Below are 271,040 nucleotides of genomic sequence, written 5' to 3'. Positions count from 1 at the left end.
CGAAGCAATGAATATGATACTAGCTAAGAACCGGCGTGCATTTCATATCCTCCTGATTATTTCTCACAGCTATTTTTGTTTGTTTTCCCATAGCACTCAATAGGCTGAATGCCTCTTTCATGCAACACGGTCAGTTTTCACCATAATTTTTCCCCCTATAGGTTTGCTCATATTTACACATCTTGAATTCCTGTCAGGACTTCACAGTAATTTAAACTGAGCAGTGGCAAAATTACCTAAAGTCCATTTGCCCCACCCTGATAAACAAAAAACCCCAACCCCCCCAACCCTCCCACCTACCCAAAAAAAACCCCAAACAAATAAAGGGAATATATTCAAGTCATATAATTCTGCACATCCGTGGCAACAACACGGGCATGGAAATAGCGGTGTGGACTTTCCCACACCCTGGCCAGTGCTGCAGGATTTCAGTACAATTTCCCATTTCTCAGGATATTAAGTTTGACTGCAAGGAAATCCAGACATCATGTAATCTCACTCCAGCATTGGAGCAGAGCTAATAAAGATGCATAAAACATGCCACAGCCTGGAAGCTTGCTCAGAGGCGCGCGTTTACATTTCGAAATGAAGACAAGTACAGCGTGGGTGCGACAGGGTCAGAACGAGCGAGGGAGGAAGATTAAGCTATAGCATAAGTAGGCACAGCCCATTGGAAAAATACAAACTTTCATGAGCGGTGAAGGCCAAACGCGACTCAGGTTTTGATCACACGCTTGCCGTACTGGTGCTCGGCCACTGCTGCGCACCGTGCTCACCTCCACTCCTTCAGCCCCGAGCAGGGCTTGTCCATGGCTGGGGACAGCCATGGGGGCTGCCCTGGGTAGGGGGACAGCCCCCAGTGCAGCAGGCAGCATCTCTTCTCCTGTCCCCCAGGGATGGACAAGTGGGGCCTGAACCAGGCCAGGCCCTGGGTGCAGAAGTGGCTTACAATGATCTTTACACCCCCTCTGCCATATCCCTCTCTGGCCCAAGGACAGGGATGAAGTAACTGCAGATGAAGCAATGGAGCCCTCAGGCCAAGATCTACATGGCATGTAGGCACCTGAGCTTCGCCATTTCAGCAGGAGGTTCCCAAATATCTTTGTGAATCCGTGCCTTAGGATATGGCGTGCTGAGACACTACCTGAAAGCACACACCTGTGCTGGGGTACACCGCTGCTATTGCAAGGCTGCTTGCCCCTGTGGAGAGAGAGGAGCTGGCCAGGCTACGGCTCCTGGGGCCAAACAGCAGCACCCTGACCCATGCTGAGAAGGCAGACTTCTCCTCCTGCTTTGAGCCTTGGAAATGGGATGCTGAGCTCAGTGGGCTGTTGGCAACACTTTTTAAGTGGTTTGGTTTATTGTCTGTCTGAAACCCTCTTTTCTTCCACGCTTGGGCTGTGGATTTAAAACCAGGTGTTGTCATGAAACACGAATTGGGGGTTGTTTATTCCTGCACCAGTTCTGCTGTTATACACAGTACTAGGGTCAAGCTCACCAAATCCACAACCATCAGTCGTGGCCAAAGCACTGAGGCAAAACACACAGGGATGAGGAGGGAAGACGCCATTTCCATTACACAGCCTAAGCTGTGTACACACACAAGGAGAGCACTTCATTACGTGCTCAGGAAACATAAGCAGGTCTCGTCACACAGCTTGGGTGGACATCTGGATCTGAGATGGGACTGTACATGAGAGCCAACACCCCCCAGGTGCGAGCCAGTAGGACAGACACAGGGAAGAGAGGAGAGCAAGCCTCGCAAGCCAGCTGGACAAAGTCTGGAGCACGGTACGGGCGCTTCCGGTGGACACTGGAGTGCTGGGATTTCCCCCGACTTTGGCAATGCTTGTACAAGCTGCCATGTTGGGACAGCCTCCCATACATATCTGGCCTCAGCAACACCTGAGCTGCTTTTGGAGGGCTTATCTCTTTAATTGGGATAGCTTTCATCACACAGCGATGACACCCGCCTCAATTTTTATAGGGGCGTTACAGCAGAAGTTGACAGAGGTGTTGGGAAACCTGATGATTTTAACAGAGTTTTGCAAGTTTCATACCCAAGGGCAGGTTTTATATATTCTGTGCTCATTTACAGTAAATAAATTTGTTTTCCCTTGCCTGCCCCTTTCCTATGCCGTTCGCTTTGAAGCTGCACCCTTGTATTTGGTCACCGATAGGAGCCGCTTGTGTCCCCACTCTCCGGAAGGAAATTCCCAACCAGACACAGGCAATGATTTGCTGGTTTAGATGGGAAAAACGGGTGCAGAGCGTATAATTCAGCTCTGAATCATGATGTCCTAAGGATTTAGCGAGGAAATCTATCGACACATGTGAGCAATCAGGAGTTAAAACCATGTCGCAGGGGCTGTCTGGTGATTTTGCAGAGCTGCTGGCAGGAGCTGGGGTGAGGGGAATCCCCCTGGTGATTTGCAGTTTTGGAGGAGGACTGGAGCTGCTGAACTGCCAGGAATTTGATTTCTGGCCGCAGCTGTTTATTTCATCTCGTACTGTTCCCCCTCACAAGGCAAACCCACGCCTTTCTGAAGAGGCTACAACACGCACTGCTTATTTTTACCACATCACAGAAACGTCTGACTTGGCTCTCTCACTGTATTTTTAATGCTTGCCAATTCTAACACCTCAGATATAAAACTTTCAGGCCATCCTCTGCCTAGCTTTTGCTTTTTCCCTAGTAACAGGATGTGCCCCAAAGTATTTCTGACGAGAGCAACTCTCATCTTAACAAACGAGAAGACCTTGGCTCTGTATGATATATGCCCTAGTTAAAGTAAACAATAACATTCATATTTTCCTGTAGGCTGCACCAGAGCACTGGTCAACCATTCAGTAAGTAGCCCATATTTCTTATTGCAATTTATGGCCTTGAGATGGACAGGAGCTAATGTAAATGTCCCGAGCTTTTGTGAGGGATGGTGCAGGGCACATAATGGCTATGCTGAGCAGATACACAGTTCACTGATCTGTTAAGCACTTTTGAGATCATGCAGTGTGTAAAAAAATACTATGTACTTGTAAATGTCAAGAGGAGTTACTGGTATTTATAGAAAAGAAACTGTTTTACTATTTCCAGTTCTGTGGAGCAAATATGCTGTATACTTTAGGGTTCAGCTCCAGCAGCTCAGTAGTTTCCGTGTGGATCAGATTTTTAAGGTTATAAATTGATTGAGATGACCTCGGCAATTCAGCACCGTGCCTGGATCTTTTAAAGCCCAAGGAAAGGCAAGTGACATTTAACGGTGGGAAAGAAAGCAGAGCAAAGGAAAGGGAATAAGGGGGTTTGTAATATGATAATAAAACCAAGGCAAGTGCATTTCATCAGCTGGATTTCATAAAGAGCTTGATCTTGCAAGCTCTCTTTTGCAAAATATGCCTGGCTGTATGAATTTGTGTGTTAGCCCTGCACGCCAAACAACTCACTAACAGGACTTGCTAAACGCAGAGTCAAGTCAAGCAAGAAAAGGAAGGATCAAGTCTGACAATAAACACGCGTTCTGGAAATCGTGACTCCCTAATTTAATGCACCACATGGAAGGCTTTGCATTTTAATTTATCAGTTTCTTTTTAATTGACCAGATTAATTATTTCCACCTTGCCATTTGGCAGGTAGGTCACTGTTCCTTTTCACAGCATTAATGAACTAATTCCGTTTTCCCCCTTGTAATTAAAAGTGTGAGTTACAGAGATCACGTTTATAAATTGGCTTGGTGCACAATAAAATTTACTCTTTATTAAATAAAATATAACGTCATTTCCCATGCCGAAAGGGATTTATTTTCTTCACATTTCTCCACCAGCAAAAAACATGACAAGAAAAAAAATGCCCTCAACCTTGCACTTTTCAATCAGTAATAAAAACAACTAAAATAAGATTACCAGCTAACTCCTGAACACCCACAGGTCTCCCTTGGGCACACCAAGCTCAAATACAAATGTGAAAGCGATTGGAAGTTTCACATTACCAATGTTTGGTGCTCTAATCAAGGTCTCTCATGACCAGGTCAGAAGATAAGACTTGGAAGTATCTTGCTATGTTAGCGGAGGAGGATGCACTGCAGCTGGCCCGTTGGCTTTAGCTGCTCACTTTAAGAGAGAGGAGGAACATCAAAACTTGCTCACTGCAACCCACACGAGTCAAACTCACTGGGGCGGGCTGATCTGGGGTCTGCCACACTTTCAAAAGCTCGTCTTGATTATTAACTTGCCCTCTCAAATCTCTGTGCTTAAATACAAGCTTTTCCTTCCTTTAAATGCTGTTGCCTAGTGAATTTACGTAATGGCACCTGATTCAGGTAGAAGCTGGATCTCACTGGTTGTACTGGGTGGAGATACACAGGATAAGATGTGAAAACTGGAACTGAAATAGGAGGAAGGAGCAGGGGGCTTTGTACAGGAACAGGGCTGGACAGATACTACAAATGATTGTCTGAAAGCATTATTTTGTATTTCTAATGGACGCACTACAGTCAGGCTGAAGGCCCTTTTTTTGTTCTGATGTTAGGCCCTTCTGAGTAGTGAATTTAGTTGCCTAAAAGACAACTAGAAATTGCATTTCAGAGTCAAGTCCACAGGTATACATCTTATCAACACCTCCCCCCACCAATTTAAAATCCTCTCATGTATGTGCTGACACTGAACATACCTGTATTTGTCCAGTCAGAGATTGGACAAAAAAAAAAAACCCAGCTGTTTTTTTAAAGATGTATATGATCTAGCTGCAAGGCAAAAAAGCCCCCTAAAAATTATGAATACATTAAATACATTTCAGAAATGAGCAATAACATTGCATCTACCTGTGAGTTCTTGTGCATGTGAGAAAAAAGCAGAGTCCTTATTTTCTTACCGAATCCCTTGCCTTTCTGTAGCGGTCAGGGTAGCTATCACAGTGCTTGGACAGGGGATGCAGAGTGAAGGAGAATTGTAAGGATGGCAGAGAAAAGAGGAGGGAAAATGAAGGGATAGGAGAAAGTCAGGGGGTGCTGGAGAGGGTTAGAAACTCGGGTACTAGTGCTGGCCTGGGAAAATAAGTATCCCAGTCACCAGAATTACAGCTGCCTGAGTACAAATGTGGCTGACAGCCCTCATCCCTTTCTGCTCTGGTGTGTGCATTTGAAGCCCAGCTGTTACAAAACATTGGTTTTCTCTCCACAGATTGCATTTTTTTCCCCCACAAAGAAATAGGCAAATACTTAAACATATAAAACAGCCTTAGGACTCATTCTTTGCGCATCTGTGAGACTGAGATGAATTCAACAAGATTGTGAATAAAAATACAGCAACTGGTATTTCTAATTCCATTTCTCAGTGGAAAGCTTCCAGTAACAGCTAATAACTAAGTCATACTAATCAACTCAGTGACAAAACCTCTAAAGTATGTAATATAACATAGTTTCTGATTTTTTTTAATGGAACCTACATGTTGCAATCTCCTACTCTACAGTCGTAAAACTTTATAGTCTTCTCTTTTGTCTACTGAGATTTCAGGTGTTTAGCCACTGACTTCCACCCAAACAAAGTCTGAAGTAACAATAATGCTATCCATGTGCTGCAGTAAATGAGCATTTCAGCTTGGCTGGCAGCGACAGCTTTTACACATGCAGGCAGGCGTAGCATTCCAACTTCTGCCCTCAGCTGGTGTAACTTCACTGTGACGTTCATAGTTGTCAGTGGAATTACTTCTGATTTACCTCAGCACAACCGAGGAAAGAGTTTGGCCCGGTTTGTATGCGTTTACGGAAAGAAACCTAGAGGACAGTGTCTGCTCTTGTTTAAAGTATAGCAGGAATTACAGTGTTGGTGAAGAAAAGCATGCAAGCTGTGATTGCAGCCAGCAGCGACGTCGCTATGGCATGCCGTCTTCAGGCTGTTCTTAAAATGCCTGGAAGTTTGGTACCTTGCCCACTGCCTGTGGGACCGAGGCATGTTAAACTATTTATGTTAAATGACTTTTCAATTCAGCTTCAACCCAGAGGCACCTCTGGAGAGACAGCGGTGGTGGAGAGGAGGGACAGCGTATGGGAATCTGAAACAATTAAAGCTGTTTCGTGGTCTCCTAGCACACTTCTGCCCATGCACTGCCTTGTATTATGTTGAAGCCCGGAAAATTTGGTAATAAAAATGCAGCAGTTCAATTAAATAAACTCTCCAGGCATAGGAATTTAACAAAACTAGGGAGTCACCTAAACTCATTACCAATCCTGACTGGCCATAGATTTGCTGCAATGATAAGGAGTCATTACAAATAACTATAATTTATTGTCCATGTCTTATCTTGTAACAATGGCCAAGGGACCCTTCTAGCAAGCACAGTCCCATTGACCATGGGGAAATCTTCACTTGCTAAAGTTCTCCTCTTCTCCTAAACTCTGAATTTCCTTTGGGTAGTAATAGAGAGCAGCTACAGCACTCATAGTGCCATTACTTATTATTGCAGCCCCTGCTAGCACAGCCCTAGTCAAAGGCCTAACAGTACTTTCAATAAAATAACCTGTTTAAGGGGTTTGGAACCTGATTATAAAAATTTGTTTGAGGCTGAAACTTTGCGCTTTGACACTAGAGAACAGCAAAAAATAAATTAGTAACTAAAAATAGACATTGATAGTTTCAAGGTAATAATGCAGAGAGAAGAAAAACAGAGCTGAGCTGGAGCTGCGCAATTTGGATTCAGTTCTGCAAAGCTCAGATTTCTGTTTTCTTCATTCAGTCTTTGATAGGAAAGATTTGAACTCTAGAAAAGAACTACCTTAAAACTCAAGGAATTTGTACCTTGAAATCTTTGTTTACATTTTACCACTACCCTCCCAAGTTTCCCCAGTTTCCTGGAGTTACACCACAGAAATTAAAGAATAGCTTGTCCTTTTCCACCAGAAGTCTCTGGGTGTTTTGGGTAGGAGAAGCTGGTGCCCTCCTTCCACCGCATTACATTCACATGTTCTACCTCCAAGTATCAGTTCTTACGATTCACTAAACACCAGCAATATGCAAAACGAAGGCATCCTAGATTGAAAGGACCAACTTAAAGCTCTTGCATATGGATGCACATACTCCAGAATGGCTTTTCAGTCTGCTAGTCCCCGCTGACTTCTTTGACGCCAGTGAAGATCAGCCAAAACCTGCAGCACACAGCCACCACAACAGACCTAGGCAACCACACCTGATTTCTTACTTACCCATCTACATGACTGAGCTAATCTTGGACAACTACAAAATCCACCTACAGCTTTTTCCTCCAAAATAGTTTCTCCTGACACTTGTTATCAACTCCTCAGGTGTCACCACTCTCATTTCAATCCTGAGTTGGGGCCAGGCGAAGTCACCAAGCCTGGTGACAAAACAGAAATGCCTACTCCAAGGCAATACAGCAGGTCTCCCTGTTTGCCTCAAATATCAACAAGTGAGTCTTCGTGCTGCTAGTTATGTGATTGTAAACAGCCTCTGCTGTGTTGAGCTCACCCAAGGGATGCACTTGAAGGGAGAAGAGAGAGTGCACAAGGCACCTGCTGAGAAAATGTGTCTCTCTTGCTCCCAGCAGCCTATGTACCATGGGCAGCCTGGCCCCAGGGAGGCAGCTGCCCCGTGGGCGTACAGGGTCAGTACAGGCTGAGTACAGTGCTAGTATAGCACATTTGTATGGTACAAACAAACTCTGTAAAATCAGGTTTCAGGAGTTTATTGGTGCGAAATGGTGCAAACTGCCAGGTAGCAGTTATTTTGATTTAGATGTAGGTTATTTCAGCCTAATGGGAGCATAATCCTGATTCAGAGAAAAAACAAGTTGGGGCGTAAGAGTAATACAAAAGGAGATTTAAAATACACACTTGGTTTTTCCCTGGAGGGTAATCACTTACAGCCTAGTAGTAAGAAAAATTAGAAAACACTGAGGAAAAAGGAAAATAAAAACAAAAAGCCAGCACATTTCACTGATTTCTGCTGTTTCCAGATCTTCTGATCCCAATTAGTCTGCCTGCAAATCTGTAGAGACCACTTGTGACTTTATTAGTTGGAGCAATCCTCACAACTGGCTTGCTGTGCCCCCTAAAAGTGCATTATGGTCTGGGTACAGCACAGGTAATTAGCAGTGTGATCCCTGCAGACAGCCTTGAGGTTGCTCCTGACAGCTCAGAGTTTCTCACAGAATTTCATATCCCAAGACCTCAAGTTCTCCTCAAACCAACAGTCGAACTGCAGCTCTTACAGAGGAATAAATATTTTGGTTAAATGGGTTAAATTCTGCTCCCAAAAACATCAGATGATCCCACACCTTTTCATCCATCTTCTAATAATGTGCAGGCACAGTACCTGAAACCAAGCCCAACCCTGTCTGAGGAGTCAGGCAAGAAACATTGAGCTACTGCAAGTAGCAAGGTGCTGTTTGTGCCTTCCACCAAGACAGGCAGAAAGCTCCCTTTTGTTTTCTTCCTGGGGCACTTTTCCACCAGGTTCATTAATGCAAGCACTGGGCCAGGCTGGAGCAGAGGGGAGAGGCAACAGTGGTGACCAGGAGGTGGTCAGGGAGGACCTGGCCCTTGCAGCTGAGGCCACGCTGTAACTCGACATCCCAGGGAGGAGCTCATCGCGTCAACAGGCGCCATGGAAGGGAAACTTTGTGCTTAAGTGCAGTAGATATTAGAAAGACTTTAAATTCAAAAGTAAGGAAATTAAAATCTTTAGACTCAGCATGGAAGCTATTTAAGAAACTTGAACATAATCATGGAGAGCACACAAAAGAGGTGTGCATGGGGGGAAGGAGGCAGGAAAGTGTGGGGGAAAGCAATAAAATGGTTAAACGGCAAGATATTGTTTGAGCCAAACAGGTGCCTTTCAAAAAATGAAAACCCAGCCCAACTGAAGCCAATAGAAAGGGAATATGAACTAGAACAAATAAAATGTTAGCGCATGAAAGTTAGGAAGGCTGAGAGTGATTATGAACAGCCAATAATGAAAGACATAAAAATAAATAACTAGAAATTCTTTTAGCAAATCAGCTGGTTTACTGGGGATTAGAAGCAGCATTTCATAGTAAGGAGACAGCAGAGGAGCTGCGTGATTTCTTCACATCAGGGAGAATTTAAGAGACACCTACTGCAGCTGTAGCCTTACCCATTGTTAAACTGGGAAGCTGTCAAAAGAGTGGTTAATGAAACAGTCCAAAACACTAAACCACACGGGTGCAGGCAGGAGGCTCATTGCTTTTAAAACCATGGTCTGGCACAAAAGGCCAGGTTTTTCCCTTGTGGTTGTTAGTGTTGCCATAGTAAGTATGAGCATGTTTATTGGTGTGAACTGGGAAGGTCTGAGTGGTAACACAGGGCGAGATGAGTCATATTAGCGATCTCTCAATAGCACTTCTATCCAGGACAGAATAATTGCCATCCAATATTGCTTTGGTGATCCAGAAGCACACAAGTCTCCTTTCAAGAGTAAAGCACAGGGTCCTTCAACGGGCAATCCACTGCCCACTAATAATCCACTAAAAATGTGTCCAGAACAGCATTGTAAGCAGTGCCTCTTAACACCACTCACCTTATTTCTCACCTACTTTAGATAAGAAATAAATACCTCATCTCAACGTCCAGTCTGGAAAAGAAACGTGGTTACAAGATGTCTTAAATTTTGGCTTTTCCTAAAACTCTGCTTACATCTGGCAACATTAGTTTATTGGTAAATTCATATGAATGTGAGATGGCCCACTGCATTGATTATACTGTATAAGGCTTAATGCATCTTCTGTATCCCCTAGATGATCTAGAAATAAAGCTATCACTTATCAACAATATTAAAAAAGCAATATGAATTCATAGATGAACAAAATCCTGCCAGACGTAGGCAGACAGGCATGCTCTATATCCATTGTCACTCTAATTTCAAATAAGGTGAAATGAAGAAAAGGTGAAACAGACACAGAACATTTGGTCTGCATATTTGAAGAAAATAAGGGTTTCTGCATAATAACTTAAGGTCTTCATACTTGCAGCATTTGGATTGAGTTGTGGTGGCCACGAGGTGTGATTCAATTTGTTTTTAAATTCCGTTTTGCCACACTGTAAATGCAGTCACTGCTACAGGTCTCCGTAAAAATCAAAAGGTGGGGTGGGTAGGCAGACATGTGGGTAAAATATTCCCTTGGGATCTATAAATGCAGGGACTGGATCCAAAAAGCACTAAACAAGAAAGCCATCAAAAAACAAGGGGGGCAGGGGGTGAAGAGAGAGAAAAAGCTGCCCCTTAAAACTATGTAAATATTTAAGAGTAGGCAGCTTGTAAATTCTATTTAGTTTCACCGAAATTGAAGGTCCAAAAAACTCTGTTGGTGGAGGGCACAGTCAGACCCACACACATTCAGCTCTGAAAAAGAGCCAAAGAGGGTTCAGCTGCGGGAGCTCAGCTGTGGACAAACAGTTTACTTCCTTGCTACGCAGTCCAGTGATAAGACCAAGAAAGACCAAGGAAAAGGTGATTTTTAAAATATTTTTTTAAAATAACTTCATCTGTTCAGGTGTTTCAAGCTTTTGAGGATGGGCCAGGCAGAAGAGGGGCCATGAAAAGCGTGCTGTGAGTCACAGTAACCATGGCCGGCCCGAAGGTTGTGGCTGAAATCAGAGTGGACAGTAGGGGACTATGTAGGATTTTCCCATTTGGATCATTTGTCTGAGAAGAGTCGAAAGAGAAATACATCCTTCTGGGCTTGGAACTAACCCAAACGCTAAACGATTTTACCTTATGTTGAAGATTGATGAGAACATTATCTTTAGCAGGAGGATTTTTTTTTAGTGGTCGAGGTCCCCCATGTTCTTTGGACTTGCCTGTTAGCTTAAAGTGCCACATAGAAACTCAAAAGCTCATTTTAAACAGAAAACATTGCCCAGAAGAAGCCCGCCCAGTTTTTGAAGCATCGGTGTTAGTGAGAACTTAAGTTTTCCTGTTTTCTGTCTGTGATATGCATTCATCAGCTTACACAGAATAAGTCAAATGTTTGGCATCACTTAAAAGTTGCAGAATTTAGTCATGTATCTGCCAAAGCGTAGCCCTATACTAAGATTGTATACCCGATATAGCCATGTATACATACACACACACACACCCTTTATAGCCCTATACCAAGTTTTCGATGCTGTTATTGTGCAAGAGGGAAAAGCATCCATCCAGTAACAGGAAGAGATGATTCAGAGAAACAATCCACTGTGAAAATACAAAGTCTAATAACAAAAGCACATTCTGATGCATTGTACATGCTTTATGTGAAGGGCATACCAGAGGGGGTGTAAATCCAGCACTCAGGCGGTGAATAGCCTCAAACTGATTACTCTGGGGAGCCAAACTACAGAACCAGGTATGGGACCAAAAGTGACACAAGTCCTCGCCTTTACTGTCATCCTGTGTAGAGAGTGCAGCTCAGCAGCAAATCCCACACAGTCTACGCTCTGAAATAATTCATAAACGGTACAAGAGAAATAGGCTTAACTTGTGCTAATAGCCCATTCTGAAGTTATTTTAGCTCTTTTATTTCATATGAGACTTCAGAATCAAATGAAAAACAACCAGAGGAAGGTTAATCCTTGTGCAGCCTTCGAGCTTAGAATAAGTCTGGTTGTTTAACCTGAGACAGAGCATTTCTACAATGCATACACACAAACTAGAAAATTCCTGAGGCGGTGTATGAGATTTTAACATGGTGCTACTTCTGAAACACCTGTGCATCAAAGAATGAAGTCAGGTCTTATTGGCTTTTTAAGCAGTGGTTATAAATAGCATGAAAAAATGTTCATGGAAGACTAATCCTTCTGATTTGCAAGATAGTTGGCCAAAATTACCACCACAGAAGAGAGGGCCAAAAGGGTGCTGGAGAATTCATTACTTAATTGATGGGTCACTCCAAATCACAGTGCCCTGTCATTGCAATTCTCACTTCAAGACATACAAAACTGACATTTCTGGTATATCCAACTCCATGCTGTTGTTCCCAAGCTTGGCATTCTCAGCAGAAATCGCTGCTATTCAAGATAGACATATTACTGAGGGGAAAAATAACTGCCTTACATATAGACTTGATGACAAATGTTAACTATGGATCCTGCTGATTTGTTGAGCAATGCTGTGTTTTCATCAGCTAATCTAATTGTGCAAAGCCTTCTGTATTAGAATCAGCCAAATCACAACAATCGCATTTCAAACGCACATGATGTGTTTATAACTCTCATGAGACCTGCCATCCACTCCATTAAAAATAACAACCTTTGTAGTTATGCATGCTAAAGTATCGGTAATCAAATCTCATGCTTCATGGTGTAAGATGATCACTAGAAGTGTCAGGAAGAAATTATTCCCCTAAGAGACGACACAGCACGATATGTTTGTTGCCTTTGAATCATCACATGTTGTCAGTAACAGCATACTTGCGTGTTAGATCATTGATCCAACAATTTGTTATAGCAAATTCTATCATCTGATGTTCAGCAAATCAGTCACTTCAAGACCAGCAAAATATAAATCTGCTTTCACCACAAAGTAACCAGCACTAAATTTTGAGATGGTGAGGAATGCAAGCCTGGCTCCAGCACAAGTTTTGAAGACAGGAATTTACTTCTAGAACTGTCTAAATCAAAGCTCCAGATCTAAAAATCTCCTCAAGTTTTTGGGCATCAAGATTTGGCTTTGAAATTTGCTACCTGGGGCTGATCTCTCTCGGTATACTCTAAGCTTTCTGTAACCCTTTTAAGCTGCCCAAATTAAGCAGAAAACATGCAAGGGCAACCCTGTTGGAGCAATTTGTGTGGCTGAATTAATTTCCCTTTGTCCCCTGCTTTTATGATGATTTCTAGGAAAATTAAATGTAGCAGAACCGCCGCTCCCAAAACAGACTAACACTGTATAACAGCTGGAATTAGGCAGGGGGAGGATTGCTGACACAGTGGCGTATTTCACACCTCGCATTAGCCTTGTTTGCCACTGATGGGCTCTCGGTAACTACAGGAGTCGAGAGATAATCTGTAGTTGATGGGATCCTTCCCAACAGATGAAGACAGCAATAACAAAGATGCATGATTTTTGTCACTGTAATACGGATGTTAGTTTCTGGTGCCATCTGTGCATTAATCCTACTGTAAGTCTGGTATTTTACATTCCTCAAAGAATATTTCTAGAAGAAGAGAATCAGAGCATTTGTTCTTTGGCAGATCTATCCCAGCGCTCTAGAAACTACCCTTACAAAATTGTCAGATTTCTTAAAATTAAAATGGATTGCTGATTCCTGGAAGTGCCTTCAGAAGCAGCATTTTATTATCACCCTGGCACTTCTTGCTGATGCTGGCTGCTATTCAAAATCACCTTGGCACCAGAGTCCTGGCCTGGCTGCAGCTTCCCATCACCTGGCATTAGTAGCCTGGAAACAGCCCTTTGAGATAAAAGACCACCATGCTAAATAGCAGCATAAAAACAGACAATAAAATGTTTTCCTTTCAAGAAATAACTCTGATGCTGTGAAGCTTTGCTGTCCTCTCCTGCTGGCTCCCCAGAAACTGTCTGAGCACCGTCTGCTCACAACAGGGACCTTCACAGAGCCCGAAAGCTCCCTGCCTTCCAGAGAAAGGTGCTCTAGCACCCGTGCAGCGGCACGGCCCCATGTGGCCATTCTTCTCGCACAGACTCACGAGGTGGAAAGGACTTGTGGCTTGGTTTTCAGAGGACTCGTGGGTTTCCAGCCCAGCACGTTCCCCCTGGCTCACTATTAGCAGGCACCCCACTGCCCAAACATCACACCCACCTTCATACCCAGCACTTGGCTCCCATCACACCCCGGCCCTTGGCACCAAGGGAAATTCCTCTTAGCATTTCTAGTTTCCAGACGTATTTTGGGTTGTGGGCAAGAAGTCGCCTGCTAATGTGCACTAAGCTGTCTTGCCTGCAGTTTTACATTCTTTGGCGCAACTAAGGAAAGAAAAATCACAGGTTTGGTATTACAACAAAATGAGCAGTCATAACCCAAGCTATAACTCATGAAGAAGACAAAAAGCCCAGACAGATGCAAGAGGGTTTTCTCTGCTGAAACACTAATATTCACAGTCCTAGCAGCGTTACGCTGGTCTAGCTGTAAATACAGCTTTGCTCACCCCTGCCAGCTCTGAGGCTGGACCCTGGTCTGCGGCCACGCACACCCACCGGTGCTGGCGTATGGTCCTTACAGCTGCTGCTGGGTACCAGGGCTAGTGTCTGGCAAAGCTTATCTGTGCTATAGAGAACTGCAAATCCTTTCTGTCAGCCCACCCACGCTGGCCAGAGCTGGCAATTACGTTGTTTATACAAAATAACTTTGATTAATGGTTAGAGAAATAAAAACTGTAGCATATGTTGCTCTCCGTATAAAATCATAAGTCTGTCAGGCTTACGGTGCATCTGGCTGGGAAGGGGGGATAAAGATTTATTCCTTCTGTTATACCCTGTACCCTCTGTGTTTAAGTCTGAGCTCCCTCCGTCATGTCACCTGTTACACTCTCAGCCAATGCGGAGAAGACATCTAATCGTGGTCTCTGCAGCAAACCCCACCAGGGTGTCCGAAAGCATGAAGGAGAAGGTGGGATGCATTCATGCTGACAGACCGAGCGGTAAATCTTCAGTAGAGCGGACCCTGGCCCAGGCACGACTGGGACACCTGCTGGCAGCAGCCGATAAGGATCCCAGAAAAGGTGTTGCTCTTAGGGGAACTGAGGAAGCGGTTTCCTTGCTCGAGGAGGTTTATGAAAGTCCCGCTTTATACATGAGACTCTGAGCACCCAGTGTACACAAGCATTGAAAGACGGTGTTGCCATCCCTGCTTCGTGGGGGCCTGTCATGCCGGTTGTACTCGCAGCCAAAATCACACACCTACAACTGGTGTTCACACCCGCTGACCTGGCAGTTCTGGCTGTCTGGAGAAAAGGGACAGCAGCCCTCAGCTCACCGTGCCTTCAGGAAAAGCTCTCTGTGGTGCCACCACCGCTGAACCCAGGCCCACGGAGGGGGACTTGGCACTGCCCACTCACTCAAACAGTCTTGGTCATCTTCTTCTCAAGTCCCATTTCAAGAGATCATAAGTTAATAGTTCTGAGAGCACATCCAAATTCACCTTTTCTAATTGCATCCCGTTACTTGTGAGATGTGGACAGCAGCGCTGGATGTGTGACAGCACAACAGAGATTCGTCCTAGCACCTAGCGGAGAGGGTGTAGTCCCAGGTCCCAGCCCACTTACATAAACCCAGCGAGAAGGTTTTGTGCACTCCCTTCATTCAAGAGAAGAGAGAAGAAGCACTCCCAGGGAGGCACAGCCAGATGCCACACCAACCCTAACAAACAGATCAGTTGCAGGAAGCTATAGGCCAGCTGCACAGGAGACTGTCATATCTGGGGAGAGATGACCACAAGTTGTCTTTTCCCCAGGTAAAGCAGCTAAGACAAAAGGGGAGGGCTCAGTGCGGGGAAGAGTGCAGGACCCAGGAGAGAAAGCTCAGGGCTTCATCATTATCCACGCTCTTTTTCATGCACATCTTTTCTCAAAGTCTTTTTGCTGCAAATAGACTGTAATAATTTCTGTGGCATCCTCACAAAGATACTTCTTCCTGAAAAGGGACTTGTGCGCCCAAAAACTTGTGGTTTTCCCCCCTTCAACTAAATCAAGGGGATCTAATAAAAGATAGTACCTCTCTGTGCAAATTTTATCTCAGTTATAAATAAGACATTGGGCCAGATTCTCAGCTGGCATAAATTTTGGGTCACTGAATCAAAGCCTGGTGGAGTTGCACCAATCCGGCCTATTGTCTATAATGCAGATTAATAGGGGGACAGGACTCTAAACCAGGTATCTGTAGCCAGACCACAATTTCAGGCACTTCCTTGCCAGTTCCTCGTGTCTGGAGCCATAGATCACAGAAAGTTACAATACAGATCAGAACAAAGCGCGCATGTATGGACAACACAAGCACGTTAATTTTTGAGCAAATCCTTATAATGAACAGAAACAGAAGAAGCCTGAGGAGGAGCAAAGAAACAGTAAAATCTATTTGCATTAACAAATTCAAATACACAACAAAGTTTGGACCAGAGCGATTCTGGCCATGCCCTGCTGAAACACAATATTTATCAGCAAACTATTGGTAACACTGCTTCAGGACTCCACATGGCCATATTTCTACATGGCAGAAATCCCGCTAAATTTCTCATCCTAGCAGAAAAGAAACAAAAGCCAGTGAAAGCAATGGGACAGAGGTAAAGCCAAACAGCAAACGAACACATATTCAAGCTGTAGTGTAGAAAGAAAGAAATAAAGGCCCAAAGCAAACCCAGCATGCTCCAGGACACATGACTGCTTTTGCCAGGGACCATTAGCACCTCATAACTGTAACCCAGCACCCACAGAAAGAATTATATTTTCTTATAAAACAACACAAACCCCAAGCTAAGCTCAACAAACCACTGAAAGGTAAATCAGAGTAGCTAATAGAAGTCAGACTCAATTACTTAAAAAAAAGGGGGGGACATAGCATGAAGCAAGGAAGGCATCTCAAAACTTTGGACGGATCAGTCTGGAAAAACTGATGGATAGTCCTTGTTTCAGAGGCAATTATTAGCATAGTTGCTTGACTTGGACTTGTGCTTTTGTATGGGAAGGGCAATTTCCCATGAGAGGAAATCTCCTCTTGGGGGCTGCGGGCCTTGTTGGCAGTGGGACCGTGGTGCGGGGAGAGACCAAGAGAACAAACATAGAAGTGACTACAGTGAAATTGAAGGGCACATCAAGAGAGGTGACATCCTCTGTCACCTGGTACAGGGATAGGGGGACAACCCAACAGGCTAGTTGTTCTTTTCAACTGAAGAATTTTCCCAGTTTTTTTCTAAGAGAACAATCTTTCCTGATGTTGCAGCCCTGCATCTCGTGGTTGCATCTCTAATTCTTGCTGAGGCCAGTGGTGATTAAGAGATGGCCCTGAACTGCAGTGTTTGTAGGGAGACTTTGAATGTCTTAGAGTTTGGGATCTTTGGAGCAGATCCTTTGGCTCAATCCACAAGAGAGATAAAGATAACTGTCAAAAGGGAAGCCAGTGAATTTGTGTTTATAGCAAACCGCCCTGTGTGGGGCTGAATTCACATCAGAGTTTGTCACAGACAGTTCATTACTCATGGCTGGGCTAGGAGCCCACCAAACATTTGAGGAGTTGCTGGCCTTTAGTAAACCCATTAAAAACAAACAGCAGTAATAAATACTCCTGTTGGTATACCTCCAGAAAGCCCAAAGGTTAAATGAACTGGGAATCTTCCTCCTCCTTCTCTGACCAAGGTTCCTCCAGACCATGATGGACACTGTAAAAGAAATGATGGAAGAAGCTTGCTAACCCCAGCTGGTACTTTTCTAGGGTATGCTGGCTTGAGTAGTGATCCAGTTGCTCAGTTTTTCCTATGAGATGTTATGATTGCTGTATGGTATGTAAGCAATGGGAAAACAAAGACAAAGACTTTGAAAGGCATTTAATCAAATTTAAAAAAAAAAAAAAGAAGCAGCTTGCTAATTGTGATTAAAACTTTTGTGCTAATCTGAAACACCTTAAAGTCATTTCAGAAAACTGAAATAATAACATCAGACTGATCTTTGGCTGCTGCATGGCAGCAATAGCAAATGCTTTTTAAGAACAGCAATACTAAGTAAATACTCCATCATCCATTTGTTTTTCAACATCTTTCCTCTTTGCGTTCAAACCTGCACCACCTGGCTTTAAAGCGAGAGTTAACTTTCTTTGCAGTCATAAGGTGATCATTGACATAGAGTTAAATGAAGATTTACTGTATTTTCAGACTGCTTTTGGACAGCGCTGGAGAAGACAGAGGAGACACAGACATCATTCCAGCATGGCTGGTAGGAGACGGCAGCAGCTTCATCGGTCAGTGAGTGCTTAGCTCAAGTGCTAGGAAATTGGGTTGTTCGCTCTGCCAGGAAGCATGTAGACAGGTTTTACTGTAGCTGCGAATGATAAAAAGTTTGGAGTCTTTCTGAAAGGAGCTCAAGAAGGAAACGGACCAAACTGCACACTCACGTAGCACTTACAGTAATGGGCATGCCTGGAAAAGGGGCCAGACACACTCACTTGAGTCCAGGGTGGCCAATTAGAAAATAATGATACATGCATGTGAAGGAGGGGAGGGATGAAGAGGTTCATATGCCAGCCTGAATGCCCACTGTTACTGATTTATAGGCCTGACCCAGAGCACACCAGGCAGGCCTTTGCTCCAGTTGCTGCTTACTGCATTGTTTTGGCATATGCCAATGTATTTTGTTGTGCTTCTGGTTTACATGGGTTTTTTGTTTCTTTTTGTTTGTTTGTTTTCTTTTGTTTGTTCTTGTCTTTTTTTTTTTTTTTGGTTGGTTGGTTTTTGTTTGTTTTTTTAAAGGGAAGGAAAGAAGTAAAAAAATAAAATAGAGGTAAGATAATAAGAATCTTTTCACAATAGATTTGTATCACCTAACACAGCTCCCACCTTTTATTCTTGCTGAGCTCTGATCAGCGCTCCTGTCTGAAAGCAGTCATTTTGCACAGCAGTTAGTCTTGATCACATTCATGGCTGCTCAGATGTTTTCAAATCTGATTTAAAAAAATAAAAGCTAACTACAGATCTCCCATGGGCAAGAATATGTCAGGCAATTTTTGCACATTGTTTCACGAGCTAGTTTGCAGGTCTGAATTAAAATAAACAAGGGGGGGGGGGGAATAAATATTATCCTCCTCAGAAGCGTGTAGACTTATGAAAAACTCATTCCAGATATAAATCAGATGTAGGGGCCTTTCCCAGATGGAACTAAAATCCAGAGAAGATCTGGAGAGCTGAGTTATGCTTACTCCCCAGTACACTGCTAAGAGAAGCTTAGCTCATTTGAAGTTCAAGTTCAGCTCCACATCAGTATGTCATATATTTCTCAGCGATGTTAAGTTTACTACTGTCTTATCATGAATCCCAGCCCCTCCCATGGCAGTTGTCCAGGCTCATTCATGATGCCCAGACCACATTCTCTCTCATTTTTGATTTGTACATTTTTGATATTTGCACATCAGTTATCCACTTCTGTGGGAGAGCAAGTTCAAGGAAAAAAGTAAACATTTTTAAACAGTCTCTTAACGCACCACCATTTTGTCATCCAGGAAGAAAAAGAGGAAAGCCAGTGATACATGACTGCAGGACTTTGCAAGTCATCAGCAAGGATGTGGCAGAGTGCTATGGGCCCTTTCTCAGAGCCATTGAGAATTGTTTCCATATGGAAATTCATTAGTTATTTGGTGTAGTCTATGGGAGAAAGGCTAATAGTGCTGATACGCTGCGAGGCAAGATGCGTGCTTGTATGGCACTCAGTACCACAAATGAGTTGAATTGCTCATTTTTAGCTATCTCTGTCTTTCTGGTGAACTGTTCCACCCTTGAAACAAAACTTCCCCTCCTTGGTACCATCTACCAAATGCTCCATCTTATGCTCACGTGTGTGTTTGCACATGAGGACGCTGTTCTGCTTTGCCACACTGAGCCCTCACCAGCCTTGTCCCTGTGTTCACTGGGGCTGGGTTGGCAGCTGCTGTGTAGGTTACACTTGTGTGTTTTCATTATGGAACTATCCATGTGGTAAATTTTGATTCCAAAGTTTCCTAACATAAGGACTACTAATCCAGCTTTTTTTTTTTTTTTTTTTTTAGCAGGGGATGCAAATCACAGCAGAATTACAGCTCTGTGCCAAAACTCCCATCTAAGAAACACACGTACAACCAAAACTAGTTGTTTCTGGCATGCAGCATGGACATTGTGAATACTGTGCTAGGTAGAGGATTTGCGTATGTCCCCCAATTTTCCTAGGCATTTATACTTCCTGGGCAAACACTTAAAACACTTGAACAGTTAAATGTACCTGTACTCACCATAACATTCAGCTCCATTTAGCTGGGTTCACAAGCTTACTTTGCAAGTACCCTGTCTTTTTGGTGAACAAAATCTTACTCTAACAGCCACTGGTATATCAGATGTATCTTCAAAAACATAACTGCACAGACTGAAATAGCCTACCTTCAAGTTTAGTTTCATTCCTAAACTGCATATTCTTATCCAAAATCTTACCCAATATACATTTGTACCATTTTTCTTCAACTATCTCAAGGGACTTGCCAAATCTATAGCAAAACTTGCTTGGTCTTAGAAGAGAAACAAGTACATGTTGCATCAGACATTAATGCATTTAAATCAGATTCGGTAAGCTTAAATTTGGGATAATTGTGTTTCTTTCCTTTTTTTTTTTATATGCAAGGTGCTTGGTATGAACATTGGTATCTGTCTTTGCTTTTAATCTGTTTAAAACTTTGTTGGCACAGTCATATGAGGTAAGTAAATATTTTTTTCATGAGCCTATAAAACATCATTAGTTTATTCCTTCATCATGTCAGGTTGGATAAGTATCTCACAGTGCCTGTACATCTTCATGAGAATTTTATTATTTATTTTGATTTAGACTAAACTAAAACGAAGACCTGTCCCAAAGCCCTGGGCTTCTCTGACAGTCTTTAAAATATACAGTAATAAAATTGAATTAACAGGCTCCCTCAGTGATTTCCAGATGGCAATACGCTGGTAACAGCAGAGAAACCACAAGAGCTTTAGCCCCCTCTGTTCTGCACCAGCATTGCAGCAGATGCATCCTTTGCTTCTCTCTCAGCCCAAAGCGGAAGGGCCAGAAGGCAACAACAATGGGGCAGGCAAGAATGGGATACTGTTGTCAAAATAATAACCTTGCCCATTCCCAAATGCCAGAGGGGAACATCGGCTTTGCCGGCTAGTGCTTGACTGTGCAATTTTTGGGAAACAATAGCTCCAGGATAGATAATTTAGCATTTTATCAACATAGAGACATTAACTATGTCTAGTAAACTAGAGAATGAATTAACAACACAATGGATGCATTACTAAAGCTAATTTGTATTAATTCTCCATGTAGACTACCTTGATGTGAATTAAGACAACCACTAAGTATGCAGCTTACCCCAGAGAAAAGGGTCTACACTGGGAGCATCAGGAAGCACAAGCATAGATCTGCTGTAGATTCATTTTCCAGCTGATGAATCTTGAGTGCTCCAGAGTGGACAGTTCTGACTCAGGACATTTTGATTATAAATCTTATCTTTTGTCTGATTGAAATAATGTATACTATTTCCTTCCAGCTTTATAAACTGGGCAAAACAAATAAATTGTTTTCTTTGAACTTATCAAATGCCAGGAGAACCAACAATAGAGGAAAATGTTGTCCTGCATGAAAATGCCTGCATGACTTTGCCAGTGTAGATCCAGTTAATGTCCCTATCATCCAGAAAAATAGCCGCCACCAGAAGCACAGAAATTGTTTCTGCTGATGTAACCTGCACAAGAAACTCGGAAGAATGCAGTATTGTATCCACACTGAGCAAGCCTGTCCGGATACCTTAAAATGTATTGCCACTGCAGTCTTTGCTTTCATAGAAATGGGGGAATTTTCAGTTGCAAACAGGTGAAAAACTGATTTTTGTGCTTGAAAGCAACCATAGTACCTATGAAAGAGGTGATAACCTTGCCAGCCACCTGTGGATGGCACCACTATAGATGCAGAGCAGCATTTTGGACTGATTGTGAGATATGGGCTTGATCCATTACAATTAGTGTGTCTTAAAGACAATGGTAACTCAAGGGGCACGGTTGTTGCAGGACTGAGTCCACAGTTCTGCAAACAAATGGGATGGGGAGAGAGAATAAGCAAACTATGCAAGCAGAGCTAAATACTTTTCCTAAAGTCAGTTTTCTGTTCCACTCAGGTGATTCTTCCTTTTGCATCTGTGGCAAACACAACATCTGTTTTGGGTACAAGATGCGCTTCCCGCACTTACACGCCTGCTCCTCCCTGTTCTCCAACCTTCCTCACAGCCCATACTGGAAAATACTCTTTTACAGGGATTACAGTTTCTTCAATGCAAAGACAATTCATTCAGAAAATTCCAGGAAGGAAATGAGGGTTCTCCCTCCTTACCCCAGCAGATCCTGAAGCAAGAGGGAAGACCCTCTATTTTACCTTCAGTGAAGTCAAGCAATACACATTGAGGATATCAACAGGTAATACAATTCGATATAATCCAAATGTTTCACTCCTGCTACCATTGCTGTTAAAGTACAGAGAAATGATGCTCTGGACACTGAACATCACTAGTTAAATAATTAAATAATAATAGTTAAACAGCCCTGATGCCTGCAGACAGCATCCTTGCCCGCATGTTTGTCCCTTCTCCCTCCTGCCCCTGCACCATATGCAGAGCACTCAGTGGGGTCCGGGTCTCCACTGATCTGCAGTACAGCAGTGGGGGCTCTGCAGCACAGGAAGCTGCCTCCTCATGAGGGATGGGGAGCCCTGGGAGCTGTGGGACACCCCATGGTGGGGCAGAGGCTTGGGGCTTCCTCCCCTGCAGTGAAATAAGGAGACCTCTGGGCAGCCCTCCGTTACGCCGCTGCCAGATGGCAGTGAAATGAGGAGTTGTAATAAGCTCTCTGCGGTTTCCCTTTTCCGCTATATTCCCCCTTCTTTCTTCATGGCATCCCGAAAACGAAGGGCATCAAACACACAAGCCACCGTTGCAGTTGGAAAAACACAGGTATGCAACCTAAGTAAATATAATTCAGTTGTACCAATAAAACTGAAAACAGAGAAATGACATAAAAAGAATGTACATTATTCTAAATTGCAATTTTTTATATGCTCACTTTTATTGCCTCACTCTTTAAAATAAATCCAGGACCTGATTTTACTTTAATAAAAGTTTAATTTCACATCTTGGTTTCAGTTCTGTACTCTTAATTTATTCTATGGCCAGTCTTCCGACAGGAAAAGGGCTAGAGCAGCTGGGGAGTTTTACAGGCAGGTTATACCCAAGTCACTGTGGTACCGTGGTTAAGAGCAAATTTAATTGTAGCTTCCACTGTATAGGAATGTTTTATTCTTTTGTTTTTCATATGTATTGTTTTGAAAAAGCAGCAAAGATTAAAATGGAGCCGTTCTTCACGTCCAAAAACGTAAGCACGCTTGTCGACATTTCACAGTCCTATATTTCAAAGTTGACAGAAATGGCGTACAGGAGACGGGTGTTTTAAAGGCTAAACCCAGGGTATATAATACACAAGTGACCTGCAGCAGCACCACGGAAGACTCCTGCTTTCAGAAGCCTCAGCATACCGAGCAAAATTTGGATGACACTTCTTTTTACTTATTTCTTCTGAAAATCGCCAAGAGCACAAAGGCGAGTAACAACTAATTGCCCCGCAGCTGAGCGGTTGCTAACCTCAAGCTCATTCAACACACAGAACACGGACCCATTAGCAAAGTCAGGTTGGATACACGCGGGTTTGCTGCCTACAAACAGGGCCAGAACACAATTTGCAGAATGGCCTCTAAGTCATTTGGGACTTCCATATCTCACATTCAAATCCTGCCTCAACACGTCTGAAACACAAGTAGAAGCCAAGAGGTACCCGTGGGCGCACAGATACACCTTGTTGGAAGCCGGACTCCACAGAGCTACCCTCAGGTTTTCTCCTCAGCTCCCTGTTGCCCCAGGGAGGACCTGTCTGTCCCAGCCCTGGGTCAAGGGCTCCCCCCAACCCCTCTCCAAGGGGCTATCTCTGAGGGGGCACCCCACACAGCTTCATTTTGGGCCAGGGAGGGGAGACTTTGCTGCTCCGCTCTCACCTCCAAGCCCTGGTGACCATGGGGCCTCCTCAGGGCACCCTGCCCAGCCAAGGGCGGCCCCGCCGCAGATTTCTCCCTCCCTGACCCATACCGGCCATCTGCTCCAAGCCCACACATTACTATCAGCAAGCAGCCGGAGAGGCAAATAAAATCACCAGCGCCCTTGACAAGCATATCCTCTTACCTCAACAGGGAACATGCCGCTGGCCCTTGCCTGCTCTGGTCGGCCATGCTGCTTCTGTGGAGAGCAGCTGCTCCGGGGGCTGCAGTCCCACCTCACCTCACGGCCCGGGCGGCCGGCAACCACCCCACAGGCAGACCTGCCCTGGCTGGGGGAGAAGGGAACCAGGTGAGGGCTGACCCCTGCCTCCCTCCAGGTGCACCAATCTCCTCCTCAGCCGGCACAAAGATGCAGCTGAGACCCATTATCATCACTGGGGGAGTGGGGGGGTGGAGAGAAAGAGGTTGAGTTGTTTGCTGTGGGGAAATGGCTGACCATCATCTTTTTTTTTTTGCTGGGGCAGGGCTGGAAACCAGAAGGACAAATCTGCCTCTCTCAGGACCAGAACATGCACAGCCAGAGCAAGAAAAGTCTATCTGGTATAAAACGGCAGGCATTTGCAAAGGCAGAGAACAAAAACAACCCTTTGTGAGGCAGCAAAGCTCTCCCTGTGTTGAACACCCACGCAGTCCAGCCTGGCAGGAAGATCAGCAAACCTCTGCTGTCCCGGCATCCCACTCCCCCTGCCTGCTTCCTGGGAAGGCAGCGCACACAGCCATTTTGTTTCCTAAAGGGCTTATTTACAAGCAAGGAGCAAATCCCGCTGTTCCGACTCACAGTAGAAGCCTAACGTCACAGTTACGACTGGAGATGCAAGCACGTGGACTCCCAGGCATGGGTCCCTTGGTTTACACAAGCCGCTCAGCCCGCCCGTAAGGGAATTTGCATTTAAGGTCAGTGGTAAGTACTTGTGCTCTGGCTGCTGAAGATGGTGCTGGTTGCTGTAGTGTCTCTGCAACGGTATAACTCATTACAAATGCATCATTCATCACAGGGTTCCCTACCCCACCGCTCACAGCTGTTTTAACTTTGCTGCCTGCTGCATGTTATGCAGCTGTAGCATATCAGCACATGGATTTAAAACAAACAAACAAAAAGGAAACCAAAGCAACATTTTTGCTCTTCTACCATTTTTTTTTTATTTGAAAGAGTGGATAATAATCAGCCTATACTTTCTGCAACAGTGACAAGGACAATTTTGGTTTTGGTAATGTAAATGGTGCTGTGATAGAGGTCAGGTAGAAGGCCCCCAAGCACTGTAGCATGGCTGAGCAGGCCAGCCCACAAATGCTCAGCTGTTAACACCTGAACACTGACTACTCCAGCCCAGATATGTAGGGGAGCCTTACATGAGCTACTGAAAAGAACAGGAAATAATGTCATGTTTTATTCATGTCCGCAGAGCGGCACACAGCTCTACAAATGAAGAGATTGTGATTTCCTCTCATCGGCCTTAAAAAAGTACTAAATTGTATCCAAGGCAGCAGATTTGTTACCGTCCTAAATTTATTGTTTCTCTATAGCAACCAAGTCCCTTCTGCCTGGCTGTTGCTGCCAGATGTTCATTTCAGTGTAATTTAGCCGTACACGCAAGCCATGGGCTCGCACTGCCCTTGCTCTGTTTTCCCTGTTAGCAATTCTCTTTGCTTCCTGGTCACTATTTCATTAGCAATAAGTCATGCAACAGACAGGTGAAGTTGTACAAAGAAGTTTTTATTAAACGTGCTGATGGGCTGTGCTGCCTGCTGAAGCGTTGCAGACGGACAGGCTCCACGTTCCAAGCTGCGATGCTAACCTTCGCACTGTGCAGGAGTGAAAGCCTTCTCAAAAGCCTTGCTCCACTGCCCCTTGAGCAGCAGTCACTCGTCTCCTCCATCTAAGACAGTAAACCCTCAACCACACACTGGGTAACAACATGGAAGGACTCCATGCTTGTAAGCCTAGTGCAACTCTTCATCAGGAGAATGGCCAGGACTTTGTTAACACACATACAGACCCAACTTACACTGTCTTCTTCCAACATCTCTTTCCTCTTCTGTCTCCCCATCCCCTTTTCACAACTTGTTCTTGTTCCCTGCAGACTGTTTTTAATGTTAGGCTTTAAAGGGATCTCACCTCTTAAGGAGAAGGCTACCAACTACAATCTCTTTGAGGCACTTCCATATGTATAAACTGAGCTCCAATACTATCTCAAGGAAGCCAGCAGCTTCTGTTCTTTGTGTTCCTGCGCTGAAATATTCTAACCTGTAAAGCTGAGCACAATTGAGAACCTGGGCACAACGTAGTTACAAGCACGAACAGAGAAAGACAAAAGCTTCATTTATTAAGAAAATCTTAATAGAAAAAAAACTGACTGGCAGAATAATGTTGTCCTATACTTCCAGAAGCAGCAGTACTAACAAAGACCGGTTTGCCTTGTGGCTGACCCACTCAAAGTATTTCAAGGGTCCAAAAACAATCACAAGGCAGAGCACGCTGACCATCTGAAGTGGATGTACACCAACTAACATATGGGGTTCTACCACATGGATTCTCTGGTATTAACAAAGGCCGAGCTGACATTTCAGCTTTATACCTTTCTTGCCAGTCTAAATTAGGCTTGGTATTTTCCACGAAAAACTGCAAGAATTTAATACATTGAGACCTCTATCTTAGAGTTCGGCTGAAGCATCCACAAAGCTCAAAAGCTTTGGTGGGGACAAAGGCAGAAGAAGGAGGAGCAAGCCAAAGCAGCAGAGAGATTGCATTTGCTTTGTTTTCCTAGCAAATTAAGCTAAATCCAGAATTCTGTCCTAAGCAAGTCAAGGAACAAACTTCAAATACACCTTGGACTATGCTCTAAGCCCATAGTGTGGTCAGTATCATACTTAAGTCTTGTCAAAAGTGTCATTCTAAACTTGAGATTTTCATGCAGCATTCAGCTCACCCACGTCTTCCTTGCATTTGCTTTCTAACATTAGCCAGATTTACTTTCCTTAATGACCAGCTTTTATGGCCTCATCTCTACATGTATTTACCCAGCTGCTATGTATTTGCTAGGTGAGCATGTGTGTCACTTCATGTTTCAGAAAGGCTTTTAACCCTCGCCTCTGGGCAGCCAGGATATCCTGCTCCGCAGCAGCAGGAACAGAGCGAGACAGGAAACACTGCTGGCTGCTGCCAGGGGCTGGGAGGGAGAAAGGTCAACGGCTGTGTTTGTACCTTCTCATTACTCCCACATCCTCAGGCTTGTGTCTAGTCAAGATTGCATTTATCAATGCCACTACTGATAACCAATTTATGCGTAACTGAACTTACCAAATTGCCCTTTTATGTTTTCAGTATTTGCTGAACTTCGTTTGAGTACATACCATCAATGCCATTTATTGTCTTCAAACTGCTTTGAATACTATATTGCTGAGCTACCACTGACCGGTGTAATAGCAACGCCAGAAATTCACATGCTCACAGTGTCCATGCCACCTGTGAGAATAGAGCCAAGCCCTTCCAGCAGCCTGAAACAGGAGTAGCTTTATCAAGGCCCTGTCTTGAGACCATTTACTTTATATTTTGTTTTGAAGAAGCATCTTGGGAAGTAACCAGGACAAGCCCCATGATATCATAAAGTTATGATAATCATTTGACATCCTTCATCATTAGAAAATATAGTTTAATTTTAAAATGTGATTTTTAAACAAAAACATTTTTCACTTATTTCCTAATTTGATCTGAAGTTCTAGAAGCATCAGCTTAACTTCACACGAATAGTCACATCATAGGGTTTCATCCATCATTTTTTTTATATCTACTTCACTGCTGTGATCAACACTTCCACCTTACCCTTTAGAAGGCTGCTATGATACTTTATAGCACTACAATAAATAAATTCATTTAAAAGCTGTTCCATCCCCATACTTGGGGACTACTGCATACTACCATGAAGGCAGAAATAGTCTGAATGCTCCTCAAACAGGAATGTTACAGTGCAGTTCCTGAACAGTCAATTGAAACAAAATTTAGCTTTATTCTGAATCAAAATGAAACATTCATGAAATTTCCCAGAAGTCCAATGCTTTGTTTCCAAAGTGCAAAAACAAATTCATAAACGAAACATTTCACAGCATTTCAGTAGAGGTACCTATTACTGCAACTTGTATTAGTAAATATTGCAAGTAAAAATAAAATATAAAGTATTATATCCCACATATTTCTGAAACTGAATTTACAATTTCAAAAGTCACAGCAATAGTATTTTTAAATGGCAGCATGGCAAACATTTTTGAAAAATATCTTTGACCACCTCTGCTCAGACCTTAGAGCTGAACATGAACAAAGCAACAACCTGCCAACTCTAGTCTCCATAAAGAGCCTAGGGAAACACATCAATTTATGTTAAAGGTAATGTGGAATTCAGAGTCAGTGTTGGGACTACAAATCCATAAACAGTGAGCCTATAGTATTTACACAGCTGTGAGTTCAGGTCCAACTTTTTTAAAAACTTAGACAAAGGGAACACTGATGGGATCTGGTTGTCATCCTGAGACAAGTATATCATCATCCAAGATCTCCTTCAAATTGAGACTATTGAGGTCTAAGTAAAAATACTGCATTTTTTATGCTGTTAATCAAAGAGAAACAAATAAAATGCTTGACTATCAGGTAGTTTTCTCCTTCCTGTGAACAAGCACACACAAAAAACCTGGATAATATCAAAAAATGGTTATAGTTCTACAAATTAAACCATGTCATCACTTCTGTCTCCTGCATACTATAGCTTTTGCAGTTCTTGAATATTCCTCATTGAAGAAACTGCATCAACATAAGACAATTCAACAGCTCGTTCAAGCAAGATGTAATTTCAGCCATAAGGGCATAAAGGCTTTATAGCAATAATACAGATAACTGAGAAATACCTCTTCTGTTCACGTGTGGAGCATTCCTGCACACAGAACTTTCACACAGATTCCAGGACCTGTAACAAAGTTTTAAATGAGACATGCATGCAACAGCAGGAAACTATACACCTGTTGCAATAGCTTAATTTGAAATATGGGGAAGCTATGTAAGACAAGATATGCTCCTGTATTATATTGAGACAACTTTCTAAGACCAGTTGAACATGATCCGCTTGCTGCCCAAATAGGGAATGCTGAGGAATTGAAATTTCTGAACTGAGCAGATTGGTGTTCAGGTGTTGTTTTGCTTTTCCTTTGCAGATACTCCCTCATTTTCCTATTTTGCTTTACCTGGGACATAAAAGCAGAGCTTGTATTAGCGTACATTTACAAATTCAATCTCATTTCTCTCTGCAGGTGCCAAAGCCTTCCTAAGAGTTTTCCTTAGGTAAGAGTTCACCACCAAATTAAAACAAACCAAAGATGACAAGTTAGTAGAATACATTTGTTTAGTTTCAGCACAAAACCACATAATTGTTTAGGCCCATTTTCTTTTTATTAATAATATAAGGTTCTATAATCTCTTAACATTACAACTGAAGTTTTACAGTTAATCTCACACTAAAATGACAAACACTGTTTGGCTTTATTTGCAGAAAGTTAAATTACAACCTTGATAAACATACATTTCCAAGATTGAGAAGCAATTTGTGTTTTCCGGATTTCAGTGCTAATGTATCCCTGCCTTTGAAATTGGTTTCAGTTAATTACCATTGCTACAAAGAACTATTTGGCCTGGCCTCTGTTCACAACTGTAAGGCAAAGATGACATCTTTAACTCAACCAATATATACTGTAAGCCAAGTCAAGAGGAGACACGTTTGACTAAGATTTAGACTCTGGATCAATTTTTAACAGATTTTCTTTTATAAAACTTATAAAAGTCTCTCTAATGTAAATAAATTTTGCAGTCAAGCCCTACTCGCTCTGCACCATTCCTACTTCAAAGAGTGCAGAAACTGTAATTGGAAGTCATGACAAGCTTAATTAAAACTGCTTGTAACTTACACATGGCCAAAATAGTCAAGCAAATGAAAAAGTAATGTGTTACACCAAGGTACACTTCTGGTGTGCATGGATCAAACTCCACCTCTGAACAGGCTGCAGCTATGGGAAGTGACATCTTTAGAAAGGAAGTAGAGAACACAGGAGTAAGAAGTGGTGGCAGTCTTTAGTATTAGAGAAGGGAAGATTTCTTTTAAACGGGAAACTATCTGTGTGTATCTAGGTCTCCTGAACTTGCATTACACTTTTCTCTGTTTTCATTAGGAATTTAAATGTGAAGTTAAAGACAATCAGTAATACATTTCAACTGCACTTTCACTAAGCTCTGACCTGTTCATAAGGCAGGAAAATATTTACGAAGACAGCAATAGGGTGGCCATTAGAAAAAAAAAAAAAAAAATCCATTACATTTGTAGTTAATCTTTTCCTCAGAGCTATCCAGTGACATTGCTTTGGGACCCTTACAGCCTGTTATTTCACCTTCCCATAGGACAATTGACATGCAGTAAAAATCTTTACTGCATTTTAAATCACTTCAGAAGCCAGTGGCTATTTAAAGGTTAGAAATGGAGGGTATAAGGAGTTTTTGCCTCTGGAATTTCAATACAAAGGAAAGGGATGGGGAAACCTCAGTCAGAAAATTAAGAATTGGGAAGGATGTTGTAGAGCTGTGTAGTACTTTAAGTCAAAATCTTAAGAGACCACTATTACTGAGCTATGACTACTTGTTTTAGTTCTGCTTGTGCAGTCATTCTGCAAAGAGACTTTACGTATTTTCCTTCAAAATTGATTCTTCATAGTGAGACATATACTGTCTCTGAGGCACATAAACACCCTTCATATTCACCAACTCCTAGAAAGGTCTCTATACAAGTTATCAGCGAGATGCCACTGTGGCCATGTAGTCACCACCATGCAGCATGCAAGCTGAGGAAGTCCCCTGCATAAACATGTACAGATTCACTTTGCTGAGAAAGTGCTGCGTACTTAACCACAATGCAAGGAGTAACTTTCCTAAAACAGACTATGCCTATCATTTTGGTTGCTGCTGAAATACAAACTCCAGGGGCCAAAAACAAAAATACAAGAGAATAGATTTTTATGTTGAAATGCTGTGAAACAAAGACCATTTGAAATAAATCTAGCTGCACTGCAAATATCACATTAACATTCTGGTTTATGACCTGCAGATCATAAGTTTTCCTTAAGTACCTTGACAGCATGCATTTTAAAGTGATGTTTTGAGTCTTCATGTTTTTTTGATCATTTTTATAGAATTGCAATTAATCTTTATAAAGACGAGTTGAAAGTTGTCTGATATGCAGTATTTTTCAAGCATCTTATACTTTTTTTGGTATATGGCCAAAACTGAGAGCTAATTAGACAGTATTCTAAAACAGTTTAAAAACAAAAATGCAATTTTATCTTTTTCTCCTTAAGGGCACTACCAATACAAAAGGTGTCCAAACTGACACTACAGAGCTGTGAAGCAGTTGGCTAGAGAGACACTGTACTCAAAGGATAGTCTGTATTTTTTCTATCCTATGCAATCATATACATTAATTATCAAAAAGTTGGATAATTTACTTTAAGAAAAAAACCCACCTTAAAAATGGATCATGAGTATTGAGAAATACTTTTAGTTTGTTTTACTGATTAAGATTCAAGTTTCAATGTAAAAATGCTTACTCTCACACGATACTGATCAAGAAAATATTTCATTTTCTTAAAGTTAAATGGACAATTAAAATTGTGGCTACTAGTGAAGTAAATAAATGATTCATAAAGGCCATAGGAAACTGTACAAAACCAAAATGGGAAATCTCACTTTCAGGATGACAGTATGTTGTCCACTTAAGTGTTTTATTAAACTGTTGAGACTGTTTCAAAAGACAGTGCTGGGCAGTTTCATTTGAATAGCCAAAACTTTTTTTTTTTTACTGAAAAAGATATTTTGCATCTCTGCAAAACAAACTAAACAGGAGCATAAACCATACACACTAGGACTGAAGTACAGATGAAGGCAAAGTTTTGTTACAAACCTGTTTTCAGCATACAGTGAGAAATGTCCATTGTACAAAACTTAGTGACTGACCTACAGTTAATTTAAGATTATCCCAGCAATGCAAATACAACTCAGAACAGCTCAATTGTGTGAGATTTTCCAATAGTACTACAGTGGGAGACTACCGAGTTTTTAAAAGTAGTTTGACTTGCATTGTCTCTTGATCAAAGCCTAAAATTTGTACTTTAAGTATTCACTGGTTACAAGTCTGTTACATACTTAATCCTTCAGCACAGTAAAGTACTCCTTGGTGTTCTCTCATCTGTCTCATAGCAGCTTTCCTTTAGCAAGAGGCTGGGTAGAGCAGCTGCTTCTGTAGAAAACACTTGTCAGTCTTTGTTCTCCTTGCAGGGGATGCTTTGGTAAGAAACATCTGGCAGTATCCAGCATTGATAATACCGTCAGCTGTGTTGCCTAACCACACTTGGAAAACCAAATTTGCATTTCCTGGTCAGTAATACACTTTGTGCCCAGTGGGTTAAGAGTTTAAGAGCTTTGTAAGTAAAAATCCATAAACATTAACAGTGATGTTTAAACTTTATTGGGGGGAGGGTGAAGGGGGTGGCAAAAATCAATGTGAGTTACGAGTTTTTAAAGTTTAGTCTATGTTATATTTGATTACTGGGATATCAATACAATGAAAGTGGAGGAATTTCAACAGTAATTTTGAAGTTTTAGTACATCATTTTGTGCAGGGATTTATAAAAGATTTTTGTTTCCAAAAATGTTATTGGGGTCCACATATTCTTTAACTGATCTCAGCATTCCCAGGCCAACATCAGAGATGCTCTCCTTCATCCAGCGCTTCCGCAATTTGCCTACTGGAAAAACAAAAACAAAGGGTTTCAATATATGGCAGGATTCTAGGAGCCAATCAATCTTGTGACCATGAATGAATAAACACTGTGTGATAAATGCTTTTATTCAAAAATGAGAAATGTTTTGCTTTATTTGATTTATTGAGCCCACCAGACTATCAAGCTCATTAAGCTCAGCATACTCCCAGAGGAAGACTGTGTTCCACACTGTCTACTTTCTTTAGAAACTATGAAATTTAGATGAAGCTTAGACTGAAATCACATGTTCTATTAAAACAGGGAATTGGTAGTAAGTTCTAAAAAGGCACCAAACTCATTTTAAGTAGGAAACTGAAGAGGAGATTACTAAAAAGCAGAACCCCACACCTCTTGATTGCTTTAAAGTAAAAACATAATTCAAACTTAGAATAGTATTAGTTTAAATAGTGAAGAGTTGTTTTCTAAGGAGGTTTAAAGCCTAGTTTTATATAAACAAAATACTTATTTAAAAGCTTTTACACGTGGTGGTAATTGGTCCTACCATTACATAAGAGCTTAGTTTCCCATGTAAAAATAGATATTCACAACACATACCAAATACAAAGCAAAGCTGAAACACCAGCCATTTAAGAACTCATTTCACCAGTCTCACAATAGTCCTGTTAAATGGCCAAGTGTTCACATACTAATTAACCAAGTCATCAACTCTGATTTAACAGACTATTCAAAATAAAGGATATTTTTTCATTAAACACACTATAGCATTTAACTTGTCAGCCTGAAACACAATCCATTTGTCAGTATGATGTGATATAGTAAATGTTTGAGAGACAGATGCTTTAAGAGTATCTGAAGCTAAATTCAAGCCATCTTTTGTGCCCTGTTCTCAAGGTAACCATCAAACTGTCATCAGAATAATAAATTACACAGACACCTCTGGAGAACAGAGTATATTTGTTTATACCTTAAGGAATATGAGCTAGTCACAATGCCAACTGAAAAAGCAAATAATGTGAGAAAATGAAATTTGCAGTTTGCTAGAAAACAACTACTAGTAGTGTACATGTCCAGAGCAAAGATCATAACTGAAGGACAAAAGAATTTGTCATGTGGTAGGAACTCTGGTTGTATTTCACAGAGGAAAAAAAAAAAAATAAAAAAAATCACCATCTGTAAGTACAGCATCACTACAACTTGACTGAGCAAGTTGATGTAGTTGAGTTCTATCTGGGGATACTTTAATACTACTATTACTATGTAAAAAGAATCATTGATGTGGCTTGACCATGACCTCAAGTCACTCACACTGGCTCTTACACAGGCAGCTGAAGAACAGTCATTACCATTCTCAACTGTTATCTGTAATATAGTTTCAATGAATGTGTCCTGTGGTTATGGATGTAATTGTCCTGAAAAGACTGCAAACAACTGCTCCAACAAGATGGAGCACATTAGAATCACAGCAGGATGCCCAACAGCTAGCATGCCTGCCTCTTTTACACCTCCAGTAATAATGCAATTCCACAAGGAACTGAACTACTGTCTGAGCAGCACCAAACAGTCGTTGCATATTTAATGAAGTCGCTCACCAAGTGCTGGAAAACAGAAGGTGCTTGGAGTGCATCATTAGTTCTGTCAAAGTGATAATTTACACATCTATCTTGTCAAATTTTCTATGGTTTATACTTTTGCAATAATAAATCTAACATACATTTGATTAGTGAACTGGAAAGAAAAAAGAGCTGTACTACAGTTACCAGCAGTCCTTCACAAACATGTTCAATGAAAAGATTTTAACCCCTTAATAACAGTAGGTTGAGCCCCTGTTCGTGTCAATAAGATATACATGGATTTTTGAAGCAATCTTGCTCTTAGAATTTTAAGCTGGTCCATCTGATTAAGTGGAAAATAGACCAAGTGAAGGAAAATGGTCTGTGCAGATAAGAGCACCACTTAGAAAAGCAATGTTTATACTTGTTTCACTTCAGGTGAGTGCTGCCCTATAAGCATTCTGTTTCTCCTCTATCAGACAATCCAATTAGCTTCAAGGATGAGAAGGGAAAAGGAGGAAGAAATAGTCATAATAGTAAAAGATGTTACCATGAATGTAAAAATAATTCATAGTGCCAAAGTTGCTTAACTCCCCTCTAAGACTAGGCAAAGAACAGCTTTGGGCTCAAGTAAGCCTTAACTTCCCAACAATAAGAGGTCTCAGTTAAGCCTGATCTTACCACCAACTAGAGAAAACCACCTTTCCATTTCTAGCTTACAAAAAATAGACATTTGGGTTTAAGCCTAGATGATGACATTTATCTAGAACTGACATGAGAGTGCACAGAACCAGATTTGATCCAAGCATCTACCATGTATGGGCTTTCAGCCCGGTACACTTTTCTCCATTAAAGCCGAGATCAAATTCATTTGATTTTATATGCTACATCATTAACTGTAAGATTCTCAAATCAGCATAACATTGTGCAATCAATTTTTAGTAGCTTAACAACTCACTATTTGTCAACTCAGCTGTATACACTGCTACACACACACACTCCTTGTTGCCCCAACTGGAAATGAATACAGTCCTTCCTTCTTGCGTCTTATTCCTCTGAAGACAGCTAATCTTGCATCTTAATTATCCAAGATGAAGTGCAACAGAGTTAATTCTCAAGTTTTACAAGTGGCAAGTGCCCTTCTCCTGAGGTGTGCCAAGCAGCCCAATGCCTTAAAACGTTCACTGCTAGGAAGTGAGAAGTCTTCAACCTGAAGCCCAGCCTATTACATGGAGTACAGACACCCCAGCACAACAGTCTACTTCACACAAAGTACTTCAGACCAGAAAGCCAAGAAGCTTGTTCAGTAGCAACTCTCAAAAACAAATACCAATTTTATTTTTGTACTATTTTCAAGTTTTATCATTCTAGTCCACATATGAAAGGAAAACATGTGAGCTGGATAAGCAACTTTTTCGCAGTTCTGATACATGCTGGTCCAGCCCTTAGCTGGTTTAATTAGAAGAGTTGTTCATGCTTCCAATGACCTTTTAGTTTGTTAGGGAATAAAATATGCTTTGGTGAAATGCAATCATACTCTATGCTGCTCCTGTCAAACCCACCCTTAAAAAAAAAAAAAACAAACAACAAAAAAAACCAAAAAACAACCAACCAAACATGCACTGACATAACATTTCCTGCCAAAAGTGAAAACATTTTCCCATGCACATGATTTTTGGAAGAGAAGTGCATTAGATGGACAGCATATATGGGCTGGCCACAAAGATGATAAAATGGGAGTACAGCTTTCCTGGCTCACGAAGGCTACACTTGCTCATCTTTGAAAATGCATCTGGATGGCTGCAAAAAGTCTGGCTGCTAAGGATGGAGCTAGCAAACAACAGGCAGCAATCTATTTTTTCACTTTTGGAATATGAAGTACTTGGGCACACATGAACAGTCTTGTTAGGGAAGTTTAAGTGTATCTGATGGATCCAAGGAGTAACACTACACCCATGCAGAACAGATTCATAGCAGTGTGTGGTTCCAGTGGAAATAGGCTCTAGTGGCACTGCATATGGCCCTAGACTTCCTCTGCTCCAGCCCTTTGAACCTGCAAGAGGCAGTTACTGCAGAACAATAGCTCTGCAAAAGGAAGAGCAGTAACAAGTCATAAGAAGGATGGTGCTTTTCCAGTTGTTGCATGCTCTTCCTGAAGCTGGTTGTCTCTATGGAAAACATCTTTCTGCTCTTATAAATTGCATAACAGGTTATTACTCTTCCAGAGAGAACTCTGCAATACTGAGAAAGGTCGGTGCATTAATCTAATACCGTGGTAGTGCTGGAGTACATTGGACCAGTGTACCTGAAGTCTACTACATAATTAACACTTACCATTACCATACCAAGTGAAAATGTGCCAAATGTTATCTAAGCAACTTACATACTTTCAAGTTGTGTTGATGAACCAGAAAGTCCTTTGCATTTATTTGGTGAAAAAGGCACTGAAGATTACTATTCTATTAAGACTTTCAACAGACCAAGGAGGAAGATACAACTAGATTATTATATTATTTCACATAAGTTTACTCCGTGTCTGACAAATGTCACAGTTTAAGCTCATTCTAATCAGTAGAGCAACCTCTAGTTTTAGGATGAAAGTATGATCAGTCTCCAGTGCTTAAAGTTCAGATACTTTTCTGTGTAGAGGAGAAAAAAAAAAACAAAAAACAACAAACATGTTCAACTCCCCCCATAAGGGAATTTTATAATTCCAGATGTTGTTTGTGTGAGTTAATTACTGCACTGTATAGCTTAAGCCACAGCCTCTTAATGATGCCAAAGAATTACAATGAATTGCAATATCAAACATACACATGAATGCAAGTAAGGTATAGGCGTTCTGGGGGTTTGTTGGTTTTGGGGGGTTTTTATTTGGTTTTGGGATACTTTTTAAAGTTTTTTTTTAAATAAACTACCAAGAAATTGATACTATACCTAAACCTGTGGAGCCTGGGCTACGTTAACCTTTATTCTAGTCAATATGTCCAGAATATGGAAAAAAAATTAGTTTTATTATGTTAAGTGGCTAATGGGGGTATTTTCCTCAAACCCACAAGCTGATAATTGTTTCCTTAAGTAACCAGTTTTAGTTAGAACATTCTGTGCAAGGAAGTTTTTTTTTTTTTGACACTGTTCCTTAGTTTTACATGGGTGCTTAGCTTGATAACACAGAAGGGATCAGGCACAAATCCAGCCAGCTCCCTTGTGATGCTGTACCCCAAAGGAGTTTAGGTGTATTTATACAGCAGTCATACCTATTGATACTTCCTTAGCACATATTTTATGTATACAAAAAAAGCATGTATTTTATGAAACAGGAATTCAAGAATGCATGGTATGACATCATATGGATGGTTTTAAGGCTTGTCCTAAATATTTAGAAGAATTATTTATACAAACTTAAACTTGTATTGACAAGAAATTGTCATTCCTAATGATGATTTTTAAATGTTAAGTTTCTAGAAGCTAACCATGGCTCTAGCAACCCTCGCTTACATGACTCTCAAATCTAAAGCCACTGGCCATAAAAGCAGAAGGATCAAAGCTGTGTTCAAAGATGTGCACTATCCCTTTCTAAGCGTAGGACACAGTTGAGCACTGTTTGAGCCCCATGTTGGGCACCAATTAATATGTCATGGTTTAGGCCAAATCAGCTACTGGGGACCTGGGGGACCCCAGACGGGACTGACAGATGCTCCTCTCTACCCCTCTTCAAAGAGAGAGGCAGAGTAGGGGAAAAAGATGTATGAGTTTAGAAGAAACTAAACTACTTTAATGAAATATTAATAATAAAATAAAAAGAAATCACAAAATATATACAAAACCTTATCAAGCTTCCAAGATGACAATCAGGACACTGGCTGGCACTGGGGCAGTCCCAGGCGGGACAGTGACAGATGGGAGCTGGATTCCGGATCTGCATTCAGGATTGGGATCACGGGCAGACAAACAGAGTCCTCCTCAGACATTGGCCATTGAAGGAAGAGAGCTGACCCTTTGATCCCTCAGCTTTCATACTGAGCATGAGGCAGATGGGATGGAATACCCTGTTGGTCAGTTTTGGGTCACCTGTCCTGTCCGCTCCTCCCTGCAGGTGGGACCCCACTATGCTTTTCCACTTCTGACCCTCCAACGGGGCAAATAACAGAGTTGGTTGGCCTTGGGGGATATAGCAATAAGTATAAGCAGGAGCTTCTCTGCATACCATGCCTGGGCATCAGCTATGAACAATTGATCTTATCACTCAGAGAGTGAACACTGTCTGCACAATATGCAGTTAATTTCGGTAGTTAGAAGAGGCCCAGCTAAGAAGCAAAGTTAGTGAACAAAATTGGTTCTGTTTTACCTCAAGCCAGGACATCTGCCTCTCTTGAACTATTACTTTAATTTTTCCTTGCAAAGCTGCAGCCAAAAGAATGAAAATTGTGCCTAAGCTACATTTTTGCCTGTTGCCTCTTTCCTGTAGTGTTTGGAATGGTGTCAAAGCTACAGACACTATTGTACCAGATTTAGGTGCACTCTCCTCATGTTGCATTAGGCAACATGGACATTAGGCAAGGTGGAAACCATAATCAAGACTGTAGAGTATCTCATGTAGGAAATGAAGACAAGGAATGCTACAACTAGGATATCTAATTCCTGAACACCTTTCAAAAACTTTTACTACGTCACAAATTATATCATAGCATTAGTTAAAAGGGACAAAGAAGGCAAAATAAACCACTTAAGTCACACATTAAAAACTGCTTACAAACCACTAAGAAGCTTTTCAGCAGTTCGTTCACAACAAATTTAGCAAGCAGACCTACCACATTCAGACAAGACTGCTAGGATCATAAAAATAGTCTGATAACCTCCTTTACATGAATCCGTTTCTGATGCACTGGAGAATGGCTGAATTCCCCCTGTGTAAGTGCCTATCTGATCAGCTATGCATTTCAGGTGTACGTTTATAGCAACACATACAACTCATTCTTCCTAAATGTAAATTCTGTTCATAACGTAATCCAGAAACATTATCATTAAGAGTTAAATACTAACATTAAAGTAGGAAAACCATTCCTGACACCAATTAGATTTAAATATTTGAAAATCAAGAGTGAGACTTGAAGAAGCAAAAGCCAGTTTGATTAAAATGATTAAGTCATTTAAGTAGTATCACAGAAGTTATATCCAGATTTATAAAACCTAAAAATCCAGATATTCTACCCCAAAATACAAGTAACAGTTAAAGGATAAATTCATTACACAGATGTATATATCTAGCTTTGCTACAGCTTCTTGTGTCCATGAGATGCTTGCTGTACAAGGGTGCTATTGATACACTTCTGCAACTTGCTTGTTGGAATGTTGTTCTTACATATTGCAAAGTGTGATCTTTAATATAATCCATTAACAAATAGATGTTATGCTTCTTACAAGTCTCAAAAGTCATCATGGGGATCTTCTCACAGTATCGCTACCTTTAGTGAGTCTTGCCTGAAAGTTACAGTATTTTTCACTAGCCTGGAGGGGAGGAGAGAAGAGATACTGAGACTAAAATAGAATCCAAAAGTAAAGTCCTTTTGAAGTTACTCTTCATAAAATTAAAAGTATGATTTCAGTTCTCACTGTAGATTGTAGCAGTGTGTCTACCTGCAGTTAGTACTTACCCAGATGTAAAATAATGTAGAGCTTTACACATCTCAAACTGTCATATGACCACTTCCTCTCTCAAGGAGCGTATGAAGATTGACTTAAGCAGGCTTTGTATTTCCTATAGCCTCAAGTCCCAGACTACATCTGTTTTCTTTGATACACAAAACCGGAGTTAAAATAGCTCCATTTATCACAGTGTGATTGTAGGCAGACAAACCAGCCTGTCTGTTTCCAGATAGTGAAAACAACTGTTATTAATCACAATTACAAGACAAATACTAAAAGAAATTGCACCAGTATTTTCTTTTGCCCCACACAATAGACCAGTCTTCACAGTGCTAAGAGTGACAAGGCCTGGAGGTCAATAAATAAAACTGATACTATTAGGCTAGTTCTCAGCAGCACATCTACTAAGCACTGGAAAAAATGGATCTTTAATATCATACACAATGGACTGCCAGACAAAAGCACTCAAAGCAGAAAGTATTTATCGGTATAAGAGACAGTCATGCATAGAACAGGAACATACAAAAAACTTGGTTTCTGTTAGATTTATCTGTGTAGTCAGAAGAGTTCAAGTGTGCAAGGGTTTGAATATGCTACATAAGAATTTTCTTCCTTGTTCAACATATGCTGCAAGCAAGGTTTCATATGGTGAGGGCAAATACATCCAAACACATGACAAGCTCCAGCTGCATGCAAGTTAATACACGAAATGCTAGTCACAGTAAAATACAGCTGCCACAGCAGGGGAGAGCACAATAGTACATCAAGGGGGCAATTCCACATCCCATGTGCGAGAATTGACTGGTTCACTATACCACCATATTAAAGATTTAATCACCAGACAATAAGACCATTATAAAACAAAAAATACTGAAACTGTTTTCACTCATGTTATCACCTACACATCTTTCACTATCCTGATATTGCTAAAGCAGAGTTCACTTCAGTTTCTATCACAGAGGTAGACAGATGCCTGAAGACAGCCCTAGCTAAAAGTTTCAAGTCCAGGAAGTCACCAACATGTTTTAAAGCACAGTTTATGCCCTTCTGTTTTCCCCACACAGAGTTTTCTTAGAACTACAAAATTTTAACCTGGTTTTAAGCCATTAGACTTCTTCCTCTTTGCTCTTATTTCTGTGGTCAGACAATTCCCCAAGAAAGTAGACAGAAGAAATGCATTACTTTAACCAATTTAAAGAAGCTAGCTACACAAATCAAACTGACTTCACAACAAGTCTTCCTGACATCTGAGTTTATGGCATTATATAGGACACACGCAATCAAATTCAGCTATCTGAATATTTGGGAAAAGCACACATAAAGCATCAGATATACTAAGTATCACTTGTACATGACACTGGTTCTTAAAGCACAAAATAGCTTGCAAAGAAGTTAGTAACTCAGGACAAGTAATTCCTAAACTCCAAGAAAGCAACCTGAGTAATCAGAGGTTAGCAGACAGCAAGCCAGCAATAACATCAATTATGCAGCAAATGGTAGATTGTACCATATCCCAGTTTAAAGTCACTAGCTGATTACACAGATACTTTCACTAAGCGCTCTGGAATTAGGGCTAGCAACATTCACCTAGCCCCAAGGGACACCAAACCGTTAAAACTGCAGAACTCTCATTTGAGGTCTTTGTAATCAAATATACCTCTAACACAGGGTTCAGTAGAAGTTGTTCAAGACAAAATTGATCAACTACATTTTCCAAGTTCTCAGACAGCTCGTAGACTTCCTATGAGAGGTTTCAATCTGGCCATACCACATCGTGTGACTTGACATCAAATAAACCAGGTCTAGGGACACTTCCCATGAAAGTCTGACAAACAGGTGAGACGTTTCTAGAAAGAATGCCAGGAGATTCCAAGCCCCTCCACCACTAATTTTAGTTAATGCCTGTGAAATATTTTTCAAAGTTCTATTACAAACTATTCTATGTATTCATGAATATTTAGCAGTATCAAAGAGATTAATATTAGACTGAGAACATTACCTCCATGGTGATGTGACAGACTTCCTCCATTGGCAAGTATTTCTTCTCTAGCAGCCCTCTAAATTGGAAAGATGAGATATTTATTCAATAGCATATGCACAAGATGTATGTTTTTAGTGAAATAACTTGCTATCATACTCATTTACACATGTCTACAAGAAGTTTCAGAAGTAATTAGGGTACACAATAGGGGTAAACATTTTCATTCAAGCCTGTAGATAAATGTAAGCAGGGGTAATGTAAGCACATTATCAAAACCAAGACATTTAAAATGGCATCTGTTACAACAGATCTATTATTCTAGAATGGACTATTTTGGATTACTTCTACCTTGCCAGAACTAAGGTATTCTAGTGGCTAGGATGCTCATCTGGAAGATGGTTTAGTGCCTACTGAAAAGGAAATCACAATAAAGTAGTTTGAAAACAGGCTCCCCAGAGTGATTCAAGATCCTTATTCAGACCAGAGTTTAGACCCAGATCTCTAAGATTCTAGTCAAGGAAGTGAGGTACACCTGACAACTCCTTCATGGGTGAAGTTTGTGGCAGAAAACAAAATCTAGATTTTTGTTAAGTAGTATTTGAATACTTTCAAGCTCTAGAATTTTCTTTCCAATCCAGCTCTGATTATGAATAGTTAGACAGCTTAGCAGGCTGTAACAAAGAAAGCTTTCCTAAGCACAGGCACTAAGTGTTTTTTTAAAAAGCGTACTTTTTTTAGGAATAATGTATGTAACCATACCTATGCAGTTAAGAGATTTTTTTCAGTCTACCATAGTGTGCATGTACTTGTACTCACTTTTTTCAGGTTAAATTTAGTCACCTACAACAGAACACATGCATCCAGGTGATCGTGCTCCTAACTAATTCCAATAAATCAATATCCAAGTATTAATAAAGTTTCATTAAATAAGAACTCAAGTATTACATTCTCCAGTGTCATAGATTCAACAGTACAGAAGCCTCGGAACTTGTAGGTAAAACTTCACATCTGCTTGCCAAGTTAAAGAGAAAATTCTAAAGAATAAGCATAAGCAGAATGATATCCTAGTTATAACATACAGACTATTTCTGCACAGTCCTATTAGCAACTTCCTGTTGCTGAAGCTTTAGCATATGAACCAAAAGGTAGGATGAAAACCAGTCTGGCCACAGTCCTATGTCTAAGTATTACACCTTCAAGGTAACAAAGATATTAGTTTCCCCTAACAGGTAAGTACAGCATTTCACCAGCTAAAGTGTTAAACCAGAGAGTTATTCCAGAGCTTTTTGGTAAATATTGAAGCAGCTCACAATTAGCCTAACACAGATGACTTAAACAAGCATTTATCTAGGCCTAGGCAAAAATAGCCATAGCAGTTAATTCTCTGAAATAGCATGACAGAGACCCTCACATTCATTATCCCCTACATGCAGCACTATTAATAAAGTATGGTCTTGATAGTTTTACGATGTATTTTAAAGACTAATTGCTTATTAGGTGAAAGAAGTAGCTTTGTAAATAATGGATCTAAGGAAGTCTTGTTTCCCATGGATTCGGGTTCTATAATTGATAGTTTCTGCCATCAAAGAACCAACTCCAGTTCAAGCTTTCCTGTACTTTAGTAATGTGTTCATTTACTGATGTCTAAAATACTCACCTTGCAGTCTTCCCTCTACTTGGTGCACCTCTTTCCCTAGCTACTAATGATCAAAGCTTTACAGACAGACTGTTGTGGTCTTTTCTGCAAAATTCAGTTTGGCCAATGGGTTCACTATATTGTATACAGGACATCAGCTTCCCCCCTTCCCCCCCCCCCCCCCCCCCCGCCCTTAACTATTATTCTTATATACATTACCTCAATTTCTTCATAGACATGAATAGGATCACTAATTCCTCTGTAGTTAAAGGCAAAGTAGAAGTAGACACATGCACCTGCATCATAAGTCTGTGTCACCCTGTTGAAGAGAACTGCATTACAAACAAAGCTTTATGGTATTAATCCAGCTACTATGTGACATTACACAATTTATAAGGTTACTTATTTAAAAGGGTAGCATTTTTTTTCTCAATAGTTTTGTATCCTTTTTACTCATAGTTCATGAGTGACTCAATGCTATGACTCAGTTGAAGCTCTGAAATAAGTTGTTACACTTAACTTGTGCATATAAGCAAGAACAAGTTTCAAGACTAATCAAGTGTTACTAATCCCTTGAACTACTCATTTTTACTTGTAATCCACTTGCAGGTTAACGAGGAAGGTCAAGACTACTAATGTTTGTAATGCCATTAATAGACGTGCTTTACCTACTACCTAGCAAGTTTAATGACCTCTTCCTTAGTTCTCTTACTAATCAAAGATTCAAGAGAAGCGATTAAGTTGTGCGTGCCTTACCTGCAGGTGCAAAGAGGAGCAAACTGAACACCCTTTTCCTTACATTCTCTTACTATCCTTTCCTTTACATTCCTACAAAGGTCCAAAACCCTGCAACAGAAAACACATTAAAATATAAAATGTTAGTATATGATTTTACACAACTTCCTAAAAAACAAAACTTCAGCTTTGCTAATTTTTTAAAAAGTGTAATCTAATAAAACAGAAGATTGTCTTCTAGAACCAATTTTAAGCAGCTTAGATTTTTTAAATTTTTTTCCAGGGCAGACTCAGGAGGTGCAAGCAAATTTCGAACTGAAAGAAATCACTGCTTTTTCAAATGACCATTTCTTTAGTTATATATTCTCCAATGATGGTCTGCAATGCTATACTATACAATCCAGACATAAAACTACTTTGCAGATTGACAGAGATAATACAAGAGAAACTTATCCATTTAGTGAATAAGCAAGTAAAGCTAACTATTTTATTCAACTATCTTCAACCAATCAGTTACCTTGCTCCTGACTGATTTAAGGAAATTATACAGTTCAAGTCAAAGTGAAGTTTTTTTAAAGCATTTGCTTTGGTGAGGACAATTTCAAATACTTTAAATTCTTTGATAAAAAAGGTCATTCTCTCCTGAAATGAGGGAGAGGCAAAAAAAAAAAAGGTGACTAAGCAGTTCGCATACTTCAAGAGGTATAAAGCCAAAGTAAACTTAACAGCAATTTTGCTTTAAAATTGTCCTCAATTTTCTGCCACCCATTTAAGATACTATGCCAATCTTCAAAGCAGAGGCTGAAACTTAACATTGCCAGTAAACTCAAGCTGGCAAGCCTGTATCCTTGCTATTAAGTCACAGTTTGCACACTTCCCACTTTGCATGAAATGCTGTAAAGCTTTGATTCAAATCACTTAATATCCTGCATAAGAGGTTTCTGGCTTACCAAATAGACAGAACCATCCAAAATTATTTTACATATTAAACTGTTGTAGTCAAGTGTTTTTCAACCATAGCTAACAATTCTTTTTCCTAAGCTTACTTTATCTTGGGCAAAAGTCATCTTTTCAGTTCTTTCATTTCCCTGCGTTACTGGGTGCCCAAACCATGACACTGGGGAAAGAAAAAGCTTCAGCAATTTTTACCTTCACTACAAACTTTTCTGTTTGAAATTCACTGCTGATCCCACACGTGGCTGCTCATCACACAATACAATACAACCATTGTCCAGCCTCCTAAACTGGGCAATTTCAAGTCCTGAATTTTTTACAATAAGCTAACCTAAGTAGAAATATTACTGAATGCTTGTCTATATTGCATTTACAAAATCCTGATATGTAATTTACTAGCAACTTTAGCAAAAACACATAGGTACAAGATTTGAGGCATATGAGGGAGCCTCCAATACACATAAGGTCTAAATTAAATTAAGTTTCCCCATGAGCAAGCATGAGTTATGAGTAATTTGAATGAAATCAAGTACAAGTTTTAAGCAATTCTAAAGAATAATCACAGTTTACCTATCCCAAGGAACAGATGTTTCAAATGATTCTCCTATTACATAGTAATCCAGGCCCAGATCCTAATAAACAGAGAAAGGAAATTATCAGTAACATTCAGCATCAACATCTGGGATTCTAGTGTATGCTACACAGCTAACAGTTGAGCAACTTTAGTTTGTATGAGAAAAATAGAAACTCTATTTGGCAAAACCACCTATCTGTCCCAGTGATACTAGTTTATAAGTATGGAAATAGGGTAGCTCTTCAAAGACACAGATGACAAACATTTTGATGTCATGGCTATAGTGAGACAACTTGTCAGATGGTCAGTATGCCCCACTGTATCACTATTGCATCAAGCCAAGAGCTCCACTGTACTAACCAATATAATACTTAATAGAAATATTTATTTGGAATGCAATTCCTATCTAGGTAGAATAAAGACAAACATTTTGCCTGTTTTACATATAGCCTGCTGAAATAAAGGGAAATTCAGTGATTTGTCCCTGACTAAAAAGCCAAATGAAATCCAGCACTCAGGATGTGCATACTATTCTGAAAAAAAAGACAAACACAACCAAACACACCCAAACTCTAAAACAGTAAGATTCATAAGAACAGTTGCAGCAGTTCAGACTAAAGGCCATGTGTCCTGGAATTCTGATTTGAACCACAGCCATAAGCAGATGTCCAAAGAGTAAGAGCTGAGTGAGCACATGAGTACTTCAAGTACTGTACCAGCCTCCAATTATATTCAACCTGTAGATTTATGTCTTATCTGATTTATTTAGTAACTGCTAGTGGATGCTTCCACCTAATTTTCTCTACCCTTTATTAGAAACTATTTTCTTAAAAAGTGCATAAAGTAATGCTTTTACGGTGTTTTGCAGGTAAAGTTTCATCAGTAAACACTAGTCAAAAATGGGAGAGAGAATCTCTGGGCGAAGTTTGAGATATCATCCAAGGCAACCTGCATTTAGATTTCAGACAAAGCATCTTCAAAGAGACATCTGTTTTGTTATATTAACAGAATTTTCAGCAGGCAGACAAAAGGTGACCTACCCGAAGGTAAGCGATGACAAATGTCAGCATATATCCTCTCTGTCCATTATCTTCTCCTGCAGCCAAGCCACTGCAATTAACAAGAATTTAATTAACTTTGCTGGAAAGCAGTCACTGGTTTCCAAGATGAATTAAAAAAATAATACTTTAACATATGTACAAGTTTAGCCGTCTCTAAGCTGTGTTACAGTAGTTGCTAGTAGGGTCTTTTCTTCACTACAAATGAGAAGTTACTTCAAGACCAGACCTTTAACTGTTTGCATTTCTCTTTTCATTCCATAATCTGAAGAGAGATGAACGATTACAAAACATTTGATGCAGATCTTAAACTAACAGTCTTCAAACATCATGAAAGAGCAGGGGAAACAGAACTAGACATACATCCTTGACATTCATTTACAGGGATATAGGTAACTACGTTTCTAAGCATGTTGGATTTGTGCACTTGTATGTTCACAGGTCATGAGAGCAAGACTTAAGACCCCAAAAAGCACTAAAAGGAAAAATGAAGCCTTGCTTTCACTAATCTATCAAGTTAGGAGCATTATGAAAGCCTTTGGTTTTAGCTATTGGTTTCTAAGAGCAAGAGAGTGCTATGTATCTGTAATCAGTCTTCCTAGAAGTTTCTATAAATCTGAGGGGTGTGTGGGGAAAAAAAAAAAAAAAAAAAATCAGACATCCTGAAGGACAGAAAGAATCTCAGACCATTAAACAGTTTAGCATTTTATACCAGGTTAAACTATTAAACACTTAGCTAATAGCCTTAACTGAGCAGGACAGACAGCACCACCTCGTAACAGACAGGTTCCCCCCCTTATCAATACACCATCTTGAAATACCAAAATACAAGAGGATTTACAGTTGAAGCCTTTTCTTGCATACAACATTAAACTAACTAAAATACTCTTTAAGATTAAAAGCAATGTTATTCTTATCATTGAATGTTAGCAAGCTGCTCACGTGAAATTCCACTTTCATAAGTGGTAGAACAAAAGCACAAATTTCAGAAAGGCTAAACCAATATTTACATACATTTGAATAGTTGAGACCACTATACTAGCAATAACTTAAAAATGTAACTTGACAAGAATACTTTTTTAAGTGATGGTTTCATCAAGCACACTTAATCAAAGCAGAAGGACAGAAACTACCTGATCATTACTCAGCCTGCCACTCCAATGTATGTTTTCTGTTCCTTTGTAAGAATAGAAAACAGTCTGTAGGACAGAAATTCACTGCATTCCTTTAACTAAACACAAACTCGCCTTTTAAACAAGCTTCTTATATTCATATGCTCACATCAATTCTGCAGAGATTTAATATCACCCTTATGATTTTGTCTTCCCCTTGTGTAGCTATAGGAGAGTCTAGGATTGCAAAACAAGCAGCTTCCTTGCCTATAAGCAATTACAAGGGCTAGTTTCCATTTTAATAACACGAATTCCATATTTAGTCAAATACCTACTTTTCTGCAATACACAGACAACTATAGTTTTTGAGTAAAGTTACCTATTAAGAGTTAGCACAAACCATATTTACCAAGGGTAAATAGGAAACATTCAGTAACTAATTGATTATTACTACTTCAAACTAGTAAACTGAGAACATATCCATACAGTAATCACTACAAAAATATGGGAAACCTATTTTTTTCCTGGACAGTTAACTCCCAGCTTCATATGAAAGAGTTTTGAAAAGCATACCCAAACTTGGTGGCAATATCATAGACTTGCTTTTCATGCTGAAGAACCTTCTCTCTGTCACCCTCAAAGAGCAACGTAGCTACACACAGTATGTTGGGATCAAATCCTTTAAACTGCAAATAGAGAAAATTTTGTATTATGTCATAGCCTATGTGGCAGAACACAAGCAACAAAATTTTACTTTTCAAATATACAGCAAGTGCTCTGGTTAATAAGTGGTGTTGCAACTAAGAGGAAAGATTAGGAAAAAGTATCTTTCAAGAATCTACTCCCAAAATAGTCAAGTTTTTCCTTGACAGGACAAACATTCACAAGTCCACTGAAATAACAGATTATTTTTGTCACCTTTTTTCTTCTGTTAAAGAGCATGATAGACATAACAGCTATCTAACTATGCTGGCAAAAGAGCAGGTCTTAAATGCTTTGCCCAATAGAAAGACATTTATATTCTATCAAGCTATTCCTGTATTGAAGCAGGAAGATGACTGTGACGACCATAAACATCACTGCTCTCAAAACACTTCTATCAGCAGTGTGCCACAGAAAACCTCTATGCTGGGAAAAGCACTATGGAAAGAAAATAACTTCTAAACTTGTGGCAGGGAGCATATCCCAGTGGAAATAGGTAGAAAACTATTACAGATTTAATAGTAGTGCAGTCAGGCTGTCTGTATAGCTTTGTTTCAGAGGTAACATTCAGGAGTCATAGCTACACAACTGGTTCAAAAAGTAAGAGCCTTACTTTCTACATACCTTTTTTATTATTAATTACCTTCAGTGAATGACCACTACTAAGCAGGTTTCAGAAAGAATGGAGTTGAACATAAAGTTGCAACAAAGTTTCATGACTTTTTCCACAGTTAAAAGGATAAAAGTTTATTATTTAAAACAACGTGCCATTCTTGATATGTATATTGACCAGCAACTATTTTTTAAAGCCTTTCACTTTCCAGCAGCATTCATCTCTTCCAGTCTCTATTCTGCTTGTGGTAACTTGTTATTAAGTACGAAGCAAGATTACTTGAATTTACATTAATAGTTGAGAGTTCAAACTCATCCTTTATGCACAACAGCTATGTTGGGAAAAATTTTAGTTAGTTGCTATTCCTTTTATTATTCCCTTAACAAATAGATTAACAGTACTGGAAATTAACTGAAGGTACCAAGACAATCCAAGAAAAAACAGCAAGGAGGCAGAGTATCTTGGGATAGCTCAGTCCTCCAGCCAACGAGCTCAAAACTGTACAGTGGTTCCCCAGTAAAAGACATCCAAATTAGTATTTCTGAAAAGGATATTGCATCCTACCACCCCAACAAAACACCACCACAAAGACTACTGCAAAACAGAATATATTTCCCTGGGCAAAGGATCTGTCTTATCCATTAGTTCTACAAAAACACCATTGCTAACAAACAGAAAGAAATATTGTTACTACAGTGATAAACTCCAAGCACAGGAATAAAGGTCTATTAAGATGCTATCTACTGTCCCTTCTCATTCTAGAGCCATTTGTGTTTCATCTAGTATAAATCCTTTCATCTATTCTGCCATCTTTTGGCTGTAATGCTCAGGTAACACCTTACAGTTCTCTTTAAGAGGCATTGGAGGAACTAGCTACAGTGTGACTTAGTAGACAAACAATACCTAGTGAACATTCCCAAACTACATGGAGGATTAAACCAGAAAGACTTTAACTGATTCTCACTTAAGAGAATAGGAACAAACAACTAACACTTCATTCTTTTATTGAATGAAGTAGTCTGATGTGTTCTGTATCCTGATGACAGGGTCATTAAACTTGCTCCTTTCTCTACTCTTACCTCCCGTCCCAGCTGGGAGTTTCTCTAAAGCAGCAGTTGCTCATATACACCAGGAGACTGAGCCTTCACATAAAAGGTCTACATTGATCACCAACCTGGAATCTCTGCATCAGTATTACATAGTAGTTCTCCACAAGTTTTTTTTCTTCTGCCAAGCTGGCAGAATTGGTATACAACATCCCAACAAGCAGAGACGCTTGTTGCCAACTACAGAAGCAGTAGATATTGCCAACTATGCTGTCAGTTTGAAACAATCCATCTTGTTGCCACAACTTTTACTTCTTTAGATATTCCTGCACTACAGTAGATAGCCCAAAAATTATTTTGCCTTCCCTCCCTATCTTAAACCTAATACATATTCCCCAGCAAAAGAAATCCCTGGACATATTTTCTACTTCAGTACCACAGGAAAAAGCAGCAGAATCAATACTAGCCACTGTCTCTCAAATAAGTCCACTCCTTGAAGACAATCAAGATTATCAGATCAGAATGGAATGTTTACCTCCTCCTCTAACAGTTATCTAAATCCAGGATGATGCAATCTTCTACATTTGAATACCCATATTTACAGAAACTATCGTTAGCTAATTTGGAGGAAGAGTCGGTAACAAAATAGAGTATTTCATACAAAAGCCTAGGTGAAGTCATTTTAGCAACAGATAATTCTGGATAAAAAGGGTATTCATTGGGACGAGTTCCAGAAAGACAAAAAACCCAAACAATTTATATGGGCAATTCAAGACAAATATCTTTAAGTTCTCCAAAAATTCTAGTTCACTGTAATAACAGGGTAGATTGTGCCTTGACAAAACCTGGGAAGAAGAAAAGATAGTAAAGTGTTAGCCTTGCTCCATAAGTATTAACTGATGATTAGTGGTCTGCAAGTTACACAAATTGGTTCCAGTCTTGCTCTGTCACTGACTCATTGTTTGACGAGGCACATTAATTTCATCTACAGATATGACCAGCGAGAACAGCTCTCACAGAATAACTCCTCAAACAGATAATCTCATTTTGGATTAAGCCACCTTGAGAATCTCCAGTTAACTGATACTACAGTGTAGGATCTGTTACCCTCAAACTCAGATGCATTAGAGACCACATACCAAAAGATCTTGAATTTTACAAATTGCATGCAAAATTCTAAACAGTATTAAACCCCAAAAGTTACCTTTGTGATGTAGAATTTTTTCAGTCCATCCAAAAACGATGTGAAAATGGAAGCAACTTGTGGTTTAAGAGCATGACCTTTGGCAAAAAGCAGGAAAAGGTGTGTTAAAGCAAGCAGTGCTCTTCGAATTCCTACTTCGATGAGCAAATAAAAAAATAGCTTAGTAGTTGCAAGAATCACTTGGAGCACTTTGACTATCATAATTAAAGAGGCTTCTCATTTAAAAGTTGATTTAGGAAAAGGTTTTTATTAGTTTTTTTTTTTTAAAGGCATACATACAACTATGCACAAATATTTCATTTGTCCCCAATTAAGGCTGCCCAAATTTATATCTTCACAAGTATATGGTACATGGAAAATTTAAAAATAGCTATTCATTAGTTTTTACTCTACAAAACTAAGCAAAATTAGTGACCTTCTTAGAAGTTGTGCCAAAACCAGTGAAACCAATAGCCAAAAAAAGGTGCAAGTTGGGAGTTAAGCAATTTTTTCCTTAACGGTTATGTCACTTGTGCAAAATTTTCTACATAAAGCTAGTAATTGCTTCCTTAATCACATACGGGGAATTAAAATTACCAGGATATATAAACGGTGTCTTGGAGTCTGTTAAATTAACATCTCTGCCTCAGGACTGGGTTTAATTGAGATGAAAATCTTTTACTGTTTGTTCCATTGTTTTCAGTCACAAGCAAGTTCTGAACTCCCATTACTGCTTCACTTTAACAGCTTTGCATCTGGCCTATGTGCTGTGAGCCCAATTCATAAACAAAGTTATGCACCATTTACATGATACTTCCTTCTAAAATACTTTAGAAAGTACTCCCTCCTGGATAAAGCATGAACTTCAGCAACTGAATACTCTCCTTCCCTCTTCAGTAAAGAGGGACTCTCCCTGCAGATTCGAATAAACCCCAGAAGTACACCTCCAAGCACACTTAAGTAAACACACAAAAAAGCACCAGATAAGAGGACATTAATTTATTAAGCCACAATCTGTAAAAGCTACTGGATTTAAGTCTACTTAATAACGACAAGAAGACTCTATACTGACACCCCTGAAACTATGCTTTACAGGTGACTATATAAGCTGCAGCCTTAGATCAAAGCTAAAAAGTAGACGGATGATTTATTCAGTGTTGGGTTTAAAGCTTGTAATTGGTCAAACTTCTTCCCAATTAAAAAGAAAGAAAAATGTATCTGCCTTCTGTTGTACATGTCCTGTCACTCTTGCGTTATACTATTTCTCTCAAAGCAAGCAGCAAGGTTTGCTGGGCTCTCAGGTCTTACAGATCCCAATTTCCTTGGTTTGAAAAAAAATAAAGAGTTTAACTTTTTCAACACCACCATATTAATGCTATTTGAAATCAAGATTCATCACTGAAGCTTCTGTCCAAAAGAAGTTTCAGAAATTCTGATTTGTTCAAGTAGTATTAAAATAGAGGATTTCAAAGTCAGTCACACTTTGCATTTTCGTCTTCTGGGTACAATCAAAATAGCAGTCGCAGCAAGACCTTCACGTTCTGTGAGCTATTAGCTTTTGGGTAGTGGAACTTTAGGTTCTTCTCAAAAGTGTCTTGAGCCAGAACACGTTTCACCAGATTTCCTACAGTTTAAAATGACAGCTTTCCCCGAGTGCTCAAAAATGACTTTTCTCTATGTTTGACATTGTCTTTATTTAGTTATTTCAACTAGTTTAAATTTCATAAAATCTGTGTGTTCTATTCGCATACAGTTATAGCATTTACTGAGCTTCTTTTAAAACAGGCAGCTCACTTTGGACAAGTATGTCATTGCCGCTCTCCCACCCAAACAATAATTGCCACATCGGAATATTTTTGAAAAACCTGCTACTTCTAAAGAATCTGTAGACCACTTGTGATGCTTATATGAAGTTTAAAGCATGTCTCTTTACTGACTGTTATAGTTGATACTGTTTTCCCAGAGACAAAGACAGGCTTCTGTTTCTGGAAGTATACATAACTGCATGATCTGGAGTTTGAACTTCAGAGTTTGTCTTCTGTAGCTAGTTTCGAGCAAAAGAATTACCACCTAAAACAGACTTAACCTACTAAAAATCAAACCCCTTGGAAGCAGATACTTGTCCAAGAAGATCTACATACTTACCAAACTGAAACTGTGCATTGTCAACAAGGCGAATTGATGCAGGAGCACATCTCTTGGGGGCAAAGTTATGGGAATGAAAGGGAAGAAGAATAAAAAGATTATGTACAGTTTTAATTAAATTCATGACAATCAAATTTTCATTTAAAAATAGCATACAAGAAAGCACACTTTGATACCAGAGACCTATGGCCATCCTCATCATTGAAAAGGGGTGAATATAAGCTTGTTTTCACTTGAACAGCAACATGTATTGGGTATGTCTGCATATATTGCATTGAGAATTTTCAGTTTAACCTCAAGCCAACACAGGAATAGACCAAAGATCTTTGACCTTCAAGTATTGAGTGTTTTTCCTAAATTACCATAATGCAGTAAAGATACCATACTTGATTAGATTATCAAACTTATGTTGCTGTGTAATCAAAGACATACATACATATCTATTGAGAAGTTTAACTGTTGTGGGCTAACCCTGGCAGGTAGCTAAGTGCTACATAGCTGTTTACTCACTCCCTCCCAGAGGGAAAAGGGAGAAAATCAGAACAGCAAAAGTGGGAAAACTCATGGGTTGAGATGAAGACAGTTTAATAAGCAAAATGGGAAAAAACCCACCAAACAGTGATGCAAAGGCAATCAATTACCACCAGCCAACAAAATACCCAGCCAGTCCCCAAGCAATGGCAAGCCCTGAAGAACTCCCCCCTCCTGTTTTATTTCTGACCATGATGTTATATGGCACAGAATATCCCTTTGGTCAATTCGGGTCAGCTGTCCTGACTGCATTCCCTCCCAGCCTCTTGTCTGCTCCCAACCTACTTGCTAGTGGGAGAAGAGTGAGAAACAGAGCACCTTGACACTGTGTATGCACTGTTCAGCAATAGCTAATGCATTGGTGTGTTAACATTGTTTTGGTCACAAGTACAAAACATAGCAACACACAGCTGCTATGAAGGAAATTAACTCCATCCCAACCACACCCAATACACTAATGCTCTGCCATCAGACTGCAGTTAAAATCCATATCTAGGTCCAGTCTAGATTCTGCACTGTACAGAAATCTGAAAACCAATAAGAATAGCTGCCTTCAATTAGGCAAGCTTCTGGTCATATCTATGCCTACATTGTGCAACCTGTGATGGCCACATCCAATTATACTGAAATGTATGGCCAGAGGAATATGACAAAGCCTGAATTTTAGGCTAGTCTTCATCCAATCACACCGATATGGAAGTACTCCTTTATCACTTGATTTGACATGTTCACCCTCCATACCATTAATATATACTGGGTCATACAATAGAAGAACGAACATGAACTAAGCTCACCATGCAGGCTGACAGAAGGCTGGATGAGTGGTTTTAAATGACATCAACCCACCCACAACCTGCAGGTTGGTTATTGTTGAAGTAGACCAATACAGACAAACAGCTTTTCAGATAGCAATCATTGTAGTAACTACTAAGATTGATGCGAGGGACAAAAGAAGAGAGGAATAAGTAGTTCAGGCTCAAGTAAGCAGTGAAACAGCAGCAGCAGCAACAGAAGCTTAGAAATGGAGCAATACTAAGTGGCTAATAGTGCCTTTTTTTCCTCTTCTAACTAAGCTCATAGCTAGGGAAAAGACACTAGTTCCTTAACTTCAAATGTTGATAAGCCATATGATTAAGCATTCCCAGTCTGCTTAGGTACCTTTAACAGGAAGAACAAGCACTAGCAGTAGAAGCACAACAGAAGAACTGGCAAGTGCTGCTGACTAGCATATACATGTCATTCACATACCAGTTCGAACATCTGGCTTGGAACATTAAGTCATTAATTTAGACCAATCACTGGAAAAAATGTAAAGCTGTGTTTAGTTTGGCATTAATTAAAACATTTCTGAAAGCACTTCCCCAATTCAGGGTATATTCCACCATTCATAGACAAGATTTATGTTTTGCACAGAGCAAAGAAAAGTTAGTCTAAGATCATGAAGAAAGAGGCTAGTCAGTGTAAGATTTGCCTGGAAGTATAGCCATGAGGAAAAAGCATTACACAATTAGGATACCCATGTCCGAGTTTTGCTACCTGAAACCATCTGACCGCACCATTCAGAAGGCTCTATTTAAATACTAAAGTGTAAGCACAATGCTACCTCAAAACATCCAACTCACTTGAGCATGTCACTGTGCTTCAGGAAGTGTTTTCTAAACACAGGCCATATCCTTCCATTGCATGACTTTTGTTCCTTTGCCACTTCAGAGCTATAAATTCAATTGCCTTTTACTTGTATGCTGTAACTTAATTCCTTTAAATACTGGTCCCTTTTACATAGTCCTGAATTAGTCTGAGGATAAAGCTCTCCATTGAAGGAGATGCAAAGCCAAATTTTCTGTGCTGAGATATGCAAGTAAGTCCCACTGCAAAAAAAAAAAGCCATCAAAAGGCACATCCACAATTTGCCTCAGAATATCTAGCAAATTCAGAACATGCTCAATCCTCAATTGCCTAATTTCCAAAAGCCTTATGGACTATATACACTTAACAAGGTTCACATATCTCAAATCCTTGGTTATCAATTGCCAGAAATACTAGAGCATCAGCACACCCCTAGTGCTAGAATCTGTGTTCTTGAGTGAACTCAACACCCAGCTTTTCTTTACCTGCTTTGCCACTTCCCTTAAGCAGGCCACCCCTCGTTCAAAGTTGGGGAAGACCACAGAGCCATACTTCTGGTATTCAGGGACTGGGCGAATCTTTATCGTAACTTCAGTAACCACACCAAGAGTTCCTTCAAGAAAAAAGAAAAGCCAAGTAGAGTGTTGCAAGATGTACTTCTTACAACTTATGCAACTTAACAACTGTCTACCAGGAGGTTGTAAGTTAATATAAATCAGAAATCCCAAAAATTCAGTATTGCTGTAGTAGGCGATTTATCCCTGACTATTTAGGTGGTGAATTGTTACAAGATATCCTCTATATCTTGACATTTGTTACTAGACTTGTAGGCTAACTCCACAGATGTGTTTTAAGCACTGTTGAGAGTTGCTTAACTTCAGTCCTAATTAAGGTCTCAATGTATTATCCCAACACAAAAAATTCGTACCTGCATAACGCCACCCATAGACACACTGGAAGCCACAGCATTAAAGATGCTCAAATCATCTAGCCATTACAGAAGCTGAGTTAAGATGCAGTCATGTGAAATCAGTGTTTATACCTTCAGATCCCATAATGAAGTGATGGATATCAGGTCCTGTTGACATGCGAGGTACTTGACAGTTTTTTTCTACTATTCCTCTAGGAGTTACCATTTTTATATGAATTACCTGTTTAAACAATATGCAATGACTATAAATACTAGCATTAAGCACAGATTTTTTGTATGATACTTATTTTCAACAAAGTGTATCAAGTTTAATATACATTTCAGCTTTATAGACTTTAGACATTCTGTAGGCAGCACCAAGAACTTTTGGGATAACCTGAGGACTATTACCAACAATTATTTCTAACACAGCAAACCATCTGCCCACGCAACACTGTTTCTAGTTCTATGCCAAATCAAATCAGCCATTTGCTACAGACAGACAGTACTAGTTAAAACTGTTGTTTCTTTGTGTAGACAGTACTTTACAAGTACTAGGATTTTAATCCAGAATATACATAGGACTTCAGAGTAAAAAGGTAAGGGTTTAAATTTGCCTAAGTTTCCTCAAACCAGGACACCTTAGAACTGCTGTTTGATAAAGTCAATATAATTCAGTCATCAGTTGCTACATAAATATTTCTATTAGGAAGACAGACAAAGTTTTGTGAAATAGATTATCAATATTAAACCTGCCATAAGACTGATATGTAAGGCTAGAAGTTTGGGGGTTTTTAAAAATATTTTTCAGTGTTACTGCTTCCAGCTTTGTTCATCCACATGCAATACAGAGCCCAGATTTTTTTTTTAATCCTTTATTGAATTATTTTATACTAAGGAAGTATGGGGTTTATGGTTTTTTGTGAAGCCTTTAAGTGAAGCAAAATTACTGGATTTCAACTAATAGCTTTAAAACTTTCAAGTACAGGTAGCCAAGTAATTTTCATCCTGCTCTGAGTTGTTCAAGAATTTCACTATATGCATTTTATGAACTGTTGATTCTGCAATAAGTGGATTTTAGGCAGCTTATATAACACACCATTTCTAGATATAAAGTTTCCTCAGAAGGTAAATACTTCCCTGAAACCTTCTCACTGTGGCATTTTGAAACTCACGAACTGTTCTGAATCAATTTGCAATCCTATTTCCTCCTAATGAAAATTTCAGAAGCTGTTTTAGCCTGCAGTTATGCTTGCATGACAGAAAAGCCTTCTGCTTCACATCTCCCAGTACAAGCAAAACCATACCATTCAGTAATATTTCAGGCAGTAGGGGACAGGTGACACTAAGTGCTACTAGTCTTAGTTCAGCCAGGCCTACTGAATAAAACCTGTGTAGTCCTGCCAAGATCAGCCACTGATAGTAAAGTGTTACATCTGTGCACAGAACAAACACGCCTGTGAACTATGAGCTGATGAAAAAGCCTGAGGTGATGGGGATACATTACCTAGGGTGTGCTGCAGGAAATAAGGAACAACCCAGATGTGTGGAAGAGCTATTGTACAAACTACAAGAGAAAGCTGGAAGTTTGAAGCAATAAGGTAGGCAGTCTGAATAGTGATTATTTAACTTCAACATATTCAATACATTTGTTATAATTCAAATTGTTATACTTCAAATCAAAAAACATGCTTTTAAAAAAAAAACAAGTTACCTCAGTTAATATAAAGATGAACCATTTAAATACTTAAAACAGATTCAAGAATAAAATATCACCACTCCCAGTCCGTTGCTTCCTTTCTCGGGGTTCCTACAGACCATGTGGTGGCATCAGATTCCACCATTTTGCATCCACACCGTCAATTAGATTAGCCCACTGATTTGAAAAAACTACTAGCCCAGTGGGAGGCAGGAAGGTGGAAAGACATAGCTTGCTGTCAGTTAGATGACCCAGCCAGACAACTTCAGGAACACACAACAGGTTGGAAAGAACATGGGCCTTTCGGAATCACCCTAGAAGTTTGACAGGACTGTTAGAATGGATTAATACAAAGCAGAAAACGGTGGAAAAAGGTACCAGAGTCAGGACAGGGTAACAATTCCTTAAGCTAGCCAGTGAGAGCCAAAATGAAACTGTTTGATCAGTGATAAGGATTATTGGTACTAATAACAAAAGCAAGCAAAAAAGCATTTCAGTCAAAATCTGATGCCAGAACTATATCACTTAAGAGAACCACAATTTACTATCTTTTCCCTCTCATTGCAAGTCATTACAAAAGTTAAAACTCCTAACAGAATAATTAATTAGAAAAAGTATTAGAAGTATTTACCAGATCTTCAATGTTTCCATAGATGTTTTTTTTCATGCCTGATGCTCGTGTTGCTACCCATCCTCCTAGTGAACTGAACTCCATGGAGTCTGGTTCATGGCCTGTACAGAAGCCACTTTCAGCAAGCTAAAGGAATGAGAAGATACATTCTACAGAGCCTGCATTTGCTTAGTACTCCAAATCTCAATATTCTACAGTTGCTTTTCTAAAAAAAAAAAAAAAAAACACCACACACAACCAACAACACATATCCTGACCACACACCCATTTATTCAGGTACAAGTTTTGTCTTTGAAATGTAAATGAAATGCAAATTGATTCTGCTTCTACTGTGCAGACACTGCTACATATCAACCTATAGTTTTAAAATATGGGGGAGGAATATTAAGACCTCTGTTGTTTATAAGAAGGTGTGAATTCAAATACATATGGAAAAAATTATACCTAAGTAACTGCCAACTTTGCACAAATGCTGCCAATAAATAAGGCACTTAATCTCTTGTTCTTTCTATCCTAATATGATATGCAGCAGGTCTGCAGAAAATGCGAGCAAATTGCCTGTACTTAATTCTCTCAAGGAGTGATGTGTTTTAATATACAGCCATCTGGTTGGGCTTCCTGTATGCAACACGGTCAACTATTTGTGATGCAGATCATGCATTCCTGTACATTAAGTAGTCACTTGTTTCTCATTTTTCTGTATTAGCTTGGCTTTGCCATCTGCACAGCACCTGAGGTTGATTGGATGCACTCAGAATCACACCAAAGCTCTCGGACAGGAAGAATTAAAGACCCAACAGTTTCACATTAAGTGATAACTGTGTTAGTGCATTGAGATGATCAATTTGCACTGACCAACTGATAACAATCCAGTTGGACATAGGTATTTAAGTATAAAGTGGATCATTAACTATGTTCTGCTGTAAAAAGTAGCTCTAACTTAAAATGATTGAAAGTCACTTCTACATAGTGTCTATGGCAATTCATCTAGCTCATGGTCTTCTCAAACCAGAGAAGCTTGTGGCTTTAGATGCTTACTGGTCATATATTAGGGAAGGGTTGGAGGCTGCACACTCCTCATTCCCCAAGACAACAAGAAAGTTACTTCAGTCACAACTTACCAGTTTCTAAAAGTTGTATAAACACAAGCACAGCAGAGACCATGCTTTGAAAGCTTGTAACTGACTCTGCATGTACAAAGCACTTGGCCTGAACTCCTTGAATCCTGTTGTATGAACAGCATGTGCTAAGAGCACTTACAGGACAGGGGAGAGAGAGAATGGTATGTACTTTGCAGATGCAAGAGGCAGCATCATCCAGAAAATATGAGCACATACCAGCTTTTCCTATAGAATCACAATCTGCATGATAATGCTTATCACAAAAAACAGTATCAAATATTGTTCTAGCTTCATTATCCTTTTGTCACCTTTAGTCCTCATCTATCAGCTATTATTCCATATTCTGTTCTGACAAAAACAAGTAACTCAGGCTTCTCTATAGAGCCCACTAATAGCTGGTGTTCTCATCCCACAGAAAATAGTGTCTTAATCACCCTAGAGTCACTAGCTAAGACAGACACACGAGTAAAGTGTATATTGATTTTGAATGCCCCGTTATTTAACAAGAGTTAGGCTGTGATATAACAGGTATTCCAAATCTGATATTTGTTTAGAATTTGGCTCTTTGTTCAGAATTTTAGCTACTGTTATAAAGTTGATGATATCTGTAAGTGAGATAACCTAAGGAACTTCAGCACCCAAAAAATGAGGAACACAGTAAGAGGCACCAAACCTCTTCACTGCAACATAATTGCTAGATAATGCTGGTAAAGTCTTTTAAGGCAACAGAAGTTGGATTAGCCTCCAATCCAAAGCTTACTTAATACTAGCAAGCTGCAAATCTAAAAAACCTTTTAAACAGTTTCCTTTGCACAATCCAAATGTATATCTGCATTCTACCTGTACTTCAATGGAAGTCTGCATTGTTATTAACTATAATATTAAGTCATAGTTATGCTCAGTTTGTACTACACAAGACAAGCACAACTTGGAGTCCTAGCTTTAATCACATCCCATTTACTAGTAGTACAGGAATTCCAGTATACATAAGAAAGTGTATATATATTTTAAAATAATCTCTTACATAGATGATCTGATTTTGTATTCCTTGCACATTGAAAGAATTGCACATAAGTCCTCATGTGCTCAGTCACTCCATGCACTAAAATCTTTGTATGAATACTAGTTTATATTCAATATTGAACAAATTGACAACAAGTCTCTTTTCATTGTCAAAAGCTTGATTGAAAAAAGTTTATCAAAAATATTCAAAAAGAGTAACTGCAACAGTAGTATTTCAGCTCAGGAGAGCTATAAGCAGCAAGGGAGTATTTCCCTTGCTCTAAGTGAAAGGAATAGTGGCATTTAAAGGATAGGTAGTAGCGAAATATCTAACTACTACCCTAGAAAAATGTCATTTAAATGCAGAGAATATTCTCTTTCCATTTTAATTCCAAGATTAAAAGAAACAGATCTGGAAAGGTTAAAATATTACATCAAATAACAGGAAAAATAAGAGGCAGGAAAGGCAATCTTTCTCATCATTAAACAGCTGTTAGTCAAGTACAACAAGTTTTCCTCTAAAAAGTGGTCTGGAAAAAAATTGTTCGAAAAACCCTTCAAATCTCTGCACATTTGTAAAGTGCATTTAGGCACTAAGAAAAGTTTAGACAACATCTAGCTAACAAACAAGTCCTAGAATTTTTTTTTTAAATAAGCAGAACTGCACATTCTGAAGAAAAGTAGCAAACGTCCACAACTTGCTTGATTATAGAGAAGCACCAAGAAATAGGGTGCCATAGCTCATCTGATAAACTGCAATTAAGAGCCACTAAAGGTCACTTAGAAGTGAAGCCAATCTAATTTTCCACTGGACTCCTGTTTTGGGCAATTCTCCATTCTTTCTGCTACTCTCCTGTAGCTGGCCTTAAGAAGCAGCAACAACTGCAAATCTGTTATATTGTTTAACCTTTCCAAGGAAACTATCTCTGGCCAAAATGACTAAAACACACATCACACAATGACAAGATGAACTTTTCCTGGTAAATGGTACCAAGTTTCATGCCTTACAACCACAAGGGTGTACCTGAGATCTGAAACAGAAAGCATAACGTTACATCCCATGAATAGTAAGTTTGTTACTGTAATCACATTTTCTGGCTAGAGTTAAAAATAAAATGGTCAAATACAGCATTCAATGCGTGGCTATGAACCATATTGCATATAATGCTTACCACACCAGTCCACATGAAAACACACAAGAATTAAGCTGGAATTCAATGATTTAGACAAGACATGAGGAACAGCTATGAAAAAGTATGGTGAAATACTAGATGCTTAACAAGTAGAAAATACCTGTTTTTCCAGATCTTGTCCAACAATGCCTGCTTCCACACAAGCTGTTAAGTTTTTCTCATCTATCCAGAGAATCCGATTCTGTTGAAAAGCCAATCAAAACTAAGACTCAGTGTTAAAGATTTTTGTTTATTTTCTTCCCTAATGTTATAAGATCAACAAGCTTGGTCATACACTTTACTATTAATACAACTCCAGTTATTACAGCAGTGGAAGCTGAGCACCCTCAAACAGCTACACAAGAGGTTACAGTTTATTAAGTCACCCCTATAAGAGAGTAACATACTTGTTAATCAATTTATACTAGGAATGTTTACAGAAACAATGCAGAAAAGCCATAAAGAAAAAAAAGTCAAAATAAAGAATAAAGTCAAAATTCTTACAGAAGTTAAGCAATACAGCGATTTTCACAATTAACATGACCAAAGGTGCCTGAATCTGACTACCTGGACATTAAGTATACCTCAGAAAAGTATTCTTAAACATACTCCATGGGTTAAATAGAATGCATTCAGTTATTCCAGTTCAGCTCTTGGATTTTGACACAGTAAGCTAGAAGCAAGATATGCTACAGGATGTCAAAGCATGTACCTACTTTAGAAATTTAAGATACTTGGAAGGATTATACCATTTTATCTGGTGAGACTCACTGTCCCATCAGCATATTCTACTAAACAGGAAAAGAAATAAACACTGAGATACATGATGCACTAAGCATGATTGTCAATGAGGACAATCAACTTGAAGGGGTAACTTAAATATGGTTTTAGCTTTGTTTATAGTAAGGACACCACAGAAGCTTCAGCTTCCGCTCTTCATTCTTAAGTACACTTTTGGTGTACTTCTATAATTGTGTATTAATACTGTATAGAAGGAGAACAGCTCTAACTTCCCTTTGCCTTGATTTTTCAAATGACAGAAGTGTGGACATCTTGTAGTCCAACTTAAACTATGCTTTAAAGCAATTGTCTACCCTCCCAACACCTGGGATAACTAATTACTCAAAGACAGCTATTTCAGCTCCTTTCAGACACCTTCGATTTCAACATAAACTGCTTAACTGATCTAAGATGCTTATGTAAATCAGTTTTTATGCAATAGAGACCCTACATATAAGATGAAGATACCTATTAAAATAGTAAAGCTTAGCCAATCATCTTAACTGTTCTGAGACACCCAGGTTTTGACAATGCTGCTTTTTACCTTAATGCCCTTATTTTCCCTCCTCATTAATGATTACAAGATTGGCTGGCAGAGTCATTCAAGACACATGAAAGTGGTCTGTTTTCTGACTTGGTGTGTACTTGCATATCTAGCTGACACAAAAGCATAATAACAGTTAACCACATTCCTTTCCCACCCAAACCAGAGAAAAATCAAAGCTGTGGATCAATGAGTTCAAATGAAGGCCTGAGCCAGTACTGTACTCTTTGGATTACACTCCATATAGACATCCAAAGAGTTTCCTTCAACATGCAACTGCTATTTTTACAGAAAAGATCACTTTGTAGCCCAACACACTGAGAAACAACAAATTTAACTGAAGCCCCACTGACTGAGTAGACAAAGCAGAGCCAAAACCCAGGTCTTACCTTCAAGGCTAAAGCAGTTAAGCTCAGCAGGTGCTCAGAAGCAGTAGAGCCTTACAAAGATACAGAGCTGTTTCTGAAGCATCTCATTACTACAGTCATAAAACTATCATTTAAGAAGTATAGAGGTCCTTCATAATGGAAGGATGAAAGCTAGCACTACATTTTATAGAACTTCATTTCTAGACTGCCATAAAGCTACAAACTTCATATTCTCAAGATGCTATCTACAAAAATTCTAGGGTTTTTTCTTTAAAGTTAATCCTTCAAGTTGATTTATAGATATCAGGTCACCTTACCAACCTTTAAGTATTTTTACATCTACAAAAACTAGAAAAGTTTGGAACAACAACTTCTTCCTAGCCTTTCATTTAACTTCAAAGTTCCAGTATAGAAGAATAGTAGCTTCCTCTGAATTTCACTTAAAGCTGCTATAAGAAGGCTTAACAGTGATTTTTCTTATTAAACACATACAGGTCATATTAAGTAGTACAGGGCTAACATCAGCAAAATACACTTAAAGTGAAGGAATATCAATTTAACCATGCACGGTACAGATTAATACTTCCACTCCTACTTTGTTCTTGCAAAGAAACATCATTCTTTAGTGATCACTATTTAAATTATCCTATGGTTCCTTTGAAAAAAAAAAAAAAGTGGGAAGACATACCATTTGTGATGTATCCAGCGAAACAATTGTTCTTTTTTCTTCTTCAGGACATTCAAGGGCACTAGAGACACTCGTCCCTCCTGCAAATACAGGAGTGACACTGGGATCATGAAATTTTCAGGTAGCTTTTCTTCACGTACCATCCCTCTCTCCCTCCTTTCTGATATTGAACTTTATTATAAAGTAAGATCACTGAAGTTAACTGTTTGAGGTTAGTGATTAGCTTTTTAAGGCTGTCCCTTCTCCCAAACTTGAGTTTCACAATGCTTTAACAGCACTTGATAACAGACCATGAAATTCTGTGACCATCTCAGCTGCATTGGTTAAGTCCAGAATAGAGTTTTAAAACAAGAAAGGATAAGAATAAAAAAGCCATCCAAGAAACAGAGATAGATTCTATATATTATTTTGAGATCACCATGGAAGCCACTACACTTCTACCTAGAAAGCTGGTTTAAGAAGTCTACCTAGTACAGGAATTCAATACTTATCTGAAAGCAAGAAACTGAAAGTGTATTACTATAAAAAAAAATTGATAAAACCAAATGTCAAACTTCTCCAGAGTTTTCTGCTGTATCTATATAGGATGTCACAGAACAGCCTCCAAGACAACTTTGGCTTCTCAAAGACTACAAAAGCCATAGGGAAAGAGACTAGGATGCTAAAGAGATCCACAGCAAGCTACCAGAAGAACAACCATGGCAAGTAGAGACAGTGCCAACTAACAAAATACTCTCCAAGAGCAGTAAAGCCCATCACCTTTGTTTCCAACGATAGTAAAGTTGGCATTTTCCTTACATACCAACCCCTATAGTAATAACTCCAGAAGCTGATCGTAGTTCAGTATAAACTGACTTGGAAAATAATCTGAAGATCTTTCTGTATCCTGGTCGGTGAACAAGAAATATTCAATATTGCTGCTTTCAGCTACACAGATTTACTGGTACCAAAAGTGACTTGCAGCAGTCTTACAGCATTCCAGATGTATCTGATAAGGGTGAGAGCGTTTTAGGGAGAAACCAGATCCATTAGTTTGGTATTGTCTTCAAGTGACATGCTCATCTTCTCAAACAGTTAATGTCCTTCCTACAAGAGCTATACTCCTACAGCATAAGAAAGTATCAAGTAAAACACAGATTTATCCCACAGAATTAAGAGTTCGACAAAAAGCTTCCCACAGAACGAGCTCATGGAAGCCAACATCCTGCATTCCCTGAGCTCTAAGGCAAAACAAGGTAGCTTGCCGCTTTTTCAGCGGGCTTAGAGGAAAAAGCATCCATGACTAAAAAAAAAAAAAAAAAACCACAAAAAAACTGAAATCCTTTAGAAATTCTTTAGGCTGAGAAGTACACAGATTATACAGGCCTTTACCTGTACTCTGTACCTGGAACATTTCCTGAAACCCCCTTGTCACAGGGGTCTCTACCTTAACTTTCAAACTGAATATTTAAGAGGAAACTAGAATTATGGTTAACAATTCCGCAGTACAGGTGTCTGACCACAATCCTCTCTGGATGTATGAGAGTCAACAGTACAACAAAAAAATCCTCATTTATAAATATTTGTGGGAACAGAGCACAAGTAACTTGTCCAAAAACATGATACCTCTAACAGATATTTCAATCTCTTGACATTTCCTAAAAGACTTCCAAGGCACAGAGGTAGATTTCAGCTTCATATAATCACTCCTCTTGCAAATTCAATATTCAAGGTGTTGACATACTTTTAATGACTTCCACTAAATTGACCATAGCAGTTTTTAACACTGCAAGATCATAAAAAAATTAAGATCACAAAACACTATTAAAAAAATAATCTAACTATTGAATTATTGGTACATTATATTACTATGATCCTATATTTAAATTGAATTCAAGTAGAATACATTTTGACCAGTAACGTTAAAGAGATTTGATAACACTTACCACCAAACGGTATTATGCAGAGATTGTGTTTGCAGGCTAATTCCACAATTTTAACTACGTCTTCATGGCAAACTAAAAGTCCAAAGAGTTTAAAAAAAAACAAAAAACAACAACAACAACAGGATTTGTGCTTAGTAATAAATATTACAGTCTGAATAAGCAGCAGCTCCTTTTCTGATACCAGCAAGGAAGATATTTCAGAGTTAGGCACTAAATAAAAGCTGAGCTCAGAAGTACCAGGAGTTCCAGAGTAAAGTTTAGACCTGGAACAATTCTATGTTTGCAGAACTACAGCCTTAGTCTCCTGCTCCACTCATGGATTGAGACCTCCTGCAAATTCTCAGGGCAAGATGGGCCACCAAAACAGTTAACAATTAATCCAGGTATTTTGGAGAACAAATAAAGTCTTTATTGAAAGCAGGCTCCCCAATTTATTTTGGGTGAGAAATAAGTCTCTTCTGAGAGCTGAACTTAGAGCAAATGACTTTTTGGTTAGCTACCGAAGAATGGCATGTGGAAAGTAGTTTGAGAAACATGACTCAAGTAGAAAAAAAAAGAGTGTACAAATAAAGTCATATCAGTTTAAGTATTTGTATCCTTCTACTAGATTGAAGCAAGCATGTTTTCTGCTACATATTATCTGCAACACTATTAGTTACTACTCTATTTAAAATGGGCCTAGCCCATACTCAGATTACACTGCTCTTTCTTCAAGGCAATGATCCTTTGTAAAGTGTTCTGATAGGAGTCACAGGTGTTATACTTATTTTAAAGTACAGCACATCATGAACCAAAAGTTCTAATACGAACATTTCACTACCCTTCTACCATCACGTACTCCTTTAAAAAACAGGATTTAGGCAGCCATTTAGACAACCATTCCTGGTGAACATACAAGTTCAAATTACACCGTGGTTACTCAAGTCATGAATTCAGCTGTCAACAGAAACTTCAGCTATATTTAATAACAAATTTGACTTCCCCACAAAATGATGGGATTTCACAGGCACAACCTGCAATCCAGATGTTAAACAATCATGAGTACCGTTCCTGAGAAAATTCCTGCAGTTTCTGTAAAGACAAGTGAAGTCAGTGAACCAAGAGACAGCTTCCCCATGACAAGAGAGCACAGGAGTTTAATAAACAGCGGCCTCTCAGATCAGAAGTAAGAATAAGATAATTAAAGCTTACCAGGCCATACAATTATATCAGGAATTCGCTTAAACATTCCTTCCCTGAGTACAAATATCTCATGTAGGCAGTGACCTGAAACACAAACAATAAGTTAACAAGTTCAAACAAGGGAGCACAGAAAGCAGCACAGTTACTTAAATGAAGTCCTCTTACCGTGAGCTCTGAATACCCTATCTTCTGCATCCTGTGAATATGAGATTTTAGTGGCTCTAAGATCGTGAAGAAATTCTTCATTTACAATGGATGGAGGTACATCATTAATATTTAAGGATGCCTACAATACAAGAAAATAAGTTCATTAAGGGTAGGTTCACTCTTACAGTATTTCTGTACAGCAGAAAAAAATAGGTTAACGCTGATACCCAAACACAACTATTTAAGATCAGAAACAGAAGTTTTCTTCCTCATCTTCAATCACTGATCCCGCTTCTCCTACCTTGTAGAAGGTAGCTGACTAGATGCACACAGGAATTTTTATTTCAGTAGCACATTCTTACCCATTTTCCTCCTGAGAAATTTGGAGAAATGCACTAACTTATGAGTGCACACTGAACAGAATATATTTTTAAAGACTTCCCAACATCCAAGAAAAATAGCTTCCTGAACAGAACTAGACAGTCTCCTGTTAATAAAGAGCTAGAGATTGAAGGTCATAATTCCTTTTTGCACATAAGTTCTCGTCCAACACAGAGAAATACATAATGAAGCAACTACCCACTCTGCAAATTCTTCTATTTACACTTCTGTTTCTACCAACCCACTTCCCATCCTTCTATCACATACTGGAAGTAAAAATTTGTCTCAGACCAAAGACTAATCAAAAGTTCAAAGCAAGGCAAAACTAAGTTTGACTGATCTAATACAACCAGCATACTTTAAGTAGACCTCATACATCAGAAAGACTTCATAAAAGTCTATGTTCAGTCACTAGCACATAGGTGTTTCCAGAAAGCCTCTAGCTAGAAGTCCTGACCAACACGAATGGAAAAAAGTTCTTCTTTCAAAGAAGCTACATTGGATATTTTGGCTTACCAACAGGCCTTGGATCAAAGTTCTGTAAGTCCAGAGGGAGAACCCCTGCTTAAGGTTGTCTAACAACCCATTCTTCCAAGTCCTTATGACAGACTATTTCATACAGTATTTTTATGGCTTCTCAAAGTGCAGACCTAGCCATTTAATCCTCTTTTCTGAAGTCCACTTTAGTTATCAGGCACATAAGAACATAGTTCATGTGTCAACTTTTTAAACCCATTTAGAGAATGGGGGTTCTTCACAGGATCCATTTCCAAAAAAGTAAGATCTTTGTAGACATTATGTGTAATGCTATGTGTAATGTTCCAACAACATGCTTTTTTCCCTTCCTTAAAAATAGAAACCAATAAATGAATTTATACTTTTCTATGGGTGACCTCCCTAAAGGAACACCCCTTGTATTACAAATGGCTTCTAATTAAGGAGTTCTTTAATTAGACATAAAGCTTGTCTTATGACTAAAAGCTAACTTCTAGACTTCAACCCCTATTTTGAAAGAAAATGTCAGTCAAGAATCTTGATTCCAGTCAAAGTCCCTCAAGTTCAGGAACAAGACAACTGAAAGCTTTTCCAGTACCCCATCTTCTATTTTAAATACACTCTTAAAGATTAGGAGTTGCACAAAAGTCAGTTAAAACATAGTGCAGTGCTTCCAAACTTCTGTCATGAAAACCTTGCTGGCAAGTTAACCAACATCACCTTCAACTCAAATCGAGGAACATTCGTGCAATTTTGTTATAAAGCCACCAGGAAAGACTATGGGCTGCCTAATGATGCCAGAAAGAGCTTGCTTATAGCCCTACCACCAAAACATATGTTGTACAAAATGTTCCATGTTGTCAAAGAAGCTTAGACATTTCTTTGACAAGCCTAGCCTATGCTTCTGAACAAGTACAAAGTGAAAACAGCAAAACTAAATTCACTTTTCTTTTAGCTTCTGAAGTTTCAGCCTTCCGCAAAAAAAGTATACTCAGCTATCCAAGTTTTCTTTCCTGGAATGGAGTTTTGCCTATCTTTGCTTTACATCACCTCCAGAACAGCTAATGCTTTTTGTGAACATGTGTCTTAAGACAAAAGCTTCAAGGATAGCACCAGTTACCAAGTTAACAGCAAGTAAAATAGACATTAACAGTTTCCTATCTCCCACCCTGGCAGCAGTCTACTCTGAACAGGTTGAGTCTTACAGTAGTAAGAGCTGAAGAGGGGAAGATTTAACCTTCAACAGCAAAGTCTTCAGGTAGATAAAAGATCCATGGTAATGGAACTTGCCTACCAGTGTCCACTCAGTGTTCAAGGCCAGGCTGGATGGGGCTTTGAGCAACCTGGTCTAGTGGAAGGTGTCCCTGCCCATGGCAGGGGGGTTGGACTAGATGATCTTTAAGGTCCCTTCCAACTCTAACTATTCATAGAATCTACAAGAAACTATGTAAGGTCATGTAGAAATTAAAGAGTACTTACAGGAATAATTCAGAAAGTATCTGCATGATTCTGCACATTCATGACTGATGGCTAACAATGTTTAGAGGTTCAAAAGGATAGTCAAGTGTTCTTTTTAGTTTTCACATGGGACACACGACCTAATGAAAATATAGTTTTAACAATGATTTGACTTCTGGAAGAGGATATGTGCTGTCCTGACTTGCTTTAAAGATATTATACTTCTTGAAATAAGGTGTCAAACAAGAAAAAGGCTTTTCCCTCCAACATATTCACTTTGTCACCTACAAACACAGAAGTTGAGATTGAGTGCTGCTCAGTTGAGAGGTACACCGCTACTTGAGAGATCATGTTTTTAGGGACCAGTCACAATAAGCACAGAGGAAGTCAGGTGCTATTAATGCACATTCACACAGTGTGTTCGCTAACTCAAAGAGCAGAACTCCGACAAACTTGGGAAACATGAGAAACAAACAAGTAGGTACCAAATAAAGATCTTTAAACCACTTAAAAATCCCTGCTAGCTGTGCTTACATTTTCTATTTTAAACTTTGGTTTCTTCATGCATTTCCACAGGCAGAACTATTTCATATTATTTCAAGTGGAACACCAAGTGCTTGAAGATCTTTGTTCTCTATATGAGGGATACAAACTACTTAAAGCTATAACAATTCCTTGAAGGTGATTTTAAATATCTTGTTTTTTATCTCTCTTCCACTAGTATTTTAATCCTTTAGTTTTCATCTTCAAGATTGAAAACTTAACATATAAATATAAACATATAAATATATTAATATAAACATATAAATAGTACATGCAAAGCCAAACAAAAAAAAACACCAACCACCTTTATTTATTCTTATAGGACTGAAATATTTTAAGATCTGTGCCCTGAAAAGTGAGAAGGGAACCCTATGTGAACTAGGTCTAAACTGCTCTGTGGTAAGTCTAGTTTGAAAAAGTAGAAAAAAAATCATCAGGCCTTGAGTATCACAGAAGCAGGTACATTTACTGTTATTAATTACAACAGGAAAATTGCATGCAACAGGGAACCCTCCAGTCTTATAGAGACAGGAAGAGATGAGACAGAAATGGACCAAGAGATCCCTCTCCCACTGCTGTTCCTATACTGAAATTCCTTCATGCTCTGATGATAGTAGAAGGTGAAAATCCAATATAGCATGACAAGCTGAAATATAAACTAAGAACTATGACAGACATGAAAATAGGGGACCTGCAGTAGTAGTTGAGCATAGCTATGAGACATCCAGATACATACTAGTCTCCAAAGAGTCCTGTGCCAAAGTAGTCAGCCTGTTTCAGATCCCAACAAGAACATCAAAACCAGAAGGCACAACATAACATGAAAGCATTCAACATTGTTGGCAGATATCCTGAAGAGCTGTTTTGCAAGATGTGCTGTGGAATCAAGACACTATTCAAGAATCTGCCCTTGTCCTCTGACTCTTCGTTCTGTATTTCCTCTACACATAGAGAGGGAACACCATCTCTCAGGACTTCTGGTCACAGCAAATTAAAGCAGCAGCCAGTTAAGACCAATCCTGGTCAACGAAAACACATCAAGATTAATTTTTTCAAAATATATTGGCAGATGGAGATCCTGCAAGTCCTAGCAGATGAAAGAACGTCTTGATCAACAGATGACTGAAGAAATGTTTATGTTTTCAGGCTCTATGAGATTACCTATTTCAGAGAATATGCAATCTTGAACTCACTTGAGAAGTAGGTAAAACTGTTACCCAAAGCAGGGTTGCTAGTCACTATACAAGCACAACCTGCTTTCAACACTGCTTAAATACCTATCTATTCAGGAACCTGCAGCCTCAGAGGCTGAATTCTTAGAAAGGAGTCAGGTCTCCTGGCTCTGACATGAGTTACTCTTCTTGAAAAGCAAAATATGGATGCTTCACAAATCCCAGAATACTCTGAATGTGTTGTTTTTCTGAAAGCATTCAGTTCAATCCTGAGTATTCTGGTAGCCAGTTTTCAGCACCCAGACATGTAAAAATATTACTGTCAATTAAGAACTTGGATATCATTAAATACACTGAAAACAGCACAGTTTTACTTCACTGTATCTTCTGTCTTTGTTATCATGAACAACATTGAAGTTGCATAAGCAATTCCCTCTAGGCAAACAGTTTCCACAATCTTGAAAAGCAACCTACAAACACAGACAAAAAACCTCCCTGCGTTGGAGACTAACTCCTACAGCAGTACTACCAGTCCACCTGGAACCACAAGTCATGCTAAAGTCATGGAACGTTTCACATAGAACACTTTAAAAAGGCTGAGGTATTAATACGCTATGTTTAAATCATGTGCAAAGTGACCTTCAGGACAACAGCTGAATCATCTTTAACAATGTGGTCTTGATTATCACCAAGACTAACGTTCAAAGGAACTGGTTCTGCTATTTACTTACTCTAGAGGTAGTTTTGTGCTCCAGACTTGCTCCAAAGGTTTTTTCTATCCATTCCTTAAAAGTTGGTAATACCATACCACCTAATCTGTACCTGAAAAGTCAATATTACATAGGGTCATTTAAAATTAAAAGACTGTATGTCAGATACACTTCTTTCAATTCTATATACGTACAAATAGTTAAGTTTTAAACCCAATTCTTTACCTACAAGCCTGCAAAGCTGCACATTTAGTTTTCATGCAACTGCACATTTCATCATATTTAACTGTTCCATACTTCATACAAAATCGAATAAATTGTCAACATAGTAGGTATTGTTTTCCTTTGTGATCTTTGGGAGTTGTGGCATAAGGCTTTTCAGATATCCCACCCCCCCATCTTTATTTTTAAGAAAGGTCTCCCCCTTTCAGTAGGGCAGAAAGCAGTGTCACAGTTTACATGCCAGTTACTGGTAGAGGCCATGCGTGTATGGAGACACTGTGATGTAAACAGCAGCAGTCTCAGGCACACAAACCCAGCTCAGTACACCCTACATGTTTTGAAGGAAACAGTGTTAAAGATTTTTCCCTCATCATCAGAATCCATCAAGCAACGTGAATTTATTTCTCAAACTCTTTGGCAAGAGCTTAGCCACGTGACAGATGAAGACTTAGAGACAACAGACAGAGGAGCTGTTCATGAACATGTGTACCACATGTGAAAACAAATAAGGCTGGGGACACACTTAAACAGGTAGAAACTATTGCTATTAATCATACAGATATACACATTTTGTGCATGTTTACGTATGCACAAGCATTCTCAGAGAATAGAAAAAGGACCTTTATTTGGTACTAAGAGCTTTCAGCAGCCGAAAAGCCTTACTATAATTTGCACCTGGGTCACCACATTATGCCTCATGGGTCTTCCTGCTAAGATTATTCACTCACTGTTAATCTAATTATGACCCTGTCCTTCACAGCTGTTGCAACCAACTCTACAACTAAGTCCCTTATTACACAGAGAGATCAAGTCCTTTTGTTTCCTCATGTCAACTACCTCCTAGTTATCCTATTGCAAAAACCCCTACACTATTCCTAGAGATAAAAGGCTAAAACCATATCTCTACTAAAACCAGACTCTTCAGCTTGGAAAACAGCATTCAGTCATTCTTCCTGTGACAGCTATTATTGCATTGTCATACCCATATGAAACAGTTAAGTGAATTCTATGAAAAGGAAAGCACAATAAGCAATGAAAATTTAATGCCTCAGTATCAGGAGTTTGCAACAAAAGTACAGAAAGACTCAAGTCAGCTTGGTGCGTTTTCTTCTCCAGACATAGGTTTTATTACCAACCTAGCTAGCTTGCAATGGTAACCTTAACCACTTATTCAAAGGACAAACTAAAACTATCTGAAAACCAACAATTTTAAGTCAAGACACTGACAGAAGTCACAGCATAAAGGGAGTTAGTGAGTTTACTGCACAGAACGCAACGCACAATTGCTCAGGAAGCAAGCTTTGTATGAACACAGATGGTGCAAGAAGCTCCCCAGAAGACCTCCTCCCCCCAACGCACCTCCAAAAAACAGGTTTAGTTGCTCAGACTAGCAAGTATCATCTATCTCTGGTGAGATGGTAGATGCTATAATAAAAGATCATTCAACACATGGAAAAATCAACATGGCTTTGATACAAGGAAATCTTGTTTCATTAACCCTTGGAGTTCTATCAGGGTGTAAAAACAGAAAGCAAATAAAGGGGATACAATGAACATTAAATTCCATACTCCTTTATACTTCCATAGGTGTTCATCCCCCAAAAATACTCAAGAAAATACATTGCTACAGTAGTGAAAGAAAGGTTCTTCTATAGGCTAAAGGATAAGATAAGGTTAAGAAGCAAAGGGCAGGGTTTATTGGTCACTGTCCAAGACAAACTCAGGATTGCAGTTTGCCACACACTAGTACTGGGATTAGTTTTACATAATGTCTTCAGCAGTGATCTGGATTCATCAGTGGACTCTCCAACCAGGTGAATAATATTAAGCTCTTTTGTGTAGACAGATACTACACTGATAGGAAGGAACTCAGGATCTTAAAAGAACCTGAGCAGATAAATGAAGATGGAAGATAAGATGTAGATAATTACTATAGAAAAAAAGCATTACTTGCATATTTGGCAGAACCAGACTGGTAGTCAGTATAGGAAAAATCATGGCATCTTCACCAACATACAACAGCAGCCAAGAGTGTTATGCAGCACCTAGGCACATATAAGGGACAATTCATCTCTTTTTGCTGCTCTGTACAATCCTGGGGCATCTACACCTTAAGTGCCGCATGCAGTTTTTGTTCCTGTGTCTTCAAAAAGATGTAGTAGAGCTAGAGAGGGTTCAGAGAACAGCAACTGTAAAGACCAAGGGACCTTACAAGCAGAGGTTCAGGCCTCTGAGGGCCCAGGACTCCTCAGCATGGAGAGAAAGTGGAAGACAGGATATGTTTGAGCCTTATATAATCAACAAAGCAGTAAACAGGCTGAAGAAGTATAATTCACCTAATCCTGCGATGCAGTAAGGGATACCTGGTTTAAAACACAAGTACCTTGCACAACTCCAACCTGGAACTTGCTGCCATGGGATGCTGTAGAGGCAGACAGTATCAGCAGACTTGAAAAAAATATTTGATAGATTTCTGGACAACAGATCTGTAAGTCCTTACAGATGCCTTCCCGTAAGGATGCGGCATCTACATCATCTTTGCAGATGCCGATTCTCCTATTTTCACTTCAAACACTCACCTTTTGTCACTGTGACAAACTATTCTATAGAAACTACACTGGTGTGGCCCAGCAGGGCATTTCTAATATTATCTATCAGTTACAGAGGGAATGCAGATGGGGAAAAAAACCACACCATTCTCTCCCATTCTAGAATAGGGACTGGTACTCAAAAAGCAGCCTTGATGCTTCCACCCAAAAAAATAAAATCCAAGTCCCGTTCTTTACCTTTTTTGCCTTCAAAGCACACTGCATAAGCTTTCTGTGCAGCGTAACCTACCCCAGATAAACTAAACATATCAGATGAAAGAATGAGTATCAAAGCGACAAGAATCAGAATCATGGCAAGAGAAGACAGACCACCTAGATCTCCCTAAATATTATACAGTGAACTGAAGTGCCTAAGACAAGGCTTTGCATTTTAATTTGGGCCTGAAAATTAAGAAATTAAGGATTAGAGGGCTCAACATCCCAGTTAGGTTTTTGCAGCTTTGACTCAAACTAGCTGATACTAGTTTACACAAACTCAAAGACCAGGAAGAAATTTTTCTGAAGGATAGCACTTATTTCAGACGTATTTTCATTCTTTTCCTTTAAACCAGAGAAGAGACTACAAGACTACTTTCCACTGAGGCAGAAAATCAGCAAGATGTCAAGTGACAGGCTTAAATCCCACTGGAAGAAAGTGAAGAGATTCCCAAGTAGACTTAATTTTAACATAATTGCCTCAAAAGTAGTATTTCTCAGAAAAACAAGCTTGCTATACAAAAGGATAGTAGATAATAAGTCAGAAGTACTGCTACTACAGAACATACAACTGAAAAGCAGTTTATATTTTTAAACTCAGAGGATAAAGTAGCTCCACACACAATGGTTAAAAAAACCTAACACATGAATTGGAAGTTTGATAAAGCAACTTGTTGATGCTCAAGAGATTCTCAAAACTGGCAAAGCTGCACTGACCTGCTGCATGTTGATAAAGCTTTAGAACACAGTGCAGATTCTCAGTCTGATTCCATTCTCCAAGGGAAGTTTAATGTATAGCATATATGAAGTTACAGAGAAGACTCACATTAATTTGTCCTTATAATACTTTCAACAAACCTTTCAGTAAGCCACACAGTCTATTTTACTACAATTTGGACTACTGTGTCTAGAATTCAGTAAACCTGTTATATTCAGAACTAGTAACCTATTCTATGAAATAAAGCAAGTTTTTTTTTTGCCTTCTTTGGATTAACTGAGCAGTGCAGTTTTAAACTCTCTTCAAAAAAAAATCTCTAAGATACTTCAGTTACAGAAATTTTCAACTTACCTTTTCCCTGTGAATTCTGCTTGGCCCTTCTTATTGAAGATGAATTTGGAGTCATTATAACCCCATCCATTCCACTTCAGAAGTTCTTGCCTTAAAGGAAAAAAAGTATATAAGTGTGAACATTAGCATATTGCAAGCCAGAAGCGATTTGCAGTTATATGGTTTTGTGAAAAATCTCAGACAGCAATTCAAGAAATCAAGTATGTATTAAAAGTGCACAGCTTAATAAAGCAAAAAGTCTTTCTGCAGCCACAACCATTACTTCTTCAAATTGCACCCTAACACTTGAAAGACAAGATCTTTTATAAAAACAAACAGCTTAAAACAAATGCACACTGTATGGTAATATTCTCAAACTGGCAAGAGCAACATTTGAAAGATGCTTGTTTTTAAATATATACAAAAATACTAACAAACAAATAGGTAATAGCTAAATATTTTTAGAATGAAAGAGACATTTAGCATTATTATACTCCGTCAAGAGAATAATTAAATTTTAGTTGTTTGACATCACTATGGTAACCTCACTGCATTCTTAATAACATTCACTTGGTGAGGCAACTCAGATGCCAAAGATATATTTTCAATCCAAATGTATAAGTAAAAAAAAAAAAACAACCCAAGAACTGCAGGAATAACATAGCAAATACAACCTGATTGTGACCTCAAAGCATGCACCATAAGAAATGGAATATAAAGAAAAAAACTAACAAACCTACAACTGCTAAAATACAACCACAAAACTGAAATACCTTAAGCATAACCACACCAAAACAGAGGATGTCTTTAATTATAATTAAAGTCATCAGAAGGATATCAATGTAAACATATGTAAGACTCAGGGATATAAAAAGAGTAATTACACATTAATCTAGCTTTGCTTAAACAGTTTGCTATTTGCTTACATTAGAAATGAAGTACTACCCTAAGAATGAATTTTAGTTGATATTAGGCATCTTAAAGAAGTGTGAAAACAGATGATTTACATCACTCCACTATATACAGTGAATGTAGCTCTTACTCTTTGACTGTATAATGTAAGAGTAAGATGATTATTAGGGGTGACCATTTCAAAAAGACCTCATGATGCAGAAAAAGCACAGCCTCAAGTCAGTTATAACTCCAGCATTCCATACAAGATAACTGGGTGATGATTGATTACCAAAGGCCTTCATTATAAAGATAACATTAACATAGGCTGCTGACATACTGTCAGTGTTGTAATTAAATAGACTCGGCTCAATCAAAATTCATTTTCTTCAAACAGCCTGTATACAAGGTTTTAATTAATCAAATGGAAAAAATCCATGGACACGTATTTCATTACAATTGTTTGAATCAGGCATTTCAACAAGCCTTTGACAAATTTAGCACTTTAAGTAAACTTTATAGAGCAGTTTCAGTACTGATACAGTTTTGTGAAATAGCCAGTCTATGTTGTTCTTCCACATTGAGGAACATATTCTAAAATGCCAGCCAAAATTTACATGTTTGAGCAGACAGCTGTCCAGATACAGAAGCCTCTCTGTTCAGCTGCCTCCTCTTCCAATAGACTCCATCTTTACACATGTAGTATTCACTCAGAAAAAGGCAAGGATCCACTCATGTTCAATAGCACGGGAATGCCTTGTGCTATTGCACTGACAGAGATTATGAATAAGTGTTCTTAAGGCATGTTATGCAGTCTTGACTATTTTTACATATATTCCTGTATGTATATTAACTATTGTATCTACTTATGACATATTCCACAAAGACATGCAGTCATACACAGCTGAGCTGTTCCCAGCTGCAAACAGGCTGACAAAGAATTGGCCAAATCAAGTGGCTTTTTTTTTTTTTTTTTTTTAAAAAACTAGATGTTCCCTTCAAACCCCCATCATTTCAGTCTTCCTCAAGGCAATATTTCTCCCTCTGCTGACTAAATGTAGTATTTCTATACACTTCATCTCCGCAGCTTGTTGAATCCTGTACAGTCAGAACAGACTTTTATATCAATAAGCAAAATTTGAGGAAGGCTCAAGCAGCTTCCCCTCCAATTTAGAGAGGTAAGTCCTCTTGCAAGGCAGTGCCAAAATAAGTATGCCAAGTATCATGCACTAAACAGGCTAGAGAAACTAACTGCAAAGCTGGAGATAATCAGACAGATCAAGACACAAAAGACCAGGCTCTAAAGGAACTGGTGACATGAGATACACTGATAAAGCACAGCTTTGAAACTGTCATTAGTCCTGATGTCGGTACAGATAGATACTTCCCACAAAATCCAGGGGAGGTACTATTAAGGCACTGAACAAAGACCCAGATAGGACATCTTTCTGCTAAACTGACTGCATTCCCAGTTGTTTGCCTTTTCTAAAGGTCTACTCTCCAGGTTGGTGTTAGACTACCTGATGCTTTCATCAGGCTTTAAAATACAGTACAGAGGTTAATAGTTTTAACTCTTAAGTGTTTGTTTTCAGGTTGAACTATTCCTGAATAAAATAAGTACATAAAGGTTTATTCTGCCTGACAACATAGCTCTTGTTAATGGTGTGATGAGAATAATTAAATTAAAATCTAATTTAACAGTTTGCATGCCTGTAGGACAGCAGCTCGTTCTAAAGGACCTCCGCTACCTCATAACACAAAGTCAGACTTCCTCCCTCACCTCCACATAATGGACAGTATTGTATCTTGTGACAGTTAAACACCACAAGAAGTTAAACATTTAATTTTTATATTCAAAACTATACTAAGCAAGTCTGAGGTTTCTGTTTGGAGACAGAAAGAGCTGGTTTTGTAACATGTTATTCACCATACTAGAATACTGCCAGTTAAGAACTGCTGTTTGATTTACTTATTGTAGTTCCTAGCACTTCATGCCTACACACTAAGAACAAGTTAGAAGAAATACATGCAGCTCCCCCCGAGAAGAAGCTAAAAAACCACATATTTTAAAAGAATGACTGATTAGTCAGCTCTGATTTGTAACTGACATGGCTTGCAGTGAAGACCAAGCTGTTTAGACCTTCTCACATACCATTTGAAAGGTATGCTCTTCATGAAGAGGAGCTAGTGAACCTCAAGGGCTCAGAATTACCTTCAGCACAGAGGAAAGCAGGAGACACCCAGCCTCCTTGACTACTGAGGCGATGTTAACGTCATACTGATAAAATTCAAAGACTGTAGCAGAATTTTTTGGAAGGGTGTTACATATTAGTTGACATATTATTCAGAAGATACGCAAGTAGCTTTGCAAGACAGAGGCCAGGGCAGCATGTTCTTCCCCAGGTCTGCCTCACTACCCCAACCTCCTCAATAAGGGAAATGCACTATAACATGCCTGCTCTGCTTTCCCTTGTCTTTCCAGCTTAAATTTGGAAATTAAAACTGTAGTTTGACAGCGTAATAAGAAACAGAAGGCAAATGAGGAAGAAAGTCTTTTTCTAATCATAAGTGTTGTAACAGTATTCCTCCCTCATCTTCATGCTGCACTTTTGCAGCATTATTTATACATCCACCATCCCTTGGAAAAAGCTCTTCACACCCCAGCTCCAGTGCAGCACTCCCACTGCTCTCTGTAATGCCCTGGTGTATGTAGCAATTAGAGCTGCCTGCCAGATTAGCACCATGCATCATGTTTACCTTGGCTCTCAAGAATGATCCAGGCTGTGACTGAGCAATCCATGTATCCTACATTTCCCAAGGTTTTCATTCCCAAAATCTCAGTGTTAAACTCATTCCAGAAGAGTATAATGGGCAGAAAGAATTGCTGAGCATCTGCAGACCTAAGCGCACATTAAAAGCTCCCTCCATGTACAAGTACTCAACTTATCCAATCCTGGCTCCGAGACCAAGGGATTCAAACTACACACTGATCTGCGACTTATTACTTACTACCTAGACTTTACAAGTCATGCATCCTCTAACACATTAGTATTTTGTACCATCTGAAACAAAATTTCCCTTGCTTTAATAGTTTCTATTCTCATTCTTCAAAAATTCAATAATTTGCTAAATGGCAAAACAACAAAAATAACCTGGATACCCCATATAATACCAGAATACTCTGAATAACATCAGAATCTCTCAAAACATGTTAAAAAAGTTGCATGTCCTAGCCCGAAAAAAGAAAGATGCTCAGTTTGGCTTAGTCAACTGACACGTTCATGCTACATGTTCTATGTGTAGCAAGATATAATTTACACACCCTCCTATTTTCCTTCCCAGACCCCTTTCCAAGAATATATATAGCAAAGAGACTCACCAACATTTGGTATTGTTCTTGCTTTAAACTTGATGTTACTCAGCTCTGTATTGCACCTGAACTGTCTCATTTAAAGACAACACCTTTCCTATTCAGTACATTGGCTTCAACAGAATATCAAGCTCACTAACACTACTTTAACCTTTGATAGAAACGTGGAATATTTTAGCCAGAGATAGCAGGAAATAACCAGTTCTTTCTTGCCTTCTAACTTAAAAGCCATAATTCACTATTAAAATGTATGAAGTACTACAAAGAAAAGCTTGCTTAACTTTTAAAATATATATTTATATACACACACAAAATGATATTGCCTGAAGGGGGAAAAAAAAAGAAAACAAATTACCATGGAAACAGTGACAATAAGAGATGAAAACAGTGTGACCAGGTTAAGTGAATTTAAATATTTCACTTCCATTACAATGCCCAACACTTGAAACAATAGTTTGGCTCAATGCAACAAGGATTTTTACAGTAAAATATTTGCTCAACAAGTCAAGCGTTTTCTGCATTTATCTGGAAAACTGCCAATGGAGTAATCAAGGAGACACCAGGCAGGACACTGTTTAGGTCACAGCCCAAGGCCCTATATTTAAGCTCTCAAACAACTGTGAAGGTGCCTACAAACTGGGCAGAAGCTGACAAGGTGGCAGCATTCCCAGCCTGAGGCGGGGGGGGGGGGATGAAGGTGGCACCCCCACTCACCAGCTGAGCTGGTGCTCCCAAGGCTCAGCTGGGCAGGCGAATGCCTCTGGACCTACATTACTTCAACACAACTGTACCTGCCAGCACTTTCCAAGTCTCATGTTTTAGGGAGAGGCACGGTTACTGGCTGAAAGAGTTCTTATCTCTCCCTAGGAGACTGAAGAACAAGCACAGGGTCTCCCACAAATATCCAAGCTCAGCATCTGAAGTTGAACCCATGTGGAAATTATACCACAAATATAATTCTTCAGTAGTTTCAGATTCACACCACAAGCGCATATCAGACATCTGCATACACAATATATATAACAGCCAGACAAGAAGAGTTTTACACTGCAAAAGCGTCACCAACAGTTTAGAGAGCCTTTTATTTTCCAAGGTCTAAAGCATTGATATTAACACCAGAAGTAAACAGTTTGTTTTGCTTATGATGAAGTTATGAGATTATGTTCAACGAAATATCTGAGCCAAGATAAAGCAATGAATGAACTCCAAACATCAGTATCATGTGATTTAACAAAGAATGGAATTTCCTCATTACACAAACGTACCATCTAGTCACATAAATCTCAACAAAACTTCCTCCTTCTCCAAAATAATCAGATGATCTGGTACATTATACACAAAACAGACAAACAGGCTAATTTACTCAAAGGACAAGTGACAGTTTCATGTCTTGTCTTCAGAGAAGCAAGATGAAAGTGCAGTTCAACCCAGCTGAATCAATGTGACTCAGGTGCAGCAAAGCCAAGATGCTCACATCAATTTCCTTAAAATAACCACCAGCATTTTCAAGTCAATCACCAGCTGATGCTCAGCATTATGTATGGGTTGTTTTAAAATACTCAGACACTCCTGTTCTGTGATCCAAGAACCAGTGCGTTCTTGGAAATTAGTTTAAAGTGGCAGCTTTTAGGGCTACCACATGGGTTAAAGCACTAGCATTTGCCTAATATAACCACGCAAGTCTTGCATATTACAGAGCTCCTGCAAAACTCAGCACATGGATGCAGAACGAGGTAGTATTATAGTGCTAAGGAACTACAACAACAAGATGTTACACAAACAGCAACTCTTCAAAGCCTACCTCAGCTAGAAATTCAGAGTTCTTTCCACAGGTGATACTGGAAGGTTACTCTCCCTCTCCTCTAGAGCAGTCTGGGTTATATAGTCACACTTCTCAAACAAGCAAGCAAGCCACTCCAGAGTGGTTTTGAAGCCAGTAGTAAATTAGTATCAGGTGCCTGGAAATTTCAAAAGAGAACATAGCCCAAGGAATCCCTTCAAGAGCTACTTTGCAAAAGCATGATTTATCGGAAGAAGAATGCCATGCTGCAGGCAGGGTGTATCCACTGTGTTTGTCATTCTTATACCTCTTCCCTCTTGGAGGATCTTCCCTGCAGCAAACCAAGTGTAATCGCTCTCAAGTCTGAAGTCAAATAACATGTTTCATAACCTTAGACACATTCAAGTTCTGTAGCCCACACTCTCAGCTGCTAAAACTGCACATACACCTGATTCAGTTGCTATTCTGTTTGCTGAATATCTGATATGGCAACACAAACCTGGGTTTATATTTACAGTTTACATCTACAGTAAGCAGGTAATGCAGACACAAGATTTTAGACATAAAATAAGACTTTAACCTTTAAAGTACCCTAAAGCAGTGTGCTTTTAAAAAAAAACAACAACCAAAAAAAACCTACTCTCTGATAAAACAAACATTAACTCTCCTTACACATCCCTAGCCTCAACTGTTTCATTACTCTTCATTTCACCACATTGTAATAAACAAAGCCCCAAGGAATGAGGAAATTGATGTTTCTCTAGTGTTCCTTCATAGAAAGCTTAAGTCAATTAAGATGAATTAAAGAGTCAAGAAAGCCAAGACATTATACCTGTGCTTCTCCATATACACTTAGCCAAATGACGATTCTTGTGCAACAGAATACTTCTATTGAAGTTATCTCTGTTCCACCTACTAATTCAGTTGACACCAGTTTCATTTTTATCTTTAAAGAGATTGCTCTACTACAAAAATGCATGCACATGGCTACTTCCAGGCAGTAAATAAACAAGCACTTAAAGATTTTTTTCAAACACTACAGATCAGTTCTTTCAGAAGTACTTTTTGAAAGCTTGCAAAACCAAGCCACCTGCTTCACTATCTTAAAAAAAAAAGTCAATGAAGGAATCAATTGTCTGCCATTTACTTGCTCAAACAAAACAAGATCAGTTCCTGGACAACACTGTTTTATCTATTGCATGAAGAATTTTTAGCATGCTCTGTAGCAAATACAGACAACTGCTGAAGAACACTTTTTGACCTATACTATCAACCCTGAAGACTTGCACACAACAGCCCAATTTTAGATATAACACTACAGAAGAATTACGCTTGTCCATTACATTCAGTCTACAAGTGATTTTTAATACTTCACGTTATTTGTTCTCTACTAAAAGATATAGTAACATTTCAGGAAAGCCTAGTTGGCTGCAGCCCTTTACACTACAGACATCCTTACTTTACTCCAGCTCAAAGTAGCTTTTAGGAAGTCCAAGTAATTACTCTAGTCTGTTGCATTAACAGATCATTCTACTCAGTTTAAATAAACAAATCAAGTTCAAATAAATAGCTAAATATACACATTAATTTTCTTGTACACAACAGTTCAGATCTCAGTAGATATCAAGAGGCCAATCTAAAAAATCCTTTCAGTTTTTGCTGTAAATTGCTACATGCTTTCATATAATAATCCATATGGTACTGTATATATTAAACATACTTTATACTTCTATCTTCTATCTAGGGTTTTTTTCTAATAAAATTTAGCCAATTACTACATCCAGTTTGGTTTACTTGGTATCAAATGACCTAGCAATACATATTATATTAGTTACATTCTTACAGAGCTCTTGACATGCCATCTGCCCAACATTCAACTACTTGGAGCTCAATGACAGACAGGAACTGCTGTTGCATGTGAAGTCACATCTGCCTTCCGATTATGACATGTTCTTTTATCAGGCTAATGTTTCCATAAGAGAATCTTCTTACTTTATGTGTTCATAGCATTCAAGCATTAACTTGACTAGCAATTAACCGCTTTGATGCGATCACAAAGCCTCCTGTGAACTACCACACCTTCCTCAATGCAACAGGCTCTCCCTCTTCTGATTCGTTAGCTTTCTAGTGGCACATGCCCTTTCCTTCTTTGCCCTAAGTTTCCACCACCTTCAGCTCAGAAGTCAGCTATACCAGGATTCAGTTCAGTGTCAAGTGTTGCTTAAACACTGTTGTCTAAAGAGTTAAGTGTTTATAATAAAGGCTGCCCTGACTATTGGTGGTAAGATATGAAGCCTCTTTGACATTACTTGTTAATTTCAAGTAGTATCAACTCCTTAGGAGTTAATTTATGCTACTGCTTAATATACTCATAATCATTACCTGCAACTACAGCAAGAATTGCAAGAGTCTATATAAAGGTATGGCAATGTTAACACATTAACCTGGGTGTGAACGTGACATAGAGCAGGCAGCTGGCTACACACTCATCCCTTAGTTTACCCTGGATAACAGTATGCCCATAATAATTAAGAGATCCACAAGCCTCTCTTCATCCCACAGGAAAGAAGCTTCTCCACAAAGAGATAGGAAAATCAGGAAATCCTGCCCTGCTTTTTCTTGCTCCAGGGCAGAAAAATTTTAAGCCTACAAGCTACTGAGTCAACATTTAGTTAGACTCAATCAATATACACTTTTAACAAGGGCCAAATTGTTTAAAGGTTGATTTGAATAAGTTATACTACAAGCAATTATGGCAAGATTAACATCAGTGCATGCTCCACCTCTGAGGCACTCTTACTTTCTAGCATACGTAACAGTTACTCTGGTACAACTGTGTTCTCGGGAGTTATAGCACCTTACTGTTTTCAAAGCAGTACAAGTTGAACAATTCATGTACTTAATCTTCAAAAGAACTGTATGCAAGTTTTTAACTCGTGTCTCACTAAAGTGAGCTTACTAGTAACCAGTCAACAAAAGTCAACAGCATAACATGAAAGTTTAGAAAAAGAAATTTCAAGGAAGAGGTTTTTTTCCAGCTCAATTTTTTTGGAAAGTTTTCTAGCATGCTTATCTTCCTGTTTAGCCTTCAATGCACACTGCATAACTAGGAACCCCACCTTCCACTGCGACACCAAATTAAAATATACAATTCAAGCCAGGAATGCCACCAAGAAATAACATCTCTCCACTCATAGTACCTAAGATGAATATACTCGAGTGAAATCTAAGAATATCATTGCTTGTCTTTTTTGAGGAATTTTCCCATCTCAATAACCATAATTTTAAAAAGTAGGAAGCATATTGCAAATTGATTTGTTTGAAGATCATTTAGCCTTCAGAGACCTTTTTATTTGTAAACAGTGACAGTTAGGTGAGCACCTACAGACTCTCAGTCAGTTTCACATACTCTCCTTCCTCCCCTCACCAGTGATGAAAAATGTCTAGATAAGATCCTTAACAGTTTGGTCTTTGAACAATCAACAAGAAAGCCATGTTTCCACAGGTGCCTGTCTAGTGACTATTGGATAAGCAGATTTCTGTGATCAGAGACATCCACCTAAAGTACTACAAAGGGTTTTTTTGTCATAGGAAGTTTTCTACTTTGCAGAAGAAATGCAACATGAGGAGAGTGCACCTAAATCTGGTACAATAGTGTCTGTAGCTTTGACACCATTCCAAACACTACAGGAAAGAGGCAACAGGCAAAAATGTAGCTTAGGCACAATTTTCATTCTTTTGGCTGCAGCTTTGCAAGGAAAAATTAAAGTAATAGTTCAAGAGAGGCAGATGTCCTGGCTTGAGGTAAAACAGAACCAATTTTGTTCACCAACTTCGCTTCTTAGCTGGGCCTCTTCTAACTACTGGAATTAACTGCATATTGTGCAGACAGTGTTCACTCTCTGAGCAATAAGATCAATTGTTCATAGCTGATGCCCAGGCATGGTATGCAGAGAAGCTCCTGCTTATACTTATTGCTATAACCCCCAAGGCCAACCAACCGTGTTATTTGCCCCGTTGGCGGGTCAGAAGTGGAAAAGCATAGTGGGGTCCCACCTGCAGGGAGGAGCGGACAGGACAGGTGACCCAAAACTGGCCAACAGGGTATTCCATCCCATCTGCCTCATGCTCAGTATAAAAGCTGAGGGATCAAAGGGTCTGCTCTCTTCCTTCAATGGCCAATGTCTGAGGAGGACTCTGTCTGCCCGTGATCCCAATCCTGAATGCAGATCCGGAATCCAGCTCCCATCTGTCACTGAGTCCAGCCTGGGACTGCCCCAGTGCCAGCTGGTGACGTGATTGTCATCTCAGGAGCTTGATACTGTTTTGTATATTTTTTCATTATTCCTTTTTATTATTAATATTTCATTAAAGTAGTTTAGTTTCTTCTAAACTCATACGTCTTTTTCCCCTACTCTGCCTCTCTCTTTGAAGAGGGGTAGAGGGGAGCATCTGTTGGTCCCATCTGGGGTCCCTCAGGTCCCCAGTAGTGGATTTTGGCCTAAACCACAACAGCAGACAAGCCAAATCACCATACAGAAGACTGCATGAAAAAAGCATCTGGGTTTGGATTGTCCTAATACTGCTGATAAAGCCACGCAACATCACTGTACCCATCTATAGGTCAGTTATTTTTACCAGATTTTTCAATCCAGCTTTAGGTCTCACAAAAAGATCAACCAGCTCCAGATTAGCTGAATGCCGCTAGAACAGGATTCAGGTACTCATCACGTGCTGCCTCCAAATTAGTATAGGCAACAGCATTGTCTTTCTCCCCCATCACTCCAAAACCTCGGTAGTCTCTTAAAACACAAACTCTGCCTAGATCTTTATATCCAAGCTATATTTCACTATGAGAATTTTCACATGCAATATCCCAAACATGTTCAACCATGTTTCAGATGTTCAGAGGGAACCTTAAGACAGAGATACAGCTCTCTTTAAGGTTCTTTCGTTTCTATACATACAAAAGGCTGGGCTGTAGGTACAAAGACAGTTGTACCCGTGGTGCAGACCAAGCTTTCCAGCAGCTCCCTTACACTCCTACAGCAAAGTATGCAGCAGCTATCCATTTTGGTCATATGCTCCTTGAAACAAGATAGTTTTTATTCTTAATCCAGAACAAGTTTAGAGTAAAAATAGCAATCCATTATGATCCTGTAGCAAATCCTAATATGGGAGAGCAATATCAATAACTTGTAGAAGTACAGGTGTTAAGTTCACTATGCCTCTGTTTCCACAGAGAAAGAAGCTATCCTTCAGGTCACATGCATCTTCACAAAAGCTTGTTTCTCCTGCTCTTCAAGGATGCAATAACTGGCTGTAGAAATTACACAATAATCTATTTAAAATAAATCCCTGAAAACTAGCTAAACTGATATTTTTTCAGAAACAGGGACTTCTTCCTAAATCCAAACCAAAGAAAAAGTCAACATGGAAGACAACAATTTTGGAATGACCCATCTGTGATTTCTCCCAGTGAGCAGCACTGTTTGACACACCTCCTGCAAGAGCATCAAATCCTCCTCAGTGAGACCTAGACTTTCAAAGTTGTTAACATTTGACTACATGCCCATAACATCCCAGTCCTCCCAAGGCAAGCAAGCTCAGCTTGTGGCCCTGAGCCACAAATGGCCTGTTAGAATAATTTAGACTGACCCTTGCTCTCTTTTTGAAAAAAGCTGAGAGCAAATGATGGGCTGAATGGATTTTTCCTCAAAGGAGCAACAACTCTCTTATCCACTACTTGCCATATCTGCCTCTTTACCACCTCCATACTCCAACATACTAGTCCCTGTATGCAGCTCGATGGAGAGCAGTAGGTTGTCTATAACATAACCCTTAAAATGCTCTTACAGGATAGCACACCAACAGACATATAGAAAATCAACACATACAGAATATCCCATCCAAGAAAGGGGAAATCACAAAACAAATACAAGTCCATCCCAACAGAAAGGTGGGCCTCATGATGATACATGAAACTACATCATGGTTATTATAATAGTAGGCTTTAAAAGAATCTAGCAGAAAAATAAATCCAAGAGCCAGCGAAACAGTTTTGAGCCACACAATTTGACTATTTGCCTTCCTTTATTCTCAGGTCACGTGAGATTCCTTACTACTAAACACAGTAAGAAACAGAAAAAGTAGTTAATATGCTTAAAACTATGCATTTCTAAGAAACTTGAGTTAGAGCCCAATGTATGAGTACTTTTTTGGCAGCATTCACATAAGGCGAAGGTTCCACACATCTGTGAACAGAGGAGGACTGAAAGCCCATACACAAACATTGCTTCTCACACGTGCTGCAGTCTTCATCACAGCTGCCCCAAAGTATTTTACAGATATTGAACGACTCCTCCAGTTATTAAGGTGCCTATGAATGACTTTCCATTTTAACACAGTCCCACTTACTACAGACACAAGTACGAGGCTGCAGACCACCTTCCTTCGGTTTCATCCAGCTCCTACAGCGGCGAATCGCTTCAGCACTTGACCGGCGGTTGGGCTTCGCTTCCTCCTCCCCGCCGCTGCCTTCCCCACGTCTCCCAGCCCCGCTATCCCCGCCGCTCCCCGCGGGGCCTCCCCCGAGCCCCGTCAGCCCACGCCCGTCCCCCGGCGGGAGAGAGACCGCTCTCCGCAGCACAGCCTGCCCTAGCGCCGACCCGCACCGACAACCGGCTGCTCCAGGAGCCCGCCCAGCACGGCACGGACTCCCCCCGGCGCGGCCCGGGGCCCGCTGCCCCGCGGGGACCCCCGCCTGCACCCACCGCTTCTTCGGGATGGAGCCGGAGGCCGGCCCGGCAGAGCCCCCCTGCGCCTTGCAGGGGCTCGGGGAGAGCGCTTCCCGCTCCGGAGCCCGCGGCGAGCCCCGCAGGTGCCCGGAGATGATGCGCAGCCGCCGCCGGGCGGAGGACGGGGAGCCGCCGCCGCCGCTTCCCGCTGCCTCCTCCGCCGCGGCCGCCATCGCACTTCCGTGTTGTGCCGCCGATCGCCGCCGGGTGAGAGGTCGGGCGAGCGGAAGGCCCCTGCCGGCGCTCCCCTCATATGGGCCGTCCCGGCATGCACCGCCGCTCGCGCACCGCCCCGCTCCGCCCCTCCCTACCCCAGGGGAGCGATTGGGCGCGCGGCCCCGTGAGGCGGCCCCGGCCCGCTGAGGAGAGGGGCTGCCGCCGCCCCGGGAGCTGAGGTGTGGGTCAGGGCGGCCCGCCCTGTGCCGTCACGCCGCCCCGCTCGGCTTTCCTGTCCTCCGACGGCCACGAAGGACGCGCGTATTGCCAGAGCTTCGAAGCCGGGGCCCGTTTCCATAAGCAGTTGTGGGACCCGCCGGAATAGCTGCCTGCCTCAGCAGTTTAGGACTTACGTGACGAAAGGAGAGAGGGGGAAAATAGGCGTTATTGGAGATTTCTCACATCTTGTGCTATGATTATCACGTCTTTAGATCTCTAAACAGATTTCAGAGAACACAGAGGTGCATGTTCCTTAAAGATGAAGATTGCCTAAGTTAATGATGAAATGCTAATTAATGGCAATAGCATAGGTGGGTTACTTAAGAGATAGGTTGGTGAGGTGACAAATAATCCGACAGGAGTTAGAGATTCTATCATCATTGTTGACAGGGACACAGGGCCCTGGTGAGTGGAGGGCTGCTGAGCCAGGTGCCTCTGCCTGTGTAACCTGGCTGTTCCCACGCCATACATTGCTAGAAGAGAGGCTCCAGGCTCCCCGTGATCCACCTCCCCCCTAGTAAACCCACACCACAAAATCAACGCTGACTGGTGGGAATATATCCCCTTCTGGAGCATCTCTCTTGTAAGGAGAGGCTGAGAGACCTGGCTCTGTTTAGCCTGGAGAAGAGAAGACTGAGAGGGGTTGTCATCAATGCTTATAAATATCTAAAGGGTGGGTGTCAAGAGGATGCAGCCAGACTCCTTTCGGTGGTGCCCAGTGACAGGGCAAGGGGTAATTGGCACAAACTGGAACAGAAGTAGTTCAATCTCAACATGAGGAAAAACTTCTTTACTTGGAGGGTGTCAGAGCGCTGGAATGGGTTGCCCAGAGACGTTGCGGAGTCTCCGTCTCTGGAGGTAATCAAAACCTGCCTGGATGCGATTCTGTGCAACCTGCTCCAGGTGAACCTGCTTTAGCAGGGAGGTTGAACTAGATGATCTCCGAAGGTCCCTTCCAACTCCTATAATTCTGTGATTCCGTAGCTGGGACAGCCATGCCTGGGTACAGAACTGTCAATCCTCACCATGTTTGAGCCCCGTGGGAGCAGCTGGGATTCACACTGTAGCATCACTTTGAAGAGGGAGAAGAATTGGGATTTAAGGGGAAATATAAATGTGATGCCAACCCCAGGTGCTGTCTGCTACTAGGAATCTACCTTCATGCTGTGGAATGCTTTGGTCAGCTTTGAATTTCCACTTAGGAAAAGATGTGGAAACTGGAAAGATTTTAAAGGAGAACAGATGAGAAGAGGGTTTCTTTCATCAGAGAATGAAAAAAGGCTGAACAACCTGGGTCCCTTAAAGAAGACTCAGAAAGATAGGTTATCAGTCTTCAAGTATGTAAAAGACTACTATGAAGTGAAAGGGAGCAGTCAATCTGCCCTTCATGTCCCAGCTATCTTGGTGAGAAGTAATGAGCTCAAACTGCAAGACAGAACTTGAGTATTAGCATTAGACTACTTTTTAATGGTACTGAAAATGAAAAACTGTTGTAGTCTGCCTAAGTAGAGAACGAAGTCACCTTCATTAGACAACGTTAAGAACAGACAACATATATCTATCAGAGATGATATTGTCACCTTCATTAGACAGCGTTAAGAACAGACAACATATATCTATCAGAGATGATATTGTTGTAAGCAGTTCTGCTCATGGCAACATGATGGACTAGATGACCTACTCAGATTAATTCCAACTTTTTCCCTGTTATCTGAAATACCTCACACTGTTGAAGCCTACTCAGTTGCCACACAGGACCTACTTTCATGGTTACTGTTTGCAGTTTGATGGCGTCGATCAGTTTCTTGGAAGTCTTGAAGTGGAATGCTAATATCTATGTGATTACTAATACTTTCTTAATGACATTTTGCCTATCGTTGATTTATTTGTTCATTCCTTCCTCATATGTCCCTATGCTTGTAATGTCATGTATATGAGGTAAAATCATATGAAAATTCATAAAACCCTTACCTTACCCTCTTTCCAATCTCTTTCTGGGACCTATTTCTCCCATGATACTTCAACATGATACCTTTCCATTAGCTAAGCAACTAGCAGAAAGTTCTCCAGGGAGCAGCATCTTGCCAAAAGTTCTCCAGGGAGCAGTATGTGGTCCACAAGCAGTGAGACTTTGGTTCAGTTCCCTACTTCACATGCAATATTGGTGCCTCTTTGAGTAATAGCTCCCCATATATAAACCAGGGATAACAGTATCTTCCTAGAGAGACTGATTTGAAGATAAATATGCTTAAGGACTGTGTGACAGTACAGGATCAACCCCTATAAGACCTACTGAGGAAAAGCAGTACATAAAGGCCACCCAGGTATTATTACTATTTGTTTTGCTTTTATTCTCATGACTGTTAATTGATTTTATGCCCTTTGTGTACTTTGACTAGAAAATAGTCTGTAATTTTCCTGGGGCAGGAACTGCACTAGTTGCAGTGGGGTCTCAGCTTTAGGTTAGGTTTCTGGTATTATTGCAACATAAACAGCTGTTCCGGTAGTTTGATAGTTTGGTTATGGAGTTAAATTTCCCCCCTGTGAATAATTTATATACTACTTTCTGGAGTAACTCATGCATATCCACATTTAACTGTCTGCTGCTGTGGAGGCAGTCTGTAGGGAATAAACATGGGTCCCTCGACTGAGTTTCCATTCACATTGTTTACTGAAGTTCTGGGTATAGCTGGGGGGGACTTTAAGTCACAGTTATCTAAATCTTTCCACATTGCTGAATGCTGGCAAAGAGATACTAGATTCATTGTAGTAGGCTTCAGATTTTCCTAGAATGTTTCTTTGTGTCACAGTCACTTGTAAGTAATGAGCCCATTGCTCATTTATTTGATCATAATCATAGAGGTTCCCAGTAAAAAATTGAATTCACTTAGTATCTGATAAGCATTATTTATCACCACCTCGGAACTTAACTCTCCAAAAAGTTCTCAATTAATCTTCAAGTGTGTGTGTGGCTTCCACTAGGGGCATGGTGGTATGCTGTGGAAACCAATGAGAGCCCTTGTCTTACACAGAGCAAAGGTATAGCTAAGTGACACCTCGTTTTTGTGCAAGAGGGGTCTTTGCTAACAGTAAGAATGTTGAGTTCCTGCCAGTGCTCTACATGCAATCCTCAGCTCCCTTGGAAGAATGGCAATCTTCATAAAGAGAGGCAGTAACATAATGTACTGGCAGATCATGAGGTTGCTGTTTCTCATCATTAGCCTGAAGAGAACCACTGGCATATTTTCAAAAAATATGTCTAATTGATTCATATAAAGTATATCTCATAATTAGAAGTGCTGAAAGGAAAACTTAGGAAACACAGTTTTGAAAGTAATATGGTTGTGACACCAAAGAGAACTGGTTTCAGTAAAAATACCAGCAGATCTACAACATGGTAGTTTGAAGTATGCTAATCATTGCCAAGCCAAAGCGGCAGCATTTGCTATTCCATGAGCTGTCCTTCCCACATACCTGAGTGCATCTGCAAGTGTGAGTGAGATGCCAGCTCAACATGACACTCCTCATATCATCAAAGACCTGTATTTCCAGAATTCTGCACATTGGCATTTTCAGAACACATAGTTTTAAAGAGAGTTTACAGTGTAATACAAAAATAAAGTAGCCAAAATACTTTAAACTTTCAGAGGAGTCTTCATAGCAAGGTGTCTCAGAGCTCTGTTACGCAGTAGTCCCGTGGGAGAGCAGAGAGGGAACATGCTGCTCAGAGCAAATGCTATGCTCTTGGGCAGCCCATACACAGGCTGTGAAAAGAAGAGACTCTACTGACAAATTTTCTTGCCTTGAATGAAGTTCTTCAACAGATTGTTGAAAATCACCTAATGTAGCATGAAAGCCCTTGAGATGTAGGTATCAGATGTGGAAAATTAATTGATGGGATACACATCCAGCCTTCGAAGCTTCAGCAACTTACAAGCTGCTGAAGCAGCAACCATACACGCATCTAGAAGAGAAGGTAGAGTACTATCTTCAACTTAAACTGTAAAAAGAATTTTGAAAATTTTCAAAGTTTTATTGAAACCTGTGATAGTTCCTGGCCCCAGCTGAAACTAGCAGGAATCACCAGTGCCATAGTCTGTGCCTGTGTTGTTCCTTTACTAAGTAGCAGAAAAAGGTTGTGGGTTTTTTTATTTATTTTTATTTTTTGTTTTCAAAGTAGCACAGCTTTGAGTTACAAGATAATTCTTAATTCACCTCACTGCTTCTGAGGGCAACAGAACATTATGACAATAGTAGCCAATGAGAAAACGAACCTAAAGAATCCTTTGGGATTGGGAAATGAGAAACTAGCTTTTTTAAGAGTCTTCATTTCATGGCACTACTTGCAAGGTTAAAATAAGGAAACACCTACTTGAATAAGGTGTGTTTCAGATGTTCTTGCTTTCTCCAGTTCAACTATTACTCAGATGTGATTGACACTAATGTATTAGAACACCTTTTTGTTCTGTAGCCCTGTACAAAAAGCCACCACCTACAGAAGAGGTGGGGTTTTGAGCGCCCTAGGTACAGGATGGGTGTGGGACATCTACAGCTGAATCATGGGCCCAGAAGAAGCTGATGAGGCAATAAAAGGGGGAAGAGGGCATAAGCCCCTGAGATCACCTCTGGATTAGTCATTTTTTCACCAGAGAAAAAAAGAAAAAGAAAGCTTACACCCATTCATGAACATGTCATTCAACACCAAGTAATTAATGCTCTGGGAGGAGTTTTGTTGATATTTGAATGGGCCAAGAAGTTTTCTTGAAAGGAGCCAATTTGTCTAAGACCTACTTAGGCTTTGTGCCATTTTTATATGGTCAACAGGGACCCTGGGGGAAAGGCACCACATCCATTCACTGCCAGCTTATGGCAGGCTCAGCTTGCAGGCCTCAGTGCCACAGAATGAGAAGGGCGCAGGTCTCAGAGCGTACAGCTAGGGAGAAGCCTTTGGCAAGGATCAGCCTGGATTTGGAAAGGTTACACAAGGACAGGAGGAGGAGCTGAAATTAGGAAAAAGGTGATAAAAGCCTGCAGATTATGGGCCACGAATGAAACCTCCTATCTAGGGATCTCCAACTAGAAAATGACCTTTTTTATATGGAAAAGGTTAATGGGCAGCATGTTCTCTCTTTAAATGTACAAAAACCCACAGATTTGTTGTACATGGTGGTCAACTCTCTCCTGTTAAAGATGGGAAGTATCAAAGCTAATTAACTATTTCAGCTTTCAGTCAACAAGATGATCCGAACAGCTTAGAAATGCTAGAGCTTAGAAACAAGTCTGTATCTGAACAAGAGCTAATCACCGAGAATCAAGTGCTAAATTCTTGTCCATAATATATTGACAAATGCATATCGACTCCTCTGTGAAACTGCTGTGACTTCACTAACCCCTCCACTGGTGCCCCAAGGCAGTGTTGTTAGCAATATATTATTATTATCTATGTACCAGTAATAACTCCAGATCTGACTTTTCTGTATATTACATTTTGCATGAAAGAAAAATACTTACTAAATTGTTAGCTGTATGCACAGATGAGTTTGTGCATCAATCAATTCAAGGTTGGCCTTTGCAAACTGAATAAGACACATTTCTATTTGTTTCTTCTGTTTACTTCTGGTAGTAAAACCAGTTAAACTCTATCACTGGTAGCAATAGTTACAAATATGTTTATCAATGTAGATGCTTTGCAGGTTCCCAGTGAACTCATTTCACCTTCTTCATTCTACTGTAATGACAGTCCTGCTGCATCCAAATAACTGAAGGGAAGAAAGGCAAGCTTCCTAGAAAACTCTGTGTAGAGATGTATAGTCCTGCCCAGTTTCAACTCTTCCGCAACATATGTCAAAAGCCTGTCAAGAGAAAAAGCTTTTATATTTATTTATTGAGGCAATTCAGTAAAACCAAACATAGTTACCACATATGGCTTCCCGCGGCTTTGGCGGTGAGAGTAAGAATAATTTGACATTTACAGACAGTTAGCTTTCAAGGTGCGTGTCCCAAAGGAGTTCAAGTGTGTTTGCATGCTCTTTTTTAGTGCTCCAAGACTTTCTCTCCTTCCCCCCTTTTAAGATAGCTGTCAATTAAAGTGAAATGTAACTGCCCACTGTGACAAGGGAGCTTCTGTAGAAACTATTTGCCTCTACACTTTCCTGGCTTTTGCAACTCCTGTACACCTGCATTTTGTCATGGTGACTCCTTCTCATAACTATTCTCCATTCTCTTAATTTACTTTCAGAACCTCCATTTTTCATTCCAGTTTCATTTCCTCCTGTGGAGGAGTCTGGCAGGAAGTGTGGCAACTCTGAAAATACCCTTTTGAGAAGGAGCATTGCCTTTCTCAGCCCAGTTTATGAATTTCTCCTGAATAGAGTCAGTAGTAACCTTTTGAGACATTTAACTAATACAATTGTGATACTCTCCTCATTTGGACAGTTATGTGTGTTTGCAAAGGAAAGGTGCCCCTCTATATTTTCCTAAAATAGATTGCTTTGGTAGACAGCAGACAGCAGAGAAACATTGCATGGGGAATTGACTCAGGAGAAGCTGGATATAGTAATACTAATCAAGTTCAATAATTTATCCTGATAATCCTATATCCTGGTGCTCTCCTGTCCCCTGTGCTCTAATGCATATGGAGTATGAGGATACTGCTAGGATCTCTGTGTACATCCAATCCTCCGGGGAGATACTGGAAGCTAGATTGTATTGTAGTGTTTTATTAAATAATCCATTCTAAGTATGCAGTTTGATGCACTAAAATTCTCACAATTTGCCACAATTTCTCAGAATTTAGAGGAGGAAGAAGAAATGACCTATGTCCTGGTTTGAGGCGACAACCTAATAACAGCATTTGCTTAATTCTGTATTTCCCTTGCTTATGTCCCTAGACATATTATTGGTTCTAATAACCATTGTTTTACTCCTAAGGGTATATAACATAAACTTTATTGTGGAAGAGAATGTTACTTGGGTTTTAATTAGAAACTCAATCCCTGTGCATCCTTTTGAGAAGATTACGGGTATGACAAGAGCTCTGTGACTTCTGGGTGAGAAATAGCATCTCAGGAGGAGGAGAAATACAAGGGTATGGAGAGGGCTGATTGTGCTTGAATGCAGTTTAAGTCTGTTGGATTTTTACTTGTTTAATTAAAATACAAAAAGGTGCTGATGGAACGCCTAGTGTATTTGTGCAGTTCTTGACTGAATCTTATTACAAAATTCTTTACTGCTGGAGAACAGACATTTATCAGATAACTTAGCAGAAGCGTTTGACATATTTCAGTTAAAGCTGTAACACTTAACTGTTGTGGCTAACTCAAAAAAAACCCTTTCCTAGGTCAGACAGCAAGGCAGCTTAACAAACAAATCAGCTATTGCAAATCCTTCCTTGGAGTTTAATGAGAAGGAACAATTTCTTCTAGTGTCTATTACATTTTAGACAATTACCTGAGTATACTCTAGGGAATACCAAGGTATGCAACATCAGACACACAATTAAGCAATGTAATTGTGTAAACAACATATTTGGGACAGGCAGAGTGTTTGAACAGACCATGCAAAAACTATTGCCAAATGGAAGCTGGCAAATAATGATGTGACTCTTTAAAATGAACAAAACACTCTTCAAATGTGAATTGTATTTGACTGAAGTGTTTGATTCTACTTCTAGTCTTCCCTTCACATAATGCCATTGTTTCGATCACTATTCATGCAAAACAATTGATCATTTTTTTTCCTTTGCTTAAAACAATAGGTTTTTCCATGATCTCAAGGGAAACAGATGCCAAAGCAGAATGAAACATCTGCAGTTTAGATTAAAAGTGTTAACACTGTCTCAATAATATTTATATTATCCCCATATGATCTTATATTACTCTATAATTATCTCCCACACAATAGTACAATTGTCCTGTAAAGGTAGCTACTAATGGAAAGCTAAGATTTTATAATTAATAAGAGACAATTTTATTAAACATCTGAATTTCCCATTGCATGATAGGTGCTTTGTGAAAATGGTAGGCAGAATACAACTACCGGGAATCCTCTGCACTTGTTCTGATATATGCAGGTGCCCATATCCTTTTATAATTCAGATCCACAGTCTTTCAACACACAGCTAAGAGTGAATACTATCCCTGCCATTAGGTTCGCTGGGAGCGTGGATTAAGCTGTGTCCTCGTGTCCTGCAGCAGATTTGCAGTTTATGGACTAAGATAGGTGCACTCTTATCCAAACAGCCACCGTTGTTCTGGTCCCCTGTACTTGTATCTTTGTTTAGCCCTTGGTGATATTCACTTCCCTCTTAGTCTGTTCCCCAAAATTATTCCTTCTAGTGTGGCCCAGCTTCCCTCTGGATTCCCAAATCAGAGGTGCTTTCTGACAAATCGATGATGTTTTTCCTGTATGTACTAACTAGACACAAGGGAATAATACAATTCACCTTCATTTTCAGAGACATGCGTCAGGATTGTAAGTTTAGAAAGACATTCAAGAATACATGCAAAGATGATGAGAACAGATTAGATAAGATTCAGGCAGAGTGTATATAGACACAAGTGGTGGTATTGGACATTTAAGGGTCTCTTTTCATCTGCTGTGTCAAGAGGGGATCAAGCACCCAAAGGAATTGTATGGCAAGATAGTGGAGGCAAACTGAACATCCAGCAATGGCTTTTTATGTGCTTGTGCCAGAGAAAGCTTCAGCAGGAGACTGCCAACGCCATGAGCACAAAGTCTTCTGTGTCCTTATACCAAGTTTCTTTTGTACCTCTGCTGTTCCTCAAGGAATGGAGTAATGGGAAGGAGGAATTGCAGTGAGCAAAAGAGGAACCGGAGGCACAGAGCTGTGAACAGGGAACTTAACCACAGGCTGGGGAGTGCCATCCACCACGTGGTGTTGCACTCGTGGCTAACCATAGCAGAAAGGGAGTGATTTCCTGGTTTACATTCAGCTAAATTATCATTATGCCAGTACTGTACCATCTGCATTTTGTTTGAGGCAGAAGCATGCATCTCCCACGCATCATTTTCATTCTCCTTTTCCTGGACCTGGATCTAAGATCTAAGTTTTGCCCCATCTGAGAAACAAAAAACAGAAGGAGGTGACAGGCTGAAGTAATAATAATGAGATCAAGTAGTAAATCAAGGAAGTTTGAACAAATGTAGCTAATTGTGTCATTCTGTGAAACCAAACAAATGTTGATTCAACTATAATTTAGGCTGGGGATTCAAAGGCAGCTGAACAGAATATTTGTACTAGTAAAAGCAACAGTTCCCCTCAGATGCAAATCTGTTGCAGTTTTTAAAATACAGTTTTAACATCAGAGATGCTAGTAAAAAGGGATGATTTTCAGGATTTTGCAAATTACAGCACAGTATATTAAGAGGAATGAGTGGCAATTTATCTGAATATGCAAGGCTATAAACCAGAGTAGTTCAGCAGCTGCTCCACAGGCAGCTACGCTGTCTTTGTGATGAGAGCGAGAGCCTCCTGGAGAAGGGTAGAGTGGACAGTCATGGGTAGGAACCATTAAAAAGCATCATTAAGTAAGCAAGCACTGCTAGAGAAGACTGAGAGTCACTAGCAGGCAGCCTGGCAGTCTTTCTCCCTTTCATTTTTGGAATTACTGGTTATTTGTTGATTTAAATTTTTTAAAATTTTGTTTCCTTCCTGATGATGATGTGATTTGAATTCATCTACAAATTTGATTATTGTCTTGTAGAAGTTTAATTAAGTCTATAAAATTAAAGCATAGCTTCAGCTTATCCTGTGGAATTTGCACCAGCAGGACACCTTAAATGCTCCTACTGCTGCTGCCTTGCCAGACCTGAGGACTCCAGTCTTGGGCACTGTCAAGCCAATGCTGTTCACCAGTGCTTTGTTTCAATAGAGAAATGTGGTGCATACAAGGGATAACAAAGGCAGCTCCTTTTCTGAAGAACACAAAATAGATTAAGCTGGTCTCAGCTGAAAAGGATGCCATCAATTTAGACAGCAGCCTGCTCTTTCAGCTGAAAACATGGGAAATGGAGCAGCACAAATGGGTGAACTGCTTGATTCTCCAAAATATTTGTGAGATAATTAATCTCTACTGCTTTCTTTGTTTGATAGGGGACCAGCTTACTGCTCCATTACATGCAATGATATCACTGAAGAAGGTAGGCATTTTCAAATGAGAGAAAAACAGAATTTATTTTCTCTTTAACACAACATTCTTTGTGTGTTGAGAAGTAAAAAAACAAACTGTCCTTGTGTTCACGGCTCCTCAGTGCTGCAGCACTGGAAGTTTAGGGGCAAAGGAACAGTTGTAAAACAGAAAGTGGGGGCAAAGAAAGCAGTGCCAAACTTTGAGGGAGAAAGTAGTACTGTAAATATACCTAACGACTAGGCATAAAAAGAAGTACTGGGTGATTCCTTATGCTCTTGTGAACTGAAAGCAGCTTGGTGAGAAACCTCAGGGCAATCATTCCCAAGCTTGCTGGAACAGCAAGACTCTAGGATAATAGTGTTGGCTCCCCTGCTAGAGTACTCCCCCCTGGCCAACGTATGGATTAGTTTTAAGAGAGCAGTTAAGGATAATAGTACAACCTTGTGATTGAAGGAAAAATAAAACCATGATAATAAATTCAGCAGAGGGAGAGTTAGAAAATTGAGACGTTTATCAGAACGATTGTCTTGCTGTGACAACAGTAGTACTTACCCTGGACATCTTGGTACAAAGCAGCTTGGGCCAAGAGCATTAAAACTGCCTTACCCCTATTTAAATACCAAATTTCATCTGGAATGGAGAAGGTGAGGGTCCTGGTACACAGGAAAGTAAGACAGAGCTGAAATGCCTGTTCTTTAGTCCCTAATTTGAGTTTTTCTTTTGTGTTTGAATTTCTCCTTAAATGGCTAGAGATTATTTCTGTCTTGTTCTTCCAATAAGGTGTTTAAATTCCTCATTTACTGCTCAGTCCATCATTCAAGCTCTCCGCATCTCAGAGCTGAAAGCACTGCTTTTGGATCTTCAGCAGAGAGTTCTCTGCTCTTGGAGCAGGAATGCAAAGACATAGCACATTCCTTCTACAGAAAGCTTTTTAGCACTTATTTTGTAGTCAACTGAAGTATTTGTTTATCAGCAAAGTATTTTCTAAATGCTTTTGTTATAGCCTCTAAATATATTTTATTGTAGTTTCTAACCAGTTTCTAAACATTGCTAAAAAATTAAAAAGGAAAAATTATGTGCCTCAGATTTCTTTTCCTGGTGACACCATGTATCCCAGAACTGCCAAGCATTCCTGCCTTCCGTAGCTCTCGCTTGACTTCTACAGTGTTGTTGGCTGTGTTAAAACAGGCAAACTTGATCCTTATGCCTTGTCAGTCTTACTTGAGATTTCAGGCAGTTACTTTTTGACTGGATTTAACAGAAAAGCTTTCCAATTATTTTTTTCTCCTTGTCAACACTTCATTTTTCACTCCATCTTGCCTTGTACACTGCCCCCAGGACTCTTTAAAATGTACTAAATGTTGGAGCAAGACTCTGGAGTTAACAGCTGCTGTGCACAGGCATCTCCCAGACTTCCGGAGTGCTGAACTGTGACGAGCTAATTCAAATCAGCACCCCTGTAGCGAGCCTGCGATGTGGTGTCCTCAGCCCTGCAAGTCCCTGCAGGAGTCCCAGCACAGGCCAGGCAGTGAGTCCTGGAGTCCCCAGCCAGCACATTCCTACCTCACATGCTAGAATGTAGAGGCTGAAGCTGTACCCCAAAATCTGGGGACATCTTTTCATTTGTCCTACCACATCTGGGGACAGTAAGAATACATGGACAGCATCTTACATAGACAGCATCTCTCAGACAGCATCTCTATGTGAAAGCCATTTAAAATTGCACAATACTGAGTTCTGATCTAAAGAGATCTGGTAAACTGAGAAGGGTGGGTTAACAAGATATTTTCTGATCAGACACAGCCTAAATGTGTCATTGGCAAAGGACTGGGGTGTGCTATTTGTGACCTTTGCTTCCAAACGCACCAAAGCACAGCTTTCTTTTTACCCAGCAGATGGCCAACTGCTCTTGGTAACAGAAAATAAATCCAAGCAGAGGCTTTCTCACTAATGTTTATAGCCCTGCAGATGGACACTTTTAAGGAAAGGCAGCTTTGTTAAAAGATAAAAGAAAAACCTATGATAACTTTAAATTCAAGACCTGATTATTTTGTGCTCTGTGGTGGATCTCCCTTTTCTTTGGATAGCTTTCCTTGAGTAGTACAATCCATGCAAGGCATCTGGGAAGTGTAGCATGTGCTCCAGGTATGTGTGGTGGTTTACCTCTACCAGGAGTGCAAAAGGCTGCAATAGCAGAAATGGTAGGCTTTGTATCCCTGGAAAAGCTTAGAAATATTAAGCTTAATTACAGGAGAAAATATAAATAAATGCTTTGAAGTTTTGTTCAACAAAACTCGATCTGCCATTCGCTGTTCTTGTTCTTTCTCTGAAAGTTCATTGCTGTTCCCAAGGGCATTGCGGGTTTAGCTGGACCCAGCTGCACCCGGTGCTTGCAGTTCTGCCTGATGCCTGGGACTTTAGGTGGTCAGAAGGTGCTCCTAGATGGGAATGTGAAAGTCTAAACTTGAGCTAGTATTTTCTCCAAAATTCACATTCAGGATTAACCCAGCAGCTTAGACATGGTACTGCAACACACAGTTACTCATCCGGAGGGGACCAGTTCAACTTGCATACTTAGACTTACCCCTAGCGTGTTGTCTCCCACCATTAACTTTCAGACAGTAGGTAGTTACCAGCATGGGCAGGCTGTTTGACAGGCACCTTCTAGCATCAGTAAAGCTCTCCCAATGCAAAAATGAACTAGCTAATGGAAAGCAAACTAGGAACAGAAACAACAAACTTTCATCCATTGCTAAGACATTATGCAGTCTAACACAGTATGGCAACTTGGCAGACACGCAGAAGCTGGAGCATGGGGTGCTTAAGAGGCTTAGACTGACCGCAGTCACAGGATTTGTCAACCCACATCTCCAGGAACTGAGGACACAGTAGACGTCAGTTCTCCTCCCAGACCTGCTCTGTTTGCAGTAGTTTCCCTCTTCTGTTTTTCCAGTAACTGTTACAGCCAGCGCTATTCAATCACCAGGGAGATATATGTACACCCCATCAGAGATTACTGTAGTAGAGAGATTACAGAAAAGAGTTTCCTGCTTTATTTGATACAATTTCTAGCACAATTTAAGTTACTGTTTTGTTATTTCTCATATGTAGCAAATTAGCTTTTTCTGTCTGAAAATCTCTCGTATGGCAACACAGCAAAGAATATAAATTACGAAAGTACGACTATGCTAGGAAACTAAGAAAACTGGCAGGAATCTTACAGGCAAATAAAGTAAATAAAATAGCATTAACAATCGTAGCAAAGCATTCCAGATTTTGAAATGACAAAGTCCTTTTCAATAAGCTTTTTGCATTACTTAAACACTGACTGCAATGTGTTGTGCAAACAGTTTTAATGTTCTCCTCTTACTGAAACAGGAGGTTATGCAACCAGACCACAATACACACGTTGCCTTTTGAAGACAAGTTTAAAAAGCAATAAAGTATTATAAAAGTATCATTACAGGAGCAAAAGTTCTTTTGAATCATTCCAACTGCTCATTTCACAAGAAGGAGAGGTTGTTTAAACTCTGTTTCATGGTATATTATGCGTGTAAGCCATAAAAAGTAACCTTGGGAGACAGTGCCTGCACCAGTCAATAATGGGTGCCACAAGCGTTTGCCTTTCGGAGGTGGCAAATGATACTATAAGTTCACATACAAAAGTATGTGCAAATGGGCTAAGAAATGCCAAACAGGTGGAATGAAAGGGTTCTGGCATGGAAAGCAACTAACCTGAGGGGAACTTCTGAGCAAGAAAGGCCGAATGTGCTTCTCTCCTCTGCTAATGTTCTCTGCCATTCTGCCCTTATACCTTGGCATCTGTTACCTTGATATGCTTTTACTATTTCCTGCCCTGCCCCAGGTGTCTCTAAGCTTAGTATTTGATTTTTGGCACCCTTTTCCCTTTCATGCTTGTGCTTGTTTCAGGCAACAGCAGCTGCATGGAATAAATCCTTTGTGTTTTATAGAGCCATTGTTCAAAGCTGTGTTTAAGAGTGCTCGTACACGTTTGCAATAGTAAACAGCTATAGAAAGAAGCTGGAATTAATAAAAACATAATAAAAAGGCAGAGCTAAATACTGTTATGCCGTGAAAGCAGTTGGAAGTATGCATGTACAAAAGGACTTCTTTGATTAGCACATTATGAAGGAACAATCATTTTTACAGGAAGAGCATGCAGTACTTATTTCATCCATCAAGATGTGTCATTAATTTTGTGTTTTGAATCTAGTTTTGAATAAACACCAAGGGGCAGAGATGTTAGATTTGCTTTCTTCATTTTGTAAGTAAACGTCACTTTAGGTGCTCTTTCAGCCAAGTGACCAGTAGTCTGGTCCATACTGGAACAGCCTCAGGGATGATCCAGTTATGTTTGGACTACAGCTGTTCCAAAGGGAGAGAGATTCCAGCTAAGAAAACAAGTCTTCTCTCTTTTCTATCTACCTCCTTTTTTGCAGAAGAGCAGCATTCGGCATACAGCTCCTCTGGCATCTCCGCACCAGTTCAGGGGCTGCCTTGCAACGAAGCTATTCTTTGGAGTCTGTACTGGACCTTAGTGCTGGAAAAACAGAATGACTTGGCTGTAGCAGAATTTTCTCTGTAGTCTTTTTTTTTTTTTTTAAACTGGGTTACCCACAAGTCACTAATTGAAAGGAATGGATGAATTCAGTTACCAGTGAGACTTGCTATTTTAGGGACTACTTTACATTTTACAAGAAAGAAGAGAAAATGACAGTAAACATCTTTTTATAACCTTGCATGTGCCACTCATATAGCAAACTCCTATTTTGCGAATAGCTATATGTATAGTGTACATTTTTATGATCTTCAGAACACAAGATGGCAGTGTACATTGTAGTGAATTCAGGCTTCAAGCTGCTCCTCCTACTCAAAAAAAGCATATAACATGTTATTCAGTCATATATTAATCTGATCATGTACTTGTGGTATTAGAAATAAACCTAAAAGTATTTGTCAATGGCAGAAATAAATGCAGTTTGCCAATAAATGAATATTGCATGAACAAGTGTTAGGTAAAGCTTAATTCAAGATTTTATCGTACATAATAGCACTCTGGAGACATTAAAAGCCTCTTATGGAACTCCTCAATTGCAATAACAAGAGGGTATCCCTTTATGAAGGAATGGAAGTTGGCTCAGTCGTAAGAGCTTCAGAGCAAAATTGGCTGCTGGGGAAAAGCACATAAGAGAGCTGGCAGCCTGAAATATGTGAAAAAGCTCAGGGCTCTCGGAGGAGTAGTGCAGACCACTGAAGTGGAACAAGCTGAACAGTATCTAAAATTGAACAGGTGCCTTTCTGTGAAAAAAACAACAAAGCAGACAACTGTTTGGCATGAAAATTCAGAGAAAAAAAAATTCCCACTGAGAGGCATCAAATTAGAGGATAGGTCTCTGGCTGAGGACAAAATTGCTTAAAGAGCTACAAGTAGTCGGACCTTTCTGTGCATAACTTCAGAGAAAGCTCATTCAGAGTCTCTCTGGGTATAAGTGGCCAAGGAGAACTATAGGAATGAACTTTCTATGCATCTGCACTCCCAGTCCCTTTTCTTGGGTTGAGTTGAATGTTGGAATTAGTAGGTGTAGCTACAAAGTTGCCTTGGGTGCCTTTCTGAACGGAACTCCCTAGCATTTGGTTATGCAAACATGGCCTTATTAGAAAGGCTTGCTACATAGTCCAGAAAGCCATTAGAAAAATAGTAATATTTCAGAGTACAAAATAATCCTGGAAAACTTTATCCCTGCGGGATGTGTAACACTGACAAAATTCTAGGCAGTCCTGCTTGCTCCCTGGGGGATATTGATAAGACATTGCCTCCCTGCAGCCAAACTCATGGCACTAACGGGTAAATCAGACTGACCCAGAAGATCAAAACTCAACACCAAGGTTCATCATTTCTGGATACAGCTCTTAATTTAATAGTTATTTGGAATTAGATTATGAAAAGGTATATAATTTTGTCTCAGACAGATGTGATTTAACTATTTTCTATTTTTCTCTCTACGATGGGAATATTTGTCACTCTGCATTGTGCTGGGCAATGGAGAAACTCAGAGCAGTGTGAGTGGAGCATGGCATCCAGAGCTTGACCAGCGTTTTTGATAGAAGGTGGAACTGAGAATGCTGGCCCTCAAGTCTGCTTTTCTTGTAGTCATTATTCATGTGTAAAAATCCCTCAATTGCAGTAGCTCCAGTGAAAAGTTGTCAGGTTTTTCTTGGTGGTCCACTCCTGTTGTTACGATTGAATCGATTGCTGCTTGTTATTGCCTTATGTTCCTACGCATAAATCACTGGGTTTATTCCAAGACTTTTTTTCTGTCTCTCTCTCTGAGTTTGCATAAGATTGAATTTGGCATTGATTCAAATCAAATAATTCAAATGTCATTTTTGCCTGGTATTTAAACGAAGGCTGGGTGTGGGCTCATGACTAAAATAAAGTGTCTTACCTAGCAGTTTCGGTCATTTGGTCTATTTGTCACAGCAGATTACAGAAAGCGTGGTATGCACAGAATTATGCATGCACTTTTCAGCCATCTAGAATGGAGGATAAATTGAACATGTCATGGTTCTAGGGCAGTAATTTATATTGAGTACAAGCTGGGAAGGGACTGGAGCCAAAACCTCAGATCTAAATTACCTTGAGTTCCAGGGAAATTTTAATCCAAATAAAAACTTCACAGCTGCTCATTATATAATTAAGTGAACCAACAAGAGACCATGTCTCGGTACTCCCAAACTAAAGAATTTACACCAAAATTGAAAGTTGTGGCTTAGTCCACAGATGCCCTGTACTGACCCTGACCACCTTAAGTTCTGTGTGCAGTTATTGCCTCTTGAATTCGGCTGTCTGTTGTAACCACTCTGAATGTCTTTGTTGGCTTTTATATATTCCCATTCTCTGTAAATGAACATTTGGTGCCAAATATTTCCTTACTGAGAGTGTGTTATGTGGATTCACAAACTCAAGATTTTTCATATATGAACTATTGAAGTGGATCTCATGGCCTCCTTTTCATTACAGGTGCTTATTCAAGGTTTGATTTGCAAGAGTGCCTCTTGCCTTTGGCAACCCTGGGAATTGCCTGCTTTTCAAATTTCTATGAACACAGATACCACCAGTAATGTCCAGGTTTGGGAGGAGAAAGGAAAATATTGTCCTTTCTTGATTCTTCTGCAAGGTCTTCCTTATAGTCTGTCCCAGCTTCTTTGCTTCTAGTCAAAACCCATCCACCTTTTTATGTCAGTAGTCAGCGCACATAGACGTACAGTGAAATTCCTTCCTTAGGTAAAATAGTTCTTACTTTTCTATTCAGAATCAGTCCTAACCCAACCTTCTTTTCCCAAGTACAACCAATTTCCCCATAATCAAAGATAATCTACCTTCCTCTCACATTAAAATGTAGCTGTCATAGCTCACCCCAAGATTAATCTCTCCCTCCCCAGTATTTCGTAAACACACCTCTTTGACCCGACTCAACGCAAATCGAAATTAATTTCTTTCCCACAGTCCAAAACAACTTCTTCTCTCCAAAATAAACTCCTCTCCTGACATTAAATTCTAATGACACTTGCAAATTCAGGAAGTCGTGGTGCAGCAGAATGATAGTAGTCCTAGAGGCACTTTAAGCTTTTCATTTACTGCGAGCATGATCCCTCTGCCTTTCGTCAACCCCTAATGTAAAAGGCAATGTCTGGTCTATGAGGGGATGGAGCAGGAAATGCCAGCAGGCCGGAGATTGCTACCTTCTGGTCCAGCATGGGCACCCAGGCTCAAGGTGGGGCCGCAGACTTCAGAGCTGTTCAGGGCAGGGAGCGACTGGGGAAAAGGATATTGGGGGTTATTCCTACCACTGATACATTCCCCAGGTAAACACTGATTGCCATAATGAAAGTAAGAGGCAATATATTTAAAATCAGCAGAAGTAATACACCTGGCAAAAGGTATCATTGAGGCCAAGTGCTTAGCAGGATTCAGTAGAAGGTTATACATACATATTCATACATTTATGTGGGGAATTAGATTGGACCTGATAAAAATTCATAATGAATATAAATGTTCACAGTTCAGGGCATAAATCAGCCACCAGCCTGAGGTTAGAAAATAACTTCCCCTATAGTCAGGTTGTTATACAATTATCCATTATACTTGTGGAGGGGGGAAAGGAGGTTGAAGAATAGGGCAATTTCCTCAGAGACAACTGGGAATTACTATTGGCAGACAACTAATTTAGATTTGATCTGGTATGGAAGTTCTTATTACATCAAATAATGTAATTTAGAATTAAAGCATATGATTTATTTTGTATTTTCTTACTCTTTATATAATCAAGTTCATGCCTGAGGGTTACTGCAAGCCTTTCCCTTTTAAGTCAGCCAAAGTTAGTGAAATTAACTGTGCTGTGTTTTCTCACAGAACCTCCTTAAAAACAGCTTCAAATTTTCCAAGGAAGTCAGGCAGAGTCCCAGGAATTCAGTTTGTTGGAAAGCTAGCCAACTAATATCGCCAACAACTCTCTGTATTAGCAGAGAAAAAATTGCGTGCGTGAACTGCAGTAAGAATCTCATATTCTGAAAAGTTCTCATTCTTGTTAAGTTTGCATAATAACCTAAAAAGACATGCAGAGCTCCTGAATGTCACAAATTAGAGCACATGGACTACTCCAGGCCTGCTTTTTCTGCTTGGTGTCGTCAGCTCATCTAAGCAAAACATACGTGTTCCACGGACTTGTTTTCATCAAGCAACATACTTCCATCTCTCCTGTTGCACTTGCAAACAGTCTGCAAGCTAAGGTAGCACACACAGCACAGTAATAAAACCAGCCTTTGTGACCTTGCAAACAGAGACCGTGATTGAAAACCAAATTCTTAATCAGTTGATGAGGAAACTGGAAGTGAATACAGGAAATCATTTACATTCGTTGCAGGCGTCAAGGGATTCTAGCTGCATTCTGCCATAGTTTCTGGAATGCATGTGGTACAACAGCATAAGTTATCATCCCAATAGATGTAGAAAACCGAGGAACATTTATTAACCAAACACCTCACCAATTTTCACAAGAAAAAAGTGGTACTTGACATCAGTTTCTCTTAAGCATAATTTCTGTTCCTAGTGAGTAATACTAGAAATGTTGCACAGCGATTGCTCAACATCTGGAAGGTTCTAGGGCTATAATCAACAAATGCTGTGGTCTTACTAAAAAATCTTGCTGTGCAAACTTGAGTGATCTGCTTGGACAGATATATAAAAGGAATGGCTGAAAAGAAGGCAGCAGATGTAACGTAGTAGATTTTTTTAAAGGTTTCAAGTAATATTCCATAAAAATCTTACTTGAAAAATGAATTCAAGCTGGCTTGGCTAGGAAAGCTGTGAGTTTGTTCTGGAGCACCTGACCTGTCCCCTGATGCCATCTCCCAGCCCAGCTCAGTGGCCAGTGCTGTAGGTGTTGGAGGCAGGAGGCTTTGCGGGCTGTAGTTACCAGGCTGTCCTCATTTAACACGCAAGGTCTGCAGAAGTAATGCGGCTGCTTTATGACTTTCTCGGAACAAATAGGGCAACTCCCTTAAGCACAATTAACTCTTAACAGTGGCAATGTTATCAGCCCTGCAGCTGAATCTCAAATAAGAGTTATGATCGTATGGGGTGGGCCTTGTTGGGACCATTTGACACCAGTTCTCTGCCAGTCACATATGCAGTTTTGTTGTGTCTCCTGCCTCCTTATGTCCTCCTGCTGCTACTAATGACACCCTGCCAGCAGCAAGCGATTTCCCTGGGAAGCTCCCAGGCTGCTTACAGCCCAGCTGCCTCCTTCTGCCAGCTACCCAACTGCTGCTCTGGCTCCCAGGTAGGCTTCTCCCTCTCAAACATGGCTCACATATGCTGGAAACTCCAGTACATACTGGGAACCTTGATACAGTGTTGCAAAGACATAGGATATGTTGAACCGTGAGGAGATGTTTGGGGTATGATAGATATTGGTGCGAGGACTGATTTTTTTAAAAATATTTTCATCGGGAAAATAAAGTAAACTTCAACATTCTGCTGACATTTACAATTGCACATCGCAAGAAGCTGAAAATACCAATGAAGAGAGAATTATAGACGGGGTGTAAAGAAACGATGCACTCCAAAGGTAATCGTTTGGATCTAGAGTAAGGCAAATTGATAAACAGTGTACAAATAATCCAAATAATTTTTCAGTGGGAGAAATAGCCTGAAAAGCATGAATTGGAAAACTCAGTTGGGAAACTCTCCTTCTTCTCCCCTGGCAACTAGATGTGAGTTTGCTCAGGATATGGCAAGGCAAAAGAGCAATGTCATTTTGGACTCCCCATGAAGAGCTGTAACAGCATCAGGTTAAGTCATTTTCTTTATGATTTTGGCTTAAAAGATTCAGTTCCATCCACGGCACTATCAAAAAGACAAAAGATAAATGAGAAAGAGTTCTGAAAAAAGCCAGAATAACAATCAACGGCTGGAGGCCAGATTTATTTGGAAATTCGTGTACACGTTTTAAGTTGTCCAAACCTTTAAGGGTGATTAAGGGGAACCCATAATGGATGACTTCTTCTGGAACAGAGTACTTAGAAATACAAAGTAGAAAAAAAGGGGTCAGTAGGTCATGGGCTGCCAGAGGTCCCAACACTGCTTTGTTAGCTGCTGCTGCTGCTCAGCCGCCAAACTGATCTAGTAGCAGATCCCAAAAGAGTGCATAAAAATAAGGGTTGCATTTGTATTCTGAGAATCAAGCTTAGTTTTTCTTTCCTCAGAAACTCATTTCCAGAGACAAACTCCCTGTTTCTACCACATACTTAAATAAAAAGTAGGCACACAGTCCACCAGAGTGCTGAGGATCACACCACTTGCTTGATATTGCTTCCTATTCAAATACAGTCTTTGTTCGTCCCTAGGCCAATGCGTTACCTCTCCCTATAGCACATCAATGGAGATGAGATTAGGAGTGAGGCTAATGGGTGGCAACGCCATGTACATAATGACGTGTTTAGGAGAGGAGAAAGAGATGCAAGTTAAGCTAGAAAGCAAAAAAAGAACCAGGCAAAATATCAATAGAAACATTGTGACTCTGGGTTTCTGCATTTCTCACTGTTGCCTTCATACTGAGGCATAGAGGACACGTCAACACTAGAAGCCAGTCTGTGCAGCTTGGTCAAGGTATTACCTCTGCTGCCGAGCGAGCAGGGAGACTGCACGAGCATTCCTCTGGAGCACTGGCGTCTGCCCTCCTGCCTATGCCCATCTTCACAACCCTGAGCACATTTGGAAGTTAGCACCCCACCAGGCACCTCAGGACAGGCTCAGCACTGACGGTTGCTGATAGGTAACGGGCTGCCTGCGCAACAGCCCTGCAGACGAGAAGCAGAGCATCCCGCGCATGCAGCTGCTCCACGAGCAGCTCTTGCAGAACAGCGTGAATAGAGTCAGCAGGTTGCTTATGTTTTAAACACAGTAAGTAAGGGCTGCTTGCTGGGTTAGCAGAATATATGGGGCATGACAAGAGGCTGAAGGAGTCAACAACATATTATATTCCCATGTCATGTGACTATCAGGAGGAAAATCTCAAAAAAATAGAAGAGACAAGGAAAAAAAGTGGTAATAAAACAGCCGGCTTCTCCCTTTCTCTTTGAAAATCAGAACAGGAAATAACTTGGGGTTTCCCCTATTTAGCAAATGCTTTTGATATAGCAGAGGACACAGAATAAGTTAGAGGATAAGGAAGGTCTTTCCTAGAAGAGATTATGAATGTATCATACATTAAACACTATTGGAGTTATTAATTCTATTCATATGGATACTGCTAGTGTACTGAAATACTTTGATAGGACAGATATTCTACCCAATGTTTGTGTTATCTCTTGCATCAGAAAATGAAAGTCAAAGAGACCTCAGTATTATTCTTGCTTTCACACTTTATGGAACATAAAGTGTGGCTCTGGGAGCCAGAGCAGCAGTTGGGCAACAAAAAATCCATGAACAATTATAGTATGCGTTTGAGAAATGCTTAGGCTCCCTGAGCTCCTGGGAAGATCTGAGAATTTAAAGGGAAAGATAGGCAGGCAGGAGCTGGGTCAGCTCACCTACGGCATAAATGTATTCCAACACTTAGAGAATGGTGGGGAGTTCAACAGCATATCGGACATGGGGTTCTGGCTCCAAAGCACATGATACACTTCAGGATCTGTGTAATATGTTTATTTATAGTTAGTCTGGCTTCAGCAGTTGAAGTCACAAAACTAAGTCTTTTAAAACTATTCCTAGTATATTCAGTGCAATGCAGGTTGCAAATGTTTCTAAACATGGAATTTTACTTGGATTTTAAATTGCTATATATATGGGGTCATTAATTCTGGAATAAGCTCCTTTGTCTATTTTAGCTTATTTCAAAATTTAATTCTAGAACACTGATTCTATTGTAAAATTATGCCAGAATTGTCTTGGTTCCAGAAGGTCATAGAAGTATCTTTCATTAGACATACCAATATTGCAGTATGCCCTGGATAAAACAAGAATTAGGATTCTAGTTGGGTTAGGAGCACAGATCATATCATTTATTATCTGCAGATGCCAGGACATTAAAACTTTCAATTGTTTTCCCACCAAACTGAATGAGGCAGTTCGTTAATACAATTACCTCCGTATAATTGGAAACTAAATCAACGATGACTGCGTGATTTGAATATTACTTTAAATAATTTCATTTTTATGATGCTATTTTGTTGTACATGGTATCACCAAATAGCTTATTCATTTTCCTGCTGACTGTGATTTGAGTTTGCACCTTTTTCTTTGAGAAGGAAGAAGCATATTTTCAACCTTTCTAGTTTTCTGGAATACAGTGTGCATTGCTTTCAATTATTTAGTCTGACACACATTAACACTAGAAGTCCATAGTCCATAGTAAGTGAAACAAGAGGGAAGGACCAGGTGGATTATAACTGCCCCAGGAAGAGGAGCAGGCACCAGTGGTCTTTGGCAAGACCCTTACAGAAAAATGGGAATTTGGAGTAGACAACAAACACAGAACTTGAGTGTTGTGAAGGATTTCCCCTGCTCCTTTCAGAGGAGTGTCCCTAGTCGCTGCTCTTTTGGAAAGAAGCAGTTTAAAAGTATTTGGACAAGTAATAGGGAGAAGGGCTACAGACTACTTGCTCTGTGTCACGGTCCATTTGGATCTGTCAGATTTACAGGACAACGTACTCTGTAAATTAAACTTTATTTTATGAGCTCATTAGGAGAGAAAACAAACACAGCAAACAAGGGCTCAATCCCCTTTGTACAGGCTAGTCTAGCACGCGAATTCACTAGTTTGTCACTTAAGTCATGAGGTTTCTCACAAATTCTGTAATTCATAACTCACAATTCATTAACTCATAACTTGTAACTCATGAACCTATGAGCAAAATAATTACCTAGCCATTGGTGAAAGTGTGCATCCCTTCCTCCTCTGTCATGGTGCAGGCGTACCCTGTATCACACCCAGAAGGACGAACATCAGTGTTTTATCAACACTGTTTTCATCACAAATCCAAAACATAGCACCATACAAGCTACTATGAAGAAAATTAACTCTATCCCAGCCCAAACCAGTACAATCTCCACACTTCATTCCACACCATTTATGTCATGCTCAGGTCCCACACTACTCAATAGATCCCTCTTAGCCGCTTTCCCCCTTCACACGCTTTGATATATAGAGATATCATTCCCTTAGTCTACAGACCATCCCTCTAAAATGTTCGTAAAATGTCCATGAAATGTCCATTGAGTTCATTAGTCCATGACTTGGGTTCTCTCTGTTATGGTGGCCTCTCAGGACAGGAGAGGTGTTGTGTTGCATGAAGATACTGGGCACCAAAGCCAGCTTAGGTTGGGTCACTGCTGCACTTGCACTGCTTTTTGTAAGGCTCATCTTCCACTGGTGGTGGTTCCTGCTACAGTACTTGTGTACAACATGCAACTCGAATTATAAGTTACAACAATTTAAAGGTATATCCATTACAATCTTTGCCTCTGGTCCCTTTGGACACTGCAGTGTACTCCTTCCCTTGCCTCTGCTCCAGCGTGAACTTATCCACAGACCACGGGCCCACCCACTCCAGCATGAACTTACTCATAGGCCACAGCCTCTTCAGGTTTATACCTGCTGTGGCCTGGATTGATCCATGGCTACAGATGCTTTGAGGTGTACCTGCTCTGGCGTGGACTTATCCACAGCCACAGACACTTTGGGGTGTCCTGGTCCCACATGGACTTATCCACAGGTCACAGTCCCTTCAACTCAAGTTGACACTGGAGCTCCAGCAGCAATGCCCAGGCTGTCAGCCAGCCCAGACACGTGGCCACTGCTGTTATCAAAATGCTTCCAGGCACAGCAGGGTGCGATGATAAGCCCAACAGCAAACAGCAAGAGCAAAAAGCAGCCACTAACAAGCACTGAACTCTAATGTACAGTAAGGCAAGAAAGCCCCATGGCAAGCACAGGAGCCTGCCAATTAATAGCTAAACAGCTTTAACAGCTTTAACAGCTATAAATTTGGTCTAGCAAATCCAGTCAAATCTGTCATTACCTCGAACCCTTCAGCCCCCATGTTGGGCACCAAAAAGGACTGTCTTGGTTTACTACCAGCGGGCAGCTCAGCCCCACACAGCCTCATGCTCACTTTCTCCAGTGGGATGGGGAGATAATCAGAAGGGTGAAAGTGAGAAAACTTGCAGGTTGAGATAAAGATGGTTTAGTAGGTACAGCAAAAGCTGTGCATGCAGGTAAAGCAAAATTAGGAATTCATTCACTACTTCCCATCGGCAGGCAGGTGTTCAGCCATCTCCAGGAAAGCAAGGCTGTATCACGCTTAAGGGTGACTTGAGAAGACAAATGCTGTAACTCCAAACATTTCCCCTTCTTCCCTGCAGCTTTTATTGCGGAGCACAATGCCGTATGGTACGGGATATCCCTTTGGTCAGTTGAGGCCAGCTGTCGGACTGTGTCCTTTCCCAACTCCTTGTGCACCCCCAGCCTGGTGGGGCAGGCTGAGAAACACAAAAGGCCTTGGTGCTGTGTGAGCACTGCTCAGCAATGGCTAAAACATCCCTGTGTTAATAGTTTTCATCACATATTCAAAACATAGCACCATACAAGCTACTATGAAGAAAATTAACTCCATCCCAACCAAAAACAGTTCAGTAAATAAATAAATAAATAAACAATGCGTTTAATTGACCAAAAAGTCAGCATGAGTTTTCACCGTGCACAAGACACAATAAGCTCAACAACTAAGAAATTTCCTTTATCTTGTTTTTTATCAAGCTAACTTGATAGGAGGTGAATTCTTAATGCATAATGTTGGTAAAAATGTGCACCCAGAATTGCCTGTACATAAGCATCTGTACATTACAAAAAGCTCTTCTGAAAATTGTTATCTGTTGAGTAGATCAGGCTGCTGTTGCAAAATGAAGTACTGCTGAGTGATCCTGTCACGACAGCAGTCCTCCTCTGTGAATGAAAAGGGCAGTCGTGCAGAGTGCTTCCAAAGGCTTCTAAAATGCTGCCACGAAGTGGCTAAATCATCCTTACAAGTTCATTTATCTGTTTTAAATTAATTTAAATCAAGAATTTTTCAACTTGAAAAGAAATTAATTTCTAAGTTTAAGTCATCGAGCCATAACAGGACAGAAACTCTGACAGTCACGCATTCAAAGCATTTCAATGTCAGTTTATTCTACAGGATGAGACAAGTACCAGCAGAAGATATACCATTCCCGATTCCTCAGAGCCAAATTTAAGGTTGAACTTTCCTCAGGAAGAATAAGGGTCTATATTCTACTTGTTCATACTCATGTACAAAGTCCTACCATTTCTTGTATTTCTGTGGTTCCTGCGAATGAGATCATAACAAATACTTAACGTCTGGGACATGGGAAAAGTTTGTAGGCATATAGTTACTGTTCCACTAGTACCAGAGACAGGGTCTTCTCCATGAAGTGAAGAAGGAACCAGCTACTGTGCTTTAGACTGTACGTTAATCTTATCCAACTTTTAGATGGTAAGGGTTAGGGAAGATGAATTCCAACCATCATGGCTGAGAACATACCATCTTATGCCAACAACCAAGCAGGAATCCATGGTCCATCTCATGACTTTGCGATGTAAGAAGGGGACAGAGCTTGTGCTGCATGTAATACTGATTCCAGGGTCCTTGGTTTACATCTCATGCAGAGCTCTGGAAAATAGAGGCTGTCTCCTTATCACTGAGTAAAAAATAAATTATGTTTCACTGAATCCTTTCATCAGTGTTTTTCTAGTGACATCACAGGAAATAATTTTAAAATGAAAGTTTCTATTAAAAATGTAACAACAAAAAGCTTCTAGACAAAATCCCAGACCCTCAGAGTCACTTCTCGTTACAGTCTTAGTCAAAATAGTCACTGGTTCAAAGCTCAGAAATTCAGTGTGACTGAAATTCACTCGACAAGTCAGGAGTGAAAGATTTTATTTGAAAGATTTTATTCCAACAGATATTTTCCTCCACTGCCCTTGTATTTGAAGGTACCCAAACTAGCAAGGTTTTTAAAATATGTATTTTCGGCAGCAGGTGGCACTATGAAGTTTCTATCTTCGTAATTATTCTAATATAAAATAATAGAAAATGTTATGCAGATACATTAGGAAGAACTTTATCAAAATGTCATTAATAGTCCATTATGTGAAAATATGGCCAGATATTTCCATTTTCCTATCATTTTAAAAATAGCATGAAAAAATTTTAGAATAAATTCTGATAATAAAATAAATGTTTTTCTAAATATTATGATTGACAAAAAATCTAATGCAAGAATAGGAATAATGAGAATGTCTAATATAAAAATAGGCAACTAGTAAAATTTAAAATTATATGTGTCATAAAAAGTTCTCTATACCTTTTGTTACTCTTCAGTAAAGTACCACCGTGGGTTGTTCTTGAATATACTACTTCAGCTACTTCAAACTTCCTGGAAATTATATCTACCTCATTTGCATATAAGCTGTAATATTGCAATAACGGGTGTCAATACATATAGACTAGGTACATAAGCTTTGTAAGTCAAATGTACGTACACTAACAGGAATACAACAGATGGAAAAGCATTTGGATTTTTCGTTGCTTGGCCAAAAGTTCATATTTGCAAGTGGAGACCAAAGCATTACATGTGGGTCCATATTCTCTATGTATACCATATGGCGATGTCACTATATCCCAAATAAACTCCAGAATTAGAAAGATGCAATGTTAATTGAAAACATTTTCTTCAAAACTTTATTATACGAAAAGCTATGAAGGGCAACTAACAAACAAGCCTGTTTTCAGGTATTTCAAGGTGTCTAATCAAATGGAAATAACAATATTGCAAAAGTATTGCTCACACTTTGTTTCAGAAAGCTCCTGATGCCATACACTTCCTTCATCAGTGGCGTACGGTGGGAATAGCGCAGTGATATACGGCATTTTCACTGAGCTGATTTTTGGATGGCTGCCTTACTCATCAGAAATGAAGCGCTGGTCTGCCTGAGCTCAAGGTGTGAAGATAAGGAAAGGAGAAAAGAAATTAAGCAAGGAACGCAAATGAAATATATAGTCATTGCTCTTTTATCTGGCCTGGCCAGAACGTGTCCTTGCCTTTCTTTTTCACCCCAGGCTCCAAGCAAGCTGCTTAGCTTTGCATACTGTTTCTGCACTATGATACAATCTATGCCAACGCCTAAGATTCACTGTTGCTTTTATTTTGCTTTCTATTAAATAGAGCATGTAGAAAAGACACCTTTATAGCTTCAGGGCAATTTTTCACAAACTGACATTGTGTATTACTCAATTTGTGCTAACATGGACTGCTCGCCATTTCTTTTATAATACTGAAAAAGTCAAAAGCTGGTACTTAATAAAAACATCGTTCGCGAGGAGCTGGCAGCAGCTGTGCTGAAAGGGTTTTTCCCTTATGACAGCCCACTTCTCTTTCTCCAGTCTCCAGCAGAGTCCTTTCAGCTGGATTCAGTTGGGTTCACTTTTAGACCACAGAATAAAGTGGTACTACAAAAATAATTCATGGGAATATAGGTAGAATATTGCTGCTGGTTCTCCATTACAAATGATGTATTGTTGCCATGCATTCTCCCTGCATGGAATTGAAGCCATAGCATCATAAGAGCTCCTTCAATATACCTAGTTCATTCAGCGATGCAGCACATGTTCTGTTTAGACCTCCACAGTGTGTTTAGGGGCTCTACGGATGTGTTTTAACTAAACCTTCATTGTAAGGCGAGTGCTCCCACTGTATCTAGTACAGCTGTCAAACATGCATATAATAACTCTACTTAGATTACAGGTTCTTCTTCCTTCAAAGGGATGTATTAATTCCATGTAATTACAGCAAGCAGTATCTTTGGGTAGACACTCACCTGCAACATGATGGTCCAAAGGATTTTTTAAATTGTTACAGATTTATCAAATTTATATGCTCGTGCTATTTTTTTTTTTTTAATTTAGAAAGTCCCACTCTTGTATCTTGTAGGGCAAATATGAAAATGAGATCTTCACCCCTGCTCTGTTTAAATCGCAAAGTGCACCAACGCAGCTCAACGGTTGTGAGTGCCCAAAGCAGGAGTAGGGCACCAGGAGAGAGACCGTGGCAGCTCTCTGGCTGAGCCACAGAACCTAAAGCAGCACCTACAAAGGAACGGTAGTTAGAGCTTCTGTTATGGCTAGTAAGAGTGTCCTAATCCCACACTATTTGGTTATATTAGATCATTGAAAGTAGCATCAAAAATGGGCCCAAAAGGTGACCAAAGGATCATTTGAAAGGTATATATTGTCATAGGCTGTCGGCAAGGCTACAGAGAGAATGGCAGCAGTCACACCCTTTCCAAAGCTGTATGCAGTGCACTGAATTGATTAACTATTTGACTGCTACTTGAATTTCCAAGTGGAATTGAGCTTGCTCTCCGATTAATGTCATTTACCAAATAATGACAAGTGATTTGAGGTAAGACCATCCAATAATTTGGTAACTATGACATGGGGGTAGGGACCCAGGCCTACGGCCCACCTGCTCTAAAGCATTGCCTCCTACTTTTGGGTGTGCTGTGGCACGTGCCCGCTGTTACACCTGAGGAATGCAGTATGTTGTCGGATGCATATTGAATTGCTGGAGAAGTCAAAAGGTTGACAGAAAGTTACAAGGACCGATGACATTAGTGCTGGGGGGGAGGGGGGGGGGGCACCTCGTCTCAAGGTATACATTCCAGACAATTAGTCTGCACGGAACCCCAAATCTCCTCATCTCTGTTTTGGCTGGTTGGCAATTTCGGTCGCTTGTTTGGCTTTCCCCCTGCCTGGCGGCGGGCAGGCGGTGCACCGGCGCCTCTGCCCGGTTGGTACCGTGTCACCTCGCCTTTCTGTTCCCGCAGGACCATCCACCGGTGCCCTCCGCCGGCTTTTGCCGTCACTTCCATCTTCCCCGCACCGGCGCTGACCTCTCCGACGGCACAAAGATGACGAGCGCTGTGTCAGTACGAAATGCACAGATACACCCGCAGATCAGGCAGCGGCAATAGGTGCGGGCAGCACCGATGCCCGCCCGGTGCGGCCGGACCAAGATGCCGCTGACCCCTTACCGGGGGCAGGCCGGGGGGTGGCCCCGCGGCAGGGCGGGGGCCGCCGGCACGGCGGGGGCCGCGGAATCGCCGGGGGCAGGCGACGTTCCCGGTACGGCCGTCGCCGCTGCCGGGAAAGGAGCCGCCTCCGTGGGCTCCCGCAGCCGCTGAGTGGCTGCACGGCGGCGGGGCGGGGCGCGGGGGCGGCCGCTGGCCCGGCCCGACCCGGGCCGTCTCCGTCCCCAAACAGCGCCGGAGCGAGCGGGCGGGCGGTACCGGGCCAGTTGCCACCGTGCCGTACCGGCCTTTCCGTATCCCCCGGCCCCGCGTCATGGAGATCGAGCTGCCCCTCGCCGTCCAGGTGAGAGCGCGACCGGCGGGCGGGAGCGGCGGAAGTACCCCTGGCCTATCCCGCGGTGGGGCCCGGCCCGGCCCCGCCCGACCCGGTGGGGTGTCCGGGCGAGGGGCGGGGCGGGCGGTCACGAGGCTGGCGGAGCACGTGGCGCCGCCCCGCCCCTGCAAAGGCGCTGAGTCACGGTGGGGGCGGGGCCGCCGAGGCCCCCGCAGCCCCCCCCCCCCCCCCGCCCCGCTCCGCCGGGGGAGGGGGGGCTGAGCCGAGCCGGGCCGGGCCGGGCCGGGTCTCTTCCCGCCCGCGCCGGTGGCGGAAAGGTCAGTCGGGGTCTCTAGGAGCCGCCTTAGCGGCAGCTGCCCGCTGCGGGCAGCCTCGGGCTAGGGCAGGAGCTCGGCGGAGCCAGGGAGGGCGAGAGGGTCGGAGCCGGTCCCTGAGGGAGCGGCTGGGGAGGCGCCCGCAGCCGCCGCCGCCGGAGGGGCTGCCCGCCCCGGGCGCAGCCTCGCGTCGCTGCCCCCGGCGTGCCCGGGCGCCTCTCGCTCCTTACTCGGGTGAGTTACCACAGGTTTCCTTGGGTCGTAGCGCGGCTGCTCGTCGCAGCTGCCCCGACGGGGGGCCCTGTCCGCGGCAGCGTGCGGCCCGAGGCGGGCCGGGCCGGGCCGGGCCGCGCCGGCAGGAGCTGTTGCACAATCATGCACTTCCCTGAGGCGGCTGTGGGTTTGGTGCGGCCTCTCACACGCAGCCCGAGGAGCCAAAACCGGGATGAGCCCGGCCTCGGCCTGAGGGGCTGTCGCCCGGGTGCTTCTCGGGGGCTTTGGCACAGGGGGAGGTTAAGTTTCGGTGGTCTCCTCCGAGGCATATCTCTTGGAGGTTTGGGGGGTGCTCGGGTGCGCTTGTGTTTTGCACTCTTGTGTTATGGAACCTCTTCTCCAAAAGCCTGGGGAAGTTCAGTGCTTCTGAATTGCAAAGTAGTTGCACAAGAGTGGGGTGAATAACTGAAAACATAACTGAACTCCGTTTTAAATTTATATAACTGCTATGTGTTTTTCTTGTGCTTTTATATGGAAAACATGGCCTTGTCAACCAAGTGGTAGGTTTAAAGAAGTAATACTTGAAACTTCATCTGGAGCCGTTTTATTTCTTTTAATGCTACAAATTTAAGACTCGAGTTTTGAGGCTTTTTCAGTGTATGTCAGTACAATACATTCTATGCGATAGAGGTTGTTTTTAACATTGCCTGTCCATCCTTTAGGATATATAAGTGGGTATATCCTACAGGTAACATCTCTTTAGTGGTGTTGGATATACCTTTTTCTGTTCCCTGAACGCTGTTGCTTTTCTGTCTTGGGCCACTCATGGCTTTGCCTGGCCCATGTGTTTTTCTAGCCCTGGGTAGCACGTCTGTGACCTCCACCTTGCCTCCTCGGTTTCTTGGAAAATACTGCCACAAAAATCAGACTCTTGGCCTGTGTTATGTAAACACCCCGTGAATTTCGTTTTGCCTATAGTGTGCAGCTATGGAATTCTCGCTCTCATTTCCAAGAGAATCTGGACAGAGTGATTCCTGAATACCTGCTTTTGTGCCTTCTTGCCCAATCCACTGTGACTTCCCTGCAAGCAAACCTAGCTTTTGTTACTCGTTTGCCTACTTTGTCAAACCCTTTCTACCAAGCCACCTGTTGCAATATTCCTATCTGACCTCAACAGCTGCTGGTTTCTTCTCTTGCAGACCTAGCCTGAAAAGGCACTGCATTTTTTAGATAGTAGATGATTGCCATCTTTGACATACACTTTTAAATGTATTTATTAAATGGAAAATTCAAGTACCCTTTCCTATAAAATGTTCCCTCAAAATGAGAGCACAGTCTTCATTTAGCCCCTCAGATTTTGCAAGCTAGTGGATGGGAAATGTGTGTGCTTGTGCAAATACAGTACAAGCTCTTAGTCTTTTGTGTGCCTGGTAGCAGTTGTCATAGCAGTAAAGGTGAATGTGAAGGACTTGGATTCTCCTTCGGCCTTCAGACAGGCATGCAAATCTCTCTCTAGGGATGCATTCTGCCCTAAGTTACTCCAGGAATGGGTTTGGTGGACCTGACAGTGTGAGGTTTGTCATTGGACTTGATGATCTTAAAGGGCTTTTTCAACCTAAATGATTCTATGACTGGGACTGATCTAGCTCCTTAACCGTAGTGTAAAGTCGCCACTTTCTGCCATGTAGTTCTGTTGGAGTTAGCAGTGTCATTGCCTGCAATATTGTTGAAAAAAGTATTCCTTTGTTATACCTCTCTGCCTGGAAATAGAATGCACCTCTGTATGCAGAGGTGAAACAGGATGTTGCCTGTTACACACTAACAACACAGATGTGAAAACAGCTAAGAAAAAAAGGATGCAATGGAACAAGTGTCAAGATGTTTCAAATCACACTTGCAAAAGCACGATATTCTCATAGTAGCTGTTCTCTCCTTCAGTAAATTCGAAGTTATTGAAATGGTTGCTTGTAACCTTGTAAAACAGCTCAACGAGCTTGTCAGTTATTAAATTTTGAGCCTTTGTCATGGTTTGGGCAACAAGAAGAAAGCAAAAAGAATTCACTTTCCAACACAAAGAATGTAGCTGTGTGTTGCACTTAGACTGAAGTAAGACCAACTAACAATTGACAAAGCCAAGTAAGCAAATAGTTGAGGAGTGCCTGTCTATCTGTTAGGGTTTTTCTACCTAGAGAACTGCCCTGAAGAGTTTCCAGCTCAATTAGTGTGATCCCTTCAGACTAAAGGGCTTTAACGAGGAATTACACGTACTTTTTTTTTTTTACATGCTGCATTAAATTGTCAAGTGAATGGGTTTATTTTTTATTCCCTAATGGTCTATCATTTCCACATGAGGTAGGTTTTGCAGGGAAAGACAAACAAGTGCCCCTCTCAGGCCTGGCAACAAGTCTTTGTTTTTGGAGTTGGTTGTGGGGTTTTTGTTTCTTGATAATGAGGTTTAATAACCTTGTTGAATAGGAATATCTGATCAATATAGCTGTAGAAATGTCTATTTATTTATGTATGTAGATAAATTTCAATATAAGAAAACATCCGCATTTCTGAATATAATACTATCTACTAAAATTATGGACAAGTTTGGAGGAAGTAGATGAGAGAATATTAGAAACTCTGCCTTAAGTAAAAATACATTTATGTGGACCCTCTCAGTTCTTCTGTGCTCACCTTGATATCAGGCTTCACTGACAGCTTTCTTTCCTTCAAAACTCACCAAAGATTATCTTTCAGTTAAGCCTGTGGTATGCAATGTAGTATGTTTAGCTGAAATGAAAACTAATAGGAGCTGACCTTCTCAATCCCTTAGGACAACAGCTAATTGGATATTATTGTTATTGTTGTAAATATCCATCATATGAACACTGTTCTGTAGTTTGTCTTTAAAATGTGCTAATTACACTTATATTGGAAATTGATGGAAGTGCAAGAAGTTAATTGCCTCTGAAAATCCGACTTGAAGATGTTTGTGGTTAGGACTCAAAGTTGGAGAAGAGTTTGGCTTTGAAAATTTGTTGGGAAATATTTGAAAGAGACCAAACTGGAACAAAATGAACATTCAGTGTAAGCAGAGGGCAGCTGGATGATCTTGTGTGCTTTAAAGAACTTGAGACATTTTTATAGCACTGTGTGGGTGGTTAGGAAGGTTTGTGTGCACTTTCCACTAATGTTCATGGGCAAGAATTAATTTTGTCTCTCTGTCCCTTACTTTTTTATTTTTTCCTTTTTTTTCATTTAAAAAATAGAGATGGTGTAAAATTTATCCTGAATAAGAAAGCAGAAGGTTATGTATAATCCTGAGGGACAAGGATATTGTTAAATGTGTCAGATTACTATCTCTAGTGTTGCATCTAAATACCCTTTTGATTTCTTTTGGTTTATTTTCCTCAAGTTCTATATCTTAAATTTGCAAAGCAGACAAATATCTGTTTGATATACATTGCTGCCTTTGTGATCCTGACTGAAATGATGGTAGCAATAGCATATTGAATTTGAATATATTTTTGTTCAAGAAGCCTCAGATACCTTTGTGGAATATGCTGGGCTTTGTGAGATTATGAGGAACACTAGAAGTGGAGGGACCCAAGTGAAATATTTGTTCATTTCCTTTCTCAGTAAAATCAATTAATACTATTTTTTAAATGTATTTTTTCCTATATAGTTGTAAAATCTTGTTATATTTGGTCCTTCAACAGAAGCAACAAACCCCCAAACAGCAAGAGATGTCAGAATCTGTCACTGAAAATCTTTGGAAGCTTAGGGGAGGAGCAAATATAGAAAGGTCAGATGATGACAGCAAATGACACCAACTGTGCCCATGCCTGTAACACTGGATGTGTGCTTCATTGGAAAGAATGAATTTTATTTTTGTGTCTAGAATACTGCTTCCCCCCCCCGCTTTGAAATTATAAAGATAAGCTTTAAACTGACTAAACAATTCACTAAAATTAGGCCAATTTGTGAAAGTGTGATGTATTTGCAATGATTCTGTTGGCTGTAGTGCAGTACAAGTCCAGGCAGTAACCCGTCGGCATGAATTAAATATTAATTCCCTGCTGCTGTGTTTGAATTGCAGCCAGCAAAAAGTCCTCCAAAGTCTACAGGTTAATCACCTAGTTAAAGTTTGTTTTGGCCTCCATCTCATTCCAACCCTAAGTAACCTATTATTTTAATAAAGCACATTCCTAGAGAACTTGAAAGGGTTTGAAGTCTGTTCAGTTTTCTGATACAGTGTATTATACCAAAGCAGGACTTTGTGCCACAGAATACAGCGTTAGGTGACGGGAAAAGAATACAATGCGTTGGGCAGATTAGTTGGTTGGTCTTGGGTTTTGTTTTTTTTTTCCAGTAATAATCCAGTTTAACTGGTTTTGGAAACACTTCATCTGCTACCTATGCAAGTCTTTCTACATAGACCAATGAGGAGTCAGGTAGGAGGAGCTGGAAATCATGACTTTGAATTAGTGTTATCCAAAGATGACTGATATACAGTGAACTGAAATTCTGCTCAGGATTGCTCAAGAGTAATACTTTTATGGCATATTTGTTTTATTAAGGTAAACAATTAAACCAGCCAGTAAGCAATGAGGCCAGCAACACTGTCGGTGGTGTGTAAAACTGCTTTAAACTAGGGTGGGCTTATCTGAAACAGATACCGGCAAATACATTTCAAGTAAAGATATAAGCATTGTGTACTTTTATCTTTCCTACCCAGTAACTGCTTTCTGTACAGGCAAAGCTGGTGACAGTCACATATTAATTGTCAGTAGCAAGAAGTTAATTGATCATTTAGCATTTAATTTTTTCTAAAGTATAAGAACAGTATTACTACTCTGTTCAGCACAGTACTGAAGCAAGCACGGGACAGCTTTGTTTCAGTGATTTTTAGATATATATTTCTTAGTTTTTCTTTATCGCCTTTTAAAATAAGGAAATGAAAAAATACGTTCCCCAGCAGGGTATCTTGTTTTAATATTAGTTTAGTTTTACCTTGATGTACATAGCCCAACAGTGCCTGTTCCAAATAGAAGCAAATTCTCTCAGAACCATACATTTAAATTAATTATTAGTTGCATAACCAAGCAGTCTGTAACAACATCAAGTAAAGATAAAAATGCTTAATTATTTAACTGCTGTGGAGGAGAGGATTTATCTTCATCTTATGAAGCATCTTCTGTTTTCTGTCTTTAGCCATTTTGAATTCTTGGTGAAATATTTGTTAAGTTTTCTTTAACTGACACATTGATTTTTCTAATGTTACATGTTGATACATGGGCTTTGTGTTTGGCTCTTAATTTCTACTTTAATATTAATTTTAAAAGAATTAATTCAAGTGGTTTGATATGTTCATCATGGTGATGATGGAAAGCCAATAGGAATTAATAAGAGTGTTAATAAGTTAGCATTGTTTTACCAGCAGAGTCTAACCTCTGCTCACTGGTATATTACTAATCCCTAGCATGAGTACTAGTTGGCAAGACTGTAGCAGAATGGGTGTAGCTTAATAATAATACTTACGTGGGTGCGATTTATATGCTACACATTTGGTTGAAGTTTCTTATTCTGTCAGTTTATGTTCCTGATTTTGGCCTGATTAGCTGCAGTTTTTATACTGAGAAGAAGGAATATAAAACAGTGTTTATTTTTAGCTGTTACTTCGAAGGTGCTGTAAATGACTATTAATTTTTCCTATCTTTACAGATAAACTAAACCATTAAAAGAAGTATGTCTGTCTTTTGTTGATGATATTGCAGTACTGAGGGGGTTGAGACCACCCAACCTTGTACTTGTCTTGCAGAGTCTCAAGACTTTTAGTCTAACTGCTGCAGCATTATTATGACCAATGCAAGTACAAAAGGGAAGAGAAAAAAAGAAAGTTCCTTTAAGTTTGATGTTGCAGCAACAAGTTATGTAAGACCAGTTTGAATCCATCTCTTTCAAACCTTTTAAGGAAGTATCTTCTCTATGACTATGAAACATAAAGATATCGGCTTTTCCCTGCTTGCCCCCACCTCTGTCTTGCAGTTTCAAAGTTTTATTGCTGTTTGCTGTATTAGTTTTACATGCTGTCTCTTGTAAGTATAAGAAAACCCACTCCTGGAGACTGCTTGCAAAACAAAGTTTGCATACTTGAGAAATTGACTCAGAAGGTGCTTAGTTGATAGCCTGCCTTTAAGAAGAGGTTTGTTTTATGATTAAGGGTGTGCCTGTTTGCTGTGTTTGAAATTAATGCCCACTAAATGTTGAAGCAGTGACTTTTCTACAGCTGAATTATGTGAAAAGCTGCTGTGACTTTGATTTGCTTCCTGCTCAGAACGTCGCCATGGTTTAGCCATAAAGAGCTATGAGAGAAAGATCTTGGGGGATTTTGTGTGTTTGAACCCTTGTGGTAAAATTAGTACCTCCCTACTTATTGATATAATTAGAGTGGAGCAATTCCTGTGCTGCTTGGGCTGTTGGAAGATCCCCATTCAGAATTCCCAGGTGGCACGCGGTCGATGCAGATTTGCCACTCTGAATGCTGCCTGCACCCATGTAAGATGGCCGGTCTTTCTGTCTGCTCCACAGCTGGCATTTGTGTTTCGTGCCGCCTGGGTCTGGAAGCTCGATCATTTCTTCTTTCTGTCTTCAGGAATTGTTTCCTTGAGTTATGTACAGTTGGGTAAGACGGCTGAATTTTGTCTTAAGACAGGGTATTTCCAGTTAGATGACCAGATGACATGTTCCGCCCTCAGCTGGGTAATAAAATGATGGGCAAAAGAGGGTGGCATGGCTGGGTGGGCGGGCTGACAGCTCTGAAGGTTGATGCAACTCATCTCAGTAACGATTTTTCAGAAGCTTCATGGCTGTAAGAAGAACATAGAGACTTTAGTGACAGAGGTCATCCAAGATGTGTTGATTGGAGTATTCCACCCCAGCTTGTTACACTAACACTTGTCTTCACCGGTATCGCAGAGGTAGTGACTGATACGTGTGCACCTGTGCAGATAATGCACTATAATAATAGTTAAGTGTCCTTGTAACAAGCGTACTGTAGACCCTGTTGCAATCTTCTGTGAATTATTTGGCACGAGGTACACGGACATATCTTCTGTTTTATAACATTGAATTATATTTGCACTTTCTTTTCCCCCTACTGCAAATGGGTCTTGAGCAGATCTGTGTCAGCTGAGGAATTTCTGGAAGATTGTCCCACAGAAAAACCTGAGTAGACTTTTGAAACAAGTAGGATCTAAGATACCAAAGGATGAAAATAGAAGTACTTCAGTAACAAAAATGGTACTATTAAAATAGTGTAACACGGTAAAACAGAACTTATATTTGAAACTAAGTCATGACTTCTGACAGCTGGTCTTCCAAATTATTTAAATTGAATTCTTTGGCTTTTGAAATGCACATCATGTTTAGATGCCTCATAGCTGTATATGCCGTAACAGAGAATTACAGCACACTGACTTCTGATACTGTGCTTTCTAATTTGGTTTTAGTACTTGAACCAACTAGTATAAATTGTTGTGACTCAGTGAAATGTTGTAGTTCTGTGGAATGTTTTCCAGCTTGTTTTGTGATCCTTTATCGTCTGCCACTAAAGTCATGTAGTGTCCACCTACTACTGTCAGGAATCCTTGCTCAGCTGATAACCAGTGCGAACATCTCTAGACATCTCTCATCTCTTCAAGTTTCTTTTTGCTGACAAAATGAAGAATGGAAGCCACTTAAATAATGAAACTGTTAATGGAGTGCTTTAAATTATTCTGAAAAACTCTGTTACTAGGGTCAGAGCCATAGAATTATTCTAAATTCACAGAGAAGCTTGGCATGAGAGTTTTTGATGAATTGTGTGTGTTTGTGGCAGAGATGATGAACAAGGTCTTACAAAATGCAAGTAGTAATGACAGAACTAACAGTTCATAGCTAACTCTGAGCAGTGATTTACCCTAACAAGATCTGTCTCTCATTGTCTGAATTAACTGTGTGCTACAGAGGAATTTTAGAATCTTGCAATTTTTACTGATTATTTTCTATAATCTGTTTTTTTTTTTCCCCCAAGTGAGGCATAAGGAAGTGTTTCAGTAAAAGGCAGAAAACTGTTCAAGATCCAAACCTGACATTTTCTTTGCATTCGTATTTTCTTATTTTACAAGTGATCGTAACCTTTTTGATTCTAATTGCATCTGGAAAGCAATTAAATCTTCTTTAATGTCTTCTACTAGAAAAATTCAGCTGTAAATGCTGATTTTAGAAACAGTCTGCTAAATATAGTGTACTGTAATATATTTGCAATCTGGATAGCCTCACTCTGCCAATATTTATTGTTTGCTAGCTGTATTAACATTCCTGAAGTACATTTGCTGCTTATGGATAGAAGAGGTATACTGACATGTTTATTTGTGGCAAACAGTCTTGTTTTGGCCATCAGAGGTGCTGGTAGATTGTGTGAGGGGACATGCATCCGGGACTGGCCTCTAGCTTGATTTCTTGGGTACATCTACACATTTAATGAGAAGGCTGAAACAAGTATTCCTGTGATAACCAACTGTACAGGCTGAGATGCCTGTGTACTCCAAGGGGGACAGACATGGAAGCCCCAAGGAAATTGGTGGGCAGTGGAGGCTCTTGATTTGGATGGAAGGGCACAATTACTGATGGTTGAGTTGGGGAGTTTTGTTGTTCTTTTGAGGATGTTGACAATTGCTGCTTTCATATAATTTGGTAAGAGGTATAAAATGAACCTACTCTGGTTCATGCCTCAGAAGATGAATTAACTCTTTTTGCTTTCAGAATTTATAAATTGAGTACTGCGTAGGACTTTAAAAAGTGAGGGCTGGATTGCACCACATAAAGCTTTAGTTTTGTACACAGTGTTGTTCAGTTCCTCAGTGGGTTTACCTTCTTTAAGCAAAAGCTGTCATCGTGTACAAAAAAACCCCAATAAATTGGCCTGTGGACACCTGAAATGGTGACCCTTCTTGAGCTTTCTGGTTTAGTTTTTTAACTTTGCAGGACCTTCAAGTGGAAGAGCTTCCTGAAACCTTTGTGGGGGTTGATGGCTTTTAGAGGACTGCTTTTTGCTGAGAAATATGTGAATTACAAGTGCTTAAGAAAATGAGTAAAATCTATCCTTACCTCATTCTATAGAAAAACAATTCTCATCATCTATCTTGGTGTGGCTGGAGGAAGGGAAAAAAGCTATACAGACTCCCTTCATGCAAATTAAATAACGATTTCTATGATGTTTCATGTAAATTTAGGGAGAACATTTTTGGTCATCAGTGCACAGCTGAATGGTATTGTTATTTACTGAAGCTTTTCTGTAGTATGTCACTAATGAAGGCTGTGCATGGTGTCAAATAAACCATTTAACCATTAATTACTTGTTTGGAAAGATAGTGTCATCACAGCAAAAATTTGCTACAAGGGCCTGCCTTCCTCAAATCTGTTACAATCCTGTACTGTCCAGTGGTAAGCAGTTGAATAGCAATGTGGTTTTTTTCTTTCCCCTTGTAGAAACTGAATAATCTTTCCTAGTATATTTGAACTTGAACACTAAAAAAAAATAATAAATCAGCCCTGTTTATTTAGTCAAAACTGCACTGACACTAAATTCCCAGCATTATCTATATAAATCATGTATGTGAAAAGTACACATTAGTTGCAAGACTCTGATCCACAAAGTTATTTAACACTTGTGCCCCACAGACTGCAGTAGGAGATAGGCACCTACATACTCTGCCAGATGTGGGCTGCTGTATACAGAACACATCACTGCTGACCACCTCTGGAGCAAGCTGTATTCCCTGCAATGTAACCATATCCTTAAGCTTTTAGTCTTAAGATAGTACTTCTGGGCTGATGAGGTGTTTGTGTGGCAACTTCTCTGAGACTGAAAGCATCCTTACTCTTTCTTTGCCAGCTCAGCTTGGAAGCGTGGAAGAATTTCCTTGATGCAGCCTTACGGAGTAGATGTCTGTGTTACTGAAGGAGGGCTGATGAATTTGTCTGGCAGTACAGTTAGTGAACCTTGCTGCTTTTTAGCCCACACAGATTAATTCCTGTTGCTTGTAGTTGTAGCTTGGCCTGGGTATAGCAACAACAACAAGGTTGCTTGTGAGATCCGTGAAGTGAAACTCGGTGAGACATGCTGGTTGTGATTCCAGAGCACCCTGTTTCCACATCCAGGCTGTAGAGCAGCTGTAATGACCTATAAGGTGCCCGTTCCCATAATTTGCCCAGCCATCAGCAAAATTGTATCTAAAAATGGGGGCTTTACAGGAATATCCCAGTGCAGTGAAAATGTGTGGTACAAGAAAGATTCTAAATAATCCTGGACAGTGTTTTGACTCGCAAACAAACACGCTGTTTTCATGTTTGGTTTGAAACAGGCTTTTCCAAAAAGTGTGTAATCCCGATGAAATCAAAATAGTGGTTTATGGGTTTTGACCCAAGGTTAATACAACCTAATAAATGTTTTTTGCAGTTTTGTTAGGTTCTCTTTTCTGCTTGTATATTCATCTTTTCTTACTTCCTGATTTGTTTCATTGGACATAAGAGTGTGCTATAATTTGACTGGATCGTGTTTCCCAGATGACTGAGCCATTATTATAAACAAATCCTCTTTTAGATAAACTAATGAATAGCCTGTGGCAATGTCCGCACACAGTACATGCCTGGCTGGGTTCAGCAGGATAGCTTGAAGATAATCATTTCACAGGTAATTGTTTTCACGTACCGTAGGTTCAATATATAAAATAAATTGGGAGTCAAAGGCTTTTGTTTCCCTATGGTTAAAAGAAGAGCAGTATTTTCAGACACTGTATATTTTTTCATATTATTACTTTACATGTAGGGTAAGGATTTTTTTGTTGTATAAATGCCAGGTTTTTTTATGATGTAGTTTTGACTTGGGAGGAAAAAACCCCAAACACAAATAAAGCCATTAAGATCAGCTTTTCCTGAAATGAAGAGGAACTCTGTCTGAGATGGCTGCTATTTGAATACCTTTCAAAATGGAGTTAGGTGGTGCATTACATGGTGATTAGACAACAGCTAGGAAGTCAGCCACAACAGAGTCACTCAGTTTACTTGCTGGGCCAACACAGCAGTTTTGTTGATGTATCAAGCATGTAAAAACAAATAGACAGCCTAACCCACTCTTTTATAAAACAATCTCCTATTTTTGCCAGCCTCCCAATTTCATTATGCAGCTTGTGTAATAGATTGTAGCTTGAATACATATTAACTTTGTGTGCTTATTGACTTAATCATTTTGTAATGCTGCTCATGCAAGATAAAGAAGTAGCAAGTAAATGGCTCTGTTAAGCTGAAAGAGGGATTTAGAACTTGAGTAGAAGGGAACACAACACTTTTATACCAGACAAATATACTGTGGAAAAGTGAAATTCAGATGAACACAATATAATTAAGACCAAAAAGGGAAGAATGGAACCTGTCTAACTGAAACAGCAAAGCTCTGAAAACATGTGAGATTCATTGCTTTAGACACTGATGTTCCAGAAAGCACTCTGGGATGTCAAGAGATTTAGGACTAAGTTTGAAGAAGTGGGGTGACACCCATGACCACTTTTGCCTTTTGCTTAGCAGCCAGGGTAGTACTTGTAAATATGGGCATAGTTAAATTTATTGAAGAAAAGTTCATCATCAGTTCACAACATTAGACATCACTGTCTTTTCCTTTAGGCTAAGGCAGAAATAGGGGGATTTGGAGCAGATACAATGCATGAGAAATCTGGCCGTCAATACTAGAGAATAACTGTTGAAAAATCAGATATTGTACCAAGAAAATAAGTACCAATGTCATATTTAAGACTGTGTTTTCTGTAAGCCGTGTAAATGAGAGAGATGAGACAGTGGGTTTGGGCTTCCCCCTCCCCCCCATTCTTTTTTTTTTTTTTTTTTTTTTAAAAAAAAAGATGTTGAGGCAGAATCAGTCCTGGGACCATTCAGCCCCTGGAAACCACATACCCTGTATTAAACTCTAATTTTAAACTAAATTTACCTTCTAAAATATGTATTGATTAAACAATTTAGAAAAACACAGCTACTTCTGGAGTGTCTGAGATAGAACATGAAACAATTTTCTGTGAAAAGATCTGCAGCACTGAGCAGGAATCCCCTGATCTGTTGTACCAGAAATGGTCACCTCAAGGCAGACCAAATGTGGTGGGAAAAGGAGATATATATATATAGATATATATATATATATACGTATTTCTGACTCCAGAGATTAATGAGCCAGAGAGGAGAATGTCGCCTCCTGCTGCTGTGCCCCAGGCTGGAAGGGAGTGCTGTGAGGCTCTCGCACAAGTTCAGTTTTAAGGAGTGGCAGGGAGGTGGCAATTGATTGATTTTGCAGAAAAAAGAGAAAACTTGTCAAAGTGAAGAAGTAAACTGTTCTTTATGTTCCTCCTTTTCCTTTTCTTTGCTGTCTTTCTGAGGAGGCTGTTTTTCTTTACCTGCTGTGGTCTTACTCTACTGTTAGCATTAAGATTTTGCAGCTTTGGGAGTTGAAATGAAGTTAGTACATTAATGACCATAAACAGCCTACAACAGCTATTCTTTATTGCAGTTACATTCCTGCTCCTGTCTTTTAACTGTTACTGGAGAATAGATATGTTTTCCCTGGCAGTTTGGAAAGCTTGCTTCCCATACGATGTATCATATGGGAAAACCATCATGTTGGGAGCTATACAGATCTTACAGTCATAGCCTTTGTTGGTACTGTTCCTGGAAGATGACGCTTCAGGTGAAACACATAAATCATGCGCTTCTCAGAGGAGTTATTTCTGGAGTGAGGGTTGGGAGAGTGGGTGGGTAGTGTCCAGAATTGAACTTGTAGAGGAAGATTATCCTTCCAGCCAGCCAGAGCCTCTCCCTGTCTTTGTCAGAATAATGCCCAGACATGGCTTGTAGTGAAACTTTCTTAAGAATGCTGAACAATCCAGCCAAGGAGTTTTTCAACTAATCTAATTTATAAGAGCAGATCCTGACAACTTGGTGTTTATTAGGAGAGCCTGCTGGAATACAGTGGGAGGTACAGTCTGAAATATGAGACGTATGTTAGGAGAAAACAGGCTAATCACTTAGCTAATGAAATACCAAGACACATGGTCAGCACTTTTCAACAGGCTTAGTTATATAGGCATGGATTGGAAATTCTCTTACAACATCAGTTCTTTAAAGCTATGGCTTTCCAACCCTTTCAGAGTCCTTTTTCAGGTAAGTTAGTCTGCCAGGCCTTAAAAAGAGTTTGCTGACCGAGACAGCAGGCATCCAAAGCCTTTTTAGGGCCAGGAAGAGCAAATGGGCATCAAGAAGCAGAAGCAGGCTGGTTTGGTGTCAGTCCAGTCACACCATCAGTGAGTGGCACAGGTATGAAAGACAGGAGGGGAAAAAAAAAACAAACAAAAAAAAAACCAAAAAAACAAACAAACCCAAAACAAACGAAAAAAACCCTCACACCCACCCGTGCACCCTGTTTCCTCCTGGAAGGTCTTGAAGAATGGGGGACAACAAGCAGCTCCGCAGAGCAGTCTGGAATTTGACCTTGTGCATTCACAAATCACAGGTTGCTGTCACATGGGTTTGTTTGACAGCTGTCTGTTCTGTCACACTTCCAAATCCTAAATCCAGACATCTAAAATTGCTATTGTACCCCTCTGCTCTCCAGCATAAATAGCTCCTGCCATTCTCTTTTCCCCATTCTTCTCGTAAGGGTTGCTGCTTGTTCAAATTTTTCATGTCCTCACTGTCCCTTCCACATTCTTCAATTAACTTCTGTTCTTCAGTTTCCAGCTGTAAGAGATTGAAAATTGTGGGCAGCTTTCAAAACTCAATTGTTTTTAAAAAGTTACGGTGTTGGGCTAATTTTATCTGCTTTCTGTGCTTTCTCTTAAGCATGAGGCTTATGTATCCAGGATTTTTTTGTGTAATTTTGAGTTGTAATTAAATTAGTAGCATGCCTTGAAAAAGATTTCAAAAACAAACAGTATCACAGTATGCTAGGGATTGGAAGGGACCTCAAAAGATCATCTAGTCCAATCCCCCTGTCGGAGCAGGAACACCTAGATGAGGTTGCACAGGAAGGCGTCCAGGCGAGTTTTGAATGTCTCCAGAGAAGGAGACTCCACAACCTCCCTGGGCAGCCTGTTCCAGTGCTCTGTCACCCTCACTGAGAAGAAGTTTCTTCTCAAATATAAGTGGAACCTCTTGTGTTCCAGCTTGAATCCATTACCCCTTGTCCTATCATTGGTTGCTACTGAGCAAACCACTAGTTATGGTGATTTTGGAGATCATATGAAAACATTGAATGATTTATGAATAATTCTTAAAACCTACTTGAACAAAATCAGTTCCTCCTGAGGATAATGAGAGGGACACATTCAGCTGTTGCTACCACTGCCTGTGCTTTTCTTAAGTGGTGAGATGCTTCCAACTCCTCTTGTGTTTGCTTTATTGCTTGATCATTTCATTCTTGCCTTGGAGCCTCTCAGGTCCTTGATACTCACTTGCTACACATTCTTTTGAATACAGCAAAATTTAAGGTGCTTTTTCTTCGTTCCTTTTACTTTCTGGAAAACAAATCGGAACTGGGGGATACTTTGCCATCTCATTCTGTGAGTATGCTGAAGGAGTTTTTTCTTGCTTCTTCTGGGGTCCTGGTCTGAGCTCTCTGCTGGATGCAGCATCTATTGCTTCTGTTGCTCTTTCATTTATTCATGCTGGCATGTGAAATCTGAAATCCTCTCTCTTCTTGGAGCTAGGTGCTAATGGATCCTGGGAAAGAAAAACAAATCCTTGTCTAGTGAGAGATTCTGCTAGTGTTATCCCAGTTTATGTTGCAAAAGGCATGACTATAAGAAGTAAATGTGCAAAACCCACAATGCGCCCTGTATTAAGGGGATGGCTAATACATTGAAAGCGCTGTCTGAGATAGCAGATTGTTTCTCTGCTGACACTTGGGCTGCTGGATTTTTCCTCTTTACCAATGCTACCTGTAAATGGCTTATATTCCAAACAAAACCAAAACCAGGCAGATAAACTAAATGGGGATGAAATGAAACATTAGCATTTTGTTCAAAGCACAAAAGTCAATCTATGAAAATAACATGAAAACAGGGTCTCTTGCTTTTGTTTACTCTACTGCAAATATGTTTGCTTAGAAGCAATACGAGTTAATTGTCAAACTTTACAATGTAGTCAGAGATTTTCTCATAAAATGTATAACAGACTCTGCCCAGATGGCAAATGCTGATATGTAAATCTAAAACATGAAAATTTCCATTGGGGGCCAGATGGTGGCTTAATGTGAATTGTTTAACATTTATGTTTATCTTATTAAAAGTGCCTTTATATGTCCAAACTAAGCTATCAATGTGGTTGGAAGAGCATATCACTAAATGAACAACAAAAAAAAAATAATAAAATCAATACAAGGCACCTCCTGCTTACATGGGTCATGGGAAAGCAAAGCATGTCCTTATCTGTTGAGAGAACTTCTTTCTCTGTTTACAGAATTGTGAAGAAAATATTAGAGATAAAATCAAATCAGTGTTTGCTTGGGAGAAACATTAAAATCATATTCCTTTCCCAGAAGTTAGAAATCTTGGACAACGGTAATGCACATGTTAAATACCTTAGTATATTTCTCCCCAAAATAGGCGTTGTTGTTCAGTGGGAAGGAGCGGAGCTCCAGATGAGGGGAAAGCATGGCTGCAATCCCTCACATGCACAGGTCCTTCCTCCCGCAGGGTAGTCCTGGCTCTTCCTGCACTGCCTCTTGGCTCTGCCAAAACCATCGTTTCCTCTGATGCAATTCAAGAAATTGCACAACAGAGGAAAGAACAAACGGGCACTTGTGGACTCCGTCACATGAGGGACCGCTGGCGCCTTTACAGTAAATACATCTGATATTAAGGGAAGTGGTTAGCGTGGCCCCAAAGGGCAGCAAGGAGCCCTGGGTCAGATGAATCATCCACAGGACTCAGTGCACGAGCTCCAGTTTGGATGCGAATCTGTGCTCGCTTGTCCTTCCAAATGAATCTTTCTAAGACCAGCACATCATGTTGAGGCATCTAAAAATCAGAAGGTAGCTGTTGCACAAGCAAGAAGTAAAATACCTTTTAATAGCTTTAGTTAAACACTCCAGGCGTCAAATACGCAGTTATTTTTTGTGATGCTTCCACAGTGAAAGGGGAAAAATGCTTCAGAGAAAATCTAAAATAGAGTGCCTGCCTGTGTCTCTGGATACCTCTGTGTATGTGTGTGATAGTGTTCAACAAGGCAGAGAAATAATTTAAAGAGGGAGGCTGATGGAACAAAATTGCAAAATATTTGCTTTAGACTGCAATTTTTAATTATTTTTAGTTCTTTGCCATCACCTTGTGCTGAGGGTTGTGATTCACTCCTTAGTGAATCACTGATAAATGTTGACTCCATTAACTTTGACCTGAGGCTTTGAACTAATGCCCAGATATTTATTTTTTTTCTTGAAAAGGGCAGTATTACTAAAAGCATTGGCTGAAATTATAGATAAGTGTCAAATGACAGGTTAATATTTAAATTAGTGTGCTGCTTGATGATATTACATATTAGCATATTGAACAGAAAAACACTCCATGCAACCCATTCACGTGAAGAGTAGTTACTTGAATTGTTATTTGAAATTAAGGCTAATATTGCTGTATAGAACTTTGAAAATAGGACGGCTCTTTTCTAAGTAGATGGTTATAATTTAAAAAAACAAACAAACAAAACCCACTCTTTTGGTTTTAAGTGCCGCAAACGCAATAACTAAGTAACATAAAAAAGGTGCTTCTCTCTCTCTCTCCGGGGGAGAGCTCAGCACCATTTAGCAAAGCTCAACTCTTTGCCAGAGATAAGATACTGGGCTAAATACGGTCCCTCGAAAAATGGTGACAGGAGCCAATCAATGCTGTCATATTTCTCAAACGACAGCCCAAAATCCTGAAAACCATGCAAGCATATTCATTCAAAAAATAATCCTGCTTGCTGCATTGGTTGCTGCACACACACACAGGGGTGATGGTGTACAGCCACAGCAGTTTTTTTTTTTGCCAGCTGGTGTCTTCGGAGGTCTCTCATCCCACAAACGAGGCAGCACTCAAATCTACTTATTTTGATAACAAATACAGCCAGTAGCATGGGTGAAAGACTTAATAGCTGTGCCTTAAGTTTTTGCACTAAGGCTGTGTGGCTTTTTTTCTTAAGGAAAACATGTTATTATGCTTTCTATACCTCTTTTTTTTTTTTTTTAATCACTTTTGTTTTTTATGATTTAAACTGAAACTGAGCACCAGTTCTGCTATTTTTGTGCTATAGTCTGTTGCAACTCGGGGAGGAAAACAGCTCTGTTAATTCACAGCCTCGCACATTATACACACACACGAAAAAAAAAATCTTTTGAGTTACATTTTTAATGGTGCCTTGTAAATGAATAATTCAGAAGTGAGCCCTAAAATCCAGATCCTGCAGTTTTATCCAGAACATATTGCAAATGCTCTGAGACTAGGAAACAGTTTTGAATCTGCTGCAGAAGGAGACAGTGAGCAGCTGGTAAACTACTGGCCCTTAATGAAGCTATACCATATTGCAATATCTCCAATTACTGCAGAACTTAATTAGTTCGTTTTACCCTGCCAATCTGCAGAGATCAAACATTGTCCTGGGCAGCCACTGTAATTATTTCAGCTTCTTCATTGCTGGCTATTAAAGCTGAGTTTGGTCTCTCCCAGCAAGGTATATTAAATATCTTAGGTTTGGGAATGTCTGCATTGTGTTACACACAAATATTTTATGAGACTGCCCAATTTTAGAGAAAGGTACTGGTTTTAGTAACTGGTAGAAGTAGTTCATGCAATGTATAAATATGAGTGTTAATGGTATAGCATCTTTAATGAAGAAATGAGAATACTGAACTGGGTTTGTTCTCATGAGGACTTGTCCTAAAGCTTTTTGCCATAATTGTTGTACAGAAGTGATCCTTTTGAATGGCAACATGACTTGGAGTTCAGGTTGCTTTGCTTCTCTATTTAAAAATAGTCTTTAGAGATAAGGGAATGTTTTACATTTATTTTGCCATCATATCAAATTATCTTGGGTGTAGAACTGTTAAAGTTCTGTTTAAATGAAATTTATTATTTATAGTGTGTTAGCCTGATGAGAATGCCCAACACTGAACATTATTTTTGTGTGCTGCCGCTAAAGGGTAACTTTAAGAATAATGAAACACACAGTAAAATCCAAACTCCCAGGCACCAGCTAGAAATTGTTGGCATTTACCCATCTGTCAATTGTGGCTACCAAGTATTAAAATTCTGCATCAGCTGACATCCAAATTGATGATTTTTGAGTGTTAGGTTTTCTTCACAGAAGAAAATAGTCTGAACTTCAGCCCTTAATAATATTGAATATTTGAACAGTAAAAAACCAAAACAATCCACTACCACCCCACCCCCACCCCCCAAAAAAAAACACCTTTATGCAATAAATTAAAATAAATTGTAGTCAAATCAAATAATACTAACTGGGTGGTTTTCCCTAAATAGCAGAGTTTAATTGGTCTTCTGAAACACTACAGGCACAAGGGGTAGCTGATTTCCGAGACATTTAAGTCATTGTTAGCTGTCTGATAATGATTGACTTTCTGATGAACCGCAGGCCAAGTGATTACCAAAATTTGACACCTATTGACCTCTAGTTTGTACTCAGCTGCTCCAAACCAACCACACTTAAAACATAATCTTAGACTAAGCTTTAAATTACAGTTTTTTAGTACCAGTCTTAATAATTGTGTTTAGTGCTACAGTGATGGTATGTCACTTGGTGACTTTGAAACCAGGTTATCTTCTGACTCTGAAACCCTGTTCTGCAGTTCTTTAACATTAATACTTAATACCAGGATGGAACATAAATACGTTAAAATACATTTTGCAGTATGGCTATTATAGTTACTTCAGACAACCCCCATCATGTTTTTCATCAGCTTTTACAGTTTTGTAAGCTCATACTGAAAAAATTTACATGGGCAACTTTTCAATTTATTTCAATTGTTCTCTTTAATTTTCTCCTAAAGATGACTTTCTTAATGTAACATAATTCATTCTATAGCTTCATGTTTTCTATGAGCTAACTTAGGAAAGAAGAGTGTATTTATCCTCTGGCTAGTTCATGTATTACCTTACCAATTGTAGCAAATCACTTGATTTCTATGAGCCTGCGTGTGAGCCACAGCAACCAAACCATTAGTTCACACACTTCAGAAAGGTTGTATAAAGCCATGTTTCATTTAGATAATTTTGTAGGATTAAGAGAATAAGCTGCAGTTACATGAGTCTACCTGTTTAATATGGAATTTAAAAGCTTTACTATTGTTCTAAACCGGTTTTGCTGGAGAGGACGCTTGCTTAAAAAAAGCATTTCTATTACAGGACATGAACTTGATTGACATCCTTTGGAGGCAAGATATAGACCTTGGGGCAAGGCGTGAAGTTTTTGATTTTAGTCAACGGCAGAAGGAGTATGAACTCGAGAAACAGAAGAAACTTGAAAAGGAAAGACAAGAGCAGCTCCAAAAAGAGCAGGAGAAAGCCTTGCTGGCTCAGCTGGAGTTAGACGAAGAGACAGGTGAATTTGTTCCTGTTCAGCCAGCTCAGCGCATTCAGTCAGAAAATACTAAGCCATCAATCGTTTTTTCACAGGTAAACTCTAGTATGTGTTTGTGAGTGTCTTTAAACCTTTTTCCATTCACAGGAAGACATAATGTTAGTGGTTACCTAAAATGAATTTGCATTTGTTGCTGTAATGGAAGATTCTTCAGTTATTCAAAGATGCAGTGACATTTTTTCATAACTTTCCTATTTAGACCACACAGACTTCAAAACCAGAAGCAGAGGCCTTGTCCTTTGATGACTGCATGCAGCTCTTGGCAGAAGCATTCCCATTTATAGACGACAATGAGGTAAAAATGCTTAATACAGTGGTTTCATGGGTGGTCTTCTAAGGGATCAGTCTCATGTCTTCTCTTACTAAGATTTGTCTTCACCAAAATAGTAGTTTGTGATATTTGAGTTTTGTCCCCAAGCTGACTCCAATTGGAAGAAAGCAGTGTAGTAGGCTTAAACTAGGGATGTGTCTGGAGGGTGTGGATTGGTACTCTTGTGTTCCTTCTGCTTATTGAATCCTGCAGCCAGGATTCGGTGTATAATACCAGTGGATGGCAGCCGTTCCGGTTACTGCAAATAATGGTAGTGGACTTTGTCAGTTTGTTACAGTGAGCTTAGTGCAGTGCTCTGGAGTTAGTGCATTTGGTTTGCCTTATTTCCATGTGCTAACCCAAACTATTTGATGTGTAAAGATAAGCCCTTCACCAGCCAGTTTCTAGCTTCCCCCCCCCCATTTGTTTCCTTAATATGAAAACCCCTTTCATGGGAATATTTTTGTATCATCCCATTATTTACAAAAAATGTTTTTGTTAAGAAATACCTTTCTGTTCTGCAGAAATGGTAGAGCACCAAAACCCAATTTTTTTTTGCTTTGGAAATGTCAAAGTTGGGTTTTTTTGATGGTGTTTTTTCATATGGAATATGAAATGTTATGTGGAATATTTTTGTTATTGTTGTTTTGTTTCGTTTTTTTTAATTTATTTTTTTTTAACACTGCAGGCTTCTTCAGCTGCATTTCAGTCGCTGGTTCCTGCTCAGATTGATAGCAACCCAGTCTTCATTTCCTCTGATCAAACTCAGCCACCTGAATCACCTCTTCTAGTTCCACTTACTGATGCAGAGAATATGCAGAACATAGAGCAAGTTTGGGAAGAATTATTGTCCCTTCCAGAGTTGCAGGTAAAGGTTTAGCATGATAAGCACCTGAAAAAAATAGCATGATGTTTTGGAAGAGTATGGTATTTCAGAGAATGCAGTACAAGAGCATCTTAACAGATGGCGATTATGACTGTCATGTTGGATCCTACACCTGTAGGATGTCTATAACTCAATATGAGCTTTAATTTTTTAAAAAATAACATATTGAAAAACACGTAGGAGGAAGGAAATTAGCTGTTTATCAGAAGGCCTTAATAAAACACAATCTGTCTTCCCGATCAGAACTTCCTCACATTTAGCAAATCATCATTTGCCTCTGTATGCGATGTCTTACACCACGATCACGGTTAAAATTTCAGTGCTTGCAAATGGACACTTCTGAATTATGGATCTAGAATCATAGAATGGTTTAGGTTGGAAAGGACCTTGAAGATCATCGAGTTCCAACCCCCCCGCCATAGGCAGGGATACCTCCCACTACACAACAACAGGAATTTTTTCCACAAGTGTTATTGTACATGGTGTTTTGTTTTGTTTTGTTTTGTTGTTTTTTTTTTTTCCTGTTGTCTTAGTAGATTCTGTAAATCACTTATGGTTACTTTTGCATTCAACTTCTATCTAAGAAAAAGGTGGTAATAGAATGTATATTTAGCTGCATAGAAGAGTCAGGTATAATTAATAATTATAACTTGTTTATATTTGTTCAGTAAGAACTATTTATGTAACATGAACAGAATATTTAAAAGGAAAAAAACTTTGCTATAGTACCAACTTGTGCATTACAGAGGTCATCTAGGTGGGTTTTTTTTCTCCTATCCATACGTTTCTATTTATATGTTCCTTAGGTTTGCCTGTAAAATTGAGTAAATTTATTTTTAGATATATTAGTGTAGAACATGGTTGTGCTTCAGCATGATGCTGCTCTACTTTATGGTGTTAACACAAGAGATGTGCTAAGTGGAATGCCTGTAAATCTGACTAGTATTTTTTATGAAAAAAGTGTTTGCAGGAACTGTGTTTTTCCTGCCAGTCTACTTCTTCCCTTTGTCTTCCTATATTTTTCAAAATTCTCCTAGTTCCCTAATCTTTACTGCTGTGGTAGGCTCAAAAGCCCCACATAAGTAATGAGGGCAATTGGCTGTTGAAGAGGCAGCAGTGATGCTGAAAATAGATTAAGAAAACAAACCAAAACTATCTACTGCAGTAATTCTGAATAGTAATTGAATAATCTTCTGAAAGAAGTGAGATAATTCATAAAAGGCAATGCACTCTAAGTTTGGAGAAAGGGGGGTGGGGGTGGGGGGGGGGTGGGGGAAGAAAGAGCTCTCATTCAAAACCTTAGCTTAAGCCTTGAATGACTTCTGGTTAAATAATCAGTGTGTGATCCCTTCTTAGAAGAATCATTTTGGTAATTGCCTAATTCTTTGGGGACAGCAGGCACACTTATTTCAGCTTCAGTTAAGAAACTGCCACCCCGTTGGAAAGAACATTGGTCTTGTAGCCAATGAAAGCCCATCAGTGTAATAGTCTTTGACACTCACGCTGATGTTAGCCAGCTTAACTAAAAGTACATGGGGTGAGTTAATGTTTGCAAGGCTTCACGTCGGTACTCTTTTTACTTCACCGAGAATTACATTTCTCTGCGCTGAACAGCTGCTTCATTCATTCAGTAAATCCTAAAAGAATCTTGTTTCTTCAGGAAAAGAAATCTATGGCATAACATGAAACTGAGTGCTAAAAGTAATTGTGTGCTAGTAATGCTCATTAAGGCTCATTCAGTAATTTTACATTTACTGTACTCATGCCATTCCTAGCAGCGGTGCTTGTGAGAAGTTCAGACCTGGCAGCTCCAGGATCCCCACTAGCAGTACAGCAGAACAGGAGGGCTCCGTGCAGCTTCTGCGTAGCATCGGAGTGTGTTGGAATTGGGTCTCTTCAGCATCTTGCTATGAGTTTGAGAGGCTCTGCCGTCTTCATCTAAATAGCTTTGTCCAGAACAAGTTGCTTCATACCCTGCTCAGGTGTCTGGTCTTCTTCCTAGATTGCATCTCCGTAGTAAAAATGTTTTGTAGCCATCCAGGTTACAGTGATGTTGTAATAACTGCTTTATATGCATGCTGATTGCTAAAATATTTAATGTTTTTGAGTTATAGAAAATGGTTTTATCATCAATTGGTGACGTGTCGCTCAACTTCTCTCTTACATTTCCCATGTAGTGTCTTAACATTGAAAATGATAACCTGGCTGAGGTAAGCACAATCACAAGCCCTGAAACCAAGCCAACAGAGATGCACAACAGCTATAATTACTGCAGCTCATTACCCATCATGAGAAAAGATGTTAACTGCGGTCCAGATTTCCTGGATAGTATTGAGGGCCCCTTTTCCAGCATTTTGCCACCAGAAGACACCAGCCAGCTGTGTGTGAACTCTTTAAATGACATGTCCCCTTCAAACTCTGATTTCTGTGAGGATTTCTACACTGCTTTCATTGATACAAAGGTGAACGGTGACACAGCAACGACAAACACTATCAGTCAATCACTCGCAGAAATTCTAAGTGAACCTATTGATCTTTCTGATTTCTCACTGTGTAAAGCTTTTAATGGCAACCACTCAGGAACTGTACCAGAATGTAATGATTCTGACTCTGGTATTTCATTGAATGCAAGTTCTAGTGTAGCATCGCCTGAACACTCTGTTGAATCATCTGCCTATGGAGATAAGACTTTTGGTTGTAGCGATTCTGAAATGGAAGACATGGATAGTGCTCCTGGAAGTGCACCGCAGAGCAATGCTGGTGTGTACTCATTGCAATTCCAGGACCAAGTATTTTCTTCCGTGGGGCCAGGCACTCAAACACCTAGTTTGCAGTGTACAAATACACCAAAGAAAGAACCCCCTGCCAGTCCAGGCCACCCCAGAGCTCCCTTCACAAAAGATAAACCCCCAAGCCGCCTTGAAGCTCATCTCACAAGAGATGAGCAAAGAGCAAAAGCTCTGCAGATCCCTTTTCCTGTTGAAAAAATCATCAATCTCCCTGTTGATGACTTCAATGAAATGATGTCTAAGGAGCAGTTCAATGAAGCCCAGCTTGCGCTTATTCGAGATATACGCAGGAGAGGCAAGAACAAAGTGGCTGCTCAAAACTGCCGTAAAAGAAAACTGGAAAATATAGTGGAACTGGAGCAAGACTTGAGTAACCTAAAAGATGAGAAAGAGAAATTGCTTAAGGAAAAAGGAGAGCATGACAAAAGCCTTCGTCAAATGAAAAAGCAACTAACTACCTTATACCTTGAGGTCTTCAGCATGCTACGTGATGAAGATGGAAAGTCTTACTCTCCTAGCGAATATTCACTGCAGCAAACTAGGGATGGCAACGTCTTTCTTGTTCCTAAAAGCAAGAAGTCAGAGGCTAAACTTTGAAGGGCAGCACAGCTGGCGCCTGTTCTCTGAGTTACTATTTTTGTATTGTTATCCTGATAGCTTTTACTGTGAGGTGGAATGCAGAATGAGGTGATCTTTTTCAAGTAATTCTATGCAATTCTGATTTTCAAGTTGATAATTAGTTTATGGAAGATGCAAGTTTAAAATTAACAGTGTCATACAGATGGATGTATGCAAAATTTGTAATCTTACTTTTATAACAGACATTTCTTTCTTATAGCCCCCCTTTGACTAGTTTCCATACACATGTAAATATTTAAAGATACCGTATTTATATACTGTTCCTATCTCTTGTTATATTCATAGATTTGAGATATATATATATATATATAAAATGATTTTAGCCTTCTAAATACAATTTCTTGCAAGACAAACAGTATGGCTTCTGATACTTTTTTTATAAATATGCAAGTGTTTGTTTCCTGTTTTTCTTACGCATTTATACTTGCTTTATATTTAATATATGATTTTAATTTAGTATAAAAGTTGATACTTAGTGTTTGATTTATTAATTCTGTAAACTTTTTTTTTAACTCTACTTCATACATATTTATTTCCCTAAAAAAGGGAAATCCTCACTAGTTTTCCAAGGCGAAGTCTTCATGTAACAAATATGCTTAATAACGAGAGATGTATCACACAGCATTGTCAGCATTACTAATGCTTTGCTCAGCATAATTTTAACTGCCATTTGGAAGGATTGTGTAACATAAAGTTAAGTTTCAAGTCAATGTGAAGTTTACATAATTTTTGTTTTGCTCTTTGAACACTACTTACGTTCATGATGAGATCTTTTCTTCCAAAGGCATTTCAAGTCTATTAAGACAGACATGGTTGGCATTATGCATTTTTCTAACTAAAAACTCTGTACACTTCTGAGTAATTGTTCTAGAAACACACTATGCGTCTGTGACTCTGATCAGCAAGCATCGTTTGTCACTGCGATTACTTCGGGGCTAATGGGAACGGCATGCAAACTGCCAACCAGCTGCACTGTTTGGAACCTGTGCTCCATTAGCTGAAAAGCACGTGGTGTTTAAATTATGATTTTACAAGAATAAAAATTTTGTTTACTCTTCAAATAGACTCTGTACTTGATCATTGGGGATTTTTTGAATACAGAACCTGCATAATTTTTAAGTTGAAATACACATTGAAGCCATTTTTCATGTTCAGATCATCTTGCCTATGAAACTTCTAAAAGGCATGTTTAAACTGAAATGGTTTTCTCTGCCACTGGTGCTGTATATAATTTTAGGAATATCTTGTCTATTACAACATTATGCATAACTTCATTTAGTATAATAAACACCAATTGTTTTGCAAGACCTTATTGTACTTTTTTGTTTTAAGAAGGAACTGGAGATACTGAAAAAGGGTAGACGTAGACCCCACAATGATAATAACATTTAATAATGTTGCAGGAAAAAGTTTAAAGAGGGACATCAGATTAGGAAAGCAGCCCTCCATTAGCTCAGTATTCACAAAGTTAGAGTCATGCTAAATAAAGTTATCCAGTTGTTTGGTGAATTCTGGCTTGAGATTTTTATTTTTCGGACTGTTTAACCATGCTGGAGTTGCATATCCAGCAGAAAGCAGCTCATCTCATGGCTGGCTCTGAAAGCCAAAAAGAACAGTTTTAGATTATCCTAATCCCAATTCCCTACTATATCACTTCTTATGGACCTTCTGACTGTACTTAAAAAAAAAAAAAAAAAAAGGCACAAAGAGGAAAGTTAGGGAACTAATATGGAAAGCCATCATTCTGATTAATATTATTCTGTCCCAGGATGCTATGGAAGGTCTCCTGTTTTCAACTGTTCTGTGCCCTTTGCTGCTTTCATACAGCTCTCCAGTGACTCCACACCCACTCACCTGAACAGCATTAACTACTTTGGAGCCTACTGTTTTGTGGGTACTAGTGTTGTTTTTCCCTGTATGCGCAGTTTCAGATGTTATTTTATTGCCCAGTTGGTCACAGCAGTATCAGTGTAACTCTTCACAATCAGCTTGTTTTTATCCCCACATAATTTTGTATTTCCAGTCATTGTCACCTTGTCATTCATCTTCCTGTTAACCAATTTGCTGATTCTGAATAGCAGAGGCTGCTCCCGTAACAGCGCGCTCTCTCTCTTGCACTCCATCTGCAGTGCAACCTCGGTGTCCCAGAGAAGAGCAGGGGTAGGAAAGCAGAGCAGTGACAGCAGCTTCACCAGGGAGGCAGTTTTGCTGCAAGGTAGTGTAATGCCAGGAACCGTGATCCTGTTGCTCACATCCTTTTTAAAAGACACATGTAATGGCCAAGTCCCATACCAGAAGAAAGCCTTTGGTACCTAAACCTGGGACTACCTGATGCTCCAGCCCTGCCTACCTTAAGAGAAAAGTAAGTTTTGCACAACTTCTCATACTGCATTACTTGCTGCAAACTTTCAAATGAGGTCCCGCCCCATAAAATGTTTGTATCTGAGGCAGCAATTTCTGGAAGAGCTCAGAACCCCGCCTCTTACAGCAAATAGCATCTGTGTTTTCACAGAAGACATTGGGAAAGGTAAATCCAGGTGACCCATCCTGCACTTTGAGGCTGCTTACCTTGTTTATACTGACCTTCCTCCTCGGTAGCAGCATGTCGGTCCATGACAGGCTCCGAATGCAAGAACATTCCTCTTTTTGGAGCGAATGGTCAATACCAATGGTTGGAAACCTAGAGGCTCGATTTGATGGTCGAAGCAGATTTATTTGCTCTAGAGAGGGCAGCCAAGCACCAGCTAAGTTAAATTTAAGATATTGCAGCAGTGCAGGATTAATTATTTTTTTTTTCTTTTTTTGTTGCTGCTGTTGTTCAAATAAGCCTGTATTGACTTTGCCACCAGCACTGCCTAGGACAGAAAATAGCCCCAGCAACAGCCAAGCCTGGGTGAAACATGAGACTTTGAGATCCTCTTGGTTTTACATGGTAGCATCTGTATTTAAGGATGGCAATTTTGGAGCATAAGCATTCAGGAGGAAGCACACCCAGCCATGGCCCTGGATGGTCTTTCTCTGCTGATACTCCGCTGGAGCTCCAACACAGAGGCATGTCTGATGGCAAAGCACAGAGAACCCAAAGAGGAAGAGTTCCTGGGTTCCCCCTCCCCCTCGCCACTAAGTAGGCTATCAAATGTCTCCGACTTAGAGAAAATGTTCTCTCTAGCTGTAATATAAATACTTTAATTACAAATTGGCTATAAAACAGAGACCACAGTAAACCCCTGCCCTCCACTCCAATTTCATCCTTATTTTGGCACAAACGCGAAAGCCCGAGGCGAACAGCATCCTTACAGCCTTTGCAGAGGCTGTTGTATTTGTACCACCCACACGTCTAAAACCTAATACAGCGATACTTATTCCGTTAGCAAGATGAAAAGAGCAACAACAAAAAACCCCATGTGGCTACTGCAGAAGCCTTGTTTGAATTCCACCAGGCAAAGAATCAGTCTGAAGTAACTCGGACCACGACAACTTGCATTCGGTTTAAATCAGTATTTTTCATACCATGAGCACAGCAACGGTTGTAACCACATCGAAACACCCAACATTAACGAAGAAAAACAACATTCCACATTAGATTATTTTGGCACATGTGAAAACATCAGGTTGTAAACGATAGCCTTCATTTTATTATTATTATTACCGAGGTACAGAGTATGTTCCCCAACCTGAGAGTGACTAGTGACATTGCCAAGTCTAGTGCCTCACACTGCCAACCTCATACGCTGACAAGTCTCCACCTGGAGACCATTTATTTCTTGATCAAAACATTCAGTTTTAAAACTATTAAAAGTACAGCCGAGGAGCTGGGCTGAACCAAGGTTCTCTGACTCGCCGTCCCAAGTTGGAAAGATGATCCTGTAACTGATAATGTGGTGCAATAATTGAAGACCGCTTTGTGTTCCTCACAGCACCAAAAAAAATAAAAAGCTGATGGCAACGCATTTTAGATTGTAAGTCATTTGACAATATACACTTTATTCTGATACAAAATTGAAATATTGTAACAAATTTCAATCCATTATGGACTATACTGAAATTTTTCATTTCCATGCTATTTTTTAAACTTGTTTAATGACAAGTTCTAAGATTGCAGCACACTAGCACCATTGCTCTTGAAGTCTTTGCCAGTTATTTTAACATATTATTCTGTTTCCAATCTTGCGATATTATCTTCTACATGAAGGCCATTTTTCTTCTACGGAGATACTTGGATTACTTTAGTTCAGGAAAAAGCTAATCTTAGACAGAGATGTCAACCTGTAGCACCCACAGCAGAAAAAGAACCATCCATCAGATATCTGAATTTTAGTGATACTCAAGATCTTTCATGCTCCACACAATTTAAGATACAAACACTTGTCAGAGACCACAGACTGATACGGACGGGAATATTCCACCGCAGCGTAGACAGTATATGAAAACACGTTAATGTCTTAAACACAGGAACCAAAGACAGCAAGTCAGTACATCACACAGTCAATGCTGGAAAGACTACGAGCATTCCCCTTCCCGCCTTAAATATGTAAAGGATATCAAAGACGCGGTGTTGAATTTCAGTGTTCTATGAAGAAAACACTTACCACATCTGCATCAAGCTGGGACCCTTTTGGGGAAATACCTTTTTCCTACCTGGATGTACCATTTGCTTTTAGATCAACACATGGGTTTAAGTATCAAACAAACTTCTGTAGCACTGCAGCTTAGGGACCAGTTAACTTTGTTAACTTTACATTTTCGCATCTCCATCCACATTTACAGCTGCTATTTTCAACAGCAGTCACTATAGAAGAACCTGTCCCTGAAACAACATTCTTAACTCTTGGAAGGGCTTCTTGGACAAAGACACACCTGACCAAGTAACTCCTTAAGGATGTGTTTATCTGTGACGAGGTTTATTTCTGAACAAACTGGGGTATGAATAATTGAAATTAAGCAAACTAGTCTGGCAAGAGTGGTGTAAAGCCAAGCGTGAAAATAATTCTAACAGCAAATATCTAGTTCTATATGTGGTGCAAAAAGCTCCCTCCGGAGCACAGATCAAGTCTGCAACAATGTAGAACCCTCTTACGTTACGGCAGAGCAAGGCTCTACACAGCCATGCAAACTAGAAAAAGTTTTTTGTCAAAACTTCCTTTTGTTAAAACATTTTCAAGATTTTACTGTTAAAAAAATGTGTAATGTTCCCCCTTCCACCAAGTACAGAAGCACTTGCCCTCAGGGGAGGAAGCACAAGCCCCACTAATGCTGTTCCCCCCTCACCAGCTGCTCCCCGCGGCTGCCTGGGTGAGCTCCCCAACAGCGACTCTGCCCAGCAGAGGAGACGCAACCCTTCCCCACCTCTCGGTGTAAGAAAGCAAGTAGTCACCGCAGCACCGAGCGGTCGAGCGTGCTACACTAAGGAGAGGCTGTGACCTTCCTGCAGCAGTCTTAAATTTTGGCTCAAGCTTGGCTCACCAAAAATGTTTGTCAATGTTTTAAAAGAAAATAAAATAAATACATGGCAGTCACGGTGAGATTTCCATTATTTCTATGAAAATCTCAGCATTACCATTATAAATTGCTCCCAAGTTAACTTTTAATTGTATGTTACACTGTCAAGAGTTTGCTTTCTGGATGTTTACAGACAGCAGGTAACAAGTCTGAACTACTCGAATCAGTCTGTGAACATGCCTAAGCCCCAAATTAAACTGAAATGCAGGAATTCCATTTGACTTTATTTTTTGAGTAACTGAAGCATAAACCAACACTAAAATAGAAACTGACTTCACAAAAATAACGCAGAGACTCAAAAAACATATTGGTAAGTTTAAACAGGTACTAGACTACTATACAGAGGGAGTTAAAAATATCCCAGACCTGTAACAATCGAAGATGAAGGAAATTCATGTTCCAAGAGTTAAGAACCAACATGCATAAAAGGAGGTTTGGTGAAAACTTCTTTTATTGGCATTCACCTGTATGTACGCAGCTGTGCTTTCAGCCGGGCGCCACGTGACAGCACTGGCCTCCGCTAAACCAACCCTGCCTGGAAGCACCAAACTCCCGACAGGTGGACAAATGAGCTCTTTGACTTGTCCGGATAAACACCCCCCCGGCCGGGAAAGCCAAGACTCATTTATTAGGAGGGAAAGTCGCTGTTCTACCCAATGCAAAGCGCCTCCACAGAATATTTCTGCGGCGGCAGCAGCAGCATTATGACACGCTACTGAGAATTGTGATGAAGAAGCTGAAGCGGTTCGCCTTCCTGTAAGGCTTCTCTTTCTATTACAAGGTAACGAACAATTTCTCACACACGCGCACACAGACTGCACCACCCCACCCCCCACCCCCAATAACGAAAGCACGTGTTTTCAAAACATTTTTCTGGCTTGTTGATCTCGGGGACACAGTGATTTTTGTACCTGGCAGGAAGAGAAGACTCCCGAATAGCAACTATGCCAGCAAGCAGCCCTCACCCAGAGCAGGAGAGGCTGGATGACGAATGCTGGAATACTTGCTCCTTAGTGCTTAAGGCTTTCCTCGGCATTAGGCGGCCGGCAGAGGAAAGCCTAGAAGGAAATAAGGGTTAAACAAGTGTTGTACTATACACTACAGATCTTACCCAGTCAGAAACCTTCAATTGAAGAGGATGTGCAAGACATTCCCCATTTTGTCAAGCAGCAGCTTCTCATTCAACCTGAAAATCAAAGAAATTACTCTTACCTTGTTTAAAAACCTCCCACTACTCTTTTTATAATTCATGAAAAATTTTAAAGGCAAACCTTACCTATGCTCATTGCCCTTCCTTTCAGGTCTAAACGCTAGACCTATTGATTTTGAGTCAACTCAAGTAGCTATCACTCAAGGAGGTTCCAAAAGGTGAAGAACTCTTGCTAGACTTTCTTCGATATTTCAGCTGTGATAAGCGGATTTAACTAGCCTTGGGAAAGCTGCTCACTATCAGCACAGTATCTTATGCCTTCACTTTTCTGGAAGTTGAAGCTGTTGTTCCTGCTGCCTTGTCATTCTTTAATTATGCTGACTTCTCCATACTCAATAGGCTGCTGAAGTCCTGTCTTATGAGTCTCCTTAGCAAAGTATGGATCAGAGAAGGACATCCTAGGTTCTTTAAAGCTGGTTAATCACTGTCCTTACACTTTTCCACGTCACAAACAACAGCTACGCTACCCCACCCACCTACAAAGCGGTCACTTACATCCATCTCTTAAAAGGTTGCATACAGATCTTGTTCATAAAGTTTATTACGACACTATTTTTCAAAGTTAACATTGTTGTCACAGTACAGCTACAAGAGGCCCTGTTAAAAAGAACACTGTCAATACATTCTAAAAAATTTAGAAACACCAGATCAATCGTCAGAAGGGACATCGACCCCATCCTCCAGTTGTCCCTGCAATCAGATGCAGGCCCCAGGTACAAGTCTACACATCTTCTAAGCGTAGCAAGGTACAAAGCGAGTCGGTAGTTAGGTGGCTCACTCCCTAGTGAGTTGTGCTTTAGTTTCCAAGGTTGTCAAACTCCAAATGGGTTGTTTAAAAAACGCCTTTATTGAAATACAGCCTCCCCCCGCCGCCCCGAGCCCAAATTAATATGTACAACAACAGAAGCGTTCACTAAATCACCAATTCTTGCTTTAAAACTTTAGAGATACTTTAAAACTCCACAGAAAATAATAAGCAGACTTTGAAATCCAGTTTGGAGGCTACCATCTTGACACCGGTTCCTCGTTTTAGTGTACTGCAATCTAAATACACTCCAATAACAGCGTTTAAATAACATGGTTTAATTTCTTTTTTCAAACAACACACTCATTTTTCTACTACTTCTTAAAATTATAATTCATTATTAATATGACTGATTATGCCTCGAGCCATTTCATACATCTTTGCAGATTCATTCCTACACTGGAATGGCATTTACCTTATACTGCACATTGACCCAGAAGTGAAACAGGTGTGAGTAATTCCAATACCATAGTGTCAAGTGTCTGAGTATTTCTTCTATCGACTGGGTCCCTACTCCTCTGAGTCTGAATTGACAGAAAGCACTGTCCTGGCAACAGTCGAGAGAGAATTCACATCAGCTGAGAGAAGGACAGACTGCAGTGCCTTAATTTGGAGGTCAGAAGTGAGAATGAAGTACGATTTCTAGCCGCACGTGCTGATAAAATTTGCTACTCCAGTGCATCAATTCAAGTGGTAACACGCTATGGGTCTGCCTGCGGGAACTCACGACTGTACCATGCTACATTGTGGGAAGTGTTCCTAGTGGGTACACCACAGCTAGGTCGTGTTTTCTTTTATCTTCGAGCTCTGAGCTGAGCGCAGACATTCGCAAGGGAAAAAGCTTGAGAACTAGACTACTTCGAGCCCGTGGTGAAGGGGCTTTGGGAACGCGTTACCTGGGACTGTCAGTGATTACACCTGTGCTACCCTTGGCTCCCAGTCAGAAGAGTGTGTCCAGAAAATTGCCTAGGGTGCATGCAAGAAAGTATATAGCCATTAAGTTATTGAGGAACATACCTATTACTCTTACTATGACGCCTCATTTAATTGAAACAGCGCAGTCTGGTGCGAGGGAGAGGGTAAATGGGGACAAAGGAAGGGGATGAAAATTCCAAGCCGCCCTCCCCAAAGTATAGTTTTATTGAAACAGAATCATTGTATATCCCAAGGAAACAGGCACTTGATTCCCCCCACCTTAACTTCTCGGGAATTACAATAAATATAAAGGTAAAAAGCAAGTTTCTTTTTCTCTTCAACCCAAGACTTAAGCAACTGCAGTTATCCCTTATACATCTCAAATGAGACGGGAGACAGCTTTAATGTGTCTAAAGTTGGTCTTGTTAAAATATTTATCATGCCTTATTTTCTTGAAGCGCTAATACTAATACAGAACTACAAATTAAAAAAATATGCACAAACCAAAAAGTAATTTGAAATTTTCATTAAGGTAAAGCTTAGTTCTATAATTCACAAACACTAATTTGAGTAACTCAATCCTAGTTATACATCTAAACAAACTATAATGCAACATACAGATGTTTTCCCTCTGTATGCCTATGTAACTCATGTCAATGACAGTTACATATATACACTGAGACTAGACCCCTTAAGACTGCAAATCAATAGGTGTTTCTATTGTTAACTTTAAATTAATACAAAATAGTAGTTGAGAAATGCATTAATCCTCTCTATTAACTAACAAGGAAACACCCTAAACTACATTTTATTTCTGTTATAGAGTTCTCTGTACTAAATGTGGAAAAACTGAACTACACAAATATTGAAAAGTTAAAAATTCCTTAATTTGTTTATTCCTGGTACCACTACCACAATTTACAGGGCAATATACCTGATGTAATGGGAAAATAAAAAGAAAAAAGAAAGACAAAGCTACAACAGATAAAGACCTCAGGAATGTACATCTAATCGACACTACATTGCATTAATCAATAGCTGCACTTTTTGCAAACTGTGGCTATGACAGTCCTGAACAAGAAGGGTTTCCTGTTTAAGCTGCAGTAACTTTTCTGACTATGGATCATCGTTCCTTCTGTGGCAGATTTTACAGTTCCTCTAATGCATTTGGGACGACTGTCTCAAAGTAACCTGCAGCTTTCCTGACAACTCCTCGCTCTCTCTCCTGCTAAGAACTGTAGCCTGTTGAATACAGGATAAGAAAATTATTACTCTCAGTGAACAGTTGTACATTATTAATCATCATTATAAATATGAATTACACCTACCCTTTTTCTGGTAGCATTTTTAGAATCTTCTACCACCATAGCCCCCACTTCCACTTCCAGATCCATAACCACCTACAAAAAACAGGGTGTATATTGAAATACAAGAATAACAAGAAATTTTAACCCCCCCAAAATCTTCTGTACAAAATCATATTTACCACCATAGGGACTGCCTGAACTTCTGCCACCAAAGCTGCCACCACCTTTCATGGGACCATAGTTGGATTGTTGCTGTCCACTGTAATTGCCAAAATCATTGTAGTTTCCACTTCCACCATAATTACCTGAAACAAATGCAGATTTATAAAGCCTTTCTCGTTCAACACTTAGGACCTGAAGGTTGCCAAATTAAGACATCCAACGTAAATGTAAATTGTAATCATTTAAAAAAAATTAAAATGGAATTGCAAGCATTTTGCATGCTCCCTCTCTACCCACAATGCACAAATGACGGAAGATCCTCAGCATTTTGAAGATTAGAAACTGGTATTTCATTGAAGATGAAAAACATCACACGACATTAGAGAACTTGTATGTATTTGAGTAGGCAATTTTGAAGTTAACAACAGGCCAAATTTAAGGTCTCCAAACTGGGAAAAGCACGAGTTTCACCATCATTCTTCCACTGCCCAACATTTTTGTATGTATGACAATAACGTAAACTACAGACAATCTATTTGCTCCAAAAAGTGATAGAACTGTAACAGACATGCTGCGTACACACATTAGAGTGTATAATAAAATATGCAGCAGATTTTGCAGCTTAACTCCCCCAAATTCCACTAGTCCTTGGCAAGTTCTTACTGCTCCTTCCCCAACAATTCTAGTAATGCACTTCAAGCTGGTTTTGTATTTGTGGGATACCCTTACCAGAGATGTCCTATAATTAAGGGCCTCCACAGAAGTTACCCCAGATTTAAAAATTAACCTTATTGTTCAGAAAACCCTGCAGGGAAATCAATGCTGACAATGTAGAACACAGCTAAACTGATCACACAACAGGACATAGCTAGATGTATTTTGGTTAGACATTAACCTAGATTTTAAATCTACTCGTCAAGGGTTTACACTAGTTAAGGCTGTAAAACAGTCTTATAATAATGTGATTTCCAGTTAGTCTAATTAGAATGTGTAGTTGGCAGAAAAAAGCTGCTTTTATAAAAACAACTGCAGTAGATCATTTCACAGGCAAGCAATAAAGAAGTACTTTAAATGGTCAGTTTAAAAATTCTCCTACTCTACCTCCACACACAGACTTACAGCTGTTGCTTTTTGAAAAATAAGTTCCTGGCAAAACAATGTTGTATGCAGTGTATCAAAGCTGATCCAGAGGGAAAACAACTTTCCTTATGTAACACAGCATCCTGCATTAAGACCTAATTGTACAACTCATTTTATGCAGTATCATACTTCAGGCACTGTACGACTCAGACCTGGCTGAAAAAAATAGATGTCTAATTAAAGCTGGCATCTTACCACCACCGAAATTTCCTCCTTCATTGTAGCCATCATATCCTCCTCCTCCACCTCCATATCCACCACCCGGGTTTCCGTATCCTGGTCCTCCACCACCACCGTAGCCTCCTCTGCTACCATAGCCAGGACCACCTCCATAGTTGCCACCTTTGAATAAAAGAAGAATCAAACTAAGCGCATCAAAGCTAAATATTGGTAAGAAAGAGTCCGTTTAAAAACACACAATAAAAATCTCCCACAATGTTTTTTTTCTGTATTATATTCATTGTGGTTGCATCACTTATCTAAACTGTTTAATCCAGACAAAAAAAACCACCAAAACATTAGTTCACATATACCCTTGAAGCATGACACTTCAGTTCATTCTGGCTCACAAAAAATAGACATGCTGCTACCACTGCCACCACCCATTACATGTAATAACCACCTCTTTACACAAATGGCCTTGTCAGTACCACATACCATCCTGACTCACTAGGCAAAACCCTCAATTCTGGTCTACAATTTTTATCTAGACATACAATTTTATTTACACATGTATCAAAGCTCCTACCCATCTTTTCTTCTGTTCCCGTAAAGCATATCTGAGAGACGTAGTATTCCAGACACTGACCTGGTATCAGATATTTTGATGGAGTAGTTTTAAACTGGGAAACAGTCCCAAAGAACTCAACATCACTACATCTATCTGCTTATAGAATCAAGACATAAGTAACTACCTGCTATTTCCCTCATTCCCCCCCCCCCCCCCCCCCCCCCGCAAAAATGCTACTTCCACAGCCATTTGGTAATTTCCACAGCTCTCTTCAGATGCATTTTGGATACTCATCCAAACTTCACCACGAAAGAGATACTACTGAGCCATGAAAAGTCTTACAGTTAAATGAAAAGATTTCTGGTATGTTAGTTGGTCACTGCTTTACTCAGTTTTAGTCACCTCAACTGACATGAGAATCTTCATTTAGTTCTCGATCATCATAAATAGCTGCTGCATGACCTCATGACAGGTTATTTAAAGCATACATATAGAAGAGTATTTTTTTTTCCACCCACCCTTTTGTGGGGAAAACAAAAAACCTTTAACTCTTCACAGCTCTACAATGTAGAAAACACCACCGAAGCAGACCAGGTTTCCAAGGTGAAGGCAAGACTTACAGCTGGTTATAACTTTTTTTTTGGGAAAAAAACAAACTGAACAATACACTTACCATCACCAAATCCATTGTATCCGTCACCACCCCCAAAGCTTCCTCTGCTCCCACCACCGCCACCACCACCCCCATAGCCTCCTGGAACACAAAACAGATGAGAACGTTTTCCTGAACACACGTGTTAAGTGTTTAAGCCAACTGACACGGGAAATAAAAAAGCAGAAATCACATTCTATACAAACATTCCAGTCATTTACCTCTTCCACCAAAGTTTCCTCCTCGGCCAAAGTTCCCTCCACCGCCTCCGAAATTTCCACGACCCATGAAGTTGCCTGAACCACCCCCACGACCTACAAAATATTTTGCTTTAATTACATTTATTGAAAACCAGTTACTTAGAATAACACGCACAACTCCAAACTCACCTCTCTGAGAGCTAGCAGTCTGCATCTCTTGTTTTGAGAGTGCTTTTTTCACTTCACAGTTATGTCCATTTATAGTATGGTATTTCTGAACTAGAGAAAATTGTGAAATAGGAAAGAGTTAGAAAATCAAATCATTGAAACCAATATGCTGTAAAACTCTCATAGAAAGCTTCTGTAAGGCATGATCACACTTAAAAGAAATACTAAATCTACCTCATCTCTTACAATAGCCAAGCAGTTGATTAAGCCAACATCTTACATTCCACAAACTGCTGTTCTGAAATGTTACACTTTTATCCTGTAAGTCACTTCTCACTAAAGAGTTACATACCAACAATTTTATCAACTGTATCATGATCATCAAAAGTTACAAACGCGAAGCCTCGTTTCTTTCCGCTTTGCCTGTCTTCCATGACTTCTATGGTTTCAATCTTGCCATATTTTTCAAAGTACTCCCTTAAATTATATTCTTCTGTATCTTCTTTAATTCCACCAACAAATATTTTCTTTACTGTGAGATGCGCCCCAGGCTTTACAGAATCCTGCAACACCAAAAATGACATTCAGTGTCTTCAATTATTAGGTAAAGATTAGGAAACAAGGTTAACTGAAACACTTAACTTACCTCCCTTGAAACTGCTCTCTTTGGTTCAACCACGCGTCCATCAACCTTATGTGGTCGAGCACTCATGGCAGCATCCACCTCCTCCACACAAGAGTAAGTCACAAAGCCGAAGCCTCTGGAACGTTTTGTTTGTGGGTCTCTCATCACCTGGAAAAACAAAGGGGGTACTCTGCATTTCTGTACTAAACTAAGTACCTATACCATTTCAAAAGCACAAACAAATATTTGACACTTTACCACACAGTCTGTGAGTGTGCCCCATTTTTCGAAGTGCTCTCTCAAGCTATCATCTGTTGTTTCAAAGCTCAGACCTCCAATGAACAGCTTCCTCAACTGCTCCGGCTCCTTTGGCTCGTGGCCCTATAAAATCAAAAATCAAAAGCACATTTTGAATACAAACCAGAGTTAAATTTTCACAGAATTACTAAAAATTATCTGTGCACATTAAAACTATGAATACGTGGAATACATTTACATAAAACCAATGACTTCTAACGGGCTTAGACAGCAGCATAGTAAACACTTAATGAGGTGTGATTTTAATAAAACACTAACTAACTAAACAACTTAAGAGCGCTCAAATACAAACAACAGTAAAGAGATTTCAACACACTAAATAATTCCGTTACTTCCTGCCCCACCCCCCGGAAGTGCATTCAATTTACGCCTATCTTATGTTTGAGTTGTGTATTGCTCTGTAGGGATTAGCAATGAAACACTGCTAGATAAAGGGAAGTTCTAACACTTTATGAAGCAGAATCATGAGGAACTATAAAAAATTTAAGAACAGAGTGTACAAGAAAAAAGGTTATCATCCAAACTGATTGTCTAGTCTTTTGGGATATCCACTTTGAAAGGTTATTTTCATGCATTTTGAAGAAATTTATCAATTGTTAATTTATTCAAATTCTACATTTTGTACTCAGATAATGTTGTAAATCAAGTACATGCAAGCAAGAAAGTAGAATTACGTATGTGGTTTTTGGTGTTAGGGGAAATACCTTTTAAATGTGAATCAACATGGACTTTTGTCTTACAGATAAAAAAATGTCTTGAATCAATGACTAGCAGTCAATACAACTACTGGAATAAGACTGGTATCATAACAAACCACAAAACAAACAAGTTTAATTGAAGCTCTTGACAATATGACCTATATATGAACAGCCACATTTTAAAATGTGATAATTTGATAATTTTCAGAGCTCACTTTTCTATAGCACAAATTAAGAGGGCTTACAAGTGCATTACTGTTTCTGCCCTCTTTCAGTGTTGCACAGGTTTTTTTAGTTAGGCAGGGAATAGCCCCGTATATTTGACAGTTTAAGAAAAATTATTTGACAAATTTTTCCCATACCCAAGACAGAGAAGTCTTACAAAAAGCAACCAGATTAAAATCTTATTTGGCAAGCTGGTACTTTTCTGCATGTAAAACACTCCGCAACAAGGTGCTGGCCAGCTACGCTGCATATGACTTCAACTCTGCAGCATGAATGTGTAACAAGCTTCACTGTTCCTGCTGCAGTGGCTTAACCTAGACAAGATGCAGCGTTAGCCCAAGCACTGAACTACATAAAACCAGCCACAGACTTCTGCGTGTAGGTGTCTTGCTTCAAACCTGAAGGTGAAGTACTTTAACCTCTGCCAGTTTAAATAAAGGGGGTGGTGGTGCTAGGGTTGGTCAGAAAAGCATACATCCCTTTGAGTGCAACACAACCACCCTAAAGAGCAAAGAATACTGTGAAGCAATACATGGTAAAAAAGAATTTCTGAATTACATACTGCCTTAGGAAACCATTGGTTTATAATGTTTAGGTTGTATATACTATAGGAAAAAATGCCTAGGATTAGGAAAAGCTGGCTGGGAAGTAGATCCTGCTCTTGTGCCTGATAAACCTACCAAGAAAGAGACCTAGCATTCACAGTAACAACTTTCTATTTAAGGTACTAACTTTGTTACTACAGGAACATTATATAAACGATTGACAGTCAATGGTCCTGTGACTACAAAGTAAAGCTTCTTTTCTATGGTCTTCCGAGTTGTCTGGACTATAGAAGTATAATTAAAAAAAAGATAAATCTCCCTTCTAACTATACATATGCTTAAAGTATTATAGAGCGACACACCTACTGTATATATACAAGTGCTTTAGATTAAGTGAAATGTTATTTTCTGTTGTTAATTGCATTTGGTTTTTAGTCTACTGACACTATTTAACTTTTAGATGGCTTATGTTAAAGCTGTAAACATTAAATGTTTCAAACTCTCATATGCATATTAGAGGAAATCTATTACATGAAACGATAAAGTTTAGACTTCTCCAAACCCAAAAACATACATAAAGAAAAACTAGACAGACTTTTTATAGTTCTCTGACGCCCCTCAAGGCTACAGTGGTCCAGTTAGCAACTCAGACTGCTTTTACCTTAAAAGAATGACCACAGAACTCTTCAGGTCACTCCTGAAAGGAAAAGTTAAGTCCTTTTCTGCCTATTTTTATTATGTGCACATGAACTGGTGTTCTTACATGGGAGGAAAAGGCCTGCTGTTACAGCTTCTCTCTTCTATCAAAGAGAAATTACCCTCAGGACACATACACGTTACAGGAGCTCTCCACAGAAAAAAAAAAAAAGGCAACATTTTCTTAGGGAATTATTTGTGTTTTTTTCAGGCATTTTGTTCTCACTGAAAATAAGCATCTCTGGGGTTTTCAGAGTGCTGTCCTCTATCACACAAGATGTTGTTTCTCAGTCCTTCTACTGCAAGTTAGTTAAAACAGCAGTCTCTCCTGGGCAGCAAACTTTGCACCACACATCTCTCTCTTCCTCCCTACTGTAACTACCACACTGCTTCAAGAAGATTAGCAGGCTCCCTCCCACTCAGCTGATACTGCGGGCCAGAACGCCATTTTGCAGTGCTCCTTCGGTCGGGGATGGAGGGGGAGGGGAGAAGCGGCAAGAACGGCCACCCTGCCTGCAGCCAGCCAGCTGGCAATGAGCTTCTCCCCCTAAGCAGTTTAAAGGGACTTCCCAAACCTATTCATAGGCTCTGAGGAGGCGGGGAACTTTCCTTCCAGCCTTGCCTAGCGACTTCCTCCCTCAAGCCAACGCTCTGCGCAGCACCGACCGCCTCCATTTTGTGACCGCTCTCGTCTCCTCCACCCTCAATATGGAGCCGGAGGGCGGGGGAGGGGGAGCGGGAACGCGCGCGCAGCAGCGCCGGCCACGTCCCCGCGCCGCAGTGGCGCCACGGGCGTGCCCCGCCCCGGGCGGCCCCGGGGGCGGGCAGCGAGAGGCTGTGCACGGCGCGGGGAGCGCCCGGGCCCGCTGCTCACCCCCTCTCCCGGCCACAACCGAACCGCCGGTTCCTGCCTCCTACCTAAAACCCCGAACACTCAGCGCAGCCCAACTGGGCCTCTCACATAAGAGAGGATGAAAAAATGGCAATTGGCACCCACCCGCGATTCCTGTCAAAATCCTAATCCCAAGACCTTTTGACAACACTGCTGCTGAGATGCACTGCCTTTAACTTTTATATGGCAGGGGTTTTGAATAATTGGCCTTTTGGAGTGGCGACGTTTTTAGGCGGACAGGGTGCCTCTATGAACGGCAGCAGCATTCACAAAATGCCAGGCACCCCACCTGCGGCTACACCTGCCCGGCGAGGCTGCTCTGCCCCCCGGGCAGCCCCAATCCCAGACATTTCCCAACAACGGGAAACCTTACCGACAACGGGGGGCCTCACATCAACTTCCTCTGTGAAACACTTTATATCTAGAAACTTAATAGCTTTCAAGTACATTCCGGGGCAAGATACTTCTGTAACCACAAGCGCTTATGTAGTGAGCAGAGCCCAGCGACCCGAGTTACATTCTATCCAAAGTCCGGGAGCAGTGAGACAGTTGCAACATTCCTTCCAGGAGGACTTTACACACCGTACTTCAATACAAAATAACCACACGCTACCAGATACATGCAACTCAGACAAGGTTTGTTCGTAATTAAAGCGTACAAGCCCTCCCACATCGCAGTAGTGCACCATTCCAGAAAAAGCTGGTTCGAACTAGCTAAAATATTCAGGCACCCTGGAAAAGTAATGTTAGAAAGCAAACAAAAATAAACAATCAGAAAATACTCAGTTATAAGCTACGTAAGCATATTTAATACCCTCTTTGCTGATCTTAAAATTAGTTTATTTTCTGAAGGGTATCAAGATTTTTATTCCCCCCCTCCCACGTCCGCACCCTGCCCCAAAGTAACTAGCTCCCATCCTCCCAGAACAGCCCCAACATCTTCTCTATACTACGCACCTTATTCAGTCTACGGTATTTCTGCTAGAAGCAAAAGAAAACAGTTATTTTTACTTAGTACAGCCTCGCTTTCATTCGCAGTGACTATTAGGCAACCATTTTTATTAAAAAAAAAAAAAAAATAGAACCTGTCTTCATTCCCACTAAAAACAGGATTTTGAAGATAGGATGGAATCAAGTTCCTGAGGATGCATGAATTTCTTAAAAAAATTACACCTTGCTTAAATCACAAACATATATTTAATCAGCTTTGTTATAACAAAAAACTAAGACCAACATTTCCCCACTACGCTTAACACCCCACCCCTTAAAATTTTAAGTAGTATACTACAATTTAAAGTTACTCAGCTAGTATAGGGATGAAGGCAGGAAAAAAGTTATGAATTAATACATCAGATAGAAACGGTTAAGGTTTTTTAAAATATTTTCCCCTTAAAGCTAGTTTGTTTGTTTTTAATAAAAAAAAGCAATCCTCTCACCTGTGAGGATCGTCTTCCTTTCCTCTTGTAGTCTTCCACATCTCTCTCTTCCTTAAGAGCAGCCATTTTGGAAGGGTACTCTAACTCAGCCTTTCTTTTAGATCTAGGAAACCTAGAAAACAGGTTGGATAAGTCAGCACTTACCCCAATTCCTGTGCAGCGGGGCCTTCTCTGGCTGCAACACACGGGTGTGGCTTTACAGGAGGAAACAGGAGGAGGGGTGAAAGTAGAAAAAAAAAAAAAAAAGTATTTAAAAGGGTAGTGTAAAAATCCTCAGCTTATTTCACTCGTGATTAAGAAGAGCTGCAGAAGGAACATCTGCTATCCTAGTAAAGGTCTTTTTACAACTGTTGGAATAACTAGGTACAACCTAAAGCTAAAATCTGTAGAAAACAACCTATGTCGATTACTGTCTTACATAACTATCATGAATACAACTGGTACAGCACAAACAAATTCTACCTTTGATACCCAAACCCACTACATAAATCAAATTCAAATTCTCTAGATTTTAAACCCCCAAATATTTAACATTTCACAAATATTGCCTATTAGAATTATCTTATGTGTAACCTATTGTAATCAGCGACCCAGCAGCCTACAAAAGTGGAACACTAGATAAGTTAAATGTTTTCTGTATTGAAAAATATTTTCCACTAACATCAGTGCAAGAATCCTTCACTGATTCTATTCTTGCAACATCAGAAATTTTAACACTTGATCCTCAGCAATCTGTAGCACTGGCCATCCACATTACTTTTGCTTCGAAGTGATATATTTGATTACTACCCTGTACTATTTACATGCCCAACTTTTCAAAATAAATGTTGACAAAGTTAACATATCATTCCAAAAATAAAGTATTGCACAAGATAAGTTCAGTGAATGAATCCACATCTAAGCATTCAAACAAAAAAAACCCATCACATTCCCTTTAGCCTTAATTATGTCAAGTTTTCTGAGATCATTGTTACTTGTCTTACTATCCCGTATTAGTATCTTTGGCTACAATTCATCATTACTTTGGATGTTTCTTGAAACTTTTTTACAGTAGCCAAAACAGAATGCCCTCAACTAAATAACATGCTTCCTTAGAACTATATTTGTGCTGCATTAAAATCATTGATATTTACAAGATCAGGTGTATTTTTGTTTGGGTTGGGTGGGGGTTGTTAAAGTTTGATTCCTGCAAATACTGCATAGGGAAAGGCATGCAGGTCTCTACTAATGACCAATATGAACTGTTATTCAGAGTGGAAATTATTATCTAATATAATTCCATGTTAAAATCCAGCTTCAAATAAACAACTGTGAAATCATGAGTACCATGATTTAATGCGCTAACAGTTTTAGAGGTTTTACGAAGTAACATCAAAGTGCCTGTATTATTTTCAGTTCCTCTCTACACAGTGTTAAACCTGCTCTTGAAATCCTTTAAATCAAACATCAGTTTGACTCAGGAGTTACTAGAATACTGTTTCAACTGAGCTGTTCAATTCCTTAAGTCATACAGGGGAGGTATGGAACAGAATGTTAACAATTCAAGGTCTTTTAAAAAAGTTGCTGTATGGCAAAATAAATCTTTGGGAATTGTTAGGGAGGAAAGGGATAAACCTATTAAAATACTTTTTAAAAGTAATGAAAAGTATGCAATCTGTTTCTGATTTTGTCACCTGCTGCTCTCTCCAACAAGGGTCCATGCTAGCCAACACAAAGCTCTCAGGCATGGTCTCAGCCACAATGGCATCTGAAGGCCATGACGGCCAAAAGAGAATCGTCTCCTTGCTAATACACACCATCAGCTGAAGTTGAACTCAGCTCTATTCAGCCCTATTCCTACTTTGCCCCATAGAAAGTTGTTAAAAATATCAGTATGTCAATATTAGCTTTTTTTAGGCTTAGCATCAACAAAATATTCAACTCTAAGCAAAAATATTCAGAACAGTTTTACCAACTGAGTTAAATTAGCATTGCAACAGTTGTATACTACAACTTAACAAGAGCTGAAAGTAGTCTCATTATAACCAACAGATTTGCTCTGAGAAGTCCCTAGGAGATGCCTCATTACTCAAAGTAACTTATAAGGCTACTGCTTGTCTCTATAAGAGATACTGTAAGACAGTGGAGGCGAAACAGACATGCTCAAGATGGAAGTTTACCTGTCCAATCAGAGAATACTATGGACGTGTATTGGTCTTTTTTGTAAGTAACTTAAGTTGGATCTAATGCGTATACAGTATATCATGACAAACCTAAGCGTTAAAGCAGCAAAACAACATTTTCAGCTCAAGGCGTGTTGGCTATTTATTTGCAAAGCCAATAGGAATGTCTGCTGGGAAAAAAATAAGAAGATATTAGCTTAATAACTTATGTGATGGGTTTCCAAGCTTTACTGAAGCATGTTCAAATGCTTTGAACTAATGAGCCCTCCCATTTGTCAAACTATTCAACAACTCTGAAGCTGCTAAAACAATTGCTTACATGGAAAAGAGTTATTTTTAGCTGTTTTTCTAAGGGGATCCAGTTTCTTCTCTGCTTTTACTGTAGGAACAAAACTTGTGTGACCTGTTGGTTTCTGTACTCTCAATTCTCTAAGGTTTCAGCATGCAATGAAGGGGCTCAAGATAAAAAAGAAAAAAAAAAAAAAAAACAACACAATCCTACATATTTTTTGCTCACCATACTTTGTTTGAAATACTTGAGCAAAAACCCAGAGGTTTTGAGGAGAGAGGAAAGAAAAGCAAGGGGGGGATATCATGACATTTCCCTCCAGGTAGGGTGTGGATAATTGCCCCAGCATGCATTTCATCTCAACTTCATTCAAGCTGAGAGAAATTTGAACCAAGGTTTGCACAGGACTGCTTCTTTGTGTTGCTCACCAGGATCATGGTAGGACGCCACCGAATGAAATGGCTCTTGTGCATGCATGGCTGGGGGAGTGGAGAAAGGGAAACGGGAAGCTATCTGTGAGAGGTTTGCCTTCCCCCACCTCCCTGGGCAGCAGAAGCTCGCTACGCGTGCCAACTCCCCTCTGGAAGGGGGTGAGGGATATCACGGAGGTACTGCGACATGTACCAGCATTCTTCTGCGAGACACTTGAGTCCTGCACTAAGCAATCTTCACGCTTTAAAAGCGTTCCCAGGAAAACGAGTGGGAAAAGAATAACCCTAGCGCACCACTCTGGGTAGCTTACATGGCGGGCCACACAGGGAGGGCAGAACAATGACACACGCATGTGTGGGCCTCGCTTCTCCCCACTCTCGCCCGAATACGCGCCCGAGTGTTTCGGTATCTCCCAGGAGAGCCGAGGAGGGCTCTGCTACTCACAGGCCTTGTCCCCAGCGGCGGAGCAGGCCTCCCCTCCCCCGACCCGCCCACGCTCTGGAGCGCAGCGAAATGGCGGCCGCCGCCGCTGTGCCCGAGGGGGCCGCACGGCGGAAGCGCAGCCTCTCCCGCAGCCTCCTTCTTCCTGCCAGCGGCCGCCATTGCGGGCCGACGCGCCATGTCGCAGGGAAAAAGGGGGCTGGCGGGCGGCAGAAACGCTACAAGGAGACGGCGGCCGCGACGGGAACCGCGAGGGGCAGCACTACGTGCCCTGTCGTCCCCCCCACCCCCCCGCCCTCCACCCCGCCGCCTCCCCTTCCCGCCGGCGGCTGTGGCAGAGAGTTACAGCGGCTCTACTGTGCAGGGGAAAAGGGGAGTAGGAGGGGAGGAGGCCGCTTCATCTCCCCTTCCACCCTTTGCCTCCGCTCAGCCTAGCGAGCACCGCTCCCCCCGCCCGGCGGGCTGTTACCTCCATTTTGTGACCAGACTCGCCTGCCTCAGTATCAATATGGAGCCAAGAGGAAAGGGGGGGTGGGGGGAAGTCACGTGGTGGGAAGGCGGCCTCCAGGCCCCGCGCGGGAGGGGGAAGGGAGGGCTGGCAGCCCCTTGCGCGCGCGCGCGCGCGCGGCGGCCGTTACCTCTTTCTCCTCAGCGCCCCGCCGCCCCTCCCCCACCCCCCATCCCTACCCGCCGCGCCGGGAGCCCGGGGCCGCGCTCGGCGGAGCGGGGCCCGCTTCCCCGCCGAGAAGGGTGAAAAAGGCCGGAGGCGAAGGACAAGCGGGGAGGGAAAGGTGGGGGGATAGGGTAGGAGTTTGGGGGGAAAGAAGATAAAAAGAGAGAACCGTGCCAGCGTTCAGTTCAGCGCCTTCCCGCCCTCCTCGGTCCCACACCGGCAGCCGGCCCACCGCAATAACGGCCGCCCGCTGAGGGGGTGGGGGCGGTGGCGCGCAGCCGTGACTGGTGCACGCAAAGCGGGCACCGCCTCTCCGCCTCACGTCAGGCCGCCCCGCCGGCCGTGCTGCCTCCCCGCCCCCCGCCCCGCCGTCGCGGCTGCCCGCCCTCCCGCCGAGCCCCGTCCCGGAGTCATCAGAGCAGGCTAGGCCGCGGCTGTCTCGCCCACCGGCGGCCACGGGGGCTGCTGTGTGAACCGTCGGAATAACCGGCGTTGAGGAAGATTGTTAATCACACGTGTTAAAGTACTTTGTAGGAAAGAGAAGGAAAAGAGGGAATGTGATACCTTCAGGGGACTTCTGCAGGAGTATCAGTCAGGGTACGCCTGAGGCGCCCAGGACCTTCTAAAATAAGTTGTCTCCACGTGGTTTTTCTCCTGGAGACGCTGCAAGGAGGCAACGAAAAGATTTGCTCTCCGGAGACTTTAGTCACTCGTCCTTTGGAAGTGAGGGTAGGTTAGTGTATTTCTGGTTGAATACCAAAGCACACAAAGCAATAAGTTTTACAAGCTTCTTCGTAGTTTCTTAAGCAGAGGCATTGCCTGTATCTTTTAATGGCGTTTGTCATCATAAACTGGTACAGAGAGCTTAAAAGGGCCTTCTGCAAAGATTTTGTATAGAGTAAAGTACAGTTCAGCACATATGTAACAAATTCTTGCTTATCTGGAAAATGACATCAGGAAAAACAGCATTAGAAAACCCCTTAAAGTTTCTTTGGTCTCTGTCCTCTCACAGTACCAGTAGCTATTTCAGTATGATGACCTAACCTAGGCAGGAGGTGATAGCACTTGCCCCCTTTAAAAATATTTTTATGCTATATAAAGAAGTAAACCAGTTGATGTGGTTTTACTGAAAGGTTTGTAGGTGGGTACACTCCATGTGAAATGCTTGACTGAAAGGGTTATGAATCACTGGAAGTTCAGTATTCGCTGCTAATTTCATTTCTTTTTATCTTTACACTGCAGTTCCTACCAAAAAAAAAAAAAAAAAGGGAAAATACGATCTTTGATCAGCATCTTCATTTATGCAAAAGTGCCAAAACCTGTTTGGTTTCTCTAACTAAAGACAATATTCCTAATATGTAGAGAAATTCCCAATAGGTTTAGAAATGTTCTCACTACTACTGGGTACAGAAGTTGAAAGAAGGTTTTTGGTTATTCCAATATTTTGATCTCTGTGTGAAGATAGCTGACTTCCTAGAAAGTAAAACCCACTAGAAATCTCAGCAGCCTCCAGATATTCTTTGCATTGAAGCCAAACCAAACAATTTCTCATCTTCCTTATCCCAGCCAAGTAAACCACAAAATTTAACTTTTTATTTCAAATAAAATTCTTCAAATATGTGTCATTTATGCTGCTTGTTCCCTTGCCCCTGTTGCCCACAGGTTGAGAATATTGTGAGACAGACAACAGTAGTGGCTAAATATGTCTCTTAGTTTCAAAAGTTTTTGTAGTTTACACAGGAGCTGCCTCACCAAATTTGAAGAATATCATGCCTTTATTAGTGTGATTGCCGTTTGTTTCACAGTAAGTGTCACTTATGGAGGCTGATTGTCTTGCGGTCTCATTTGGTTGCACAGCCACAGGCGGATCACATTTGAATTCTATAGTTTCAGTTCATGATTTTCTTCCCCCGTGTGTAATCAATTGTACAGAATGTAATAATTTTATAATATTGTGCTTACTGCATTGACATAAAAGACAAGGCAGTAAATGAGAGATGCACATTTTACAAAGATTCACAGCTGCTGGTGAAAATTATCCACAAGTTTGAGGTCTTAGATGAAAAATTATAATTTTGATTGCAGGCAAACGATTTTCTGCTAGTAAAGTGTTTTCAGGTTGGTCAATAGAATATTGCTTCCCATTTTGGATCACCCATTTCCTTAAGAGAAAATGTAGCATTTAATACACCTGTATCTGTTCTGGCTGATGTAGTTTCATAGTCAGATGTAGTTTCATATTATGTAGCAGATGCAGTGTCAGTGATCTATGCGGATGGCTAACATGCTTTTCTTTTTCTCCTAGCAGTGTTTGCAAACATTTACTCTCCTCTTTGTAAGCAAAGGGAACCCTAGTTTGTACCTTGTTCAAAAAAAAAGCGTGAAAGGCTTTTAACTTTTATATATTTCTGTGGCTGAAATGTCAGTTTCTCTTCATTGTTCTTGTTTGTTGAGGGTTTGTTGGAGGTTTTCATTGCTTGATTCTTACATGGCATTTGTTTGTGAAGTGAATCTTTGGATATGTAAATATTGTTGGTGAAATTTTCCAAAGGGTTTTTTTGGTGTTACACAGAGATTAGGATACAAATATGAAATTGATCTTGAATTCTAGTCTCCAATGTAGAAATGTTAATGGAGCCAATTCACTGAACCAAAGATATTTTCTGTAAGCCTCTTAGATTGCAGAAATAAATGGACATATAATTAACTAAATGTTAGTATTGTGATGATGGTTTTGCAAATGTATTGGTATGAAAATATTTAAGTTTCATACTTTGAAAAGGACACAAACTATGATTTTGATAAAAAGGCCTGAGTGCTGTACAGAAAATGTTCATATGAGCTTCAAGACAAAAGATTGTTTAATATTCAGCTTTTTTTGTGCATTATAGAAATATGGTATATTTAAACATGGACAAGTGTTATTGCAGATGCTTGACTATTGTGCAAGCAACTGCAGCTTCTGCTATCTTCTTCATTTAGAAACAATTGTTTTCATCTTTGAATTTGATTTAAATTGTTGAGCTTCGCTGAACAAAGACAGGGTAATATATTAGTGTGAAGTCTGGTAACATGTTGGCAATTCTTGTATGCGGTGCAGAGTGCATGAAAACCTTTTATTTTGTTAATTGAAAAATACATAGAAGCAATAACTTGATTCTTGATATCAGAATTAGTAATATGGTTATGCTACAGTATTTGATTTGTTTCAGAAATTGTTACTAATAGTCTTTATATATATATATATACACACAAATATGCATGTATGCATGCATGCATTTGTATATACACACACTGTAGAAACAACAAATCTTAAAGACCGTTTCCACTTCAGATTGTGCCAATTTAAGTGTCTTGTGCCTCAGAACTCTGGCAGTCTCTGGAGGACTTAGTTGCAGTGGTTTGAGATAGTATTTGCCCTTTCTGTCTGTTGTTTTCCCACGGAAGACACTGAATGCATTTAGATATGTCAGCTGCTTCAATTTACAGTCTCCTGTATTGACTTAATTATATTAACATAATAATTGATAAAGGTGTGTTTGAAGTTATGTCAGTCTATGAGCTAGTTTGAAGCAAAAACATACATACTTGTCCACCAGCCTAGTACAGGTTTAGTAATCTCCAGTAAACAGTTGGAGAAATAACACCAAACTCTTGCAACTGTGTCCATTAGACTCCATCTGTCAGAGACCTTAGACCAATTTTGCATAACACATATTCCTCAAGAGCTACATCTCAGAGCTGTGACCCAGGAAATGAGAGAAATTAAACAATTAGTAACTAGCTCAATTAAAAATACTTTTAAACTGCTTTCCCCTTGCATGTTTTGGTTTCATTCAGGGACACGGAATTAATTCTTTCTACAAATTGTATCTCTGTAGAAAATGTTTATTCTTTAGAATATTTTATGTTTGTACCAGATACCTAATATGGAAAATAATAGCATTTTGGATTGCTATAAAAATTAATATTTTCCTAAACATTTTTTTTCCTATTTGTTCTGCTTTTCTTTGGATGCTAATTAAGTCTGAACATATTAGACTCTTGTTTTATTCCATTACCTGCTCCCTATGTTTTATTTGAATTTTCTTCTTAAAAGTTTATTTGCTTGAACACTTCTGACAAAAATTAAAAGAAGTGTGCATTGGGAATGATATTAGGACTAACCAAACAATAAAACCTCTAGCAGTGAATGAAAGATAGCTTGCTGATGTGCCATTGTAACATAGTTGGCTCTGTAACTCAGTGCACAAAAATTTCATGTTTATTGTCTAGATCTTAGGATAGGAGGAATTCTCTTACTAGCAAAATTATGCCCTGGACAAAGTGTAAAGGTGTCATGTTAAAGTGTCAACAATCATACTTAAGTAGCTTACTTGAGATAAAGTATTATATGCCTAACCTTCTATGTTGCTTGATTTACACAAGGCTCTAGGGTAAATGTAGGGCTTTCTAAAAAGCAACATACTTTGTTTATACTAGCTTTCTTCTTGTTAGCAAACATACGTTCTCTTTAAATGTAGATCAAATAGAAAGGAGTATATGTATTGCTAGGGGAAAAAAGAATGTGATAGCCAGTTACAGTTGAAAACTCCAGCTAAAATGAAATTTAGTATGTTGTGTTTGAGATGCCAGTGCATAAGGAGTCAGTTGTGCTAAAATTTGTGTATTAAAATCATAACAACTGGGAAAAAGGTAAGAAATAGAAGATTACTAGAATAATTTTTAATTGTGATTCATGTTGTCTACACAGGAAGAAAAAAGCCTTGAGATGTAGAAGAAAAGAAAAATGGAGCACATAGCAGGTGATATTTGCTATTCTTCAAAATTGTAAAAAGTAGCATATGAATATACTTGATCTTAGTGTTCGTTCTTTGTTACTAAGATTTGGAAAACACTTGTTAGCAGTAATTGTACGAATAGCTAAATAGTATTACTTAGTACGTTTTATTAAGGTGAGGAACTGCAGATGGATTTCCTGCTTGCCTACGTATCTATGCAAGAGAGTAAGGCAGGGGACATAAATCTTGTTCTTTCCTTGACTGCAATGCAGATCTGGCTCTGGGAGGGGTTTTCATATCTGCACGGCTCAAACACATGGTCAGTGTTCAGCCAATAGTTAGCCTTACATCTGGCACTGGATTTGTGTGGCTCAAAAAGCCTTTTCTGACTGCTAAACATGAAAACCTTTCACTTGTTTTTCTAAAATGAATTTGCACACATTCTTCAGACTGTGATTTATATCAAACATAATTTTAACTGTTTATCTGGCATACACTGTAGCTACCCTGACAACTACTTTACTAATGACTGTCACAGACAGGATTTTTCTAAAAGCACAGCTACATAGATTATTCCTTTCCCATACTTACTCTACTAGCTATGCTCAAGCTGCTAGGATCATGCTTTTTGATGGCATGCTATGTTTTAATCTGTTGGTAAATTGTACTCCACTTTTAAGTATTACACCCCCCTGGCAAGTCAGATATTTCAAAATACATTTAATTGACTTTTTACATAATTAATTTCTGGTCTGCTGCTGCTGTGAAACATTTTATTATTTTTATAACATGTATTTCAGGTTTTTAGATTACTGTGATGCAAGGACATATGTACAGTTCTTTATATACAACATGAAACATATGTGAATAAGGTGATGTCTTTCAAAAGATGCCAAAATAAATTCAAATTCCAGAGGGTAATACTACATGTACTAATGTTTGCATTTGGAACATTAAGTCATATCTGTTTTTAAAAAATCATTAAATCTTCATAATGAATTCCATACAAATTTTCTTTTTTCTTTCCTAACACAGAAATTTTGTATTTAGGTAGAAATAGATATTGCTAAATACAAAATATTATCCCCTAAAATATGAGTGGTTGTAATATAAACCAATATCATAAGCATTATAATAGTTTCTGTTAAGTACCTTGTAATTCTTTCTCACTCCATTTAAAATGATTGTACTGACCAATACCAGGAGTTCAATGGACATGCTGGGTGACTAGAATAAAACTCTAGAGAATGTCAAGAACCAATCTACTTATTGTGACTGATTAAATCACTTAATTAAGAGAAATATATTGAAACTGCTGGGGCAATATAGCCAAAGGTGAGGAAACTGCAGCTGTTAGTTAGTCATATGTACATTCAGAGACCTCAAGTGTATGAACTGATGTATTCCATGGAAAATTGTGTTATGTGTTTAAAAAAATGCCCTGTAATGCTAGAATATTTGCCACAGAAATGGCTGCACATGCTTGTTTACCAAAAATTGTAGGTCACGTGCAATAAACACAATTGGAAAAATCTGAATAGTGGAAATATTTATGGCGGTATATAACCTGATGACATTTCTGCCTTCAGGACACACATGGTTTGAATTCTTTGGCCATATAATTAATCATTTTCTCTGTGATAATAAGAGGATAGTAATATAAGCAGATAGATTATGCAAGAGAAATCTAACATAAGGTCAACTATCTAATTTATAAAAAATGTATTAATGTTTAAGGCTCTAACTTTCAAACAAGTTATGTTGTGTAAATGGGAACAATTCAGACTTAAATTGTTGCTATTTTGCTTTTGGAAAAATGACAGACAAATATTTTTTTGTGGAGTTTCCCCTGAAACCTATCACTCCTTGTGAAATGTAATCTAAAAACTAGTACCTTTTTAATGTTTGCAACCATAACACTGTTGTAGTTGTATCTTCTGCATTTAACGTGTAGTTCATCAGTCTACATTATCCAGATGTCAGAGGACTTGATTACAGTATCTTTTACCAGATACAGTTAAGATACAGTTGGATTTTATTATGTTTAGGGGATTTAATAAACTGCCTAAGAATATCCCCAAAGTGTACAAGAAAGTTCTGGATAAAGACTTGAGAGTTAGGAACTCAGATTCTTGTCTGATGTGCATTCCTTGCACTTTATGTTGGCTGAGGATGTGGCCTACAATCTAACCAGGCCTTAGTAATTTGCAGGTATTTTCATATTCTTTCTAGGTGCCATTTCAGAGACTTGTTACTTAAAACATGCAGATAAATGGGTCTGATTGCTTCACTTAGTGGGGCCAACTCAAAGAAGTCTCACCTGGGACTCTGTGACTTTAGAGTTTCTTTTTAAGTTTGGTCAACCAAGAGGGCTGTAGCATTTTGAATACTAGCTGTAGTTGAACAACATGATTTCCAGTGATAAAAATAGTTTATTATTTTTTTGTGTCTATCAGTATACTCTATTTAAAAATCAATAAAGGTGCTTGTAACATGTAAATACAGAAAACATGCAGCTGGCTATTTCTGTAATTTAAAGTTGCCATTTTATCTAAGCAAGAATTAACTGCTTTTTATGCCCTCATATGGACATAGGATAATCCTCCAGTACACCTGTTGCTTTTATTCCCTCCATTTTGTGAAGTTAGTGATGGGATTAACAGAATTCGTTATTTTTTTCTTCTGTTCTATAGCCCTGTGTCCAAACAAAGCCTCTGTCTTGCCTGTTTTTTTAGCTTAACACCCTCCTAGGAGTTTCAGAAAGCAGACCGATGCAATTATACAGCACATCCCAGTGGAAAACTAGGACTACTATGTCAGGCCTGGAGCAGTGAGGCAATATTCCAAGCTGATGGCTGGAAACCACAAATCTTGACCATTATTACAAAACTTGTGATAGGAACACAGAGAAGACTATTATTAGCCAGTCATGGAGTATTAAATTATACATGACTGCAGCACTGCTGAAATATCAGCCACCAGCCTAAAGCTCTTCCTTTTTCTGTTTTTTTCACTTTAATGACAAGAGGCCTATTTTGACCTCTGGATTAAATCTGTCAATATTGATTTTAAAATCTGTCTACAGTCCATCTTTTGAACCCAAGTATTTTTTTTTTTTTTGTGAAATCCATATCTGAGATCCCATTTACACTAAAACACAAACATGTATGTTTCCAAGTGGTTTACATGCATTTTGGTTTTAGGATGTTGAAGGAATTGGCAGTTTGTAAGTTGAAAAATGTCCGTACATGTTTCACCCCATTATTAGGGTTTTACTCTAGTGGTATCCAGTAACAACAGAACATAAATTGGTGTCCGTTCTAGCATGACTTCTATATGCCTGCAGTGGCAATCTTCTTTACTCTAACGAAAGCTAATTACTGGACCAAAAGAGCTGTTGCTGAATTATTTCTCTGTGAGGAGTAATGAGAAGAAAGGAATATTTTGGTATTAAATACAGTTTCTTTTGAATTGTGCATGTCCCTACCACATGCTGTTAGATATTATCTTAGCTTGATAACTGTCCCACAAACCTTCAGTTCCTCATAGCAGGGGCCATGTTCCTTTGTTGTCTGCCTTACATAAATGACATTAGTATGCCAGAACCCACGTTATGTACCCCTGTATGAATACCACTGGTGCAGAAAGTCTCCTCAGACCTTGCCAAAACTATCCCAGGCCTTCCTGAGACTCTCCTGGACACTGCTGCTCTTCCTACAGCTCCATGAATGATCCTGTTTCCACTGGGGACTGTATAGGAAATTTGCTATGTAACACTGTAGGGCTGCTACTTGTTACGTCTAAATTACAATTCAGTTTTGTAAGGTCACAGTCTAGGTAGGATGATTCGAAAAGAGGAATAGACCAGAATTCTATCTTTGCTGTGACAATCAGCTCTGCTTTAGCCATTCTGGGAGGAACTGGATTATAAATACGCATAGAACTATGAGTATTATGAAAAATTCAAATAATACATAATTGCTCATTGTTACTTCCTGGGGAAAAAAAAATCCGTGTGTTTATAATAAAATCTGGCAAAATGCTGCTTTCATAATGCTGAATTTGAATACTTTTTTTTTTTTTTTAATACTGGCAGATTGGTTACGACTTCAGCTATGGTAATTGAGGATGTTTTCCTAGAGCCCATGATTTAACACGTTGGATTGTGAATTGAAGAGCTGAAGTGTAGGCCCACATTCCCCTCTCCTTACTATTTTCTGAAGATGGTAACTTCCAGCTGGGGAGGTACCAGACAACAGGCAGTGTGGAAATGACTTAAATCTCTGCAGCTGTTGGCTCATTTCTATTCTGGTGCCACATGTTGTTATCAGTAATTTGTGACATTCATCAAAAGTGGAAAGTGTGTATATTTTTTCTTTTTTGTAATGTATGTGCTACCGTTGCAGTTAAGCTGAATGTTAAAGTATTAATGCAGTTTGTTTTATTACTTTGAAAATACTGCCCTAGCAATTACTACTCAACAGACAGACTTTGTTCAGGAAAAAAAAGTCAAGGTGAGGCACAATAGGGATAAGAAGTCGTTAGCTCCTAGCTAATCAGAAAAAAATACCTTAATGGGTTTTGTGGATGTTTTTTAAATTTTCTGTCTTTCTTAAGAATCATATATAGCAGAGGAAAATGTTATAAGAAGGGACTTGATGAACTTAGTGGGAGGAGGTTATGGAAACAAATAAGTGCCCTTGTATTCTTTCCATATAAATGCTTGGTGAAATTCAGATCCTGAACTTTTCTGCGAATGTATTTACAGATAGGGTAATTGGTACTAATTCAGCTGGATTTAGTATCAAATTAGATCACACAACAACAGAATAAACACTTCAGTCCATATAGAGTTTGCTCAAATATATTTATGTAATAAGCTGAAAGATTTCTGCCAAAGCTTACATCCGTTATACCAGTGTCCTAGCTCACACAATTCAGATTCCAAGCTGCATTTTTACACAATCTGGAGGTGTTTTGTTTCCAGGTTTGCTTTCTGATGTCTTGATAAACATAGTCTTTTACTTTGTTTTTACTCGTGAGTGAACTGCAGCTTTGGTCTTTTTTTAGCTTCCCTTTATTTTCAATTTTTGATTGCATATTCCATTCTTATTACTATCGCTTGTTTTAAAAAATACATTGTAAAAAATTTTAAGTTAATAATAATTTTATTTTTATATTTAAAATTTGTGGTTTTCTTCAGTCTCTACTTTTTATGCTAAAATAAGATGGCTGATACAGCACAAAGTAAGTTTAATTAAATGTTAATAAGTGATGATTATAATAAATACATTTTACTTGCAAGGCCACATTAATATTTTGCTCTGAGGTCTGAATCAGGGACTTTCATAATTGCACACAGATTTCTAACCCATGCACAGCATTCCCCTGCAGTTGGTCCTTGGTAAAGAAGGAGTCGTTCTTTACAAAACTGATTGGATGACCAGGATCCGGATTGTTACTAAATGATGGATCTAAATTTTTCAGTTTCATAATAATAATTATACTGATTTAAGATATAGTTTCTGTTGCAAAGTAGAATATTTTGAGCCACAAATTCAGTCCTATTTGTTGAAATAATCTAGCAATTCAAGATATGAACAAAACTTAAAGTTTATTTTGATGCTACATTCCTAAATCATGTGATGTTTCTCTTCATTGTGACAGTGTCCAAGTGGACTGGCAAACTTAAATGCTAGTTGTAAGAGTACAATTTGTATTTTATTAATAAAGGTGGTGGTTTAGGTGTGGCACAATATTTGAAACCATCTGATACATAGGTTAACTAATTAAATAGATTAAGCAATGTCAGATTTAAAATCTTTTATGTTTTGGCAAACACCACAAGTAAGGTAGATTTATGCTATACTACACTATTTCTTTATATTTTTGTGAAGAATCGGGATTGGGGATATCAAACCAGAACTTCTTTTGTAAAAGAAAACATTAAATACTTTTGATGCCACTACAATACTGTTTGGATTTGTAGTAAAAAGTGCGCATCCAACCAACTTTGGGGTTGGTTAGGTAGGAATTTGTAGTATAGGTCTCTTACTAGACTTAATATATCCTAGCACTGAAGAAAAGGTTGCAAAATTCTTAAGAGGAGGATGAACCTGTCTTGAAAGTGTTAAGTTAAAAACAATGCATTTGTCAAATAAACCTCAGATGGTGACATATACATATGTTTTATTCCCCAAGCAGCTTTGTATACGATTTAAAGCAGTGAAAATAACTGGTATTATGAAGCCTGGTCTAGCTTTTTCAGTAAGTGACTTTTTTTTTTTTTTTCGTCTTTTCCACCATTCCACATATAAATACTGAGAGCCTTGGCATAAAGAACGCAGCCTGGGGCATACCCCATAAAACTTACAATGCAATTAAATGAGCAATTTCTACTGGAAATAAAATGGGTATGTTGAGTAGAATATGAATTAAACCAAGCAAGAGTAGAGTCAAACAACCTTTCATAGTATTCCAGGCTCTTCAAAAGAACCCCCAGGGTCAGCAGTACCAAATGCAGCTGACAGGTCAAGGCCAATCAGTAAAGAAAGATAACCGCAGTTTGCAATGAAAAGCAGGTCATTCCAAATTTTGATTAATGTAGTCTCAATGCTGTGGTGTCCACTCGAGTGGGTTAGCAAAATAAAGACAGATAGCAGTGGATTAACTGTAACACTTCTTTATTATACTGCAGCCATTACAAGCTTTTCTGCTGCATTCACTAAGACTAAGTTTTCTCCAATTTATGATCCTTCGTCTTGCATTGCTGTCTGTCCTGAATTCTGTGGAACTGACTCAGTTACAAGGGGCTGCCCTGTTGACTATTTGCAGGACTACCAAAATGACCTCAAAATTACTTGGAACAAGGCAAACCCACCACGTTCTTAACATTATGATTAGTTGATGTTGGCAGCATGTTTATCCTGTGGAGCGTATACAGCAAAAAGGTGTCAGTCAGCTCCCATGGCTTTGTTAAAACACTAGGGGCAACTAATTTGTTTATTGACAGTTTTTGTTACACAAAATAAATACTCAAAACCTTTGGCTACAGAGTGAACTTTGCAAGTGTAACTTGTCAGCGGTAGGGATCTGAGAAGTCCAGATACAATAAAGAAATGTTGCTGTGTAAAGTTTCCTCTTATGAAAGAACAAATATGATCCTAATCTGTGTTCCTTAGATGGTATTTTTTTGAAGTAGAAAAGAAACAGCTATGGTGTCTTAGTTGTTCTTTTGTGTTCCAAGATAAAATTGGCAAAGAAGTGTTTGTATACATACTGGCCAATATGGGATTGAAATAAGGCTTTACAAAACACAAAATATCTCTATCAGTGAAGGATAAAATTCACTAGCACATATGAAGCTAGTCCAAGAGATTTAAAACACCAAAAGAATTTGATGTAGGTAGGTTCCTTTCATGACTTTCCAGTCCTTTGTTTTGTTTGGTTTTCTTTTTCTTTTGAAAAGGAAGTATTTGTGCCATACCAGTTTGAATATATATTATAACTGTGTTCATTAACCCAAGTCTGTCCATGCATAGTCTTCCAGTTAGAACCGGTTGTATCATTTTAGGCAATGGCACTTTCATGACGTCAGTGATTATCCTGAAAGCATAGGTGCAGCCTGTATGTATAATCTCCTCAGTACTGCTCTGTGGGAACTGCTTTTTGCTCTGCTGTTCAGTTGGATGGAAGGACAGTACTTAATGTGGGCTGAAGACTAGCCTGACAGTGCTACTGTAGTATGCAAATGGCAGAATTTAACTGGTCTAGATAATTGTGCAGATTGAGATGAGGTTCACCATTTTCCTGTTAGGTAGGACAAAAATATCACTGTAAAATTATACAGGAGGTGACCTTTGTCAGATTAAGAATTAGAATGCTTCCCCTCCCCCCCATAGCTGACAGTAGATGTTATTCTGTGATTTTTTTTTTTTTTTTAGGGAGAGAGCTATCAGCTGAATATTTTAGTGACCCAACTGCAGAATCTGTAACATGTATTGCACTATTGTTCAGTGTACATTATCTTCTCTCTGGTCCTAAGGAAGGTTATAAAAAAGAATATGTGTAAATTTATGAGCTACACTGTTTAACAGTGCCAAGGCCAGAATGGCAGGGTTTTCTTGATGTGACTGCCATTACTGATACAGAAATCTTGTCTTCATGTCCCAGCTTTCAGAGTGACTTTGGATAGCTGCAGAGAATGTGCCCTATAATAGTAAAAAGCTTTAATTTCTTTTTAGGGAAGATTTTCTTATGTTATAGAAGTATTTCAGAATTTCAGTGTCTGTTCAGACCACAGCTGACAGATTGGCCACAGATGTGATGTATTTGTACATTAACAGTGCTCTGTTATTGGTAATATGTGAACACTTATGGGTTTCTTTGCCCAACCTGTAAATATGTAGACAGTTGGCAAGAGTTGCCTGAATTTTTGTTTGGTCTCTTCTGAGGCTGAGCAGTAGATGACTAGACTGTAACTCCCCTGGCTTTGAACTTTGTGTGTGTCTGGATGTGTGGGTGTGTGTGCCAATGCATGTGTCCAGTCAGCCCATAGTGACTACTCTGAAAGAATCAGAGCGGAACATAGCAGCAAAGTCTATTGCAATGCCAGAACCACTGCTGTCAGAGAATGGAAACCGAGTCCCTGTCTCTTAGGGCGTCCGTATCCAGCCAGCAGACAATGAAAGCAGCAGGCTCTAATGAGAAAAGGGAAGCCAGTGAAGGAGACAGACTCTGTGAAATTTATTAGCCAGTGCAATAAAGCTGCTTCTTTGGGAATGAACCTGAAGTGGCCTCTGAGTTTATTTGGGATAAAAAGCGCAGTAAGGGAGGCAGTTTATTTGGGTTCATCCTCTTCATAATCCAAGATATTGACCTCTATGATCTCCCAGCCAGTAGCAAAAACATCGGACTCTCCCATCTGTGCACAGTACCGTTTATTTTCATCTAATAAAAACAAGCCCTGAGCCTGTTAACTATTATCCATTTCCCTTTGCAGGATGTACATTACCAGTCATCATTGAGAATATAGCTTTCAGACTAATTTTAGTTTATAGCCCCAAATATTTCTCGTTTGCTTTGAATAATTGTTTTCTGTTGAAAATTAGGTAGCTGGCTTGTTAATTAGTAAGATATAAACGAGACACATCACTACATTTTTAAAGCTATGGTGCCAGCTAGTGGTGAGAGATGATAGACAGCATCTCAAGCTTGACATTTACGTTAACTGTACAGTATATTTTTATTTGCATCATGATAAGGTGACATTAAGTTTTATTTGTCAGTTATCACTACTTTGTGACAAAAAAGGCAAAATAAAATCAGTAGCTACTATCATTTTCCAGCTGGATTTTAATTGGGTATGGTTTATTTGAAACCTTCCTGCCATTATTGATGGTGTAATTTCATCATTCATCAGGCCATTTGCCAGTGAAGTCTTTTAGTCCTTAGTTTCTCATGTGTGAACATCAGTTCTTATGCGTTATGAAGCTGTAGGTGCTCTTTTACTTTGCTAGAAAACCGAATTTCTTAACAAATGCAGTAGAGTTTAGTTGTGAGCAGCAAAAAGATGCTTAGACAGTTTCTGCAATTGATTCATTTGTGAACATCGAGGAGAGCTCTAGTGTGGCCAACGCAGGGTAAAACTCTTCATTGATTATATTTACTTGTAACTGATGCACCACACTAAGATGAAAATCTTGTATTTTATTAACATGTAAGGAAAATTCAAACCATTTGTTATTCACATGCATTATCTGTATTCAAATAAGCTCACAACAGAAAAGAAAAATAAGCAAACCCTAAGGACATTTGTAAAGAAATTAAAAAAATAATTAATACTTTTTATGTTTTTTTGAACAAAGAGTCATTGACAGGCCATCTTTTCTAGTTTAATTAAGCAATAACTGATCTCGGTGAGGTTGTGGAAGGCTCTTGAATACTAATAAATAAAACCAGAAGATGAAGCATTTTTTTCATTAAACAGTAGGAGCTGTTTATAACTCTATTACTTACTGCTAAAATCAATTATTATTACTAATACTGTACCAGTAATTTATAACTGGAAGCACGCTGAAGGTTGTAAAGCAGAACTTTTCTTTTTAAATGTCAGACATAGCCATGAAGGTCAGCTATTGTGAATAAGGACACCTCAGATGAACACACTTGTAATAATATTTGTGAAGATAGATCTAGTGTTAGTGACAGCTGCAGGCAGTAGCAGAGCTGTCACAGTCTTACTTCCAATCTAATGCATATGACTACACCGGTGTAAGAATATAGGGATGTTTCTAATTCAAGGGAATAATGAAAATGGAATTACTTTTGTATAAGATTTAATCAACTGATCTGGACACACAAGCAATTTATTTAAAAAAGATGCTTGAAATATTAACCTATGCAAGAAATAGTCTTCTGTTATTAAAATAAATTGTGTTCTAATAAGTGTGAAAGAATTTCTGGGGCCCATGGTGCATGTTTGTTTCACTGCATGTAACTACTTGAAATATACTGTCATATTTTCCTCATACAATTCCTTTTGGTCCACTTTCCTTAGACAATGTGTTTGTGACAGATGTGCCCTTTCTGCTTTTTTCACGTGCTCTTTCAATCCAGTTGCTTTAATTTAATATTACAGGGACTATTTAAATGAAAAAAACTATATCTCTTAAAATATTAAAATGCAAGTATGAATCTTAACTGATTTCTTTTAACTGTGAGTTTTATAGTATGTCTTTCACATTCTTTCCTGATTTATTACATAAATGATTTGGGATATTCTGCAAATTGGTAGTCTCTTGACATCTACATAACTGTTGATTCAATAAGGTTTTAGTTTTTCAGAGAACTTATCATGTGTTGCCCAATTGCAGAAATTTACATGCACACTTTGAATTTGAGATTAACACATGGCATTCCCCAGCTTCATTTTCTCTTTTTGGTGCTTTAAATTAAACAACTGTCCATAAATGGTGTATCGGTATGTAAATGAAACACCATAGTCATCCTATAATTTATTTTATTTTATTTTATTGGAACTCCACTGTCACTAAAAAAAAAAAAGCTTCTTATTTGGAGTAATGACTATAATGCTGTCAGCACTGACGTTAATTTGACAAGGTATTTGACTTCCAAACAAAATAATGTGGAGTTCAATGATCTAAACTCAGTGACCAGTATTTATTATGTTGAAATACCCATTTGGATTGGCAGTCCTTTAGCTATAATGGTATTATAATCCAAATGCGTTTCTTGTCCAAAATGAATACTTTATGCAGAAGACAGAAATTATACAAAAACATCCTATAAAAACATTTTTTAAAGGTATTTTAAGTTTATTTCCCACATGTTTACTGGATAAGATATAAATTTAACAGTTTGCTTTCTTTACTACTGTAGAACACGTCTTGTTATAATAGCACTGAGATAATATACACTTAGTGTATTCTAAACTGGATACCCTTGTGCATCTCATAAACTCTCTGAAATTTATGCACTTAAAAATCTGTATAATAGATTAAGCTCAATGGACTGATAAGAATCAAGATTTTAAGCATAAACCTTGATTTTAAAAAAAGAAGAAAACCTGCATAAATTGAGTTGTCATGTAATTCCTTTACATCCACTGATCTTGTTTGGGGCCTGAATTTCATACCATGGCTGATGAAGGGGAAAACAGGGCTTGCAATAGTTTTGAAGTCAAAAGGAATGTGTTTGGAAGGCCCTTTTGCAAAAAATGCTGTTGTATTGCTTACAAAGAGTTACCACATTTGCGTACCTGATGGCAGCATTTTCTGCCCTTCCCTTGGAACGCTGTCAATGGAGCCCTCTGCAGAGTTCTGTGTCAGAAGACGTAGCGGCTCAGTACGGGAGTTGGCCACATCTGTCAGGAAACTGCTACAGATGGTTCAACTCATTAGCTGACAGAACTCCTAGCAAACATCATCCAAGAGAACGGGGACCTCAGTTCGATGAAATGTTGAGCTTGCCTCCTGTTCAGTGCCATTACTTTTTCTGCAAAATAAGATCCTTAACCATTTCTATTGGACCCTCTGTACGCTTGAGTGTAACCAGTCTGCAACCCTGTTTTATACAATTTGCAAATGTGAAAAATTTAAATTAATACCAATTGCAACATTACAGGTCCACCCAAACAGTGTCTCAAACATAGCTCGCAGTATCTTTTAAATATTGGCTATATCTGATATTACTATATCTCCATAATGACCTCACAACTGTGATGCAATGAACTCCAATGCATTTCTAATACATTATACATTTGTATTCATAAAACCTTTGCTTTAGTATCATGTTTATATTGTTATGTGTGCAGTCACTCATGCAGAATTTCTCATCTTACCTTTCTTCTTGTATTTCTAACAGAGCTGTTACATATTTATGTCAGTGTTAGTACCAGAGCGATTACAGCAGGTGTGTTTCATAATTAATTTCTGCAGCAGAGCCAGCAGAGGGAGTATACACATTGGTGTTTTATGAAACTTCCAGATTTTGGCCAATTTTTCCCCCTGTTTTTGCAAATACATGTTTTTTCGTATATGTGGTTATTATATATGACAACGTGGCTCTGGAAGTGCAGTAGCTGTGGAAAAAAGCTGAGCTGTCTATTGTTTTATGATTACAAAATTAGCTTTGATTTTGCAAAGAGTTGCATATATCAATTTGTGTACTGGGAGTAATTTTTTGGACAGAGTTTTTTGGACGTTGGAGAGAAGAGACTTTCCCCCCCAAAACCCTTCTACTTTACCACAGAATACACTGTCTTTAGAAAAACCACAACATAAATTTAAGGATGGGTTAAAATGACTTCACACACTTGCAAGGTCAAACCCTTAATAAATCACTATACACATTGTGTGCAGTTCACCTGTGTGAAATAGGCTTGAAGAGACTGTTCAGGTTTTAGCTGATGCTTGGAGACACATTTTGGGTGTATGCAAAATATATTATGCAAAGACTTCTTTTTCGGTTACGTCTAAATGTATAGACTCTTAGAATGCAATATTGCTCTGCAATCATTCTTGCATTCATAGTCACTGTGCATTGGGCCTGCTCCCAAGTTGACGGGCATTTTACATGAAGTGTCAGGATAGAAGGGTGGGGTTTTGTACAATCCTATGTGTGTTTAAACAATACAGTGAATTAAGTATTAGTTTGTAAATTATGTTGTGTGCATCATGATTTAAACTTTATTTAAAGACTTTTTTTTTGTATTTAGCATTATTACACTGTGTGCTTGGTTAAGCCAGGCAGGGTTGATTATCATTAAAGTGTTATTTATTTCTATTTTATTAAGCCCCTTTTTACATTCATGTTACAGGTTAATTTATACTTTTATTTCATGCACTACTTGGCTTTACTGATTAATATGCCCCATGGCATTCAATAAAGCCAGGCAGTGGAGGAAATAAGAGTGGTATTAATTTCTAACATTGCTATAAATTTGCTTTAATAAAACTAGCTCAATAACACTGCAGTAGTAATACAATGGATGCTTCCAAGTTGTTAGCAAAGACACAACTGAAAGAACAACACATTTTTTTCTGGAATTTAAGAATGCTGTGCTGTCTTTTTACTAGTGTTCAAATTAGACTACCTGTTATAATACTGAGTGCTCTTACATTGTGTTATAAAAGTGGTATATATTTTTTAAGAAGAATTATTATTTTACTTAGTTGATCAATTCAATCAGATGCAGATGAATCCTTTGGATCTGTTCAAATGCCGTGCAGATTTTCATGACTACAGTTACTTAACAGACTGCCTAAAACCAGGTTTTAAAATATCAAAGAAAAAAGAGAAAATTCTGGAGTATAAGGGCAAACAGCAAACAAGAAAAATTAGAACAATGGGTTTCCTTTTTAGCAGTAAAATAACTACTATTGATTTATGTTTTCCAGTATTTTCCATGGATTTACATGTTATTTTGTAGTAGAGTGAAATTCTTCAGGAAGAAGCACAGATAGGATTGGTGAATGTTAGTTTTAGGTCTATGAACTACTCGTTACAGTGGAAATATTTTTGCTATATTTTATTTATTAACTATTAACTATGATAGCTATAATTTTTTCAGGTCTAGATTGTGAAATCTTTGTGGTATGAAATTCTTAAGTAATCGTTACCGTGTAACAGCTAGCTGTGACAAACTTTTTACTCATGCCTGCATTCCTTTCTTGTTCAAACTCACATTGACTTAACTAAAAATGTTGCTCAGTACGAGGGGTTTGGATACAGCTGCTATTTGACCTCAGTGCAAAATGAAAACATGATAAGGTTAGCATACAAAAATCTGAACAAAACTGTAGTCCAGAAGGACTGCCAAATCCTCAGAGCTTGATCCTGGAAGGTGCATGGAAAAGCCCTTAATTGCTCCTGAAGCCAGTGGGATGTGAGCCTTCTCTGCACTTTGCTGGGTCAGACCTTAATAAATCACTCGACACATTTTGCAGGGATCACCTATGGGGTGAAAGGCAGCAAATGTTTAAAAGGATTAATATAAACATTATATATCAAATGGAACTTATTTTTACATTCAGGCAGCTATGAAAATAATACTGTCATTTTGATAAGTGTATTGGTTAGTTAAAATCAGATGGTCAGCAGACTATCTACTATCATTTGATTTTACTAAAGAAATGCACTTATATACATTTACAGAATGCATAGGCTGAGGAGCTACCAATGTGGATTCAAATTCACATTTTAGGCTATATGTAATGATCTTTGCTTAATATGTTTTTCTAAATAGTAACAAAATCTGTAAAATTGCCTTATTTACTACAAAACTCATATATGTCCAGGCATACCATTTTATTTGCTTGTATGGTGGTGGTATAGTTTAATTATGTCAAATAACTTTGTTCAAGTGTTCTGTAACCTTTTAATCATAGAATCACTGAAGTTAGAAATGGAAATGGTCCCCTGGCATGTGCAGGGCTCAGCCAGTTCAGGTCTGTGTAGGGACATATGCAATGCATGATATTTTATCTGGGCTAGTCCTCTTGCAGAGTTCTATTTTATCAACTGTTTTCTCAGAAGAGTATTTAGTTTCTAATGGAAAACTAAATGTCTTCTTCCTGTATCAAGCTTTAAACAAGATATTAGCCAACAATAGGAATAATGATATTCACAGTCACGTTAGATTCAGTGTTTTAAATGGGGATATAATCCGTCATACTTTGGGGGAAATTTGCCAACTGCTGTGTCAAGCTGGATAGCTTATTCTGGAATTGTGCTTCATGGAAAGCTCTTTATATGCCCCTGGAGCGGTGGAAAATTAGGTTAGATAAATAGAGCATTGATTAGATTGTTTGGCAGTTTAGTTTGCCAGAAATGCTGAAAATCTGTATCACATATAAATATTGGTGGTATATGCAGACAATTAATGTTTTCCATCGTTCATTGACAACAGTACAAGTTTGGACTACTCATTAGCTCTCTGGATAAGGCATTCGGGGCAGATGTGAAAGGTACTCAGAACGTTTTATTTCTAGCTACATACATGAGCAGCAGACACGATTATAAGGGAAAATTCACACCAGTAATTTTTTAGTGTTTAACCCCCCAATGCAAAGCTGTATATCTCTTTTCTTCTTGTATCGTCCCAGCCAAGCAGAATAAGCTGCAGAGCTTGCAAAACAGAAAAATGTCTGCTTGGGCTGTGAGGCATAACACGTGCAATTAAATACCAGAAGATCTCTTTAGTTGACAGTGTGAGGGCCGGGAGGCGGAGCGAGTAAGGCTGCCTCATCAGCCTGCGTACCGCAAGTAAGGCGTGAAGGGTTAAGGCAATGCCTGCTCCTTTGAGAGATTTTTAAAAAGCGGTCCATTTTAAAGGGATGTCTGTAAATTAAAAGATTAAGTGGAGGAAGGGTGAATCCCTCTCCCCATGTCTTATACTGCACTTACCTTCATGCAGATGTTGAAACAAGAATACCCATTTGTTTCAGCTTTTCTCCAAGTGTCTTTTATTGGTAGGGATGGAATGGATATTTTCATTTCTTTTGCTCTTTTTGCTTTCTTGTTTTGTATTATTTTTTTTCTTCCACCCATATAGCATACCTCGGCTTTTATAGAACACACAAAATTCTCTACTTCTTGTAGAAGGAAATATATACTGATTTTCTATTCCGCCCCTCCACAAAATGTTTCTCATCTTTCAATGTATTTTTATGGAATTAAAAAGTGGTGCCTTTATTTATTGCCTGACAATAAATATAATTTATTTTTACACCTCCTTCTTTACAGCGCAATCTTGGAAGAGGAACTGTGGTCTACACATTGTTGTTAAGTTTTATATTTCCAGCTGTGCATTTAAGTAACTTTTGTTTCAAAAGGAATAGATCACTTTTAAGCTGACGTTTTCTGGGAACTAGAACCTAAAATTCAAAAACAATGTAGCCAAATCCCTGCCTGTAGGTACAAGAAGAGTGTAAATTGAACACAAGAAACAGCCGAATGTGATCATAATTAGGATCATTAAAATATTTTCTAGCCATCAGAGACAAAAGTATATGTAACAGCGCATAGTAGTTAAGTCTAAAACATTCTGCTTGAAGCGTTTGAAAGAGTCGAGCCGTTTTGCCGCTCGTGTTCATTAAGAATTCGAATGGTGCCTTTATTTGGCCTTCTCGCAAGCGGCAAATCACCCGCGGACAGGACATGCCGCCCCACTCCCTGCGCACCCCACCGCTGCCACCCGCGGGAAAACACCCGCGCCCGCGCCCGCGCACCGGCGGCGGGGGCGGGGCCTTCCCACGGCCGCCAGGGGGAGCAGCCGCGCCGCCCCGCGCCGCCCCGCCCCGCCCCTCTGCGCGCGCGGGGTGGGGGGGGAGCTGCGGGGGCGGCCGGACCCGGCGGTGTGATGGATGTGTTGTATTCACCCCCACATAAACGTAACGCCAATCGGTACACTTCTTATAAAATGATCGTTGTGGGACGGCAGTGCTGGGCGCGGCGGTGCTGGCTGTTGGGTTCCGCCCAGCGGAGCCCCGCCCCGCCCCGCCCCGCCCCGCCCCGCGCCCGCTCTGCGGCCGCAGCACGGCGGAGCCGCCGGGTCCTTGCAGCCTTTGCAAGCAAACTCTTCTGCAAATAGTCGCGATCTTAATAAAGAGACAGGAAAATAAAGGTGGGATTGGGGGGGGGAAGGGGGGGGAGGAAGGATATTGATTTGCGTATAGCCATAATTTCTTTCCTCGTTTGCTTTCATGTATTTGTTTAAAATCCTGGCTGAAAGGCTGATGCGGAGAAATGTCCTACCCCATAAACTGTTGGAAACTGACCTCAGTTGATGGTTTTTGTATGGGTAGTAGTTTAAGTGCAATCCTGAACACGCTGGCTATAGAGATGAGTTTAGGAGCATTTGCGTCTGTCTGGAGTTTATGGAAACTCCTTCCTCATGCTTGGGCTGGAGATGCAGATCTAGAAAGGCGAACTTTGCTGCTTTGCCTGTCACATTATCACTGCTCCTTACGTAATAATAAATAATGATAGTTACAACGATGATGATGATAATAATACTAATAACAACCATTGTGAAGATCAGAGCAGACAAAAGCACTTGCTACTAGGGGAAAAATCATCAGCAACGTTCTGGACACCTCACCTAATCCATTTAACCCACAGAAATAATCTTTACCTTCAAAAATCAAGCAAAACAAACACCTGTTTCTTTTCTCTTCTCTTTTGAGCAGATGGTTGCCAAAAGCCCTTCCTATTATGGTCCCTTAAGTGCAAGGTTGTTTGGAGGATCTTTAGAGAGCGTGGATGTGGTTTGCTGGAGCTCAGCTCAGGTACAGAGTCCCACTCTACCTGAAAGGTGCAGACAGTCATTGCAAATTGCAAACTTATTACTTTTTTAATTAAAAATCAGTGGGCCTCATTTTATTGGGCCTTCCTGAGACTGATGCTGGGTAGCCACAGCATTTCTTTGTATTTAATTAAACTTTCTGTGAAATAAGTAACTGGCATGCATATAATGCATATATGCATTTACACGTATATAAAAATAGATATTGGCACAGGAGTCTGGAGACATCACAGAACGGTGGTGCTCTCAGCCTGGTGTTTTTAGGACAATGGTACAATAAGTCTTACCAAATGTGTGAAGTCAAGGCATCTGAGATAGTATGGACAGTTTATGTCAACTATAATTCTATTTACACTATGATCCCAAGCCTTTTTCCTAAAATCCACCAACTTCTGTGTTTGGATCTTCAAGTTCCTGTTACAATCTTGCACAATAAATTCAGATAGTGAATTTAGGGAGAATACAAGGCTTTGTGGCTTCAGAGTTCCATCCGAGGAGATGCATCTGAAAATATTCTCTTTTCCATGGTTATTTTTATCCTGTTCTTTGTTAGAGAAAGTATGTAGGAAAAATGTGTTTCTAAAATGTGTTCCCAACTATCATAGTTGTTACAAAGCAGGGGCTTTCTTTTTTGAGCTCTAAAGTATGTTCTTCCAAACTGCAGCAATTTTTTTTTTTTCTGGCATTTGTTACTTGGAAAAGAAAAGATGGGAATGACAGAAGGAAAAGATGAGAAATAGATTACAACAAATGGAATGTCTTTAGGAGTAGTACACTTTTCACCTCTGGGTGCCACTGTTCAACTGTTTCTTGTGCAGTGACCATCTGCTTAGAAGTCCAGCTCTTATTGGAGAAATATTCCCTGAAAGAAACTGTTAAAGAGATACTGTCTGTATCTCTGGATAATCAAGAAACAAATTTCTGATATATAGATATTAGTTAAGCACAGTTCTGATATGCTATTTACATACCGAACAACGAAGCAGTAAACAGTCCACATTTGTTTGGTTTAATGAGTGAAGAAGAGTGATAGTTTATTTAACTTTTCTTGCCTCTTTAGTTAGAAGTTGAAAAGTTAATCTCCTTTTTTTTCCTGTATAAATGAATACTAGCACAGATTTCTTAAGCAACTTACTGTAATCATTCAGTTGATTTAAACAAGTTTTATAATATCAACAATAATTTGCTTTATCGCCCACAACCTACTTAGTTCAAAAATCTATTGACTGATATAATTTCTTTTCAACTGCTGTGGAACTGTTAATATTCAGAGCAAAATTAATTGCAGTCTGTGTATCCAGCTGTTCCACCAGATTAATTATATTGTGACTATTTCTCCTGGAAACTCCACCAGGGCAACTCATTGCTAAATGACACTAGACTTCTTCTGTGAACTGTACTATGATTTTAATTCTAGTCATATAGAAATCTTCTATGAATGAAATGTGTGTTATTTAACTCTTTCATTATTATAAGGCTGTGTTTTGGGCAACATTTTCAAAATAATAACAATTGCATTTTAAATCATAATGATATGTACCTTTTCTCACCCAGGGAGGAACACTGATGCTGTCTTGCCCATACCTTCAATCTAGAAGCGTTCTTCCTGCACCGTACTAAGTACTGCAGTCTATCAATGAAAGCCAGCAAGCCTTTTCATATCTGCACACAGATAACGGAAAGTTCTATGATGGCCTTATAAACAGGCATGGGCTGTATTTCTGTTCAGTGGTTCTATATATGTTCTATATATGCATTTGTTCAAAGATTCAGACTAAAGCATCTGTTAAAAATTAATTTCAACTTTGTCCCAGATTTGTACATTTTTTTCTATCCAGTTTCATTGGAAAATCCCAAATAAATAGAGCACCTCAAAATAAAAGAATTTAACTTTATCCTGGGAACATACAGTTCAGGTTTTGGAAGGGGAAACGTGTAATAAAATGCTGCTCAACTGAAACTGGTAGAGCTGTAAAATACGTAAGTGGAAACTTTGAGGAAACTGGCAATGAGAAACTGGAAATCAAGCAGTAATTTAAGTTTAACACAACCACCCTTTGCATGTGTGAGTACAAAGGAGAGACTAGGCACAAATGTGAGTCAGAGCTCTCCTCTCAGGAACTGAAGGGACAGAGATTCCCAGCATCTGTTTCCTTAACTATCACCCAGAGGATACTGGTGGTAAATCACAGTGAGTAAAAATAGAATCAGAAAACTAGCTCAAAACAAATGAGGTACTGTACTCTCCCGTACTTTTGCAGTGGATCCGTATCCAGCTCAGCTTTCATCTGTGTTCAAATTGGATGTGTCAGATCACATTCACTTCTAAACAAATTCTTATTAAAATCACAAGCATGGATAATTAGGATGTCCCACAGAATAGCCAGCCAAATTTGATGCCTAAATGGGAGATTTATCCTGCTCACATATTTTAATGAATGCATCGATGTCATTGTTGTAGAACAAGACGGCCAAAGCCTTTGGTAGTGTTAATCACTGCCCTTCTTTTGAAGTGAATGGGCCTACGTCGAGTTGAATCAACTCTGGTCCAGCCAAGAGACTCCAACTGGAAGAGTGAGTTTGTGTGTATGAATTATTTTAGGTACCCCATTGATCTGTACATAATTCCCATGTCATCGGGGAAGGCTGAAGTAATGATACTTCGCCTTGAAGGGCTCTAGTGAAATTTAAAGTACTGTGAATTCTTAATCGGGAAGACACATATAGTTGCAAGGAATTCTTATTAACCGTAAGAGTTCTGAATTTATAGTTGAACATAAAAAAATTAAAATAATATTTTACCCATTTATTAAAGTTGCGATGTTTTAAAAAAATGTCAAAGATCAATAGGGAATCAGCATGTCTTCAATATACTCTATTTGCTGTAAATAGTCTTGTTATTAGGTATGTGAATATAATGTGACTCTGGGACTTCTGAAGAAAAAAACAACCTTTTATTTTAGAAATACATTTATTTATGTGCAAATAATATGAGATATTAATGGAGTCTATAATATTTTAGTAAGTGATAGTTACAGATTTCAAGCAATACAGCAGTTTTAGGAATTAGATTTTCAGGTAAGAGAAGCTAACAATATTTAGCAGAATTGATCCAGTAAGTTATTGACAACTGTTAGTGACTATTGTTTCAAGATATACTATTGTCAAGAGAGAATAAAATTTTTGTATCTTCTTTTAGTGTTTTGCCTCATATTTTGAGGATATACCTTTTTGGTCTTGTTTTATTCATCATAAAAGATAATTTAGTTTTATTTCCAACACAAGATGTTTTAATAAAAGCCTTTTCTTCTAGAGAAGTTCATCATTTACTAGCAGTAGCCCTAAAAATTCTTGTGGTTGAGGAATTTTTGATAAAAAAATAAAAAGCTGACAGAAAAGAATAATCATAAATGCGATAAATACTAAGAATGAATCACTATTGGTTAAAATCTCTGAATTAGAAAATAAAAAGTTTTACAATGAGGATCACCTATCCTACTATCTCCTAATGTTGTTATATATAGAGAATTTGATTTAAATCAGTACCACTAACAATGCATTAGCAAATTAGCAACAGTGGTGTTCAAGAGTATTTAAATTATCTGAATCTCTAATTATACAGAATTTAAAATTCTGAAAAAAAGAAATTCTTGTGCGGTTCTGAAACTGGCAAACTTGACAAAGTGACTCTTATCTAACCATAAGCATCTGTTATTTATAATTATTTTCATCTTTGCTCTACAGTGCGTTTAGTCTAGTGTTCATGTTCTCTAGTTTATCACAGTTACCTTTCTAAGGCAGTTTTCTTTCTTGGCATTCATATAGTTTAGATTCTGGACATTGAAGTGAAAAGCATATTTAAAAAGAAAATATTTCTTATGTTTTTAGCCAGGTTAAACGATTTCAATTATTTTTTATTTGGTATTTTGCTTGATTAGAGTCAGGGTTCCACAGCACTTTGTTCTTGTGCTACAGAACATAACATAATGCTATGTTCTGTAATGCTCTTATGATACGTTATGCAAACATTAGCACTGACACAGAGATCTTCCTTTTAAAGAATTTGTGAATAGACTTTCAAAATGACTAGTTGCTGGTGTCGCCGTGATGCCCTGTGGCTTTATGATGTATCACATTGAGTAATCAGCATTTTGAAAGCTAGGAAAACGTAACTGAAGAATATCCAAAAGTCCCCTTGGTACAACAATGTTCCAGCTTCATTCAGTTCCTCGTGCTTGCTTCTGGTTGTGACACGATCATTTCTAGTGATTTTTTTCCAGTAGTATTTGAGTCATGTTGTGGTGAGTGCACCAGCTGCTTCAAGTGCAGATGGCGTTTTCCTTTTATGCTTCTCTATGCCATTTGGCATTTGGTTTCCATTTTGTGTGTTGACTCATACACTCAAGAGCTTTAGCAACTGAAACACATCTGATTTGTTCATTCAACATCACACGTTTTGTCTCATATCCGCTGCTGAGAAAAGGCGTGAAAGATCTTGAGAGATATGAAGCAAACTAGGCACTAGGTAAATTAAGCAATGTCAGATTTTTTTTGCTGCCTGTACCTAGTTTTCTTGACTAAAAAATAATGAAGCACTTTACCTACATTATGTATATTTTAGTGCAGTTAACATGTATTAATTACCCAAAGCAGCCCCCACCCAAACAATGGCAGCAATTCTTTGTAGCAGTGAGGAGAAACCCCTAAGAATTTAAGGCCGGTAGTAATTTGTAATGTGCAATTTCTTATGGTTTTTGAAAGAGTTATATTAAGTTAAATTATTTTTCTGCGCTCTTTCTGACCGATCACGTAGACAGCAACACATTTTTGTATTTATGCTGCCTGTTTTACCATTCTAGCTCTGTTGCTGGAATACAGGAATTTGCTGATTCATTTAATAATGCTTTGTAACATCCATTTTCACACTGTATTTGTTAAAAAAAAAAACATATGGCTTTGCATGACTGGGAAGCTTGGCTCATAGCTCCAAAATCAAGAGCTATGAAATGACTAGACTTGTCTCCAGATTGTTTAGTCACTGGAGGCAAGATTTAATAAACTGTTGTCTGTTGTATTGTAGGAGCCTTTGTAAGCAATGCAGCTCATTATTTCTTGTCCTAAGTGTCTAGATTTTAGAAATAGTCTTAAGTATTTGTTGAATTAGGTTTCTGAATATATGTGTATAATCTATAAAAACATATGTATAGCATATAATATTAACTTTTTATATATAAATATATATGTGCAAATAAAATATAGTTATGATAGTTTCTGAAAGATGTGTAGGCTAATGGAAGTTGGATGCAACCTTATTATAAATAGAATAATTTCTAGAAATTCAGATTAAATAAAAAAGCAAAATACCCATTGCTATGATGTCTTAAAGAGAACACTTTCAAATGAGATGAGCAACAGGATTATTACTAATGTTAAAGCACTTGCTGCCCCCCCTGCTTTCTTACTGGGTCCTCTGCTGCAGGTGAATAGGAAATGGATTATCCTAAATTTGTGGGAGGACTTTTGTCTGCTTATTAGTAAAGACTGTAACACAGTTGCTGGTACAAACAAAGCCATAACCCTTTCCAAGAAACACGAGTTTTGCCATGGACTTTCCTAGATAAAAAAAAAAAGACCACAAAAACCAGAAGCCAAACTCTGCTCCATAATGTTTTCTCTCTCAGAGCTTAGTTTTAAGCTTTTTTTAGTTTTTATCTCAATTATTAATACATTTAATCAGAAAATAATTACACTTGCATACGCATATTAAATTTCACCTGTGCAGACAAAATAGTAAGGGGTCACCACGTGCTTAACAGCAGGTGAGACTGTTATGATCAGCCTACCCTGCTGTTAATACCAGTGAAACAAAGTGAGGTGGAGCAGGACTTGAAATACCAGTTCACCACTGTCAAAAGAGAAATGTTCTTCTCCTGTGCCCCATGTCAGCTTCTCCTCTCCTTTCTTCAAAGTGCTTTTCTACTGCTTGCTTTGTGGCAGTTGAAGTGCTCGTTCCATGTCTCTTTGTAACTAAGGATAACTTTTGGTGAGGAATTGGGTGTTGCTGGTAGTGAGTTAGATGGCCTTGCTGAGGCATGAAGTAAGTAAGCAGCAGAGCTCATAGGAAGGAGAAGACAGGATCATGCAGCCAGATGCAAGAGCTGAGGGAATGAAGCAGGGAGATGTGCAAGGTAGAGGGGGAGACGGGAGACAAGATTTCCCTTTTTGTACCAGATATAGTACAAGATTCTAGATTCTGCCATCTAAAACCTTGACTTCCCTGGCACATAAAAGGTTCTATAAAAGTTAATTATTTCTTCAGCAAGTTGTTGCAAAGGGAACTTAAAACTATTGGACTTAGGCATGACAAAATCTTTAGTTGCCTAACACCAAATCCTACAGGCCACATTCAGTTCTGAAGTAAATTTTCCCCTGGCTTCAGTTTTTCTGGCAAGTTTTCAAGAATAAGTAGAAATCTTATCCAAGTGTCAGATTTGGTCAGTAGCCAATATTTTATAGAAATACACATGAAGAAAATAGGGAAAAGAGACTAGCTTGAAAAAGGTGCAGCTGGAAATTGAGTCTCTAAAAGGTCTGTCTAATGAAAGGCAAAGTGGTTTTGTGTGTGGTGTTTTCTTGTTTGGAAATATGAAAACTTTGTATGTGTATAGTTCTTTCAGTTTTCACTTAAGTTTTAAGTGCCTGCCTTTGAAAAGAAAAGCAGAAAGGCTGCAGTCTGTGATCCTTACATTCCTGAGGTGTGTCCTTTTATCTTCACAGGGTGGTTTTGTACTATCGTGTCAGCTCCTGGACCTTTTATTGCCCTTTTAACAGCCTAGTCTAAGTTACAGTTCATTTACACTCAGCTAATAAGCAATTTTAATTTCTTCTTGTTGTTCAATAGGCACACTTATTTGCAGCACATTACTAGAATTTTTTATATGAACATTGATTCCCTCCTGAGCTTTACACAGCGCTCATTGCTATCACACTGGTGTTCTTCATAATAATTAAATTATTTTAACCAAACTTTCGGGAGATAAAGTGCCATTATCTGAACTTTACAGATGCAAAACTGAGGCACGCAGAAACAAGAATCAAAAGAATCTGCTAATTCTAGGATCACAGTTTGACAATACTGGCGCTTTTTTTGTGAGTATCTGGTATTATAATAGCACTGTATTATATAATAGCACTGGTAATATAGTAGCACATTAAAAGCACCATTTCCATTGATTTCAATTTCTCCTGTCATGCATGAAGAACACACATTTGGTTATCACTTACAAAAAATTTGCTTTGAGTGACTTGCCCAGTGTATAAGGACTCTGTAAGTCAGTGATAGCATCTAATTCTTTAAGGCAGGTTTCAACTGCCTTATTCAAGAAATCATTCATTCTGTTTCTATTAACTTTTAATTCTTTTAATTACATAGCTTAGCCCACATAATGTAACACATATTTCTACTTGTGGCAAAGAAGATAAAAAGATCTGAAGTGAGAGATGACAAACACTATAGAAAAGCGTTATGAAACAACAACCCAGGCATCATTAAAGAGGTTATTTGTTTCATGGCTGACTGCAAGCATATTAAGTAGAGAATCTGATTTGAGGAGACTTGTGAGGTCCTGAAGGTATTTCTGGAAATATCAGACTGAATTCTGTCACATTCAGTCTGAATCACTGAAATGAAGGATAGTGACAATCATAGTGGCTGGACTTCTAAGTGCCAAAGTTACACTGCACAGGAACTTTTTCTCTAATTCCACGTTAAGAATACACCCGCACCCTTGTGCCATCTGCAGCAAATGAAGCAGTGGAGTCTAAAAAGTCTTCTATAAAAACTCTAGCACAGAGTAGCTCCAAACTGTGCAGTCAGATAGGAATCTTGTGGAAGAATTTATCTGAAGTTCTTTTCTTTCAGTTCTCATCATCCTCTCTCATTCCCACTTGAAATTCTTGTTCTCTCTGCGTATCAGGATGCTTCTAGGTATTACAGTGACTTTGCTTTAGTTAGGTTTATGGAGAGCTTGCAAGTTCATAGTCTTGTTTGGCTTGTGAAGTGTGATATTTTTCAGTGAATAACAGTCAGCTGAATCTGTCCCTTGTGTACCAAGTTTTATCAACTTGGCTGCTACCTGTAGACTCTCTCATGAGAACTGTTCATTGTTCATGAAATCGATGTTGGTGGTGCTTTGGAACAGCCTGTAGATTTTATTTCTGTTTGGCTTCTGTGTAATTGGTTTTCTGCATGTGTACACAAACTATAAAAATCTATTTATTTCAAGCAATCACAAACAGAATGGGAGGAACTGTTTCCACCCAAAACTTAATCCACAAAGGACACTTGGGTCAAACAGTTATTTTTATCTGGCTATTTATAGTGACTAAATGTTCTATGAATGTGTCTTGTAGGAGCTGTTTATAGACTAATGGTTGAATCCAGTCCTGATGGAAATATATGCAACTCTGCTGGCCATTCAGTTATAACAGGTCTGGAACTGGGCCATTCAGTTCAGTAGATTAGTGCAAGATGTAAATTGGTGTTGAATTTGATTCACTGAGGTTATTAGGTGTGTGAATATGAAGAAAACAGAGTCTTGTGGAAAAAATATTAACAGCTAAAAATCAAAAGCAATATTTCCATTGGGCATTTCTCCAGTAGGTGTTCTATGAAGCGTTAATAATATGCAATTAATTCTCTGAATGGAGCACGTGCACTCTTTTTTATCAGGGTTTTGAATGTTTGTGAAAACAAGATCCTTTCAGCTCCTTACAAGACACAAAAATCTGTCTGCTTTTAAGGTTTGTGTTTTTCTCCTCCTGCAAGCTTGAAGGAGGGTAGACTTCTAAGTTTGCTGAGTATACAGATGACTTGGATCAGCCCTGTTTCTGATAAACATTGCGGATCTGGACTATACTACTTCAACAGAATATTTTTGTCAGGCACAAGGTATAAATACAGCAAATGTGTTTATATGTACATGCTTTTCATGAGACCTGAAAGCCCATCTCTTCATTCTATCTAAATCGCAGAACAGTCTTAGATTTATTCTGTCTACAAGCTTATGCACCTGTAATTAATCGGATTGAGAACTGGCCAAAATGGAATATTTTGGGGAAAATGGTAGAAAAGTTGGGAGCAAATGACTGCACAGCTTTTATTTTTGCTTTTATTTGATCAAGAATAAAAGGATATGACTATTATGTTGTATTCAAGTGTATGCCTGTACAGTCAGTGCTCTGTAACTAGGCTCAGAATCTGTCCAATAGTATCCAAGATTTTTTTTTTAATGATTACTTCACTGTTTTTAATGACAGCACATAGAACATCTTTACAGATAAGTAATAATGTTTTTTCTTTTATTGTATTTTTAAAGCAAATTGTCAGCAGCTGTGATGTAAAATTGGTTATTTCCTGGCAGTTAACACTCAAGTATCCCATAATAAGATTTGTTTTCCTAGCAAACTGATGCCTTGGTACTGTAGGACTAAAATTCTAAATCATCTCAATGAAATGCCTATGTTTCCATTTTTTAATTGATGAAGTCAGAAAGGGAAGAAAACTACATAATTGCAAATGGGTTTGAATTTCAATTTAAAGAGAAAACTGTCATCTTAAATAAGTTGAATAACTCCTGAGAGCCAAGATAATTTTCAAAAGATAATAACTTTGAACAAAAAACCCCAACAACCCAACCTCAAGTGATGTATATTTATAAACAGGAAAATCATTTTCAATTGAAGAGTAGTCTCTAGAGATCACTACACTTCCACAGTAAAACAATTCTCAGCTTGAATCCAATCCAATTTCATAGCTTTCTACTGTCCTAGCATTGTACCCTTATCAGTTAAGATGCTAATTATTTCCCCTTTGACCGTATCATTGGATTCTGATGATATCAAAGCAAACTTAAGTGATTAAACATACAATTATTGGGCATTTGACGTCATCAGGTGGCAAGGTTCAGTTTTTCCTCTTGTTCGCTTATAATGCTATTGTCAAAGTACAGTAAAAGTCCTTTTGTATTGTGACTTAAATGGTACCTTTTCTATAAATGCTGTGTACACTTCTTTCAGGAAGCAAAGGAGAAAAAAAAACCCCACTTTGTGTTTTGAATGTGGCTTTTTACACTCCAACTTAACCTTTAGAAAATGAAAAATACAAGGTCAAAAGATAGTTATGTTAGAAAATATTCACCTGGATTGTTGTATTGATTTTTTTTTAAAGGGAAAGCCAATAGCATATAGTTGCAAAATGCATTCATTAGCCCTAATGGCATGTTTCTAACACCAGTGCTCTAGCAGTCCTCCCCCTGACCCCGCTTTTGTTTTTAATGGTTACAGTACAACATTTACTAAAAAGTAAACTATTCCTTTTTTTCTGTAACATAACTGATAAATTTGGTGTTACATGAAGAGGTAATATTTATCTTACGTTTCTATTGCTTTTCTGAGAAAAATAATAAGAGTCTCAGGACCCTTAACTGTTCTTGGACTGTCAAGAATATGTGTTTTGGAAAAAAGGAGCACCTTTGGGCACCAACACAGTAGGTCAGATTCCCATTTTATTTTTATACTCATTTAAATAGTGCTGGACAGGACATAGAAGACCTAAGCAGAGAACAGTTTACATTTGTTCAGCTTTGAAGTCTTTAGATTGACAGTAGTGGAGAGCAGTCTGTAGGTACACCTGTTGACCAGCAAAAGCCAATAGTAAATGCCTAAGGAAAAATTTTTGAGCAGACATAAAACCAGAAATAAGTTATTGCTGCAGTATGGACACTAAAGTGTTATGAAAGTTGGAAATGTTTTGGAACCTGATACAAAGCCTTTGAAATCAGTAGTTTCTTTTCTTTGATTTTGAAGTGCTTCAGATCAGTAGCAACTTCAGTTTTAAGTCTCATTCAAATCACGGTATCATCATCAGCCATATGCTTTCCTAGCATTGCTGAAACCGTTTCAACACTGATTTGTAGGAGAAAGAAACTACTTACTGAATCACTAAGACCACTTCCTGAACATTTTAATTTTACGGGAAAAAGAAAATAGTTATAGGATATTGAAAACAATAGGCTCAGTAGCTTTTTGCTGGGGGAAGTCTGACAATAATGGGCTTTGATTTAAATACTGTTCCGCAAAAGTAATTTATCTTTTTTTAGGAAATCTAAGAAAACGAGGAAAATGCTACTGAAGTTTCATCTGATGTTTTTCCCATTGTGCTTATAGGGTCAACTTTATGATGTGAATGAATCAGACACATAACACTGAATTTGAAATGTGCTGCTCCTGGATATTGCCCTAAAATACTTAATATTTCCGTTTTTTTCGGAAAAAAAACAAACCCGAAACCAAAACCAAAATAAAAACCCAAAGCAAACAAAAAACCAATCCAACAAACAGAAACAAGTTCATATCAGGATTTTTTTTTACCCCATTTGAGGTTATATTCTCTAGAAAATTTAAAATAAATTCTGTGGAAGAAAGTCCAGAACTATATTATATCCTTATCCATTTATTAAAAAATACTTGTCTGATCTCAGAGGAGATGTGGACCATGTAACAGATCTTCAGAGACTGATCAAACATTTTGATAGTTTAGGTAGAAATTGGCTATAAACATTTAAAATTCTAAATTGTTTTAATACTGAATGTTATGTGTTTGTGAAGAAAAGAGAATTTGGGAACCCTGTCTGTATCAGGATCTGCTTCTGCTTGTATAAATCGATTAGGTTTTACAAAGGCTTATGTTATGTTATGCTGATCTGCTAAAGCAGGCACTGACTGAAGCGGTTTCCTTGGTTGTCAAAATCAATAAACACTAAAGGGCTCAGTCTTGAGAAGTATAATCAGGTTTTTCTGAGAATAATTTGAGATTTCAGAATTGGCATACTCAAATCTTGATACCTGTATCTAACTTAGACTTGATTATTCATTTTCATATGCTTGATCTCTCTAAGAACATGAAAATTCTTCGTGTATTGCCCCTGCTTATCTATCTGTGGTGCTATGTATAACTAAAAGGTTGCTATTCATGTTACTAAAAATGAAATCTCTTAGTAAAAGTTTACATGATATTGAAAGACTGGACTATACAATGGCAGATGAAATTAAATGCTGATAAAAGTAAAGCAACTAACATGGGAAAAAAGCATTTCCAGATTTATATATGCAGGAATGACCTTTGACTTTATTATTATCATTCAAGAGAGGGGTAACTCCACCATACTAGATATATGATAGCTAGCTCTGTAACAACATCTGTTGAGTGCTGGGTAATGGTAAAATTGAATAAAATATTAAGAATTATTAGGAAAGGAATAGGAATCAACCATTGTTGAAACCATCATGCAATTATATCTTCAATATTTGTTTGTACTTCTGACCCCTTCAGCTAAAATTCACACAGTAAAACCAGAAAAGTCGTAAAATAAGACAATGACAATAAAAAAAGTTACTAAATAGATTAGGGTTCTTCAGCTAGAAAAACAGGTAATGAAGGGAAATATGGTAGATGCCTGTAAAATCTTGAGAGACAGAGAGAAGAGGAATAGGGGTTGACTGTTTCTTGTAATGCAAAAATGAGAGCCGTGAAATTAAGGTACAAGGTGACAGGCTTAAAACAAAGGCAGTGCATTTTCAAAAAGTTTAATTTGGCTGTGAAATCTTTTGTCATTGGATGTTGTGGAAGCTAATTTTTACCTTAGTTTAGACAGCAATTAGATAAATATGTGGAAGAAAAATCCATCAAGGGCTATTAAACACAGATATTACCTCTAGTTCAGGAAGTCTCTCCCACAAATTGTCAGGAGGTGAAAGAATGTCCAGGGAAAGTATTGCTGTATGATTGCTCTGTTTTAATACTCTTCCCTAGGCACTTACTTCCCTAGGCTTTTGCTGGAAACAGAATACCAGGCTGCCTTTGTTTTGACCTGCCATGGCTATTCTTATGATCTGCCCTGAAAACAGTAAGCATTCCTATTGAGTATTTTCCAGTGAACTCAAAATTCAACATATTCACAAGGGGAATAACACAGTCCACAGAGATATCATGGTTCTAAATATTATCTGCCAAGTGCTTTTATGTCCTATAATTAAAAATTTGTGTATGCTTACAAAATCAGTTTTGCTGCAACATGCCAGAAAAAAATGTATGAAAAGTGATGTCAGGAATGTATTTTAAGAAGCTTTATTTTAAAAAAATCTTAGAATATAAAGCTTTAGGAAGCATCTTCCATTAAATTCAGCTGAATTCTTCCTCTTATCAACAGAATTTCATGGTCCTAGAAATGTTTTAGTAAGTAATAGATTCATATTTCTTTAGTTAATGGCCAGAAGGCCAAATCTTAGCCTTTTTGTTATGTTTGGACAGGATTCATAGTGTTTCACTTCAGGCACTTTTGTAAAAGTATGGTAGTTAGACTGTCTCTTCAGACATAATGGGAAGAAACAAGCACGTCCATGGGGTGATTACTGAATGAAACAAAGCTTTAGATCTGAAGTTGTCTGGATGGAGCAAGTCACTTTAAAATTGTTGCGTCTAGGTTTTCTTACATTGTTTGTTACAATATCAGAGAACTGGATAATAATGCAATGCATGAATGTATGTGTGTGCAGCTGTATGTTTGCAGATAACTGTGTCGCTGCATAGCGTACTCTGATCCAATGGTGGAGCAGAGGTGGTGGATATAGTAGAAAGACTTTCAAAAGGAAACACCTGAAAGCCCTTATTCACAAGCATACTCTATATTTGTACAAGACAAGGAGATACCTTCATATTCATTTAACCTAAGTGCTGTGTAAGTCATGGGACTTTTATTCCACCTGTCACTGAAACCCATAATTTCTGTGCCAAGCCCATAACATCTTTTAGAGGATATAGTGACACAGTCGACTAAAATAGTTGCACGTTTATACAGAGAGAAACAAAAGAAGATACTAAACTTCTTTTTGGAGTGGTGGAACAGATGTTGGCTGGATCCAACACTAGAATCCCCAGGGAAAAAAGTAATCTCCTCTGAAGTAAGCGTGCATCTGCCTGCTGCTTCTCCTGCTATGATGGATAGTAACAGGAAATAAACTGACTCAGCAATGATACAATGAATCTCACTCCCTTCTCTAGTCCTGCTACTTCCTCCTATTTAGAATTAGTAGATAGATACTCCGATTAAAACCTACTGTCTAGATACAAACTATAACACTGATTAAATGGATTGTTTTGCCAAGGGAGATGTAGCTGAATTGCCCATTTTTCATTCAAATGTTCAAGCTTAGAGAAGTAGCTTGCAGCTCTAAATATATTGAATCACCATTAACCCAATGAAGAGGGTAGAAACGCAGATATACACTTTTTATTAGATGAGAAGAGTTGCTTGTCTGATAATATGAACAATTAAATGGTGGTGTTTATTTAGATCCTTTTTAAATGAATTTGATTCTACATGACAAGGTGTTGATTAAACTTGCAACAAGAAGAATTCAACGTATCCATGTTAAAGTATTTGTACAGGTCTGGTAAGGGGCCACTACACAAACACTGTGCATAAAGAATTGGTTAAAAAAGAAAAGGCAGTAAGACTCACCAGAAATCAGGCTCACCAGGGTTATTGCTGGTTCACAGTGGAAGAGAAGCACCTTCCCATAGGAATCAGTAATTGAGCCCTGTTCATTCCAATCTGTAAGGTGATCATGACGTAAAACTAAAGCAAAAAAGCTTTGAGAACAGAAGAAAATGCACGTACAATTTAAGAGTGCTGAGTTTTGCTGTGTGCAATACGTTTCATATGGGAAGAAAGTGCTTTGAAATCATGATAAAATATCTAAATTTTATATTAGTAGCTCTGTTTATTTGTTAGTATTCATTTTGGTTTTCTTTAGTACATAACAACTTAGAATGTATTAAAAGAGAATTAATTGGATGTATTTGTGTTTATTAGTCATGAGGTTTTAATGTAACTCTCCAGATTTATAACAGCTTTAAAATGGATTCATAGAGTTTTAAGGCTAAAATAAATGGTTATGATTATCTAGTTTGACCATTGACCGTTTCCCCTGGTGATTCCTCATTGACTCTGATGACCTGTGTCTGAACTACAGTATATTTTATAGAAAGATAGTAGTAACAGAATATGAATAATTTGCACATTTTTTATTTCACATGATAATTGTTAAGCACCTTGCATGGTTTTCACATGCCTGAATATTTACATTGTGTCTACTGCTGAATATTTGAAGACACATGAGGGTTCAAGGCTTATTTCATAGCTCATTGTTTTGTCTGTTTATAGATGTTGCAATTCTTAGTATAGAGTAGTAAATTACTTGCTCAAAAAGGAACAAATCTATGACAAAATTGATGACAAAACCCCTTTATGTATATGGATTCTGGTCCCACCCACTCACTCTCCCCGAAGTACTGCCTCCATTAAAGTGTTTAAATGGGTGATGTGTTTTCCAACACTTTTTATGAGATTTTAATGAATGGGCAAACTACCTGAAAGGAAATCTCTCTTAAAATAGCATGATCTGAAAAAATCAACATACCTTCCTCATATTAAAGAGGATATGGTATAGACACCTGTGGGCTTTTAGGGATAGCAAGGAAAACAATGAATGTCATAGCCGAACATAAACTGAACTTACTTACTTGTGTTGATAGTTGTGTAGTAGCCATTTATCCAGCAGTGTTTGAAAGCAAGTAGTGTTTTAGACTTTCGGTGGTTTTGTGCAAAGGATATCAAATAAGGGGCCTTAGAAATAAGCACAGCTTTCTTTGTCAAAAATACAGGAAATGAGGAAAATGGAATTCCATTTGGTGAGATTTTGGTGGGAAAGCATTTTATTAAAATTATACTGCTCAAATTAATGAAATACTACTTACAGTGAAGAGAAGATATAACAGTTGTGGAAAGTGGTAGTCTGTTTAAGGATGGAGTTTTAAGAAATAATCACAGTCATGAGAACATGTTATTGCTGTTATGTAACTGAGAAGAAGTAAAATTTCGTGTCGCATCAAAACTAATGATTGACAGTACCATGTTATGTGTGAATTTGATTTTATACTCTTGAGTCACTGATAATTGAGGTGGTTTTTTTTTCATTTTTTATATGTATCAACCCCAACCCCCCATATTATTATTACTAGTAATATCTAACACCATCAGTTTCATATTTAACTGTCTATTAATGTGGAACATGAATGAATGCACTCAGTTTTATGAATGAAGTTCCCAGTACTGTGGAGATATTTGAAAGCAACCATGGACATAAGATTTTGGACTATTTTCTGTTTTTGACATTGCTTTTGGACTCTTAGGAAGGTCAGAATTTAAGTGTAAGCTGTGTTCAAATCAGGAGGAGAATATTAACGTAAATGTTGGAGTCATATTGTCCCCTAATGTCTAGCTTAAAGATAAAGAACCTGCGTCTACAAGGGACAGTGAAAGTCGTCTTGCCTCAGTTCAGGCCTGTATTCCTTGACTCCAAAGATAATGATTGCAATCTCAAATCTTTTTCAGGTATGTGTCCATGTGTTTGTTTGTTAAAGGTTTACAGAACAATACATCTGCAAAAAATAGTTACATTAATTTAGTAGGGAAAGCCCTATGCAAAATGACCATTACTAGTTAGACAGTAATCCACAACACTGAGGGGAGAGAATATTACTTGCATCTTCAAAAATGAATTTGCCTTTTCTGCTTCACTAAGAAATCATTAAGTTTTGTGATGCAACAGAAGTAATTCTTTTCTCCTCCACCACAAGCACGGAAAAGAGAAATTTCACTAAGTAATGCTTTCTGTATAGCCTCCTGATCTTAGTGCTGTAGAAGTATACTAAGCCGTGAAATTTTTCTTTTATTTATTGCTTGAAGCATAGCCTATTGCAAATCGTATTTCTTTCTGTAGTAATTTTAAGTGAATAATTGCAGAGATCCTGGCACGTTTTCCACTGGTATGAAAGACGAGATGCACAGTTTAATTGTTTATCACCATATTACTTTCTGGTGTTTCAGCTGCTCATAATGATTGTCATTTGCTTTCTTTGAACCAGACAGCTAATTAACTAAACTTTCCATAAATATTTATTGGCATGTGAATTATATGTTAAATTCAACTCAATCCAAAGGTAAATCTTAAAACTGTGAATGCTTCAGGTCTTAACTGTAAACTCAGCAACAGAGCTTAGCACACAGTGTGTGCTAATCCCACTCTGATTGGAAGCTGTAAATTTTTATTTCAGCACCACTGGGTCAGTTTGAGTTCAGTTACGCTGCAGAATGAAGTAGTTTACATGTTACATTACCACTGCATGCTAACTCATTCTTTCAGTGCTGAAGAACTGATTAACAGATGTAATTTGTGGAGGTAGAATCTCAATGAATATGAAAGTTCTGTTCTACTGACAAGATAGAAATACCATTTTGGGAAGTATTTAAGCAACTAAATTGAGATAACTTTAATTTTTATATATATTTTTCAAGTTTTAATAATATTAATAATTTTTATTTTAATAATAATAAATAATATTTTCATTTTAATAAGACACTTCAAGAATTTGTGACTCCTAATAACATGCTTTTTAAGAGTTAGTTTGAAATTCAAAAGCCCCCCAGGTTACTTGCATGTAACTGAAAATAGATTTTAACCAGTGTTTATGGTTGCAAAAAAATTGTCTATTAGATTTATTCCCAAAGTGCTATTTGTATTTTAGTGAAACAACCTGTAGAAAATTTAAAAAGTCATGCAAGAAAGACAGATCACTTTCTCAGACTAAAAATGCATCACTGGTGGTGCATTGTTGTCTTTTATACCTTTGTCATCGTATCTCATAACACTAATATGCAAACTTGTGCGCTACTGAGAGAGTTTAGTGAACCTTATTTTTCAGTAATTTATGACTGGTGCTCTTTTTCACATGATTTCACAGAAGAAAGATCTTGCCTACCTCCAACGTTATTTAGGTCATGTCTGTAGTAACAGGAACTAGTTCATATATAAATGGGAACTTAAGGCTGAGGTCAGAGGGTGTTGATCACTAGTACAAAGTCTAGCTGAAGGCCAGTAACTAGGAGTGTATCCCAGGGGTCCATAGTGGGCCCAATCCTGTTGAATGTCATCATTAATGGTTTGGAATATGAGGCAGAGTGTACCCTCAGCAAGTTTGCCGATGACACCAAACTAGGAGAAGTGGCTGATACAGCAGAGCGTTGTGCTGCCATCCAGAGAGGCCTCAACAGACCAGAGAAATGGGCTAACGGGAACCTCATGAAGTTGAAGATAGGGAATTGCAAAGTCCTGCACCTGGGTAGAAATAACCCCACACCAGTATGTGCTGGGGAACGACCAGCTGGAAAACAGCTGTGCAGAAAAGGACCTCATGGACACCAAGTTGAGTGTGAGCCAGCAATGTGCCCTTGCAACAAAGGTGGCTCTGGGTATCCTGGGCTGCATTAGAAGGTGTGTTACCAGCAGGTCAAGGAAGGTGATCCTTCCCCCCTACTCAGCACTGGTGAAGCCACAGCTGGAGTACTTTGTCCAATTCTGGGCTCCCCAGTACAAGAGACATGGCCATACTGAAGAGAGTCTAGCAATGGGCCACTAAGCTGATTATGGGACTGCATATGGAAAGGCTGAGAGAGCAGGGACTGTTTGAGAAAAGAAGGTCTGGGGAGATTTCAGCAGTATATATAAATATCTGAAGGGCAGGTGTAAAGATGGAGCCAGGCTATGCTCAGTGGTGTCCAGTGACAGGACAAGAAACAATGGGCACAAACAGGAGGCTAGGAGACAGGAGATTTTGTTTGAACATGTGGGTGACTAGGCGCTGACACAGGTTGCCCAGGGAGGTTGTGGAGTTTCCCTCCTTGGAGATACTCAAAAGCTGTTGGGGCACAGTCCCGGGCAACCTGCTGTAGGTGATTCTGCTTGAGCAGAGGGGTTGGATAAGATGATCTCCAGAGGTCCCTTCCAACTTCACTCATTCTTTGTGTGAAACTAAGTATCTCTTAGAGTTAATATTATTCAATTAAAATACCTAAATAAAATAGAAGCCCTCACTGACAAAAATGGGATGTAACTTTGATCAATAATGGTTGTGTTGCTTCACCAAATGTGAGGCATAGAAGGATGTGTTCTGAATATCCATTGACTTTAATTTCTTATCTTGTGTCTGCTTTTTTTTCTTTGCTTTTTTTTTTACTAGCATAACACTGCTTACTAGCAATAGGAAAGTCAGCAGAGGAATCACAGACAAAAGAGCTAGAAATTACGCATCGGTAGAATTTCGTCACTGTGATAGCAGTCTCTCTCAATTGAGGATTTGGTGCTAAGAGCATCAGGAAGCATTTTTAGCAAGATAAATATTTACAGAGCAATCTCCATTACTGCAAACTATGAATAATGCCAGCCTAAAACCATGTGTATCCTTGGTCTGGCTCATGACTATGGTTAAACTTCTGTCTGCTGCTGTTTGAACTGCTTGAAGACAGTCAGCAACACCCATTCTGGTTTAAAAAAATACAGTGAAGAAAAATATTTCCAGCTTTTCTATGTTCTCTTTTCTGTCATATTTGGACGCTGGCAGAGATGTAGGGAAGAAGTTATACTTACATGCAGAGAACTTCATAAATATAGGCCTTCTTATTTTAATTCTGCCTGGCTGGTTCTTGGACTAGAGAACCTGGAGGCCAGATGCTGCAGAGAGGATAAACTTCCTGGCAATAACCCAACTTTGTAAAAGAGAAAAATGCTCTGCAGAGAATGATGAAGAGCTGGCTTTCCGAAGTTTGGAATAATTTCATCAATTTACAACCAAAGCACGACCAGTGATAGTTACCATATACATCTATTATAGCAAATGAAATAGATTATAGTAGGCAGCTGAAATATTCTTACTCTAAACAGCGAATAACTGAAAGAATAACAAGTCTGCAGTTTGAAGGAGGAACGTGTAGGGAGTTAGGTGCTGCTAGATATTAGCTGACTCATTGATATGAAGGCCAGTAAGAGGTCCCCTTGAATAACTTGTCTTGCTTTATACTTATGAAGTTCTACCATTTCATTAGAGTGAGCCATACTTCTGAGGACAAGAGGTCACTGTAGAACTGGTACCACACTGTTGAGGGGTGGTAGAGGCAGAAATATGCTAGTTGTGATGGTTAGATGTGACTAAATCTCTCCGGTTCTGTGAGTACTACCTTAGGCTTTCAGGAAAAAAAGCCAGTTTAGCTATGGCACATGAAATAATCTGAAGACCTTTTAAATTACATTAAAATGTTAAAAGCATCAATTTATACAAGCACAAAATTAGATGGAATAGTTTTATTGTTTTGAGGTATCTGCCAGGAAAAAATTGTGGTTTTATAACGATTGCAAGTCCTTCTCAGATGTCGTTTCTTTCACGTTTATGGGCCAGGATGAAAATTTGTAAGAAAAATCTAGTTTAAGACACTTTTAAATGGATGTTATTAAAATAACAATAGGCAAACAAGCAAACATATTATAATGAATAGTTCACTAATCAAACTGAACTCATAACTAGTTATGAATGAATCTGTTAACCTCCAAATCAGTACAGAAGATGTCAAAACAAATGATGAAACTGATGCAAGAAAAAGTTTTCTTTTTTAGTCCTGTGTCAGAACTTTGAAGGAGCAATTTATTTCCTTTAATCTAAGACCCTAAAAATCTACTTAGTGGTATAGCAGTGGCCTTTATGTAACTGGTGAAGGACACAATTCTGCTCTGAAACAATTTAAAAAGATAGATCATTTACTATATGTAGTAAAATCAATCAAGTAAAGTTTCTGAGAAATGCAGAGACTATATATGTTTCTGTATGGCCCACAACTTGAGTTTCTCCAAATCTCAGTGCTGTTGCATTAGCAATTGTTATTTTCCTTGCTTCCTTCCTTAACATACCCTCGCACAGAACTCACGAAGGATTAGGTAGAACAGACTGCTGAAGGGCTTCGATTTCTACAACTTAAAATAGAATCTTTTAAACTTGTCAGAAGGTACAGATTTGGGAACCGTGATATTGTTCCCCAAGTGTATGTGTGCATACAAAGTCTATCTGTATATTCACATGCTAATAGGAGAAGAATGCTTCCATCTCAGAAAATAAGCAATCACTATTAATATTTTTTAATGTGTTGCCATTTCTTCTGCATTGTTTTCTTCAGGAACTTTTCTTTCTCATGTGTGTTGTTCCTAAAATTCAGTCAGAGAAGAGCTTCATTAGATGCTGATGGCAGTAGGAGTTGCATAGGCAATGGTAGTTAGCTGGCATAGCCAGTGACTGAAATTCTTCACTTTTTACTCCTGCAGAGTGGGGAGGCACTTGTCTGAAGTGTCGTGGGTAAGCTGAGAGACCACAAACTGCTTTTTGATGACTTCCTGGGTTGGGGGGAGTGTTCTATTTTGTTTTCTGTGAAGACAGACTGTCAAAAAGCATTAGAAAAGTTCATGTGGCCCAGTCTTGCCATAGTACGTAGGCTTCAGATCTCTTGTCCTACTTGGAGAGTCCTACTTGTAGCTTCCTACTAATCTTGCAAATTCTACTGATGTGTCTGTCTATCTGGTACTTTCAAAAATACATCATCAAGATCAGCTTGACCCTCACTAGGAAAAACAACTCTCCATTTGATACATTTGTCATAGAGACAAACACTTAAAAAAATAGTCGATGACATCACTAGTATCTACATTTCATTTGCAGTCTTTTAAATCCATGACATTTACTTCCTGGCAAGAAATGAGGGAAGTAGCCTGCAGCCCAAATCAGTACAGAATTTATTAACTTCTTCAGTGACTTTTAACCTAGAGATGCAGGACTGCTTTATCTTTTTATCAGAATTAATTAAAACAATTCAGGCTTTTCTTGTTCTTTTATGTTCTTTTTCTTCCCTATTGGCTTAGTAGTGTTGGGTTTCTATTCTGTTTGGTTTTTTTTAAATGATAATTAGACAATCTTTAGTGTCTTCTTTTGTCAGTGTATGTTGGTATATTTTGGAGACCATTGCAGCTGTTTTTCAAGCACAGTAATCACAAAATACGAACAAATTCAAGGAGGAATGTGCCTTCCTAACAGCTGGTTCTAGGTGAAAATCTAGCATACATATTGACTAATAAAGTTCTTCATGTCCTGTAGGCACTTACATAAGCAAACAACTTTGAGCACTTGTAAAATTTCTGTCTTTCATATACAGTGATTTAGAACGTTAGGCCAAACTGTATTTCTGTAACTGCATCATGAAAGTAATAGGCAGAGTGTCTTACCAAGCTTGGAAGAAACCCAATGATTTTAAACACCAAAGCACTTTTTAATAATCCTCTTGGGACTTTTTAATCATGTGATATACTCTGTGATTGGTGTTGTTATCTATCTTCCTAGCTTTATGCTCAGAATGGAATATAATCAATAAAAAAACTTAATTCCAAGCTCATTTCTTTCCAGTGTCAGTAAACAGCTCAGCTGTAAATTCGTTGTCATATCTATCTTACATGGCATACCTGCACAAGTTTAGCAAATGCTCTCCTCTCACAAAGCTTTTGTGAAAAGTAAAGTTTAGAGACTCTACTGGAAATTAATAGGAGCTAACAAATTTTCAGGTTTTCAAATATTCCACATTTATGAATCCTTCAGATAAAAATTCCAGTTATTTACACCATGCACTCCAAGGAGGATTTCTTTCTTATTAAATAAAAGGGCTGCATACAAATATTTATTGAATTCAGTGACCACCGAATTTTCCTGAAGAAAAGCTGCACTTGGAACTCAACAGACATGGAAATTAAAATAATAATAAAATGGAAATTAAAATAATAATCAAAACCAGTCTGTTGCAATAAATAGTTTTCGTTAGCACATCAAAGAACTACACTCTTTTCCTTGCTTTGAGTTTGACAAACAAGTAAAATGTCAGGAGACCTGGGTTAATTAATTTTAAGGAATTTTAAGGAAGTGAGATTTTTGGTTGGAATTCATAATAGAAGTGAAAATTATCAGTACTACTTTTTGGAATCTTGAAAATAAAATCTTTATATATAGATTTTATTCTTACTCTTCACAGACAAAAATATTTTCCTCTTAGATACTTTTATAAGCTTCAACGTGTTTGAAACAGATCATAGACAATTATGTGGAATAGGCAAAGGTTGTGTTTCAGACTTAAGATTCTTAGTTGTGTCACTGATAATGTTGATCTAATGCCTCATTAAATGAAAAGAATTATTTTTATCTTCTGTTACTGGGTGACAGAGAATGTAAGGGAAGATAACGTATGGAAACTTTAGTAAGACTCAGTGCAGTAGATACATATAAAATGGCTACAGTATAAAAAAGAAGTGTTAGGGTTAATCCTTTGCCATCCATCTTTATTTTCCATTCCACTCCATTGCAACCACAAATATGAACTTGACAGACGTTAGTAAAAGTCTGGATGTAATCCAGGCTACAATGGTTGCTGTGGATAGAAAGTTTAAAAGTGTTGGCTCAAGGCTGCAAGAAGCTGAGAAAAAAGAAAAAAAAAAAGAGAATTTGGGCTTGGTGACTGATGGACAAAACACAAATTAAATTGATGAACTGTAAAACAAATTCATATTGAGAAATATAACGTTGATATAGCTTCATGAACATAAGGAACTGGATAGCTTGAGATCTGTTATTTGTTGCCGTGGCTTATAATGGTGTTGGGAGATAAGTAATTTATCACTCATTTTACCTTGTGTGGTGGGACTTTCTATGCTGGGATTGGTCAGCTGAATGACACAAGTATAGTGTTAGTGTAATGGGCAAGCCTTAGCATTAAGGGATAGAATGTCATAATTCTCATGTAAATACGAGTCAAGAGTTCACGTTTCAAAAATCGTATTTTAAAATCTGCACTATAGTCCAATAGTTCAGCTTAAGTAAGTGTTTGTGATTGTCAGAATGAGAATAAAAAATACAAGCTTGGAACACAGCTCACCCTCTCTTGCCAAGGTAAGGATAAGCATATTTCTTTCTTTCACCTCCCCAATGCCACTGATTTTTTTGGCTAAGGACATGGAAAATATATCTACCTTAAGAATACAGGAGTGTCTTTGTAATAGTCAATCTGTTCAGCAATCTTTAATAATACTGTCTTTATTGACCAGACTCCTTTCTCACCTATCACATGTTGTGATGCCAAGTTCAACGAAACCTATGTGGTATTAGAAGTATTATTACCTAATTGAGTTACTCTCTGCAACTTAGAAAGCTGTTTCTAGCACAATAATAATAATTTTTTTTTCACCCTTGCTATCATTGTGTACTTGTTTGGTTCAGGAAAGCATGAAAACTTTGGACTTTGGCCAGAAAATGTTCCTATTGTTTTTGCTGAAGTGAAGACTTGGCAGAAGCAGCTTTTTATTTTAACTCAGTCTTCACTGCTCTGCAATAAAATGCAGTCTAGGCCCTTTTACAGATAATATTCTAGAAATGAGAATATACAAGTAGTAAAGACTTACATGTTTGTAGCGAACTCCTATAGTTTGGCTCTTTCCCATTTGTTCTTGGCTAGTTTTTCCAGTAGTAATGCATCATTTTGTTATCTGCTCTCATGTATCTGTTACTTAAAAGTCCCTTCAGGTTTTAGAGTCAATAGAGCTGAAATCCAGAACTTCATTTTTTTTGTGTCAATGCCTCAATTTTGCCTGAGGCATTTCTTCCATTACTGGGAAGAAAGCAGCTGAAGTAGTCCTGCAGACTGGTTAGTTATCCAGGAGGGTAACATCTTTTATGACCACTAGGTATTTTTAGAAGAAAGACAGAATGTTCCTTCAATAGAGCTTGCAGAATTTTTTCCAATAGAACGATGCCTGTTTGGTGGAATGAAAATGTTCCACAGGAATGTTCATTCTGTCACAGCTATCAACAGAAAACAGGCAGGGAGGTGAGCTTTTATTTTCTTGCCAGGTTTTGTACCAATCAACCAGCTTGTCAACAGCTGTGTGACCTCTTTTCTAGTCTCTCTAGGCTCTTGACCTGGCAAGCTCTCAAGCTCCTCACTATCTCAGTTCATCACTTGATGGGCAGCCAGCTCTTTCTCTAGCTGCTTTTATGGATCACAGAATGGCTTGCTCCTAGCTTGACTACGCTTCCAAGCGTCTTGCTAGCTGGCTTTCTTCCCTTCTTCTATTTAGCTCCTCAAATGCCATTTCCACAGACTGCCTCGTTCCTCATTTCCTTGGCTTTTGAGGTGTGGTTACTGTGACTGGCCTGTTGTCCATCCAGCTGGCTCCTTGGTGGATAAGCATCAGAAATCCAGCTGGCTTGCTGTCCAGAAGTTGCTTCCTAGCTTGTTGTCTGTTTAGCTGCAGTAGGGATTCTCTGTAAGGCTTGCCATTGCAGGCAAAGTTGGTTTCTGCTGATGATCAATGGCATTCTCTGGACTTTTAGGGGATTTTCCTACCACAAAACAGGTGGTTTTTTTTAAATTTATATAGTGATTAAATATCATAATTCTTTAAATAAATACTCGCACAGTTTTCATAGAAAAATCGTAAGACTTTGGCTACCTGTGTTCTTCAGTGAGCAGGAAGGTTTTAAAGGAACACTGTAAATTTAAAAAAAAAACAAACCAAAACAAAAAGATATTGCATCTCTCTTTTTTTACTAACTGATGTGTTTTGTCCTCTTATTAAAATGTCTTTCTCTTATGGGTTTCTAGAAAGACACACATTAATCAGAGAAGGGGACTAATTTTTCAGGGATAACACACTGTATACCAATTGAACAAATGTTTACCTCAAAAAATACTCTTCTGTTATTTCTAAGTATTATCAATATATGTGCTAAAAGTAAAAGCAATGTGAAATACTGCAAATTATATTTAAGATAATGGAATTTTATTTAAAATATCTTACAACCAAGAATATCATCTAGTAACATTTAAAAAAACATGTTACCTCACTATATCTGACCTGTGGAGGGAGAGGCAAAACTGTTATTTAGGAATATCATAAAGCCCACTTAGAATATCACTATTTAGCAGGTGTTTATTTTGAATTTCCCCTATTTTCTATTCCTTGATCTCCTTTCTGGTACAGATGCTATTCTTTACTCTATTCCTGTATTTTTCTTATATTTTGCACACATTACTTTTATGCCACTTGCCAAGTATGGCAAACTTGACCACCACATGCACAAGTCTGGCACCAAAACAAAGAATTAAAATTTCTGATTGGATTATTTAAAATGCTAGGCTTTGTTTAAAGAAAATTAAAAAAACCCACAACAGACTAGCATTCTTTTCCAGTTACTTGGTTTCAACACCCTACTCTCTGAAATTAATATCACTGTTAATTGGGTAGTAGTTGTCCTTGCTGCATGGACTAGTAGGTGGTACTTTATTCTGGCCATAGCTAGGCATTCCGATCAACTCTTCTGCTAGCAAATGGTGCTTTAGTATTTTCACAATCTGAAGTTTCAGTAAACCACAGAAATTGGACACACAAAAGTTTTATGAAATAAGGTTAACTCACACAATCAGTAAGGATGTTAAAAAGCAAGTAACTTGCTTTTTCAAATGCTCTCAAGAGTTTGAAAAACAGTTTCAGTTAGGGGAGATAAAAGATGCGCTGGTCATACTTAATACTACTGAAGTATTGATGATGGCGAGACTTTATTCTGTTTACTTAAGTGATAAAATGTCTGCAACAAATACTTCAGTATTTCAGGGTATTAGTTCCCTCCTCTAATGAGAGGTGAAATAGTAACAGAGCATCAGGAATGGGCTTCTAGTGACCTATTGAGCCAGCTCCCTTTCTGTCCATTTCCTGGTGGGTGGAAAGATGTTTTGTTCCCACTGCTGTTATAGATACGTGAAGTCTTTCCATAATAAGAAGGAGTACTGAATGGAGCAGAGGAAATTCACACAGAAAGATACACTTCTGTGTAGCTAAGAGGATGCAGTTTAAGGTGATGAGAGAGATGTCCTTTGTATAGTTGTTTTGAATGTTTATTTAAACAGGATATAAATCTTCAGTAAGTGACCATTCTTCAAAACCAGTACTCACCCATAGCTTCAGGAGCTAATGCAGGCACTGATTCATATTCTCTCTCCTTTTCCAGTCCTTCAAGCTATTCAACGTGTTCCTCTTTGGCACATGTTAGAAGATGATAAAAACTGTTACAAATCTCATATCCGTGTTTGAAGTTTGGACAACTGTAGTGCACTCTTGGTATTTAAAAGCTATTTCCTGTAGGCAGTCAGGCCAAAGGAAGGTATCCAGAGTATATTGCAGAGATTTAAATATGTCTTGGCTAAGAAAAAAAGAAAAATAAGTCAAGCCAAAGCAACATTTGTGTACCTTGTAATTAATGTGAAAGCTATGTACTGTGTGACTAGAAACTCTCAACCTGTTATTTAGCATCATTTAGGTTGGAAAAAGGTGAAAACAAAGCTGTGCAAATGGCTAGAAGTAATTTATAAAACCAAAACAATTAGATTGGCTTTGCTGTAGATCTGTAGTCAAATCCAAGTTCTGGATCTGACTGTGAATAAGGACTATTTTTTTTCTGAAAGGAGTACTACAAGTAGTAGTTTTTCCAAGTATCACTGTGAACTGTGGTGCTTATAGCAACCTTTATATTCTAGCAAATAGTCGAAAGCTATATGCTTTTATTATAGATACAATATAGGAAGAGAGAAGAGGATGTTATTTGCAAATATTAGAGGGGGAGATAGTTCCTGCTTCTAGAAAAAGACAAAGAATTTTATGCATTTATCAAACAGAACTGAAAGTTCTCCTCAGCTGGGTGGTCCTTGCTAATTTAGCTAGTAGTATTGCTCACTATGCAAATATTGACTATTCATGAGGTTTATTATTCATCAATGAATCACCAGATTTTTATGGTATCAGGCAAGTATTATTACATCCTATACCTAACAGTGAAGTGACAAACCCTGAAAAAAGCTTTATCTAATTAAACTATAACAGTTGGTCTGGTTAGTAACACTGTCAACACTTTACCCAGTTATTCTGTGTTTTCAATCCCTATGGATTTGAGCTCATTTCCAATATTCAAGCTGTCTCTAGGGCTGACCATAGTGGTCTGAAAAAGTTACGTCTTCACCAGCACAACCTCATCGATGGCCATTTATAAAGCCAAAGAAAGTGTCAGGCAATGTGGGAGGACATAGAAATACGTTAGTGCACAAAAAAGAATTTAACAAAAGCTGGATGTGGATTTGATAACACAGATCTATTTGAGGAGGAATCATCCCAGACTTCATTATTTCAGAGTTCAGTACAAAAATCAAACTTGTCATTTAGTTTGTCTACTTCAAAATTTCTCCTCTGAACCCTTTGGGAGGTATTATATAAAATACTACACAATATTAGCTAAGAGACTTTTAAAATTGGTTACAGTAAGTTTACATAGCAATTTGAATGCCTGCCAATATTGGTGTTTTAGCAAAAGAGTTTCTTCCTTTCCACACCCTTTAAACATCCGTAAAGTATTTCCAAGAAAAGAAACAAGTGTAAAGATAATACAGTATGTTTGGCATTTCTGATAAAGAAAGGCCTGATTTATGAACCTTTTGCACACCACTCCTATTCACAAGTCATAGACTTAAGCCCATTTTTTCCTTGCACATGCAGTTTCCTTCTGTCTCATAAACAAAGAGTGGGGTTCATGAAGGCAGGTGGAATTGGCTTACACAACTTACATAGTATTCTGTCATGACAAACAGGGAGCACATTTATTTTCCTTGAAGATTCCTGGTATGATGATAGCAGAAATAACTGTCTTGTGTTCAGTCTCCATACAAATACATAAGCATGGAGGAGGTACACGAACAACCTCTAGGGAAAGCCAATGCTCTCCATTTTTCTAGAGGATACCAGGGTTTGCATCCCCTAAATGGATCCTGGAAGCAATAACAGGCTGGAGCTGAGGTTCCCCTGTCCTGCAGTTAGTGGGGCGTGTGTGACATGCCAGAAAGGTCTTTGGAGTTCTAAGTAAAAGTTTGTTTCTGCAGTTCAGCAGAGAGTATTTCTACACAACTGTTTTATAAGGGCCATTACAGCTATTTTTCTCAGCATTAACGTTTAATTGGTGCAGCTGATACATATGAAGCTCTTGCCTCTCCAAAGAAAGATTAACTCTTACCTGCTTATTGGCATTTGTATTTATTTAATTTTAGACTAAACCCTTAAAAAAAAAAGAATTCACCTTTTGTATCTAAATAATCTGCATGAATTTACTCAGGATCTGAGGCTGTTCCTAGAAGGGGATATATTCTTTGCTATTATAAAACTGTATAGTGAAATGAAGCCATCTGCACAACGGATGTGCTGCATGATGTAAAGTTGCCATTAACCTTAACCACAGCATTATTAAACTGGTCAAATAACAAGACTATGCAGTATTTGGACATACAATTAATATATTTACTAATCTTTATTTAAGTAGGAACAACATCTCTCTCAGATGTAATCTTTTACTGAAGGTATTTGTGGTCAAGGGCGTACTTACACTTTCTTGTAACTTCTGTCTCTCTTATGTAGTGCCTAAAAGAACAGCAGCAAAAATATACTTGCAGGGTATGTCATTTTAACGCATAATTCTCAGGGAATAGAGATTGTCACAGTTGAGAGGCATTATAGAACACCTAAATAGATGCTAAATCTGTCTGGACCACTGAAACATGGTAACTTCGCAGGAAGGTCGCTGATCTGAAACAAAGTCTTTATTGAGAGACTGTAACAACTCTACAGGAGGTTCAATGAGCTTCAGTGTAAAGAATCTGTGCACTAAGGAGAGACTAAGTATACCTTGACACAATTGACCATTGTGGTCTACTCTGTCAATAATATGCATACTGAAGAGAAGTCATTAGTCGGCAGATTGGTGTCTCCTGCGCCACTCCATGGCACATCCAACTCTGCATTCTGTATTGCTACCACATATTGATAACATGCCTATAAAATTTTTTTGTATGTGCTTTGCAGTGGAAAAATATTATGGATCACTGAGTCTCAGAAGTATTCGCTTGGAACTTCTGTTTGACAATAAAACTCCATATGGCACGAAAACCTCCCTACTCATTATTTTAGATTAATTCAAGACAACATACATAACATTTTTAATCTTCTTCTACTGTGGGATTGTTTATTTCATAACTTCATTCAATCAAAAATAGACATAATCTTTTCTAAAAAAAATCACCTTCGTATAAAAGCTAGTTTGTAATAATGGGTTAGTACATATCCACAAGTGCAAAGACAGAAGTAAGATTGAAAATTTATCATTAACAAGCATAAGTATTACTGGATTGGTAGGTATGTTGTACCACACAGAATGTTGCTGTCACTCCTTACTACTTTGAAAACATGTCATTTATTATTAACTTCAAGCTCTCTAGTTCAGTGGGTTTGTCAGAACTTTAAATTTACAGATAATTTATCATTTTAATTAAGGTATTATATAAATTGTATCTCATTTCATCTGGAAATTACTCCTTATCCTTTAAAGATAACAGTGAGTAGAAACCACCTGTTAGTAATGTATGAACTCCCAAGGTCAGGGATCCAAGGGACTACAGATGCATATTCAAATCGTATTGAAGAAACCAGACTGCATTTTGGTTTAGTTCAATGGCTGCACTAAAATTTCATAAATTTCCTGTTCAGAAAAAACAGAAGTGAGCTGAAAAAGCAGATGAAGACAGCTTTATTTGTACTATGTCTTCTGTTTGCTTTTCAGCTTTTATTAAAACATTGTCTATTAAATACAAACTTCCCTCTTTCTAGGTATTACTCCCATTTACGTTTTGACTTTATCTGTGCATGAATAAAAACATCTTCACGATAATAAGTGGAAAATCAACCACTGAAAGTTCTTTTGAGCAACTTCCTTCATGCTCCTATGCATTGAGAACATCTGAGCATCGGTTGCAAAATTGTAGTTCAGTTTTTATTTTCTTATATTTTCTGAGCAGCGGCAAGATGATAAGCTGGTAGTGTTTTGTATTTAAACCACAGAAAACCTGTAATGGTGCTTGGAATGCAGAATGTACTGTGGGTACTGACATGGGCAAAACAGCGGAACGTGCCATGTGACACATCAGTGAAAAATCAAGCAGGGAGACTTCATTCTCCTGTGACCTGCGCTCTGCCAGTGAATCATTTTACCCAGGTGTTGTACCGGTGCTCTATTAGTGTGCTCAAATGCCCAATGATTTAATCTACTGGGATTTAAAACATTTGTCCTAAAAATAGGAGCCTTTATATTAAAATATTGTGAGGGTAACGAGGGTAATATATAATAGACATTTTGTGTTGGTAGTGAGAATACATTAAAGTTGAAAAAAAAAATCTGTAACTTTATTGGAAGCAGCTTCTTTAATTTGTTGCTTTGATTTTTTCCTTTGATTGTTTGGACTTCTGAACTTTTTAATCTTTTCATACAAAGCACATGGAGTTTATACTCAGCTGAAGGCAACTTACCTTCAGAAAAAGCTCAGTTTTGCTTGTGTTTTCTGGGCCATCTGCAAATAAGCACAGGAATCAGCAAACACTTGCAAAGCCGGTTGTTTGTCCTAGCTCAGGTCAAAACACTGAAAGTTTGCCTGTGAACATTCTCTGAAATCCAAATGACTTATTAACAGGCTTCCTTTGCTTTTGATCCTGTTGTAGGATGATGTGTTTTCCTAATGATGCAGAATCTCTCATTAAGTTCAGGAAACAGGATATAAGGATAAGTCAATTGACTCAATTTATGGGCATAATAAAGCAGGCCCTATTACCTTCAGCAATCAAGGCAAGACAAGGTGAAACACAAAGTTGTAAAGTTATTATGACAAATAACTTAGTATTTACCTGCAAATACATAGTTAATACACTGTGTTTTTGAAGCAGAATTTGAGGCATTAAAATCTGAAAATAATAGTCAGAGTCTATTGTCTAATCTGTCATCTCAGAATATTTCAGAATTAATTCAAAGCCAGAAATGTCTGTCACTAAGGCATGATGAACTACAAGAATTTTTTTAAGTATTTCCTAATGTCTGCTCTACATCTCCTTTTGGCCTTTCTGAGTCAGTGTTAACAGCTGGGGTATTTTGTTTTTTTACTTGTAATATAATTAAAAACAAATTTAGCGGGAGAATAGAAATTTTGTCTGATGGAGGCCTGTTAGTTTTTAGGAAGGTGATTGGCAATGTACACAGCTGTTCCTGACAATTATAAAGTTAAAACAGTGAAACAAGGGAAAGAGGCTGAATTTACCAAATATGGTTTCCTTTGTATGTCAGTGAAAACAAATTATTGGTCTGGCTGGAGTTCTTCATGCAGCATGCATAAATCAAACTCCTTTAAATGTACAGCATTACAGAAATTAGAGATGAAACTTAGTAACTTCCCAATAGATGGTTCCAAACTGCATGGAACACAGTAGCAGGTAAAGAAAACATTTGCAATTGGAATTCAAGCTATACTTTCCTGCCTTAGCAGGAAGAGAAATACTTTTATTTTTACCTGGAATATAGTCCAAAACTGGCAGAGAGATGTTGCTTCTTCATGCAATTAAAAGTCACCTTGAACTTCATCTACCTATATTCAACTAAGTTCAAAATTATGAAAAAAGGTCTTGTGCTTGTGCAGTAATTAAGTCTGTCATGGTACAAATATTGCCAAAGGAGGAAAACGGGACAATACTGAAGGAAATGTGTGCAGCAAGTTGTCAGTTATTGGTACTATTCTGTAGTATTGAACTATGATGCTCAGGAATGGGTCTTCATTGAGGTGCTCGAACTCTATATGTGTTGTTATTCTGAGGAATATTTAATGCAGGGCTTTGACCACCTACAACACCTTCTGTAAGGAACAATGAGTTCATCTGGGTGTCTTATGTCCAAATCCAGTTCAAACAATAATACTTCACTCATGTTAATTTTCACTTGTTCAAAATGTCTTCAGTGGTGTGACACAGGAAACAGATATTCTAAGGAGAATGATGTGAGCAACCCTTACATATCATCTTTATGTTTGTTTGTAAAGTGCTTTTGAATCTTAAGGAATTGTAAGTGCTAAGTGCAAGGCATCATGAATATTATATAAATGTCTGTTCATTAGCATTAAAAATTCAGAAACAAATTATTTGCAGTGCCAGAACTTATTCTTATGTTCAGTCACTCAACAGGCAAAATTAAAATACCAGCAACCCCACGCCTGTGCCAAGAAAGACACTGTATTTCAAGACAAGAGGCAAAGGAACTGGAGTCGCTGTAAACGTTTTCACTATCTACTTCATACAATTGCTGGATAAAATTATCTTGTAAGCCCATTTACCATGTCTCACCTTGCTTTTTCTCCCTTGGTATTTGTGCCTATGCTTCTGAATAACTACTGGTTATTGAAGTAATCAAAATAAAATATAACAGCAGGGACAGTGCAGCTGCTGTGTAAGGTAAATGTAATAATGATATTGATGATTTTACTAACTTACTTAGTGAATGAGATTTTACCTTGGGAATAGGGATGAATTTGTTGTCCATCATCGTTATTTCATTCATCAGCTAGATGTTGCTCTGGGCAACTGGCATGCTATTTGCCTCTCCTGGTTTTAGTTAGTTTTTTTGGCCAGAAAGATTTAAATTTCTTTTGTTTGCTTCTTGCACTTGCTGTGAGCAGTTAGGAAAGGGAGACTGCTGCTCTGTGAGGAACCTGAAACTGAACCCTTACAACACCTGAAGAGGCAGAAAGTCTCATGACTCTGTGCCCTAGGATTTGCAGTTATTTGGGAAGAGCCCAGCCTTTTGATTCGGCTGATTTTTAATTTTTAACTTTGCAGGGGACAACATCTTCTAGTGGCTGTAGTAGCTAAACCTGATTTTGCAAGAGCATTTATGGTGTCCCTTTAAAAAATCAGTTTGTTGCTGCTTTTACAGAACTTGAATAATTTTTGAATGCTGCTTGTGATCAAATAATATCCAGAGAGGCAAGAGAAATTCATATTTTCCTCCTTATTCATGTTCATAACTAAGCCTTTTCTGCGACTGATATGCATATGTAACTCCCATTCCTCTGCTTCATTGAGTCTCCCTCTCATTTCAAACCTCATTTGAAACATATTTTCTCTCTCCTGTTGTTTGTTACTTAACTCCATTACTTAGTTACTAAGCGTATTTATTGACAAACACATAGAGTAATACTGAATGGCTTGTGAACATGCATGTTTTTACTGCTTTGTCCTCTTAGCTACAGCTAAAAAAAAATAAGAAAACGCATACATTTTTAGATTTAATATTCTGATATGCCTGCAAATTACATATGTGAAGGTTCATGAATCTTATCAAAATTTATGAATCTTTTTTAGATTTAGATATTTTGCCAACATATTGCCTTTCATCTTCCATGTTTTGAAAACAGCATAGAAAAAAAGCACAAACTTACTCACTTTTGCCCAGCATAGGAAAGTTAGAATCAAAGCTAAAGACCTAATAAAAACAAATAAACAAACAAAAAACCTCGTAAACTTTCTGGGAGAATTTCAAATTATTTCAATGAGCTTTGAATTGACTCCTTAGTGGTACCGACAATGTAGGCAAAATTCAATTTCACTCTGTTACAGACTTCTGGGGGAGAAATAGAATGAAGGCTGGGATTTGAGGAGGCTAAGGATGTTAGAGAAAGAGGAAGTTCAGTTGCTGGGGATCTGAAAGCAGGCATTGGTCAGTAGGGCTTCACAGGGAGAATTTTAGAAGTTTGTAGGTGGGGATGAAGACTTATGGAGTCAGTAGAGCTCTGGAGAATTTGGGGTCTGAGAAATCATAGCATTTGATTTGAGAAATCACAGGGAATCGCCTCCAGAGTCCCAAGGTGAGCTTTGGGGAAGAGCTTAGTCATGTAACAAGTGCTCTGCAGGATTTAGTTAGGGAAATATTCAACAGGTTTCAGGGTATGCGTCTTTGTTGAGTTTGTGGTTGGGCAGCTACATTGTTCTGTTTGTCCCTTTCAGCCTTTCTGGGGACCCTTTTTTCCTTCCAAGCAGAAGCTGCTATTCAACCTTTTGAGTGTCCTGGAAGGGGACAGATGGGAAAGAGGAAGAAGGAAGGCAACGTCTGAAGAGTTTCCTGCATGTGGGAAGTTAAGGCCAGAACCAGGTCTGGGAAAGAATGGTGTAAGAATTGAGAAAAGAACTGTACTCATTAGAGCAGGGCTTTCTTCTCCTTCTGGGAACATCTGCTGGTACTGAGAGGATCAGGCAGCAATAAACACCATGCCATACACTCTCCTGGGCAGCAATAGCAGGAGCAGTTGGCTGTGAAAGCAGAAGCAGTTCAGACTAGGTCTCTTGTCTCGTTAGACACAACCAAGGTAAGCAGTATGTCATTGCAGGCTGTTCCTGCTTTGTTGCTTGAGTCTTCTGGTCATGTGTGGGCAATATAGGAAAGTTTGTAAGCTCTTCCTAGAGAGTGCGTAGTTCGTATTTCAGCTAACGGTTGGTTGGTGTGTATATTGATGATAAAACAATCAGGATAGAACTGAAAAGGTATGTAGCAAATGTTGACTTCCAGGTATATATATTTCTTTTTAAAGTTGTATATAAGAAAAAACCCTCTATAGCCACTTTGTGAAATAGCAAACACAAATCCAAGCAGTGGCCGTAGGAGCTGTAGGTTGCTGCTGAGTAGCCAACATTTATATTTCAAAAAGTCAGTCCACATTTGAAAAAGTTCACTGCACATTCATGTGTCACTGCATGTTTTTATGGCCCTGCTGTGCATGCAGAATTGTTTGTTTTCTTCAAATAGAAAATAGCGTGAACCTGACCAGCACTACATAATAGCATAGACTCCTCTCCTAACATCTGGTTCCTTTCATACTGTAATAGACAAACAGCTAAACATTCAGTGGCTTAATTTCTTTTTCTTTTTTGTAAATCTGAGGCATTCAGATGCTTATCAGATCCTGAAGGGGTTGCTGGTTTTACTTAGGAAAAATCACTACTGACTTTGAAGCCAATATCAGCTTTGTTTAGCTAATGAGCACTGACTTGAGAATTTGGCCCCAAATTCCTTTTATAGATAAATCATCTGGAGTTCTCACATGAGCAAACTGAATACTTATGTTTCCAGTATTTTGGAGGTTTCCTAGCATCAGGAGCATCACACAAGTGAATGACCTTTCTCACAATCCTGCAGTTTCAAATTGGAATTGGGAATTTAAAATAGAGGTCTATATAAAATGCAATTTTCCTGGCAGGAAAGCGAAGTAAGTTCAACAACTTTATACCCAGTAACACTCCCACAGAATCAGATAGGAGTGGTATCAGACTTCAGTAGGAGCAGGAATGATAAAGACCACTAAGAAACAGGACTGTGTGACCAGCCCTTTGAGGGCTTACATCTGCAAAACATTATATAACATGTGGGCAGCTGCACAGGTGTTATAAAACTGCTGGTGTTGAGGGACTATTTGATTAGCTAATTACCCTTATAAAGGGACAACTTAATCTGTGTGAAATTCCCCCAGCTGAGAACTCATTTTGCCGTTCTATTTTCAAATTTTCTCTCCACAAATTGCAGTTAAAAATAATTGGAAATTTAGAAGAAAAGAAAGAAAGAAAAAGAGAATCTAATTTGTCAATAAAAAAAATCAACTTTTAAAATTCCTCCCTGGTGGTCTGGTATTATTAAATATTCTCCTTGATTTTTTTTATCTCGGTTTATTGGAGGGAGAAAAACAATTATCTGTAAACGTAATTTTTAATGCATGGTAATAAAAATAAATGGTACAGCTCTGCTGCCGCTCACCTAAATCTTCTTCCCTGGTGGTCTAGTGGTATTAAATAATCTGTTCCACATGTATTCATCATTTGCTGACAGGAAAAGGAAAACTTTTTACATTTTATTGTCCACAAAACAAACACAATGTTAGTTAATCAGGTAGGGAAGATTTTTCTGAGGGTCACTCAAAAAGCAAAAGAAACCTTTTACTTTCCCAGCTGGTCTAATTTTTGCTCTCCTACTTTACATGACAATTAGCATGAAACTAGAAGGGCAGAAATTATTTCCAGGATGCCCTTTGTGTTCAGTTCTATTTTGGCCAGATAATATTTGTTATGGTTTTATTCTTTTCTGCAACAAATTAGCTAAAGTAACGATTGTTTGCCACAAATTATCTCATTGCTGATGAGTCATTCCTTTGCTTTAGGATATTTACTGTTTCACACTCATATGTAATACTATTTTTATGTAAATCTCACAGTGCTTTACTAAATTATATCAGCAAACATTATCCTTCCTATTTCAAAGCCTGATAAACTGGTAGGTGGTGGCGTGCAGTGTGAACTTGCCTGCAGCTGTGGGTGATTCCATGACAAGAGAGGAAAATAGAATCCCAGTCTCTGCCTTTTTTCCCATCTTACAGACCTCTAATATCTTCTACTTCAAAAACATGAAGATTTTATTTTCCAAATGGCCTTAAAGAAAATAAGATTTTGGCAATAGAAGTGGAGGCCTCACTAATTCTCATTCATCTTCTTTTCTGGCAGTTTGTGCAGTTCTTAAAAGTAACGCCGGACAAATTTTTTGACTAGTTTCAAACAGCATGTTGTCATGATGTTTGTACTCTCCTCTCAGAGAAGAGAGACCAAAAAATATTGATTTGTTTGTTGGACTGGGTATTATGTGTATTAATACTGAATTTTGAAAATACAACATTTCCGCACTGTTATAATTTTGGTTTTGGCATAAAGTTTAGTAACATATTTTAGAGATTTATCTGTGCTAACTGATGATTCTTTTCATTTTATAAAACAATATATAAGATTTACTTTTTAAATACAAACCAATATTATTAACATATAAATCTCAAGTATTATACTGGATGTATACTTCATATGGCACGTTGGGGATGTTGACAGAAACTGCTTCATTTCCTTTGGGTTGTTTTACTTTGATACAGTTTGGACATTGAAAACAGCAGTGAGTGGAGAATGCATACTGGAACATTTTTACAAAAGCTAGTGCAGGGGCTGTTTTTTCTAAAAAGGCTGTAAATAACAAGAGCATAATAGACTGGCATGAAATGTAATTTTGATCACATTATGCTGTGAAGGCTTGATAACTCAAGAGAGGTAAACCACCAGAGAGGCATAGATTCCCTATCACAATGATGTTAAAAGTAAAAAATCATTCCAAAGGGTTCACAGATCGTTCTTGGGAAGCACAAATAGTTTTGCTTTAAAATAGGAAGATATGTACATTTGTTTTTAAACATGAATTGCTTTCATCTCAGAGGTATAAAATAATTAACTTAAGCTCTGATAAAATCTGTAGTTTGTAATTGAAAACATGTGCATTGTGGGACCAATGGAATGTTTCCAGCCGAGCTGTGTGTGGCAGAAAGGAATCTCTACAGAGCTCAAAGCATTCCGGGTTTAATGGTAAATGTCTCTGTCTCCTCACTGAATTCTTATTAATCAGTTTTATTTACATGGCATTGTAGTGATCTACTGAAGACTAAAATGCTTTAAAAACATTTTGAAAGAGACATAAGAGTCCTTGAGGGAGTAGACTTTAATTTAGCAGCAAGTTCCATTATAAACCACATTCAGTGATAAGGCTTTAAAAAAACCCAAACTTCTTATGTATGTATGTATTTATTTATTTTCTACTGATGTTGTTGAAGTGACTTCTTGGGAAACTCCTTTAGAGTGGAGTGATGAATGACTTGTCTTTTATTAGGACATAATATTTGTTCACATTAACTACCATGAATATATAAAAATGAATTATAAAAACTTTTTCATTAAACAACTGCTCTCTGGGGTATGTCGTTCCCAAGGGTAGTAACACAAACTAGACTACTGTCTTTGGGGCAAATGTCACACCGTTAAAAGTGAAGATTGAAAAGGAAAACCTAATCTAAAACGATTATGTGTATGTAGCAAACAGCTTCTTTTCCCCCCAAACATTACTTTTTATTAAATATTTTATTTAAAAACAAACTGATAGCTTCTAGAGATTGTTAAGCTCTCAGCTGTGGAATCTGTTGTCATTTTCTCCAAATGCCTGAAGATATTTCATTTATTTCTTAATCTGGTTGTCTGTAGTACCATAGGGTTGATTCAGTTTTAATCCCTGCAGCATTCCTTGGAAGACAATCTCTGTGTAGTTGCATGGGAAAAAAGTTCAATCTGGGTTACGAAACCTTCCTAGGCCATAAGTGAATATGTGGTAGCTTGCCTGTAGTAACAACTCCTGTGTTGCGGTGGAACTATGGGTAGTCATATTAGATAGTACAAAGCAAGCTCAGATATACCTATGTGAATTGCAGACCTACTTTTAAACTGTAATATAGACATGCATTCTAATTTATTTCTAAAATACCATGTGCAATTGTGTTAATTGTGGAGAATCCATGAAAAAAGCACTATCTGATTGTGTAAATGAATACTGGAAAAATATTTAATTACACAATGACACACACACTTTGCAGGTACTTAATCAGCCAGAATGCTTTTAAAAAACACAGTGATAAAAATGGATATTCCATGGGATAGACTGTCTCCAAAAATGTTTCTGGTAGGATGGCGACTCTGCAACACAGATCTCTGTAGCTTAAGTTAATTGAGACGCTAGAAGTAACCATTAGACGTTACTATTTTCTCAGAGACCCTGCCATAACTTGCGGGGAGAAAAACATTTTGTTAATGAAATGTGTATTACATCAAAGGAATGAATGTTTTGTTCTCTGTTCTGGAGATGTAGGATCCGTTCTGGTCCCATTTTGATAAAGCCTTTCTAATTTCAGATGACTCAATTCTCAAATTTGGAATCATTACTCCAGTGCAATAGCTTTCTATACTGGCAGAAGAATGTAAACAACTTAATGCTTTGAAAGAACTCTGAATTATTTTTGGTGTGTTTTGTTTTTTTTTTCCTCCTAAGTCAGTCTGAGGTAGAAAGTTATCATAGGACATTCACTCTCAAGCCACTGAAAAGAGCTTTAAGTGTTCAGAGTTAAGCTTTAAGTTTGGCAAAAAGCTCTCAGCTCTGGTAAATGTACAGAGATTTCCTAGAATAAAAAAGATTTTAATTTCAGGATAATAATTCAGGGCTAAAACTATGAAAAAACAGTGTCCTGAGCCCATTCAGCTCCACTCACCAAATCTATTGGAAGCATTAAATTTTTGTAAAAGCCAAAATAGATTCTTTACTACAAACAAACATACCACCTACCCTTGTGTTAATATATTCTAAAGTACCAGGAACTTACGTACTAATTAGAATGAAAATAGTAGTATACCAATATGAATGGGAATCTAAAGGAAGCTAGTGGGTGTTCAGTTTGAAACAAACAGAAGGGATCCTATTTGACGCAAAAGCGAGTAAGAGGTGGAATTCCCATCTTCGATGTTTAGCTTTAGTATTGAAGATGCAAAAAAGTCATTATGATTCAAAAAAATATTAGACAAATTTCTGAGAGAAAATATTAAATACAAATTTACTGCTTTAGCTCAGAAAGGCTCCAAAGTACAGATTGCTAGGAGGTGAAAGACTATTCTGGAGAAATACCAGTATATGATATATCATCCTTCCAAAGCATCCTTATTGGCCATAACAGAAGATAGGATGGGGGATTAGATAGATTTTGGTATGGCTGTTCTTCTGTTGATACACTGCTGTAATATCATTACTTTGACAGCACTAGTCCTGTGTCACAGAGTAATTCTTACAGTTGTTAGTCTCTTCGATATTTGCGCTAATATCAAGGACATCAGTCTTCGTAGTTAAAGCTAAGAATCACAATAGTCAGTATTTATGGGCATTACTCTTATTTCTGTTATTGCCTCCTTATGTGACTTGAGGGAATTCTTCAGCTTGTGAGTCTCTGTTTACCTAACTTAAGAAACTATTTCTGAGTTTTCATTAGCTGAGTGTTAAGATTCTTGGTGAGGTTAAGAGTCAATTTATACTGAAAAGGCTCTACTTAATGATTTTTATTTAGCATTGTGCTCCTTAATTTTCATATTTGCATTTATTTCATAAAGCTTAAGTGTTGCGGAAAAACAATGATGAAGAAGAGTGATACCTGTAGAAGTAAAGAGTGATGTCAAAGAGTGATTGCCTGTATCAGGAATAGTGTAGTAAACAGGACTAGGGAAGTGATCGTTCCCCTGTATTCGGCACTAGTAAGGCCCCACCCTGAGTACTGTGTTCAGTTTTGGGCCCCTCACTACAAGAAAGTTATTGAGGTGCTGGAGCATGTCCAGAGAAGGGTGACAAAGCTGCTGAGGGGTCTGGAGAACAAGTCTTATGAGGAGCAGCTGAGGGAACTAGGTTTTAGCCTGGAGAAGAGGAGGCTGAGGGGAGACCTTATCACTCTCTATACTGCCTGAAAGGAGGTTGTAGAGAGGTGAGGGTTGACCTCTTCTCACTAGTAACAAGCAATAGGACAAGAGAAAATGGCCTCAGGTTGCACCAGGGGAGGTTTAGGATGGATATTAGGAAAAAGTTCTTCACAGAAAGGGTTGTTAAGCATCGGAACAGGCTGCCCAGGGAAGTGGTGGAGTTGCCATCCCTGGAGGTATTTAAAAGATGGGTAGACGTGGTGCTTAGGAACACGGTTTAGTGGTGGTTTTGGCAGTGTTAGGTTGATGGTTGGACTTGATGATCTTAAAGGTCCCTTCCAACATAGACAATTCTATGATTCTATTCTATGATTTTATACCAGCAAACAATTTATCTGGAGGGGAAAAACCGCATTTGGTAGGAAAAATTCAGTTATAAGCTGTAAATCCAAGGAAAGTATAATTAGCATCTGAAAAGCCAAGCAAAACCAGTGGTATAACATTAACCTAGCTATCATTATAGCGTTACGTTGACATGCCCCTAATCATATGGAATAAAGACAGTGATACATAATTTATTCATCAAATCTTCATGACTTTTAGTCATCTCGGCATATGATATTGTCCTTCTTCAGGGCAACCACGAATCAAAATATGAAATTTCTTGTATTTTGGTTTCTTCTTGAGAGTCACCTGTGGACATCTGACAGGAAAGGGGTCTTGCTGCATTAGAAGCTCTGTAAGGTGGTGGCAACCCTCACAGCCCTTTTACTTCAGGCAGTCTTTGTTTTGAACTCATTGGTGAAGGAGTTTGAGCAACCTAATTGTGCATGCATGGTATCTTTTCAGTACATAGTTGAATAGGAGCCTTCTGTTCTTTTAAATAGTTATCATACGTAAGACACTATCTGTAGCAATGGTAATTTTCCTAAAACAAGTAAGTCTGCTGTCTGTGTATACGCTGGAATGCATACTCACCCTCAGAACACGACAAAAATAAAAACATTGTTGGATACACAGAAGCCAGAAGGAAATCTAAATGGATCGCTGTTTGAAAGAGAAGTCTGAGCTGTGACTCTGAAATAATCCCAGCTTGCAGACCTATGGGTAGGAAAGCTTGAAGTGCCAGTATCGCACTCGGGCCCATTCCAGATCTAGAGGCAGTAGACACAGCCTGTGAGACCTATTAGTCCTGCCCTCCAGGCTTTCAGTTTTTGTGCTGGTGGAGTTGTTGTCATGAGAGCTCTGTGGCTTCAAAGGATGCAAAGCAGCCCTTCTACCCAGTGTAAACTGGTAAGAGCTTAGTCTTAATACCAGGAGAACATGGCAAAAATACAGTCATTGGAAAGTGACATTCAAGTCATAACATTGACTAGTTACGTCCAAGGCTTACATTACCTTTATCAGGTTGCTGTCTGTATGCACTTGGAAGAAAGGGCTGTGTCTGGGAGGTTCATTCTTGAGAAGTGATGGACGCTCTTTACCCTGTAAGGATTACATTCAGCAGCTGTAACTAATAAAACCAATTAGCTGACATCATCAGCACAACTTGACTTGATTTTCTTAAGCTATAATGTAAGTTCAAAATTGAACCTATCAAATATAGTTTCGCGTTATCCAGATACAGATTAACAAAAATAGGTTCACTATACAAGTGCTTTCAAAACTTAGTGCGCAAAAGCAAATACTCTGCCTTTTCTGTTAATATTTCCTTTGTTCTGTTCCACCACAATGGAATTGTTAACTCATCTCTTGGCCTGCTCTTCCATAAGATAGTAAGTGTAGAACCCAGTCCTTCTAAGTCTTTCCTAAAATGCCAAGATGTTCAAGAATACCATCAAAATTGTTTTGTCTTTAGAACTAGAGTGAATTTCATCTTGGGAGTAGTCCTGTGTGACACCTGTGATGCTGTTTCTGGAAGAACTGCTGAGACTTCTATTTCTTGCCTGGTCCATGAAGCACTGCTGCAACAGCCTCAGAGAAGTGCACAACCTGTGCCATAATAATAATAATGAAACAGACTCTTTTTCTCGGAAAAACAGAAGACCGTTCTTTTCACATAGAATATACAGTGCAGTCTGAAATAGAACAGATTGACTTTAGTTACTAAATATTAGTAACTTCATATTATAAGACAACGTAGTTCAACATTTTTTGTTACGTGAGAGTCAAGTGAATACAAATGAATGCAAGTGGAGGTGGCGACAATGAAAAGGTGGGATTGCCTGGCTAAGGTAGTGTTGAATGTACACAATAGCATTGGAGAAATGGAAGGTCATTTTCTATGGTTACAAGGTCATAAAATATCCTTAGGTGCATAGAAAAAAATAAGGATTTAGCTGATCGGTTGGAAAATGAGCACAATAATACAGATGAGCACAGAAAAATCTTCCCAGAGAGGGTAGAATTGCTCTTCCTTTGTAATCTACTGGCCATCAGCTTCTTCCAGTGCACAGAGCGGGGGCTATAGTGTTGGAACCAGCTAGTTAGCAGGTTCCAGGTGCGCATTTGTCTCCATAGCTGCAGGGTGTGTAGAACTCCCTCCAGCTATCCTGGAGAGCTGTTTTTTCAGTGGCTTCTAGGCTTCGTTATCCCTACACTGACCACAAGAGTCGCACTGTGACATTGAACATATGTACTTGTTCTACAAGAAGCTGTGCTTCCACACAGGTAAACAAGGTGTTTTATGTGAGAGGAAGAGGTGGTTATGGATGCATTTTATATGCAGTGTATACCTACCCTTGAAATGTATCAGCTAAGCTGAGCAGTGTCAAACACAGGGTTGATTAGGCATACGCAACAGCAGAATTAATAGGTTTTCTGAATAGTTTAACTCGCTCCACCTTTTTTCTGCTTCCATCATCTGCACCTTTATGGCATTAAAGTGTATCAAAATGCTTGCTGCTCATTAAAGAATGAGTGTGCCTGTGGCGGTCTATAAACTAAGCCCAGAGTTTCAGAAGTGCCAAGAGCCTGGCAGCTCCAGCTTGGGGAAAGGTATTAAAAATGCTAAAGCACACACCCATGTGGCAAGTGAAGAACAATGTTTTCATATGTACTTTCATATGTACATTTGAGATAAATCTTTTAGAATGTCAGAGTGAAAATAAAATCCTTCATATTATTTGCAGTTACTTGCAATCTATTGAACATATATCAGAATAGATCTGCAGGTTTACAGAGGGCTAGCCCATGTCAACCTGCAGCTCGGGTCCTGGGGACAGATCCTTGCAATGTGGTGAGCCTCACTGATGTGCTCAGGCACTGGCTGACAAAGTCCTTGAAGGAGTGAAGTTTATAGAGACAATGGACACATACGGGTCTGAGATTTCAACACTGTCAAAGGCTGTCAAAGGGAATTGTGTTTTGAATGTAAAAAGTTGTAAAGTGCTATGGATGGTGATCTGAGAGTCAGGTGTTGGCAGCTTTTTTTAAGCATCTAAATCACTGGTGATATTTTTGGTAACTGGTAGCTATTTCCCACTTCTTTATTCTCCTTTCAGGAAAATGAGAAAATAGTCCCCCACAAAATAATAATGCTGCTTCATTTCATAGATTTTGGCTTTGTTCTTGCTTTTTAAGAAAAATGCATTTATATTCTATTGAGGAACTGTAAAGAGAGGCTCACATAGAAGTGAAAAATTCTGTATTTGGGACCACATGTTCTGTGGAGCATATAGAGAAAAGACTGCATAAGTATTCATTTGCTGAATGAGGCGGGGATCTGTGGAAAAATACTGCATGCAGTCATCTCATTAAAAGCTTCATCACAGACTATGTGGAGCTTTCCACTAGGCTTTGAGTGTCTGGTTTGCTAATTTAGCATCAGTTTTATGTAGTGGTGTAAGTCTGTAACGATATTAACCATCACAAGATCATCACAGAGCTTACTGGGACTGTCCTTGCAGGAAGACTGTAACAGCATGGATATCACAGGGTTGCGGTATTGTAGACAATGTTGCTTAATATAGTAACAGCCCTTTCTTTGCCTTCTAAATTGTATATGCAATATTTTCAAAAGTGCTAAGCTCAGTCAAAATTTAAAAACAACCCCTCCTCCCAAAACCTAAACAGAATTAACACTGATTTTGTTTCAGTCAATGCATTTATTTATGAAAGGAGCAAGTCTGTTACTTAAGCAAGCCCCTGGGTGCGTTTACAAATACCAAACAAGACAATTAATCATTTTTGGTGTATTATGCTGCTAGCCATTGGCTGTGTAAAGGATATGCCCTGCATTTTTCGAATCCTGTAAGAGAAGTGCTAACATTAAAGGCAAAATCTCTAACAAACAAACCCCAAAACCCTGTGCCAGGAAAAAAAAAAAGGTTCATTTTCATAAATTTAGGTATAAGACAACCTTTAACTATCATGACCTTTTTGGAAAAAAACCTTGACTTATGATAAATCCCATTGTGTTCTTGTTTTTAAATTGTCCTCTGAGCTGTTGGACAGTGTTGGAGACAAATTGAGGCCTCGAGATATCACTGAACTGACAAGTGTTCTGTCCCTTTAAGAGTCTAAGCTTGATTGTCATGAGTCTGCACGCTTCAGAGTGACAATAGTTTTTTTAAATAGATTTTAAAAAAATGATTAAAAAAATTCGACTTCCTTCTACAGGAAGCTTTCTAGACACTGAAATGGAATCTGTCCTCCCCATCTCATCTGCAGCAGTGTCCAAAAAAATTCTCAGTTTCTTAAATATTTTTTTAAAGTGCTATGATTAGATGCCAGTAGGGTGCAATAAATTAGGATGGAACTGTAGGTTTAAAAGTTCTAAAGAAAGAAAAATAAACAGAAGCATGAATGGTAAAAGGAGAAGGAATACCAAATGAATAATAAAATATTTAGTGCTTTTCAAGTAACTGTTCGGACAATTAGTATACTAGTATATTATATCATAAAAATAATGTCTATTAATTTTTTGCAGCCATTATCTTGACTGTGATTTACTCCCCTCAAATCATTAACAATGCTATTAAAAAGGTGGATATAGATGAACATTCCGGTTAGTGTGCAGGAAAATAGTAGGATTATGACTGAGGGTCAAGAATGAAGCTGAAAACCAACAGATTTTAGAGGACAGAGGTGGGGGACTGGAAGGGAACAGACACCTGAAAGGAAATGAAATGAGGAGGAAGGAATACAGCAAAAACCATGATCTGACTCTGTCCAGTTCCTTACGGTAGCTGAAGTGCTTTTCTGGTAAGGTTCCTTCTCTCTTCCCCAAAATGCTGCAGTTTAATTTCAATCCTGAACAAACCTTCGTTTCATGAAAGGCACAGCCTTTTGGAATCACACAGCTTTTCTTCACAATGGAAATCTGTGTGTGCATCAGGAAGAAGATAAATATGTGTATGAATAAGAGTCCCCGGGGTCTTTTCTGAAGCAATGAAGCATCCTTGTTTCAGGTTACAATGGCAGCTTGAGGGCAGCATTTCCATCCAGAAGAAAATGGCTGTGACTCTTCATAAATAGAGGCCTTCTTGGAAAATGAGATAAAGCGCATAACCAGGAATGTGTTAACCAAAGAGAGAAGAGAAACATCAGCAAAATGAAAATGAACGGCTGACACATATTTGGGAAAAGGTTACCAGTGGGAATTTCTTTGTCTGAATGGATGTTTTGTTGTATAAATAGATGTGGTTTTACCATGGTATTTCTTGCTAGTATTAATTAAAATTGTAATCAAATTTCCCTGGTGCTTTTCACACCTGAAAATGACAGTCCTTCACACAGCTGTATTGATTCACTGAGTCAGAGTTTTGTGTTAATGTTCAAATCTTATGCTCTGCTACCAGCTAATTAGACCATACATTTAAAGTGAGATCATTCTTTCTATATTTTTTTTTTCTTTATGGTTTTGAGTAGAAAGGTTGGTCTGCTACAAAAGAGGCAGTAGCAATGCTTTGTGACTGAAAAAGCATGTTATATTACAAGGTCCATGATAGGTTCTGCATGTCCAGCGCCTTTTTATAAACATAGGCGCCATGCAAATGTCAGTTGACGGGAGAAGAGGTGCGAGCCAGCCTAGCAGAGGGATCCTCACTGCCTTATCTCTGTGAAACAAGGTGGCTGAAGGTTGTGATCTGCAGCATGGCTGTGTGATGAACTCTCCAGCATTTGCATCTTGCCTCCCCCCACCCTCCTTGATTGATACCAATAGCAGCAGAAGAAATGTGCACGTTTTATTATGGCCGTTGTCCCACGTCTGACCACTGGGCATGCCAGGGAGTGTGTTGTCTTCAACTCTGTTTGACCCTCAGATACCTAGGGAAGCTCATGGGGTTTCAAGTCTAGCAATTATTTTACACCTTTGCAAGGATGGAAAGAAATAGGATGATGCTGTTAATAGTAATTAAAAATCAAGGATAAGTTGTAAATATGAGCTGCAGCTGCTGGTTGCAAGAGCTCCTCATACTGGTTCAGCTCCCCATTCTGGACACTAGAGTCCCTTCTAGTGTTTCACATCCCGATTTCTGAGTGGAAGTTCAGCAGGACTTTACCCCAAGGCAGCAAATATTCCCTAGAGGAAGAATGGACTCTTGAGTCCATAGTAAGGGAGAGTGAAAGCTGGAGAGTGAAGAATGATTGATAACTGTACGTGCACGAGGAGATATATTTTCTCACTATATGGTTGGGGTTTTGTTTGTTCGGTTTTAAGATGCACAGGTTTCATCTCATTACTTGTTTCACAGGTCAGGCTCATTCCTCCCTTCACACTGGTCAGAAGAAATGAAGGTGAAGGCTTTAAATAGTTGATTTTCTCAGATTTCCCTTGGTTTGGGTAAATGCTTTCAGTAATTTCTTTGAGAAATGTTAAGTGACTTATTCCTCTGCATTCTGAGCCACAGTGTGCTTGTCTCTTCAGGAGGAAAAAACTCTGCCTATTTATTATTCATTTTAACAACACGCAAAATTATGATGAAATGATGATGCATTGGTTTTGTACTATTTCACAGGAATTAATACATTTAGATAGTATAACCTGACATAACGAGAGAACTTTTACAAAATTTTTCACCTCCAGAGGCAAATCATAATTTGAACATCAACACCATGATATAATATCATCCATCAGCTGTTTCCCAGAATGCTGCAAAAGACCAGTCACTTCCTTAAAGGTCTTTGTATAGTGGCAGTTTAGAGAGCTACAGATTTAACTGGGTTATCTGGCCCTGAACATGCTCAGATAAGTCACACCACCAAATGAAATAATGACCGACTGGATTAGAAGCACTTTTTGATTTTTAGAATGAATGAGAGAGATATTAATAAATATGTCTTTGTAATTTAGAGTTTTATATGTTTTGACTGTGTTTCTTTACATGTTAAAGGTATATAAATCCACAGTTGTCCCTCATTCTCAACTGCTTTCATAAGGGTAAAGGGGTGAGTGCAAATATGAAGTAAAGGGGCAATAAAAGAATTAACAAATGCCATACAAAAGTCCATCTGCCACTGAGCATGACATTCAATATCCTCTCTCAAAGACCCTTATTTCTATCTTCTCATTGTTCCACGCTTCAACCGCTATCTTTATGTAAAAAAATTAGCGAATGGAAGCTTTTAAAAAATTCTGCATTCTCATGGATGTGAGTCATTGTTTAAACACCTTTTGCCACAAGGCTTCTGCTGATTCCTTACTGCCAACCCACTTGAGTTCTCTTTCTGCACCCTAGTGTCTCCCTTGTCTGTCTTCTGGCCTTCTGCTGAGTCTTTTGTGCTGTCCACCTTCTCCTTAGAGTGCTGATGTGAAGTCCAAACTAATAAACCTGAAGTCCTTTAGTACTGTTGTACAGCACTGACAGCCATCACCGCAATTATCTGTCATTAATTTATCTAATTAATGTTGTATTCATATATATTTGTGAGTTCTGCCATTTAATTATGAACTCTGTAAAAAAAGTGCTCTCTTTTCTATGTTTTATAGTTGCTAGCTTATTATTCCTTGAGATTTTTTGGAATATTCTGTAATCTGTTCTTCATTGAATACACGTTCTATGTAGGATCAAAACTGGTCTGAAACAAAGCAATTATGAGCTTATCCATTGACATGTTTGTTTCTCTGTAAAAGTTGAGAAAATCATGGTCTTTCTTTCATTAGCTGAGATGGCGGTAATACACAACATTCTTGCAAGCAAAAAGACCCCTTTTATCATAGAATCATAGAATCATAGAATCATAGAATCATAGAATCATAGAATGGTTTAGGTTGGAAAGGACCTTGAAGATCATCGAGTTCCAACCCCCCTGCCATAGACAGAGACACCTCCCACTAGAGCAGGTTGCCCAAGGCCACATCCAGCCTGGCCTTGAAGGCATACCCTCCAGGGATGGGGCCTCAACAACCTCTCTGGGCAGCCTGTTCCAGTGCCTTACCACCCTCAAAGTGAAAAACTTCTTCCTGATGTTTAATCTGAACCTGCCCTCTTCCAGTTTAAAGCCATTCCCCCTCGTCCTATTGCTACATGCCCTAGTAAAAAGTCCTTCCCCAGCTCTCCTGTAGGCCCCCTTTAGGTACTGGAAGGCCGCAATAAGATCTCCCCGGAGCCTTCTCTTCTCCAGGCTGAACAGCCCCAACTACTATTTACTCCTTTTGGGAGTAAACAACCTTCAGAAACATTGCCTGTATCTCATGTATCAGCCTCATTTCTGCTTCCAATGAAGTCAAAAGCAATTTTCCATATGTGATATATTTCAGTTTTATTCTATTAAAAGCAATAAAATATTTGGAAAATCTCCATTAAAGGACAATTATAGTACTATTTACTACATGCATAATGTCCTAAGTTGTCTTTGTTTTTCATTCTGTCTTTCATGGGCTGTCATATCCAAACATAGTCTGATCTCCTATGCATGAGTACTTCTGCTAAAATGTATTAGAATCTTCGCTTAAGTGAGTCGTCTTAGATAGCAGGTGTTGTACAAATATACATATGTCTTTGCACACTTTGTTAGTTGCGTAAGAAATATGGGGTAATGGGGATTTTCTGAATGTCAATAAGTTATTTTAACTGTTTATCTGTAACGCTGGTCCTATTAGCTCTACTTGTCCACTATAATAGCACACATAGATGCTGAGTTAATAGTGGCAGCTTTATGTCAACTTTTACAATCTGAATTATGTCTCATAAGTGACATAAAATCTCATTAATGTCTTCTGAATAGGCCACAGATAAAAAAATCCAGATACTGCTCTAAAGAGATTGAAATGAAGACCTGACAATAGTGAAATAGCGACTTGACAAAAATTCGAAGTGTGTATAAACAACCAAATGGAAGAAGTCTAAAAGCCTTGTTATAATGATCAGAAGATGTGAATAGATAGAAATACCTTTTGGACCCTTCATTGGTTGGGTAACATCAATACTAAGTAATGAAGTTTGCTTGAAAATAATCTTTTAACAGCATGTAAGAACACTGTTTAGGCTGAGAGGGAGCTCTGAGCTTATTTTCAAGCTCTAACGTTACTGAGGCTGGCATGGTGTCATTATATAATTGCAGCCAGCTGATTTCTTTGCAATAATCCCAGCATCTGTTAAATAACTCAAAACAGAAAATGACAAAATGGTAGAACTCCTTCTTTCCTCTCTTCCCCTAAACATGCACTAAGGCTGCCTTTTGCCAGTTCTTGTGTTTATTTTTCCCAAATGCTTGTAATTTTTTCTTAGCCTAGAAATTCCACTTAATAAAGTTAGTTTCAGCCTTGTTTGCATTTTTTCTTTTTTTTTTCTTTTTCTTTTTTTTTCAGAAAAACTGAGGCATACAATCAAAGCACCCTTTTTCACTTATAAACTGGATGAGTACCTTACCATCAGCACGTACTTAGTATTATTCTTAGTATTATTGTTGGCATTTTTTGGTCTATTTTTCATTTTAATTGGTATTTAAATATGTTGCATGGTAGCAAGCCACATATTTCTTTTTCTCCACTGTATCTGGTGTCACATTCTGTTAAAGTGTTTATCCTTGGGATTTTGGCTTGGCCACAGAGGAGAGTTATCCACGGAATTTAAATGTGGACTTCACTGGCATTTAAAGCTCAGTGACATTTGGAACTAGAAGTTTGATTCTGGTCCACTGCTATTCTTAATTTTACTTTGTTTATTATTGCTACTGTAACAAATGTGTTTCTGTTGCCATGATTCCTGTTGACCCTGATACCATCAACCTTACCCTTAACTTCTTAGTATGGCAAGATAGCCTGAAGCAAGTATCACTTATCATTTCAATTATGAGATTAATTTTAATGGCAATACTGAAACTTCACCCAGATCCATGAGTACAGTTTGTTTGGAGTTGGTCAAAGAATTACACCCTCTGCTTAGATGCCATACAATTGACTTTTTTAGGTGATATTTCTCTCTTATGTATTTGTGTGTTAAAAAAATAATTCCTGTAAGGCATTTTAACATGTATGACCCATGCAGTGAAGGTTATTATAAGTGTATGTCGTGTCAGGTATGTATACCACAAAGTGTGGTACATCTTCATAGGAAGACTGTGCTAAAAGATAGGGTAATTAAATGGAGAACATTGGGAAAAACTGTAAGGACATGCAAGGACATGGGAAAAAAAGGAGGAAAGTGTTTTCTGGAGGCCAGTAGCACTGCTACAAATAAAAATCATACTGTAATTCTTTGATACATTTTGTTTTAAAGATGAGATTTAATTTTATTTGGATGTAGCATAAAACCAGGGACAGCAATTGTTAGATTTAAGAGACCATAATATGCCAGTCTTTCATTACAAAACAGAGAGAGTATGGGTACTTGTTAGTTTAAGGAAGAATTGATATTTTGACTGCTTTCTAGGTTTTGTAAGTTTGAAGTTGATTCTGAATAAAGTACAGTTTCTTATTTGTGGAGTGGCCTGTTCTCTTCTGGGTCTTTTATTCCAGGAAAGATTCACTGGGTGCATTCTTTAAACATGCCTTTGCATAAAGCATGTGCAGATCAAGGAAAAATAAATTGCTTCAGACTAATAAGTTAGATCTACGTCTTTACTGTTAGGCATAAATCTTCCTGCGTACAGGTCTAACCAGCTTCTTGTGATCAGAACAAATGGTTCTGGAGAGACGGTTATGAATATGAAGCCAGGAAATACCCATTTGCATTCTGTTGATTTTAGTAGGAAATACAGGCTTCTGTTTTCTATGTATAAAAATATCTAAAATGTATTTTGCCTGGTGAATTGCAGTTACATGCAACAGGCATCATGCAAGTGAGTGTTTTCTACCTCTACACATTTTCATATTAAGACATTGTCTTGTTATTAAAGCTCTCTGGGTTTCTCAGGAGACATAGGTTTAGTTTCAAGATTCTGTTTAGGCTCCTAAATGATGTTTGTCATCCTAGTTCTGGGCTCAGCAGCTCGTGAAGGAATGTGACTAATATCTGTCACATGTTGGTCATTCGCTCATCCTCTCCCCAAGGAAGAAGCATGTGCAATGGAATGTCTTGGTTTGCTAGAGATTTCAGTTTTTATTTTAAAATTCACAAGCTGGGATGGGCATATTTTAGGGACAGCAATGTCAAAGAAATGCGCCTTGCACTAGGAATGGAATGGCATGAGCTTTGCAGCAGTCCTTATTCTTTGTGGGAGTTTGCTCCATGCATTTAGATGAGTATCCTGGTTTGAGGACTTTGAAGAGAGGTGGGAGGGAGCATCTGTCAGTCCCATCTGGGGTGCCCCACATTCCCAGTGGTCAATTCGGCTTAAACCACAACAATAAGCTGAGGAAGATCTGTGTTCTGTAGGCAAACAACCATTTGTTGTTGAGAGTTCCACTGTTTTAGAGGAGTGTAACTGTTAACAGCCTCCCACTTAGAGCTTGAGGTGTTTTCCTTATATTCTTTGGGTCCAGACTGTTGAGGAAATGAGTGCGTGATAAAATAGAGTGCGTGATAAAATAGAGTGCGTGGTCATGCTTGAGATGGTTCTGAATGAGCTACCTCAGAGCCTTTGGAACAAAAAGAATTTCTGAACATAATCTGAAATTCAGTTGAACACAGAAAACATCATTGGTATGCTTGTACTTATGGTAACCTGAGGGAATTCTGTTAAAGACTTCCTTTGTGACCTTTGGCTATGTGGTACCTGGGCTTGCAGACAGCCAGATGCAAGTACCACACTTAGAATGTGGTGCTTTACTTCTGGCTGGCTCCTGGCCTAACATTGAAATAGAAGGGGCAATTTTAGTGGCCAGAAGAAGAGAGAATTTTATACGTAAATACACAAAATATTTTGGTTTGTATTCCTAAATACTCATAGTTGTCTGTTGATACCATTCTTACTGGTCCTGTCTGTTGTAGTGTAGTGTTAAAGAATGAAAAGTTTTGCAGTGTGATGGGAAATAACATTGAAGAGTACATTACTGTACTCATTGTGATAATTGTCTCTATAAAATTGCAACCCAACCTTGTAAATTATTGTAGGATGACTCATAAGTGGTGATAAGTTGTTATAACAAGTCTTTGGTGGGTTAGTATTTGCAGATCAGGTTCATAATTAGTGGAAGATCCCGAAAGTGTGCTCACATAGAGGCAGTTTCTGGAAAGATTTGAAGTCAGAAGGAAAGAATTTCTGGCACTTGCATAATTACAAGATCAGGTCTATAATGACTACAGTAAGAGAGTAGTGCTTTTATTTATTTTAACTATGTGTGAAATATTTTTAGTAAACTTAAATTTTACAAAATTTTTCCTTGTGAGTATCATAAACAAAGGAGTGGAATGTGCTGCCCTTGTGCTAATTAAAGATCTCTACTGTGTCTCCATCAGCTACATAAGAGCGTGTATATACTCTTTGTTTTAGGATGACAGAATCTGCTGCAAATAAAATAGCCCATTTGGAAAAAGTGAACTCTTTCCCTCCAAAATGATTCTTGATGTGTTAGTTAACCACTTAATAGCCATCCAAAAGAGAGAAAGCAAAACAGAAATATCTGTCAAGAATAGACTATATATCTATCTGTATCTATATATCTCCAACGTTATAAGATAATGCAAATAGGATTTTAAGCAAAAATAATTCATTGTGGAGTGGAAATGGAGTACTAAAATATTAGTACAGTTCGCTCACTATATAAATCAAAACTTGATTATGCTTATAAAATTAATATTTTCTAAGGAATTTCAAAATTCAAAGAACACCTGGACTAAGAATGAAATAGAAATATGTTCCATGAGTAATGGCCCTTGATTCTGCAAGCACTTGCCGGAGTAAAGAACCATGAACATACCGGCAGCTCACTTATTGTTTCTGTGGGCCGATTTAGTTGAAAAGTTTCCATGGATGCCCAAACCTTTGATCCTAGAAATACCCGTGAGCTGTATTTTGTGCATAGGAGTAGCTTTATAGATGTTAATGGGGCTACTTACATGAGTAAGACAAGTGTTTGACTAATTTTTAAGGAATCCTTGCCTAGATATTAATGTATAATATGAGCTATTAACTAATTAATGTGCACTTGTGAATGGTGAAATGCTCCTGCAGATGCTTAAGACAGTCTCATAAATTTGCTAAGACTAATCATGCAGTAATGCTACTAATATACTTAGTTGTCGTCAGGTTTGGGCCATGGTCTTCAATGTAGTGGTAATTTAATAAAATTTTATTTTAGGCTTGTGACAGTTTAATGTTTAAACCAATCAATGTTTTCAAAGTACTCTTAAAGTGTCTATTTCATTGTGCGCTGTGGGAGAAAGAAAGAAAGAAAGCGCAATGGAAGGGAAACACATCTATAAAAGCAGCTTAGTAAGATCTTTCATAAATGTTCAAGGGTGCAGTATTCAGCTGCTGGTTTCACTGCTGAAGGACTAAGGTGAAATCTGTGAAGTGCTCACTGGTGAAAACGTTACAGACCAAGAGTTGTCTTACAGATCCATTATATTATACTACAGATTCATCCAATAGGCAATATATCCTAACGTGCAAGTGTGAACATGACACTTCATTCAAAATCAGTGCTCAGCATGACTGTGCGCCTTATGCTATTTTGCCTAACTGATTTTTATTTATCTGAAATAAAAAATAAATAGTAAGATTGGGCCAAATCCAGAAATATTCCTTGACTGGGCCTGAATAAGGAGGACCTGAGAATAAGAGGTGTAGAATCAGAGAATCGTTTAGGTTGGAAAAGACCTTTAAGATTGTTGAGTCCAGCTGTTACCGAGCACTGCCAAGTCCACCACTAAACCATGTCCCTAAGTGCCACATCTACACAGCTTTTAAAGTTGTCCAGGTGGGTGACTCAACTACTTCCCTGGGCAGCCTGTTCCAATGCTTGACAAACCTTTCGGTGAAGAAATTTTTCCTGATATCCAATCTAAATTTTCCCTGGTGCAACTTGAGGCCATTTCATCTTGCTTGGTATATTGAGATGCTGGATTCAAAGATGGCAATGTTTGAGGCATGTTGACTCATTGAGGAGATTTACACCCTCTTCCTTTCCAGGGCAAAGTACTTACATAATTTTATATGTATTTGCTGTTTTCCTGACCAATCCTGTTCTGTCATGTATTCACGCTGGAAGGTATATGAGCTCCTTGCAAATATCCAAGGAGGTCTCATGCATCTATTTGTTCTTTCTGGTCCCAAATTCCCATTTGATTTGTTTTCTGACACTTTTAGTTAACCCCTGGGATCTATGGAAGTTCTACTGCCAGTTTCAATGGGATTACAGCCCTCTGTACTCCCCCTCTTACTGCCTGGTAGAGTGGCACCAACGAGCTGCATACTAGTTTTCTGCAGTGACATTTCCAAATTCCCCTTATATTATTAGGGACATGAAGGAGGATCTTAAAATTATAACAATAAAGTAATAATAATAAAATATATAATATAAAATATAATAATAATATAATCTAGCCTGAAGCTGTTTTGATCTTCAGAAAAACGAGTATACTTACAACTGGGGCTATTGTCTGTTCCCATCAGCCATTTCTAGTATTCATTTCCCCATAAGAATTCCTTGGCCCACTGGAACCAAGGGGAAAAGTCAGTATTTTAGAGTTTCCAGAGATCTTTTTTTGTCTTCTGAGTGAAGGATATGATATGCACATGGAAGGTGACTGCATGCAGGGTTCAAAGGGAATCACTCTGATGCAGAAAGACTGTCTCATGATTGGGGTTAATATAAACACTTAATTACTAGTATTTAAATATTACTGTGGTGGGTTGACCCTGGCTGGATGGCAGGTGCCCACCAAGCTGCTCTATCAGTTCTCCCCATCAACTGAACAGGGGAGAGAAAATATAATGAAAGGCTCGTGGGTCGAGATAAGGACAGGGAGATCACTCACCAATTACTGTGACAGGCAAAACAGACTTGACTAAGGGAAATTAATTTAATTTATTACCAATCAAATCAGATTGGTTCCCCATTGGAGGAATTTTAGAGCTTGTCATTTGAGATAGAACTCTCCACAATGGGGCTTTCAACAGGGTACAGGAGGAATTTCTTTAGGAATTACTTGTATAAAAACAATAAATGCACTATTATGAAATAGACCACATTATGTAATGCCATGTGTTTCTAAATGTCTTACACACGTTACAGGCTATTGCCATTGTTATGGATTTCTTACACAGCTAAAAACAAGACTGAAGTTAATGGGAATATTTAGTGTTAAAAGTGCAGACAGAAATGACAAAGTTTGATTTGATTTACACAAGCATAAATGCAAAACGATCCTGCTATCATTAAAGAAATTGTGCTAGATTTACAGTAGTATAAAGAAGATAAGAAACTGGTCAGGGGTAGGCACTTTAGCAATAAAATGCATCCATTTATAGGGTGAAAATGTACAGCAGTAAGAGATATGAGGAAACTAGGTGGGATTCCACCTGTCAGGGCCACGAATTGCCGTGGGAGAGCCTGCTGTCTAGGCTGGCTTGCACAACACCTGTTTCTGTAAAGAATTTTAAAAGCTCAAACACAAGTGTCACCTATCAAAAATTTGCCAAGAGGAGTAAGAAACAAAATGTATAGCGGCCCAAGCTGTTCACTATATTGCTTAAACCACTGACATCCATGGTGTATATAATCTATAGAATCTATAGAAAAAATCTACACCTTTTTAGTGCACAAGTGACAAAGAGTTCTTTTTGATTATAATTTGTTTAAAATTAAGTTAATGGCAATCTTCCTTGGTATTCATTTTTGGTGGAGACTTTGTGCTCTTTTATCCTGTATAAAATTCTTTAGAGACAATTCAAAACCTTAGAAAAAGTGTTATCATAGTCACGGTACAAAAAATTGTTATGTAGTAAGCTCTTGATCTTTACTTGTCATCACTGCTGGTCCTAGACTGTGCCTGTAATCTGGGAAGTCTCATGCACATGGGAGAATTGTAAGCTTGTGGAAAAATTAAAACATTTTTTCATGGAGATCAGAGTCAGATTCCAATTCTAAGATCTTGAAAAATATCCACCTCTCCCTTACTACTATGGATTTAATTTTAAATGATTGTCTTTCTACAGAGATAAATGAAAGTACTGGTAAGAACAGTAATACAGTAGTCTGGCTGGCACTCCACTATTGTTCCGGTAGGTATGACCATCCGGAGCAGGCACTTCCAGGATTGATAGCAAACTTCAGTCGTTCAATACGGCTGGCAATACCAGTCCATCTTTAGTGAAGGGCACTATTAATAGTCAGGTAAAAGCATTTGTGTATTAAAAGATTCCAGTTATGGTCATATTGTGTCAGGAAGATGTCAGTGTTCTATCTCATCTTGCTACTAATGATTACTAATATAGTACTTACAGGATAATAGATGAGGAGGGATGGATTACAAAGTTATAAATCAATCAAAGTTTTTGTGATACATTTATATGCTTTTGCGGCTTGTTAAATCATCAAAACCCTCAGATTGATTTTTACTTTAACAATCAATCCTCCCTATGTTTTTTAACACGCAGTCAAGAGTTAAATTTTTGTAACTATAAATATTGAGAAGAGTATTATGACACTAGCAGGAAGATTTATTACATTCTGATGGCAGAGCTGAAGGGATGTATATACTATACCACTGAAGTGTCAAGATGCAAAGGTTGATTAGTCAGAAAGAGTTTGTTTTACACAGAGGAAACTCATCTGTATGTTCATCAGCTGATATGCAGCAGGAATTCATCTGCACAAATGTTGATACTCACAGATGGTCTGATATTAGCTTGCTTGTAGGATAACGTTTGAGTTTGTACTGGGAATGCTTACAACATTATCTGTGATGAAGCTACAGCAGTACACAGGTAACTGTCACATCTAAGGCTGTACAGCTACTCAAATATTCATCATGGTTTCTGATAAGCAGTAAATGACCCTCAAAGATTCAGGCTTTCTGTTCACACATTTACCCAAAAGGTGAGATTCCAAACTTGGGAATCTTTTAAGGGAAAGAGAGCAATTAAGCCTCTGGGTGTAATCACCTACTAGCTTTTAGGTTTACAGGCAACTTCTGTATTTGAATGCCAACCAATAAGTGTATAAAAATTTGACAGTTTAGCTTTTGACAGAAGTTTTGTAATTGAGAAATATGTAGACGAGGAACAAGACTAAATCTACCAAACACATCCTGTGCAATTAATACAGCTTCTAGAAAGAACATGGTTTTATTAGGTATGTATCAGTTTCCTGTGAAAACTGGTCTGTGCGATATTTAGAAAGCACAGCATTGTATGCGGGAAGTTATGGCAGTCCACTGAACTAAGGAAGGAGATTCTGAAAAGTTGGAGGCTGTAGATCATTAGTGGGGAGGTTGTTCAGTAGCTTGTACAAGCATCTCATGTAGCTCTACATGATGTTTCCATCATTGGCACCATCTAAGCCGTGCAGAATCTTGCACTTATGTGGAATGTCTTCAGTGCAGCTATATGCACTTGGTAAAGCACAGCAGCTATCTGCATTGAAGTACACATCATGTGTGTGCTGTGTTGTGTCTCTGTGCAAGTATGGCCCATTGCAATTGTGCTGTGAATGTCCTTAGCTAAACCACTTTTGCTTTAGCTAACCTGGTTTACTTCTCAAGTGAAACAGGCAAGTAGCATATATATGTCCAGTTTATAAGTGCTAAACTGACTATTATTTGCAGTTGTCTGCACATATCTTTCATCTTAAACCATTTTGATGAGAAAAAAACTTGTATTATGTTAACAGAGCACTTATTAAGAGGATTAAAAATAGGCTAATGACAGATATCAAAATCTATTTGTGTATAGGGAGAGATTAATTTGGTAGATTTATTTCCAGTGGAGCTCTCCAGGGATCTAGGCTTGTTTTGATAATAATATTTTTGTCAGGAAAACTAGACAATGCTGAAAAGCATTAGTTGCTAAAGTCTGTAGATGAGACAAACATTGGTGAGTTAGTAACAATACAGAAAAAGCACGATTGTTAAATAGATCTCAGTGACCTAGTGACATGACCATGGACCAGTTATCATGTTATTTCCAATTGCATGTTAGTATCACTGTAGATAATATACTATAGATAATTGCTGTAATATAGCAAGATATGCTATACCTAGAAGCCAAGGAAGTAAGAAGTAATTCTGTCTTAGAAGGATGTAGTGTGAATATTCAGTTCAATATGAGCTGTTGATGCTGTAGCTAAAAGAGGCAAAGGGTTCCTTGGCTGTATGAGAAGAAAAGTATCTGTAGAAGTAAAGAAGTACAAAATACATTGGCAAGACCACTAATAAGATTGTGTTGTTTTCTGGAGTCTACCCTTCAAGAGGAAGATGTGGAAGTAAAAGAGTTCAAATGCAAGCCATGAAAATTATGTAGGTGCTAGAAAACAAGCCTTATTCTTCCAAGAAAGAAGCAAGGAGTTCTACTTACACAGCTTCTTAAAGATAAGGTCAAGAAACACACAGATACCTTTCCATGGAAAAAAAATGTGATAATTGGGCTCTTCTGTCCTGCTGACAAAGCATAACAAGATCGAATGGCTGGAAGCTGTGAGAGTAATTAGATGCAGGAACTGCTTGCCAGGTGACGACTCAACATTACTAAGATTTTTAAGGAAGGGAGATTAGATCTTCTTAAAAAAAAAAAAAAAAAGCATAAAAAGTAATGCAGCTTCAATGAGAAATCCTAATACCTTTGTGACTATAGGGACAGGAATGTGGGGATGGCAGTGTAAGTGGATTGCTGGAGGTTTCCAGTTATCTTTTATGTCTTTGGAGTTTGTAAATCTTAGTTCCTCCTTTCTTTTGTGGGTTGCAGCAGGAACTGAGATGTTTGCCGTGCTCTCTCTGAAATGCTTTTGCATTGTTTGGTGACACAGCCAGCTCCGCATTAAGACAATAGGTATAAAGATCTCGAGCTTCAGAGCTTCAGCCACTCAAGAAGGAATTTCCCCAGACATCCAATTAAGTATATAGATCCAAGGATTTTGTTTGTTTGTGGCTTCCTCTAAAGGAGAAGAGGCTGACCATAACTAGACATGGGACACCAGATAATATGAGTCAGTGTTATGAGTTGTACAGCGAAACCTCTCAAATGCGGCTGACCTGTCTTGCTCATGTACTTGTGTTAGACTGACTGCTGTCTGGGAGGGAATACACCTGCAACCCAGATGGGGAAGGCTCCATAGGGGAGACTAGAGTTCATTTGCTGAGATCACTTGGGCATATCTCACCTCATCAGTTTCCTGCCTGTGTTGAAGTTTTGCCTATTGGACTCTTATTTGTGCTCCTCTACCTTCTGCCTCAGCAAGTAATTTAATACCACAATGGGGTCAAATATTTTGGTTTAACTAGAAATTTTCTCCTTAGGTTGTCTTTAAAGACACTCTTACAACTCTAGTGATTATTATCGTCCCACTAAATACCTCTCTGAAAAATCCTGCATCCTTCTGGAAACTTGTCAGCAATGCTTTTACTTGGTGAGAAGTGTTGGTAAAGACAGATGTCAAAGCTTCTGCTAGTCAGAATGAACTGCAGATTGCACTCAAGCAAACTGGGAGGAAGGGGTGTTGGTACACACACATTACAGCAACATAATACCCCGTGCCAATGAAAAATTCCTTTGGTCATTGTATGTCATCAGTATGTGAAGTACAAAGGGGCCCAGAGTAGCTTCATATCATTCTCTGGTTTTATTTGGAAGGAGTTCAAAATGTATGGGTTTGAAGCATGAAGACTGAATAACGATTGTACTGCTTCACAGAATCACAGAATTATCAGAGTTGGAAGGGACCTCTAGAGATCATCTAGTCCAACTCTCCTGCTAAAGCAGGATTGCCTAGAGCACATTACTCAGGACTGCATCCAGGCGGGTCTTGAAAATCTCCAGGGAAGGGGACTCCACAACCTCCCTGGGCAGCCTGTTCCAGTGCTCTGTCACCCTCACCGTAAAGAACTGTTTCCGTGTATTTGAACGGAACTTCCTGTGTTCTAACTTGTGCCCATTGCCCCTCGTCCTGTCACTTGGAACCAATGAAAAGAGCCTGGCTCCATCCTTCTTCAACCCACCCTTTAGATGGTGCTTAATCAGAGCTTCACGGCAGCACTGGTTCCTAACATACATGCGATATATGCTAGTATACTCCATTTACTTAATTACTTTGTAGAGAGGTTTACAGTCTAACCAGTATTAGTGACGAACCTGGAACTACAATGTATTGAGTTCCTTTAACAAATGTAACAAACGACACAGTCACATTCAGCTTAGCTCAGAAAACCAAAGGTGTTTTAGAGCAGGCAAAGCATAATACTGTTGGCTGCCGAACCATTCAGTCTGCTGAAGTATAGGGTCCAGCAACATTCAAACACAGATGACATTTGAAATTCTCTCGCCCTTTGTCTCCTTTTACCTTTGCATTATGAGCAAGACCGCAATAGCTAATGGTAATCCTCTGTGACAGATTTTTTAAATGGATGCGCTTTTTTAACACACAGATGGAAGAAAGGAGTGAGAGGAGAGTTGCATGCAGTACAGTTTCTGTGTTTATTGGAAAGGTAAAGACAGTGAAAAAACCACTAAGAAATACGGCCATTTTTTGCTAAGCTACTACCCTCAGGTATGAAATTGGCCAGCTCTTATAAACTGGTCCCCCATTTCTCTATAATGTACTAATCTGATTTAATACTAAAAACACAGTTTAGGGACAAATAGTTCGTTCTGCCCTACTTTCTGAAACTCATCTTCAGATGCTTTTAGTGAATATTTACTGTAATGGATTCTGTATGCACTACAGTTTGTAGGTTGAATATAATCTTATCTTCCTCACTATGTGCATGTGAACAAGGCTATTTGTGCCAAACGGTGTTATCTGATATTCTTTGTTTTGTTTGCAATGTTACACTTTTCTTTTTCTCAGCTAAAAAGTGTGCTAACCATTTATTAGAAACAGAAACATGTGATTGCATTTACTAGACACATGACAAAAATACAAAGCAGTGTAAAATTTTTTTGAATGATACACATAGTCAGATATGTTTAAAGGCTTCTTTGAATATATTATGAGTAGTTAATAAATTAGTGAAGGTGTAAATCTGTTTTGCAAAGGATTTGCAAGGACGAAAGGAGCTACGTTTGTCATGTTTCCTGCAAAGTAATGGGACCAATGGTAGCACTAAAATACTTGTCAAGAAAAATCTCCTGTTTAGCTGGAGCCTCAAAACCTGAGCCCCACAGTCATCCCAAAAACCTGAGGCCCATATTTAGTTTTATTGAGGAAACCCCTAGCAATTAATGTGAAATGAAACTACTACATTGGATGGTCTTGCTTACTTGTCCAGCCACTAAGTTAACTCTTTAAATGCATTTCTGGTTTTGATTTTTGTTTTGGTAAAGGAGTCTGAATTCTTGTTGATCTCAAAAATCAAACACATAAAATGAATAATGGACTGCTTAGGATAAGGCATTTTATCACTGACATTTTCTAAGATTAAAACAGGCTTTACAAACAAAAAAAAAGTCTAGAAACTGAAAAAAAAAACTGTTTGGATTATTTTTGTTGTTCTCTGCCTTCGTATCACTGCAATAAACTTCAGCTATAATGCAGATATTTCGTTCTGTCCCCATACTTTATAGAAAAACAATAAGGCTTCTGGTCAGCAAACAAAAGCTTCTCCTTTTCCAATGCTTCCTTGTGTTTTATTGATAAAATATTTTGCAACTTCTGACTCTTTAATGAATTTGATTTAAAAAAAACAGACCGATTTACAGAAGGAAAGAAAGCATCACATAAAAAGGTATCACCTATAACTAAAGCAAACTACTGGGCTAGCTGAATGACATTTTGGGTTAACTCAAAATTCTATTTGCCATTCCTTTTTGGCCAATACTTATGAAAATATACTTTTGCTTTTACCTGGACTTTTCTCACCTTACATGTTTAGGTCTGGAGTGCCAATAAAGAATTCACTGTTTTCCAGCTCTACTTTTGTTTAGGCCAAGAGCTTCAGCCAGATCTTTCTGTATTTTGCCCCAGGCATTTGTCCCACTTTCCTCTGACAGAAGAATAGAAAACCACATTTCTAGTATTCCTAAATTAATTATACTTTTCCAGGCTTAAAATACTGTGACAGATCAACAAAACAGTAGCAGAAAACTAATTCCTTCAAAAAATATGAAAAAGGGAAGTTGTGTAAGATGGTGTAATTAATCTTGCAATAAAAATAATTGTTTACAGTTAAAATTAATGTAACACGCATTCCTCAGCAGATAATAAATTATGGGTTTTCTCATTAGCATTTGAATTGATTTCCTCTAATTTCTGAGGAACACATGAGCATGTGACTAGATTAAGTTTAATTGGACTACAGCTGGCGCTGATTGTGTGTGGATAGGGTGGGGGTTTCTGACTGATTTGGCATCTTCCTGCATTGTGTTTCATTGTCTGTTTCTTCCCGTTCAGCTTTTTCTGTACAGACTATAAGGCACTGTGAGAAAAATTAGAGAATTAAAATGGAAAAGAACCCTCTGATATGTGAACACAGAAAAATGTACATGTAGTTTTTACAGGAAGGTCTGTGGTGTCAGCTAGCGAGCAGGCTGAAAGCGAGACAAACATTATACTTTAGAGCCAAACCGCTGTGCAGTGTAACATGCAGATGACACAGACATTATGAGAAGAGCATGTATGAATTTTACTACAGCAGTGTAAGGCGCTGCTGAGTAGCTCTCTGCTGGTTCCTCACTAACTGAATGTCACTGCTGTCACAGAAGAAAGTTGACTGAGACTGTATTATGTTCCAGAGCTCAGTTCAGTGTTTTACCTGAAACAGTGCACGGGGGCAGGTGGGGCAGGGGTACACATTATTTCATGCTAACGCTTGTTGCACAAGCAGTAAGCTGTGTCAGACAACAAGATTTTAAAATTTTGCTGCTAACATTACTGGAGTTCCTCTATCAGCCTAGCTAGCCCAGCTTTCTTCCTCCAACAGTGGCCACTAATAGCTGCCTGCGGAAGGGCATGAGATTAGGTCAAACATATAGTGATAATCCCCTCCCTGTTCTTCTAATCTTCATTGATATATGGCTCTAGGATTCCATGAAGCAAAGGTGATATCTTTGTGTTTAATAGTCCTGGATGGATTTTTCTTTCATGAAAATATGTAACAGCTTTAAAAATTAAAGTTGAATCTTCAGCCTTCCCAGCATCCTGTGTCAATTTTGTTCGTATAACTGTGAATTGTTTGAACTATTTTCATTTGACACTGTCTAATTCTTGTATTAGAAAAGACCTTTCAGCTTCTTCATGCAACTTCTGATTTTATAGTTGGGATTATGTCTTCTCAAAGGCAGGGCTTTAAGACAGAGTCCTGCTCTATTTAAACATTTCTGTGTAGAAGTCACTCCAAGTCCCAAGTGCCTTTGCTGGCCTTTTCTCTCTATTTTCAAATTCTGCTACAATTTTCTGAGGTACAGAAACCAAAGCTGTATTGAGTACTCAAGAGCAGCTCGTTCTGGATTCATACAGTGGCATAGCGATGTTTTCTGCTTTTTTCTCTTATTCCTTTCTGAAGACTGTAGGTTCGTAGGGAGTACCATGCTATTCAGTGTGACTGGGGGTGACAGAATCAGGACTAATAAATATAGAAAGGCACAGAGAGGGCTACCTGTTGAAAAGAGCATCATGCAAGTAGTGGATAATTTAGAGACTATGCTTCTTGTCCTCTACTAAGATGCTTCACATACTGAAAAAGGAAACAGTTTAAAAAATCTGTAGATGACAAAATGAATTCAGTGAAGGAAGTACTGACCTTGGGGCATATGGTGAGGTTATTAATGGGAAAGAAAAGGCCACAAGGTATAATGAAAAGGCAGATGCTAACAGTAAGCAATTTAATAAGAAATGCAGATAGAGAGCCGGACTCTTGCACAGTGTAATTCAATTTAGGCCAGCATTTGAGGAAACATATGAAGAATGAATTTGGTTCATGCTGTATAATCTTGGTTTTGATTCTCTCCGTCATCTTTTATCTTCCAGGTGCTTTCCATCACAGCTAGAGGTGGAAAACGATGTTTACTGTTGGTTCATGCTTCACTTGAAACAAGTAACACATGTGAGGGGAAGTAGAGAAAATGTTTTACAAGTCAAATTTAAATTAAAATATTTTAACTAATAGGTTCCTTGGATGGTGTTCCAGACCTGTTTTTCAAATGTGCACTGAGAAGACAGACAAAGATATTTTGAGAATGGGTAGTGGAATAAGAGATTTTGTATTCATGGCATTTCTTTAGCCCTTTCTTCCTAAGCAAGGAAATCCATAGTTGATAGATCGAACCTGATTAGAATGGGGAGAAAATAGAAAATGACGGTATAGGAGGGTAGCCTTACCCAAAAAAACCCAAGAAAAGAACAGTGAAAGAGTGAACAATGTTTAGGTATTGCTTGCATTTGGATTGAGGAGTTGCCTACTACATGAGTCGCCGCATTTACACAGCTCTTTCTTTTACATACACATTGCAGAGCATAATTGGAAAGGTAGCCCTTGCAACTTATTAAATATTTGGTGCTGTCTAGTGGATATTTTTGGCAGAAATAAGAACATATACAAAATTATCTGTTCTGCCTACTTTGTCCCTTTTTTTTTTTCTGGAAGATTGATATTAGTTTTTGAAACATGATCTTAAAAATGTCTGAGACATTTCCCTGATACATGTATGACATAAAAAAAAACCCCAACCAACTATTTTCCCTTCTTGGGATAAATATACTAGGCAGAATTAATTCCCCCATGTTAGAGTTTGGCCAGTAATAATACAGTTGCTTCAAGAAACATATAATATCTTCTTAAACCTCTATGAACACTGAGGAATTAAGTTGTATGTTTCATCTGAAAAATTACAACTTCAGCAGTACATTGTATGTTAGCCCCGTGCTAAGACAATGGCTTACCACTAATTTGAAGAAAAGAATACCCTCTTTTCAGGGGCTGACACTGACTCTTCCAGATGGGTTTTTCATTGAGTATTTTCTGCCAAATACTATTTGCTAGGTGTTAGAGGTTTGTGAGATTTGGGAAGGTTAGAACCCTATGTATTCTGGCTACAGACCAGTTTCAGGCGATGTTTCTTGGGACCAGAGATGTTAAAGTAACATCTTGTAACAGGGAAAAATAAAACCTCAATATAAAATTTTACATTTCTTAGTTAAAGCTAGATATAATTCTCTATTGAATTATATGTAACAGTGTATTTATGTAAATTATTATTTATTATTTGTATGATTATGTATTATTTGTAGTGCCTAGAAATTCGTGTCATTGACCTGGTACTTACTGTGTTCAGATCTTGCAGACAGAAAAGCTCCAACTTGCATGTAGTGTTTTAAAAGTATTTTTTGAACACTGTGGGTGTGGGGTTTTCTGTGTATGCCAAGGAAGATGGGATCACCAGGCTAGTGATCACCTGGCAGTGGGATGCCCTTTTTAGAAGCAAGGCAAGGTTCAAAATAGGCAAGTAAGTACCAGTGAGGCTTTTGCAGTGCTTTCCAGAAAAAGCCAACTGCTGGTACCCTGCCTGCAGTAAAAATAATATGTTCCTTACAGATTCACTTAAGCATGAAAAATAATTATGCCAACCCTAAAAATAAAACAGAACACTAGAAGAAGTAGTTGAGAAAAAAGGAACAAGAGCAGTTAATTGCAAGTCTGATAAGACCTGTTCTGCATTGTGCTTTTCTGTGGTTGTTTTACCTCTTTTGCCACATCTCCAGCTGTTAGCAAAATAAAATCCTTACTGTGAAGTACAAGCGTCCATCTTATATATAAACATTAATTTGGAGAGATGCTATGAACTGCCCAGCATTTCAATGTTATTTAAAAAGCATTGCAGGTTTCTAGGGAACCTTCTGCAGTCAAGGGCTCTTATAGCCTCCAAGCCTCACCAAATTTCTTTCTTCTATGCTCAATTTATATGCCTACGTCCTTTTGAATTTGAAGATTTTAGCTAGTCTCAACTAGATTCTTGCTTCAGTGACACACTCTGATCAAAGTATTATTGTACAATTTGACTGCAGCAAAACGTGCTGTGTACCATCTCTAATTGGTTGGGCTGTCAGTACAGGATTTTAGCCTGCCCAGAACTTTCAATCTTCAGTGCTTTATGTGCATTAAATCTTTCACCATCTACAAAATGCCTTCCCTCCCCCTCCCCCCACTTTATGCTGTAGGAGAGCTATAGTCCATAACCTTTGTTTTCAGTTTTATCATAAATTGAAATACACGCACACTTAAATTTTCCTAATAAATAAAGTGCTATGTTGTTCTAAAGCTGCCTTTTCACCTCATTACAGCTCAGCGGAGTGGAGAGTGATGTCATGGTTGACCCAGCACCAGCATGCCCATAAATGATACAGTATGTTCCCCCCTTTACTTCCTGGCTAAAGCACTGGGAAGGAGCTTAATATGAAATTCATGCCGTGATGACAGATTTAAAAGTTGCTACAGACTGTAACAGACAGCAACTGCATTTTGCAGACATACATGACACATACCACTCTCTTGTATTCTTAAGTGATGACATTTTCAGTTTAAAGAGTTATGCTTCTATTGCGTATTATGGCTGTCTGTCTACAAAATTAGGCGGGAGGAGGGAAGGAAAGGACAGGACAGAGAAAACACTGAACTTGATATAGAGCTCTGCTTGGAGAATATGTCGAATATTAATCAGTGGTTGGAGGGGCGGCACACACCAGTTTTCAAGCAGACTGCACTTCTGCTCTGTGCCTTTTGGGGGATTTCGGCTGCTTGGAGGCAGACAAAGCAGTTGTGCTTCATCTGGTGAAATGGGCCCCTCGCACTTTTAACAAGGAGACTCTGAAAACCCAAATGGTGCTAAATTGTAAATCTGCAAGCAGGAAACTAACATGCCAAACTTGAGACACCCTTCTTTGGCTGGGCTTTCCAAGCAATTAAATAAATAGCCATCATGCGGTATCTCCGGGGCAATAAAACATGCCACTGAGGAGAATTTACAGGAATGGGCCAGGGAGGGTGTTGCCTGATAGAGAGCTCTGATGTTCTCCACTTGCACCTATGTCTGTGCTGGAGAAGCTTCGCATGAAAATAAAGCTCAATTGTAAATATGAGCACTGGTTTATAACCTTGGCATCTTCCTTCACCTTCCACTGGCTGTCCTTTTCTGCATCTACTCAGTATCACACCATACATGACAGGTAAATAGTCACTCAAATTGATATAAAGCAAAGTTATGCAAATGTGTAAGAATGGATTACTAGCATTGCACTAGATCAGAAAACAAAATGACATTGGCCTCTTATCAGAAGGCATTTCATACTGTTACTGCAGTTTATGCCAAATAGACAACCTCCTCCACTGGAAAGCATATCCATTAATTTCCTTCAGAATTCTTAGATGCCTGGCCAGGATTTCAGAAAAGCTGAAGAAAAAGAATACCCTTGAGAATTACTCCACGTTCTATTCCGATATATGCGTGCAGAAACAGGATTTTAAGATTTTTTAGATGCTGAGCACCCTCAAGTCAGAGCTGAATGAAATCAGCCCCATGCAGAATTATGTCTCTAGCGTGGTAGGAATGCCCAGTCACAAGAGACATGATCAATAAAGCTTATAGTTTATGTATCTCAATATTGAGTTTCCACATTTTGATTTAAGGAGTTCCCAGTAACATAACCCATGGGGGCTAAATTTTCCTGCCCTGCATGAATGAAATGTTGCCATTTGTTCAATATTCAGGTTATTTATCTTTTGGAATCCCCCCCCATATTACTGGAGCCAAATCCCCTAGCAGAAAAAGGCAATTCCTGAAAAGGAGTATAAAGCTTTGCTCCAATAAGATATCAGCTAGTGAAAAGAAAAGCTATTTGAATTAAATCGAAGCAAAATCAAAACTCGAGCACTGTTGAGTCTGCAAAGTTTTGTCTCTCAGGCAAACTTTTGTGAGTTTCAAAGGAGTTGTGGAATTTTTGACCTTATTAAAATCATGAAGTGCTGCGAATTTCATCAAAAGATTAACTATATGAGATTTCCAACTTTGGTCCTCAGTTGAGTTTGCTTGCAGAAAGATTGCTAAAGCATGTCTGCATATAAAGATCCAGTTCTTCACCAGAGAACTGAGGTGAGAGTGATATTTCAAGTATATGACCTATCTTTCAATATATCCTACAATCTGGAATTTACGTGTCTGAATAAAACCTGTGTAAACACCTAAATGCTCGACTGTGATTTTTCCTAGCCGGTTCTAGCTGAAATGTTGTAAACAGTTTTGACATAGATCGTAGGTTATGTGGTTTTCTGTCTTCCATTACAGGTGCCAGACCAGTGGAAACATCTTTTTAATTCTTCATTCATTCTAGTTTCCCACATCCATATTAATTTATCTTTGTCTCTTGCAGAGCCTCTCTTAGCTGAGTAGCTCTCATTTGTCCCCTGAACCTTTGACTGCTACTGGTTGTGTTGAGTATAGGATGAGGAGGGGAAACTGCCATGAGAAAGGTGTCTTTTTTCTCCATCAATCCCTCGAGGAATTGAGCCTAGTCACTGCAGAAAATGTGAGGCTGTTTGTAAGTTTCTAGGTTTATTTTCATTCCAAATTATGTTTTTAACAATTACTGTCACTGCAAAGAATATGAAAAAGTATTATTTAGGAAAAAGTTATCATCATTGTATTTTCTGGAAGGTCAGATAAGGGTGTGTTAGTACAGAATTCATGCAGATTTCTTCACAGCAGAAAAATGGATTGACCATGAAAGTCAGATTTTTGTAAATTGCTGTTTTAAACCAGAAAATATTAAATTGCCATCAGTTTGCTAGTTTTGTTATTTTACAGCATATGGAGGATGGATACTGATTTTTTAATATTAAGATATTTTAAAAGGAAATATAGCTGACACTGTAAAATTGAGGGAATTACAGACTGTTTAAAACTAGTGGCCTGTTCTCCAAACCTGGAGCATGGAATAGTAACATCTGAAAAGGGAAATCACGAGGGATGAAATATTGACCAAGCTAGCAGGCCCTCATCAAATGAAAGTGTAACAAACTAGAGCCTTATTAATCACTGCTTCTCATGTGTGCTTTGTTGTTTTTTTTCCTAAGCAATATCATTAATTGTGAAATGGAACATTGTAAGTATAGTTCTGTAAAATTATTGTGATTTTTTTCCAATTCATTCATTCTTATTCTGGTTATTGCTAAAAAAAAACATAAAAAATTGTATTTTGCTATTTCCAAAGTCTTCCCTGGGGATCTGAAGCTGAAACTGCCATGGGAATATTTTGTCAAACCTAAATAAACACCATTTTATTTTTTATATTTTTTATGTTTTGAATGAGCCCCCTGTGCTGGTGGTGACATTAAATTAGTAAAGCTTATTACTGGAAGGAAAACTATATATATATATACAAATTATATTCTTAAATATAATTTATAGCTGTTAAACCTAGAGCACCAGGACCCAGCCTCTGACCAATTATATGCAATTTCATCAACCTGAATATGATTGTACAAAATGTAATTAGCAAGTTATATGTGTATCTGGAATATAAGAATAACTTTGTGTGGTAAAACCTTTATTTTGGCATGTGAACATTGACCTGCCTTGCAGAAATTGGCATCTGCCTTCCAAAGAGTTAACAGTCTGCCTAGACTTTAGCAAGCATTGGAGTGATATTAGCTAGCTCTGGTTACCATCTGAGTCAGTTAGGAGTTCTCCTGGACATGCCAGGTGAGAGATGGTGGAAACAGACAATGACCTGTCAGCAGGAAGACTTAAACTTCTTTTTTTCTCAGGACAGAGAAATCCTTGAGAAACGGATGAATTTGAATAGGTCATAAATATGGATTTGAGTGATGAAAGAAAAATGTATGTTACAAATTTAGATCCTCCTCTGTGAACACAGAGCTGGGAAGAGATGTGTAATATGAAAGCCTCCATATATCTGACAGTTTAACAGCTGGAACATGTAGGATGAGAGCTTTGCAACTGGTTTCATCAGTAGGTGGATATATCCATTCTTTCCTTCTCTTCCCTGTATGCTTTGGTGTTCTACTGTGTTGCCTTTATTAAAAAGTGATTTTTGTTTATATATAGTCAGTATTTATCTTCATATGGCTTCTCTTTAGGGCAATTTCATAGTTCTGTCAACCCCCAAAGATATCCGTTCCCCTATGACAGCTGTAGAGCAAGAACATTTTTGCAGTGACAAGCCCATGCTGTACCATAAACTGCATGGGTCCGTTTCCACACCACAAGACTGGTGTGGAGGTAGTGTCTAGTGACTTACATTAGACAATGCTGCAGTGTAATTGGGAAAGGACCTGAAACCTGAACATCCTCAGCGAGTTTGTAATAGGAAATACCCCATAAATGTGTGGCAAAACTTTGTTGATAAGTGTTTGAATGTATATGTTCTTCTGGATTTACATACAGATAAATATAGGCTGAATGCATTGTATTTTAGGCAGATATGGTGCAGGTCAAATTACAGTGACAGAGAGCAGGGGAGACTGAGCCCAGATGTGATTAGCATAGAACTGAAGATGTATACAGAAATCATCCTATTGCCTTTGTTTAAGAGTTAACTGGAAACAAATCTGGAATTATCCAAACTGGTACACCTCACTGAAATCAGTAGGGTAAATAAGTCCAGAATTTGTGTGCATAAAATATTAGTTTTCTTTTCAAGTTTCTAATAGTAAATGGGTCTCCATAGCAATATTGCTAACTTTAATAACAATTAAGTATTCAAAAGGCAGGATTAGATTATTAATTCATTAGAAAAAGAGATGATATGCAGCAGTGTTAAATAGAATAAACACAACTGTGTACACTGCATTTGACTGTGTCTTTGCTTATATGTACGTTACGGAGCAGTAGTCCAGTGCATGGCTGCTCAGAAAGAAATGGCATGTGCCATTTCCGCAGAAGACAGCGGTCGTAGTACCACCTGAATCAGCTCAGAGATAGAGATGCTACAGCCTGTGACAAAGCAACATGCAGATGAGAGAGGGAGGGCTTGCCAGGGGTTCCTTTGCCAGTAGCGGGTACAGAGAGAAGAAACCAAAATAGTCTGTTGCAGTGTCCTAGCCCAGCAACAGAAGAAACAGTGTTACAGTACAGGAACATTTTATCACTTATGACTTTAAGCTGTATAATGCTTCCTGGATTCTCACATTCCTCACTAGTAATTGCTTTTACTGTGATACTCTGCAAATTTGGAGGCTGATTCTACAAATCTTGCTCATGCGACTTGACCCTAGAAACACAAGTTAACTTCTTGGCGTCAGTGGTTACTCATGTGAGCTATATTAGGGTTCTTGAACTGATATCTCATTCAACAACAATTAAGGAATAAGGACTTTCTTTTCCTTTGCTTCTATTTATGAACCAATTTGTATTTCATATAGAAGACAGATATATCTAGCTGCATTAATGCAACATCTCTATATAACTGTAAGCCTATTAGACTTCAAAGTGTATTGTTTCTCTTTTTTTCCCTCCATGATTCTAACATGACACTGGAATGTTGTCTCTGATCTTTAGTGAGTTGAAACAGCTCTGAAAGTATGGGAAATTGACAGGAAAAATGCTGAAATCAGACCTGCTGATCTCCTTTACTTTAGTGCATGAGAAGTCCACCTGATTTCGGTGTGGGGATAGAGGGACATCAACTGCCCTGGGATATATGAATGATGCAGAAGTGTCTAGCATTAGCAGTTTGCTTTCAGTCTGCTTGACAGGGGAAGCTGTGGGGCAAAGCTGATGATCACAAGGTGTGCTTTCCTCTGGAACTCTTTGGATAATAAGGCCTAATGGGTAGGCACAGTACCTGTTGCAGTGAAACATGGCAGCCTATGTCTGGCTTCAGGAACTCATGCACCAGGCGGCAACTCAAAATTAACTATTTGCTGTGCTGTATGTGTCCTCACACCTGTGTGTGTTGTTAGCACTGTTTTTGAAGACTAGGTGACATGAGTGTCACACGGACAGCATGGGAAAATTAGATATAGATTTGGGAGATGAAGAAATACCTAGATAACATGGACGGGAGGAATATCCCAGAAGAAATATCACTGCTAAGAGCACCTTTTGCTGTATCAGTGTGTGTGTAACAAAAAATGACAGACATGATTCTCATTCTGCTTGAAAGGAATGCTTTTACATTATTCCTCTCAAACCATTCTTTTTTTTTTTATGTGATGGCTACAAAAACTTTATAACAACATGCTGACAAATTCAGTCACATTGCTTACTTGTATTCCTCTCTTGGTCTGTCATTGTAAGTCATCTTGTTTTGGAAAGCGAACTCCCTGTGTTTTATAGCACCTGTCACAGTGGGTTCTAGTTCATGGTCAAGTTAATGCAAATATATAATAAATAAAATTAAAATCCATTAATAGGCAATATTCCAGTGGATACTCAAATCTATGAATAGTAGTCATGCCAAAAAGATCACAGAAAAATCACAAAAAGAAAGTGCACAAGAGATTAGGTTGAAGGCCTCATTGTCCTTCAGGCAGATGTACACATGATAGCTGTTGCAATTATTTTCATGCCAAAGGTGAGCACATTGTATATCTAATACAAGTTTGTAATGTGATATTGTAGAAAAACACATTAGCAAAAATGTGCAGGTGCAGAGGCTTTCAATCAGCTGTGGTTCTGGGAATTACCAACAAAAGATTAAAGGCCAAATTCTACTGATGTCCAGTAGTAACTTATTTCACCAATCATGCAATTGGAATGAACAGGCAAAGTAAATCAGGATAAAAGGTGGCAGAAGGTGACCATCAATGACAGTGCAAAATGTTATTTTTTGATGGTAGGTGGCGTTTACCTAGGAGGGATGGGATAATTTTTTATTTTTTATTTTTTTAGGAAAATAAAATGGCTGAGCAGTTAAACCTGGAATTGTATCTCTTAAAATGGCAGAGACCTCTTTAATACATTTCATACAGAGCCACTGACCTTTGATAACTAAATCTCAATTTAAATTTGCCTGGAGTATGGCTTATTTCTGTTATTTAGAGCTGCTCATCTTATCTGTCAAAGTATTACAGGGGTTTTGCAAATCAGGTTGCGAATCTCACTTTTGACAAGAAGCAGTGTCACTTCTTGTAGCTGCTGTCCGGTAGGCTGAAAGAATTCACATCTTGACAATGCTGTGACAGAATTTTCCCCTTCCCTTCCCTTCCCTTCCCTTCCCTTCCCTTCCCTTCCCTTCCCTTCCCTTCCCTTCCCTTCCCTTCCCTTCCCTTCCCTTCCCTTCCCTTCCCTTCCCTTCCCTTCCCTTCCCTTCCCTTCCCTTCCCTTCCCTTCCCTTCCCTTCCCTTCCCTTCCCTTCCCTTCCCTTCCCTTCCCTTCCCTTCCCTTCCCTTCCCTTCCCTTCCCTTCCCTTCCCTTCCCTTCCCTTCCCTTCCCTTCCCTTCCCTTCCCTTCCCTTCCCTTCCCTTCCCTTCCCTTCCCTTCCCTCAGTATTTTTCTTCTCCCTATGCTAATGTGTCAAGTTTTGAATAGAAATTATCACTAGCCAAAATTTAGAGATTCAGAACTGAAATCTCTTACAACCAAAATAGTTTATGTAAGCTGTGGTTGAAGTTTTCTGTCTGTTTGCTGCAATAATTAGTCAAATATTGTATTCAAGTTCCTATAAATGAGGAAGCCTGGATTTGGACTGGGTATTAATTCTGTGACTTGAGACCATGCTTGTGCTGTTGTACTCTTGTACTCTTTAACATCTGTTGTATTTCATTGACTGGTAGATAAAGTGCTATGTGTACATATGTAGAGCAAGAGTCATCTGTGAACTAGTAAGAATAAACTGGGCAAAAGCTGTTGGTTATTTTAGGGGAAATGGAACATATTAATCCCTGTCTTCCCTGGCCTAAACCTTAATCCCAGAATAACCTTTCAAGCTACTTTCAAGATGAATTATTTTATTTTTTGGCATTGTCAAGATTGGAGTCCGTGAAGACAATCTTCTCCCAAAGCTCATACTGTGCTGATTGTGAATCTGATGCAGCATTTGTGTATTTACATAGTAAATCTGTTTGCAGTAAATTTCAAATGTATCAAAAATCAGTACAGTTAATTTTAATTCTGTTACTGTTAGATTTGGGTTTTTTAAGTCTTAAAATGAAATCTGTGATTAACCTTTTATCACCTAAATATGTTGATTGATAGCCATGCTTGCTACAAATGGAATTTATGGTTTTGAATACTGGTTTAGTTCAGAAAACATTTGAGATAATCTTACACCAGTGTTTCAATCCCATTTCATTGTGTTGCTTGTCAAGTCTTCCCCTTTTAGAACTTAATTTCCACTCTTTTCATGGATATTAGAAATGGAGAAGACCAGTAAGTATATTCAGACTTCTGACGCCTTATTTCATAGGCTTTTGACAATGCTTTTGACTGTTTTCTTAACTCTCTGGGGAGACATCTGTGATTTGCCAAAAATCTTGGTACCTTTGAGTTATCCCTTGAGTCCTGAGGGAGAAATAAAAAGGTTTGGGATTTAGCCGAAAGTCTTGTAAGGAGATACTTTCAACGTTTTTAGTTAAGACATGTTTTAAAAATGTTTAAATGGATGACTTCATGCTTCATTTTATGGCATTCCTGGAATACTGTTACACATACAATAAATGTTCATTTAATCACGAATACTATGCTAGTTGTCATTCGTGAGACAGTGCAATAAAGTCCTCACAAGTTCTAAATGGCCTATTTTATATAGAATACAATATCCTTGAGCTATAGCAGTGATGTTCACGTTAAACTCAAGGATTTAAGTTTTAAATTGAAGGGTCTTTCTCTTATTTCGCCATGCACATGACTTCCCGTAGAAGTTAATCTCAAAATGTACCGAGTCCTCCCATTTTATAACATATTTTATAGGGAACGATAATTGCTCTTGTGCTGCTCTTTGGTCTGATTCTGTTAAATTTATTCTAGAAATCTGTCATCTATAATAGCTAACAAGAATACCCACATCTAAATAGTTTTGCTATGGTGGTACTGCCTAAACATAACAAGGGAAGCAGATATGATGCACAGTTTATGCATACTCATTAGAGAGTAGTGAGTGGCATTTACCATTTGACACAAGATATTTACATCCGTTCATCAAAATGTGACTCCTCATTGCAGTCTTCTAAAGCTAAGCCAGTAATAGACATGATTACAGTAATTTAAAAACAAAACATAGTGTAGAAAAAGAACATGATAAATGCGTATTGTCTTGCTTTTTATGGCTTTAGTAAATGTCATACCTTAGGCTAGACCGAATACGTTTTGAGTTTCCCATGCAAAAATCGTTTTTGATGTGAGTCAGTCAACAACCTTTTCCGTACTCATTACTACTTAGCCTAAAGATCTTAGGAGTCTGGTTTTGTTTCATTATCAATTTCTTTCTGAGAAATATCATTGTCTTTACCTAGTACTAAAATCATAATTTCCCTTCAGTTTGTAACCGGGACAAAAGTAAATTATCTACCAATTCTGTGAAACAACTTCTGTGCCTGGATCTTTCATTCTCTGTGTGATGCTTTAATCTGGAAATGAATATAACAGATACTCCTCAAAGAGTCTCAGAGAGGAGGAGAAAAGCGTGTTTTATATTGGAATCAAGCCACCAGCTAGATACTTCAGTTTTCTTTATTTGGAGAGCAGTAAATCCTTTTAGCAAGTGGAATAAACCAGTGAGAATAACTGGGAAGGCATTTAGTGAATTACACAAAGGGTGTGTGGTTTAGACCTTTTCTGGAACGCAGGCTGCAGTTTAGCTGTCGAGGCACTATCATTCTCCTCAAAGGTGAAATGATTTAGAGGCCTAGAGAAACTTAATTTTTCTTGATCACCATGTGCAACCTGGAATTTTAATGGCAGGCATAATTAATTCTTCTGATGTTAATCATCAGGGCTGGGCTCCACAATTATCAGCCTAGTGCAGCTGGGGCATGGTGCAGACATGAAAAATTAGGAAAATGAATCAGTAATAGGGTGGCAGATTTAATCTGCATCATGAAAACAAAGTTAAAAAGAGGGAGATCGAGAGAATTTCAGCTGAAGCTTTTGTGCCAATGAGCACTGACAGAACTGAAAAATGTTGCCGATGTCCAAAGTGATTGGTAATTACCAAGCCATTGAATTTTTTATTGTCAATTTATCATTGCGCCAGAGGTTAAATTTAACATCTTCTTCTAAAGCCATCACTCTAGGAGGAAGGCAAGCTTTGCATCACGTGGCCCAGGAGTCAGTGAAAGGTTAATCAGGTATTCCTTTAGTTTGTGTGTGCTCCCAAATCTGTCTTTCTTTTTGTGTCCTTTATGCTGCATACATACCATGGGGTATTTTTTAATTTATATTACCTGTACGTTTCAGAAAAATATTAGATTGCATTCCTCAGCACAGCATCATCTGCCTTGCTCTGTATTTATAATGCTGTATTTTCATACTTCCTCAGGCGTATTTTACACACATTTCAATATGTATATGGAAATTTTATATATACAAAGAACTGTATGATACAAGGCAGGCACTTCCCAAGTAAGGAAAAAGACAATCTTAGTGTCTGAAAGTACTGCAGGAATTAAAACAAAATTCTGATGTAATTTGGTTTGGGTTTGTTGTTTTTTTTTTATTTCTTAACTGTGTTATCTGATTTGCACTTGATTTTTGCTTTGTTCTGAAGCCATGTTGTTTGTGAATGGTCCAGTTTAAGATCAGGGTAATGTTTGGAATGCCAGAAACTGCTTTTGGGCTGAAGAACTGAGAAGGAAAGGTTGTTTGCATTTTGCATCTTGTACAATGCTGAGTACAGTTTTTGCACTTAGCAAATAAGAAATATTCACAATTCATAAAGGGAGTACACATTGCTCCTTTGAATCTTCCCCCCTCAAGAATATATAGTAAATGGTAGGGTCTTTTTCAATGCAAAAGCCATAAAAGACTGCAAGAAAGACAGCATCAAAACATCCTTGTAATAGAAATATGTGACATAAATATACACTCATATGTTAGGGACTGAATTGAGCCCTGAAGTAAGTGGAAACCTGTTCAATGAAATAGTAGCATTTGTGCTTTTGTGATTATTGGGTTGGATCTGCCCTGAAAATTCCTGTATATCCTGTATATTCTTATACTCATTGCTATGTAGCTGTCTTTTAATTCAATGTTAAATACAACTTCTGTCTACCTAATTTTCTACCTTAATTCTGCTCAGTAATCTCACTTCTACTTACTGTATTTTTTGTGTGAGTGTTTATTTTAGATTCCAGACTGTGCTCTGATTAAAGGAATCGTATGCATTTTCTATAAATTAAAAATGGAAATGGCCTTTAGGGGAGAGTCAGTAAAGGAATCAATGCATGCATTAATTACTGCAATTCATTACCCAAATAAACACAAGACTCAGCCTTTTGCTGGATACAAATTTAGGGACATACGATGTTTACAAGAGACAAAGGCTTGTGATCCTGCTCATGTTAATCTGCAGATCAAAGTATGTGAGCCCATTCCTAGTGGAAGCTCCTTTGGGGATACCATAGCTGGGATCAATCCCCCCATGCAGGCAGTGAATTATTACTGCTGAATACAAAAGCTGCTCACGTGACATCACTGTCCCCTAACAACAGGGACGCTTGCTCCAGATAGCGCTTTAGTAGAGCATGTTTTCTTGATACCTCACTTTTCTATAATTAAACTCAAATCATAAAGCAATAGCTGTACAATGACCACTGATTCCTTTTATAAACAAAAATATGCTTCGATTCATAGCAAATACTCAATCATTTGAAAGAAAAAAAAATGGAAATGTAATCTTTAGCTTCCCAGAGACTTTACAGAATATAAACAGAAGGTTAGAAAATACATAGCAAATAAAATTATACAGAAAAAAAAATCAGTGATTTATTGAAAAGGTTTCATCCTCTTCTGAATTAGTATCCTTCCTTTTCCTTAAGAAGAGACTAGAAGAGTACTGGAAGAATGCAGTTTTCCTAACAGCATCTGGATGTCTTTCTTCGTTATATTTTATAGATGGAGGATAAATTACCATAAGAAGGTTTGTGTTCAAACCAGGACATAGAGCGTGATTTGAATCTCACTGCATTTTACATAGCTGCTATTGTGGGTGCAAACTCACCCCCAGTCCCAGCAGCTCACAGCGGAACACCAGCCAGTTCCTTCTTTCCTCTTGGAGCACTCAGCTATTTTAATGGGATTCTGACCAAAACTGTAACTAATTAAGAATCAATTCAGGACCATTAGTAAGTGGGACTAAGCTAGCCAGTGTTGCATATTTCAAAAGAGTTCCCTTTAATGAGAGGAGTTCTTGGACAGGGGAGGAAAAACCCCACAAGCAGATTAAAGATAGTGTAGGGACCTTCTTCAGTTAAACTAAACAACTAATGCTACACAGAAAGATGCTGAACTTGTAGTCCTCTCTAATTGATCTACTTACTGTTCTTAAGGAAACTCAAAACAATAAAGAATGCAGGTATTAACTGCATGTTAGTCATTCAATAGCTATTTATAAACATTAGCAATTGTTACATTTCACAGTCTTTCTTTCTCTTCATCAGAGAAACATATGTTATCTTTTTTTTTTTTTCAGACATATTAACCTTAGAACTGTCAAACCATTTTCTCTTCTTTGGGCTTTGTACTTCTGCAACATCTGTTTTTCTGCACTACATTGCCTGCAGATGGTATTTTTAAAATTTGTTAAGGGGTTAGGATGCCATATTTTTGACAGCTGCAGTTTTGTTTCACCACAGAACAAAACTTTGCTAAAAATGCAGTGCTTTGAGGGAATGATTTCATTTTCATTATTTCATTAGTTGTATGAATTTCTCCCCGTAATCTCTTGCATTGTGAGTTCTGTTAATGAACTGGTAGCATGTAAATGTAATCATTTTAGGTGAACTAGAAAAAGCAATATATGGCTGATTGATTTGAATTATTAGAGTGGGAATGCATACAACTATATTGAGATAGTCTGATATTTAAGTACTAAAATCACTATACAGTAAACTGAAAGCACAAACCCGAACATACTATGTAGTAAGTCCTAAACCTCACAATGAGCTCAGCTCAGGAGAAACTGCTTGGACAAGGTTTCTCGGTTTGAGACAAACTGAACAGAGTGACAAATCCATTGTGATGTGTTTAAGAAAAAAGTATGCAGAGCTGTTTATATTCCCAGCATGCGAACATGAATGGAGACCTCACTGCAACACCTTTATAGTTGATACACATTTTAGATAGTTTGTAGAATAAGTTAAGAATTTACACAGGAATTACCAGGAACCTTCATTATTTCAAAACACCAATTAATTTGGTTGCAGAGGAGAGGATGTGCTAGAACATCTTTCCAGTATGCATCTTTGAAAGATGAGCACCTTGGCTA

The 271,040-nt window shown here is 38.9% G+C and overlaps 3 protein-coding genes and 1 long non-coding RNA gene across 14 annotated transcripts; 1 reads left to right on the top strand and 3 right to left on the bottom strand.

Moving 5' to 3' along the window:
* Positions 1-32,192: 32,192 nt before the first annotated feature.
* Positions 32,193-89,738, bottom strand: AGPS (alkylglycerone phosphate synthase; the record flags this gene model as incomplete). The annotated part of the gene is made up of 20 exons (XM_082484498.1): positions 32,193-32,657; positions 41,829-41,886; positions 43,666-43,765; positions 44,203-44,292; positions 45,706-45,767; positions 46,750-46,819; positions 48,453-48,565; positions 51,445-51,521; positions 53,569-53,620; positions 56,211-56,338; positions 56,768-56,876; positions 58,966-59,091; positions 62,382-62,462; positions 64,641-64,720; positions 66,566-66,637; positions 67,757-67,831; positions 67,913-68,033; positions 72,675-72,765; positions 76,749-76,838; positions 89,542-89,738. 20 exons carry the CDS (start codon positions 89,736-89,738, stop codon positions 32,536-32,538), a joined length of 1,914 nt encoding a protein of 637 aa, XP_082340624.1. The 3' UTR covers positions 32,193-32,535.
* Positions 89,739-115,911: 26,173 nt separating this feature from the next.
* Positions 115,912-118,664, bottom strand: LOC309672666. The gene is made up of 3 exons (XR_014269248.1): positions 118,616-118,664; positions 117,587-117,728; positions 115,912-116,405 (listed from the first exon to the last, which is right to left on the bottom strand). It is a non-coding gene; the product is annotated as an uncharacterized lncRNA (long non-coding RNA).
* Positions 118,665-120,042: 1,378 nt separating this feature from the next.
* Positions 120,043-146,332, top strand: NFE2L2 (NFE2 like bZIP transcription factor 2). 3 transcript variants are annotated; one of them, XM_082483361.1, is made up of 5 exons: positions 120,043-120,170; positions 140,167-140,436; positions 140,601-140,696; positions 141,400-141,579; positions 143,775-146,332. In XM_082483361.1, exons 1-5 carry the CDS (start codon positions 120,141-120,143, stop codon positions 144,981-144,983), a joined length of 1,785 nt encoding a protein of 594 aa, XP_082339487.1. In that variant the 5' UTR covers positions 120,043-120,140; the 3' UTR covers positions 144,984-146,332. The 3 variants fall into 3 exon arrangements, with proteins under 3 accessions (XP_082339487.1, XP_082339489.1, XP_082339488.1); XM_082483363.1 differs by lacking the exon at positions 120,043-120,170 and adding an exon at positions 120,434-120,709; XM_082483362.1 differs by lacking the exon at positions 120,043-120,170 and adding an exon at positions 125,107-125,130.
* Positions 146,333-148,524: 2,192 nt separating this feature from the next.
* Positions 148,525-167,509, bottom strand: HNRNPA3 (heterogeneous nuclear ribonucleoprotein A3). Of its 9 annotated transcripts, XR_014269279.1 has the most exons (14): positions 167,415-167,509; positions 163,249-163,360; positions 162,770-162,793; positions 158,697-158,819; positions 158,460-158,606; positions 158,166-158,376; positions 157,835-157,924; positions 157,667-157,774; positions 157,467-157,547; positions 156,259-156,405; positions 154,941-155,066; positions 154,783-154,854; positions 151,636-151,710; positions 148,525-149,291 (listed from the first exon to the last, which is right to left on the bottom strand). XR_014269279.1 is itself a non-coding variant. In XM_082484678.1 (13 exons), exons 2-12 carry the CDS (start codon positions 163,312-163,314, stop codon positions 154,802-154,804), a joined length of 1,176 nt encoding a protein of 391 aa, XP_082340804.1. In that variant the 5' UTR covers positions 163,315-163,360; positions 167,415-167,509; the 3' UTR covers positions 152,258-154,696; positions 154,783-154,801. The 9 variants fall into 9 exon arrangements, 8 of the variants coding, with proteins under 8 accessions (XP_082340804.1, XP_082340807.1, XP_082340806.1 ...); XM_082484678.1 differs by lacking the exons at positions 148,525-149,291; positions 151,636-151,710 and adding an exon at positions 152,258-154,696; XM_082484681.1 differs by lacking the exons at positions 148,525-149,291; positions 151,636-151,710 and adding an exon at positions 152,258-154,696 and having other exon boundaries at positions 157,667-157,759.
* Positions 167,510-271,040: the final 103,531 nt, after the last annotated feature.

This window comes from Vanellus vanellus (assembly GCF_965231255.1).
Source record: "Vanellus vanellus genome assembly, chromosome: 5".
Classification (NCBI taxonomy): domain Eukaryota; kingdom Metazoa; phylum Chordata; class Aves; order Charadriiformes; family Charadriidae; genus Vanellus; species Vanellus vanellus.
This window is presented reverse-complemented; position numbering and strand designations above follow the sequence as displayed.

Excerpts from the sequence above, each read along its gene's own strand:
- HNRNPA3 (XM_082484678.1), bottom strand. The coding sequence starts at position 163,314 with ATGGCTGCTCTTAAGGAAGAGAGAGATGTGGAAGACTACAAGAGGAAA. Across the intron at positions 155,067-156,258 it reads AGGAGGAAATTTCGGTGGTG|GTAATTATGGTGGAAGTGGA; the intron begins GTAAGATGCCAG and ends CATTTGTTTCAG. Across the intron at positions 154,855-154,940 it reads TTCAGGCAGTCCCTATGGTG|GTGGTTATGGATCTGGAAGT; the intron begins GTAAATATGATT and ends TGTTTTTTGTAG.
- NFE2L2 (XM_082483361.1), top strand. The coding sequence starts at position 120,141 with ATGGAGATCGAGCTGCCCCTCGCCGTCCAG. Across the intron at positions 140,437-140,600 it reads CATCAATCGTTTTTTCACAG|ACCACACAGACTTCAAAACC; the intron begins GTAAACTCTAGT and ends TTTCCTATTTAG. Across the intron at positions 141,580-143,774 it reads TGTCCCTTCCAGAGTTGCAG|TGTCTTAACATTGAAAATGA; the intron begins GTAAAGGTTTAG and ends TTTCCCATGTAG.